The sequence below is a fragment of the Ostrinia furnacalis genome, unplaced genomic scaffold (assembly GCF_004193835.3).
Source record: "Ostrinia furnacalis isolate ACB-3 unplaced genomic scaffold, ASM419383v2 OfSCF0666, whole genome shotgun sequence".
Taxonomy (NCBI): Eukaryota; Metazoa; Arthropoda; class Insecta; order Lepidoptera; family Crambidae; genus Ostrinia; species Ostrinia furnacalis.
The window spans coordinates 1-255224 of record NW_021130905.1 but is presented as its reverse complement, the minus strand read 5'-3'; the positions used below and the strand labels follow the sequence as shown (position 1 = coordinate 255224).

The following is a 255224-nucleotide window of genomic DNA, read 5'->3' as shown; positions in this document are numbered from 1 at the left end:
TATAGTTATTGCCCAGGGCAATTATTATTAGAGTATTGCCACCATGCAGTAGCAGTGTTTAAGTTGCTCATTGCTAGACTTGTTTTGCAATTTACAGGCATAAATATTGAAATGGCTTTTAATGTTTCATTTTCAGTACTCCAAAAGTTCAATATAGCATAGAAAATTTGCAAAAAGCGATCGAAGCTGTACAAGATGTATAAAAATATGGTTTGGCTTGAAAAAATTGATAAAAATTCAAACGAAAATACAAAAAAATGAAAATCCTACGTTAAATCTACTATAGTGAAAATGTTAATTGTAAGGAAATAGATACAACTTTAGGGAAGAATAACCAACAGCTAATTGAACATTCTGAGTAACCACTTGAACTGATATCAAAGAAGATAAAAAAATAAATACATATAAAATTCAAATTTTTGCGTCATCTATGTTTTGAAGTAGATGATGATTCTGTCTCTACCGATTCTGACTCCTCAACATCAGTACAAGAAATATTTGATAATATGTTAATAAGGCCAAACGCAATTTATTTTGAAATTTTGAAGACTGTACTGCTAGAATTTAAGTTTAATGTTTTGTTTTATTTATTTAAAGCCTATTTTGTCATTTTAAAATTGATTATTTTGTTTTAAGATACTGGGCAATTACTGTGCTTTGATGTGGGCAATTAGTGTAAGTAATGGGCAATGACTGTACTTTTTGGAGGATTTTAAATTAATTTCAATATTTTCTAAGTTACGTAAGTTTTAACTAAAAACTGTTAATATTCTGTTTAACAGTTTATTGAATTATAAGAAAAAAGTCATAAATGGTCGATAATTAAAATACTTTCTTTAATTTTTCATCTCAATGAGTTTGAAATCTTTAAGTGGGCAATAGCTATACGGTTTACCCTACAGTCTTTTAATTCTCAAGACCCACCTCATATAACTTTTAGGTGAAGTCCATAGAGGCAGTAGCTGACCTAGTTACTAAAGTTGTTATACATAAAATTATTTATTCAAAGTCTGTTCGTGGCCCGTAGGGCGAAAGCCCCTGAATCATGTCCACCCTTTCCGGTCCGTTGAATGCGATCGCAGTGTGACTACCTAGTACATTTTAATATGATTTATTCAGTTCGAATCCCAGTTTGGTCAACAGTGTTGTGTAGGTAGGCCTATTTCTACATAACCATAGGGGTATCTATTGCTTTTTCAGTGTCTAATGTAATAAGATAAATCAAGAGATTTGTACACTGGTCATTATAAATTCGACGGTTCTAATGCTGTGTCTGTGCTCTACATAGATAGATGATAGCTGATATGATAGGTGATAGCACCAACGAAAGACCAGAATAAGTGTTCTCCAAGTCCAAGTGATTTTCAGCCATTAGCTAAAAATTTTTTTGTGGCAAAAGAACGAGAAGTGACGGTAAACGAGCCATGCCATGCGTGGCCAAAAAACTTTCGACTATTTTGAGCAGTGGTTACAACACGCTTGCGAAAGCGATGGTTGCGCCACGCGAGAAGTAGAGACGGATTTTCAAAGCATTCGAATTGTAATTCGCACACGAATCTACATTTATAGGGGTTCATACTCGTTTGCGAATGAGTTTTGGATTAAAATCATCCAAAAATAATGATAAACAAAGCGTAGGACGCTTATGCAAACGTCAGACATGGCTTGATTGATAGTCCAATTGTGCATGTTACGGGCACAATATGATGATTAGTTAGTATGAAGTTAATTCAGTGTAGTGTGTGTCTTTAGTCTTTCTTTACTAATCTCGTCAAACATATCCCCATTCTACTTTTCATGAGCATCTTTTAATATCTTTTTCGTTGTTTTTTCACTAAGGAGAGCTCTACTTCTCAACGAGAAATAAAAAAAAAATTCTGAAATAGTTATTTTAAGAAATATTACGCCTATTTTGCGAGTCCCCTAAACGTGGCCACGAGCGTCACAAACGTGTTTCTTGGAAAAAAGTGAAAAATACGTCGAAATTAATTAGCGAAGTAGGTATAAATAACAGTGTTATGAAATCATAAAGTGCGTTGAACCACGTTGAACCTAAGCAAATACACGTAGATATTGTATTAGTCATTATCTAGACGACACAAATGTGCTGAATTATAAAAAATATAAATAGGTAAGTGCCTACATGAATTACACAAAACATTGTAGAGACGTTACTGCGTGGGACTCGCAAAAAGAATACTCGTATGGGATTCATTGATTTTTCTGTTACTTATCTACTTCATACGTATCAAACATCTATTTTTACACACTTTGGTAATAATTTTCCTCTCGAGTCGCTCGAGCATAAGTCCGTTTCCCCTTGTTTCGTCGGCAGAATGCAGCCTAACAAGAATGTTCGACAGGTAACTACAGTATCCCCTGTAGTATCCCAGAGTAAACGAGATAGAATAGGGGTGTCAACTCTACACTTCAATGCAGATTAATTGCAATATTATTAAAATAATGCATAAAGAACATCATTCACTTGACTGGTGATTCATTAAGTTTGGGTAAGACCCGAAGGCAATCGGACATGTTGTTTATTTAGGCATGCTAAATGTATTGTCCAAATGCAAAACATAACCGGTATTATAAGGATCGTCTGATTTGCCTGTTTATCGAAGGGAAACCCCCTGGATTGGCAGCCCTGAAGAGATGGTGAGCTACAGGCTACAGGCGGCCCGGGAACTGGTTCAGGCGAGCCGGGACGGGCGGGGCGGGGCCCAGACGGGCGCGTCATTGACCTCACCCCCGCCCCTCGCCCTGGCGCGACACCCGCGCGAACCGTAACTTCATTGTATTGCTGCACTGAATCAGACGCTTTTGCACGGAGCACCAAAAGTTTTAGAGAAAGCCTACACCTGTAACATTTTGTCACGTCTTGCTTTCTCCTAAGGCAAAGGATATGCATAACCAAAGCACAGAGCATTGTGCATAACACATTTCCCGCCGTGAAAAATGTATGCAACCAATCTTGCAGTTTTTCCTGCTCTGCCTTTGACTGAGGATAAAACTTTATTAACGTAAGGTTATTTGTGAATCAAAAGTTTTGCAAATGAAAGTTAAATGGTTTTTTTCAGAAATTCCAGGTATTAAAAGCTGACTTTTGTCAAGGCACCTCTTGCTTCTGCCAGGGCAGGGTAAAAAAACGCATACGCGATTTCCCGCGGGAAAAACTTTGGGACTACCTACACTTGCACCAGTACCTGCCTTTTGCACGGCATTTTGAAAGTAAGACTCTTTTGATTTAAAAACCGAAAATTAACTTTTTATCGGTTTTAAAACAAAAGAGAAACCGAATGAGGTCGAAACAAAAATTGCCTATTGGAAATACAGAACAAATAAAACAAAGTTCCCGAAGGTCGCGCTGGCTGACACAGACAGGCGTCACGTTTTTGGCCAGTCGCTGGGTCAAGTTCATTATTGAAAGATAAGTAGTCGGGGGGATGTTTTTTATAGACGCGCCACGCCGAGCTACTTCAAATGACTTGAAGGATTAAGATCTGGAATTATTAATTGTTGCCTACTGCTCTACATTTTCATGGAGCCGAAATAAAACGGACCCTGAACGTTAATAACGGTCGCAAAAAGGTCGTTTACTGTTCTTTTATTAACATTCAATACATTAAAATAACTAAGTTAGTAATAATAAGGAAACATTTGTACAATTCGATAAATCAAACCAAATATAAACTGGGTAATGATTAAAGTCCGCGCCCATACAATTGGTAATAGACTTATAATTTTCTATTCGGTGATACGAATGACTTTTATCAAAGATTGTAAGGTGAAATTACGTTGAGATCACTTGATACTTAACTTCAATCTTTTTAGGAGATTTTCACAAGAATGCCAAGGTCTATTGGTATGGTACGGACAGTAGAGTTTTGTCTGATGTCGACACCAGTAACTACAAAGAAATAATTATTTAGTTTTGAAGAGGTTTATTTGTTTCGCTCAGCTAACAATACACTAACGCGACGACGCTTGTCAATGACAGGCCGTAGGTGGTTTAACTGTAGGCGTTCGTACTTCGTCGGGCTCGAGAAAAACTCGCTAACGTCAATTCCAATACAATTATTTTTGCTTTATCAAAACAAGTTACGATTTATTTTTATTTAATTTATTAATTAGTTACATTGATTAGTTAGAGCTGCGATAAAAACTACATTAATGCTTGTTACGTTTATGTGCATTGACGCGGTTTCTTTAACTATTTAATAAAATTCTAGCATAAGGTTTTAGTTTGACGAGTCGCAACGCACTTTGTGTACAGTCTGTAAAATGTAGTGATAAACAGACTTTAATGTCTCAGATACTAAAATAATAGTTGAGAAGGGCTATGGGACCATAAAATGGCCACTAACAACAAAGGACAATAAAACGTCATTTTAAAAAACGAAGGGATGGGGTAAAAAACTATCGTCGGACTAACAAAATCTCGTTTTATAATCACTGCCAACACATCTGCCGTTGTTTCCTCAGCTACGTCCACTATCATCTATCTGCCGGCCGGTAGAGGCGCGCGCGCAGGCTGAATATTAATGTTCCAATTACGACACGACGATACAGCTTATCGATAGTAATTTATCGAGAATTATAAATTTATTGATCAAATCATTTCTTAAATACAAATTCAATTACTTTCCCACGGATTTTCATTACACAACCGTTTAATTTCGTGTTACTTAATATTTAAGAACTTTCATGGAATTAACGGTAGCCTATTCATGGCAGAAAGGAGCGTTGACTTAGCCCCAAGAAGCTTGTAAATACATATCCCTTTGAAAACGACCCTTTTGTGTTCGGGGTTAAAACCCTACACTCTTGTTGGCAGTGGTCCTGGCACAATAAGTAATGGATCGCAGCTCTACCTAACCAGTAATCACTTCTCTGAAGCTTGATCAGGGTTCTTTGAAGTTTGAAGGCCGAACGTTGACGTCTTTGCTAGCGATATTGTTGAAAACATAGAGCAATTTATTTCTAACTTTGTTATTAATAGAACGCCTGAAAATGAGGTGATTTACATTAGTTTCTGAAACTTCACCCATTTTATCAAACAGTAGTACCTACCTACCTGATAATTCTGGTAAACAAAGCAATCTTGAAGGTAGTAGCCAATATTTGTCAGTAATTATATGAAAATTCTAAAGAAAATTATGGGAAAGCCATATGGAATGCAATATTTTTTAGCTGCTAACAGATTAGACTTTGAGAGACTAACTAAGCGGCTTTTGTCAAGGATGAATATTAGGACAATGAACACGTGTAAGCTAGAAACGTCATAAAAACCCAAATAATATTATTTATGCCAGAAAAAAACAAAAAGTACCGTTCGTCGAACATGAACTTCGCCCGTGTGTTCTCTACTAAACTTATTTGCACACAAACAATTATCATAGAACAATGAACATCTCGCTCTAAGGAGGTTAGCTGTAGACTACATTACAACGATATGTTTTATTCAAACTGGTTCTGAATCATCGGCGATAGATGAGATAACATCGATCTTAAAATATTTCGTCAGAATAGTTGCAAAAGCAAACTCTAAAATAAACTTATAACGTGTTGAGAAGTTTATATTTAGTACTACAGACGCGTGATGAACCTTCGGGTAATTATTTGGACAGTATTACAGTTCCTTAAAACTTTCAAACTTGTTGGCATAGAGCCAGGAAAGTGGGCGTCCCACACAAATAAATACTTACGTTATTGTGGTCGGCACTCGGGAGACGTTGTTTTATGCGGCCGATCGCATTTCCTGCAACAGACAGATACTTTGTTACTTACTTTACTTATAAAGCGATAAGTCTATTTTAAGGCAAATGTATCGTTTCTACGATGTTTTCATCATTAAATCTGATTTCTTTGTCTACAAGGTCATCTACAATACTCTACATAGGTAGTAGAGACAGGTCTACGAGTATGCGTAGTAACAAAAAGAACAACGGCATTGGAAATTAAAATTATCATGATGATTGTTATATTCTAAGCTTCATGCAGAAGGTTAGGAGACCTCATTTTAACGTAACTCCTTTTTTGTCGTCGTGAAACTTGTACAACAAACTATAAAAACGTTGGTTTGTAAGTAATCGATCATCGATGTAAATCATGGGGCCACATGGGTCGTCGAACCGCAAATTTAAGATCGGTTAAATGGCCTCATAAACAGCGCTGTGGGCGTCGACGCAGGAGAGCGGAACATTACCTTTAAGTTATCAATCTACTTCATCGGAGATACAAGGGAAAATTGATCAGTGTACAGTAATATGACACAAAACAGCACACACTTCATGTTTCTATTTCGCAACGATTGAGCGAAACTAACATCAATAAAATTGGAAACTGGAGATTTTCCTAATTGCCAAAAATGATCGTGCGTGAACGTGACATTCAAAGACTTCATAAACTGAAATATTCCGCTGTCAAGGATTAAAGGTGCTGGACTGAGTTATAAGCATAAAGTATTTCAATTAGTAAAACAATTACAAAACTGTAAAAATCTCGCGTCCTTGGACCAGACAATAGATGCTAACTGCATGAGAATAGCACGAACGCAAAGAAATCTATGTCGCCATCGGCCTTGCTGTCTGCAGTCGCTCTCAGCCGTACGTCTAGTTGGAACGTGGAACGCAACTTAATTGTAAAACTTGTTGCACGTTCAGTTAATTTGTAATTAACTTTACACACTTGCATTTTCGTAGAAAAATAGGTCAAGTTATCTTGCACCAATAACGAACGATTCTTGCCATTTTCGTGGCCTTAATAGCGATTAAAGAGGCCCTGAGGGAATTTTCCTGGTTCAGCAATTAGGATCACTGTTCGAGAGCAATCTCTTTACTCTTGCGTGCTAATTTTACTGACTGTTTTATTGGATAGAGTTTCTTTTCCGTTGTTTTCTGACTTTTCAGATATTCATAATTCATAATTTTGAAAATATTTTCTTACTTTACCGTCCTAACGCCAATAATGTTATAGAATGTATGTATTTGGGTCTTCATTTTCAACTACAATGATGAGTTTTACAAACACATTTGGTAAAAACAATGCCGTTATAGGGCAGCTCTTGTCGGTGACGTCAGAAAGCGGCATAACAATAGGCGTGCTAATTCTTCAATGAGCGGCGTTTGCGCACCGCACGACAACATGGCCGCCGCGGCCGGTGAAAGTGCCGGTACCGATGGCGGCGCGGACGACGCTAATCTTTGCACAACCCGTTGTAACTGGCGGACACTGAGAAAATTATATTTAATTGACCGGTAGTGAATCTGGGGACAAACGTTAGCGGGACCATCTTCTCGATGGCCTTACTGTGTGCCTACCATGAGTTTACGTTAGGTGAGTTCGCTAGCGAATACGTCAAAAAATTCTATGAAGGTCTTATTTCTTGAAAGTAGCCACTAGGGGCGCTGCACAATTATGTCATACATTTAAATGTCATTTTTTTACGCAGTCGCTAGCGAGCACACCTAACGTAAACTCATGGTAGGCACACTGAAATAATTATGAAATAACGATTCATCATCCCGATTAAATCGAATAAGGTAAACCGCCCCAATCAATTAATTTATTTATGGAAATTTCTGCATGTGTGTGTGGCAACTATCCACATTTAATTTAATGTAGAGACGGGACGGGACGGAAAGACATTTAGTTCTTATTTTTATAATCTAGTAGGTACACCTGCTCAGTAAGATTATAATTATTCCGAAATTAGTGCACAATATCTCGGTTGCTATGAGCAACATCTGCTACGAAGTCTATGAAAATATACTTATTCATAATTTAAAAACTAATTTTACGAAGAACTTGAGCACACTTTCTATATTTTAAGTTAACTTCAAGTTGTACGCAGTGAATGTATGACATTCTCCTCGCCCACCTGCGGCGCGAGATCAAGTCTGATTGCATAATTTGCGCAACTTCGATTATATAATTTCCCACAAGAATCTGAATAGAAGTCTTCCATATAACCACAACAGTTTCTCACGGTGCAGCCTTTACATGCATATACTCGGAAATAGAAACTTCCTAATTAATTGCTACTGTTATTACAATCAATCTCAGACGCTACATTCATGACCTAATAACATTAACGAGTTGATATTGTTAATAGTACTCGTAAAATATAAATGTAGAGCAGTAATTTGGAGTTCTAAGAAATCAGACCTCTGGAAATAACTCTACCACCCAATAACGGGAGATAATTTATTTATGCCTTATTTAAGCAATGTATTTGTGTCAGTATTTGGCTTTATATTGCTAAGTTTGCTAACTTATACAAAACAAGGCGTGGTAAATGCAAGGATCTTTTCAGATTTCAATAATACTCTTATAAGAATACTCTTTTCAGATTTCAATAATACTCTTATAAGAAGATACTCTTATAAGAAAAATCAGCTGATATAGCGAAATACCGTTGACCCTGATCGCGAAAGAGCCGCTGTTCCAAACTGCGCCCGCACATCCGGAGTTGCATGCTGCGATGTAGCGCAATCAACGCACTTACACGCTATTGTAACTGCTCTTCCGCGTGTATTATCTCATATAAGTAACGTTATGTCATGCCGAACTAACGATTTCTCTTTAAAATTGCTCGTTTACAGTATACTGTGTCAGACTGCTAACAATAAATAAAAGGTTGAGGTCAAAAAAGAAATAGTACAGTTATTATTATAATGTAGAGTCAATAAATTCAAGGCGTGTTTTTATACACTTCAAATAAATTACAATACTCTTTGATACATTAGCTGACCGGCGCATGTGCGTCAATAATAAATCACAACGTGCATTGTAAAGTCACATTTCTTATACAAATTATTCATGATTCGCTACGAATAGATGGAATAGATATCGACCATCTACTCCGCCTCATCTATTTTCCATTCGTTTTTCCAATTTCAGTGCATTTTGTACACTAGTCATTACATCCAACCTAATGAGAGCTTTTATTTTAATATCATATACTAAATTACTCAACAATCTTAGTCTCATTGATATTCATCAAAACATAATATAAGAGTTGTTTTAATTTGTCCATGATATATCATTTTGGGTTGGCAATTTAGATTTTCAGAGTAAATTGATTTGATAAAGCAATTTTGGTGATATAATGTACAAGTTGCAAAAAATATGGTGCATTATAGAGTCAATCAGTCCCGCACTAATGGAAAGCGCAAACATCGTTTAGTCCCGAGACTAATTGCTTTACCTCGAAGGGTCTGCTGTCTACACTACAGTACCTTATAATGTCATTTTCCTCGGTACAAAGTGAGCCTACAGTATCATCAAAGTATCATAACACAATTTTCTGTAATATAATATCATTTACGATATCAATGAACGTAACATACAACAACTTTACTTTTCGAAGGGAAACGCTCTTTGTCTATTATCAAGCTCGAATTAGTGAGTACTTGCTGCTTACAAAGAAAATTCCGCAACTCTTTCATAATTTATTTATTTATTTTATAGTATTATTGTGAATCAGTCAAGTCATTTTTATCTTTATGTAGCGCCCGATGATTACAGCATCGTTTTCCTATGTAGTATCTTCGTAAATTATTGTTAATAAAACGTTATATTTTATATCTTATCATTCACAATACGTCATACTTATTGTTCACTATCGTGCTCTCAATATAAGTTATGCGTGCAATTTATTTTTAGATTTAAACTTCTTTGTAAAAAAAACTTATGAAGTAAGAATGGATTGGAATTTCGCTTACTGACATTGATCTGAATTTCCGAAACTACGAAAGTTTGGTCTGACATATCGACTAAGGTGAACGTATAAAACTTCGGCCACCTTATGATGTAGTTATAAGTGCTATTTTGCGCCAAAAATTAAAAAAAAAGATTTAAATCTTTAGCTTTTATGAATGTATTTTAAAATTTTTGTGGAAATATAATTTACACGAGCATTTAGAAGGTGCCTATTCTTATTCGTCGATTACAAGGTGACTTTTCGTAAACATAATCAATAAATAAGGTAAGAGTTTAATATTTCGGCATAATGGCCGGTTTGTACAATACAGCTATTCACGAGATACGCCGCTGATGCCCACGAGTTGCGAATTAGCCGACATAAATCAAGCGGCGGACAATCCCCGCCTTGCATTATAAATCGCGGACGCTCATCCAATCTTGGTCAATTACTGTCCGTGAGCAGGAGGTTAGGAAAAACGTTCAGTCATTTATTTTTCACATGCAAGAGGTTCCACTTCGAGTTAGTGTTTGTCGACGAACGTATAAAACATATTTTACACAAATTCTTTCGAATTTAGTAACACTCACTCACACACTAAAGTAAGCAGCAATTTCGCAAATTATCATTTAAGTGATCAATGATCGTCGTATTTTTTTCTAGAAAATCGTATCAATCGATATCTTTCGTGTGTAAATAAAACATTCATTAACTTAATTGGCATTACCTGAGCAAAGCACTCTTACTTGAGAGGATGATTATACCTCCACTTAATGTTTTGCCGGAAAACATTCGTCTTTATTACACTCATTACAGGACTCTTTATTTATTCATAATAATTAGTAATAACGTCAACTCAATTTTGTTGTTTACTGGTAAAATACTGTTATGTTTTATTAAATTGCCATGATAATCACTTGGGTTTAAATCTCTCTCATTTTATTTTTTCCTGGAACTGAAGGTTTGTTTCATAATTTAGAATGTATTTTTTTGGAATGGCAGTGTAGGTACTTTTAGAAGCGGATTAAAGATTGTTTACCGATGTATGAGATGAATCGTACATCTAATCTAGAAAAATATAGCGATAACCCTTCGACCTAGCAACGTATAGGACGATAAGAGAGCGAGCCGCGGGCCGCGGGCATCGAGACAAAGTCGCGGCCGTTGACCCCGGCTATCAGCTGACGACATCGCCCAACTGCGGGGAAATGATCTTTCACGCCATATTTCGGTCGTTCACTGCCTACGTCTACGTCCTTCCTTCGTCACGGTGGAAGGGCCGCGCGAACTCAACAGACCCCGCCAATTGCTTGCTCTACACCTGCTGATTTTCCTACTGCTACTTTGAACATAATCATATTATCGCCGACAAATTTCGTTTTACACGGAGTTCAACATCAGTCAGTAAATTCGATGTTTATCATCTGCATTTTAATAATAATGCGATTGCAGTGAATCACGTTTACGATTCATGCTATTCTGGGTATTTGACCTGTTTATTTTGAATTCTTCGAAAGCTACAAAGAGTGCATCTTCGAAGATGCCTTCGCAGTCCGGGATCGCTTTGAAATGAGCGGAATCAAAAGTTTTATCGTTTTTCGTGTAATCTTGACTTGGTAGCATCAAAAACAGTTCAATGTCTGTTTATCAAGTCCTTCGTCCAATTGGCATTGAAGCTAGGCATCTCCGGCGCACGTCGGCATTCTGAGCATAAACGCCTCAGGTAGCGCGAATAATATCGCGACCTAGTTGTCGCCCCCGCGCGGCACCATCGCACAGCTAATTATAGATTCAATATTGAGAAAGCATGAGCGATAGCATTCGGTTCATTTAATTACGAGAATGTAGAGTCGCTGAATGTATGTTTTCTTTGTAACTTCTTCGACGGAAAATTTCGTTGAAATAACGGACCTTCGCTTTGTAAAATTGTGGCCACAGCTCTACATTTTTGCAAAACACCATATTTAGTTAAATTAAAACTTAACTATTATAATGCCAAACTGCATGCACTACATGTAAAAAACTGAAAATGAACACCCACTACCTTATTTTTTTCGAATTGGAATCGGTGTTTGAGCCACAACTAGTTTCAACTTTGAAAATCACGCAACTAGACGCTTCTCGAATATTATTTGAAGTCATAAATCGTGAAGTCATGCCATCTGGAAGCTTTTTCAGTTCCTGCGCCGTAATGTTGAACATATTGAGCACGAAGTCCCGACCACAAGAAGAGTGGAAAGAACTGTTTGAATATATGACCCAAGCGCTGGCGATGTCGAAATTTGTCAAGTGGCACATGCAGCACGGTTGAAAAAGCGGTCCCAGTGAGCCTTGGAGCACTTGGACACTTGCCACGCCCTTGTACGCTCGTAGACAAGCTGGAGCGTTTTTAATCAACATCCCATAATTAAATATTCAATTATTCCTAATTGGAGGATCAGGAATCAGTAAAACTCTCTTTTGCTACAGCGATTCCGATATGCAAGTCACATGGAACAAAATGAGCCATTGAAAGTTTTTAAACAAAGGCCACATGGCCGGCACTCGGTGATTGAGGAACAATAAAGTTGCGCGTCTCTATTTCCGCATACGTAACCGCTTTTATCAAGATTGTGGCAATGAAACTCGCTAACGCGCGTCGAGATTTCCGTAATTTTCGATGAGTTTCAATTCAAGTGCGCTCGTTGGAAAACTAAAAGTTAAAACTTTACTAACGTTAAAGAATTGTGCGTTTCAAAAAGTAATTCTGCGAGCACGAGCAAGCACTGACCGCGACGTCAGCTAACGGTACCTACTTGCAATTCTTTCCAACTCCGCTTAGCACGACGCTTCTTGTCGACAAATCGAATTAGTTTCCACAGTTATTAGAAAATAGATTGCATTATAAGCACTACACCGCAGTCCGGTTTCTGTCCACGTATGCGATCGCTCTCGTCGTAGGAGTCTCGGCATTTACCTCGCGAGAATCGGAGGGACGACGCCAACTCAGGCACGACGACGTAGCGCGACCAGCCCAACTTCACTATCACCAATCTGACACTCACTGGCTTCAGTAACGTCCAGAACTGAAGGTATAAAAGTACTGTTTTTGTATAAATATTTGAGATATAACAAGTTAATTCCGAGGAACACACGAATTAAAAGACGGATGAAATCGCGCCGACAATCGACAGCGGGTACACCTACGAATGCTCGAGGTAGACTGGTCGAGTTCGTACAGTCTGGCCCGGCAGAGTAGAGGGGGACGAATGAGGTCTCGTTCTTTCGCTCTCGCACTCTCGTAACAGCGATAGAGTAGGGGCGCGAAGACAGCCGAGTGGATCCGAGTGTGACCGAGAACACCCGCTAATCCCGCTATCACGCTACGGTATGAGCTTGGGTATGAGTATCAACTCGAATAGCTGCGAAGTTATTCTCGTGATCACTCACAGTTCACATCGCAGGGTGCACTCTGCACGTGCAGTTAAGGGCTGTCCACCCTCGTCGGCCGGGCGGTGCATGGCTACCTGCTACGCAAGGGACTCTACATAAAAATAACAAACGTAGCAATCGAAACTGATTTGCTTTACCCACATTATCTCACTCAGGTTACTTTTGTGTAATGAAGATCTTTTAAAATGAAAATATTTAGTTACAAAAAAAATTCTACCTACCCTACTCTTCTTATATTATAATAACATAGGCAAAAGTTTGCGAGGAAGTATAAATGTTCCTTCACACAAAAATTTTATTGGACAGATTTTTCCATGCCATCATAGCCAACAAAAGGTTCTTTATCTTTCTCCAACAAGAAAAATTTCAAAAATTATGTATACCCAATATTAATCTCCAGTTTTAACTATTTATGAAATAATTTTCATTTTACAGAATTTTTTATAGTAAATCAACCTTAACAGGTCAAAAACAAATTACAGTGCCCACAAAGGGGGTCTTTACCTTACTTGTGTCCAAGGATATCGTTTAGTAAATGAAACTAATATAACATGCAAAGTTATTACTTTTACATTCATTTATTTNTTCATTCAATTCAAAACACTCAACGAAACTGTTGATGGGGTAATTTAAACAAAATAATTAAAAAAATATACTGTTGGCAATTATTTTTTTCATATTTAGAATTAAATTAAAAAATAATGTCATAATTAGGCATTTTTTTCCTAAAATAATGATGATATTGATGCTTTTTTTTCCGTTCCTCTAAATCTGCCGGTGTGTGTATATAAAATTTTATCATGAAAGTATAATTTAATGTGTATGTATATAGGTACTCGCTTTATTTAAGGAAAAAGCTAACTGTGAGAAGAGATTTAAGTCAATAAGCGAATTAGTACAGTCGTAATATACATTTGTCTGGTGTACCACAGGGCAGCATACTGGGCCATTGCTTTCATTTTTTTACAGAAAATAAATCTCAATCCGAAAAGCTAAATTAAAAATAAGTAGGGCGTCGAATTCGTCGGCACCAACCGGCCATTGTGGAAATCATTAGGGGAGGCCTATTATGTTCTGCAGTGGACGTCCTATGGCTGAAATGATGATGATGATGATGGCGTCGAATTGGCAAATTAAATACCTACTAAGTTACTGAAAACTTGATTTCTTAGCTAGGATTTGATTCGCAATGTGACAAAGAAAGTATAGCAAACACGGCTCTACCACGCTGGACGTTTGCTACCATACCAGCAATCTAATTACAATATTGAAGGATGGAGCAAGCCTCGTAACAAGAAATCTAAAAGCAATTGAATTCATGCGCTCACTAATATCGATCGATGAGCAAAAAAGGCTCCGTTACGAAGGCAAGGCACTCGCACGCAACAAAAACATGAACGCACGAAGGAAATTTCTCCGCGCGCGTTTTTTTCGCGGTTCACGGTTGATTCGCGTTCCGCATAGGGATATTTGCTTGCTACGCTATTTTATTCCCGCACATTAGAGCGGGACACCTTAACGAGTTTACTATAGCATTGTCTCTATCTAGAGAGTTCTTGTAGCGTAAAGGTTGATGGAAAACTGATAAAGTAACATACATACATATGTAAAGAAGTTTTTAATTTATTATTACCTTCTCCTGTATCTTTCTGATCTAATCTTATCCCAAATCGACATAGTGGCATGTATTTTGTAGGGAATCATAAGTCTTATGTAGGTAATTTATGCAACTTAGGTAAAGAGGTCTAAGATCTTAATTGAACTAAGATTCTTCTTGAAATAAATAATATTATTCTATGAAACTCCATTCATTCTTTTATGACTCAGTAACCTGCCCACAGACACTTGATAGGTACTCTACCTACGATACCAATGCATGTACTTACCTACTGCAAAACGTTTCCGCATGGTAAACAGCAGGCTAACTATCTGCCCAAGTCTTTGAGAATGCTAGCTAGCTAACTATGTCAAATTCGCCAAAAATATAACTCTAACGCATATACATACACTTGAAGAATAAGAATGGGAAAGTTTTTTTCTGCTGTCAGATGCAAGCCAACCCTTATTCGTCAAAGATCGCCGGACTTTCTTCGCGAGATCGCGCGGTTCGCACAACTTTCCGAGTGATTGTTCGCGGTCGCTCGCGCACGTGGGAACTCGCCGTTTTTGTTCCGTGTTTCCATGTCATTTTCCGAAGTGCCGTGTTGACATTCGATGCAATTTAACAGATCGTGTTTTTGTTGCCGTTTTCCGCGTATTTTTGCATCATTGTCGATAATTTCTGGTAAAGAGTTGGAACACTTTGTTCAACCCCCTACCACAGAATTTATTTATCTTAACTTACCTATGTTAAAGTTAGTTATTTTTGGTATTCTTTGAACTTTAAATATTCCGGTTTTTTTAATTTGTCTGGGTAAAATTACATAATAAAAAGTAACTAAACTCTCATCTAGGGGAGGTACCTACTTGTAGCTGTTACGTAACTTTTCCGAAGATAATTCTTAAATAAAATTGTAACTGAAACATTTAATCACGTAATAATAATGAATGAACACGAGCAAAATAAATGAGTAATGAATAGGTAAATACCTACATACATAAGGTAAATTGATTTAAAATTTATTAATATTTAATGTATTCGAGTGCTCTACATTTTTACATCACACAACTTCCACGCTCGCACGCAAAAATTAATGACAGTTTTCACCATCGCCTGGCACCTACTTGTTCTGTGCCATTGCTAGAAGTTTTCTGTCGATGCAAAACCTCACGTTATAGTATAGGTACTTAATTATTAGCAATCACACTTGTAAAATGTAATGTTACTCTACACTCACCTGTCATTAATGCGCTACATTAACAGAATGTGTTGATTACGTCATACAATGTAATACTATCCTCACTATCACCTGTGAGGTATTACCACAACAAAATAGCTAGTACAGCATGGTAGAACACGTGACTGGTGAATATAACACCTAAATACATACATGTTACAATACATACGAGTAATATCAACTCATAACAATAATTCTTTATTTCTGTAGAGATAGATAAAGCATGCAATTTGCAAGATGTATGAAATACCTAAGTAGGTATTCTAGTTAATTTTAAATCTTTCGATGGTTAAACATCATCAAGTCTCCGTAAAACAATTTTGTGTTTAAAACAAAAAGCTGTAACAACGAAATGGCCATTGCTGATAATATTATCCTCGTATTGGCACTTTCTGAGCTGAATAAATAAGACCTTAGCATTCTATGATTACCTACTACTAAGTAGGTAGCCTACATACGGTTTGATTGATTATTCCCGCTCCTTATCATTGGGTTTGATAGAGTGAGAGCACTCTACATTTACAGGTTAATAAATACTTACTTACTTTCATTAAGTATATGGACTTTAATATATTTTAGGTATAAAATTGAGTTAGGAGGAACAAAAGCAATATGCGTGAAAGGAAAAGATTCGGAAGAAGGACATAATATGGAATCTGAAAGTTTTTCATAGTTTACTTTCATGATTAAAATTCACGTCTAATGAAACTCCAGAACAGTCGTTACTCTTAAATCACACGGTATTATATTTATCTACTTACTATGTTTAACAAAGGTAGCAAGAGAAACAAAGAAGGCACATAACTGATGCCTATTCTGCTATAACTCCATTTTACAGCGCATCTGTGGCCTTATTAGGAGCGATCTTCGTTGACTGTCGATTTTACCATTGTATTGGCATGAAACTTGAGTAATTATACGACAAGGTCGTACGTATATAGTACGCGTCGTATTTCTTTCAATATTAACATACAATTTTACATACTACACGTATTTTAAATACTACATGCTATTTTACACAAAAATATAAACGTACAAAAGAAAGTGTTGTTCTATTTGCATAAATCTAAATTATATCTTCCATCGGTACAAAACATGGGCCATTATTGTAGAAAATAAATAACGCACACATATATGAATTAAAGTAGCTGTATAAAGCCACACCACGTTACCAAAAAACACCTCAAAAGAAAGAAACGAACTAATCGGAAAGTCAAAGGTTTAACGAATGAATGTCATTGAACTAAGCTAGGTCATTGATATTTCTACATAAAAATAAGTTTGTCTGACGTACTTGAACGAATAAAAACAACTTAAGTACCTACCTACTTTCTTGCAATTGCTAAAGTAGAGCATTTATTAACGTACTAAAGAAATTACCTACATTAAAGTTTCATTTACTTCAGTATGGTTAGTAGATAAGGCTTCTGCGGGTAGTTTTCTTAGAAAGTCTAAGCTATTCACCTCAGGACTCCTATTTTTAACTCATGAAGTCGAGGTACTTTTGCTGAAATGATTCTGATTTAAGTCTCAATTCCGAAACCGGGGGATTTTGTACACCATGCTTGATCATAATTTATTTTGGCACCATGCCACCATCATCATCAGCAACAGCCCTTTACAATCCACTGCTGGACGGGAGCCTTCTACACTTTAGTGGAGGGGTTTGCCATAATCTCCACTCTCATGGACATCATGAGTACATGACCTACTCGTATTATCTATACAGGGTGGAAACGATAAGTGATCTCACTCGATTATTTCTAAACTATACATGATATGAAAAAAATAGTTACTGATCCTGAAGGTGCTTCATGAGTTCTATCAAATGGTATTAATAATAGGTTACAGAATAAACTGGATCTATCCGATAATTCAATGTTTCCAGCTTCCATAGATTTTGTAAAGTCACATTATTTTAAAAACTACACATGATATCGTAAAACTGATTACTGATTCTAAAAGTGCTTCACAAGCTCTATCCAATGGTGTCAATAATAGGTTACAGAATAAACGGGATCTATCCAAAAATTCAATGTTTCCTTCTTCCATACATTTAGTACTACCACAGTCATGACATCTCCTGACAATATTGTAGCAAGTAAAAGCCTAAAACTAATGTTTTTATGAATAATTTTAAAGATGAATACAATTTACGAGTTTATTTTAATAGTTTATTATTCAATAAAAAAAATAAACTTCTAATATTGTGTGTCTGGCATACATTTAGTATGGAAGCTGGAAACATTGAATTTTCAGGTAGATCCAGTTTATTCTGTACCCTATTATTGGTACCGTTTGAAAGAGCTCATGAAGCACTTTCAGGATCAGCAACCAGTTTTTCAATATCTTGNCAGACAGACAGACAGACAGACAGACAGACAGACAGACAGACAGAGTTACTTTCGCATTTATAATATTAGTTGGGATATTTTAAGTTTCCTGAATGAAAGTCCCATGCATCAACCTAATCGTAAGTCAACTGAAATTTATCTAATGTCTTGTCTAGGAGATACCTACCTATGCTTGTCATGACTTCAGAAAACTCAGAAGAAACAAGTGTAATGACCACTTGGAAAAGTCTCTACGTCTCTACTTATACATACATAGCCAGTGACACGAAAATCTAAACGACGGCATACCTAAATTAAATTTCCAAAGCTTTGATCTCATAAATTTGATTTTTCTAAGTAAGTAATCAAAGTCCTTATAAATATCTATTATGAACGAATACCCTTGAAGGTATTAATTGCCGCCCACTGATGTTCTAGAACTCAATACACCCGTACACAAAAAGGTCAATAGGTTATATCGACCTAAATCTGTCTGAGATTTTAAGAAATTACAATTTCTGTTTACGCCCAAGCACCCCAAGGCAAAGGATGGGATCAGTCGCTCAAGATTCATCCAATTTCCAATCAAACGTAGTTCGAGTTTCAACTTACGATAGGTATATTACGCACATTAAGTTTTCTTAACTCTATTTTACGAGTCGAGCTTTTATCCTTAATTCGACATTTAGCACATAACTATTTATTGTCCGTCTATAATATCCCAAGATTCATTAATCTTAATCAAAACAATTAAGTCTGTAATTGGATTTATAAACCCTTATTAACTTGAAGTAGACGTCACGAGTTGGTTTCTCATGATTAATCAAAAAGCTTATTTAAACTACAAACTTCGTAAAATAGTAGAAGTAGTTAATATAATATTTAACATGTAGGTATTATGATTAACTACTATATTACAATAAACATTTACAACAGCGTAGCGTAAGGTATGAAGTTCATTTTTATGAATGAATTTTCACCGCACAATTTAAATGTAGAATTATGTTCCTATACCTAAATTGGGCTCTATTGTTTTCTATTTTTCACTAAATCCGTGGCAGCTCCACCGAAAGTAACTTTTCTCGGCAACATTGATATGCGCGCGCGCCGCTCAAGTTCGTACGCGTACCAGCGCCATTGTACCGTTGTGCCGCGTGATGCAACGCGTTGTGAAAGCCGATACCGCGGAATTGGGTTAGATGCGCGAGGCGGCCGCGTCTGCCCGCTCTTATTTATCGTTGATCTACGACTGTTTACTTCCGTTTAGGCCAGATCTACACTCTGTTTCGTTACTTCTTTATCCTGCTGCGGTGTTCAGGATAGTCTCCTCTTCAATACTTCGACAGCCCTTTTCTTTAAGTCTTATGCCCGTTTTCACCATCAATCCCTAATTTTTAAGTGACCCATATGGTAACACATAACAGGCATTTTGTTTTAATAGGGGTCACTTAAAAATTAGGGATTGATGGTGAAGACGGGCATCGGTCCCTTTCAATTTTCCCTGTCACTACTCTTTCCAGAAGTATCGAGCTGATTTGCGAATTTAACTAATTAATCGGTTGTGTCGGTATATTACTTCTCAATTGTCACGACACCCTTTAACCACCTAATCACTTAACTCTTACAACTTATGTAACACAGTAACTAAACAAGGTAGGTACATTTAAGTCCTTCTATGACCGTATTACTTCGGCTTCAGTGGCGAGGCGAGAGCAGCGTCTCTACATAATTTTCGGACAGAATTTTTCGGGTATTATTTCACATACTCCCTCCGTCTAGACTGGGCAGATTTTCACACGCTTGAGTAAATAGAGTCACATTGAATAAGTATTGAACGTGCGTAATCACACACAAAGTAAGACACTATGAAATCTGCGAAGATTTGTCTTGCCTGAGTTCGAATCACTACTACGAGTACTTAATTATTTTGCAATCATAGGTAGCATCAAAATTGCACCTAGAACATACGGATCAATCCGGAGTTCCATTTTCTAATGTGATGTCATTTTTATCCTTAATTTATGCTTTATTTTAAGTCCAATAACAGGCCTGTTTTCAGCAGATCGTAGGCTCGTAGCAATTCGTAATTTCGTAGCATATCGGAAGAGATCTAAACATTGTCAATCAGGTATAGCTACTGGAAGGTGTTAATTTTAGTCGTTAATCAGTTAAACAATTATTCGCTTTTGATATTAAATTATTAAAGAGAATTTTCAGTTTTTTTCAGGTAGAGTCGCTGTTCCTAAAGTAGGTTACGAATTTTTGCGCTATCTGTGCGAGTTCCAAGAAAAAAGCCTGTATTCTTATTATTCACAAATTAAATAATATCACTTACCTACGTATTTAGTAGTAGATTGCGTAGTCTTTATCTAGAGGTCAATTTTAATTTACTTCGCAGTTTATCTTCTTTATTAAGTAGGTAAAGTTAAGTAGGTAGGTACCTATTTGTATGAAATATCATTTTATGATTGACAACACACTGCATCATTGAAAATAGTATTAAGGTCAAAGATTGAATCTGTTATTATATATTTTTTAGCTTCTCGAAGAAATAAGATTATTTGTAACTATACGGTTGTTTGTCCACCTTTAGAAAAAATGAGACGACAATAATGCTTTTCAGGGCTTTTAATCCTACTGCCAACTGCCATCCTCTGTAATTAATATAAATAGGGAAAAACATAATAGGGCTATTTAAAGGGCATATTGAAAAGGCCCAAGCGTGCGAGATGATCATTGTTATTCTGCCGCCGAGACGCCGCGACATGGCTTTGACCCACCGCATTTGGGTCAAGAGGAATCGATCACCACACTAGTTGTCGGACGCGTTATACAACACCGACCTTATTAACTGGGAATAACTGGAGGTAACCGTAAGTGGCTAGCAAATGTAAACAAATAGAGCTAGTAAAACCACTTCTTAACAGTACAAAAAAATACAGAGAGCATTTATATCCCAACTCGTTTGTCTCCTACCATGGAGAAATCTGTAAGATAATTTCCTCTGGATGCATCTTTTGCAATTAAATCGACTTTATTACAGGAAATTAATCGTGACCGCGTAGTTCGAATGCAAAATTAAACGTAGGACGATACTTGTTAGTTATAAGTTTAGACAACAAACTAATTGCTCGTTTTATTTTGCAATGATTGACTTTTCAGTTTTCCAGTTCCAGTTTTCAAAATTTTCAATGCAAGGGAAGAAGGTACCAATGTTGGAACCTACTGTAATTTTACCTTACTTAAATTATAATAATCATAGTTGGCAGTTAGGTAACTTAGAAACCACACATCATCATCTCCCACTAAAATCTAGATTAAGTTTCCGACAAATTCTCCGTTTACGGAATTTTTAGCACATAAGTAAAGGATAGAGTTCAAGACGGTTACAACATTTGGCGCTCTTCAGATTCTTTCTAAAAGTTATAAATGATCCATAACGAATTTGTGAGTAGATTTACAAGAATGGCAAAATCGTGTCTATTTAGTTTGTAGCTAGAAGGTTGCAACACTTGCAGCAGAGTTAAGTGTGCACATGAGAATTAGCACGTCATCAGCGAGTGAAAGTTGGTCAGAGAAACTGGTCTGCGTGCCGTTATATCTGTGCGGTCTGCGAGTTATGACAGTAGCCCATTTTAGATACATCTTCTGCCCAATTAAGGTTTTATTCGGTGTCAGTGTCATGCTGCACTTTCAAGTTTCAACGAAGTTGAGACCCTTGACCAAATAATTGCACGAGCATCGATCGAAATGAACGAACAGCGAAGCGTACCTACGATAGCGAGCGCCATCTACAGAACTTAAATTGTAGGTACTAATGTTTTCAAAGAACTACGCGTTCTTACCATTAAGTTTTTTATAGCTGAAATATTGAGCTTTTTAGACCTGTTCATCTTTTCTTCAGAATTTTTAGATGCTTAAAACGGATGTTATACTTGCTTTCTCTATCTTGTATTTTAGTTAAACTTTAATAAACTTAGTTGCATGTTTTTGACGGATTACGAGTTTATTTCAGCGAAAAATTATTGAAAGTCAGTCATGATCACGCGTTTATTCAGCTAAGTACATACGAAGTAAGCATTCGATGCTGTCATTTGCGAATCGTAAAACCGGTCTTGGCCGGTTCCGAAGTAATCGTAGGTCGCCAGTGTCGACACACTTTGAGAGGCCATTGAACATGCGAATGTGTGAGAATAGCTTTTAAAAATATTGTTGAATTTATTTCTCAAAAAATTACACAGATTGGATGAAGATTTAGTTTTTGTTCTTGTTGTCATTTTGTCTCCAAGACTAACCCCCTAAGAACTGATTGTATCCAGATTTCCACCCATTTGATGGTTTGAAAATCACTCTCAAACTGCTTCAGTTTCTTGCCTTTACCGCATACCTAGTTACACCACATAATAAAACGATAAGGTCCGGGAATTTTCAGCAATTTTGAGTTAAAAGACCGAATTATGAGGAGGTAATTCGACAATGTTAATTTAATGGCGGCATTCGAACTTTAAAAAAAAAGTGTGTTATGGCACTAAGTCGAGCACGCGGAGCATTCGCCGCTATAGGTAGAGCTCTGTAATTAGGTACCGACGTTATTTTCTTTCTCGTATCGCGGAAATTATGAACGTTTTAGCTTGTTTGTGTTTTCGAATCGTCTGTAATTACCATTACACGTTCAGTCCACTTGATTACTGGTAAAACCATACTTTTAATATAACGGTACACGTTGAAAATATTACCTTGCCTGCTCTACTGCTGTATATTTTTAAGTTCGTATTTCGATATACGCGTCGACACTTATATTTACTAACTACATACTTATTCCATTTAATTACTTTGATTATTGCGATCTTTGATTAACTGAGTCTGAAAGCATTCAAAAACTAAAGAAAAGGCTTCACTCCCTGGCGGTACAGTTTTACAGAATATACTAAATATTTTAAGTAAATATTTACGACAACATTTTATCGGATAATAATATTTTGACAGACCAAATATCAGAACTACACAAATAAACCCGGGGCAAGACCACACATGCGCCAGATCCGTTGATAACATGCGACCAAATTCCGGTGAATTTTATCTTTATTTTTATCATGGTGTTTAAATATTTTCGATCCTTTTTTGCCGATTCAGCCGATTAAAATGAAATGTAATGAATGGGATTGGGTTATAGTTATAGTTACGGTCAAAGTTAGGTGGTGCAACTCAGCTTTAAACAAAAGGTAATAAATTCATAACAAGCGTTTCATTTATTTATTTTTAGAAACAATGTAGGTATTGCACGTTTCTTTAATACAGTTTATTCTATCTGTAAATAAGTAATTGTGCAAATATTGCCACGACACGTTGCCTTGCGCGAGCGATCGAGGCCGTGCAGGCGCAATGTCAGGATCAAGGCTGTAGATCATTACCATAAGAATACACAGAATGAACTCCCTACTACAGCTCAATCAAAAACGGAGGGGCCCTATGAATAGCAACGGATCAGTTTATTCAACTACTACATTCTTGATTTTAAATAAACTGTTTGATGTTTTTAACAAAAGTTTATTGTTGGTAAAACGTGACACATTCTCTTGAGAGAGTTGCCTTACAGGACTGCCTTGCACACGCCTGTAAACCTGTTACATAATATTATCCTTTATGTGTTCATTAATATCTCACACATCTTAAACATAGACGTAGGGTAACGACGATCTTCTGGGATATTTTTCAAAACTTATTTATTTTATTGACCAATTAAATAATACGATTTATCGCTTTCGCATTCGTAATTTATTAAATAATAAACACTACGTAACACAATCGTCTCATTTATTTGCAATACACAAATTTTGTTATAAAACCACACATTCTTTCATAAAAAGGTGGGACGAGAAACAAACAAATTTGAAAAAACATGAAATTATAATTACATGTAATCCACACAATGAAGTTCACAACAACCAAATTGATAAATTATGTATGATAAATGTAGAGTCAGCGCTTATTGATATCCAAGTTTAACTAAAATAAAGTTTAATTAATTAAGACACCATCAAGGTATGTATTACACTACATAATACTTAACAAATAAGTAAGTGTTGACAATTTCGCTGACTCTACATGATTAAAATGAGCTCAGTATTTTACAGATATCTTGTCAGTCAGGACGTTATCTATAGACGCACAATGTGTTTAAAATTTGTATAAAAACTAATATAACTTGCATATATTCAGAAACAGACAGTTTAACACAAGATATTTTGTGGTTCTTCTTTCCTTTAGCAATTTTAAATTATATTTTTTCTGAAGTATTTTATAATTTTCTCTGAAATATATTTCATTAATTTACGTAGCTTTATTTATTATGGGAATATACACAGTGCGAATATAGACAAGTCAAGGTGTTAGAGCCATCACCGTAGTACAAACAATTTCATTTCGAAATAGATGCAACGATCTTCGAACTCATCATAAGTCTTATTTGATAATACCATAGTTGTAAACTTAATTATTATTTGAGCTATTTTGACAATTTAAATGCGATAAAATAAAATATACTTTGTTATTTGGTTGTTGAACAAAATATCCTCTACATACCTACTTACCTAAATAATAACTATTTTGTAAGTTTAAATTATTTTTAATTATTAAGTACAACCGATTTACATCCGAGGTTTTTATGGACGTATTAATGACTAGACTAATTTTAACCAGGCCAGAAGTGTTTATTAAATCCTCATTACAAATTCAAATAGTACCCAAACCAGTTCATTGCTAACTGAATTAAAACCAATTTTAGCAGGACCTGTTGTTAACAAAGTAAATAGATGTAATTTTTATACAAACACGCAAACACACGTTAATATTTAATTTTACTTTTACTTATACCCAAAACGTAACACTTTTCTATTTTGTGGTATTACTTTACTTTCTAGGATATTCTACTCGTAATATTATAACGAGGTTGCATGAAGATTGGTCAAAACTCAAAACACATCATCTTACTATTGTTCTATAACCATTGACTATTTTATCAGCTTCCTTCTTAAATGTGGACACTTTTAAACTGTGCTACTTAATTAATTTGTTTGATATAAATACAGCTAAATTATAGCTCCTGAAAAATTTAGTAATAAAGGGGCAGTTACCCCGTATCTTGGAATATACATGTAAGTCAAGTTATTTTATCTACTCACAATACATTGTTCGTCAAGAAGTTTGCCAGTGTTCCACTCTGAACCTGCTGTTTAAACGGATAGGCAGTAAAAGTAGCCCGGCTACAGGCGGCTAACTCGTTTAACTCGTCCAACACGAGCCAAGCTGTCTTTAGTCTGAAAAGCGCAACTTGTCGTTTTACTTACATATTCGGCACCATTTATCTTAGCCATTTTAAATCATGGGTATTGAACTTCGAGTTTCTTTTTCTTCTTTAATTTTTTCCTTTTAAAATATTAACAAGCTGTTGACAACTAGGGTTTCTTCAAAGTGTTTCTTCTTCAAAAAAAACTTCATTGGCTTCTAAGCACTGCACGTAAGTAAACAGTTTTCCAGAAAAAACTTGAAGACTACTTTTTACCTGAGGGTGTGTTAATTCATCTGTCATTGGCTAAATCAACAAGCTTAGAACTGAATTCTGTAGTGATGTCCTCTTTTGTTGTCCTTCGCAGATTCCGCCGACCGCCTTCTGGCAGCGGCANCAGCGGCGTACACTGCCAGCTTGGAGGGCGAAGGGAGGCTGGAATCCCGGGGCCGCACGAGGGACTCCCGGGATTCCGCCGCGGGAAGGGACGCTGAAGTCGGGACCGAGGGCAGTTTCCTCACTGTGTCGTAGGGTAGCGGCGAGCTACGGGATGCGCTCGACGCTATGGACCCAGATCCATCAGAATCCTAAAAAGAGAATAGGTGGATATGTAAGAGGAAGAATATTCGATTCTAAGTCAAAAAATATAATGCAATCGTAATATCAATTAACGTATTATTAAATTGATTTTAATCTATCTTCGATCATTCAATAGCGACTGTATAAAATATCGTAATAATGAAACAAACAACAAAAAACATAGTAAAAAATAAATGCAATTATTGTTTCAATAAATGCTATTGAATTATTCATAATGCACTAACTTCCTGATGGTTTTACCTCAATAAAAAGTTGGAATTGACTTGTAAGGTTAAAATCCAACAGAGCGATGCAATTAACTTCCAATTCATGCCGACACAAGGTATTTTTTTCTTGTTAAAGAGAACAAAAGCTACCACTAACTACGGTAAGATAGAGACGTTACGCACATTTAGCATAAATAAATAAGCTTTAAAGTTTCGTGCCAATTTTTTTTGCGAAATAAAATTAAAATTATAATTAGGTAAGATAAGAGACGTTACACGCACATTTAGCCTTTTAACTTTCGTGCCAAATTTTTTTACGAAAGAAAATGAAAATTATAATGAAACTGAACTTTTTAATACAACTCAGACATAAAGTTGCCCAGAGGCTCTGGCAAGCCTGAAATTCTACGGGCGACGAGCGTTTACTACCAAGCCTTATTACACGAATCTGTGGGGCACTCCACCCGGGCAGGCAGAGCCATTCAAGACACCAGATTTGCTTCTCTAATCTGGATGAGCCTACCTTTCGTGCGTCTCTGTGTTCCATGCGCTCGTATTGAACGTACCAAAGTGACTGACAGTGGCAGTGGGCGGGGCACATAGCTCGTAAGAACTGATGGCCGATGGAGCAGGAAAGTTCTTCAGTAGCGGCCACGAGCCGGAAGAGGTAGCGTGGGCAGGCCTCCCACTAGGTGGACCTACGATCTGGTGAAGGTCGCGGGAGGTGCCTGGATGCGAGCGGCGCAGGACCGGCCTTTGTGGAAATCCTTGGGGAGGCCTTTGTCCAGCAGTGGTCGTCTTTCGGCTGAAACGAACGAACGAATCTGGATGAGCCTACCTTTCGTGCGTCTCTGTGTTCCATGCGCTCGTATCTGGTGTTCCTAGCAGACGGCTTCCTGGGCGGGCGGGGTAACGCCGAGGGCGGTGGCGGCAGGCTGGACGAGCGTTTACTAGCAAAGCCTTATGACACGAATCTGTGGAACACTCCACCCGAGCAGGCAGAACCATTCAAGACACTAGATTTGATTCTCTAAGCCGTCACAACTGCTCAAAAGGTTCCGTGTATGTAAGTAGAATAATGTACTCGTAGTTTGCTATGCAGTCGCAGCCTGAAGCTGTCGATAATCTGGATGAGCCTACCTTTCGTGCGTCTCTGTGTTCCATGCGCTCGTATCTGGTGTTCCTAGCGGACGGCTTCCTGGGCGGGCGAGGTAACGCCGAGGGCGGCGGCGGCAGGCTGGACGAGCGCGTCTGCTGCGAGGCGCGGCCCTGGCGCTCCAGCAGCAGCGCCTCCTCCCCCCGCCCGCTGCCCCCGCGGGCCCCCACCGTACTGAGTCCGGGGAAGCAGCAGAGACCTCGCTATAAACAGGTAAATTGTTCAGACAATACACCAAAATTCACGCTGTGGCATTCTATGTTTGTAATCTTTGGTTCATAACTTTACAATTACTGACTGGTCCAAATATTGATTCAATTCAGAGGAATAATCTATATATATAAAAATGAAACCCGTTTCGCGTTGTCACGGCATCACGTGTGAACGGCTGAACCGATTTCGATAATTCTTTTTTTTAAATGTTTGTGGAAGTCCAAGGATGGTTCTTACGGAAAAAAATATTAAGAAAATCTCTACGCTAAGGCGGTACGAAGTTCGCCGGGTCAGCTATGAATAATAAATGTAAATAACGTATTGTCTACTATGAAAAAATGTACCGTTTCGTGATTACGTCGAAGTACAGTTTGTGTTTGTTGTAATATTACTACATCGAGTGTAACTTTAAAAGGTAAAAACAGTAACAATTAAAAGAGAAATAATTTCAGTTGAAATTAATGTCTGTATTCTGTAACCCAGACGGGTGTTTCGTAAACAATGTATCCAAAAAGTGTGCTCTACATTTCAATGTTATAAAGCAATAACAATCACATAATGTAGTTATATTATGTTAAACAGGTGTTGAGCAACTACATACTCAGTTACCGAGTTAATGAACTGGCACAATGAACAATACAAACAATATTAGTTCTTACCTGGCACGGAAGTCGACGCCCGAAGAAAGTATAACGACACCACTCTAATACAAGCACTGTAGGTTTTTGAAAAAATTAGAATAATTTAATATTCTAAACACTGATTAAAATTAATTTTTATTCAAATTATGGGTAGTGTGCTGATTTTAGAGTGATAAACATCTTTAGCAGGATCATTGACACACTCCAACAAAAATTGTTACATTGCTAACGCTGTTAAATATTATGTACTTTTAATTCTTGTGAGCACGCAAAACACTCTGTTCGCTTAGGGTTAGGTAAAGCAAGTAAAACTACGACAAACAAAACATTATCTTTATTCTAAACATGCTTCTGAAAATACACACAGAATACATCTTACAAAAATAGTGTTATTTTTACTTAAAATATCCTTATTGTAAGCCAAGCCTCATGTGTATAGAATAATGTCTATCTGCTAGTGTAATACTTGTTTGTTACAACACCATAATTTTAGCTTTAACATTTTAAAGATAAATTAGGTAACAGAGAAATAACACAATTCCAAGGGCTACAACATTTCATGTGGATATGTAGGTACTACTAACAATAGTTCGATTTGCAATCAAAATACTTTTTTAGTACAGTATTTGATGTTGTCGACTAATAGCTTAACCTAAAAAATAAATAGAAAAATAAAGAAAATTGTTACACGCAAGTAAACTGTATAATACAAAAAATCATGACCGCGATAATAAATAAAATTTTTACAAAAGGCCAGACATTGTTTATACTAACTTTGGCATACTTTTGTGACACATGCCTCTGTTATTTTATCAGGTGCTTGATTTTCTGAGAATTATTGAAGGCAAGAATGGAACTCCTTTGGATATCAAAGGAGCTGTGTCTAAATTTGCGAGTTGGTGACGAAAAATAACTTCCAACATCATAGTTACAAAGTAACTGACGCAAACACAATCGCCATTTTTTATTTATAAAATTGGCACATCCATAATACTAAGCGATTTTTAATAAGATTATGTTCAAATTGGGTTCACTCAGCTGCCAACTCTTCATTGGCTAACAGAAAACCTAAATATGAACATAAACTTAATGAACACTATTTTTCGCCCTCAACTAAGTACGGTTATTCCGATTTTTGGCCTATATCGCTAGAGCACCTTAACATACATTAACTAGACTAGGTTCGTAACTAGTGGAGAATAAGTCCAATAGAATATCATAATTAGAGATTCCTAAAATATACTTATGTAACTATTTATTGGCACCATCAGTATTGAGTGTTTTATTTAAGACACTATTAAGGCACTACGAAAAGTAGTTTTTAGCTATTTTTTTAATGTTTTTAGGCAGAAAGCCAATTACAATGCCCGATCATCAGTAGAAATTTTTAAAATAAAATTTTTTATATAAAATTTTCCTCTCATATCAGAATATCTATGTACTCAATTTTGTATAATAATTATGTTATGTAGCTCTATTATTGCAACGTATACAGTTTTGGTTAGAAAGCTTTGTTAGGCGTAAATCACTTCACTCATACTATAATCACACAAAACACAAAAACTAAGCGTTATTGTGATTGTTCGTTTGTACATCGACGAAGGAATGTTAGAGGAAACGGAATATACTCGGAATGTTTTTAACATCCTACAGAATGTAGATTCTAGAAGAGTTACAGAATATCGTGATTGAGCAGATTATAAATTGTTTATGGATAAAGTCATAACCATGCCTCTCGCTTTTACCCTAGGAGTACAAGCGAGAGGTATAGTACAGTAAGGCACAGATATTCGTTTCATTTAATAGTTTTTCGCAATTCAATTCGTAAGATTTGTATATTATGTGATTTTAATCATCATTTGTTTTATTAGGTATTTGTTTCCCAAAAATATTCGTACCATATCTTGAGAATGTAGTTTGTGTGTTATTTTTAATTCGAGCCTTTTTACACTCCTTTCCAAACTGTCAGTGTTCCTATTGCCTGAGTCACCCCATTCTACACTACTACTGAATTACAATTACTACCAACTACTTGGCGGGGGCTGGGGTGCAAGTGAGATGTTCTCAATAGCCACTTGTTCCCAATATTTCAATGAGAATCTCCCAGTTTAGTGTTGCGGAACCATCAAGTTTCACTATCGATAGATAAATTCGGAAAGTATGCAGTACATCGATAGTGCTGTCGATAATATCGCCGTGTGTTATAGTATTTTATTTTTCAAAAACTGTCAGAAATAACCAAAAACTGTCGATACTACCGGGCGTAAAACTACGATAGTATTTCCGTAATAGCAGAGTTTTTCAACCTGTGGGTCGCGACCCCCTGGAGGGTCGCCAAGCCTCTTTACCCCCCGGTCGCGAGAGATCGTAAAAACTACCTCAGTAAAAAAACAGTAAAGTTATAAAGATAGATTTATTCGAAATCTAATAATTATGCAAATGCATAAATGTTGTATGGATTTAAATATTCGGTTCCTACAACATATTTGTAACATTATAAAATTCATGAAAAAAAGCAAGCGGTCGGGGGGTCGCAAAAATTTTTTTCCACCCAGGGGGGTCGCGTCATGAAAAAGGTTAAAAAACTGTGTTATAGTATTGCTCAAAATGACCTATCGTCAAATTATGGCTCGATACGCTTAGTTTGGCCTTCACCGTCGACAGTTTATCGTTAAACACTGCCCCGCTCAGTAGTAGCTGGCGTGCGGGCGGGGACTGGAGTGCGGCGGGGGCGGGGCCTGCGGGAGGGGGGCGGGGTAACTCACGGCGGGCACGGGCCGCTCCAGCCGCGACTCCAGCGCCGCCAGCTGCGAGTCCAGCCGTAGGGACGAGCTGTCGAAGCCGCAGCCTGGGGACAAATAAAAAAAAATGCGGAAGATGCGAATTGCTATAAACCCAGATAATGAGGGCTATCGTTTTTATACTTAACAGTTGGCACCCCTGGCGATTGACAGGATCTTACTCTACAGTGGCGCCATCTTGATGAGTGCAAATGCGATAGTCCTCCTACCACTTTCGCGCTCACCAGTTGGTGCCACTGTCTTCGCGACTAGCAAGTGACAGGACCTTACTCTACAGTGGCGCCATCTTGATGAGTGCAAATGCGATAGTCCTCCTACCACTTTCGCGCTCACCAGTTGGTGCCACTGTCTTCGCGACTAGCAAGTGACAGGACCTTACTCTACAGTGGCGCTAACTGGTGAGCGCTAAAACGATAGCCCTCATTGAGCATGATAATGGTTTTGAAAAATGTATCGTTAATTTTTCTGCTGTTAATGTTGATATTAAAATAGACATGTTGACACCACCAATCAATGACGTACTTTTTAAAACTGTCAAAACGAAACTCTCCCATAGATTTTGTACNTTAATGGGTTAAATTAAGTACTTTTTTTTTATGAAATCAACATTATATCAAATATTTGAAACAATTGAAATGTGATGTCACGAAACTTAGGACCCCTCCCACCCCTTGTCACACCATGTCACACTTTGTCAATCCCCTCCCCCCTCTTTACGTGTGACGTACTTTATGGATGACCCCTTTTTAGAAGAGTTTTGATTTCGAATTATTGGGGAATGGTGTCAAATTGTCCATTGCCCAGGTTGTGGACAATATGTCGAATGATCGTTTAACTTTCCCTTAGACAGAGACTTCGCTACGTTGATTGATTAGGTTTTGTACCAATTCTCATTGTATCCGTCATCACAGAGTACCTAATTTGTATAATTCTTTATATGGAAATTGTGTAACAGTTTCTTCAGATTATTTTAATTGCCCAAAGTAAAGACGAAGGTGGCGGCATCTAGTGAGCTAAGAATGTTAGTCCAATTTTATATGGCACTGTATAAATAAATACATATTATGTAATGAGACTCACTATAGACCCTCATTGCTATTAAAATGATACACTATGGTTTTTAAAAAAAGTTTGATTTGACAGATTGTTTTTGTTTAATGGCGTCTGTACGGAAAACTAAAGGAATATTTTAATTGTGAAGCAAATAGCTTTAAATGTTGTTTCTCTTTTCAGGTAGGTAATTACCTATTTAATTCTATGTAAAATATGTGATTGTTACTAAAGCAGTTTATTAAAAATAAATATTCTCTTTTCAGAGTAACACTTTTGGCTTTTTGTATTATACATATTTCAATTGTTTCTGTGTCCGTTCAAGCAAAAGTGGTCCTTAAGTACATACCGCTAGAGTTGTCGTTGTGCGGCGAGTAGTTGCGGCGCGCCAGGTGGCGGTAGCGGCCCGCCACGCCGCCCGCGCCCACGCCTTCCGCGCTAGAGAATGACGCGCCCGACGACAGGCCCACTGGAACAATGGTGATGGGTACGTCAGTCATAACATTCATCATCATTTTCAGGTCATTTTCGTGTCCACTGCAGGGCCCTCTAATTTACTAGAGCTAAAAACCGAGGATTTTGGTTTGGATTCAATCACAACGAGTGCGTCGATCATCAACATTATCAATATCAACATGACTCTAATTATTAGAAACAAATAGAAATCCTCTATTTTACGTTCTAAAGGGTACGTGGCTTAATATGGAAACTCACGTAGGGTGATTGCTACAGTTATTGGCCCTTTAAGAGCGTTGTGTAAGTTAACTTGTGTAAAATGTTACAAAGACTCGACTTTTGTTTCCTTTTTATATTTTATTATGAGAAAACAATATTGCTGCTATTTAAGCTAGTACCTATTTGGTGTTATACGATAAGAATTACAATAATAATTTTAAAAATATCAGAGATCACATTAAATTTAGCTATTGGCCCCAAAATCACAGTAATTGGCTCCTAGAAGTACAGTTATTAGCCACCGAAAAAAACCCATAAAAATCACTGAAACTTCACGCTTTGTAATCCTAACTCATTTTGTCTTTCCTTAANGATAATAAATAAAATTTTTACAAAAGGCCAGACATTGTTTATTCTAACTTTGGCATACTTTTGTGACACATGCCTCTGTTATTTTATCAGGTGCTTGATTTTCTGAGAATTATTGAAGGCAAGAATGGACCTCCTTTGGATATCAAAGGAGCTGTGTCTAAAGGATAGTGCCAGGGTCTGGACCAAGTGCTGCCCAGAATCAACCCATTGTGCATTTTGTTCCTCAGACTAATACTAATGTGTGAACCGAAGCACACTGCAATCTATCCCTGGAGTTAAGAAAAAAAAGAGTTTTGTTTTGAAATATTTTCATACAAAATATCATCGATGTATACGTACTACACATAAGATTTCGTGATTTTGGCATTAAATAACACTCGCTATGTTGAATTTAACCATACTGCATACGTACACCTTACTTTAGTGCGACATAGACATTCTCTATAAGCGATCTAGCGCTGTTGCAATAGTTTGGTTACTTGACAGAAATCATTATTTCCAAAATGAATCAAGAAGTTTTAGTTCTCTATCCTTGCGAAAAATCAATTTATTGGTGTATTACAATCGATTATTGAAGTTATTGTAAGCTAAAACTTCTTGCTCTATTTTGGAAATAATTAATTTCGGTCAACTAACCAAACTACTGCAACAGCCCTTGATCACTTATAAATAATGTAGAAGTCGTACTTAAGTAAGGTGTACGGATGTAGTATGGTTAAGTTCAACATAACGAGTGTTATTTAATGCCAAAATCGCGAAATCTTATGCGTAGTAGGTATACATCGATGATATTTTGTATGTAAATAATTCCAAACAAAACGCTTTTTTTCTCTTAACTCCAGGGATAGATTTCAGTGCGCTCCGGTTTACAAATTAGTATTGGCCTGAGGAACAAAATGCACTATAGTTTCATTCTGGGCAGCACTTGGTCCAACTTCCATACATGGATTGGCACTGTCCTTTGCGAGTTGGTGACGAAAAATACCTTCCAACATCATAGTTACAAAGTAACTGACGCAAACACAATCGCCATTTTTTATTTATAAAATTGGCACATCCATAATACTAAGCGATTTTTAGTAAGTTTATGTTCAAATTGGGTTCACTCAGCTGCCGACTCTACATCGGCTTACAGAAAACCTAAATATGTACATAAACTTAATGAACACTATTTTTCGCCATCAACTAAGTACGTTCTTTCCGATTTTTGGCCTATATCGCTAGAGCACCTTAACATACATTAACTAGACTAGGTTCGTAACTAGTGGAGAATAAGTCCAATAGAATATCATAATTAGAGATTCCTAAAATATACTTATGTAACTATTTATTGGCACCATCAGTATTAAGTGTTTTATTTAAGACACTATTAAGGCACTATGACAAGTAGTTGAGGAGTTTTTAGCAATTTTTTAAATATTTTTAGTCAATTACAATGCCCGATCACCAGTAAACTTTTAATAAAAACAAGTTTTATATATTTTCTTCTCAGAATATCTATGTACTCAATTTTGTATAATAATTATGTTATGTAGCTCTATTATTGCAACGTATACAGTTTTGGTTAGAAAGCTTTGTTAGGCGTAAATCACTTCACACATACTATAATCACACAAAACACAAAAACTAAGCGTTATTGTGATTGTTCGTTTGTACATCGACGAAGGAATGTTAGAGGAAACGGAATATACTCGGAATGTTTTTAACATCCTACAGAATGTAGATTCTAGAAGAGTTACAGAATATCGTCATTGAGCAGATTATAAATTGTTCATGGATAAAGTCATAATCATGCGTCTCACTTTTACCCTAGGAGTGCAAGCGAGAGGCATAGATAAAAATATAAATTACGTCGAGCTTAGAGTTACAGTAAGGCACAGATATTCGTTTAGTTTAATAGTTTATCGCAATTCATTTCGTAGGATTTGTATATTACTTATTTTTTAATTATCCGTAAAACTTTCTGAATGTAGTTATAAATGGGAAAGCCATGTTGTCGAATGTGATTTTTAATTCATTTGTTTTATTAGGTATTTGTTTCCCAAAAATATTCGTACCATATCTTGAGAATGTAGGTTGTGTGTTATTTATAATTCGAGCCTATCTACACTCTTTGCCAAACTGTCAGTGTTCCTATTGGCTGAGTCCCCCATTCTGCACTACTACTGAATTATAATATTATCAACTACTTGGCGGGGGCTGGGGTGCAAGCGGGACCTTCTCAATAGCCACTTGTTCCCAATATTTCAATGAGAATCTCTCAGTTTAGTGTTGCGGAACCATCAACAGTTCCACTATCGATAGTTGAATTCGAAAAGTTTTCAGTACATCGATAGTGCTATCGATAATATCGCCGTGTGTTATTTTTCAAAAACTGTCAGAAATAACCAAAAACTGTCGATACTACCGGGCGTAAAACTATCAATAGTATTTCCGTTATCGAGAGTTTTGCTCAATATGACCTGACATTATGGCTCGATACGATTAGTTTGGCCTTCACCGTCGATAGTTTATCGTTAAGAGTAGGCGCACACCGTTGATTTTTCGTCGGCCGATAGTTCAGTCGGGTGGCACTGCTCAGTTTACACTTGTTTTTATTTTTTCTTCTTCCATTATTATGTGGCACTGTCATGTCTATGTAATTGCCTGTATTTGTGTGATGTCCATTGTAATAAATGTATCTTTCTTTCTTTCTTTCAGTTGATCAGTATGGGCATGTATGGGAGTGCGCACACTACGCCGATTCGATTTTTCACACAAATTAAAATCGGGCACAACTATCGGCCAACTAAAAATCAAAGGCACAGCGTAGCCATATATACAATATGTAACAAAAACACCGTCCGATCCGAAAGGGTCATAAAGTAGCTTTAACAACATTACCAAAACAAGTATCAAAATTACGTAATTAAAAAAACAATTTTTTAATCGATTTTTAAAGTCAATAAGTTTAGCAATGATTTACCCTACAACGGGGAAATTTTCAAAAAGCGTTAACACTCTGTCGCCGCGCGGCTTTTTTTAAGACGCTGGGGGTCATGACCTTATGACGTCGCTACGCGTGCCGGCGCATCTCTACCCCTCCCGCGTACCCTCTACACTGCCGTTCGGATTGCCATGTAAGCATTTTTATTTTTGGAAATTTTGTATTTATTTTTCATGGGGTATTTTTTTAATAATATTTTATGAAAATTATTACACAAATGGAATCTTAACTCGATACCTATTAACACCTTAATGGATCGGACGGTGTATCCGTTACATATTGTATAAAAAAAAAAACTAAAAATCAACGGTGTGCGCCTACTCTAATCACTGGCCAGCTCAGTAGTAGCTGGCGTGCGGGCGGGGACTGGAGTGCGGCGGCGGCGGGGCCTGCGGGAGGGGGGCGGGGTAACTCACGGCGGGCACGGGCCGCTCCAGCCGCGACTCCAGCGCCGCCAGCTGCGAGTCCAGCCGTAAGGATGAGCTGTCGAAGCCGCAGCCTGAGAACGAATTAAAAAAAATTTAAGATGCGAATTGCTATAAACCCAGATAAGGGGTCATCCATAAAGTACGTCACACGTAAAGAGGGGGGGAGGGGGTTGACAAAGTGTGACATGGTGTGACAAGGGGTGGGAGGGGCCCTAAGTTTCGTGACATCACATTTCAATTGTTTCAAATATTTGATATAATGTTGATTTCATAAAAAAAAGTAAGTACTTAATTTAAATGGAAATAAAACTAATTTCGGAACTGCTGTTAATTTATTAATTTTTCGATGTGAAATTGCAAAACATGTGACGTCACACTAGGGACCCCTGGGTCTCAGAAATGTGACCACCTGTGACAAGGACGGAGGGGGGGTCAAAAAATCATGAAATTCGTGTGACGTACTTTATGGATGGCTGGCCGTGTGTACTTATTTCACTTACTTATTTTTTACTTGTTTAACATCTCATTAAAAAATTACATAATTTTACCCCGAAAATGGGGGTGTCACACGGCGCTAGTAACACTAAAGGGGGTAGAGGGGCGCGGGAGGGGAAGTATTTTGGACACAAGTTGCCGCGTAGAAATGTTATCGAACACTCCTTCTGGTTTGTTCTGTATTCTGAGAATAAAATATAATATCTTGTAAAATCTCCTATTTTACTACCTGACGTTATTCTGCCATCAACAACCCGGTTACCATCGCAACCGCCGTAGCCTATACCCGGCGCAAAGAGTTTTGCTTACCGCTACACGTTCCATAGGCTCACAAGTAACAACACTCATCATCATCAGGTCATTTAGTCTCCAATGCAAGAGGATGACCTTCACTTATTTACTAGTGGCCAATAGAGGCCTGAGGTGGAATATCCCCTTAGCTACAAGTACTTATATCAATACTAAATCAAATAAATATGCTGTGTCGACAATCCTGCTATCCTGTTAACCAATATTAATAACATTGCATGCCGTGGCAACCTATAATTAAGGCAGCACTTAGATTAAGTTAAATACGTTGTAAATATTGATTGTCTTCCAGTGTATGTCTTGTTGGTTGTCCTATTAAATAAATAAATAAATAAACGTAGTTTTCAACTTCGCAGATCTTAAACTATTGTAGCACATGTAAAATACAGTCATGTTCAAAACATACGTAGCGGCGTGCAAATGATTGTTGTAATTTTTAGGATTATTCTACCTTCCGCTATCATACTATTATAACACTAAGCTTACCTAGTTCCTCTCTACTGGAGTTGTTCCTGAGAGACGCACCGCTATCGTAGGCCGAGCTAGTGTGTTTCTGCAGCACCTTGATCATCGCGTCTCGTTCTGCTACCTTCGATTCCAGCTCTTTGACTCTGTAAATAACATAGTCATACAATTTTAGATTAATTCTTCGTTCACCGAAGATCAAGTAAAGGTCGCGAGAAGCACCTAGCTGAAAACGGGCACTGTGGTAACGGTTGTCGTGGAAATACTTGAGGAAGGCATTTGTCCAGTAGTGAAATGTTATTTGATTTTAATTCTTTGTCATCAGACTTGGAGAGCTGAAATAGGCACAAATTGGCGCACTCATCCTATTCCCGAAACGGATTCAGAAAATAAACTACGGTGTGACGCAAAGTGATATTAAAGATCAACAAAACTTTACATACAAACAAAATTAGTAGACAATTTTGTTGTATGTTGACATGTTTTTGTTGATTGTGTAGGGCAAAACAAGCGTTGGAGAAACATCAAGCCCTTATACTTTGAATTTGAAGTGGCCGATCACAGCGCTTTCACACGCTCTTTTAAAGTGTTTAAAGGTTTTTGAAACATCGTCGCCTACCTGCTTTCGAGGTCGGCGACCTTCTTCTGCGCTAGGTGCAGTTCGTCCATGTGGCGGATCTTCTCGCTACGCGCTTCCGCCATCAGACGCTCCGATTCTGCTGAAGTCTTCTCTAAAGCTGCTATCTTCGCGTCCCTGTTGATGTAACAATACGTCAGTTTGTAGCAATATGATACAAGAAAACAAGGTAAGTACACCCGTTACTTTTCAATCAATCTGTCCATAAGGTCCATCGTTGTTGGTGTCTGACTGCCAGTTCTAGATTCGAGGAACACTGGTATTAAACCGCCGACCGATGTACTAATATTGTCGTAAACCCACTCCTAACACAAGCATTAAATTTGACGGACGGTAATGTTAGTATTTTTTTAAATTCTCTTATGAAACCAACCGCCGCCAACCGCCTCTGTGGTCTAGTGATAAGAACACCTGCTTCAAACGCAGAGGTCCCGGGTTCGATTCCACGTGGCGGCAGATTTTTTTGTTCGGTTTGGTCGGTAGTAGGGCTTGTTCTAAGTCCGCCTGGCTAGCTACCACCATCTTACCTAAGTCTGTCGCCATAACAACAATGTTAACAGGAGTTTTGGGCTGACACTGTGTAGGTTTGTTGTCGACACGAAAAGAAGAAGAAGAAGAAGAACAGCATTGTTGTGTTCCGGCAGTTAGAGGTAAGATAGCCAGTTCCTCCGTGGTTGAGGATTCCGGGTGAAGCTCGCTTCCACCTTCGGCCTGATCATCACTTACCATCAGGTGAGATACAGGCCAAGAGCTTCCTCGTTGTGGATAAAAAAAATCCGGCTCGAAGGACCAATTTTTTTTTCGTCTATTTGTGGCACTCACTTGGGGATGGAGGCGGCGGACGCGACTGTGCGACGGGCGCCCGCAGTAAGTGTGCGAACGCGACAGCAACATAATTACGCGCGAGCGATAAGGATGGGTAGCTTAGGGTCATTGGACAAAATTCTACGTGCTCGCGGACCAGACTATAGCGCTGCTCCCACTTGGCGCACTCGCCCTCCAGCGCCAGCAGCCGCTCGTCGCGCTCGCGCAGCCGCCGCAGCCTGGACGACTGCACTCACTTGGGGATGGAGGCGGCGGACACGGCGGCCTGGCGCAGCGCGGCCTCCTCGAGGTAGCGCTGCTCCCACTTGGCGCACTCGCCCTCCAGCGCCAGCAGCCGCTCGTCGCGCTCGCGCAGCCGCCGCAGCCTGGACGACTGCACTCACTTGGGGATGGAGGCGGCGGACACGGCGGCCTGGCGCAGCGCGGCCTCCTCGAGGTAGCGCTGCTCCCACTTGGCGCACTCGCCCTCCAGCGCCAGCAGCCGCTCGTCGCGCTCGCGCAGCAGGCGCCGCAGCTCGGCCTCGTCGCCGCCGCCCGCGCCGCCGCCGGCGCCCGGCCCGCCGCAGTAGCACTCGCGTTTCCTAACAAACAAACATGAAGGTACTGTCGGTCAGTTCCAGTGTAATGTGTGACGATCGGGAGACACAATGAAACAGTTGGATGTGAGCACTGTAGTTTATTGTTGTAGTTTATTCGTATAGAATGAAGATTATCCTAAGCTTATATACTAAGTAGTGGTTTATGCCTAATATGGGGAAAGGATGCGTACACATAAGTAAGTGCGTACACACTACACACAGGTACCCATTTCTGGTGTCGATCACAGATCCAGCTACGCATTTCTGTACCTCTTTAGTCTGGTCTGTGAGCACGTAGAATTTTGTCCAATGACCCCAAGCTACCCATCCTTATCGCTCGCGCGTAATTATATTGCTGTCGCGACTGTGCGACGGGCGCCCGCAGTGAGTGTGCGAGCGCGAATACAATAAACTATTCAACCGCAAAGAGTTCACACGTACAACGCATAAGTATGGGAGTAACTGAGGCATTGTTGCAATCCATGCATTGTGCAGTCACGGATAACGCCACGCTTGGAATAAAAAGCAACAACCATGACTTCAGGTAGCACTGTAGTCAACCGCAACAAGCTGCTGTGTCGCCTGCGGTTGCGTCTGTAGTCCATTTACACTTATTATACCTTGATGAAAATGAAGATTTTGCCATAACATGCGTGTTTTATACAATAGCTAATATTGACTAAAGATCTTACCTCAAAGTCTGCAACTCCTTCTCCAATTGCGCCCGTAGTTTCCTCTCGGTGTGCTCACGACGGTCGGACGCTTGTTGCAACGACGCCAGCGCTCGCTGCAGGCCCATCACGCGCTCCACGTAACCGCTCGCGTGACGACACTAGAATAGTCATTATTCTGTTGAAAAATCTGACATACGAAGGATACTAGAATCAGGGACAAGTAAAGCCATGTATTCATTAGGCAACATTTGTTGATAAACAGTAAACACTGTTTATAAACAGTCCATAAACATAGGTGATGAAACATTGTCTACACTACTACTACACTAATATTATAAAGAGGAAAACTTTGTTTGTTTGTTTGGTTGTAATGAATAGGCTCAAAAACTACTGGACCGTTTTTAAAAATTCTTTCACCATTCGAAAGCTACATTATCCACGAGTAACATAGGCTAAATTTTATTTTGGAAAAAAATAGGGTTCCGTAAAATATGTAGATAATGTAGTACACGCGCGCGAAGCTTGCGGGCGGAAAGCTAGTTTATGATAGGTACATGTTGCCGTGCTCCCCGCTATGATTGGAGAGCAAGTGTGGACGTCCAAGTTTCAGAAACCTGTGTTTATGGTAAACTTGTTTCACACTACATACATAAACAGTTTATTAAAAATTTTGCCTAATGAATACATGGCTTAAGGCGTCGCGCTGTTTCTATTCTAAGACATTTATCTTGGACTAAAACAGTGCCTCCTGCAGCGTGCCATCTCGCTCTTGCCTACCAGCAGTACACTACAGGATTGTGTGTACAACCTTTGCTTTATCACCTGTCATCCGCTTTGTACTGGAGGGAAATCAAACCTTAACTTTGAACTTCTATGTTCTGATGAATTTCGTTGCAGGTCCAATGACGGTTTAACATTCTCCCGGGACAAACTTCTTTAACTGGTTGGGTTTTTATTGGCGACTAGCGGCCGCCCGCGACTTCGTACGCGTGGATCCCGTTTTACCCCCTTCATCTATCTTACGCGGTTTAGATTTTTTCATACAATTGTTTTTTCCCACTAACTCCCGTTTCCGTGGGAATTTTGCAATATCCTGTTGTAACTAAGCTTGAAGTTTACTAAGGTACCTGCATGCCAAATTTCAAGCGTCTAACTTAAGCGGTTTAGATTTTTCATACAAAAGGATTTCCCCGCTAATTCACGTTCCCGTGGGAATTTCGGGAATCCCTTTCTTAGTGCACCTCTACGGTACCTAAGCTACGTCCCTTCCAAATTTCAAGTGCCTACGTTTAGCCGTTTAGGCTGTGCGTTGATACTTGATATGTCAGTCAGTCAGTCAGTTTCTCCTTTTATATATTTGATCAAGCTGTAGATCCTGGCTACACAGGAGTTGCAGCGGTGGGAACTAGTGGTGGGAATAGTTTCGTACCTCGTCCTCGAGGCGTACGACGTTGGCCTGCGCGTTGGTGAGCGCCGTGTCGAGGATGTCGATGTGCGTCCGCTGCTCCTGCAGTGTTGCCCGCTGCGCAGACATTTCGATTTCTTGCCGCTCTTTCGCGCACGCCAGCTCCTTGTCTGTGGTGACACACGTCACTAGTATTAAGTACTCTCTTCGGAATGTTATATACTAAAGCCCGGTCTGTGAGCACGTAGAATTTTGTCCAATGACCCCAAGCTACCCATCCTTATCGCTTGAACGTAATTATATTGCTGTCGCGTCTGCGACGGGCGCCCGCAGTTAGTGTGCGAGCGTGACAGCAACATAATTATGCGCGAGCGATGAGGATGGGTAGCTTGGGGTCATTGGACAAAATTCTACGTGCTCGCAGACCAGACTATAGTAAGACGTGCTATATTTTATAGATTTAACGCTTAATTGAGACAGTACCTGGCGTATAGAAGCGGCACGGGAGGGGTGATTTTGACATATTATGACGTAAATACGTAAACGTTAATATAAATCTGAAGTCTCGCTGAAAATTTACGTAACAAAAAGCACCCTCCCGTGCCGCCCCCATGCCTCAGGCACTGATCGATGACTGACTCAATTAGCGCTCCTGAACACGACACCGCCGCCGCACCGCCAAAGCATAATTTCGCCGGCGGCGGCGGCGCGTACGAGGGCTGCACTAAAAGTATCGGGAATGGAATATTTCCACTGTTCCAGTCATATTANAGTCAGTTTCTCCTTTTATATATTTGATCAAGCTGTAGATCCTGGCTACACAGGAGTTGCAGCGGTGGGAACTAGTGGTGGGAATAGTTTCGTACCTCGTCCTCGAGGCGTACGACGTTGGCCTGCGCGTTGGTGAGCGCGGTGTCGAGGATGTCGATATGCGTCCGCTGCTCCTGCAGTGTTGCCCGCTGCGCAGACATTTCGATTTCTTGCCGCTCTTTCGCGCACGCCAGCTCCTTGTCTGTGGTGGATACGTCACTAGTATTAGTACTCTTTTCGGAATGTTATGTACTTGTAAGAGGTGCTATATTTTATAGATTTAACGCTTAATTGAGACAGTGCCTGGGGTATGGGAGTGATTTTGACATATTATGACGTGACAGAGCATACAAATCAGAAGTCTCGCTGAAATTTTACGTAATAAAAAACACTCCCGTGCCGCCCCCATGCCTCAGGCACTGATCGATGACTGACTCAGTTAAGCGCTACAGCTATAAATTAAGGCTGAATTGCACCACCTAACTTTAAACGTAACTATAAGGCCCAGAACACACGGTGAAACGCAATTGCAACGAAACTTCAACTTCTAGTTACTTTTGAGTTGCATCTAAGTTTCTGCCACAGATTCCGTTGAGAGACCACACATGAGAGACGACCATTTCAAACCGGTTTCAAACTGGTTTTGTATGGAGTTTGACAGATTTTTGACGTTTGGTGCAACCCAGCCTAAATGTTGTAAGATGCCTTAATCTAACGCTCCAATCTTTCGAGCAATGTTTCTAGATGCTTACTTTGTGTGATGAGCTGGGCGATGAGCATTTCCCTATTTTGCAGCTCCTTGCGCAACGCTTCAGCATTGCTGTCGCCTTCGGCGCGCACGCCTTGCGACAAGAGATCCACCTGAAGATAGACGATTTATTTTTAGATGGAATACGCACGCGGTACAAATAGATAAAAATTGTGGTATCAATGTGGTAGTATTAAGTGCTATTTTCCAAGTAAATGCGTCTGCGCCTCTCACCAGCCCCATGCAGCTTGTTGGGTATCCTATGTGGTTGTGTTAAGTGCTATTTTACAAATGCGCGTGCGCCGATCACTAGCTTGATCACTGCTTGAGCGAGCGTTGAGGTCGTGCAGGCGGCGGCAGTCGGATTATCAGACTTTTGATTTGATTTTATTACAACGTGATATTAAGAAGGAATACGGACGCGGCAAATTATATTAATATTGTGGCATCTTGTGTGGTGTGTTAAGTGCTATTTTCCAAGTAAATGCGCCGACGCAGACCCAGCTCCCTGTTACCAGACTGCTTGAGCGCAGTTGATGTCATGTAGGCGATGATTTTCTTTCCAAAAATCATCTATTCTTGGGTGCGAATCAATATATTTTATGAACAGTGATATCTTATGATATGAGGTTCTCCAATTAATGCACCTGTGACTTCACCCAGCTGTCTTTTCTTTTATTTGTTACCTGCTGCTTGAGCGCGCGGTTGAGGTCGTGCAAGCGGCGGCAGTCGGCCTGCAGTCGCACGCGCGCGGCCCTCTCCAGGCGCTCCCGACGTTCGCAGGAGCCAACTAGCTCCTCGTGGGCAGTGCGGACCTTTTCGACTTCTTCCTCCAGCTGCAACAGTATAAAAGGACATGTCAAGGTCAATGCTCTGGTCTCTGGTAGCTTATGTTGTGGTAATAAGATTAAACCTGAAATGTGAATTGAGTGGAAGTTGATAAAAAGTCTAACTACTTGCTTGTGACACATGCTGAGACGGAGACCTTTTGCTGCCGCAATTCTGCTCGCATTATTTCATCTTTAATTGTTATTTTTATTTTGAACTAGCTTTTGCCCGCGGCTTCACCCGCGTGAAATTTAGTTTGACACATATCGGCATAAATTATAGCTTATATGTTATTCTGGGTTATAAACAATAATACTGTAAAGTTTTATCGAAATCCGTTCAGTAGTTTTTGCGTGAAAGAGTAACAAACATCCACACAAACTTTCGCATTTATAATATTATGTAGTAGGAAGTAGGATTAAGTGGCAGTTGTTGGATGAATCAAATTGGCTATAGCTATTTCTGGTTTACTCGTACATAATAGTGTAACATTTCAGGACTCTGTTACTGTCTATTTGGGAATGCAAATTAAAATGGTTGTAATGGGAATGGCACTTACCTTAGTGGTCTTGGCGACCCGCTCGCAAGCGTCGGCCAGCTGTCGCTTGAGCTGGTGGTTCTCAGCCGCGAGAGCGTCAAATACTGCGGCAAAGGCGTCATCGTCGGGCTCCTCAGCTAAGCTGGATTCTGAGCCGGATCTAATGCCACGACCACATACCTTGGTGGTCTTGGCGACCCGCTCGCAAGCGTCGGCCAGCTGTCGCTTGAGCTGGTGGTTCTCTGCCGCAAGAGCGTCCAATAGGGCAGCGAAGGGATCGTCAGGCTCCTCAGCCGCTACTACACAAGCGTATGGACTCTGAGCCTGATCTAATGGCCACGACTACATACCTTGGTAGTCTTGGCGACCCGCTCGCACGCGTCGGCCAGCTGTCGCTTGAGCTGGTGCTTCTCTGCCGCAAGAGCGTCCAATAGGGCAGCGAAGGGATCGTCAGGCTCCTCAGCCGCTACTACACAAGCGTATGGACTCTGAGCCTGATCTAATGGCCACGACTACATACCTTGGTAGTCTTGGCGACCCGCTCGCACGCGTCGGCCAGCTGTCGCTTGAGCTGGTGGTTCTCTGCCGCGAGCGCGTCTAGTACTGCAGCGAAGGCATCGTCGGGCTCCTCAGCCGCTATTGCACCAGCCTATGGACTCTGAGCCGGATCTAATGCCACGACCACATATCTTGGTGGCCAGCTGTCGCTTGAGCTGATGGTTCTCTGCCGCGAGCGCATCAAATACTGCGGCAAAGGCGTCGTCGTCGGGCTCCTCAGCTAAGCTGGATTTTGCGTCGGATCTAATGGCCATGACCATATACCTTGGTGGTCTTGGCGACCCGCTCGCAAGCGTCGGCCAGCTGTCGCTTGAGCTGATGGTTCTCTGCCGCGAGCGCATCAAATACTGCGGCAAAGGCGTCGTCGTCGGGCTCCTCAGCTAAGCTGGATTTTGCGTCGGATCTAATGGCCATGACCATATACCTTGGTGGTCTTGGCGACCCGCTCGCAAGCGTCGGCCAGCTGTCGCTTGAGCTGGTGGTTCTCTGCCGCGAGCGCGTCCAGTACCGCAGCGAAGGCGTCGTCGGGCTCCTCGGCCGAGCCCTCGTCGCTACTAGAGAAGCCTATGGACTCTGAGCCGGATCTAATGGCCATGACCACATACCTTGGTGGCCAGCTGTCGATTAAGCTGGTGGTTCTCTGCAGTGAAGGCGTCAAGTACCGCAGCAAAGGCAAGGTCGTCGGGCTCCTCGGCCGAGCCCTCGGCGCCGCTGGACTCTGAACCTGAAATGACTTAATGGCCATGACCACATACCTTGGTAGTCTTGGCGACCCGCTCGCAAGCGTCGGCCAGCTGTCGCTTGAGCTGGTGGTTCTCTGCCGCGAGGGCGTCTAGTACTGCAGCGAAGGCGTCATCGGGCTCCTCGGCCGAGCCCTCGCCGCCGCTGCACCAGCCGCTTGACTCAGATCCGCCGGGGACCGCGCGAACGCCCACACTGGGAAACATTGTGGGTCAGAATGTTACTTCCCTCTGCATGCGTTTCGAACTTAGCACGACACTGATAGATCAAAAGCATGAAGCAGTTGCTGCTACGTTACAAAAAAAAACGTTTATGTTATCAATACGTTTGTATTTTTATGCGACATTTGGTTGCCAATTCAATTGACTATTTATTGATTTCCAAGCAAATAATATCTAACTGTATAATTAACAACAAAGGGGTGTAGAATGATGTGTCCTTTAAGTTTAAAACTTGATTCAAGTATACATTGACGCTTCTCATTGGTTAAACATACAGAATCTGACAGAAATTGAATAGAGTTTTGAATGGTTCTCTGTATTTAACGACCTCATAAAGGTAGCAGGAAGGCGCTGGATACAGGCCGGTTTCAACCAGCCAGTCTAGAAATCATTGGGGGAAGCCTATATTCAGCAGTGAACGTCCTATGGCTGAAATGACGATGATAAGCAACTCACCTAGTCAGATCGGGCTGCGACCTCGACAAGTTGAGCTTCTCTTTGCTCAGCTTAGCTTTAGAGGCTTTGCCCTTAGGCTTCTGCGGAGGCGCGCGCGGCGACGCGGGCGGCGTGGGCCCGCGCGGGCTCGGCGACTGCGCCACCTCCTTCGCCAGGTGTTTGAGCACCGACGACTGGTTTAGGAAGTCGTCTGGTATCTCCGTTATTTCCTATATGTTACAGAAAAATGTTTTTTTTTTTTTNTCAGGCTATAATTGTTATTTTTATTTTGAACTAGCTTTTGCCCGCGGCTTCACACGCGTGAAATTTAGTTTGTCACATATCGGCATAAATTATAGCCTATATGTTATTCTGGGTTATAAACAATAATACTGTAAAGTTTTATCGAAATCCGTTCAGTAGTTTTTCATCATCGTCGGGCTCCTCAGCTAAGCTGGATTCTGAGCCGGATCTAATGCCACGACCACATACCTTGGTGGTCTTGGCGACCCGCTCGCAAGCGTCGGCCAGCTGTCGCTTGAGCTGGTGGTTCTCTGCCGCAAGAGCGTCCAATAGGGCAGCGAAGGGATCGTCAGGCTCCTCAGCCGCTACTACACAAGCCTATGGACTCTGAGCCTGATCTAATGGCCACGACTACATACCTTGGTAGTCTTGGCGACCCGCTCGCACGCGTCGGCCAGCTGTCGCTTGAGCTGGTGGTTCTCTGCCGCGAGAGCGTCAAATACTGCGGCGAAGACGTCGTCGTCGGACTCCTCATCCAAGCTGGAAACATAGCCGGATCTAATGGCCACGACCACATACCTTGGTGGTCTTGGCGACCTGCTCGCAAGCGTCGGCCAGCTGTCGCTTGAGCTGGTGGTTCTTAGCCGCGAGGGCGTCTAGTACTGCAGCGAAGGCGTCGTCGGGCTCCTCGGCCGAGCCCTCGCCGCCACTACACAAGCCTATGGACTCTGAGTCGGATCTAATGGCCACGACTACATACCTTGGTGGCCAGCTGTCGCTGGAGCTGGTGGTTCTCTGCCGCCAGAGAGTCAAATACTGCGGCAAAGGCGTCGTCGTCGGGCTCCTCAGCTAAGCTGGATTCTGAGCCGGATCTAATGCCACAACGACATACCTTGGTAGTCTTGGCGACCCGCTCGCAAGCGTCGGCCAGCTGTCGCTTGAGCTGGTGGTTCTCTGCCGCAAGAGCGTCCAATAGGGCAGCGAAGGGGTCTTCGGGCTCCTCAGCCGCTACTACACAAGCCTATGGACTATGAGCCGGATCTAATGGCCACGACTACATACCTTGGTGGTCTTGGCGACCCGCTCGCACGCGTCGGCCAGCTGTCGCTTGAGCTGGTGGTTCTCTGCCGCGAGGGCGTCTAGTACTGCAGCGAAGGCATCGTCGGGCTCCTCGGCCGAGCCCTCGCCGCCGCTACACCAGCCTATGGACTCTGAGCCGTATCTAATGACCACGACTACATACCTTGGTGGCCAGCTGTCGCTTGAGCTGGTGGTTCTCTGCAGTGAGGGCGTCAAATTCTGCGGCGAAGGCGTCGTCGGGCTCCTCGGCCGAGCCCTCGGCGCCGCTGGACTCTGAACCTGAAATGACTTAATGGCCATGACCACATACCTTGGTGGTCTTGGCGACCCGCTCGCAAGCGTCGGCCAGCTGTCGCTTGAGCTGGTGGTTCTCAGCCGCGAGGGCGTCTAGTACTGCAGCGAAGGCGTCGTCGGGCTCCTCGGCCGAGCCCTCGCCGCCGCTGCACCAGCCGCTTGACTCAGATCCGCCGGGGACCGCGCGAACGCCCACACTGGGAAATATTGTTGTGGGTCAGAATGTTACTTCCCTCTACATGGGACTATTCCCACCTCTCTTTCCCACCACTGCAACTCCTATGTAGCCAGGATCCCTCTGCTTGCGTTTCGAATTTAGTACTAGGCACTCATAGATCAAAAGCACGAAGCAGTTGCTGCTACGTTACAAAAAAAAAACGTTTATGCGGAATACGAATTTTCCTTTTTATGCCAATACGTTTGTATTTTTTATGCATAAATAGTCAATTGAATTGGCAACATTTGGTTGCCAATTCAATTGACTATTTATTGATTTCGAAGCAAATAATATAAATAAATATCCTTGGACATTTTACACTGCGCCTCTAGTCCCAAACTAAGCAAAGCTTGTACTATGTAATATCTAACTGTATAATTAACAAAGGGGCGTAGAATGATGTGCCCTTGTTTTAAACTTGATTCAAGCATGGATTGAAGCTTCTGATTGGTTAAACATACAGAATCTGACAGAAATTGAATAGAGTTTTGAATGGTGCTCTGTAATAATGACGACATCATAAAGGTAGCAGGAAGGCGCTGGATACAAGCCGGTAGCAACCAGCCAGTCTGGAAATCATTGGGGGAAGCCTATATTCAACTGAAATGATGATGATGATAAGCAACTCACCTGGTCAGATCGGGCTGCGACCTCGACAAGTTAAGCTTCTCTTTACTCAGCTTGGCCTTAGAGGCTTTGCCCTTAGGTTTCTGCGGAGGCGCGCGCGGCGACGCGGGCGGCGTGGGCCCGCGCGGGCTCGGCGACTGCGCCACCTCCTTCGCCAGGTGTTTGAGCACCGACGACTGGTTTAGGAAGTCGTCTGGTATCTCCGTTATTTCCTATATGTTACAGAAAAATGTTTTTTTTTCTTTAATCTTGGGATTATCAAATTAATTGTACTTATCAGTTGGCGCCACTGTCTTAGGTCGCTTTCACATTAGGCGATTTAGACCGCCATCACAGCCACAGGTAGCTGCGATGCAGTCCGTCTGATGTCACCCTTAGTAGCGCAACAAACGCGCGGCCGACGCGCTGCCGAAAATTTCATACTATGTGACAGCTGATGCCTCCCTTCACATTACAAAAACGCCGCTGCCGCGCTGCTGTCGCGCTACTAACGCCCTAATGTAAAAGCGCTCTTAGCGATTAACGAGCGACAAGATTTTTCTCTACAGTGGCTACTACTGGCACCAACACAGTAATCCTTATTGCGCCTAGCATTTATTTATCCAAGTCTTACCGATCTTCTTCGAGGCGAAGAAGATCGGCAAGACTTGGAGCGAGATCAAACACATAGCTCAAGACCGAACGCGATGGAGGACTGTTGTGGACGCCCTCTGCCCCATCTAGGGGACATAGGACCATAAGTCAAGTAAGTCATTTATTTAATTAGAAGAAATGAAATGAAGAATCAGAGAAGATGACAGTACATATATCTTTAAGTTCTGCAATCTGCATGCTCAACAATTTATTGTAAAACCTTAAAGCAAATAAATAATATGAAACCTACTGGTCCCTGTTGGATATGCAATTACTATTTTATTTTGAGGAGTTTTAAAGTTGATGCAATTGCTGAGCATCAGTTCTATGAATATACACACATTAACATGTATTTATTTATTTATCTTCAATAAACTTTACCAAACATACCTGAACTCCATGATCAGGAGGGCTGGTGTATATCCGCTGCCCCCCAATGTCGATGTAATTCGCTGTCGTAGTCACCGATTGCTCCTTGTGCATTTTGGGCAACGGAATACCACTGGGCTTCTTCCCAACCTCACTCTTCTTGAGTGTGTGGTACGGAGAAGACTGAGTAGGGTTGTGTTTCACTTCACTGCTTGTTCGTTCGTGTTCTCTACAATAACTCTAAATATTTAGTAAAAATGTATGCAGTAGATTGATATTGCTAGTAATCTACAGAAAGAAAGGCAATTTTGCTAAAATATAACACATACTTTCAGTGCCTAAATATAACTTATTTACTTAGAGATAATTTGTCAATGATTTTTTTTACAATTAACTTTTATTTACCAGCAAAATTATTTATTAGCAGCATTGTTATTAAAGGTATACTAACCGAATTGGAGTGGGTCGAGGAGGCCAGGAATCATCCTGGTTGTGAATAATAAGTGTGTTGTATGATGAAGATGATACATCTAGAGAGCTCCTGTTACTGTTGCCTCCACCAACAGAGTCTTTGAGTGAATTTCTATTGCTGCTGTTACTTTCCTACAAATATTAACGCTCAATTTAGTCCTCCATATTCAAATGGCAATCAATCTAATCATGTTCTGCAAAATATACAAAAAAAAATCTGAGCCCCGATTACGGTAATTTTTATCGTCAACAATCCAGACACGCTTCTCGATTCTGCGATACGATTGGTCGTTCAACAGCGTACGTCAGCTGTTTTGACCAATCGTATCGCAGAATCAGAAACGCGTCTGGATTGTAGACGTTATAAAAGTTACCGTAATCGGGGCTCTGTTCATGCACATACAACATTAGTATCAGACACAGCAACTTAAAAAACTGAGACAACAACTTCATCTATGAAAGGTGTTAAAAAATTTTTGTCATTTTATTTTACGTTATAAAATTCGCTGAAATTAAATTCATGCATGGCACCTTCAAAGAGTTCCTATTGTTATTATTACTGCTGTTGGATTCACTCTGGTTCTCCTGCCCTTGGGGCTCCACGCGGGCTGTGTGGCGCACCACATACCGCTCTTCTCTAGACAGATTTTCATTGGACGTAGAAACATCAGTCTCACTGCCAGATAAGCTTTGTGGAAATCCACTAGGTACTGTAATAAGAAAAGGAAAATGTTTTAAAACATAAGCCTAACTTTAAGGGAGAAAGCAGGTGAAGGTTTACATAAGCTAATATAACACATATTGCATGGCTTGTATGAGACAGGCATTCAATTCAATTTTAACAATGTTTATTGTAAAATAGCTTTATATCATCCATAAATTATGAACTGCTACACTTGACTAGACATTGTAACCATCAAATTTTTCAACACAATAATGCAATAAGCATGCAAATTCCAAAGTATTGCACAGTGTGCAACAAGGATGTCTAACAAGGGCACTGCATTGCAACATGATTCATAGCAATGGAATGTGGTTTAGCTTGACCACAACTACAAATAAATAGGACACATACCAGATTGTTTCTGTGTTCTTTGAATGTTGTTGGTGAAGGATAGAAACCTCCCAGTAGGTCGCATGGATCCCATTATTGATATTGGTCTGCTGACAGATCTCAACACGAAATCATCTCACATTGATGTCTCAATAATAGATTCTGTTAAAGTTTCTGTTCCTGTGTTAAAGTTTTACACATCTGAAAATTTAAAACAAGCATTGACACATTTAATAGAAATGTACAAGACAAAACCAAGCATTTTATCATAGAGAAAAGTAATACTGCATTTTATTACAGGATTCAAACAAATTTAATGCATGTTATGTCTTGACATCATTGAAGCAATCATGAACGAGGGATTCATGGGTATTTTGATGGATTATTTGTACATAATCCTTACACAATGTAACAGGAGTTAACGGAAACGAATAGGTAATCAAATTATTGATGTATCACTAAGTGTATCACATTTCCTATTCTATAAAAACATTGAAAAATTGCTAATAATTCTTCAGGTTGACTTTTTTGATGGATGATGGATGTATACTTTTTTTAACTTTTTTATTTTTTTTTGTATATTTTGTCTTGGATGTCTACAAAACTGCCAATTGATATCAGTGCGACAAGTGAGCTATAATATGAGCTACCATCCTGACTAACCCAATACTCAATACGACTAACCCAACCACTCGGTCAAATAATTTACACCGTATCTGTCAGTTTTGTGATTGGTCTGTCACTGTCATTAAAAAATCAATCTTTCCCATTTTGTTTTGTGGGAAGATTTAATTTTTGCATAAAGTTCGAGGAATATTAAACAGTATTCAAAGCAGGCATAAAAAACATCATGTTACCAAGGTTTGCTTTTCGCGGAATCATACCCGCACTAAGATTAACGCAAACGTTAGCGGCTACTTCAAAATCTGTTATCAACTCAAATATTAGTAAGTTGGAATTTTATCTACTTTTCGTTTAAATTTCACTAGAAAAGTATTTTTAATAAATTGGTTATCTTTTACAGAATATTCGGCTTTTACATGGAATCTTAACCATCGTCTGTACTCCCTACAAACAAATCCAGAAGACATGACTGTGGACTTTGATTATGTAAAGAAAGCTACTTCAGATAGTAGTATTTTAATTGTAGACGTTAGAGAACCAGATGAAGTAAAAGAGCACGGGAAGATTCCCAGCAGCATCAACATTCCATGTAAGTTACATTTTTTTATAACATAATTAATTTGCTTAAAAACAGTTCAATCTTTGGGATATGGATAAATGCTAGTATAAAAGCTTACTTAAGATTACTTACCATTCTATTATATCATTCTTTATGTCATAATAACATACAAAGCCCAGATAGTAATAGGTAAAACATCTTTATCATCAAAATAATGTTTATAAAATATTGTAGTGGGTGACGTCACATCAGTGCTTTGCACAATGCCAGATAAGGACTTTGAACAAAGATACAAGAGACCAAAACCATCTGAAGACACACAGATCATTTTTTACTGCATGATTGGAAAAAGATCTGGAAAGGCCCAGCATAATGCCATCAATGCAGGATATAAAAAGTAAGTTATAAGTAGTTTTTAAACATTTTGGAGAAATATAAAACCATTGTAAATGTTAACATTATTTTAATAACTTTTTTCTTTTCAGTGTTAAAAACTATCTTGGCAGTTGGACCGATTGGGCAACTAAGTCGCAGTAATACAAATATCAATGGCATAAGATTTAGCTGTAGCTTTGGACATTGAATATCCCTAGTCATTGTCAGATACTATGAAATGTTAACTTTGCTTATTATTAGATATTTTATGTTCAGTTTATACCTTTGCTAATAAAGAATTTTATGTTTCAACCTTGGTGCAACATAATTTCATTAGTAGGTACCTACTTACCTATAGACGTGTATAATAAATATTGCAAACAGCTCTATTGAATACAAAGATAACAATAGTGTAATATAACCAGAAATTTATTACAGAAATATTATGCAGAAACAATGTACTATACATCACAATTTTATTGCACAACAACACAGCCTCATTTTTGTCTGCTGGACCAATCATTCCAACTTCCCAGATATGTTTTAGAGCTGTAAAATAAAAATAAGTAAGTTTAAATTGAAAATAATTTAGTAAAACTTTGATAATAATGAGTATGGAGAGTAATACTTTGCGTATCCAAGTTTCAAAGCTTTATCCAAAGCTTCTGTTGATCTACGGCCAGATCTACAATAAAATATGAGCTCATCGGATGATGATGGCTTGTTGCGTTGGTATTGCTGCTTGAACTGTTCATCGGACATGCTAGTTAATACATCCTGGACAGTATGTACTGGAAAAGTAAAAGGGAATAAGTGAATACTATTTTACAAATGTTACATAATGTAAACCTTGATCAAATTCAAACATTACATGGAATGTTGATACTCGAAGGTATTTTTCCAGTTTCGTTAACTTCATCAGGATTGCGGACATCTATGATCACTTTCTCAGGCTGGTGAATAACCTTCAACATGTCCTCATAGCCTACAACTCTTTTGGGATCAACCATTTTATTTAGGGTTTGATTATTTGTTGAAAATTGTTTCAAAGATACTGGCGGTACAGGTTTTTTGAGCTCTATAAAATTAACAAACAATGTTAAAATAAATTGGAAGGATAGAATAATTCCAGTAAGTAATTATATTGTTAAATGTTTTTAGTGACCATACACAAAATGTATATTATTTATATACAAATAAATAACAATTTATTTATTATATTAAATAGTTGATAACAATGAAGTGGTAGGAAAGACTGATAAATTAATATAAATAAATTATATACTGTAAAAAAAGGTACTTTTGTCCGAGTCTGCTATGAGGCTCAAAGCTCGTTTTAAAGCTGACGTGTCTTGCGCAGAATAAATTGCAGCACGGGACATGACCATCATGTAAACAAAATACTTTCGCATAACTATTCGTCACCCTAATCACCTATGGAACTAAAAAGAGAATATAAATATTGTACCAGAAACTTGTAAGGAAGCAGAGAAATAAGGTAGTAAGTAAACAGATTTATGAAAATATAAATGAACCAAAAACGAATTTTGATTTGTTTTGTTTCAAATGCAAATTCACTTCTGAGATTCACTTGTTGTGTTGTGGCTGTCTGTCAAAAATTTGACAACCAGTCACTTTTTTTTTAAACAATGGCTGTGGGTAGTGTGGGTACAAGCCCCAAGCCCAAGAGCGCTACCACAGTGCACAGGCGCTTCCATACTTAGATCCATACCATGAAGCTAAAGATAAAAATGGAGGGCAAACTTGGAACAAAAACTTGAGTCAAATACCTACTTATATCTGTCTCGCTCTCTGTGGCCCTACCTCTCTTTTTTGTGTGAACTGTAGTACTGCTATCTCCTGATTTAAATCTCCTAGTAAATTCTTCGAAATAGCCAATTCACTAACCACATCATAAGTTAAACAAATAAATAATTAAATATTTGAACTACGATTACCTAGTTTAATTAAAAATCACAAAATTGTTGGCCGTTTAGGTTTAATGTGTTGGCGAATCAGGGAATTACAATCCCAATTCCTGGGGAATCGGTACCATGTGGCAACATCGGCCCAATCCGGCCCATCATGGCGGTTGTTTATTTTGTTTATTAGGCAGTTAATTTCGTTTGGTGTAGTGGTTCAGAACGGACTACTATGCCGAGAGGTCCCGGGTTCGATTCCCGGCCGGGCAGAAATTGAAATGATGAATTTTAATTTCTGTGACGGGTCTGGGTGTGACTATGTATAATATGTATGTATTTAAAAAAAAAAAATATATAAGTAGTATATCCTTTAAGCTAGCACCCATAACACAAGCATTAAGTTGCTTACTTTGGGGCTAGCTGGCGCTGTGTGAAATTGTCCAAAGATTTATTTATTTATTATTTATTTATTTATTTGTGATTGTTTACAGGAAATAATCATTGTTTTATTACAAGAAATGATGCAAAATTTTGTAGTGCGTGGCTGCGGTAGTACGTGGTGTCCTGGAAGCAGTGCCGTATTATCCATAAGGCACTTTAGGCCAGTGCCTAGGGGCCCACTATGGCCAGGGGCCCACTATGACCAGGGGCCCAGCACTCCCGATAAAATTAAAAAAAAAAAAGTTAAAGATTATTTTTATGCAACAAAACTCAAACCACCTCAAAACTTCGCCTTATTTTGGTTTACACATTCAATCGTCATATTTCGATATTGTGGAACCTACTTCATTTTCGTGAGGTTGGCATTACTGCTTTGGTTTACATTATAGATGAAACGGATAGTTGTTTGGCCGGATACCGGATACCGGATATCCGGCGAGCTGCTTGGCCGGATAGCCGGATATCCGGCGGCCGGATAGTTGGCCCATTGTCTTGTTACATGTCGTGACGAGTTTAGCGCCGCACAGGTGCTTCGAACGCGATCAGTGGGTCTAGTAGACTAGATAAGTCACACTTTTCGAAAATCGAATTCGTCCGAATAGCGAATGTCAGATTTTGCCACTCGTCTAAGGGGCAGATCAATTCGGGCGATTTCGGTTGCCATCGTATCCAATATAGCTTGATTAGAATGACGGCTGTCAAACGAATGTGACTAGTGCTGGGTATGTTTCGTACGGTTCACATAGATGTATCGATAAGTTTTCGAAAAAATGATATAAAAAAATGCACCCAATTTTTCTTCATATCTTTATTCATAAAAATGACAATTATGATTTAAATTTAAAGACAGTAAAATTTAAAATTCATGTCAAGGGTGTACAACCTAAGTCGTAGTCATTATCATCAGTGTTCTTCAGTGGTTTTTTCCTCTCGCTAGAGGGCGGTGGGCATCAGGGTTGCCAGATATCAGCTAACTCAATTCGCCTAATTTTTCCTACCGAGTAGCCTAAATCGCCTAATATTTTTTGTTTCTTAAAGTAGCCTAATTCGCCTAATTTTTTGAGCTAAGTATACAAAAATTGCTTATACAAATACATATCAAATCGACACATCAATGACAAACAGCTGTTTATCTCTTTCTAACTCACCCATGGTGACATATGAAAAAAGAGATAGATAATGTTTGGTCAGTACCTACTCATTCTGGCAACATTTTCATATGACGTCACTACCTGACTTGTGCCGAGTACATACAAGATTAAGAAAACAGAGCCCCGATTACGGTAACTTTTAACGTCTACAATCCAGACGCGTTTCTGATTCTGCAATACGATTGGTCAAAACAGCTGACGTACGCTGTTGAACGACCAATCGTATCGCAGAATCGAGAAGCGTGTCTGGATTGTTGACGTTAAAAATTACCGTAATCGGGGCTCAGCATGGCAATCAGCTGACACACACAGGCGCACGCGCGCACACACACACACACACCTGTCAGCTGATTGCCTATATTGCGGCCATGTTGTTTTCTTAAATCGTGTGTGCGCGTAATTTATGTACTGAGCACGTTTATTTTAAAGTTACGCCAAGTCCATGAGATGAGATACCTATCCTACTAATATTATAAACGCGAAAGTGTATATGGATGTTAACATGTTTGTTACTCTTTCACGCATAAACTACTGAACGGATTTTGATGAAACTTTACAATATAATTTTTATAACCCAGAATAACATAATATAGGCTATAATTTATGACGATCTGTGACAAACTAAATTTCACGAGGGTGAAGCTGCGGGCAAAAGCTAGTATCTTATTATATCTATTATACTTGTACGCAATAGCTCTATCACACTCTTACAAAGAATGACCGAATGGAAAGAACGATGGATGTCTCAGATTAAGTGTTAGGTAGATGTGCATATTACGTTTCGTTACTTTTGCTATATGAAAAATTTCTTTTTCCAAGGTAATCCTGAAATAGCCTAAATAGCCCGATCTTTTTTTCTAGGTAGCCTAAATGGCTACCGGTAGCCGTTTGCATTTTTTGGTCGCCATTTGACCCCCGAAGGTAGCCTAAATGGCGATAATTCGCCTAATCTGGCACCACTGGTGGGCATCTCTTCTAGAGCAACGGTGCTATGAATACCCAAAAAATTACCGGTGATTGATTTCCGATGTTTGATTATTTAAGAATGAAATGTTTTTTGGTTTTTAATAGTGAACATTTAGAAAAACGTATAACTTGACTTAAATATGTTAAAAAATTAGTTAGAAAAAAAAATTGTTAAATATGTTAAAAAATAGTTTTAATTTAATATGTCATTTGTCGATATGTCCCAACACTAACATTTTTGTAACTCGAGATAACCTTGTAGAGACGTCGTTAATACTCTAGCTTGATTTTTATAATTTCGAATTACTACTTATTGGTGTAATTTAACGCTGCATTTACACGAAATTAACATTTTTATTGGAAGCACTGTCGTCGAAAATATTGTTTGTAGGTCAGACGTGAATTATTTCTTGTCCGCCAATATTTAGCTCTCATTGATCGCTACTACAAAGTTATGTCGTTACTTTTGATGGCAGCTGTCATTCTAATCAAGCTATATTGGATAGAAGTATTATTGTTCCAAAATACTGGACTGTCCTGTCGATGACATTGACAGTAGGGCGCCACCGTCAATACCGAATCGCTGGTTCAGATTTTTGCCATATTGCAAACCATATAGTTGAACGATAGTAGCGCCCCCCTGTCATTGAGTTTGGTGGGACAGTTCAGCGTGGGTCAACTATAGGGCGGTGGGCATCTCTTCTAGAGCAACGGTGCTATGAATACCCAAAAAATTACCGGTGATTGATTTCCGATGTTTGATTATTATTTAAGAATGAAATGTTTTTTGGTTTTTAATAGTGAACATTTAGAAAAACGTATAACTTGACTTAAATATGTTAAAAAATTAGTTAGAAAAAAAAATTGTTAAATATGTTAAAAAATAGTTTTAATTTAATATGTCATTTGTCGATATGTCCCAACACTAACATTTTTGTAACTCGAGATAACCTTGTAGAGACGTCGTTAATACTCTAGCTTGATTTTTATAATTTCGAATTACTACTTATTGGTGTAATTTAACGCTGCATTTACACGAAATTAACATTTTTATTGGAAGCACTGTCGTCGAAAATATTGTTTGTAGGTCAGACGTGAATTATTTCTTGTCCGCCAATATTTAGCTCTCATTGATCGCTATAGATGACCCACGCTGAACTGTCCCGCCAAACTCAATGACAGGGGGGCGCTACCATCGTTCAACTATATGGTTTCCAACATGGCAAAAATCTGAACCAGCGATCCGGTATTGACGGTGGCGCCCCACTGTCAATGTCATCGACAGGACAGTCCAGTATTTTGGAACTATACTACAAAGTTATGTCGTTACTTTTGATGGCAGCTGTCATTCTAATCAAGCTATATTGGATAGAAGTATTATTACTAATAATTAACATCGAAATTTAAATTTAGCCTAGACGCAGACCATAGATTTTTCATCAGCCGATAGTTGAGTCAGGCAGATAATCAGTATGGGGGCATGTATGGAAGTGCGCACATTACACCGATTTGATTTGGCCGATTCTTCATACAAATTAAAAGCGGGCTCAACTAAAAGTTTGATGGTCTGCGCCTAGGCTTCTGAGCTATCACTGGAGCTCACCCATTTTGCTCATTTCTGAAATTTCCAAGGCAGTGAAGTAATAAAAAAAATACAACATGACATCATGACATTTTAGGGATGTGCCATAAAAGTCGATACGTGTTTTCTGAATGATCGGTGAAATCGATTTATAATATGAGTTATATGATAGTAAAAATATAAAATAATTTGGGTAGAAAAGTAACTAGAGATTAAAAACAAATAATCATAAATAGCTGTATTCCAACTTTATATTTTTATTAAATCTCAATAGTATCAAAAATAAAAAATATTGGAGTCAGTCTTATTGAAATGTTTTATTTTGATGTAATAGCTCTTGATAAACAAGAGAAAAATCTTATGATAGTTTACTTCTAAAAACTGATAGTCTAAAAAATACTAAGATAATAACAGTGATGTTTTTAAAGAATGTATAGCACCTTATTACGTTATTATGAGCCCTTTTGACTCTCATGACAAAACACCCCATTCAAAAATATACAACTTATGTTTTTATGCTGGATAGTTAAGTTAAGACTAATAAAATTCTAATTTATTTTCTATGACCAAAATCTGCTAAAATATGGAATATCCTGTAATTTTTTGTTTGGAATGATTTTGTAGAAAGTATGAACAAAATTAATTATACCAATTAAATTTCCCAAACCCTTTTTCATTTTCGTCAAAACAGCTTCGATCATGAATCTATGTGGGTGGGTAAAGATTTAGAACTTAATCTTAGGCTTGTTTATTTTTAGCCACCTTTTCAAAATACTTCTTTTTCTCATCAGGGTTTGGAATTATCTGAAAAAAAAAATGTTTTTGAATAAACCCTCCCTTTGACCATTAATTTTAGAAATCGTGTAGATTATAAGGAATTCATCATACTATTAACCAAACACTATTTAATTTGACGAAATGCCATGAAGTCATTTAAGTAGCTAGTAGAATACCAAATTAGTTAATGGAGCTAATTTGCTGCTAGTATTATGTACCTACCATGTGATATAGCAAACTTATTACTACGATAATATGAGATTCTCACCGTGTCTTGTCCTGGTTTCCAACCTGCTGGGCACACTTCTCCATGCTTGTCAGTATATTGAAAAGCTTGTACTAATCTGAGTGTCTCATCTACTGAACGCCCAACAGGTAAATCATTCATGGTTATTTGTCTTAAAATGCCTTTTTCATCGATAATAAATAAACCTCTCAATGTGTGCCCTAAATCTTCTAAATATACTCCATAATCCTTAGCAATTGAATGAGTAAGATCACTTAAAAGTGGAATATTTATTTTGCCAAGCCCACCCTCTTTTCGAGGAGTGTTGATCCAAGCCAGATGTGTAAAATGTGAATCAACAGAACAAGCTACTACTTCAGTATTAATTTTTTTGAACTCTTCAATTCTCTCTGAGAATGCGAGAATCTCAGTAGGACATACAAATGTGCTGAAAAAAAGGAAGTTAATGAAATTATATAATCAAAATTATTGTGATAACAGATAATATCAAATATAATTACTTATACTGTGATAAAATATTTTTATCTCTTTGATTAATACTAAGCAATTCAATGGTATTTACTAGAACAAGTATTTTTCTAAATACTTACAAATCCAAAGGATAAAAGAAGAATACTAAATATTTTCCTTTGAAACTGGATAGAGATAATTGTTTTATTTCCCCATCAATAACTGCTGTGGCCTCCCACTCAGGTGCCGGCTTTGAGACTGAGATAAAAGAAAACATCATTTAAGTTGAGAACCAAGAATAAAAATAACTCAGAATTGCATATTCATATTTTATATTATCATAAAAATAAACCTTTTAATATAACTCACTCATAGCTTTAGTAAATTGAAGTTTATGATCTATTTTTCTGGCTCCACCGGGAAAAACATTGCCGCTGCCAAATGAGTAACAAGAATCACTCTCAAATAATGTACATTTGCTATGGGTAATTAAAGATATTATAAGCGTTACAAAAATTAAATAATTCATTGTGTTTTATACGAGAAAATTAATTCTTATAGCTTATAAAATGACACGTTTTTATTTCACTGAATCTCTTCAAACTACACACACATTGACACATCAAAGTAAACCATTGTTGTTGTGGTGGGAAACGTGAACACGTCAGCGATCCCAGCAACGTTCCGTTTCCTACTAGTCTTATTTATTATGAATAACACAAAGTACTAACTTATATAAATAATAAATTAAAAATTATTTTTAAAAGATTCCAATAAAGAATGAATAAATTTATTCATAAACAAAACATCTTTACCTTGTTTTCAAGTAAAACTAATAATTATTCTAATCGATTTAAAATCGAAACGTTTCAATAATGAGATAATTTTGGTACAACACTATTATATTGTGCGCTTCGTTCGCGATCACGACGAATGTCGCGTTATTTTCATTAGTTTTTGTGTTGTAATGTAAAATATATTTAAACGATGCGTTTTACTTCTGTAACAAGTTTATTTTCGTGAAGTTAACTCATTTCGCGTCCGTCGCAATCGTATGCGGTGAGTTACAAAGTTTAGTTTGGAATCCACTTGTCGTTCACTATGGCGGTCTTCATTTACATTACTTTGATGCTTTGGGAAATAATTTCGTCATAACCAAAAAACTTGTAGTGTTTGTATGTTTTTGTGTATTATAAGCGAAATTGTGTCGTAGATGGACGTACCGGATGAGGGTGTCCTGGATGTAGAACTCCTCGGTGACGACGGCTCGGAGGATGAAGGCGAAGCCCCGCCGTCTTCAGGTACGCCAGATAACTCCACTCCCTATCGCCTGAGCCCTTGATCTATTGTTTATTTGAGCACTTTGGTTGTTTAACTTTGGGTGACTGATGATAATCATACCCATGTCAAGAATTTTGATGATGAATATTTTAATTACATTTTGTGGAAAAATCCACCAACTTTGTTTACTATCTTGTTTGACATTACATTATTTCACCTCTTTTACATGTCCAGATCAAAATATGCTGAGGAAATGCTTATTTGAAGATTAATTTGGCATATTGAGTTGTGTGGTCCAATGTTGTTAATGTCCTTGGACTCCAATATTTTTGGTTTTAGCTGTAAATGAGGTCATCACTGTAATCACACCAAGTCATCATGAGGTACTGAAAGAATTAGACATGTAGTTGTCCAAAGTATTGCTTAGGTCATGTATAGGTGTAAAAGCCATGTAGTACTGGTTTTTCTGAAATTTTGCATCTCATTCTATACAAATAATTAACTACATTTAATAATAAATGATATAATCTTATAATGTACCTATGAACCTAATGTGTACCTATGATTTCTACGATAAATGTGGTCACTCTTGTGAAATGATTATGTGCAAAAGGTGATCAATTAACATGATAAATATTGGATCTTCCTGATTTGAATAAAAGTCTGAATGTTTTTTTATGAATTTCTTAGTAAAATTGTTGTTTAGATGCAACTGTTGGCAGAGTGTTGAGACAACTGATAGGTACCTGTATCTATTTATTCTTATACCTATCATAATATAAAAAATATGTTTCACACGACAAACTTTTTACTTTCCCATATTTTGATTGAGCATGCTGCTCTGACTTTGTGTAAATAGTAAGCCTAGGTGAAACAAACTAAACTTCTATATCTCAACTTGTATAACCATTTAACCATACACAACAGTTCCAGTAAATTAAAACAACATAATTTAGGTAGGCAGTCTTATCACTAAGAATCTGTAGTATTTTTCAATATCCTGGCTGGCTGTCTTAACCTTTCTGTCAGATTACTACACAGGACCGGGGTTCACACCACACAAAAATTACAAATATGTACCCACCGCTGCAACTTCTATGTAGACAGGATCTACAGCTTGACTGCCAATAAAAACCCAACCAGTGAAGGTCAAGTTTGTCCCGGGAGAAAGTTAAACTGTCATTGGACCCGCAACAAAATTAATCAGAAGAACATAGGATGAGTTCGAAGTTAAGGTTCAACTTAGCTCCATTGCAAAGCGGACGATAGGTGACAATCAAAGGTTTAGTAACCTAACTTTATGAAAAGATGTGCACCACAGACAATAAACATCAAATCATTAGCTGTAGTGTTTGTCAATTATCGTAGCTATAGTCTGGTCTGTGAGCACGTAGAATTTTGTCCAATGACCCCAAGCTACCCATCCTTATCGCTCGCGCGTAATTATATTGCTGTCGTGACTGCAACGGGCGCCCGCAGTGAGTGTGCGAGCGCGACAGCAACATAATTACGCGCGAGCGATAAGGATGGGTAGCTTGGGGTCATTGGACAAAATTCTACGTGCTCACTGACCGGGCTTTAGCCCATGTTAACCCCTCGACAGATTTCTACGCAGGGCCGGGGTCGACGCCGACCTCGTGCGCTTCGTCGCCGCGCGGCGAGGAGCCGGCGTCGCCGCACGGCGGGGTGCCGCAGCCGTCGTTCTTCCACCACCAGCCCTACGCGAGGCCCTTCTTCACGTCGGCCCGCCGGGGGCCCGGCAGGCCGCGCAAGGAAGGCCCCAAGTTGGTCAAAGAGGGCAAGATTGTTAGGAGGTGACTGGAGCTTTTAGTATTTTTACTGCTGCTATCAAGCTGCGACTGCATAGCAAACTACAGTACACTACGTACACACATACACAGAACCGCTCAAGTAGTTACAACTGTTTCCGTAGTTTGCTATGCAGTCGCAGCTTGAAGCTGCCGACACTAACTGCTTTAAGCTGTCCGTGTATAGCAGGCCTTAGTGCTATGTGTGTTAATGTAAGTAACAATAATAGTGAGCTGTGAGTGTGACTGTAGCAGGCTCATACAAGTACACTGATTGAAAGTACGCAACTGAGTTCTAGAGCCTTTCCCTGTCTTTTTTGTTGATTTATACGAATCAGAATCAGAAAAATAGGCCACCGTTGAAGTTTTATTTATTCTTTACTAATAAATACTTTGAATTGATAGCTCAAATTCATTAGACGATTTTTATGACAAGGACAAGTCTCATGAGTATTATTTTTTAGGTATAGAAACCCTGGCTCTGTGAGAGGGGCGAAGAGACACCGCGGCAGCCGCGACGATGTTCTCGAGGAAGGGATGGAAGAGGACGACTTTACCATGCCAGCTCCGGAAGAACCGCCTTTTATGCCTGAAAAATGGTTGGTACTTCACTTTCTTCTCAAATTCATTATATCACAAAAAAAAAATCTCATTACATTCTCTATTCTAGGCCAGGGAAAGTGTGCGCTCTTTGCAACCTTAGCGAGCGCAGTCAGCTGGGCCAAGGCGAAATGAAGCAGATTCTGTGTAACATCAATGAAGGAGATGGAAGCACCACGCCAGGAGTGTCCAACTCTGGGGGCGCGACCCCCACGAGCGCGGCGACCCCCACGAGCACCCCGTCCACCCCAGTGCCCCCCGGGCTGGCCTCCCCGCCCCCGGAACTTGTAGATCCTACCCAACAACCGGCAGCACTACCTTTAAGTAGACGGCAGAAGGCTTTCGCCAAATGCAAGTGAGTAACAAGAGGCATAATTATGTTCCTTTAATAACGTTTGCATATTTTTTTGTTTTAGCCTAGGCGCAGACCACTGACTTTTAGCTGGCCGATAGTTGGGTCGGGCTGTTTATCAGTATGGGCATGACGTGTGAAAGTGCGCACACTACCACAGAATAATAATAAGTACTACGTACAGAAGTTTTACTTCGCGAAGGTATTTAAAAAAATGTATGCTCAATGTCATTAACAATATGGTGTAATTTAGCCTGTCTCAAGAGTCAAGCACCATTTTGTTGACAAACATCAGTGATCGGCACTGCGCCGAAGCTATAGGGCTGACTTCGGTAAAATGATGTGACGTGAGGTGGTGCCAAACTGCGGAAAATGGCGGAGGAAATACATGATTTAGCATGAATTATCATGAATAATATAAACTACTTATTTACTTCTCAGTGTCTTGAGGCAACTTAAAAAAGTACATTCTGTGTTTTTATTATTATTTAGGCAGTTAAATACTGCACAGTATTTAGTACACCATTTTCTTTATTTTCTTCCATCATACACAAGAATACGCGTGCGTGAGTCAATGTTCGCTCGTATGTGAGGCCTTGTCGAATAGTATCCTGTAGGTGGGCCATCGTGCGTGTTTTGTTTTCGATGTAAACTCGCGGAGATGAACAGGCCTGACACTACACCGATTTGGTATCGGCCGATTCTTCTTTCAAACAAATTAAAATCGGGCCCAACTATCGGCCAACTAAAAATCGGTGGTCTGCGCCTAGGCTTACTGTTCCTGTTTTCCAAACCGTCACTTTTTGTAAAAATTCTACATAAAACACCTTGTTTCAGAACACCTCTATACAACATGGAGCATACTGACGAACTGTCAATAATTGGACACGTAGAATCATTAGAATTAACAGGGGTAGTGTCCTCCGGGGCTTTCTACCTGCACCGATGCTGCCTTGAGTTCAGCCCGCCCTTCCACGACCAAGTGGTCGCCAACGCTGACGAAGATAAAGATCAGTTGGAGGAGGCGCGGGTCAAGGGCATAGTCACTGCTGCCTTGTCGAGGAAATGTGCCTTTTGTACGCGACATGGTGCTAGTATTCCTTGTAAGGTAAGACGGTTAGATGGTCTATGACAAAACTTATTCGAAGGTTAAGACCCTATTTCTACCAAGGCGGAGCAGAGAGGAGATGTGTCGGGAGAAGGAATTTTTCTAGAGAATTTAACGGCGGCGGCGGCGCGGAGAAAAGATGTGGAAATAATTAAATCCGATTAGTTATTCAAAACGCTTCTCCGCTCCGCACTGCCTTGGTGGAAACCGGGCCTTATAGCCTATCTGATTAATGATACATAATGATGTTTTTTTGCAGATGAGTTGCAGTAAGTACTTCCACCTACCGTGTGTTCTCGCGTCTGGGGGTTACATGGACTTCCAGACGAAATCTTCTTTCTGCAAGGACCATTTGTATCAAGTGCCACTTGTTTGTGAGTATTATTTCACACGTAAATTCTATTTTTTTATTGAAAATACGTAAATAACACATTGGTTTCGTGTTAGGTCCCGCTGATATCGACTGCAGGACGTGTAGGACGATCGGCGATATAGCCAACCTCATGACATGCGTGACGTGTGGCGCGCACTATCACGGGACTTGCGTCGGCTTAGCCCAGTTGCCAGGTATGATTCAGTTTAATAACAAAAAAAAGATCGTTTTGACCTCTGTATGCGTAAAAGAAGCAGATATCTGCATAAAAAAATTACTCACCATTAATCCTACTATTCCTACTATTATAAACGCGAAAGTTTGGATGTCATGATGTCTGGATGTTTGTTACTCTTTCACGCAAAAACTTTTGTTGAAATTTTACAGTATTATTGTTCATAACCCAGATTAACATATAGGCTATAATTTATGACGATCTGTGAGAAACTAAACTTCACGCGGGTGAGGCCGCGGGCAACAGCTAGTATAGTACATATTTGTTCTTTGTTTGGCGTTTTATGGCTGTTACATGAATAAGATATAGAAAGGCTTTATTTGTTTATAAATGATGTTAACTAATATGTGATTGTCTTTGGAAAGTTGTGCCCAAAAATATTTTAGTAATATTCAAGGCACTTATACTGAGGAAGATTCCAGTAAGAATAATTAAACGTGACGCATAATACCGCCGGTGCTGTAAATTGGAATTTAAAGCAACTAGGTCAATGACCCCAGGAAATTACTAGACTTTCAGAACTGTGTTGATAACATGAATAGGTACTTGTTAGTGGTTTTATTTGATCGAATTGAAATCCATGGATATGTGGGTTATGGAGATAGAAAAGGGTATTTTTTACTGAGCTTAGTTTATGGACCTATAAAAAAAAGTTTCATTATATTTTATTTTTTTATGACATCATTAAAAAGGTGTGTGGGTGTGATAAATCGGATTGCAAAAAGCTGCTGCTTTGATATTTATTTTCAATACAGTTAATGTTGTCTTACAACCTTCTGTTCGTGTGCAAGAGGGCGATGTGATTTCGTTTTGCGATGAAGAGTCACTATGTTCGCGCGCCGATTTGTAAGGTCCAAGAGATTCTTCCTTTAAGTCGTTTCCCTCTTGGCAAAACGGTCGTGTCCACGTCGATTAAACGTTTAATTTTGCTTTTAAAACCTCGACGACATATTATTATGCAAACATCAGACTTCCCCAAGCCATTGGGGAGTGTAGGCTGACGCCAGTTTTCACCATCAATCCCTAATTTTTAAGTGACCCCTATGAAAACAAAATCCTGTTATGTAATACCATAGGGGTCACTTACAAATTAGGGATTGATGGTGAAAACGAGTATTATGCCCGTTTTCACCATCAATATCTAATTTTTAAGTGACCCTATGAAAACTTTAAGGATTGATGGTGAAAAGGGGCATTAATCTTCCATTTGCCTTTGTTAAATTAGAGAGAATCGTCCTCCTGTACTTGAGTCTTGACTTGACCTAATAAAGACGATTGTTATGTGCCAGGGGTGCGCTCCGGCTGGTCTTGCCGCATGTGCCGCGTGTGCCAGGTGTGCCGCGGCGAGGCGTCTCCAGCGGACGCGCGCGCTGTAGCCTGCGAGCACTGCGACAAGCTCNCTTAATACTAATCGTCTTCCGTACAGTCTTCTGTTTAAAATCCCGTCGTTCTTACTTCCTCACTCATTCATTCCGTCTCACTCACTCCCTTGCGTTCCGTTTCACACTCCCACATATATTGTATAAAACCAGCTTTTGCCAACGATTTCGCCCGCCTGAAATTAAAGTAAAAGGTCATTAAGTACTCATTATCATTAGTAGATTCAAAATTATTTTAGTATATTTTTTTAAATTAAATCTACTAATCACAAAACAACACGCATTTTTATCCTATTCCATTCACAAAGTATTTTGTTTGTCTAAATAAAAAAAAATACAATCACAAAACTATACTTACGAGCAAAAGTATGGAATCACCATCTTGTGTTTTGTTCCCAACGATCTGAAGAACTCAATGACTATCTATGCATCTATGGTATTAAGTTAAAGTTTGTAATGTAACCTTTAAACTGGTACCATTTTTAATTTAATCTTCATAGTCGTTTAGCTACAAAGATTACTCAAAACGAATGGGGTGATTCCATACTTTTGCTCGCGAGTGTAGATAGAAATTCTAAGTAGACAGATGTAATTTTATTAGAATGGGTACTGTAGGTAAGCATGTGCAGCCCTATCGCTGTTGTCATACCGTGACGTACCGCGGGGCTGTTGACATTTTTTTCAAAAATATGGCCGAGTTGGCATACTGTATAGATAGTATTACCGTGGCCGCGGGCAACAGCTAGTATAGTACATATTTGTTCTTTGTTTGGCGTTTTATGGCTATTACATGTTTAGGTATAAAAAGGCTTTATTTATTTATAAATGATGTTAACTAATATGTGATTGTCTTTGGAAAGTTGTGCCCAAAAATATTTTAGTAATATTCAAGGCACTTTTACTGAGGAAGATTCCAGTGAGAATAATTAAATTAAACGTGACGCATAATACCGCCGGTGCTGTAAATTGGAATTTAAAGCAACTAGGTCAATGACCCCAGGAAATTACTAGACTTTCAGAACTGTGTTGATAACACGAATAGGTACTTGTTAGTGGTTTTATTTGACCGAATTGAAATCCATGGATATGTGGGTTATGGAGATTGATAAAGGGTTTTTTACTGAGCAGTTAGTTTATGCACATATAAAAAAAGTTTCATTTTATTTTATTTTTTATGACATCATTAGAAAGGTGTGTGGGTGTGATAAATCGGATTGCAAAAAGCTGCTGCTTTGATATTTATTTTCAATACAGTTAATGTTGTCTTACAACCTTCTGTTGTGCAAGAGGGCGATGCGATTTCGTTTTGCGATGAAAATAGTCACTATGTTCGCGCGCCGATTTGTAAGGTCCAAGAGATTCTTTTTTTAAGTCGTTTCCCTCTTGGCAAAACGGTCGTGTCCCCGTCGATTAAAAAGTTTAATGTTCCTTCAAAATTTCGTTGCCCGACGACATATTATCCTATAATATAATATATAAGGCTTCCCCAAACCATTTGGGAGTGTAGGCTGACGCCAGTTTTCACCAATCAATCAAACCCCTATGAAAACAAAATTCCTGTTATGTAATACCATAGGGGTCACTTAAAAATTAGGGATTGATGGTGAAAACGAGTATTATGCCCGTTTTCACCATCAATATCTAATTTTTAAGTGACCCTATGAAAACTTTAAGGATTGATGGTGAAAACGGGCATTAATCTTCCATTTGCCTTTGTTAAATTAGTTAGAGTAGAGAGAATCGTCTTCCTGTACTTTTCTTGACCTAATGACGATTGTTATGTGCCAGGGGTGCGCTCCGGCTGGTCTTGCCGCATGTGCCGCGTGTGCCAGGTGTGCCGCGGCGAGGCGTCTCCAGCGGACGCGCGCGCCGTGGCCTGCGAGCACTGCGACAAGCTCTACCACGCGCTGTGTCTGCGCCCCGTTATGGCTACTGTGCCTAAATATGGCTGGAAGTGCAAGGTATAATAGGAGCTAGGTCGCGCTGCTGCTGCTTCAATTCACGGGCTCCGCTGCTTTATGTCAAGGCCCCCCACTCCTCTGAAAAATAGCCCTTCATACGTCATTAGCCTTGCGAGAACTGTGACAAGCTACCACGCGCTGTGTCTGCGCCCCGTTATGGCTACTGTGCCTAAATATGGCTGGAAGTGCAAGGTATGTATAGTAGGAGCTAGGTCGTGCTGCTGCCCCCCTGAAAAATAGCCCAAGATAATTATGCCATGGGCTTACGAGCTCTGCGACCAGCTACCACGCGCTGTGTCTGCGCCCCGTCATGGCTACTGTGCCCAAGTACGGCTGGAAGTGCAAGGTATGTATAGTGAGGGCTAGGTCGTGCCCGCTGCATTATGTCAAGGGCCGGCTTCCCTGAAAAATAGCCGTAGATAAGCCATGGGCCTGCGAGCACTGCGACAAGCTCTACCACGCGCTGTGTCTGCGCCCCGTTATGGCTACTGTGCCTAAATATGGCTGGAAGTGCAAGGTATGTATAGTGAGGGCTAGATCGTGCCGCTGCTTCATGTCAAGGCCATCATGAAAATAGCCCTAGATACGTCATTAGCCTTATAGCCTTGCGAGAACTGTGACAAGTTACCACGCGCTGTGTCTGCGCCCCGTTATGGCCACTGTGCCTAAATATGGCTGGAAGTGCAAGGTATGTATAGTAGGAGCTAGGTCGTGCTGCTGCCCCCCTGAAAAATAGCCCAAGATAATTATGCCATGGGCTTACGAGCTCTGCGACCAGCTACCACGCGTTGTGTCTGCGACCCGTTATGGCCACTGTGCCTAAATATGGCTGGAAGTGCAAGGTATGTATTGTGACAGCTAAATCGTGCCGCTTCATGTCAAGGCCATTATGAAAATAGCCCTAGACACGCCAATGGGTCTGTGAGCTCTGCGACAAGCTCTACCACGCGCTGTGTCTGCGCCCCGTTATGGCCACTGTGCCTAAATATGGCTGGAAGTGCAAGGTATGTATAGTAGGAGCTAGGTCGTGCTGCTGCCCCCCTGAAAAATAGCCCAAGATAATTATGCCATGGGCTTACGAGCTCTGCGACCAGCTACCACGCGCTGTGTCTGCGCCCCGTCATGGCTACTGTGCCCAAGTACGGCTGGAAGTGCAAGGTATGTATAGTGAGGGCTAGGTCGTGCCCGCTGCATTATGTCAAGGGCCGGCTTCCCTGAAAAATAGCCGTAGATAAGCCATGGGCCTGCGAGCACTGCGACAAGAGCTACCACGCGCTGTGTCTGCGCCCCGTTATGGCCACTGTGCCTAAATATGGCTGGAAGTGCAAGGTATGTATAGTAGGAGCTAGGTCGTGCTGCTGCCCCCCTGAAAAATAGCCCAAGATAATTATGCCATGGGCTTACGAGCTCTGCGACGAGCTACCACGCGTTGTGTCTGCGCCCCGTTATGGCTACTGTGCCTAAATATGGCTGGAAGTGCAAGGTAAGACAGCCCCCACACTAATTTGTCGTCTTATCAGTGCCTGTGCAGCGTTGACGGCGCCGGGTTAACGTCCGCGTGGTACCAACGCAACGCTTTTTCACTCTGCTGATGCGTTGCACTGCAATTTTTGAATCTTCAAGCCATAATGAATGTGATAATATAGTGGCGAATTTATAAATTTGCCGCCTGTAGGCTGTTCAAGGGGGGAATATAACATATGAATAAAGCTTTCTAGGCCAGTCTAATCAGTTCGATTTTTGATGATAATAATATTTTAATTTCTCTCCCATTTCCGAAATTTGTATTTTGTGTGTATTTTTTATTAATTTTGTAAATCGAAATAAATTACCTACGAACTAAATCTGCCGCCCATTTAAAATTTGCCACCCTAGGCTTCAGCGTACTCAGCCTGCTGGTAAATCCGCCACAGCCATGATCTTCAGTCAGGTCCCCTTTAAAAAAATACCTTTTCTTGACTTAGATACTAGATCCTGTCTTCTCTATCGATTGTCATATTTAGGTCGTCGGATCACACTTAAAAAAGAGTATCGATAGTAAAAAATCAAGTCCATAAGTTCAAATCAAAATCAAAAATATTTTTATTGAGCCATCCATTATTCTTACTAACTAATTAACAAAAACATAACTTATCAGTAAGTTTGCATTAATTGTTTACACATAGGTAGTTTTACATAAATTATATTAACAGTAAAAAGTACTATTGAATAAGCAAATAATGAGGGTGGCAAAATGTATCAGATTCCGTCCCCTACCCGCCACTAAGTAACAACTGTGTTGCGACTGGTAGTGTTCGTTATCGTCCAACCGGGCAACGTTTGGCCGGTACACATCTTCCAACGTTGACTATTGTGTGGAAAAGTAAAACCGCGTAACATTCCGCAGTGCTGCCGCGTGTGTTCCGACTGCGGCGCGCGCTCGCCCGGCGCGGGCCCGTCGTCGCGCTGGCACGCGCACTACACGGTCTGCGACTCGTGCTACCAGCAGCGCAACAAGGGCTCCTGCTGCCCGCTCTGCCGCCGCGCCTACCGCGCCGCCGCCTACCGCGATATGATCCGCTGCATCACTTGCAAGAGGTAACTAACACTAAAGTCCGATCGCCGAGCAGAATTTCGTCCAATGACCCCAAGCTACCCATCCTTATCGCTCGCGTCACACTCACTGCGGCCCGCTCGTCGCATAGTCGCGACATCAATATAACTACGTGCGAGTGATAAGGACTGCTCGACGACCGGACTTTACACGGCTCAGCCCCCTTGGACAAATGGCAAAATGTGGCAGTATCTAGAATATNTTGTGTCTACGCCCCGTCATGGCTACTGTGCCTAAATATGGCTGGAAGTGTAAGGTATGTATAGTGAGGGCTAGATCGTGCCGCTGCTTTATGTCAAGGCCCCCTCTGAAAAATAGCTTTAGATACGCCAATGGGTCTGTGAGCTCTGCGACAAGCTACCACGCGCTGTGTTTGCGCCCCGTTATGGCCACTGTGCCTAAATATGGCTGGAAGTGCAAGGTAAGACAGCCACAACACTAACGTCTTTAAAGTAATAAGTAATAGTCTTTATTGTGTATGAACAAAGGTTACAAGAGTACTTATAAAAAACTTACTTTTGAGCATGTCTTGCCCCAGCCAATACAATTATTTTTCGAGCAAGTAACGCAACCCTCTCTCTCAACCCGCTGTTGCGTTCCGTTCGAAAGATACTAGTGTGGAGAAGGCCTAATCCCACCACTCTTTTTCCCTACTACAACAATTTTATAGCCAGGATCTACAGTCAGGCCTCCAGTAAAACCCAATCAGAGGTTCAGTAGACTAGAGGACTGTCTTGTAATGACGACTTTGATCAGAAGATTATAAAAGTTGAAACTATGAGGACTGCATTTACGGTCACTAGTGTTCGGCACTACAGTCGAATAACTGGACAATACTTGCCAGTGGCGGCTATTAATGAATGTAAATGCGAAGCTCTTATTAGTCAAAATTAATAAAATTAAAATTCATTCCATGTCGAACAGCAAAGTTATTTTTTGTATACATTTTTGTGTTGAAAAGTTTGTATCGCTACTATTGATAGTTATGTTTGAGAATCACTTTCATGTCAAAGCGAAAATACAACTGCTTAAAATCGAGTATCGTTCAACAAAAATAAAACCGCGTAACATTCGGCAGTGCTGCCGCGTGTGTTCCGACTGCGGCGCGCGCTCGCCCGGCGCGGGCCCGTCGTCGCGCTGGCACGCGCACTACACGGTCTGCGACTCGTGCTACCAGCAGCGCAACAAGGGCTCCTGCTGCCCGCTCTGCCGCCGCGCCTACCGCGCCGCCGCCTACCGCGATATGATCCGCTGCATCACTTGCAAGAGGTAACTAAGGCCCAGTTTTTTGATTCATAGTTAAAATAACATATTGTTAAATTTTGTTACTAATGGTTAAATATTAACAGAATGTTAACTAATAGTTAAAAAATGTACTAAAAGTCAAGCTAACCATTGTTCGATTATCATTTTTTTCTGATATTTAACCACTTGTCATTTGACATCTGTCAAATTTGACTATTGGTTATTTTAACTACGAATCAAAAAACCGGGCCTAACACTGAAGTCCGATCGCCGAGCAGAATATCGTCCAATGACCCCAAGCTACCCATCCTTATCGCTCGCGTCACACTCACAGCGGCCCGCTCGTCGCATAGTCGCGACATCAATATAATTAATTACGTGCGAGTGATAAGGACTGCTCTGCGACCGAACTTTACACGGCTCAGCCCCCTTGGACAAATGGCAAAATGTGGCAGTATCTAGAATAGACGTCTTCATCTCACTTAACATCAGGTGCGACTGTGCTCAAATACCTGCCTTGTTCTGCATGAAAATATGTGATTTCGAGAGGCCTTCACTCAGCAGGCAGTATGTATAGTACCTTTTTATTGTATGGGGTTGCTTCGCTCCATGAACGATTTAATTTTTGGAGCGATCAAAAACACCTCTTGGGGTGTTACAGGGTACTGTCCACTTTTTGCCTAACTGTGTAAGTTCTCGCGGTGATGGATCTGTGTGGAAAGGGGAGACATGTGACGTAACAGAGCTGTCACGGCATACATGTTTGATCTGACTGAAGCACATCTCATCAAAAGTCTCGCTAACGTTTTGACATAAAAGAATACCCGTTTACACAACTCTACCGCAGGAAGTAGGAACATACTCAACTACGCGCTATAACATATAACTTGCTATCTTTGCTACGAAAACAATTTAATTCCATTTTTCATTGTAGGTATGTTCACGGAACGTGTGACCCCGAAGCGGAACCGCAGCAACACAAGCTCAAGAAGGATCAAAATCCTCTGTATGAATACAACTGTCCAATATGCAAAACTCATCTGCCTCTGCCGAGTGTCAAATCCGGATGTAAGTTATCCTTATTTCATCTTTATTTAATTTTTGTTTTGAAGCAAGTTTAACATGTGAATGTGTTATTGCAGCCTTTGACGATGACACTGCAGCATCAACATCCCAAGATTCCTCATTTGGGGATGAAAATTCGCAGCAAGAAACGGATCCCCTTGCTATTGAACCTAAAGTATGTAACAGCTACTTTTATCAAGCCTCTTTTTATGGAAATTTTCGACGCGTATAAAATAAATGTTCTCTATTTCAGCCGGACGTGGGTCTAGGAAAAGGCAAGCCTTTTTCGGTGTCCTCAAAGATAGCTAAGAAGAAAATTGGTGGTTACAAGTTGAAGGGTGGGTTCCCTCCCGCGGGCAAGCTCGGGTTCCAGAAGCGACAGCGCTCGGTGCTCGATTTTGGCCGGAAGAGGGGATCCAAGCCTAAGATGAGGGGGGTGTTTGGAGTGCCTGGCCTGGGGCTGCAGAGGCCGCAGGCGCCTGACAATAAGACTTCCGAAGACGATCCAGGTATGTGTAATAGACCATTGTTTTATAGATCGTTTCATCCACGAAGACTTATTAATTGGCGACGTTGGACATGGAAATAAATAAATAAATGAGGGTTTTCGCGTATGAAAAATCTGCTAGATGGCAATACGTAGACGTGAGGTCTAAATGCTGCATGATTGGTTATTTTTGACATGACATTGACAGATATGTCAAAATTCACCAATCACGTATAGATGACCCACGCTGAACTGTCCCGCCAAACTCAATGACAGGGGGGCGCTACCATCGTTCAACTATATGGTTTCCAACATGGCAAAAATCTGAACCAGCGATCCGGTATTGACGGTGGCGCCCCACTGTCAATGTCATCGACAGGACAGTCCAGTATTTTGGAACTATAGCAGTTAGACCTCATATCTACGTCTTGCCATCTAGTGGAATTTTCATACGCGAAAACCCTCATTAAAACGAATCAGAGCAGCCTTACACGAACACAGAATATTGTAAGTACAGTGACTGAAATTTCCGACGAAGAGATTACATTACGAAATTCGCCCAAAAAGTGGTAGGGCGCGTCTTCGTGGATGAAACGATCTATAGTAGTGAACATGAGTCAATATGTTCTAAAATGTTATGCATCCATCTATAACTTTTTCTTATGTTACAGCAATGGAGAACAAACTGGTGCTCTGTTCGAGCAAAGACAAGTTCGTGCTGACGCAAGATGTGTGCGTGATGTGTGGCGCCGTCGGAACCGACTCCGAGGGCTGCCTCATTGCGTGCGCGCAGTGCGGACAGACGTATCATCCTTATTGCGTTAACATTAAGGTATGTATTGGGATGTCAACACTCGGAAACTAATGCAGCTTATGTGCGCAACAACAAAATGTTTTATTTTGCCCCATACTCAGCCCATCTCATTGTAATTGATTTTAAGCCAATAAATATTTTAGCCTCCCCAAACTAGCGACTTGCGATCGTCGTCGTCTCGCCAGCGCCTGCGCGGCGTGAACGTAACACGAAATCGAAAAACACGTTGCGTTGACGCCATGCGGACTCGACGCTAGTGCTGCGTAGATCCCGCATTCAGTAGCCGATCATCATTATTGTCGCGGTGAAGCGAAACCAGTGCTGCGCGGGCGCTGGCAAAACGACGCTCGAAAGACGCTAGTGGCTTGCTGGAGCGTTATCAATGTCAACAACAGAATCAACTTAAAAAATGTTTCGTTCGTCAGGTGTCCCAAGTGATAGTGACGTTGGGCTGGCGCTGCCTGGACTGCACGGTGTGCGAGGGCTGCGGCAGCCGCGGCGACGACAACCTGCTGCTGCTGTGCGACGACTGCGACACCACGTGGCACACCTACTGCGCGCGCCCGCCGCTCGCCGACGTGCCGCGCGGCCCGTGGCGCTGCGAGCGCTGCCGCCGCTGCCTCGTGTGCGGCACCCGCGACACGCTGGCCTGGTGCGACAACTACACGGGTACGTGACGTCACTAGCTAGCGCCGCCGCTCGCCGACGTGCCGCGCGGCCCGTGGCGCTGCGAGCGCTGCCGCCGCTGCCTCGTGTGCGGCACCCGCGACACGCTGGCCTGGTGCGACAACTACACGGGTACGTGACGTCACTAGCTAGCGCCGCCGCTCGCCGACGTGCCGCGCGGCCCGTGGCGCTGCGAGCGCTGCCGCCGCTGCCTCGTGTGCGGCACCCGCGACACGCTGGCCTGGTGCGACAACTACACGGGTACGTGACGTCACTAGCTAGCGCCGCCGCTCGCCGACGTGCCGCGCGGCCCGTGGCGCTGCGAGCGCTGCCGCCGCTGCCTCGTGTGCGGCACCCGCGACACGCTGGCCTGGTGCGACAACTACACGGGTACGTGACGTCACTAGCTAGCGCCGCCGCTCGCCGACGTGCCGCGCGGCCCGTGGCGCTGCGAGCGCTGCCGCCGCTGCCTCGTGTGCGGCACCCGCGACACGCTGGCCTGGTGCGACAACTACACGGGTACGTGACGTCACTAGCTAGCGCCGCCGCTCGCCGACGTGCCGCGCGGCCCGTGGCGCTGCGAGCGCTGCCGCCGCTGCCTCGTGTGCGGCACCCGCGACACGCTGGCCTGGTGCGACAACTACACGGGTACGTGACGTCACTAGCTAGCGCCGCCGCTCGCCGACGTGCCGCGCGGCCCGTGGCGCTGCGAGCGCTGCCGCCGCTGCCTCGTGTGCGGCACCCGCGACACGCTGGCCTGGTGCGACAACTACACGGGTACGTGACGTCACTAGCTAGCGCCGCCGCTCGCCGACGTGCCGCGCGGCCCGTGGCGCTGCGAGCGCTGCCGCCGCTGCCTCGTGTGCGGCACCCGCGACACGCTGGCCTGGTGCGACAACTACACGGGTACGTGACGTCACTAGCTAGCGCCGCCGCTCGCCGACGTGCCGCGCGGCCCGTGGCGCTGCGAGCGCTGCCGCCGCTGCCTCGTGTGCGGCACCCGCGACACGCTGGCCTGGTGCGACAACTACACGGGTACGTGACGTCACTAGCTGCGTCCACATGTGTTCATCATCCGCCACCCCCGCCATACCCCGTTCCTCGCAGAATTTGCGACGGAGCGCCGTGCAGTGTGTAACCGCCTTGACGAAGATTCAAGTCGTCAAGACAATCATTTTATTTATAAAATTAGTATATCCGTTAAGCTAGCACCCATAACACAAGCATATTAATTGCTTACTTTGGGGCTAGATGGCGCTGTGTGAGATTGTCCAAAGATATTTATTTATTTATATTTATTTGAGTGCTGACGTCGCGCCACCACGTGGCACACAAAGATAAATAATCAGCGTACTATTGCGGATCCTAATGTATTCCCCCGCCTTCTCTCGGCATGTTCCGCTTCTTTGCGCAAGTTGACAATATTTGTGACGTAGGCGCACTAGTGCAATATTTAACACTTTCCTGGACAGTGAACTGCTATAGCGTTCATAACGATTAAACTTCTAATGTCTCTGGGTTATTAATAACAAATTATTGAATATTTTTGTACTAATTTCAACTGTTTCCCCCCAGAGTGTGCCCCGTGCGCGTCGCTGGTGATGTGTTGCGTGTGCTCGGAGCCGTACTCGGACGGCGAGCTGATCATCCAGTGCGAGGCCTGCAACCGCTGGCTGCACGCCTCCTGCGACTCCATCCGCAGCGAGGGCGACGCCGAGACGTGCTGCCGAGCCGGGTGAGCTTGACAGTTTAACAGTATTTGAGGTGTTACTCTTGTACAGTTGTTCCTACAGATAAAAAAGAAAAGGCGAATTACGGGTAGCCGAACATAATATCTACGATCCGGCTCGAAGGACCATTAAAGACATACGCTTATCTTTATAGTAAACAGGAACACACTTACGCCCGTATTCATATTTGTTGACAAACGTCAGTGATCGGCACTGCGCCGAAGCTATAGCTGACTTCGGTAAAATGATGTGACGTGAGGTGCCAAACTGCGGAAAATGGCGGAGGAAATACATGATTTAGCATGAATTATCATGAATAATATTAACTACTTATTTACCTCTCAGTATCTTGAGGCAACTTAAAAAAGTACATTATGTGTTTTTATTATTATTTAGGTAGTTAAATACTGCACAGTTAAATACACCATTTTCTTTATTTTCTTCCATCATACACAAGAATACGCGTGCGTGAGTCAATGTTCGCTCGTTTGTGAGGCCTTGTCGAATAGTATCCTGTAGGTGGGCCATCGTGCGTGTTTTGTTTTCGATGTAAACTCGCGGAGATGAACAGGCCTGATACGGGCATGAATCACATTGATTTGTGAAGTCGAAGATTGGATCACTACTTATGAGTAATTTCTCGCAGCTTGTGCATAACTAAGTCAGTACCTGAGGTATGGGAGCGGCACGGGAGGGGTGACATAAACAAGACATCACACGAAATTGAAGTCTCGCTGACATTTGACGATACAAAAAACACCCATACCTCAGGCACTCAGTTAAGCGTTAGACAAATATGTTACTTCGATAGTGTGTGTAGTAGAAGTTTATAAATGAAAAGAGTGGACTGTATGAAATTAGTTATCTATTCTATATTTTACAATGTTATCGAGACCGTTTAGTACAAAGTCGTTGAAGAGTAGTCTACAGCAGTATTATCAGAGTAAATACAAATGAGTAGGTCATCTTCATAGAAACGCACCGAGCTCGGTTTGTATGTAAGTGCGCCAATATACGTATGCGGCGCGCACGCACACACTGACAAAATTCGGCACAACCACGACTGGCTCCCCGCTAATCCACGCTAAATTTTGTCAGTGTGTGCGTGCGCGCCGCATACGTGTTGGCGCGCTCACATACAAACCGCGCCCGTGCGTTTCTATGAAGATTGTATTTACTCTGGTATTATCTCCGCCAGGTACAAGTGCATAGTATGCCGCGGGCGAGAATTACCGCCGCCGCATTTAACCCGCGCCATCGAATCGGCGCCCGCGCCGGCGCCGCCGCCGCCGCGCCCCCCACCTCGCCCTGCCCTGGCCCTCGGCTTGGGCGGCGAGTATTATGTCGACGACGTCTGCTTGTCCCAACACGGCGCACACTATATGAAGCAACTAGAAGCTGACTTGGGAATAACCCATACGAGGAGGAAGAGACGATTCAAGAATGACAACGCTGAAAAAGACGCAGGTTTGTCGGGTGTTTGGGTGGTTGTGGGATTTGATGTGGTATTTGACTGGGTGTTCTTTGCTTCGGTTTCTATAAGGCTAATGTGATATTCAGTGCCACATTTTAACGGGTTAATTAATTCTAAAAGGCTTTTGAGTCTATGATGTGACAGTCATAATTACAAAACGGTTTTTTTAATGGTAGTTTATTAAAATTGTTAAATCTTTCTCCTATTAATTAAATGACTTATTGTTATCAGATAAAGATAGTAAAGTAAACAACTATTTCAAAAGCATAACGCATTACTTACTTAAAACATTTTTTTGTCGCTATAAATGCTTTTGCACGTGTAAATTAACCGCCGCTTGCGTAGTTAGCAATATTGTGTGAGCACAATATTCTAATGCGAGTTTTTTGTGTTTGTCGCTGTCATGTCGGATTAGAAATAATGGCATCTATTGAAACAGTGGTTCAAAACGCCGACGTCGAGATGACTGACGACTCGAAGCCAGACAGCACTGCGGAGGTTAAAGAGGAACCTGGTAAGTGATTTGTATTTGTAGTAACCTTATAATGTAGTCCGGACCTCTCAAACAATCTAAATTCCATTAGATTAGATTGAAATTGTGTGCCTTAAACCATTTCCTATATTGTACTTTTCTATGAGTGTTTACCGTAACAATTCTACCTACAAAGTACCACAGACTGACATAAACCTACACTTATAACCACACTAGATAACTTCTTAGGAGCCATTAGTTAATTTATAAAGAAAAAAACTATTATTTAACTCGACGTCTAATCCGTAGACTCAATTTAAAACCACTGACCTCCAATAAATATTCCAACTTAGGTCTGCCATCAAGCGCCAGCCTGAAAGAGGGTATAATCTGGAACGTTGCGACCGACGGCCCGCCCCCAGAGGGCTTCACGATATGCACCAACGACGCCGGCCTTACTATCCTGCGACGGAAACGCCAGAGAAACCTCAACAAGCTGGGGATCGGGGGTTTTGTGGTGCGAATGAGACAGGCGACGTTGAAAGCCCAGGCCGAAGATGAGAAGGAGGGAGACGGCACGCAAGGAGGTGAGTTGGGGAGTTTTGTTATAGAAAATCAAGCATTATGTTGCAATTGTGACCATTTGTAGGCGTGTCATGTGAGTAAAAAACACTGCAGATCGTTTACGACGTTAACTCAGACGTGTGTAAACGCAGTTTGATTTGGATTCTTCAAAAACTTTTCTCATAAATGTATGTTGTTTTTTGTAGAGTCGCCGGGCAATAAACGCAAACCGCGGAGAAAGCCCCGATCAAAACTGATGGAACAGTTTCCTTCATACATGCAAGAAGCGTTTTTTGGGAAAGAACTTTTGGAACCCAGCAAGCCTACAGTCACGTCTACAGGTATTGTTTCTACATTGTTTTATACTCCATGCTTTTAAAGTTTATGAATTATCGTGTTTTTATATGAATACTAGCTTTCCGCCCGCGGCTTCGCCCGCGTGGAATTTTGTCTGTCACAGAAAAACATTATCGCGCGCGTCCCTGTTTAAAAAACCGGGATAAAAACTATCCTATGTTCTTTCCCGGGACTCAAACTATCTCTATGCCAAATTTCATCAAAATCGGTTGCGAGGTTTAAGCGGGAAAGCGTAACAGACAGACAGACAGACAGAGTTACTTTCGCATTTATAATATTAGTTGGGATTTTATAAACTTAGGTAACCCATCAGAAAGTCCCGGAGGATCGGTGCGCGGTGGCACTCCTGAAGGATACCGTGAACTTCGAGACTTCAAACTGGATCTAGAAAACTCGGATTCCGATGAGGAAGACTTTGTTTCTATGCTGAATGCTGTCAATGACTTGGACCAGTCGGTTGTCATTATGCTAAATGCGGTATGTAGTTCGTCACTGTTTTTATTTTATATTTATGATATCAATTACTTTCAGAAAAATAACTTGTTCTACTTCTTGAATCTGATGCTCAGAACTTCAGATATAACTTCTATTACTGTATCATACAACAGTAGGTAGCGGTCAATTCAATACATTTTATCATCACCATTATTTTTGTTCTGCAGGATGAAATAGAACTCCTCAACTCTCTCAAACCAAAAGAAGAAAAGGACGACTCAACCGCCACCAACTCAGACGGCACAGTCAAGATCAAGACTGAGACTGAAGACGGGAATCTGAAGCATACGGAAGACTCGACAGCGTTAAAGAACGCCATACTGGGCCCTCAGCCAGAAGAAGCGCCCGCGCCGCCTGAGGCGATACCCGCCGTGCATACTACGAAGACTGAGCCTGTTAGCAGCGGTAAGTTAGAGTAAAGATTTGTTTCACTGTATTGAAATGATTTGGCTAGAGAACGCTCAAGAAGGGTTAGCCCTTCAAAGAGGANTTAAAGATAATTGGATTATTTTTGAAAATTCGAATCCTATCTTGCGTCCCCCTAGAACTATCAATAAATACAAAATTAAAATACCTCAATGTCGCACAACAATGTATAGAGATAGCCCATATTGCACTGCAATAAGAATATTCAATAAACTACCAATAGTATTAAGAAAAGAAACAAATAAAAAAATATTCCTCAGAGACCTAAAGAACCTACTAATAAAAAAATGCTACTACAGCCTAAACGAGTACTTCAGTGACTTAAACTTAAATTAAAAATATTTTTGTATCCGTTACACGTTGATTACTAAATCAATCATTTAATTGCTAAGCCTAAATGGGTAACATGATGTACTGGATAATATGATAACCACATCTTGTAAACATTCATGAAATGCAATAAATACATTTTGACTTTGACTTTGACATCCGTTCCCGATTCCAGTTTGTAATTCGTGTCAGTTGGCATTTCTGCTGCCATTTTTACGATTTTATTGAACATAACGTTTGATAGATTAGATTGAGCTTCGAATTGTATAACAAGCACCCTCATTCACAGAAACGGGCGGGTCATCGCAAGCGTCCACCATATCTCCCAAAGATGACCTACTGCTCGGCGTGAACCTGGATGCCATGGTGCGAGATTCGCTTCCCGATATGGACAGCAACGACGTCGACGAGATATTCAAGGGCGTGCTCACTGATGACTCGCAGGTATTTATCCAATTTACGTAGACCGCGCCTGTCAGTAATCTGATTACTTATTGTATTTTTTAGCCCTCTCTCAAATTGGGATAGGGAAACGTATCTCCGTCACTATTTTTTTTTCGGGTGTTTTGAGTATTGCTTTTTGACGCATATAAACTCTTTTTATAAACGTATTTTGTGCCAGTAGTTTCCGTTTGCATTGAATGACGCGCTTCTTTTGTTTTGATTTTAATTATTTTTTTGAAGATTGATTATACGTGCCATAGATTAAACAACGGCCGCTGTGCGTCTTTTATGTCGGCCATTTGCGTTTCCGTGAGCACGTTTTCGGTTCAGTTTAGATCAATATTCAAAATGAAGTATGTGAGTTCAATAGGTTGATGCAAAATCTTTGTTCCAGGAGTCCCAGGAGTCGTCAGTATCGTACGTGAACTCGATGGCGGGCACGCCGTACTCGCAGCAGCGGCAGCAGTTGCAGAGCCCTATGGAGTACGCCTCGCCTTACCATCACACTGAATTCGGGAGCAGGTATGGTTTGGTCATGCCAAATTATTTTTCTGTGTAAGCATGAAGAAATAACAACAACCAAGTTGTATACGTAATTTCTCATTGTTATGCTCATCGTGAATTTACGTGAAAATGAACCTAAACGTTTCACCTATTTATGTTCTTATTTTTAATTTTTATATCCAAGCTTTTTGTCAGTTGCGCCTATTTACTTCTTGAAATTCGTGTATACTAAACCCGCGCGGTTGACAAACCGATTTTTTCGTCGGGAAATGCTTTGCGCATTCCAACGCGGTGAAGACGAGCAGTGAATTTTTTGAGACTTCCCGCCAGAATGGCCTATCCACTAGATCTAGACGGTGTTTTTGAAATTCGTCACGTGGATTTGGCGAGGTAGCTAAGCTAACCAATGTTTAAACGAGTCATGCTTGTCTAAAATGCGAAGTTAATAACAGTTTTCACCATCAATCTCTAATTTTTAAGAACAAAATTCCTGTTTTGTGTTACCATAGAGGTCACTTAAAAATTAGGGATTGATGGTGAAAACGGGCATAACTCGAAGGCTGGGTTGCACCATCATAGTTTAACTATGACAAACATCAAAAATCTTCAAACTCCATACAAAAAGCACCGGTTATCGTCATAGTTACGGTCAAAGTTAGGTGGTGCAACCAGAGTAAATACAAATGAGTAGGTCATCTTCATAGAAACGCACGGAGCGCGGTTTGTATGTGAGCGCGCCAATACGTATGCGGCGCGCACGCACACACTGACAAAATTCAGCGCACCTCACCGCTAATCCACGCTAAATTTTGTCAGTGTGTGCCTGCGCGTCGCATAGTATTGGCGCGCTCACATACAAACCGCGCTCGGTGCGTTTCTATGAAGATGACCTACTCATTTGTATTTCCTACTGTGGTGCAACTCAGCCTAATTTCTCTGTTTCCGTAGCAACAGCGCCCTAAGCCCGCTATTCTCGGAGGGCGCGGGCGCCGCTACGCCCGGGAGCGCCACGCCGGGCACGCCGGGGCCCGCCGCGTGGCCCGAGCAGCCGCCCGCGCCGCCGCCGTCCTACAACCAGCGGAGCGCCGATAAGATGCGCGCTGATGAGAGTGAGTATTAAGTATCTAACGAAGAATGATGCTGCCCTTATTTTGGTCCTTTGTAGCAATAGTGTTCTTAGATTTAATTCTGAATTTTTGATATACCTTCTGGCAGTGAGTTCCCACTGCTGCAACTCCTGTATACGGGACTATTCCCACCTCTCGTTCCCACCACTGCAACTCCTGTGTAGCCAGGATCTACAGCTTGACCGCCACAAAAACCCAACCAATGAAGGTCAAGTTTGTCCCGGGGGAAAGTTAAACTGTCATTGGACCCGCAACGAAATTAATCAGAAGAACATAGGAGGAGTTCGAAATTAAGGTTCGACTTCCTTCCAGTGTAAAGCGAAAAATATTATTCATCGTCTGGGTTTTTATTTATTTTTTGGTAAAAAATTTGACGATTTGGACACATACAATGCAAGTGTAATGATAAAAAAACGGCAGCCCATCATTATAAGCTATAATTTCTTTTTATTTTACATTAACATGCAAAATACCACAAGCATAATCTAATAAAACATTTCCATTTTCACTAGGCTTAGGGTCAGCGGCGACAATATCTGCCGTTCTATACGCCAACACCAACCACCCAGAATGGAAAACAGAGTTCCCCAACTGGGTGGACCGTTGCAAGCAAATCTTGAAGAAGTGGCGCGCGTTGCCTTCAGAGCAAAAAGCGCCTTATCTCCAGCGCGCTAGAGACAACCGCAGCGCGATCCGCATGAAGAAGGCCCAACAGGTGAGGCGTTTGGTTTATATGATGTGGTGTGTGCTAACCCGACTCACCTACCACTGTGTTATACTGTGTGTCATCCACACTTACAGTTTTGGAGTGAATTCCATAACGCTGTTGAAGTGTTGACTCAGTGAGTAGCGAGATGTGCGGAAATCAATCATCTGACTAACTATATTGACGAAAATAGCTCTATCTCTAAAACATTCCAAATGTCTTCATTACTATTTGAGTAAAATAAATTTGAAGTACGCAGACGATGATCGTGACTTACGCATATCGTTTCGCTTGAATAACATTTACTTTTGATATTAACCTAAATATTGAACAAAAGGTTTTCACTCCAAATTATTTTAAAGGAACATTTAAAGTACCAGCTAGTTTTAATTACATAAGCATCGCCTCATGTCCGTAAACCACGCTACACACGAGTTGCGACGACCAGTCGCACGCTGCCCGCACTGTCTCGGTATGTCAGGATGAGTCCTTGTCTCCGTCGCCATTTTTGTTTTATAGATTGCTAATCGCTTGGNAAAGAGGAAGATAAAGTCTTATCTCATTAATTTAATCGAAATTCACGAAATTACCTAAATAAGTAGCTACCTACATCATTACACATTTATCATCCGTTCCCGATTCCAGTTTGTAATTCGTGTCAGTTGGCATTTCTGCTGCCATTTTTACGATTTTATTGAACATAACGTTTGATAGATTAGATTGAGCTTCGAATTGTATAACAAGCACCCTCATTCACAGAAACGGGCGGGTCATCGCAAGCGTCCACCATATCTCCCAAAGATGACCTACTGCTCGGCGTGAATTTGGATGCTATGGTGCGGGATTCGCTTCCTGATATGGACAGCAACGACGTCGACGAGATATTCAAGGGCGTGCTCACTGATGACTCGCAGGTATTTATCCAATTTACGTAGACCGCGTCTGTAGTCCGACTACTTTGGATTTAGCCCTCTTTCCGACAGTCATTTGTTTCGTCAACGGGTATTTTGAGTATTGCCTTTTTAACGAGTATAAACTCATTTTTATAAACGTACTAGCTGACCCGGCGAACTTTGTTCCGCCTTAATGCCAATAAATAAGCAGACTTTTTTTTAATTTCGAACGGGATAAAAAGTATCCTATGTCCTTCTCCTGGCTCTAAACTACCTCCCTGACAATTTTCAGCTAAATCGGTTCAGCCGTTCTTGAGTTATAAGTGGAGTAACTAACACGGCTTTCTTTTATATAATATAGATTTTTGTGAAAGCAGTTTCCATTTTATGACGCTCTTCTGTTGTTTCGATTTTAATAAAATTTTTTTTGATGATGATACGTTCCATAGATTTAAACAACGGCCGTTTCTATTGAATGAAGTACATAATATGTGTGTTTAAAAGGTCGATGCAAAATGTTTGTTCCAGGAGTCCCAGGAGTCGTCAGTATCGTACGTGAACTCGATGGCGGGCACGCCGTACTCGCAGCAGCGGCAACAGTTGCAGAGCCCTATGGAGTACGCCTCGCCTTACCATCACACTGAATTTGGAAGCAGGTATGTTTTGATGTTGTTGTCTTGAATTGAAATATGTAAACACTTCGTTCGTATCGTATAAAAGTGCTTTCTTGTAAATAATCAAAAACGACGTATTATGTCTTATTTACGTTACGTAGCACATATTTACCACCAAGTTATTTACCTTTTGTTCCATGCGTTACGGCTACTTTATGTTTTGTAAATGAATTAATAGATTATACACTAATAGTCAGTGGGGACCACGTGGACTGAGTGTAACCACCACGCCAAATCGTCGTCTTGTTGCAAATACAGTAGAACCTCTGTAAGCGCTCCTGCACACGACGCCGCCGCCTTAGTTGAACTTGAAGGGAGACACCAAAAAATTCGAATTATATGGCGCAGTTAAACTATGCGGGAAATTGATGGAGGCATAGTGTAAACATGCACTTCAGTTAGTTTCGCCGTGCGTCACCCATACTTCGTTGTGCGTACTCGCGCTTCGTCTCTGCCAATTTCCCGCATAGTGTACTGCGCCAATAGAAGTTTCGACTTGCAGAGGTTTGAGGTAGACGCATCACAATATTATAATCAACAGCCCTTTACAGTCCACTGCTGGACCATGAGCCTCCTCCACTATAGTGGAGGGTTTTGCCATAATCCCCACGCTTGGCAGGCGGGTTGGAGATCGCAGTTTAAAAGATTGATGTTTGTCAGAGAGCGCTGCTGCCCGTTCTCTGTTTGAAGTGTAGTCCCTAAGTCGCCTCTTACCTAGACACCCGCGGGAAGAGTAGGGGTTGCTGACAAATGTATTCTACTCTGCCGTCACCACACGGCTCCACACGGCAATATTATAATATTGCAGAGCTAATCCAATGAGGGCTATCGTTTTAGCGCTCACCAGTTAGCGCCACTGTAGAGTAAGGTCCTGTCACTTGCTAGTAGCGAAGACAGTGGCACCAACTGGTGAGCGCGAAAGTGGTAGGAGGACTATCGTATTTGCACTCATCAAGATGGCGCCACTGTAGAGTAAGGTCCTGTCAATCGCCAGGGGTGCCAACTGTTAAGTATAAAAACGATAGCCCTCATTCTAATGTTTCCGTAGCAACAGCGCCCTAAGCCCGCTATTCTCGGAGGGCGCGGGCGCGGCTACGCCCGGGAGCGCCACGCCGGGCACGCCGGGGCCCGCCGCGTGGCCCGAGCAGCCGCCCGCGCCGCCGCCGTCCTACAACCAGCGGAGCGCCGATAAGATGCGCGCTGATGAGAGTGAGTATTTAGTAATTAAATAAGGATGTTGGTCCAATGGCTCAATATTCAGGGGTCGACAAGCAAAAACCTAATGTTTAACTTCGCTCGAAGGGAAAACGGGAATTTCAAATCAGAGATGTTATAGCTATCCGTTACCGTAACCGAAACTATCGGATATCCGAAATAAAAAAAAATCCATAATCATAACCGAAACCGATTCAAAAGTTACGGATAGTTTCGGATATTTGTCACCTACTTGTCTGGCATTCCTTGGCACCATCTAATATCCCCGCCTGTTTTACCTTTATCATAGGTGTCGCTATAATCTATATATATAAAAGAAAGTCGTGTTAGTTACTCCACTTATAACTCAAGAACGGCTGAACCGATTTAGCTGAAAATTGTCAGGGAGGTAGTTTAGAGCCAGGAGAAGGACATAGGATACTTTTTATCCCGTTCGAAATAAAAAAAAGTCTGCTTATTTATTGCCATTAAGGCGGAACAAAGTTCGCCGGGTCAGGTAGTAGGTACATAAAGTGGCTATGCGCAGCATCTTGCTTTTTGAATTTTACATTTTTTAAATTCTAATATTCGTAACCGAAATTATCCGAAACTCGGATAATCCGAAATGTTTTCATATCCGTAACCTCGGTATAATATTATTCTAATATCCGTAACCGTATTCATAACCGAAACTTCATATCCTTAACACCCCTGTTTCAAATAAGTCTACATTGGTAAATGAAGTATATTTTGTTTGATTTACTTTTTGCCAGTGAGGGACACATTAAAATTATCTTGGCTTTTCAACAAATTTAAACAGCGATACTTTTTGTTATTTTTTTAATCACCATGCAATATATTACAAGCATAATCTAATAAAACATTTCAATTTTCACAACTTTACCTAGGCCTAGGGTCGGCGGCGACAATATCTGCCGTTCTATACGCCAACACCAACCATCCAGAATGGAAAACAGAGTTCCCCAACTGGGTAGACCGCTGCAAGCAAATCTTGAAGAAGTGGCGCGCGTTGCCTTCAGAGCAAAAAGCGCCTTATCTCCAACGCGCTCGAGACAACCGCAGCGCGATCCGAATGAAGAAAGCCCAGCAGGTGAGGCGTTTGGTTTATATGATGTGGTGTGTGCTAACCCGACTCACCTACCACTGTGTTATACTGTGTGTCATCCACACTTACAGTTTTGGAGTGAATTCCATAACGCTGTTGAAGTGTTGACTCAGTGAGTAGCGAGATGTGCGGAAGTCAATCATCTGACTAACTATATTGACGAAAATCGCTCTATCTCTAAAACATTCCAAATGTCTTCATTACTATTTGAGTTAAATAAATTTGAAGTACGCAGACGATGATTGTGACTTACGCATATCGTTTCGCTTGAATAACATTTACTTTTGAAATTAACCTAAAATTTTAAAAGGTTTTCACTCCAAATTATTTTAATGGAACATTTAAAGTACCAGCTAGTTTTAATTACATAAGCATCGCCTCATGTCCGTAAACCACGCTACGCACGAGTTGCGACGACCAGTCGCACGCTGCCCGCACTGTCTCGGTATGTCAAGATGAGTCCTTGTCTCCGTCGCCATTTTTGTTTAGATTGCTAATCGCTGGGACAATTTTACTGGTTGTACAGTTCATATGCACCGTGCTACAAGTGACATTCGAGTGGGTTCACTTTAAATTCGATGTTTTAAGTGCCAATAGATTGCACAGGTGCTGTAGATTTTAACCGCTAAACTTAGCACAGCTGTAAATAACTTAGATTCCCAATACATTTTAGTATTCCGCGAAGTTTAAAGTTAGGGGTAGGGATTGCTAGGTTGAAACTGCATCGATAAAATTTGCTTTTTGGCGTCCTGTCTACGGCGGCGGCGGTTAGTGACTAGTCGTGTGAGGTGAACTATTTCGTGCACATTAGAGCCGCTTTGCAATGAACCGCAAGACATAGATTTAAAATTGTCTACACTATTTTGCGAAAAAGTAGAAAAAGTAAAACAATCTGTGCGTTGCGGTCTGTTGCACATGCGGCTCGCTTTGATGTGTGTTGATTCCAGAAATATGTATTTAAATAGATGACGCAAGCTAGTTCATTTAACCTGTCTGAATCACATATCGCTAACTAGATAGCGTGAGATAGCGATGTAGAATGATTGATCTTTATACCCACCACTAAATGAAAAAAGTCTACATTCGACCACAAAACAAGTGACGCGTACAACCAAACACTTGCCTCGTTTACACAAGTATATATTCTGCATTCGGCGCGCAAACTGCGACAGCGATGTGGGATGATTTTCGCAACGCGTTGCGGTTCGGCCCCGGCCATTGTTAAGCGAACGGTTACGATAGACGAGCGGCGGAGCGGCGGCGGCGGCGAGCGAGGCGGAGAGCTGCAGGGCGCCGACGACGCCGCCGGCGGGGGCGGCGGGGGCCGGCGGGGGCGGGGCGGCGGTCGCGGGCGGCCCGGCGGTGCGCGCGCCCAACGTCACGGTGACGGCGGCCGGGCTCCTGGAGGCCGACGCGCACATCCGCGTGCTCACCCCCTCCGAGATCATGCGCACGCTGCCGCGCCTCGCGCACGANTCGCTGGGACAATTTTACTGGTTGTACAGTTCATATGCACCGTGCTACAAGTGACATTCGAGTGGGTTCACTTTAAATTCGATGTTTTAAGTGCCAATAGATTGCACAGGTGCTGTAGATTTTAACCGCTAAACTTAGCACAGCTGTAAATAACTTAGATTCCCAATACATTTTAGTATTCCGCGAAGTTTAAAGTTAGGGGTAGGGATTGCTAGGTTGAAACTGCATCGATAAAATTTGCTTTTTGGCGTCCTGTCTACGGCGGCGGCGGTTAGTGACTAGTCGTGTGAGGTGAACTATTTCGTGCACATTAGAGCCGCTTTGCAATGAACCGCAAGACATAGATTTTAAATTGTCTACACTATTTTGCGAAAAAGTAGAAAAAGTAAGACAATCTGTGCGTTGCGGTCTGTTGCACATGCGGCTCGCTTTGATGTGTGTTGTTTCCAGAAATATGTATTTAAATAGATGACGCAAGCTAGTTCATTTAACCTGTCTGAATCACATATCGCTAACTAGATAGCGTGAGATAGCGATGTAGAATGATTGATCTTTATACCCACCACTAAATGAAAAAAGTCTACATTCGACCACAAAACAAGTGACGCGTACAACCAAACACTTGCCTCGTTTACACAAGTATATATTCTGCATTCGGCGCGCAAACTGCGACAGCGATGTGGGATGATTTTCGCAACGCGTTGCGGTTCGGCCCCGGCCATTGTTAAGCGAACGGTTACGATAGACGAGCGGCGGAGCGGCGGCGGCGGCGAGCGAGGCGGAGAGCTGCAGGGCGCCGACGACGCCGCCGGCGGGGGCGGCGGGGGCCGGCGGGGGCGGGGCGGCGGTCGCGGGCGGCCCGGCGGTGCGCGCGCCCAACGTCACGGTGACGGCGGCCGGGCTCCTGGAGGCCGACGCGCACATCCGCGTGCTCACCCCCTCCGAGATCATGCGCACGCTGCCGCGCCTCGCGCACGATCGCAACACGGTACCGCGCGCTGCGTGCTCGCCTACACACCGCCTATACCCTCCCGAGCGTGTCGCGGCAAACCGCCGTTTCAGTTGTTTCGCTCTTTCCGCAGATCGTTTCATTTTTCTTTTGCCTTTCATTTTGAAAACGATTTTGTCTGTTGTAATTTATATCAGCGACATACTTTTACTTTCGCGCTTCTCGTGTGCTTGTCTCGTGCATTAATTGGGTATTTGACACCATTTCCCAATAATTCTAAAGCACAACTTTTTTAAAAAAACACTTCTTTCTGGTCTTAAAAACTTAGTTAATTTTTAATTACCTGTAAATTACGATTTTTGGTTGCATTATAATTGAAAAAAGTATTTTCATTGAGTTCATAAAATTGTGACGTCACATGCTAGTATTGCCGTACAAAATCTATCTCCCATAGGTTTTGTGTCGTTTTGACAGTTTTAAAAAGTACTTTAATTGATTGGTGGTGTCAAATACCCTATTAATAACATTGAAACGTTAAAAATGATACGTTCGATGATAATGTAAAATCAGCACGTCCCGCACTGTAGTGACCCGAGACGTCGGCACGGCCCCGCACGCGGTGTGTACGCGAGTCTCGCGTCGGGTGACCCGCGCTCCCTCGCGATCGGCTTAGCTCCAAATTTCCCGTCACCCGACGAAACTTTTTGGCTGTTCGATGGCGTTGTAAGCTGTGTGATTATTTTTTATTTTTCGTTCAGCTTCTTTTTTTTAAACAAGACATCTCTCGAAAACAAATGCGCCTCCCGGACTCGTGTCCTCTGTTTCCGTAATGTTGATATTTTTTTTATTTTCGCTTCGCCTTGGTAGTGTTGGCTTTAACGACGCATTCGGTGGCTGGTTTGGTGTGCTAACAATTCTAACATTGATCAGTGTAGTTGGTTCATTTGCGTTGTTACGCTGGTGTACACAGCTTCTTAATGTTAGTTGTAAGTTTACAGGTAATGTTGTTCGTCTTTACTAAGTTGTATCATAATATTTATATTAATGTATTTACTATTTAAGTATAACTACAAGAATAATCATTGCAAGAATAAAATTTTATGCGTTCTTAATCAAAATGTGTAAAAATATTAACAAAGATGTTTTAACAAGATGTCATACTAAAGAATTCATTAATTTATCTATCTGTATTGGTTTGGTTTTTTAATTTCTGAAGATCATAAAAGTTACTTGAAAAAATGGTATGAAGTTAAGTTAGCAATAACAAAAATATCAAGCATGAGTGGAGTCGGAAGTTAAAAGTAGTAATAGTAGAATAGTACTCATTCACTGTATACCAGATATAGTGTAAATATCCAAACACTTCAATATTTACTTACTGTAGTTTTTTCGCATGTGAAAAGTTTAAAAAAGAGGGCAGGTATTTAGTTACAATTTATAATTATTTCTTATGTATTCACAATAGTGAATTAGTCACCTAGGCTCCTGTTATGAGACGAAACTTAGAATGAAACTTAGACATAGATTCAGGACTGTGATTAAATTGGATTTCATTATTTAATTTTGAGCCAACCACAGCCTTCAATTTATTCTGAGGTGCGGTTTCATATTTCAGTGTCGTTTTATAATGTGGGCCCTGTTGTAATTTTGTTGTTTTTAATTCAAATGATATAATTTTGGTATACTTAGAGTTGATTTACTAACAAAATGTACAAATGTAGGCACAGTAACGGTCTAGGTTTTGTGGTAAAATATCAATTGTACAAATTGAAATAAAATAAATATGCATGCAAAGCTACAGCATGCCTAATGCTCTGAAAATATTGAGAACGACACTTTGGCTTAGACGTATATCAAATAGACGAATCACATACTTATTTATAATAGCAGTCTTAAATTGTGTGCCTTTTCAATTACTTTTTTTACTGCTTTTTCAATTTAAAAATGTGTAGTATTCATTCTTACTTAAGTATGATGTTTCTAGACTGTATTTGGCATTGACAATGACAAAAATATACCTAGCAGTTATCAAGTCGCACATTAGATTACTCGGGGTAGTGTACGGCTCAGCCAACGTCTCGTGATACCCCAGCGTAGCGCAGACGATGACGTGTCGGTTGTGACGTAGGAGCAGGAGCGAACGTGCGGGCAGCAGCGCAGCGCGCGCGAGGCCGAGCAGGAGCGCCAGTGGAAGCACCTGCAGCAGCAGCGCCAGCAGCAGACGCAGCAGCAGCAGCAGATCATCCACGACCAGCGGATGCACGGTACGTGTGAGTGAACACTTTTTATATCTACTTTATGGGGTCCGGTAAAGACGGCGAAGCAAACAAACAATTAGTTCGTGTACATGCGTTTGCGCATGATGTAGGCAATTTTTAATGGCACAGTTTGATCACACAGTGTTCTAAATCAATGACAATATCACAGTAATGACGCCAGATGGTAAAATCAGCGGCGTTACTTGTCTTGCTAGCACCCTAATACTAGTAACTGCTCTACTACAAAGGGAATAAGATTTTTACCCGACATTTTATTGCAAAATAGCACAATTTGTTATTACAAACCTATAAAGATATCACAGTGCCTGGCTTGATGAGAAGATACATTTGTATTCATTATCTGTAGGCCAAGGATGCGCGCCGCGATAAGCCGCGATTATCACGCCATTTTATCGATTTTTCCCATACATTTATTAAACGTCGATAAAGTATATCACGGCGCGTATCCTAGCCCTTCTGACGTACTTTAACCTATTCCGTTTTTGCTTCCCGAAAGCAGCTATTCAGAGGCTACGAGCGCCGGACGGCAGCGTGTCGCCAGCAGCAGCAGGGCCCGGGGCCCCGCCTACGCCCGGCGCGGGGTCCCCCGCGGGCCCCGGCGCGCCCCCCGGGCCCACGGCTGAGGCGCCGAGAAGTGCCTTCCCAGCACAACGCTTCCCGTTACACTACACCAACAATGAAGACATCAATAGACAACTTAGAGACTTGCTTCAGCGACATCCGGACAAGATGTGGCCGCCGCGTAAGTGATGATACACTTATTTTTCATAAAAAAACTTTAAACATGTTTTTAAAACTAGCGACGAGATTTAGTAATACACTCTCACAATAATTGTAAATCGCTTCGAGTATTGTATGCTCAACTATTAAAATGTGCTGATTTACTAAATTAGGTAATGAGCTTATTAGCACTCATTTATAAAATACAATAAATGCTAATGTACGTGTTTATTTGTTCAACAGAAGCTAACAACGAAGAAGGTTCAATACAAGGCATTAACGTAGAAGGACAACCATTTAGGCATCCTCTGCCAGTAGGCTTACGCCCAAGAACGCCTTTGCAACCTGGACAAAGGCCGGACCATCAGAGTAAGTTTTGAACCTTATTACAATGCATTTATAGTTTATTTATTAATTTGAACACCAACAAGGTTACATTGAGGCTTCACAAAAGTAACTATAAAAATGACACTTGTTAAATGCAAACTTAATTATAGGTGAAAACATCATGCGTTAGAGACTAAAGCAGTTGAGTGTTAATACTCAAGTATATTTATTTGTTCACAGTACTAATGCAACAACGCTTAGTGGCAGCGGATAACGCCCAAATGCAACAGAATGCCGCGAACGCAGCTGCGCAGCATCAAATGGAACAGAACAAACAGAATGTCATGTCACAACAAGGAGGTAACTAATTTCATGTAGCAACGACTCAAAGTGGCAAATCGACATGCATCAGACAATAATTAAACACATATTTTCTGATACGATGTTAGGAAATTACGATCTCCATTTCTTTTCTTACACATATCACATAATTAAATCTAATATTGATTGTTAACAAAAAGCTATCTCCATTCGTTCTACAAGTTGATACAAGGCATTGTCAGCTTGCTTTAATGGTGGAGTACAGTATTCGGGAACATTTAGTCAAAAGTTCGTGTTCAATGAGATTATCTTGTTTCCGTGACGCGAATTTAATAAATATTCCTTACATTTTTAAGCTGATAATGTTTAATTTAACTTGTAAATTCTTATTTCTTTATAATAGACAATTTCTGTACAGGTCAAGGAGGCGAGACCAAACAAGAATCCAATCAAGACCAAGGGACTGACGAAATGGATATGGGAGACATGGATAAACTGGAACAGGATACTGGGAATATTGGCGAAGTAAGTAATTTCAATTCGATTCTCTTATCTTCCTTCTTTTTGTCTATTCTCTATGACTTATTTTCTTGCAATAATATAATTAACAGTTTTTTATTAGTTTTTTAAGCTTGAGTAGCCAAATGGAAAAAGGATGTTAGGATTATATGCTTATTGTACAGTTACTTTACCACGTATTTGTGTTGTACCCAGGTGGACATCCTAACGGGTCTAGGGGGTGAGGATGACGAGGAACTCTTAGAGTCCCTGACGGCGGAGATCGGCGAGCAGTTCAACATTTTGGAGTACGCTGATCCCGAGCTGGCAGCGCTCAATGATGCAGAACACATCCTGGATGGCCTGGAGTTGGCTGAGGATGGAATGGCGGAGAGGCACGCCAAGATACATCCAGAGTGAGTCATATTTCATACATATTTCGTTTTAAGCAAAGGTCGTCCACTGCTGAACAAGGCTTTCCACAAGGATTTTCATGACTTTTGAACCTGTGCCGCTTGTATCCAGGTGCTATCTTCACTAAATCGAATAATCCATAGAGTGGGAGGCCTGCCTAATTAAGTCTTTGATCAGAAGACGATGTCACCACTCGAGGACTAATCGATTAATTCAAGGTGCACATAACTCATTACTATGTGATATCTATACCTACTAATATTATAAATGCGAAAGTAACTCTGTCTGTCTGTCTGTCTGTTCACGCCTAAACCACTGAAGCGATTTTGATGAAATTTGGCATAGAGATTGTTTGAGTCCCGGGATCGGACATAGGATAGTTTTTATCCCGATCTTTGAAACAGGGACGAGCGCGATAAGGTTTTTCTGTGACAGACAAAAACGCGGGCGAAGCCGCGGGCGGAAAGCTAGTAGTGATATAAATATTATTGTTATAGGGATGATATGGACCAGAAGCCGGACACAAAAATGGATACGGAACTCCAAAAAGCAGTCAAAAACATTGAAGCCACTAAAGAGGTTAAGTCGGAATTGGAAGACGTGAAACAAGAGGGCGAAGTGAAAGTGGAGGGCGGTCCGCAGCAAACTGTCACGCAGATGTTCTCCGACGGCGTACAGAGGATCATTAGCACTAATCAACAGATGGCGCTACAGGTTAGTTATGTACACGTATATGTATAAAGCAAGCCTAGGTTTTACGTTGCCAAAAGTCCCTCGTGTGCGCTGTGACTCAAGTACTTAGACTGATTTTAGAATCGCGCTGACCGCTCGCTGATCGTCGGCGCTGACAAATCAAAATGTATGTAATTGAAGGGAACGTTTCTGAGTGACGCTGATCGCTCGGCGCCGACGCTCCATACATTTCGGCTATCAGCGCTGACGGTCAGCGTGCGTCAGCGTGATTCTAAAACCAGCCTAAGGTAAAAACGTGGCACAAATTTATGACGCGGTAGTGTAAGGGGATTATTAGATTCGCATCAAAGATTAACAATACATGACCGAACGAGCTTTCACGAATAATTACTTGAACTAATTCAATACAAGACGATTTTTTAGATCAGCGTGAATGTCAGTATTTATTAAATATGATTTTTTTCATCCAGTCGGCAATGCAGGCGATCAAGGCGGAGGTGAAGCTCGAAGGCGACGAAAAAAACGAAGCGCTGCGAAACGCCGTGCAATCGCCGCAGCGGCCGCCGCAGCAAATGTTTGCGCAGCAACGGATCAAGATACCTGTGCAGGTATAATACAAAAACCTATAAATATTCGATAACTCCTTGTGATGGGGAAATATCGATATAAATAATCTTATTGTATTATCGATACGATTACCTACTTACTTTCAATGATCATATTCATTTTATTCGTTGTTATTCTTGCTACAAATAGTGCTGTACTATGGTTTTGCGCAAAAATTCCGAGTTACAAGTCATCTAACTGTTTATATCAGCACAATTAACAGTCGTCAGCACATTACATTAGACTAACCATATTTTCTTGCAAAATAGCACTTATTCCAACTACATGAAATGTCGCAGTGTTTAGCTTTTGTACGATGTGATATTATTCCTCGTAGTGGGCGCAATACGGGCAGCAGCAGCAGCTTGGTCAGCAAACGCAGCCAGTGCAGCGGCCGCAGGTGCAGTTCACCGCGCAGCACCCCATGCACTTCCAGGTTTGATGACAACTATTATGTTACACTAAAGCCTGGTCCGTGTGCACGTAGAATTTTGTCCAATGACCCCTAGCTACCCATCCTTATCGCTCGCGCGACATATTGCTGTCGCGACTGTGCGACTGGCACCCGCAGTGAGTGTGCGAGCGCGATAGCAACATAATTACGCGCGAGCGATAAGGATGGGTAGCTAGGGGTCATTGGACAAAATTCTACGTGCTCACGGACCAGACTATAGTCACGTAGCAATTTATTACGTTAGTTTTGGTGATGTTTCCCTCATCAGTCTTCGTTATTAAATATCCTCCTACCTTAACCCTGAAGTTTACTCCTAAAGTTGTTACACTTTGCTGCGTTATTTTACTCCCCATCAAGACTCAATTCCCAGACTGATATTATGTACTTGATAAAGATGATGTAGACTTTCAAGACAATCAAGAATCAAGGTTGTGTCCCCCAAGATATGCGAAGAAAAAATTGAGTTTATTTATAAATTTCTTAGTAGGTAAAGTTACAGTACATAGAAATTATCTTATTTAGGAAAAACACAGCTGCAAGTCACTTATAAATCTATGAACCAGTTACAACTGTTACCTTAACTCTCACATCACCTTTCCTAGGGTGGCGCGAACTCAGCTCACACTCAGAGCATAGTAAACGCGATGACCGCTCAAGTGAACGCGGCGCTAGCGGCCGGTCGCACCATCCAGCCGGGCACCCGCCTCGTCGGCCTCGACGGAGCCGTGGGCGTCGTGAGGCAGGACCGCACCGTCGCGCTCGCTACGCTGCCGCACTCTGCTAACGGTGAGTCATCTCTGACTGACTCAGTTTTGACTATAGTAAACGGAATGACCGCTCAAATGAACGCGGCCGGTCGCACCATCCAGCCGGGCACCCGCCTCGTCGGCCTCGACGGAGCCGTGGGCGTCGTGAGGCAGGACCGCACCGTCGCGCTCGCTACGCTGCCGCACTCTGCTAACGGTGAGTCATCTCTGACTGACTCAGTTTTGACTATAGTAAACGGAATGACCGCTCAAATGAACGCGGCCGGTCGCACCATCCAGCCGGGAACCCGCCTCGTCGGCTTCGACAGAGCCGTGGGCGTCGTGAGGCAGGACCGCATCGTCGCGCTCGCTACGCTGCCGCACTCCGCTAACGGTGAGTCATCTCTGGCTGACTCAGTTTTGACTATAGTGAACGCTATGACCGCTCAAGTGAACGCGGCGCTAGCGGCCGGCCGCACCATCCAGCAGGGCACCCGCCTCGTCGGCCTCGACGGAGCCGTGGGCGTCGTGAGGCAGGACCGCACCGTCGCGCTCGCTACGCTGCCGCACTCTGCTAACGGTGAGACATCTCTGACTGACTCGGTTTTGAGTACGAACTCAACTCACACACAGAGCATAGTGACTCCGTCAATGGTGAGCACTTTACAGGACTGCGAGCTGCTGTAAAAAAATGGAGGAAGCTTATATCTAATGTGTTTTGTGGGATAGTAACCTTTACAAACAGCTGCAGTGATTCATAGCGAAAAAAGCTTGTCTAAGAAAAAACTAGAGAAATACGGGCGAAACATGTTACAACAAATAAGGTAATATACCTAGCGGAATAGAGCAGTAAAGAAGAACTGAGCGAGCAAGATGTCACTAGCAGCAATTATAAACTTAATATACCTGGCAACATAGAGCAACAAAGAACTGAGCGAGCGAGATGTCACTAGCAGCAACACTTGTGTGATAAAAAGAGATGCGTGATGCCGTCACGTCAAACAGAACCTTTTTTGCAACTATTTTACAGTTCAGAGGCACTTAGTGGCGCGCTGAAAATTTGAACTGAGATATTTACAGAATTTTACGTGAGTGAAATCGTGGATGCTTCCAAAACCGTGGTGACTGGTTCAGTGATTGATTTATTGTACAAAACAGTGAAATAATCCTGATCACTGACACACAAAGGACATCCAAAGTCATCCAAAATTGGTTCCGTTTAACAGCTTGTGGTTGTTACTCTATTCCGAAGGAATATTATTAATAATAATAAATAAATATCTTTGGACAATCTCACACAGCGCCATCTAGCCCCAAAGTAAGCAATTAATATGCTTGTGTTATGGGTGCTAGCTTAACGGATATACTACTCATATACTTTTTTTTTAAATACATACATATTATACATAGTACACCCACCCATATTACCTTATGGTTACAACTAAACAATTCGAACGGTACCAAGCTATCAACCTCACCGTTAGTCCGTTACCCCCCAGCGGCAGTGGGCGTGAACGTGGGCGTGGCCGGCCGGGCCCCGCCCCCGCCGCCCTACCCAGGGACCCTCCGGCCGCCCGCGCCGCCCGCCCCGCACGCGCCGCCCGCCCAGCCGCCGCCGCCCTACCCGCAGGTAACGACGGTCGCGCGTCACATCACTACCGCTGCGGTCATGCAACTTATAATGCGGAGTATTTTGTGTACAGTCGCGGAATGAAAAGGTTCGTCACCTTCCGTCGCGCTCGCTACGCTGCCGCACTCTGCTAACGGTGAGTCATCTCTGACTGACTCAGTTTTGAGTACGAACTCATTTCACACACAGAGCATAGTAAACGCGATGACCGCTCAAGTGAACGCAGCGCTAGCGGCCGGTCGCACCATCCAGCCGGGCACCCGCCTCGTCGGCCTCGACGGAGCCGTGGGCGTCGTGAGGCAGGACCGCACCGTCGCGCTCGCTACGCTGCCGCACTCTGCTAACGGTGAGTCATCTCTGACTGACTCAGTTTTGAGTACGAACTCATTTCACACACAGAGCATAGTAAACGCGATGACCGCTCAAGTGAACGCAGCGCTAGCGGCCGGTCGCACCATCCAGCCGGGCACCCGCCTCGTCGGCCTCGACGGAGCCGTGGGCGTCGTGAGGCAGGACCGCACCGTCGCGCTCGCTACGCTGCCGCACTCCGCTAACGGTGAGTCATCTCTGACTGACTCGGTTTTGACTACGAACTCAACTCACACGCAGAGCATAGTAAACGCTATGACCGCTCAAGTGAATGCGGCGTTAGCGGCCGGCCGCACCATCCAGCCGGGCACCCGCCTCGTCGGCCTCGACGGCGCCGTGGGCGTCGTGAGGCAGGACCGCACCGTCGCGCTCGCTACGCTGCCGCACTCCGCTAACGGTGAGTCATCTCCGACTGACTCAGTTTTGACTATAGTGAACGCAATGACGGCTCAAGTGAACGCAGCGCTAGCGGCCGGCCGCACCATCCAGCCGGGCACCCGCCTCGTCGGCCTCGACGGCGCCGTGGGCGTCGTGAGGCAGGACCGCACCGTCGCGCTCGCTACGCTACCGCACTCTGCTAACGGTGAGTCATCTCTGGCTGACTCAGTTTTGACTATAGTGAACGCTATGACCGCTCAAGTGAACGCGGCGTTATTGGCCGGTCGCACCATCCAGCCGGGCACCCGCCTCGTCGGCCTCGACGGCGCCGTGGGCGTCGTGAGGCAGGACCGCACCGTCGCGCTCGCTACGCTGCCGCACTCCGCTAACGGTGAGTCATCTCTGACTGACTCAGTTTTGAGCACGAACTCGGCTCTCACGCAGAGCATAGTGACTCCGCCAATGGTGAGCACTTTACAGGACTGCGAGCTGCTGTAAAAAAAATGGATCTAATATATCTAATGTGTTTTGTGGGATAAAATCAAAATCAAAAATATTTATTCAGTTTAGACCACAAGTGGCACTTATGAACGTCAATAGAAAATAATAAAAAAGAAAAGGTAGCCCTTATGGGGCACTTTACATGTCTCCTTATCTTTTGGGCCCTATCAGCGCTTCGAGACAAACATGGCAAGTGCTGAGAAGAAACGCCGGAACAAACTCAGAGTAATACCTCTCAGATAGTAACCTTTAAAAACAGCTGCAGTGATTCATAGCGTAAAAAAAGAAAGCTTTTCTAAGAAAAAATACCAGAGAAATACGGGCAAAACATGTTACAACCATAAAGTTAATATACCTAGCGGAATAGAGCAATAGAGAAGAACTGAGCGAGCTAGATGTCACTAGCAGCAACCATAAACTTAATCATAGAGCAACAATGAACTGAGCGAGCGAGATGACACTAGCAGCACTTGTGTGATAAAAAGAGATGCGTGATGCCGTCGCCGTCACGTCAAACAGAACCTTTTTTTGCAACTATTTGACAGTTCAGAGGCACTTAGTAGCACGCCGAAAATTTGAACTCTGAGATATTTTCAGATTTTTCGTGAGTGAAATCGTGGATGCTTCAGAAACGTGACTGGTGCCATTGAACCTGCGTTACTGGTTCGGTGGAACCAGTCACAACGTTGATTTATTGTACAAAACAGTGAAATAATCCTGATCACTGACACACAAATGACATCAAAAGTCATCCAAAATCGGTTCCGTTTAACAACTTGTGGTTGTTACTCTTTTTATATTATTTAATATTAACTTTATGGTTACAACTAAACAATTCGAACGGCACCAAGCTATCAACCTCACCGTTAGTCCGTTACCCCCCAGCGGCTGTGGGCGTGAACGTGGGCGTGGCCGGCCGGGCCCCGCCCCCGCCGCCCTACCCAGGGACCCTCCGGCCGCCCGCGCCGCCCGCCCAGCACGCGCCGCCTGCCCAGCCGCCGCCGCCCTACCCGCAGGTAACGACGGTCGCGCGTCACATCACTACCGCTGCGGTCATGCAACTTATAATGCGGAGTATTATGTGTACAGTCGCAGAATGAAAAGGTTCGTCACCTCAGTGTCGGTTTTCGCTTGCACTAGGTAGGTACTGTAAGAGTCAAACCTGCCAACATAACAGTGCAAGAAACAGTGCTGCTAACATTTAAATAAATATGACGTTTGCTAACGAATAAGGTTTTGCTTGTTTATTTTTCTGTCCCATCAGTGCAATGCAATGATGACATTGACCAATTGACAATAGTTTTTTTTTATTTTATAAGAAATAATAATGGCAGGTTGAACCAACAAGAAGGTTTTAGTTTATCAATCATAATAATCTTCTTGACAAGATAAATCGTCAAACAACTTTGATCTGAATAATTTTGAACTTTACTGACGAACAGTTAAAGATTATTTTCTATAACTCGAGATTATTCTGTAACATAGTTTCAAAAGGTAATATGTGCTCGCGATTCGTTGAAGGAATCAATTTGAAAACTGACGAACCTTTTCATTCCGTTGTAAACTAAACAAGACTAGTATTGGAGGGGGATAGTGCTAAGAACTTTGAAGATAATTATCGAGACCAAATATTTATTTCGAGTAAATCACATGTTACAATAAATGACATCTGCATTACATAATAATGGGCATCTTATATTAGGTCAACCACTGCCAAGTACTTTTTATTATAGATAGATACATAAGTTGCATTACTGTTGCGGGAAATAAATCTTTATTGCATTTACATGAATTTTAATATTACTACTTAATTGGTTTACTTTTATAGAATCGCCTGAAAGATACAATATTCGTTCTGATTTCAAGAAAATCAAGTAATCTCAAAAGTATATCATCAAATAACTTACTTACAAAGAATGAAATAAAGCGAAATACTAATAATAACGATCAATCATTGTTGATAGTTTTACATAATTCAGGGTTCGAAAATATCCGATATTTATTATAAATATCAAAATATCGGATATTTATGATATATATCCGATATATATCAACTTTGATATATATCAAATTTGTATGAAAGCTATACTATTATTTTATTGTATTATTTATGAATACCATTGCAAATGTGTCACATAAACATGTTTTTAATGTTTTTAAAACTTAAAATCAGACAAATAAAGCAAAAACATAAAATCTTCTTGTAAAATCGGCAAAATCAACTAAAAAACAAAAATCTTATGTGAAAAAGTACAAATACAGTTACAAATTTTAAAAATTGATATATATCATCAAAACCGGCTGGATATATATCGGATATATATCCGATATATATCAAGATATATATCCCTCGATATATATCCTCGAACCCTGACATAATTATTAATTTGTCTTGGAGAATTTTTCGATACATTGTCGTGCATGCAGTAATATTTTTTATCTACATGTTTTGTATGAATTCGCGTTGATTTTGTCAAAGCGAATTCCAGCTTTAAGTGTATGCCGTAAAAGCTTGGGTTCACATTTTTGTGACTTTTATGTGGTCTTTAAATGTGAACCCATTATGTCGTTCATACTGCTTCAGTTTTATCGCATCGCAGACAATGTGAGTTTATTTACATAACCATATCCATGGCAATATTGTTTTATCGACAAAATTTTGGTGGAGGTCCATTCAAGTGTAAATACACAATCGATTCAAAGATGCTTGTATCATTAATGACAAGCTTAGAAGACTAATATTGCATGGGTATAAGGGATTTGGCTTCAACAGCGTACGAGTTATTATGTAATTCAATAATTGACACTGTAAATAGTGCTTTCGGTAAATGGTATTCCAGATATTTAAGCCTTGATACAAAATTAGCCAAAACCATGGAATACATTTTTCTAAAATGTACTAGACCATAACCCTCACTTGAGTAATGAAATGAATCAACCGATACCTTTCATATAACGCAAATTAAAATCAATCGCGCAATCAAAGTTACAGAAGGTTGTAATGAAACAAACTTATATTAACTTGTAATTGATTTTAGTATATTTACTTGTCAATTAAATACCAATTCTTCTAAATACTGATTTTATAAATAAGGAAACAAATGTGGCTTTAATCAACACTATGTGAGATGCAGGCTATGAGCTTTCTTGTTGTGGATAAAAAAAGTAATATTTTTTATATTCATTTTCCATTCACTTTCATTCTTTCATACATTCTTCCATTTGCGATTACCTATAAATGGCTAAGCATATACATAATTTAAGGTCCCATTGTTTGTATTGTATTGCTGTTGGTTTTCCGAATAAAATAAATAAATAATAAATAAAATAAGTAATCCAAGACTCAAATAAAAATATATACACATACATATCTGGTATACCAATAAAATTATCTTTAACAACATCTAACAAACCAACTCGTACGCACATAAGCCAGGTCGCTGTAGGTTCTATGACGGCGGAGTACAGGCGTGTTGTTTGCATGTCGGTGATTGGTTGTTGGCGCGGCAGGCCTATGACGCGGCCGACTGGGGCGACTGGCTGCACCGCCGCCCCTTGCTGCTCCAGGTCAGACACAGCCCACCCCTCTCCCCCCTATAGTACCACCGTAACTAGTGATGTGCCGATGAGATCATATTATGACATTCGACTTACTTTGGACATGACGGTGTCGCAAATTGACAAGTTACTTGTAAACATAAACCCCCTTATTACAAAAAAGTTTAAAGTAACACTGGTTTAAAATGATATTTCCATACTAAATGTCAATTTATACCAGGGTTCAACCAGAGTCTAACTTTTTGTAATAAGGGGGAAATGATTACGATATGGACGTATACAGTATCCATCTTTTTGGCATTTTAGTAAGAGTTATCAAGACTTATAAAGTTAAATATCTCGAAATCTATTTACGAATTGTTATTAAAAATATCATAAACATTTTTGTATCGTTATCACTTATTACATAAAGTTTATACTATGGTGATAAAAAAACTACCTAGCCTTTATTTCCAGTTTTATTTTTAAAACGGTACCAACTCGATCGATTCGGCTAATCACTAAAATAGAATGCCTGCACCCGAACACCTCTACTGCTTCCTTCACGATATCTACCTACAGCCCAAGGATTAACTTCAAATATCGTCCTTGTCTGAATGTTCTCCTCTCTGTTCAAACGACTGGATTTCAACCTTGACATGCTGTTCTTTGTTTCCTATAGAAACCTGATCCTGTAGAACTATGGTGTAAATATAAATTACTTTCTTTTTATGATACCTTCAAAATGGTTGGGATAAAAAGCAAAAATATAAAGCATTCGTCAACCGTATCTACTAGTATAATGTAGCATCCAAAACTGTGTTATTAAAAACACTCTACTTCAAAAATAAATAAATTAATTATGATAAAAAGTTTCTATATCTCCATCTATCCTATCCTGTCTGCATCACAAAACCTTTACCTACCTTCCATAGCCTAGATGACGTTCGCGATGACAGTGCTACCAACTTGACCTGATCAAATTCTGATTGTCTTTTGGAAACAATCAGAGAAGTTGTAGCGTTGTGTCGACATAGAGGGCCTCGTCACCGCTAACATTTACGTGTCCGTTACAGCTTTTTACTTTGCTCGCTTCGCACGCATGCCTACTGACTAACCATTGATCCTTTTCAGCATCTTTCCTAACACTACACTAACTATAGCTAACGATGTAATAGCACTAAACATAAATAAATTAAACAATCAACCGTTATTTTATTATCTACCTCAATAAACTAAGATTAAAGTTTAGAATTGCCTGTCTCATCTTGGAGTGTCATGGTGGTGGAGATACTCATTGGTTATGGACTCTTGTGATGTCAGACATTTAATAAATGAATGGCTTTAAAAGGGATGAGGACAACGCTGAGAATGTTAAGATTTGTATAGTCGATGGTATCATATTATTGAAGGAGGTGGTGGTACAATTGATGTAAAAAGTTGAACAATACAAATGTAAGTGACACGAAAACAAATTAGTTTGGTGTATGCTTATTTATCACTATTCCATGTGTAGTTTTAATCTCCAAGACAAGCCATTGATAGCAACAAAATGTACACTGTTTAGAGAATAAAGAAATGCCCGTGTAATATACATTTAGCCAGACACAAGCACATTTATTATACAGATTGAAATTCACTAGAATGCCTGGTTGGCAGAATACGAAACATAATGAAAAAGCGAGTTAATATCTATAATATTCGAGTTACGAATCACCAATTTGTGTTCACTTTTGACTTATCAAACATTTAGAACGTATGCTGTTAAGTGTGATGCTAAATGCAGAATATGCTTGCATGTACTGTATGAAAACTTGAAAAATAATTACTGTAAAAATCCATGTTTTCTTTTAGTTTGCCGTATTTCTAAAAATACCCAGTCAGTAATAGCGATATTGTTGACAAACAGGCATGGTGTTTCTATTTATTGAATTCAGTTAGTCTATCAATAACGACCTTCAGAACATTTGACCATTTTTCGCTTTTTCTTACAGTTTGGTATTTAGCCAACCATGCACACATGAATAATTCATCCTGTAAAGTTAGTCTCTTCGATTATTGTAGTCAGTTATTTTGCTATGGACATGAGTTATCTCTGCAGCGGAATGTAGAAATTAATTTGGGCACCTTTACTGTAGCTAATTGTTTCCGCCTAAGTCTTCATAGTTTATGCACACTTCTATTAGATATTTCTATCGCTATCGTCACTTATTATAAATATTGTAATTAGTTTAATTATTACGTAAAATCTCTTATTATTTCGTAAATCTATGTCAGAATTTATTTTGCTAGACAGTAAAAGTTAGTTAAGGTCGATCAGTAAAATTCGAATGAACGTTCTCCAAGATCAATAAATTAAAATCGCTCGACCCTCGATGAGACAGGCACGTGAATAGAAACAAAAAGTAGCAAACAACGTATCGTCGCTTCGATCGGTCGGCCGGCCAACGGTCGAAGGCGGCGGACGACGTCGCTGCGGCCGCGACGTCAAAAGGCTAAATTTAACCGTCAGAACGTAAACCAGGAGCAACCGTTGCTTCTGGAGGAGCTCCTGGAGCAGGAGAAGCGGGAGCAGGAGCGCGAGGGCGGCGAGTGGGGCGCGCCGGCGCCGCCGCCCGCGCCCGCCGCGCCGCCCGCGCCGACGTTGCCGCTGTACGCCGCGCCGCCGCCCGCCGCGCCGCCACCGCCGCCCGACCGGCCGCTCTCCGACGCCGACCACCACGCGCGCCTCCTCTACGAGCAGTGGCTCAAGCGCTTCGCCGCCTACGCCGCCGACCAGCAGACCTACTACGAGGTCGAGGTCCAGAAGCTCCGCAAGATGCGCAAGGTGAGCCGTAGACGCTTTCGTGTTCGTGGGCTTGTAGCGGTTGTAGCGTAGCGCGCCCCCCTCCGCCTCCCGGGAGCTTTTCTGTCGCTAGTCCCGTTTGCCAGTCTCCGAGACCCTGATGGTTTTGCAGTCGCTGAACAGTAAGCAGCGGCAGCTGCGCAAGTCGGGCAACGAGCTGCAGCCCAACGACGCGGCCGAACTGCAGCGCGTGTCCACGGAGCAGCAGGCGCTGCAGAAGCACCTGGACGCCGCGCGAAAGCAGGCGCGGCAGCACACCATGCTGATACAGGTATGACATAGGAAATTGGTATAGAAAAATGGGACGAAACGTCCCCAGAACTGTAGCACTTTGATACCTATCTTATATTATTACTAGCTTTTACCCGCGGCTTCACCCGCGTGAAATTTCGTCTGTCACAGATCGTCATTAATTATAGCCTATATGTTATTCTGGGTTATAAACAATAATACTGCAAACTATCATCAAAATCCGCTCAGTAGTTTTGGCATGAAAGAGTAACAAACATCCAGACATCCAAACTTTCGCATTTATAATATTAGTAGGATAAGGTAGGTATTAAAGTGCTACAGTTCTGGGGACAAAGTTCATACAATATATTGACGTAGTCTAGCAATAACGGTGTATGTACGCGCCAGCATTAAAACCTCATACATTTCAAACTCATGTCACACTATTCTATCACTCATTCTGACAGTCCTTTTCCTATCCTCTCCCTCCCACCTTCAGTCTCGCTCTCGCATCGCAACGCGCCGCTTCGCCTACCTATCTGGGCGTTAATTACTAAATAAGTATCCAAAAATAAACCAATTCAAATAAACCCAAATCGCGCGCTAAACTCATCTCAATAAAATTCAAGTGTTTGTGAAAGTGAAAGAAGAACCAAGCTTGGACCGTCCTGTGGAGTCTGCTCAATCGAAGGTATCCCATCCCATTCCTATCCCAATCTCCTACAGTGTAGTTAATGACATTATGAAACGTAATATTTGAGCCAGCTTGATTGATAAAATCTACTCAATGAACTATACCAATTTTGAAAGTTCCGGTCCGTAAAACAGTTGTACGTTTCAGGAATATGAGACAAAGCAGAGGCAACAAAATCCGCAGCTAGCACAACAAAACGTGATGAATCAGCAACAGATTTCGTCGAACCAGACGGTGTTCGCACAAAACCAAAATATGGGACAAGGACAGCAAATGCAGCAGCAGACGATTAACAGACCGATGCAGCTGGGACTGCAGGGGTCTTTGCAACAGCAGCAGACTTTGATCAGAACTCAACAAACCGTTTTGAACTCCGAGGGCCAACCGATGACGCAGCAGAGGATAGGGTTGGTCACGTCGCCGCTCAATACCCAAGGAAGGATTTTACAAAGCGGGCGGACATTGGTCATAGAGCAGACCGGGGCTCCTCAGCAGCAGCTAGTGAGGCAGTTAGGCGTGCAAGAGAGACCGCAGTCTGTCGGCGGCATAGTTCAATTCGGTCAGCAGCAGATAACCGGAGTTAGAAATGCGATGCAAGCGGGAAATCAAACGCCGCGGCCGCCGGGAGCGCGACCCGCGATGTCTCCGCTACACGTGCAATCGCCGCATTCTCAGTCGCCGCATCATCCTCTTGCGCCGCAGTCGCCATTGCACCATCTGACGTCACCGATGCAGTCGCCGCTGCACTCGGCGCAGTCGCCGCTGCACTCGCAGCAGTCGCCGCTGCACGCGCAACAGTCGCCGCTCCACTCCCAGTCTAACGTGCCGCAGTCGCCAATGCATCCTCAGCAGTCGCCTCTACACCCGCAACAATCGCCTATGCATCCGCAACAGTCGCCGATGCACCAGGTAAGCGTTGGAACATCTTTTTACCGCATGCTTACATAATGTAGAATTGTTCATCTTTAAAAAAATTCATAAAACTCATTTATTTTTGCAAGTAGGTTTTTAAAAAGCACTTTTACACGTCCCAATATTAACCTTACCACTGCTTCGGGACAATAAATGGGCCAGTGCTGAGAAGAAGCAGCGCAAGAAAGTCAGTAACTATTGTCAGCCTCCTTTTCAAGGGTTTACAGTCTTATGATAAATGAATTACCAATCTTTTGCAGTTTCTTCATAATAACATGTCTTTCTGAAATACAGTCTCAATATTCAAATGCATATTGATATCACCCTGAAGATTTGTCAATTTATTGACAAGCAGATCTTAGAGATTTAAGCATCTTATTTCAATCACCAGAGCCCGATGCATCCGCAACAAAGTCCGATGCATCAGCAGGGCCAGATGTCGACGCAGCACTCGCCGATGCACCCGCAACAATCGCCGATGCATTCGCAACAGTCGCCGATGCACTCGCAACAGTCTCCGATGCATATGCAGCAGAGCCCGATGCACACGCAACAGAGCCCGATGCAGTCGTCGATGTCGCCACAACATTTCCTGCAACAATTCCAAGCGCAGAGGACTAGTCCGCAGTTGCCTACTCCCAGTAGGAGTCCACAGGTTTGTTTTTATGCAAAAATACTATGTACATGACAGTTAATTATAAAGATAAAACATCGTAATTAATGACTGATATTTTTTTGCAGATTTATCAACAGTCACAAATCCAAAGTCCTGTAGCGTCGCACTCGCCTCAATTGCAAAACGTAAGTTACCTATACTTATCTATACTTAGCGGCCGCCCGCAACTTCGTATGCGTGGACCATGTTTTACCCCTTTAGGTATGGAGTCTCGTAAAATCCATTCTTAGCGAATGTTTATACAATAAGGAACCTACCTGCCAAATTTCAAGTTTGTAGGTGTTATAGTTTCTGAGATCTCGTGGTTAATGTGGCCACAGCCAAAACTAGTTTTGAAATCTGCAGTTGACGAGTATATATTTTGTGCTTTCTTCATTAATATTTTAATGGGATCTTTTTACATTTTATAGCAGAGTGACTACGCAACGGGAAGATTCCCTCGGCCGGCACCTGGATGCTCGCCCCTGCCGACGCGGTTCGCCAGGCCGCCGCATCATCAGCAAGGTAACATTAGCTAGCATTTTATATCACTTTAGTTCACTAACAACCAGTATTTTGGTGACCCAACGATTCTTTCTTTGGAGAAGATATTTCATGTGTCCAATTTGTTGTAGGAATGAGGGTGGGCGTGCCTTTTGGCAGCCGCCAGCAAACGTCTCCACTCGGCAGTCCGCAGCCATTGCCGTCACCCGGCAACCCGGCTTCCGAGATTGCGGTAAATACTTTTAACTTATTATTCTATTTAATTCGATATCATTCTCATATCACTTTCAAGTAGTTTCATAATTTTATTGAGTTTTAGGTATTATTTTGCTGAGTTTGACGTCATAAATGTTGCGCGTCAATACTAACTGAAATGAGTGTCCTATTTCTCATTTCATGTTCTAACGTAGCTTTTGAAGATTTGATACCGTCACTAAAGTAATGTGTTAATCATCCCCAGTCTGGGCAGTTTGGGAAGTGAAGGCTAAATCCCCCATTTCTGTTAAATTATACAGAGTCGTGTTTATGAAGTGAATCCGGAGACCAAATGACCTGATTGACGGTTTTAAGCACTATTTTATTAGTCTAAAGCCTGGTCCGTGAGCACGTAGAATTTTGTCCAATGACCCCAAGCTACCCATCCTTATCGCTCGCGCGTAATTACGCGCGCTCGCACACTCACTGCGGGCGCCCGTCGCACAGTCGCGACAGCAATATAATTACGCGCGAGCGATAAGGATAAGGATGGGTAGATTGGGGTCATTGGACAAAATTCTACGTGCTCACGGACCAGGCTTTATAGGATTTTTTTTACTTTGATGATGCTGACAGTGTATCTTTTCTCCCTAGCGTCAGCAAATGCTCCAACGCCAGCAATACAGCCCTATGGGCGGGGCGCCATCTTCTCCGTCTCTCTCGCGCTCGCCGCACGTGGCCCGCACGCCCACGCCGCACGCCTCGCCCGCCGCCTCGCCCGCGCCGCACCACGACCACGGCGGCGGCCCGCACCACGCCGCGCCCTTCCCGCCCGGCTACCGGTACACCAAGCCTGGGTTGATGGGCGGCGCGCCCGTCTGGCCGGCTAAGGACCGCCCGCATCATTTGGCTAAGGTATGTAGACTAAAGATAGTGAATGGGCGAGACATCGTCCTTTCAGTAGCTCTCCTGCTCGCCGCATCATGAGCATGGCGGCGGCCCGCACCACGCCGTGCCCTTCCCGCCCGGCTACCGGTACACCAAGCCTGGATTAATGGGCGGCGCGCCCGTCTGGCCGGCTAAGGACCGCCCGCATCATTTGGCTAAGGTATGTAGACTAAAGATAGTGAATGGGCGAGACCTCGTCCTTTCAGTAGCTCTCCTGCTCGCCGCACCACGACCACGGCGGCGGCCCGCACCACGCCGCGCCCTTCCCGCCCGGCTACCGGTATACTAAGCCTGGATTAATGGGCGGCGCGCCCGTCTGGCCGGCTAAGGACCGCCCGCATCACCTTGCCAAGGTATGTCGACAGTAAATTAATGTAAACATCTTCATCAGCCAGGTAATTACTTAATAAGCTTCAAAAATATTTCTTTTTAGGTTCAAAACCATGGATGTTACTATCTGTAAAGGTTTTAACCACTAGGATGACATAGTAGGAAACTATGATACTATAACTGAACGTTTCTTCCTCAGGTGTCGATCCTAAAGCGGCGAACGCCTCCACGGCCGCGGNTTACAGTCTTTATGATAAATGAATTACCAATCTTATGCAGTTTCTTCATAATAACATGTCTTTCTGAAATACTTAATAATTTTAGAAATCAATATTCAAATGCATATTGATATCACCCTAAAGATTTGTCAATTTATTGACAAGCAGATCTTAGAGATTTATGCATTCTTATTTCAATCACCAGACCCCGATGCATCCGCAACAAAGTCCGATGCATCAGCAGGGCCAGATGTCGACGCAGCACTCGCCGATGCACCCGCAACAATCGCCGATGCATTCGCAACAGTCGCCGATGCACTCGCAACAGTCTCCGATGCATATGCAGCAGAGCCCGATGCACACGCAACAGAGCCCGATGCAGTCGTCGATGTCGCCACAACATTTCCTGCAACAATTCCAAGCGCAGAGGACTAGTCCGCAGTTGCCTACTCCCAGTAGGAGTCCACAGGTTTGTTTTTATGCAAAAATACTATGTAGATGACAGTTACTTTTGAAGATAAAGCATCGTAATTAATGATTGATATTTCTTTACAGATTTATCAACAGTCACAAATCCAAAGTCCTGTAGCATCGCATTCGCCTCAATTACAAAACGTAAGTTATCTATACCACTAGCGGCCGCCCGCAAATTCTTACGTGTGGTCTCCGTTTTACCCCCTTTGGGGTGGACTCCCGTAAAATCCTTTCTTAGCAAACGTGTACACTCTACACCCTATAAGGAACCTATCTGCCAAATTTCAATTTTGTAGGTGTTATAGTTTCTGAGATTTAGCCACAGCCAAAACTATTTTTGAAATCTGCAGTTGAGGAGTGTATTTATTTTGTGGTTTCTTCATTAATATTTTAATGGGATCTTTTACATTTTATAGCAGAGTGACTACGCGACGGGCAGGTTCCCTCGGCCGGCACCTGGATGCTCGCCCCTGCCGACGCGGTTCGCCAGGCCGCCGCATCATCAGCAAGGTAAAATTAGATAGCATTTTATATGTAAATATACACTAATGCTGAGTTGCACCATAGCTCGTAGAGACGATGGCCATTGGGGCAGAAAAGTTCTCGAGTGGCGACCACGGGCTGGAAGACGTAGCGTGGGCAGGCCTCCTACTGGGTGGACCGACGATCTGGTAAAGGTCGCAGGAAAAGCCTGGATGCGGGCAGCGCAGGGCCGTGCATTGTGGAAAACCTTGGGGAAGGCCTTTGTCCAGCAGTGGACGTCATTTGGCTGAAACGAACGAACGAGTTGCACCACCTTATTTTAACTGTGACTATAATCGTAAACGGTGTTTTTATATGGAGTTTGACAGACTTTTGACGTTTGTTAAAGTTAAAGTAAGATTATTCAACTCAGCCTCAAGTATGTTTTGGTAATCGAAATCAGTTTTTTTCTGTGGAGAAGATATTTCATGTGTCCAATTTGTTGTAGGAATGAGGGTCGGCGTGCCATTTGGCAGCCGCCAGCAAACCTCTCCACTCGGCAGTCCGCAGCCATTGCCTTCACCCGGCAACCCGGCTTCAGAGATTGCGGTAAGTACTTTTTACTTATTATTCTATTTAATTCGATATCATTCTCATATAACTTTCAAGTAGTTTCCTATTGGCAGAACATAATTTTATTGAGTTTTAGGTATTATTTTGCCGAGTTTGACGTCATAAATGTTGCACGTCAATACTAACTGAAATGAGTGTCCCATTTCTCATTTCATGTTCTAACGTAGCAAGTACCTATAGCCTTGGTATTATTTTGGTAAAGAAAAGCTTTGGAAGATTTGATACCGTCACTAAAGTAATGTGATAATCATCCCCAGTCTGGGTGGGAAGTGAAGGCTCAATCCCCTATTTCTGTTAAATTATACAGGGTCGTGTTTATAAAGTGAATCCGGAGACCAAATGACCTGATTGACGGTTTTAAGCACTATTTATTAGTCTAAAGCCTGGTCCGTGAGCACGTAGAATTTTGTCCAATGACCCCAAGCTACCCATTCTTATCGCTCGCGCGTAATTACGCGCGCTCGCACACTCACTGCGGGCGCCCGTCGCACAGTCGCGACAGCAATATAATTACGCGCGAGCGATAAGGATGGGTAGATTGGGGTCATTGGACAAAATTCTACGTGCTCACGGACCAGGCTTTATAGGATTTTTTTTTACTTTGATGATGCTGACAGTGTACCTTTTCTCCCTAGCGTCAGCAAATGCTCCAACGCCAGCAATACAGCCCAATGGGCGGGGCGCCATCTTCCCCGTCGCTCTCGCGTTCGCCGCACGTGGCCCGCACGCCCACGCCGCACGCCTCGCCCGCCGCCTCGCCCGCGCCGCACCACGACCACGGCGGCGGCCCGCACCACGCCGCGCCCTTCCCGCCCGGCTACCGGTATACCAAGCCTGGGTTGATGGGCGGCGCGCCCGTCTGGCCGGCTAAGGATCGCCCGCATCACCTCGCCAAGGTATGTATATCTAAAGATAGTGTATGGGCGAGACATCGTCCTTTCAGTAGCTCTCCCGCTCGCCGATAAATGGGCGGGGCCTCATTCTCGCCATCTCTCTCTCGCTCGCTACATGCCTCGCCCGCGCCGCACCACGACCACGGCGGCGGCCCGCACCACGCCGCGCCCTTCCCGCCCGGCTACCGGTACACTAAGCCTGGATTGATGGGCGGCGCGCCCGTCTGGCCGGCTAAGGACCGCCCGCATCATCTGGCCAAGGTATGTAGACTAAAGATAATGTATGGGCGAGACCTCGTCCTTTCAGTAGCTCTCCCGCTCGCCGCATCATGAGCATGGCGGCGGCCCGCACCACGCCGCGCCCTTCCCGCCCGGCTACCGGTACACTAAGCCTGGGTTGATGGGCGGCGCGCCCGTCTGGCCCGCTAAGGACCGCCCGCATCACCTTGCCAAGGTATGTCGACAATAAATTAATGTAAACATCTTCATCAGCCAGGTAATTACTTAGCCGCTTGAGTCCCAGACGGTATTAATTAATGTCATAACAATTGATTATCTATTCTGTCTAGATTCGCGGGCATTGAAGGATTAATAAGCTTCAAAAATATTTTTTTTTAGGTTCAAAACCAGTGGATGATACTATCTGTGAAGGTTTTAACCACTAGGATGACATAGTAGGAAATTATGATACTATAACTAAATGTTTCTTCTCAGGTGTCGATCCTAAAGCGGCGAACGCCGCCGCGGCCGCGTNCCTCCACGGCCGCGGCTGTCGGCGGCGCCGCTGGCCCCGGCGGCGGGCGCGGAGGACTACGTGCTGTACTCGCAGGACGGCGAGTTCCGCGACGACGCGCTGGCGCCGCTGGACGACGACGACATCGTGCTGGTGGAGCCCGGCGCCGCCTCGCCGCGGGAGCGCATCGCCACCGAGGAGGACTTCGAGGAGCTCATCGACGGCGGCAAGCCCGACGACGAGCCCGACGACGACGCGCCCGCCACGCGCACCGAGACCGCCACCAAGACCGTCGCCGTCATCAGCCTGTCCACCAAGCAGCCCGCGCTGCAGCAGTACTCGCTGGCGCGCCTGCCCGTGCTCAGCGCCGCCGTGCTGCAGCAGTCCAACAAGATCCTCGACGAGGTCTCGCAGGCCACCGTCGCCTCCGTGTCCATCGCCAACCAGACCATCTCCGTGCCGGTGCTCAAGAGCCTGGCCGTGCCGCTGCACGCCGGCGCGCCCAAGCCCGCGCTCAAGAAGCCGCTCGCCAGCCCCGTCATCAGCGTCATCTCCTCTAACGTGCCCAAGCCCTCGCCCGTCAACCCCGTCATCGTCACCTCCGCCGCCGGCGCGCGCGTGCCCGTGTCCATCCTCACGCAGCACCAGGTCAAGCAGAAGATCGTCAAGACCATCGAGAAGCCCATGGCGCTGTCGCTCTCCAACACCAAACTCTCGAGCTTGTCCGTCACGCACGACGCGACTCTTCCCGCGAAGATATTCCAGGACGAGGCCGCGTCGCCGGACAGCACGGTCCCCCCGGAGAGTAACACTGAGAAGGAGCTGCAGAACCAGATATCTTCGTCGTCGTCGCACCACATGCTTTCGATGTCCTCTCAGGGCACGTCTCACGACCACCGCCCGGCGCCCATCATCAAGGAGCCGAACAAGGACATAGATATCGAGACGGAGATCAGTCAGCAGACGGAGCTTCCCCACACGTTGTGTATTACTGACCGAACGCCTCTGCTTCTGGGGAAGGCGGATATAAAGAGTCCGGACCCGATTCCCGAGAAGATACCCGATAACATTATGGAGGGCGACGATGAAGATAAGCCCGAGGACAACATTCAGAGCAATTTGCTGCTCTCCTACAGCAAAAGCATTACCGAGCAGCAGCAGGCGGCGCAGAATCCACCGTTGCCGGAGACTAAACCTGAGGAAAACGTTGTCAAAACCATCAAAGCGATAGCCAATCAAGTCATAGACTCGAATATGCAAATAGCTTCTGATATTTCGCAGGAGTCGGTTCAAATATCTATACCGTCACCGACGCCCTCGCAAGAGAGATACCTCAATGATATTACGATGCAAGAACATCAGGAGGCCGTGGAAGGAAACTCGAAACACGTCGAGTTTGAAGATATGCTCTGTATGTTTGAAAACATCACGGATACAGACACCAAAACGTATGGAATGAAGCAAACGAATCAAAAACCGCCTAACCCTCCCGTGAATATACCAGCGAAGAGTGACAATAAAGAAACTCAGGAGCAAATGACATTCCCCAAGAGAGAAACTGAAAGACTAAATATACAATCGGCGACAGTGCCTCAGCTGTCCCCGTTGTCGCAACCCGCGGAACTGACGTCTAATATGGCGAACGTTTCGCAACAACTTCGTACAATAATGTCATCGCTGAACACCAACAATTCCAAAGTAGAATCTCAAACAATGTCTATGATACGTAAAAACAGTGATGCGACGACTCCCACCCAAGTGAATTTCGAAAACTTGTTGCCTTCGTCCAAAGTAGAAGTGGCTGCGTCTAGGCCCTCACCAGTTCAAAGAATAGAAAAGCCTATGACGTCTCTGCCATCATCGGAGAGTATGCCCATGAGTGCAGCTCAAGTCATCGGTTCGCGGGTCAATACTCTATCTTCGATGACTCAGCTTAGAAAATCGCCGACTGTTTCACCGATAAATTCCCCCGTGAGCATGCAGAATACGATGATGAAATCCCCTGCGCAGTCTCCACTAATATCAAATCAAGCTTTCAGTCAACCCGAAGATATAATAACCGTGTCAACTGTGTCTTCGCAAATAATACAAATGCCTGCTTTATCAAAAATACACAGTAGCACTCCGCCCTCTATGATTCACTCGAGTAACAATACGACAATCACCACGAGCGTCTGTGGTTATCAAAAGCCGCCTTTGCCGACGAGTATATTGGGCCACACGCTGCTTCAGCCGAGCAGACAAATAAATACCAACAATTTGCCTTTTAGTCAACAAAGTATTAGCTCTAGTCAGCCCCCGGCACTAGTGATGACTTCGAGGCCATTGATGGGTAATAAGGAACCGCCGCCTAATGTTACAGTTAGGACGCATATCGCGAGCCCGGGAATGGGGCAAATGCAAGCCAAAACTAGCACGGGCCCAATCAATTTTATAACGTCATCAAAATTATTACACACGCAGCTAACATCACCGCTGAAACGATCCAAGTCGACAGACGAACCTAAAAGTGAAGTTATCGTCGGCCATATTCAGCCTACGAAAAGGCACAGCGTAGAAGCTGTCGTCGTCAAATCGGAGCCCATGGAGACTGACGATCCGAATACATCTGCCGCAAACACTGACGCGAGTAAAATCCTACAGCAGAACTCTGCAAACCAAAGAAATGACGAGTCGCAAAATGTATTGCTGAAACAACTTTTACAAACTACGACTACCGCCGCAAATGTCGTTCCTCAACGCACCATGACCATACAGAGAACGGCGCCCGCGCTAGGCACGATCCCATCGCTCGAAGCGCAGCTCGCTAGACCGCCTATACCTCCACCTACGCTAGCTTTAACACAAGAAGTGGAAATTCCAAAGAACTCTCCTAGGCATATACATACCACAGTAAATTCACCGTTCACATCTCGACCCATGCAAACATCGATACCCACTTCATCTATATCACCATTGATGCACACCTCGACGCAATCTTTGATGGATGTTAGAAAACTGCCTATGAAGATAATGACGAAGGAGGAGACTACGCCGCTTCCAGAGAGTTCGCCGACGATGAAAACACTGCCCATGTACCCAATGAGCGTCGAAAATCAACAGCTTCAACAAGCTATAAAGAAAGAGATCGCTCCTCCAATGCAGAGTCCTGTGCATAGACCATTTACTCCGTTAGATGTTAAAAAAGAACTGCTAGATGAGAGCTCGCAGCAATCCGCAACCTCTGGCATTTCTACTGCGTCAGATCAGGGCAAGTTAGATCAACCGATGAAAGAAGAATTTCCAGAAACCGTTAACATGGATCCTTCGTCGGAGGTCAACGCACCCGAAACGCCATCTGAAGCTAAGAAGCGCAAACGTCGAGAGTACCAACAAAAGAAACGAAAGCAGATGCAACTGAACATGAAAGCGGCTGCGGAAAACAATTTGAACGCGGCCAACGCTAAAAAGAGGCCTCGAAAAGGCTCCAGATACGAAGAAGATTATGACACTTTTATTGATAACTTGATGACTCAGCTGCGCTTACTTCCTCAGATGCAAATACAAGAGCCCACTTTGACGACCAACTTCGCAGTGTGCCCACTGTTTGGTTCAGGTGACTTGACTAAACTTAAAAATAAAGATTATGACATTCTGAAAGGTGACCTTCTGGGGGAGTTTGGTAACGCCAAAATACCGAATGTTGCCGATTATTACAACACAAAACCCTTTGGAGATGAGGAGCCGCTGCCTGAAAAACAGGCTGCGTCGACACAGAGAGGCTTTTATGACCAAGAATTCCAGCCCATTATGTTTGACGACGATCCAGAAGACAAAAAGCTGGACTTCATATGCAAAGAAAGAGACACAGATACACCTGACAGTATTGTTAGCTGTTCTAGTCCCGAATGCCTCGACATAGAATCTGCAAATCGGTTTCCTGGGCTCAAACTTATCGAAGACGACGAAGAAGACGAGGATAGTGATTCTGCTTCGGGTCGCGTGTCTCCTGTGATACCTCTCATCGCGCCGGTCCCGATCAGAATCAAACCCGTCTCGTTATATCAGCTCAAAGAGGAGGAAGAAGTCCAGAAGCCTCTAAAATGCCTCGAAACGGAATCTCCTGCCAAACCAAAGATGGTAGATTCTCCGGGTAGTACAGAAAGTAATGAAAACGTCACTGTTACGCTCACTTTAACCTCCGGTGCCGCTGAAGATATACTGGGAGTGCTGAAAGAACTCGCCGGGATATTACATATACCTCCGCCTACCGCATACCAGATAATAGAAAGAACTGCCACGCCCCCATCACATAAGCTGGGATTGTACAGATCGAAGGGAAAAGACGGCAAAGAGGGAACACCAATCGACATTCAAAGCATTCTGAATGGTGCTGCTAAGTTCTGCCGACACTGCGATGTCGTAATTTTAGATTCAGTCGTCCGAGCAAAGGCATCCGAATTCCCTCTATTGTCGGCTAACAAAGGAAATGCTGGCGAAATCCTGTGCGACAGCGATTCCGAGCTATATTTCTGCAGCACGCAATGCTACCAAAGATTCGCCTGGCGTCCCACCAACATAATCCTCGATGGTAAATCGAAGACCACCGTCAAAGAGGATAGCAAGTCTGACGTCGAAACCAACCTGTCGAAAGACCGCGACGACTTCGACACCGCGTCCACCGAGAGCATGGAGACCGACGATTTGGATATCAAGCCTGACATCAAAGACGAGAAGATGGATTTATCATTCATGGATTCATTAGACAACGACGAACTGATGAAGGAAGTGGGAGACGACGTCAGCGCGTTAGACGAGGATTTGAAGAGCGTGGAACATGACGAGAAGAGTAACCAGAGCACTGAGCCCGAAAAGTACCGAGGGATACGATACAAGGCGTGGTCGCCCGGTTGTATCGGGCCGCCCGCGAAATACAAGCGCCCCACCGATAGGGAGTTGACCGAGCTAGTGTTCAGGACAGGCGTTGCTATAATGCCGGTGACTAATGAAGATACTAGGAAGTGTGAACTGTGCGGTATACAGGGTGACGGTGTGGCGGACGGAGTGTCGAGGTTACTGAACTGTGACGTAGATAGATGGGTGCACTTGAACTGTGCGCTGTGGTCAGAAGGCGTGTATGAGACCGTTAGCGGGGCTCTGATGAACGTTGAGACCGCTCTTGCTAACGGGTCCACGGCCGCCTGCGCCGTTTGCAGGAGACTGGGCGCGACCGTGAGGTGCTTCAAGGTGCGCTGCGGCAGCGTCTACCATCTGGGGTGTGCGGTCAAGGACAGCTGCGTGTTTTACAAGAACAAGACTGCCTTCTGCTCTTCCCATGCACCCAAGGTAAGAAAAAATATTTTATGGCTTTTTATCTTTCTTTTCTCATGTTTCACTAAAGTACCTTATGATTAAACTCGAAAAACGGGACTATTCCCACCTCTCGTTCCCACCGCTGCAACTCCTGTGTAGCCAGGATATACAGCTTGGACCGCCAATAAAAACTCAACCAGTGAAGGTCTAGTTTTTCCCGGGGAAAAATGTAACTGTCTCCGCAACGAAATTAACCAGAAGTTCGAAGTTAATCTCAAAAGAAAAGATGTTATAAATAATATCTCAAACAAGCCTCCAAGTAAACTAATATTTATTTGAGTTAATTAAATAGCCAAATTGTCGAATCCATTGTTATTTTAAAAGTCCGACCGCCGACCACGTAGAATTTCGTCCAATGACCCCGAGCTACCCATCCTTATCGCTCGCGCGTATTTATATTGCTGTCGCGCTGACTGCAGGCGCCCGTCGCACAGTCGCGACAGCAATATAATTACGGGGTCATTGGACGAAGTTCTACGTGCTCGGCGACCGTACTTTAGACACATTTATGTTCTAGAAGGTCAATAAAATGTACCCTGTACACCCCAACAGAATGAAAAAGACAACGAGCTCACCACATTAAGCGTGCAACGCCGCGTGTATGTCTCCCGCGACGAGCAGCGGCAGGTGGCGTCTGTGATGCTTCACTCCGACACCAACCACCTCATCCGCGTGGGCGGGCTCATCTTCCTCAGCCCCGGCCACCTGCTGCCGCACCAGTTGCACGCCTTCCACACGCCCAACTACATCTACCCTGTGGGGTACAAGATCGTGAGTACACGTGACGCACTATACATTAGTTTATTTTATTTANGGTGACGGCGTGGCGGACGGAGTGTCGAGGTTGCTGAACTGTGACGTAGATAGATGGGTGCACTTGAACTGTGCGTTGTGGTCAGAAGGCGTGTACGAGACCGTTAGCGGTGCTCTGATGAACGTTGAGACTGCTCTTGCTAACGGGTCCACGGCCGCCTGTGCCGTGTGTAGGAGACTGGGCGCGACCGTGAGATGCTTCAAGGTGCGATGCGGCAGCGTCTACCATCTGGGGTGTGCGGTCAAGGACAGCTGTGTGTTTTACAAGAACAAGACTGCCTTCTGCTCTTCCCATGCACCCAAGGTAAGTATTTTTTTTTATTTTATGGTTTTTTATCTTTTTTATGTTTCTTTGTTTTGCTCAAATACCTTGTAATAGACTATTTATTTGACACCATTCCCCAATAATTCGAATTTACAACTTTTTTAAACAGACACTTCAATCACGACTTGGTTGCATTGTAATTGAAAAAAGTATTTTGATTGAGTGGACAAAATAGTGACGTCACAGACTTGTATTGCCATACAAAATCTATGGTGGAGTCTCGTTTTGACAGTTTTAAAAAGTATGTCACTTGATTGGTGGTGTCAAATACTCTATTGGGTTGAATAAAAGCTATGTCCTAAACTAAGATGGAAATAGCCTAATAATTGTCGAATTCATTCTTATTTCTAGACCCATTTATATTTTTAAAAGATCAATAAAATAACGTACCTTATCACCCCAACAGAATGAAAAAGACAACGAGCTCACCACATTAAGCGTGCAACGTCGCGTGTATGTCTCCCGCGACGAGCAGCGGCAGGTGGCGTCTGTGATGCTTCACTCCGACACCAACCACCTCATCCGCGTGGGCGGGCTCATCTTCCTCAGCCCCGGCCACCTGCTGCCGCACCAGCTGCACGCCTTCCACACGCCCAACTACATCTACCCTGTGGGATACAAGATCGTGAGTACACGTGACGCACTATACATTAGTTTATTTTATTTATTTTATTTTATTTTATTCGGAAAACCAACAGCAATACCATACAAATAATGGGACCTTAAATTATGTATCTGCTTAGCCATTTATAGGTAATCGCAAATGGAAGTTAAGATGCAAGTAGACCATATGCCATAGCAGACATTTATATAATTTACAAGTGAAAACTTAACAGTCAACAATACTTTTTAAGCGTCGCTGGTGTGGGAGTCGAAAAAGTTTGAATTGAATAATTTATTTATAGTAGTGGGTTTCGTTCGAAATAATTCTAGATCACTATAATTTTTTGATATATCGTTAAAACATTTACTCGCACGAATAAAGTTTAGACTAGCTATAGTCTGGTCCGGGAGCACGTAGGATTTTGTCCAATGACCCCAAGCTACTCATCCTTATCGCTCGCGCGTAATTATATTGCTGTCGCGACTGTGCGACGGGCGACCGCAGTGAGTGTGCGAGCGCCGCACCAGCTGCACGCCTTCCACACGCCCAACTACATCTACCCACAGGGTACAAGGTCGTGAGTACACGTGACGCACTATTACATTAGTTTAGCCAGGCCCGTTCATCTCCGCGAGTTTACATCGAAACAAAACACGCACGATGGCCCACCTACAGGATACTATTCGACAAAGCCTCACATACGAGCGAACATTGACTCACGCACGCGTATTCTTGAAAATGATGTACTAAATACTGTGCAGTATTTAACTGCCTTAATGATAATAAGTTTTTTTAAGTTGCCTGAAGATACTGAGAGGTAAATAAGTAGTTAATATTATTCATGATAATTCATGCTAAATCATGTATTTCCTCCGCCAGTTTTCGCAGTTTGGCACCTCACGTCACATCATTTAACCGAAGTCAGCCCTATAGCTTCGGCGCAGTGCCGATCACTGACGTTTGTCAACAAAATGGTGCTTGACTCTTGAGACAGGCTAATTTACACCATATTGTTAATGACATTGAGCATACATTTTTTTAAATACCTTCGCGAAGTAAAACTTCTGTACGTAGTACTTATTATTATTCTGTGGTTTTCTCTAACAAAAACCTGAGCGGAGCAAGTAGGTACTAAATTAAAGAGTCGAGAGCTATCTACTGTAATAATTTTGGTACGGTGAAGCTCCGGAAGTCGTCTATGGCTAACAGCGATATTACTTTTTTTCTTTTTCAGCACGCTCGGCATACGCGATACAGACAGCTTACTAAAATAGTTATACTCTATGAGGCTTACCAAGCGCCTATATTTCAACGGAGCGTTCCTGATTGAGTCTGTGCCGCGCCAATCAAGAACGCTCCATTGAAATATAGGCGCTGGGTAGGCTTTCGGTATCGCGTATGCCGATCGTGCAGATGCCGTGACACTACCGCGCCGACAAATCAGAAAGCGGCCTAAAATGACTAGCTAGAGTGAACTTCAAAATGTCCGAACGCTTACTTAGCTTTCATTAGCGCATTACAAAGGTTGACTATGTCCGCAGGTGCGCTTCTACTGGTCGATGTGCCGCGCCAACAGCCGCTGCCGCTACCTGTGCTGGATCTCGGAGGACGAGGGCCGGCCGCGCTTCCACGTGCGCGCGCAGGACGAGCCGCGCACCGAGCGCGCCGCCGCCACGCCGCGCGCCGCCTGGGCCGAGGTCAGTGGGCCACATGTGGCACAGCAGGGCAGGTCGCTTCCACGTGCGCGCGCAGGACGAGCCGCGCACCGAGCGCGCCGCCGCCACGCCGCGCGCCGCCTGGGCCGAGGTCAGTGGGCCACATGTGGCACAGCAGGGCAGGTCGCTTCCACGTGCGCGCGCAGGACGAGCCGCGCACCGAGCGCGCCGCCGCCACGCCGCGCGCCGCCTGGGCCGAGGTCAGTGGGCCACATGTGGCACAGCAGGGCAGGTCGCCTCTACTAGGCGATGCGCCGCGCCTGTAGCGGTGGTATAGACGTCACAAAGCATACAAGTCTGAAGCACATCTGAAGTCTCGCTGACGTCACAAAAACTCGTGCTTCCCTCACTCGCATTCGCCCGTGATTTGTAAATTTTATCTTCTTACTCCAACCCATTCAGATCACGCTAAAATGCGAGCCTCCTATCTAGGGACAAGCTGGAGATTAATTGCAATTTGTGGTGATTTAGGTTCTGGATGCAGTAGCGGCGTTACGAGAAAACCGCGGCGAAGACGGAGTGCTGAAGCTGTGGCCCAACTACGTCACGGGAGAAGACCTGTTCGGCCTCACTGAACCGGCCGTCGTCAGGGTGCTAGAGAGTTTGCCAGGTTAGTTGAATTATAAATTCTAAAACTACATTACCATCTTCATTCAAAATTAGCAATGTTTGACGAATCAAAAAATTTTTGAAATTGTATTTTACATACTTTTAATATTTCTCTTTGAAAATTGTTTCGTTGCATTTGACTTCATCAACTCATTTACTAACATTAGATTAACACGCGTACCTATATTAAATGAATTCGATAGATCAGACAATATTCCAGAGTATCTTTATTTACATACTTTACAGTCTTGTTCCCATGTCATTTAAGACTACAAATCTCCCGTAAAACAAAACACCCGCGCTCGAACCGTTTCGCGTTCGCAGGCATTGAAACGCTGACGGACTACCGATTCAAGTTCGGTCGTTCAGCGCTACTCGAAGGCGGTCTCTGCGTGAATCCATCTGGCTGCGCTCGAAGCGAGCCTCGCTGTAAAGGGGCGTGGCGCCGCGTGACGCGCTCTCTGGTGCCGGCCACGCCCACGCCCGCGCCGCCCTCGCCCTCCGACCACCCCGCCTGCCCCTACTCCAAGCAGTTCGTGCACACCAAGAGCAGCCAGTACAAGAAGATGAAGCTCGAGTGGCGGAACAACGTTTATCTGGCCAGGTATGGCAGTAGGCTGGCTTAGGACACGCGCTGTAGCTTAAATCCGGTCGCCGAGCACATAGAATATCGTCACGCTCGCACACTCACTGCGGCCGCCCGTCGCACAGTCGCGACAGTAATATAATGAGGGCTATAGTTCTTATACTTAACAGTTGGCACCCCTGGCGATTGACAGGACCTTACTTTACAGTGGCGGCATCTTGATGAGTGCGATAGTCCTCCTACCACTTTAGCGCTCACAAGTTGGTGCCACTGTCTTCGCTACTAACAAGTGACAGGACCTTACTCTACTGTGTGGCGCTAACTAGTGAGCGCTAAAACGATAGCCCTCATTACGCGCGAGCGATAGGGATGGATAGCTTGGGGTCATTGGGCGAAACTCTTATTTGCTCGGCGACCGGATTTTAGCAAATAGATGTTGCGCAGGTTTGGTTAATATTTCAGCATTACAGAGCTGATATCTATCTATATTTTAGCTTATTTCGAGTAAAATACATTAAAAATATCTAACTATAGCAACAGTAAAACCATGATTTAGTTCGCATAATAAATGGATCCGTGCTCATGCACGCCTAGATCTAAGCTGTTTCAATAGTTACACGTAGCAATGTAAATACAACTAACTTAATTATTAGAATTCCCCAAAGATGCTTTCATTTTTAAAAACCCCTCTTAACACTCAAGTACTCTAGGAATATTTTATTAAATTTTAAATCGCTGCTCTAAAATTAGAATATAACATTATATTGGAAAATTACGTTTCATCATCTCGTGCATAAATTACTAACAATAATTTTATAAAACACTCCTCAACCTCTCACAAACGGCGTCTATGAATCCCAAATCTCTTCCAGGTCTAAAATCCAAGGGCTCGGACTGTACGCTGCCCGCGACCTCGAGAAGCACACAATGGTCATCGAGTACATCGGCGAAATCATCCGCTCCGAGCTCTCGGAGATCCGGGAGAAGCAATACGAAGCCAAGGTGAGTCATAGGCCATAGCATTAAGAATTACAAATACAAATATTTTATTTATGCAAACACACCGTTTACGCATACACCACCTTCAAATACAATTGGTAACAATGAAATCGGTAAACATTATATTGCTTTGTCTGCGGGTCCCACACTAGGAATAACCTGTGTCGTGGGCACCCAGTGGTGCTATGTAACCAGTACAGCGACAGATATAAGCGTCTACAAGTCAAGCAGTCCAACGTTTAATTTAATACTAATAATGACTAAACTACAATTTAATACAAAAACGGAAAAGTGTATCCAGAGATATTTTGAGTTTGAGTTTGCATGCGTTTGTATGTATTGTAATTACAGCATTTTTCTTGAAATGCCCTTTCGAGCATGTCAAGATAAATGCTGAGCGGGAAGCCTATTGGTGCAGTGGCCCATTAATTTTCTTTTATTCTCTTTGTGTTGTGTTGTTATTGTTTATAAATTGTGGTAGTCCAAAAAAAATTAAGATCTTTTGTTTTTGTTACGTGATCTATGTCACGCTTCTCAAAATGTTGGCAGCTTCCTGAGAAAAAAGGAAACTCTCACATCAATTTAGACCCGAAAATTTTAACCAAAAGTAGTTCCATGAACTAACTTTAAAAACGATTTTTAAATAATACATGAAAAGCCAACTGTTTTTTAGATTTTCATTCAGTTTACTAAAACTTCCTAGTGACGTCAAACGTAGATATTTCCACACAAATACTTCTTTAGAAACAGCGTTTTTCCAGATCACAAACGACAGTACCTATAGTTTTCGGTTGACTAGAGGCACCACCTTTAACCGTCGTAACTATAACCACAACCGGTATTTTTTGTATGGAGTTTGACAGATTTGACGTTTTGGTGCAACTCAGCCTAAGTTTTATTCATTCACACGTTATATCCCCTCAGAACCGAGGGATCTACATGTTCCGGCTGGACGAGCGGCGCGTGATCGACGCCACGCTGAGCGGCGGGCTGGCGCGCTACATCAACCACTCGTGCCAGCCCAACTGCGTGGCCGAGACTGTGGAGGTAGACCGCCATCTCCGCATCGTCATCTTCGCCAAGCGACGCATCGCCAGGGGGGAGGAGGTGAGCACGCCGTTTTTTTTTTGAGGTGACAATAAACCCAGCGGTGAAGATCTCTGACTGGCCGACTCGAGATCCGAAGAATCCGGGGTTCGATCCCCGCCGCCGCTAGACTGTTGTGTGATATGTGACTATCTAGATACGCGGCAGCGTGTCAAGCCAAGTTCAAGCAAAGGCTGGCTAGCCAGCGCCGAGTGTAATACCATTTGGTGCCACTTTTGACCATTCTCTAACTCAATACCTCTAACGTAATTTAGCTTATCACGAGAGGCTAGCGGGACTAATATTCTTAAAAAATCGTATGATTTTCTTGAGAAAACGCTAAAGGTCACGTGACGTCAAGGGGCGTGGCCTTTTTGAAGCTGGCAGTGGCGCGCGAGTTGGTTGACTGCTTTCATACATTGTCGCTTTAAGATTCTCATTCAATAATAGACAAAATCTTTTACGCCCATAATCACAAATATTACTATAAGGTCTCACAGTGCGCGTGGACGCACAGGTTTGATATACGAACCAATCACAGAGCTCTATTCAATGCTGTGCGTTCGATTTGCTGCTTTACTTAAGCAAGCATCGTTTGTGAATATAGTTCCAAAACACTGAACTGTCCTAACCATGACATTGACAGCGTGGCGCCACCGTCAATACCGGATCGCTGGTTTCGATTTTTGCCATGTTGGAAATCATATAGTTTAACGATAGTAGCGCCCCCCTGTCATTGAGTTTGGTGGGACAGTTCATCATGGGTCATCTATACGGGCGGTTGACATGCCGCTATATTGCCTTGCTGCTTTACGTTGACGTTGACATACATCGCTAGTTATTTTTATATTATTTTATCGATCTCAATTGAATATAACAATTTTTCCTCTCGCAGCTGGCATACGACTACAAATTCGACATTGAAGACGACGCACACAAGATTATGTGCATGTGCGGAGCGCCCAACTGCCGCAAGTGGATGAACTAAGCGCCAGACTCGCGGGAGATCCCATCTTCCGGGGTCAAACACAGCACTGAACTATACTCCGAGACCTCATCTCGCTTGCGTTCGGAACACAAAGATTATGATCCGAAACCCTCGCGACGTTTTTCGTACAACTTCCCAAGTTTCGAACGCCAGCGGGATATGGGCCTACAAAGCTAGTGAGCAAGTATTTTCTTATGCCATTCGTTTGTAGAATAGAAAAGGCTATGATACCTAGTTTTACGTACCAAAGTGATTTTCAACATGTAATATAAGTGGACGAATAATTTAGAGCTGACGTGTGATTATCTATCAATAAGACAATATCAAAAGTTTTACTGATAGTACCCAATTAACTATAATTTTTCTATTTCTTTTTTAGTAATCAATAGATTTAAGAAAAATTGAACACATTTGANCGGTAACATTATTATTATTATTATTATTATTATTTCAAAAGAATTTTGATCTCGACCGTAGTCGGCAGTAATGAAACAGGTACGGGCTTATGCCAAGTATCCTGGTTCATTTGATGTCTTAGGAGGTTTGTAGTGTAAGCGTGGATGGGTTTAAGAAGCGCCGTACTATTGAGCACGTGTCTATAACTATTGATTTTTGGAGCTGTCACGCTCGCACACTCACTGCGGCCGCCGGTCGCACAGTCGCGACAGTAATATAATTACGCGCGAGCGATAAGGATTGTAGCTTTGGGTCATTGGACAAATTTCTATCTGCTCGGCGACCGGACTTTAGGCAAATAGATGTTGCGCTGGTTTGTATAATATTTCGGCATTAAAGAGCTGATTTCTATCTTTTTAGCTTATTTGGAATCAATACATATAAACATCTAGCTATTGCAATAGTACAACCATGATGTCATTCCCGTAATAAATGGATCCGTGGTCGTGCACGCCTAGACCTAAGCTGTTTCATCAATACCTAGTTAATACATAGCAATGTAAATATAACTAACCTTATTAGAATTCCCCAAAGACATTTTCAGTTTTAAAAACCCCTCTTAACACTCAAGTACTCTAGGAATATTTTATTAAATTTTAAATCTCTGCTCTAAAATTCGAAGATAACATTATATTGGAAAATTACGTTTCATCATCTCGTGCACAAATTACTAACAATAATTTTATAAAACACTCCTGAACCTCTCTCAAACGGCTTCTATAAATCCCAAATCTCTTCCAGGTCTAAAATCCAAGGGCTCGGACTGTACGCAGCCCGCGACCTCGAGAAGCACACAATGGTCATCGAGTACATCGGCGAAATCATCCGCTCCGAGCTCTCGGAGATCCGGGAGAAGCAATACGAAGCCAAGGTGAGTCATAGGCCATAGCATTAAGAATTACAAATACAAATATTTTATTTCCCTTCAAATACAATTGGTAACAATGAAATCGGTAAACATTATATTGCTTTGTCTGCGGGTCCCACACTAGGAATAACCTGTGTCGTGGGCACCCAGTGGTGCTATGTAACCAGTACAGCGACAGATATAAGCGTCTACAAGTCAAGTTAAGCAGTCCAACGTTTAATTTAATACTAATAATGACTAAACTGAGCCGTGTGGTGACGGCAGAGTAGAATACATTTGTCACCAACCCCTACTCTTCCCGCGGGTGTCGTAAGAGGCGACTTAGGGACTACACATCAAACAGAGAATGGGCAGCAGCGCTCTCTGAAAAACATCAATCTTTTAAACTGCGATCTCCAACCCGCCTGCCTAGCGTGGAGATTATGGCAAAACCCTCCACTATAGTGGAGGAGGCTCATAGTCCAGCAGTGGACTGTAAAGGGCTGTTGATGAATGACTAAACTACAATTTAATACAAATACGGAAAAGTGTATCCAGAGATATTTTGAGTTTGAGTCTGCATGCGTTTGTATGTATTGTAATTACAGCATTTTATTTTTTCTTGACATGCCCTTTCGAGCATGTCAAGATAAATGCTGAGCGGGAGGGGAGCCTATTGGCGCAGTGACATTAATTTTCTTTTATTCTCTTCGTGTTGTGTTGTTATTGCTTATAAATTGTGCTAGTCCAAAAAAAATAAGATCTTTTGTTTTTGTTACGTGATCTATGTCACGCGTCTCAAAATGTTGGCAACTTCCTGAGAAAAAGGGAAACAACTCTCTCACATCGGTTTAGACCAGAAATTGTTTTGTACTTGTAACCAAAAGTAGTTCCATGCACTAACTTTATAAACGATTTTTAAATAATACATGAAAAGCCAATTGTTTTTAGTTGACTTTAAAAACTTCCTATGATTAGTGACGTCAAACGTAGATATTTCCACACAAATACTTCTTTAGAAACAGCGTTTTTCCAGATCACAGACAGTACCTATAGTTTTCGGTTGACTAGAGGCACCACCTTTAACCGTCGTAACTATAACCACAACCGGTATTTTTTGTATGGAGTTTGACAGATTTGACGTTTTGGTGCAACTCGGTCTAAGTTTCGTTTGTTATTCTCCCCAGAACCGAGGCATCTACATGTTCCGGCTGGACGAGCGGCGCGTGATCGACGCCACGCTGAGCGGCGGGCTGGCGCGCTACATCAACCACTCGTGCCAGCCCAACTGCGTGGCCGAGACTGTGGAGGTAGACCGCCATCTCCGCATCGTCATCTTCGCCAAGCGACGCATCGCCAGGGGGGAGGAGGTGAGCTAATACTTCCTTTTGTTATTCGTTCGTTTCAGCTAAAGCCTGGTCCGTGAGCACCAAAATTATTACAGTAGATAGCTCTCGACTCTTTAATTTACTTATCGCTCACGCGTAATGAGGGCTATCGTTTTAGCGCTCACCAGTTAGCGTCACTGTAGAGTACGGTCCTGTCACTTGTTAGTAGCGAAGACAGTGGCGCCAACTTGTGAGCGCTGAAGTGGTAGGAGGACTATCGCATTTGCACTCATCAAGATGGCGCCACTGTAGAGTAAGGTCCTGTCAATCGCCAGGGGTGCCAACTGTTAAGTATAAAAACGATAGCCCTCATTGCTGTCGTGACTGTGCGACGGGCGCCCGCAGTGAGTGTGCGAGCGCGACAGCAACATAATTACGCGCGAGCGATAAGGACGGGTTGCTTGGGGTCATTGGACAAAATTCTCACGGACCAGGCTTTAAATGACGTCCACTGCTGGACAAAGGCCTCCCCCAAGGTTTTCCACAATGAACGGTCCTGCGCTGCCCGTATCCAGGCTCTTCCCGCGACCTATACCAGATCGTCGGTCCACCTAGTAGGAGGCCTGCCCACGCTACGTCTTCCAGCCCGTCGTTTTGTTACTCATTCATGGGTATCTTGAGAGAACGCGAAGACACCCCGCAGGCTTTTTGTCATTGGTAGTTTGGTTGGGCTGTTAATCGATATCAACATAAATGGAAGTACGCATACTACACCGATTTGGTATCGGCCGATTCCTCTTCAGCCGACTAATTTAATAGCTGTCTGTATCTGTAGTTGGGGAGTCTAAAGATAATTTGACATCAAGGGGCGTGACTCGTACATTATGATATCATGTATGAGTAAAGCTTGTAGTGTCATGCGCGAGTTAGTTTACTGCTTTCATACATTGATGCTGTAAATATTCTTATTCAATAGGAGATAAAATCTTCGAGACACGTGCCACCCACATAATGCCTTGCTACTTTTCATAAACGATGACTTTGACAAACATCACTCGTTATGTTATACGGCACGAGTCGCACGATGTTCTTTTGTTATAAATCTCAATTTATGATAACATTTTTTCCTCTCGCAGCTGGCATACGACTACAAATTCGACATTGAAGACGACGCACACAAGATTATGTGCATGTGCGGAGCGCCCAACTGCCGCAAGTGGATGAACTAAGCGCCGGACTCGCGGGAGATCCCATCTACTGGGGTCAAACACAGCACTGAACTATACTCCGAGACCTCATCTCGCTTGCGTTCGGAACACAAATATTATGATCCGACACCCTCGCGACGTTTGTCGTACAACTTCCCAAGTTTCGAACGCCAGCGGGATAAGGGCCTACAAAGCTAGTGAGCAAGTATTTTCTTATGCCATTCGTTTGTAGAATAGAAAAGGCTATGATACCTAGTTTTACGTACCAAAGTGATTTTCAACATGTAATATAAGTGGACGAATAATTTAGAGCTGACGTGTGATTATCTATCAATAAGACAATATCAAAAGTTTTACTGATAGTACCCAATTAACTATAATTTTTCTATTTCTTTTTTAGTAATCAATAGATTTAAGAAAAATTGAACACATTTGTAAATAATATCTGAAATATATAAATCATTGTTGTTACTGAATATTAATGTTTTAGATGNTCATCAAAACTTACTTAAAATAACAATGTGTTCCGGAATTTGGAGGTAGGAAGCCATAGTTCCTTTGTAGTTGAAGTTCCCTTCCACCTTCAGCATAATCATCAGTTTCCACCAGGTGTGATGAAGGGCAAGAGCTTCCTAGTTTAGAATAAAAACATGTTCTGTCCAGTTACTGCTCTAAATCTGTTCTACGTAATGTAAACTTAGATGATTCCCAATATTAATTCACTCTAAGAAAGTCAAAAACATGTAACGGAATCTCCGACTTACCACTTTAGTGGACCGATTACAGGAAATAGTAGCCTATTAAGTAGATCTTTTTTTGTATTATTATGAATGTTCAGGAAACGGCGCAGTTTTTAAAATGGTTTTGGACCTATGGAAGTTCTTATTTTTACTTAAACTTTTAAGTTGAAAATTTGATAGTGTTTTGATAAAAGCATAATTTTAATGTTTCTAGCAAAACTTTTGTACCTTGAATCAAAGATAGAAAGGTGATTATTTTTTTCAAACATCTGCAATTCATAACAAATCTGTAAAAAAAAAGAAATCTGAAAAAAGTCAACCCAAAAAAAAGATAAAAATGTTTAAAGCCTACTAGGTCATAAAATTTTGAAAAATCACAAAATTAACTCTATCTCCTAAACCTAACCTAAACTAAGCACAATCGTATAATATACATGGGGGTGATTTAGGTACACCTTGATGTAAGGAATCTAAATTTTTCTTTTAGACCTCACTGTTTTGGCCACCCTGTACTTATAATAAATCTGTAGAGAGGTCAATTCTGTACATGAAATATATTTTCAAAATAACTATCAGGGGGTGATTAGTGATCGATACTGATGCCAAAAATGCAATCAGTAAATTTTTTGTCTGTCTGTCTGTCTGTATGTTCCTTATAGAAACAAAAACTACTCGACGGATTTTAACGAAACTTGGTACAATTATTCTTCATACTCCTGGGCAGGTTATAGGATACTTAGGAATTCCCACGGGAACGGGCATTAGCGGGAAAATCCTTTTGTATGATAAATCTAAACCGCTTAAGTTAGACGCTTGAAATTTGGCAAGCAAGTACCTTAGTAAACTTAAAGCTTAGTTATAACAGGATATTGCAAAATTCCTACGGGAACGGGAATTAGCGAGAAAAAACATTTGTATGAAAAAATCTAAGCCACGTAAGATAGACGCTTGAAATTTGGCATGCAGGTACCTTAGTAAATTTAAAGCTTAGTTACAACAGGATATTGCAAAATTCTCACGGGAACGGGAGTTAGCGGGAAAAAACATTTGTATGAAAAAATCTAAACCGCGTAAGATAGATGAAGGGGGTAAAACGGGATCCACGCGTACGAAGTCGCGGGCGGCCGCTAGTAAACAATAATACTGTAAATTTCATCAAAATCCGTTTAGTAGTTTTTGCGTTAAAGAGTAACAAACATCTAGACATCCAAACATTGCATTTATAATATTAGTAGGATAACGGAAAAATAATTTATTCTACATTATTATATTATCAAAATGATATAATTAGTTTTGGATCATATTTGAAAGTATCGCGGTCCAAGACTAATGTACAACAAAGTTCAAAAGCACAGCACATGGTATTTTTATTTTGAACTAGCTTTTGCCCACGGCTTCTCACATATAAAAAAATTAGCTTGTCACAGATCGATTAAACAAAGTTTCATCAAAATCCGTTGAGTGTTTGCGTGAAAGTAGCGCAACATACGCATTCACACAAACTTTCGCAATTATAATATTAGTAAGATAGCCCTTATTTTATATTCTCTCTTTGTGTGGTCCATAGTTTAAAATCGGCACATATTCTCTCAAGGATTTTTAATAGGTAAATCTACTATATAAAAATAAGTCTGGTTTTCCTCCCTGACGCTATAACTCCAGAACGCACGAACAGATTTCCACGGTTTTGCATTCGTTGGAAAGGTCTCGGGCTCCGTGAGGTTTATAGCAAAGAAAATTCGGGAAAAGGGGGTAAAACGGGATACGTGTATGNACAATATCAAAAGTTTTACTGATAGTACCCAATTAACTATAATTTTTCTATTTCTTTTTTAGTAATCAATAGATTTAAGAAAAATTGAACACATTTGAAAATAATATCTGAAATATATAAATCATTGTTGTTACTGAATATTAATGTTTTAGATGTGTACGTTTTCATGTATACTACATAGACATAGTTTTAATTTAAAGTTTTGATGTATTGAAACGCCTTCGTTCTCGCTACTGTTTTCCATTGACGATTTTTATTAATATTATTGATGTAATATATTTTTCTCTAAATGATTTTTATCTAAGCTACCGTTTCTCCTGAATTTATGTATCGATACGGTATGTTAATAGTATATCGCTATGAAAATCTCAACAGTGATGAAATGTTAGGTTAAGTTACCAAATAGCTGAGTTTGCATTTAGTACGCGTAGCACTTACTATTAGCGTTTGAAACATAACTTGATGCCACGTTGTGCCTGAGCCGTTTTGTACGTCTGTATAGTATCGTAGGTTAGGTCTACGGAACACCACAGCGCGCCTTCGCTCGTCCACGACGATACACTCCCTAGCTCGTACGACAGCCGCGTGCGATTTCATGCTCCGACCGCACACGGAACTCGCTTCGATAACATGATACCTATAATCTGTCCATATTAAATCATTTATATTTATAAACTCAAGTATAAGTAATAGTATAAGACCGAGAATGAAATCGTACGCGATAAATTAGTTAGTATAATAATTTATTTAATAATGATAAAAGTATATAGTCCCAAATGTGATATTACCTCACATAGCGTCGCGTGTTACATGCGTGTCGTGTAGGAGCCATACGGCGGAGCGGACGGTTCCAGTCGTACCATGAACCGTCGTATCATTGCGTGTAGGACGAATGTTGTTAAAGGAATTTATAGTGAAAAATGTAAGAAAAAGAAGTAGGAAGCCTGTAAGATCTGGACGTAGAGAAATGTATTAGGTGTTATGAAAATGTGTAATTTGATAGCACAAGGAATTTTGTTATATTAATACAGGTTGCCATCTACCAATGTTATGAATTCATGCAATATTATATTTAATTTTAAGTGTTGATGTGCAATATCATATCTGGCAGATTGTAAATAACTCTCATTTTCAGACACATTTTATAGTAATCGATCATTAGTTTTATAATGCAATGTTTCATTTACTTAGTTCGTTGCTTTCCTGTTTGATTTATTTATTGAAGCATTCCCATACCTTTGCACTAAAACTGACTCAATATTATTTTCACAAAGAGTTTTGACATGGTGTTGTTTGTAAAATTATTACTTAGAAATTTTCTATACATTAGTATTTTTATTGCATTATTTTCCTATAATTAAAATTTAATTAGTATAATTTGTGTTTCCTTTATCTTTAATTGAATACCTATTTCCCAACACTCTATTGCTTTACTTGCGTCACACCTAAATATTTGTGGAACTTGTCTAAAAATTCGTATAACCATACGGTAGGATTATAGCGGAACTTGCCTCTAATAACTTTGCACCTATGGTAATGACTAAATTAATAATCATTTTCATTTATTTCCATTAATGAAATACTTCATGATTTTAGATACCACTAGCTTTTGCCCGCGGTCTCCCCCACGTGAATTTTAGATTGTCACAGATCGTCATAAATAATTTATAGCCTATATGTTATTATGGGTTTAAATGGGTTATCTANTTGTGTTTTCTTTATCTTATTTAATTCCTCCCAAGCTTGTTTAAGAATATAATGAAAGATTAGTAGCGGCTCATTTTTAAAGATATGATAATTACTTGTACAAAACTCAGAACAGTACTACTACAAACTAAGAAAGTAAATCATGGCTCCAGACTTTTTTGATTGATTTGAACAATTATTTTATTAATAATATGAATGTCAAAAAGATGGGATCTCGGGGATGTGTATGGCTCGTCACCACAGTAGTAGGTGGTGTGTGCACCCTGAGAACGAAAAACTCGTAACAAAAACATCGAATCGAATACCATAACGAGAATATTCGTGCTCAGGGTACGCTAACTCTACCTGCAAATTACAGCGCATGGTATTTTTTTATTAAACAGTCCATAGTAAATTAAGGTCTGTCTGTGCTCCATGGATAAGGGACATTCACAGTGTTCATATAAGTACTTATTTTTTTATAAATCCTGTATGAAAATAAGGAGCTAAGTAGCAATTAATAGTTTATTGCTATTAATCTTTTAGTAGGTTCATTAAGGCCCGGTTTTCACCAAAGTGGAAAGCGGTTCGGAGAAGCTGGCAGGCTATTTCCACGAAAGCGGAGTGGTGTGCAGACGAGAGATGTGTGAGCTGTGCTGTGCGTAGCTGTCAGACTATTGCTATCTGAATCATCGCACCGCGCCACTTCCTCGATTCATTTCCAGTTGGAAATTCTCCACTGGTGGGGACAACGAGAATAAACAAGTTCCGGAGTGAAGACTGCGTCTCGGCAAGCAGTCCGGGTGGTGTTCTCGGTCGTTACTTGTGGCGCCAATCGCCACTGTCATAGTGATAGCATCCCGCGTCCAGCGCGGGATCAGGATTATAATATGCCTTGTACCGTTACTCGTAGAACGGAACCTAAATATGAGATACCTGTCGTACATGCGTGCGCTTTAGTTAGCTTAGAGAAAGACCATGTTTGGCTTTTGAGTAGGTTGAAATGAGTATGAAAAACATTGTAATATTGAAAATGATACTAATTTATTTCAATCTAAAATTCCTGCTTACATATTGGTGAAAATTTAGGGTAGTCAAAATCAAAGCAGAGCCAGATGACTGAACCTGTGCTTCTATCCTATAGATAGATATCCATCTTCCAAAATAAAATAGGTAAATACTACTTACCTAATTAAAAATTCAGGAACAAAACCTAACTAAGGGAGGAAATCTGTATTGATATAAAAATGAGACAAAATAAAAAGACAATATAACCGTAAACTTATTTATTGAAGTCCACAGTTGCTTAAAGCTAAAGATTTACAGCCTGCGTCCTCGTCTACCTCCCTTCCTGCGGGTGGAGTCTGAGGGCACGGGGGTCACATCTTCAATGCGGCCGATCTTCATGCTGGAACGGGCCAGCGCTCGCAGGGCCGACTGGGCTCCGGGCCCGGGGGTCTTGGTCTTGTTGCCTCCAGTAGCACGCAGCTTAATGTGGAGGGCTGTGATGCCAAGAGTTTTGCATTTTTCAGCAACATCCTGGAAACAGTTAAACATGGTAATTAATGCCAAGCCTCAAGTTAGTTCATGAAAAACATAAGTTATTCTTCATTATCTACATAAAATCACAGAAGTAAGGGTTATATTCAACTATGTAATGGTATTTTTTAGTTTCAGATTTAAACACACAATAAATAGATTATAGGGTTTAGATGAAAAGCATCAAAGTGATGTATGTAATAATTTATGTTATTTGTAGGTTTTAAGTTTGAATTTCAAAGACAATACAGCCTAAAAACACCATCAAAACATAACCTCAAAGTACAACAACTCTTTGTAATTCGCAAGTTTCTAAGTGTAAACAAAGTGATGCAAGTACCTGAGCGGCCAACATAGCGGCGTAGGGTGAAGCTTCATCACGATCAGCTTTGACTTTCATGCCACCGGTGACTCTGGCGATGGTCTCCCGACCAGACAAGTCGGTGACATGCACGAATGTGTCATTGAAAGAAGCAAAAATGTGGGCGACTCCAAACACTGTCTCGCCGACCAAGTGCTGGGGACCAAGGGTCACTTGGACCTCCTCTTTTGCAACTTTGTTTTTCCTGGGAGCCATGGTTCAGCCTGAAAACGACAACACTACTGAGCACTATTGTAACCTACAAAAATCAAGTGAATCCTCAAAGAGTTTGCCTAAAAATCATTCAAGCAGGTTATGTGTACAATAATACACGATTTACACAATATATTTCATCAATTAACACACTTTTGCATTCACTTTTTACAAAAATCCGTAATACCTTTGCTTTTGAAAGCTGTCAAAACTAGAAAGAACTACCGGAAGTCGAATTGTCAATAATATTCCAAACTGTACAATGTTGCCATAATTTCTGAAAACCGGTTTTTGTAGAGCATGAAAATAATGCCACGGTTATTTACTAGACTTATCAATAGGAATAATATACTTCCTTTTGTTACCATTTTCCTTATCAGCAGTAAGCCTAAGATGTTTTTATTGCAGTAAGCTTGTTAAATACCATAAGTGATGATTTCAGCATCCAAAAAGTCAGAGAAAGTCAAAGAAACCGAAAGCATTTATTGAGAATTTCATGAGGAACGTAACACAAAATATATTGAAATAAATGAACCGGTACATTATAAGTCGTAGTTTATTTCTTAAGTACTTTAAAAATTCAACTGAGTTTAAATATCTTATAAATATTTAAAATACCGTATCTTGTTTTGCTAGATGTTATGTCCCATCCATGTCAAAGTTATTTATGGTTATGGTCACTTTCCATGAAGTAGGGTGAATGTAGTTTTATTGTAGACATTGAGCTATGAGCTCAATAACATGAAAGGCGTGGTACTGTGGACGCAGCTTTATTCAGAGTGACAACTTCCGGAAGTAGTATACGTCATTGCCAACAGATTCATATTTCCATCGCATTTACATTGCTGAGAAAAATCGTCGGTTTTAGCGGCGTAACATATTGCAAATAAGTGCGAAATATTGTGATAAACTTCTCCTAGTATTAGTTAATCTAGTTCAATTTTAATAAGTGAGTAATTTTACTGCGAACAGATAGAATTTGTGGATCAAAGTTGCATGTACTCGAATGACGTTCTGTCATTCATGTTACTCAACTCGATATCACATTCTTACTACGTTTTTGGTGTAATCTTGCAAGATCGTAATATATTTACATTGTCTTATAACTCGGGTGTCTGATGTTCGTTGCCAGACAAATCGGAGTAGATAACAAAGACTTTTGCAAGTCATTATTTAGTAACTATTTCTTTGTGAAGATGAGCTGATTATTTATTACACATTCATCAATTTCAGATTCAATATGTTTATCTTGGATTGGTTCACTGGTGTCCTCGGCTTCCTTGGTGAGTATTCATCTATTGTGATGTGCCCAATTGATGAACTTTAATTTGAAGATGAGGATGTCCAAACTAGGAACCAAAATTTGAATCTGACCTTTGGAGGCATGACTAATCCATATTTGGCTGTATAATTTTATACAATTACCCATGTGTATTATCATTACCAGTTTTATGTAGCATTTGTCTGTCATCGTTACAATTTAATTCAACTTGGAAATTGTTGTTCGGATTTATCTCAAAGATAATCTGATTAGAATAATGTCAAAATGCATTTATTGTTATCTTTGTGAAATTCATCAATACAATCTCTATTTGACCAGGTTTGTGGAAGAAATCAGGTAAACTATTGTTCCTGGGCCTAGACAATGCGGGCAAGACCACTCTGCTGCACATGTTGAAGGATGACAGATTAGCGCAGCACGTGCCAACACTGCATCCCAGTGAGTATAAATCTTATTTCAATATTATTTTGTATACCAATATAACGTCTACAAATATGGTGGCTTTTGTATACCAATATTTACATCCAAAAATATGGGGTTTCCCTGTTTGCATGGTGGTGGATTTTCCCTGGCCCCTTGTTAATTTCCCCTGGCCTATTGATGATAGATGGTCTGTCTTTGAGCAGGGAATTTGAGAGTAAAATAAAAGTTTTGGTCTGAATTCTCAAAAAGAATTTACAATGTTTTTCTTACTATTAGGTGATGAAAAAACTATGTTGGATCTTCTATTTTTGACATTTGACCCCCCTAAAGTTATTCTGAGATCTGTTCGGGTTAAACATGTCAGTACCACCTTGACATGATTTTGAAGCATAACTTTTATCACTATGTTTATTTCAGTAGTCATAAATAAAACTGATGATAACCACTTTAGCACTCTGAAAGCAATCACACTGTTTTTATTATTATGGCATGTATTTTTATACTTTCCTCAGCTCTGTATATTTATATTTTATTTTTGTTTAAAAAAATATTGTATACTGTTAAACTAAATATAACCAGTCATAATATTGCCCACTTATATGTGATAACACACATGCATATACATAATTTAACGCTTATATTACTGTAATAGATGGTGATTTTATCTACATCTGACAACACTTTATATCACTGATACAGTGAGTTTTATTTATTGATGAAATTAACATACAACATTTAACTATTTTGTAAAATTGATGTTACCCACGTTGGAATATTATGGGCATTAAAGGCAAAAAACTCACTCTATTTGTGGATTCATCACTGCAGTCAAATTGCTTCACATGTTCTTGTCCTTTTACATGGTTTCTACCAGCTAAGTTTACCTACAATAAGTAACAATAACCTGCATGCAGGCAAAACAGGACAGTTAATTGTGGAAATCCTTAGGGGAGGTGTTTGTCCAGCAGTGAACATCTCCTTACCGAATATGTCCATTTACATTATGTATTGATTATTTTTTCTCAATAATACCAGTTTTGTACACCAACCTTGGGCCAAACATAGTGATACCGACTGCCTAATTTCTAACACCTACATATTGCTACCTGTTCACAAATAAACATTTTTGGTTTGTTTTGACTGTAACAAAGTAAACAATAGTACTTTGCATTGTCCACAGCATCGGAGGAGCTGTCTATAGGCAGTATGCGGTTCACGACGTTCGACCTGGGCGGGCATCAACAGGCGCGCCGCGTGTGGCGCGACTACTTTCCCGCCGTCGACGCCATCGTGTTCCTGGTCGACGCCTGCGACCGTCCACGCCTGCACGAGTCTAAGGTACGTTTTTATATTGTAGCTTAGGTGCACCAGTGCCAAACCAGGAACCAGTAGTAAAGCGTTTCAATTCGAAAACAAAACTATTAGTCTTTGTTGAATGTTGAATTATCGCCACGCTTTTACGTTCTTGTGCTACTGGTTGACATTATTTACCTTTTTTTCCCACAACAGAGAAGCACTTGCTTAGCCTATCTCACCTGATGGAAAGTGATAATCAGGTGTATTAAGGTGGAATTCTCGCTATCCTACCTCCCAACTAGCGAAACAACAATGCTCCTTACATTGATAGCTAGCTAGCTAAATTCGCCTGAATTTACAACTACCACCAATAAAAAATGTTGCCGTCACTCAAAATAGAATCTGGGACCTCTGGGTCTGGCACCTGTTTCTATTTTTATTATGATGACTATCTATCTAGGTGCAATAAGCTCTACCACCAACTTTTTAAAATTTTCTCTCACTGAGAACAGGGTCTGATGATATTAGCATTTTTGTGATAAAACTACCTTTTCTCCGAAGGCCGAGCTGGACTCGCTGCTGACAGACGAGACGCTCAGCAACTGCCCCGTGCTGATCCTCGGCAACAAGATCGACAAGCCCGGCGCCGCCAGCGAGGACGAGCTGCGGCAGTTCTTCAACCTCTACCAGCAGACCACTGGGAAGGTCAGCAAATATTAACTGTCATCGTTAGCCAGCCATATGACGGCCACTGCTAGACAAAAGCCTCCCCCAAGGATAGAGCCACGATAACCGAGCGGTGAAAGGGTCCACTTGGTCGTGGCTCGTAATCCGGGGAACGCGGATTCGGTCCCTGCCGCCGCTCGACTTTTGTGGTGAGCTCACATGCTTGTATCACGACAAGCATATTTTAGAGTACGAGGGGCTAATGGGACTTAGTAATTTGTGCAATAACAATCCAATAAGATGCGACGTATAGGGTCGCGCCTCGTGTATATATTTGTTGAGTCTCGTCTCGTTAGAACTTACCACTTTAGAACCTCGACTTATTTATTATATAATCCTACTAATATTATAAATGCAAAAGTTTGGATGTCTGGATGTTTGTTACTCTTTCACGCAAAATTTACTGAACGGAATTTGATGAAACTTTACAGTATTATTGTTTATAACCCAGATTAACACATAGGCTACAAATTATGACAATCTGTGACAAACTAAATTTCACGCGGGTGAAACCGCGGGCAAAAGCTTGCCATATAAATTGGTACATAAGGCGAATGTAATGCCATACGGCATCTCTGTCAGTTTAAGCTAAACAAAAAATGAATCGATCTCTTTCCGCATTGCAGGGCAAGGTGTCCCGGTCGGAGCTGCCCGGGCGGCCGCTGGAGCTGTTCATGTGCTCGGTGCTGAAGCGCCAGGGCTACGGCGAGGGCTTCCGCTGGCTCGCGCAGTACATCGACTGAGCGCCGCATACAACATAGCTGCTTGTGGCCGGTGCACCCACTCTTACCAGAGTAAACACTAATGAGTAGGTCATCTTCATAGAAACGCACGGGCGCGGTTTGTATGTGAGCGCGCCAACACGTATGCGGCGCGCACGCACACTGCCAAAATTTAGCGGGGAGCCAGTCGTGGTTGCGCCGAATTTTGTCAGTGTGTGCGTGCGCGCCGCATACGTATATTGGCGTGCTCACATACAAACCGCGCTCGTTGCGTTTCTATGAAGATGACCTACTCATTTGTATTTACTCTGCTGTTACTTCCCGCTTCAATCTCGCATGATGCCTTCAGCATGTAACCCTCGTGTGATCACGAAGGCTAGGGTTCCACCAAGGCACAGCGGAGAAATGTTTTGAACAACCAATCGAATGTCATTCAGATTGAATGAAAATTGGTTATTCAAAACATTTCTCCGCTCCGCTCCACCTCGGTGGAAACCGAGCCTAATACTAAACTTAATTACTTTCTAATTAGTTAATTATTATGTTCCAAGCTCAATTTATTTCTATTTCTCTCTGTTTAATTCTGTAACCGGTTCCCTACCAAAACATGAGCAGCTACGTCAATAGATGTGTGTGTTTGCATCTGAGCAGCCTCCCTCGCTTACTAGTAATGTATTACTAGACCCTTGTCCTAATGTTAAGTATCAAGATCTTCCTGAACGTTTTATTTCACTTGAGACCCGGTTTAATACAAAATAATCGTGGGGGGTCTTGTATGTATCATCAATTTCAGACAGTTGTAAGGTCATCCATTTTATTAAATAAATCAACGAAGATTGTGCGGAGACTAAAGTTTGATGTAACTATAATAATAGTAGTTTGTATTAGTCAAAGATTATGGATTGAGATCACCTTTGTATTTTGTTTGTAAATAAAAAGGAACTATCAATTTGAAGCAATACGTTTAGTTTATATCTCCTTAGAAATTACCCCTGCAGACTGATGGTAATGGTCTGTTGTACTTGTAATATATTGTTAATAAAGTACAAAACGTTTTAATAGACATTCTCGAAATACCTGGTTAGAAGCCAAGCATTACTAGTTAGCGAGCCCAAGCGCTACAATCTCTGCTACCGATAGCTCTAGCTACGACTTCAGTGACTTGTTTGGCTGTAAAACGAAACAATTTTAATTTTACGTAAGGCTAAAGAATTTTGGGTTTATGTTCTTTAGGTTTCTGAAACCATATAAATTTGTGTCTATTTAAATAAGGTAATGGTGCAAAGCATTATAATTTTGGTATTAATTGTACGATGTTCCACGGTCCGCAATAGTATTTTATAGACAAAGCTTGAATAAAGCGATAATTGTGTGAGCAGCAAATATCTTTTATTATAGTGATAACTTGCCTCCTGATTGAAAATGCAATATGGCTCGTTTTACAGAGCCGACCGAACTTTTACTGTAGAATTCGTATTATCATACTTCAATATTTTTATTTTCTTATTCTCATTCCAACTTTATTGAGTGATAGCTTTGACTATACTTCGTCGGTTTTATATAGTGCTCATTGTGTTGTATATTTCTAAAACGACGATTGTTTATTTTTGTAAATTATTTCAATCATTTATGTATGTATGTTTTTAGCGGATTGTTTAATCGACATTTAAAGTTGAAACGGCCAGTCTATGTTACAAAATAGTCTGTATTTCCAAGCGAAGTGTTAAGGTATATTCACATTACTACACGTTCAGTTGCCCGTGCTTACTGCTGCAAATGTAACTGCTTAGTATCACGGTTCCTGTCAGGACTAGCTTGCAGTAGTCCTACCAGCCCCCCTAAACAAGTTGCACTTTTTGATCGAATCGAAAATCGAATCCATCAAAACTCCATACAAAACAAAAGGCATTTCAACCATTTTATTGGACTGGTTTGCGATTTTATTGTGCACTTTGTCTAGACCCACAGGACTAAGCAGTAAGGCCGCGGGCAACGCATACGCACGCTTCGTAGCTATATGAATATATCTTTGAGGTAGCATCTTGGATAATGATTCCTATGATTGTAATACTCAAATCAACATTAGTGTGGAAAATACAGTCGTGTAGCTATATCACCTACCTAAGCTATTGTAGGTTCAAACTTCATCACAATGCAATAGTTAGGTGTGTATATAAAATGTTATTTTTCAGTAACATTATATACCTACAAATGGTATAAATTATAACGAAATGGTGTACGAGTTTTGTACATTGTATGAAATTTCACAACACAATGACGACGAGCCGTTTCCATTATGATTTTTGTTGCGTGCGATCAATGTCTGCTGGATCTCCGGCTTACTTACAATTAGACAATGTTATTTTGGTATATTATTTGCAGTTTAAGTAAAAAAAAAACAACAATATTTGTAATAAAATTTATATTAAATAAGTCTAGTTTTATTTCATCAATATCTTTTACTCAATTCCAGGTGTAGGTAATGTTCTTGAAAAGAACTAACGCATGTGCAGTGCACAAATCACAGGATACGATACAAATCTTTTCTTTTTCCTTATTTGCGTTACTTATCGATAGACTATCGATACCTTAGTAGTTGGGCAAATAATATTATAATGCTATTGAATGCTATCGATAGTTTTAAATCTGACAGTATCGATAATATTGTCACTCGGCTAATATTGCCAAAAACAAGCGAGCGTATCGAGTTTTTTAGACATATCTCATCATCCTCTTCATCAAAATCTGTCCAGCTATTCTCGAGTTAAAAAATTGTGGTTTGTCAAAGATGATTATTTTATTAATTTCAAATGTAAATAAAAGAGGCTTACACTTACTATCTATTTATATCGATTTAAGGGCCGAAGAAATATTAGCGTTGAAATAAAAAGCCAGTTTCATGTTTTATTTTAATCATATATTAATATCTTCAGATAAATAAATAGTTTTAGTTACTATTTTAGAATATACATACTATGCTTTTCTACGATAAACACATCTTATATTACACACAACATCCAAAATTTAAAGTACATTTAAGAATCGTAATTTTTAGTGATACATAAAATTTTTATAAAACCAAGTTACAAATACATTCTACCTCTATATTATAAAATTATTGCACTCTAATGGGTGTTCGGTGAGGGCCGCCCTCGAGGAGGTCCTACATTCGTGGAAATATTTAACAGAGTAAATATTAATTCTAAAAGAACCATTATAATATATTATTTTATTTAACAGCTATAATAATGATATCACACGAGCGTGTTTCTCGAGCCTGTTTGCGGGGCCGCGGCGACTGCGCACGACAGCCGGCATTTCGCTAATTTTCTTAAATGAGATCAATAGTTTTGAAAACACGGCTCCATGAGCACACTATAATACATCCAGTTATCTTAATACACCTTTAAATTTACCACAAATGTATAATTAACCCTATATTTGAAAATGTCTTTTAAAGCATCGTTAATTATAAAATTGTATAAGAAAGTTAATTCTCTATTAAAATTTACATGATAAAATCAGGAACGTAAAAACTATAAAGACTGTTTACAAAAATTTCACATAAATTATGCTTATAGAACACAACAATTTCGTTCAAGATCAGTCGGATAATCGTCGAATTCCAAATAGACAACAAATAATTTACAAGATCAACAAATCATCGTCCCAATCTCGTATCGTATGCCACGAAATAGTTGACAAAACAGAAAATGTATTCCACTTGTATTTAAACTGTGTTAAAAGAACAATTTATGACATTTTAGTGGTATAAGGTACGAGAGGCGACGACATATCTTCCGTGCACTGCGGAATTTATTCTCTTCAATAAAGTGTCCCGGCACCCGACGCGATAGTAGACGAGGTTCGATTCAGATTGTATAAAACGCACACTTCATTTAATCCGTTAACATTTTACGTGTTTTTTTTATCAATTAACCCGTTTTCGAGTCGATTCGTGCACCGATTATACAATCCGATACAGGAGTTAAGCCCGCGGCCGCGTTGGCTTTCCTCGCCCCAGTCCCAATCAAATAATTCCAAAACTATTCTGAAGTTTGATTAGGGAGCAAGAAAGTTCAGCACCGATGCCCGCCGAATAGCCCGAAGATGGTTCAACGAAAGCGAGATCATCTCAACGATTTGTAGGCTTCCACATTTCCTAAACCACTTGACCGTGAATTTTAAATGAAGTGTGTGTCAGCATTCTACAAATATATTGAAAAATGCTTACACGCACGTCCCGAAATTCGTTAAATTGCGGTCAGCGTAGAAATCATCAGACGGTCGCGCTTCCCGCTCCAGCCGTGACGTGCTCACGAGCGTGACGTAGACGGAGCGGCGGCGGGCGCGGCGGGGGCGGGGCGGGCGCGCGGGCGGCGCTACAAGCCGGTCTTGAGGCGGATCTTTTTAAGATGCGGCGGCGGCGGGTTTGATAACGGCCGGCGCTTGGCACCTAATGGCAGAGCTTCGGGATGAGCAGCCAAAGCAGTACCACCAGCTACGTCCTCCCAAGCTCCTAGCATGTCGTCGGAGGAGGAAGAGGCCATGGCGCGGCAGCGGTTGCGGACCGAGCGCGAGAAACTGCGCTTGCTCAGCTTGGCTGACACTAGAGACGCGCGCGGGCTCGACGCGTCGTCGGCGGAGCGACGGCTCACCTTCGCTTTTACGACCCCGCCCACTTGAGTCTTACTCGAGTTCGGCTTGCGAATGGCTAAAATATTGCGCCGTTTGGTGGACAGCGTCTTCGGCTTGGGCTCGTTCTCAGACAAGTAACGTGTTCGCGAGGGCGTTTTCACGGGTTCGTTCTTCTTGGCGAACTTCATGTTTACGTTGATGATGTCGTGACCGGATCGCTGAGCCAGCACGGGCGGGCTGCGCTTCCTCTCCGAGTCGGTTTTCGCTCCGACGTAGGTGTTTTCTTTCCGTTCGTCCGTCACCTTGGCTTTGGAGCGGGCGTAGAGCGGCACTCGCGTGGGAGATGACGTCTTAGGCCGTAATCGGGACATGGTCAACTGGAACGAAACGAGATTTTTGTGGGTGGGATCGTAAGGCGACCTTAACGACTTAGGTCCAGTTTCTAAATTGAGATTTCCAGTTTGAGTGTGCTCATATTCTACTCGAGGATGTTTAATAATATGAAAAATTCACCCTTAATTAGATTGGAAGATGAGCACGCTCAAGCCAAAAACCTCCATTCAGTCAGAAACCTGACCATATTGAAGGTAAAATAACAGCAAGACTATTATTTCTACACTTTCTGTATAATATACATTTTGGCTGTTATGTTATCTTCAGTGCTAAAACAATGACAATTATGTTTGTGTTTGGCTAATGGAGTAACATCACGGCCGTATTAGTACCAACTAGATGTATGATGTTATTGCATAGTCGCGACAAAACGATTCACTCACGGTTCCTTACCCCGAATATTACGTACTAAAAGTACTGGTGTTTGTATATTAGTGGAAATCACTGAAAATTAAAGAAATGTGTTAAAATTGAAAGAACAGATATATCTCTGATTTTTAAAGAAGCAAAAGTGTAGAGGAGGCAACAGATAATAACATAAATTGCATGTAATAGGAGAAGTAAGCTAAGCCAAAATCAATTAATTTGTTTAGATTTCAAGATAACTGCATTGTTGCCACAGTTTCTTACAGTACAGTTTGTCGATGTCGAGTGTAAATGAATGATATTTATGGTAATACACATACCCATTGGAACAGACAATGATATATTGAATTAGATAATTGTATAAAGTGTGTCGAGACGTATGTGCGAACGCCAATGTCTTATCTTCAAGACTGATTGAAAATAAAAATGATCAAGATGTGGGGGACGACAGTCAGCGTCAAATAGTTCGGTGATACCCAAAATAGCCAAGAAGTTAACAACACAATCTTAAGTATTTCAATTGTAACAAAGAAGACGTGTTGTGAACTTATTGGTTACTTCAGGTGTTGTACTCGTGATAGATTTATTTAAATCAGTCATAATTTGGCAACAATCTAGTACCATTGAGCGAGGTTTAGTTTAGAAAAGGTTTATTGTTAGTCTAAACCTCGGTTTAAACGAAGGTTGATACTAGCAATAAAATTTGCAGAAGTTGACTTCTACAAGCTGTCACCTCTGTGTAAATATTGCAGAAGTTGGCTTGTCATAGCTATTGGTAAACAGCTTGCGGAAGTCAACTTCTATAAGTTTTATTGCTAGTCTAATTCTCGTTTTCACCATAAATTACAAAAAACACTGTTATTACAGATTGATATTGTGCTGTGTACCTACTATCCTTAAATAAATAAATCCCTATGTTTTAAGTGACCCCTATGGTAACACATAACAGAAATTTTGTTTTCATAGGGGTCATTTAAAAATAGAAATTAATGGTGAAAACGGGCATAAGCCTCGCTTATGATGTAGCGAGCGTCTTGTCACGTTGTATGCGTGTTACCTGCGGTCGCATGGTGCGCGTGTGTGCGCGCAGCCACTCGCGCACGGCGCTGAGGTTGCGGTGCTCGGAGCACGGGATGCGTGAGTTTGGGTGCGCGCCCGTCAGGTCCAGGATCGACGCGCCCAGCGACCGGCCCACCTGGTGTCATAGATCGATGTACTATAGGTTGCAGGGGAATATGAACGCTAAGGCGAACTACAGTTGGTTTATTTTACTTAAATCTCTTAGAATTAAATCATAAGAAGGCTCAAGGTCACCCAAAGAGCGATGGAGAGGGCTATGCTCGGAGTTTCCCTGCGTGATCGAATCAGAAATGAGGAGATCCGCAGGAGAACCAAAATAACCGACATAGCTCGCAGAATTGCTAAAATCAAGTGGCAGTGGGCGGGGCACATAGCTCGTAGAGACGATGGCCGTTGGGGCAGGAAAGTTCTCGAGTGGCGACCACGGGCTGGAAGACGTAGCGTGGGCAGGTGGACTACTCCTAGGAGTGGAGAGGTGGACCTCCTACTAGGTGGACCGACGATCTGGTAAAGGTCGCGGGAAGAGCCTGGATGCGGGCAGCGCAGGACCGTTCATTGTGGAAAACCTTGGGGGAGGCCTTTGTCCAGCAGTGGACGTCATTTGGCTGAAACGAACGAACTTAAATCTCAGGTCCAAGATTGATGCGCCGAGCGAGCGGCCCACATGGAGTCATAGAACACTGTACCATGTGTTTGTAGGGACAATGAACGCTAAAGTAAAGAGTAACTACTACTGTTGGTTCAGGATTGTTGCGCCCAGCCCATGATTAGAGCGGCCCACCTGCAGTCATACTGTGCATTACGTCGCTATTCACATCGCTGTACTGTGTTTGCGAGGGAAAATGAACGCTAAAGTAACTACTGTTGGTTCAGGATCGACGCGCCCAACGAATTGCCCACCTGGTGTCATACAACGCTGTACTATACGTTGCAAGGGAATATGAACGCTAAGGCCCTTTTCACACGTCCCGGTTGCCAGCTAACCGGCGCCGGCTACCCGGCGTCAAATGTATGGGCATGCCGGATTAATTACGCCGGAACATGTGAAAGCTACGTACCATGCCCATACACTTCACCACCGGGTACCCGGCGCCGGATAGCCGGCAACCGGAACGTGTGAAAAGGCACTAAGGCGAGCTACTGTTGGTTCAGGATTGATGGGCCGAGCGAGCGGCTCACCTAGTCATATATCGCTGTATTATTATACTTGTTTACAAATAAAATGAACGCTAAGGCGAACTACAGTGGGCTTAAAATCTCAGGTCCAAGATTGATGCGCTAAGCAAGCGGCCCACCTGGTGTCATACAACGCTGTACCATGTGTTTGTAGGGACAATAATGCTAAAGTAAGGCGTAACTACTTGGGAGCCATCCATAAATTATGTCACACGTTAAGGTCCTCGACGAAGTGTGACATTGTGTGACAAGGGAGTGGGAGAGGTCCTAAATTTCAAAACCTATAAGAACTTTGAGGAGTGAGTTTTTAATTCAATATTTATTTCTAGATGTAAAATTTTAAAATATGTGACGTCACTAGGGAAGGGGACCTCACAAATGTGACACTGTGACAAGGACAGAGAAGGGGTCAAAATCAAGAAATTCGTGTGACGTAATTTATGGAAAGCCCCTTGGCTCTATTTCTAATCAATGCTTTGCAGCCAATTAGTGATGGCTCATTGTTGAAAATGTTCCTGAACGTAGGTTTAGTTTAGTAATCGAAAGCATCTTTCGGTGTGCATTCTTTTCTCTACGGCCTACGCTAAAACTTGCACGAAGTCCGCTGCGGGACTTCCACCGCACATGTGAATGAAAACACGTCCCACGTGTTAGCACCAAGCTGCGCACTCATAATATTTTTTGATATAGACTTTATAGGTATATTAAGCCCGATATGAGTGCAAAAATATTTTTAAAATTCACAAGCTAATACCTGTGTTACAAAGCAAATAAAACACTTGTTGCTAGGGGCAAAAATTATTTCTACAAAAGTGCCAGTTTAATGTTGTTTGTTTTTAAAGCATGTAAACCTTTGAAAAAGAGGCTGACAATAGTGACTGAGTTTCTTGCGCTGCTTCTTCTCAGCACTGGCCCATTTATTGTCCTGAAGCAGTGGTAGGGTTAATACTGGGACGTGTAAAAGTGCTTTTTTTTAAGCCTATTTACAGAAATAAATGAGTTTAAATGAGTAGAGAGAGTTTAAGAGTTTGCAAATATTGTCCAAACAATTCCGAAACGCATCTTAAAAATAACCACATCTATTAAAGCAATGCAAAAAATCTGGAGATTTAGTTGCCAATTGTTCAAACCTCACTTGAAGTATTTTTGGATCTAATTATATTATCAAAATAATTCCCAATTAACTTAGGAAGCGTTTAAAAAGGGTGATTAAAATCTACGCTACTGGATGTATGTACATTATTGATTGTTGAATTATTGGCTCAGACAAACCTCGACGGGCGATATCTCGCGGAAATACTCCAGATTCTTTGCCCGACCGTGTCTTACCTGAAAGCCGTTCGGGATTGCTAAATGTGTTGAAGTTTAGCGAAAGCTTAATTAATTAAAGTTAGATTATGTATGTATTCATGTGCCAGATTTGATGTAAATTCGGATACAAGTATTTCAGTGAAGCAGTTCAGTCAATATTTTGACTTTCTTGTAAGTAATTTTAGAAATAAGTAGTTAATATAATAATATTCTATCCTGATATTATAACATGGTCAACTCCAGATCAGGTGATTTTTTCATCTCACTAATGACTACACAACAAAATCTACAGTTTACGGGTTGCGAACTGAATAACTACCAACAATACTCAAAATCTAAGAGTGTTTCACTTTAGGTGTTTTAACTTTGGCAAGTAAAATCATGTTAAATTGAAAGTCTCACGCTCAATGATCTCATACGCAATATCTCGCGCTTTTTTTCTAGGCACGAGTCTACTGTTTGTACAACACAAGTTAACACAACAGTGGACTATTCATAGTCTTCTATGTCGTCAATCCACCGAATGGGAGACTAGCCTATGTTTTCCACGCGTAGTCGCAAGAGTGGGAGGTCTTCAAGACAGAAGACAGTACTTCAAGAATCTTATTCCAAATCAAATCATATATTTTGCGAAAATGGGTTTACTTACATCAGGGTTGATGAAGGTCAAACTTGACCTTCATTGGTTGGGTTTTTGTGGCGGTCAAGCTGTAGATCCTGGCTACACAGGAGTTGCAGTGGTGGGAACGAGAGGTAGGAATAGTCCCGTTACATCAGGGTTGTTACCAAAGTCAATTAAATATCTGATATGAGACTATTTTTGATATTATGTGTCCAGCTAAAACATCAATTTCAGCAACAAGTTAAGCCACCTAAAGCGAAACCTACTACACAACACATCCGGCACACAAACCTGGAACGGGTTTACCTCTTCGAAGATGTGCGGCGTATACTTGGGCGGCATTGGCGCGGCGGCCGGCGCGCCCGGCCCGTCCCGCACCGTCGGCGGCAGCACGTTGACCAGCCGGCCCGTGTTGTAGTTGCATTCTAGCGTGTAGGAGCGGACGAGCCCGGTGGCCTTTAGGACCGCCACTCGGCCGGAGCCTTCGCGGGACATGCCATCGCGACGGTCCCTGTGGAAACATTCGTTTGTATTATATCAGCCATTAGGTGGCAGCACGTTCACCAGCCGCCCCGTGTTGTAGTTGCACTCGAGAGTGTAGGAGCGGACGAGGCCGGTGGCCTTTAGGACGGCCACTCGGCCGGAGCCTTCGCGGGACATGCCGTCGCGACGGTCCCTGGGTGAGATGAAAGATTATATTGGACTACATCAGCCGGGCTAGAATGCGCGTAATACACTCCTATCGAAGATTTTAGACGTCACACACAATGTATGGGCATAATCGAGGGGGAAGGATGTTGATCAGCCGGCCCGTGTTGTAGTTGCATTCTAGCGTGTAGGAGCGGACGAGACCGGTGGCCTTTAGGACGGCCACTCGGCCGGAGCCTTCGCGGGACATGCCATCGCGGCGATCCCTGCGGAAACATTCGATTGTACTAAGCTAAGATAAGATGCGCGTCGTGCAACACTCTTTTAGACATCAAAATGTTTGGGCATAATCGAGGGGGCAGCACGTTGACGAGCCGGCCCGTGTTGTAGTTGCATTCTAGCGTGTAGGAGCGGACGAGGCCGGTGGCCTTTAGGACGGCCACTCGGCCGGAGCCTTCGCGGGACATGCCGTCGCGACGGTCCCTGGGTGAGATGAAACATCAGATTGTACTAGACCAGCTAGATAAAAAAATAAAATAAAATAAATATCCTTGGACATTTTACACTGCGCTTCTAGTCCCAAACTAAGCAAAGCTTGTACTATGGGTACTAGACAACGGATATAAACATACTTATATACTTTTTTTTTTGTAAATAAATACATATTATACATAGAAAACACCCAGTCCAATACAAACAAACATGTTCATGCACACAAATGTTTGTACTGTGCGGGAATCGAACCCGCAACCTCCGGAATAGTAGTCCGATTCGAACCACTACACCAAACGGCCGACAAAAGAGATATAGATGTCTCTTGTCGATGATTTTAGACGTCACAAAGTATGGGCTTAATCGAGGGGGCAGGATGTTGATCAGATTTTCTTCGCGAAGGTATTTAAAAAAAATATGCTTAATGTCGTTAACAATATGGTGTAATTTAGCTTGTCTCAAGAGTCACTACTACTCTGTTGACAAACGTCAGTGATCGGTACTGCGCCGAAGCTATAGGGCTGACTTCGGTAAAATGGTGTGTGACGTGAGGTGCCAAACTGCGGAAAATGGCGGAGGAAATACATGAATAAGCATGAATTATATTTTGTTTCTATTATTATTCAGGCATTTAAAAAATACTGCACAGTATTAATTACACCACCGTTTTTACATATAGTTTATTTTCCTTATAATGCAAATGGGTGAAGAATACACGTGCGTGCGTCAATACTGGCCCGTGATTGTCCTGTCGATTAGGTACCGCAGGACGGGTAGTCGCGCGTGTTTTGTTTTCGATGAAAACTCGCGGAGATGAACAGTACGGCTAGCACGAAAAACTTTCGAGTTCGTATCGTGCGCAACGGACGCATCGTACAAAACACATCGTATCGGATGTGCGATGCGTACGATGCGGACAGGTGGACGCACTTATATGAGTTTCTATATAAATAACTAGCTTTCCGCCCGCGGCTTTGCCCGCGTGGAATTTTGTCTGTCACAGAAAAACTTTATCGCGCGCGTCCCTGTTTCAAAAACCTGGGTAAAAACTATCCTATGTTCTTTCCCGGGACTCAAACTATCTATATGCCAAATTTCATCAAAATCGGTTGCGAGGTTTAAGCGGGAAAGCGTAACAGACAGACAGACAGACAGACAGACAGAGTTACTTTCGCATTTATAATATTAGTTGGGATACTACGATCCGTTGCGTGCGATACGTCCGATGCGTACGATACGGACATGTGGACGCTTAGCTTAAATCGAAGGTTGAGTATAGAATTTTGTCGAATACGCAAACGATTCGAAGACGAAAGTTGTTCATGCTAGAGGTACAGGCCGGGTCGTGTACTCACTTGAGGTACATGTTGCGCTCGGTGAAGTTGCAGGAGGAGAAGTGGAAGTGCAGGTTGTTGAGCGACATGATGCGCGGCAGCAGCATACACTCCACCGAGCTGTCCACGTCCTCGAAGTGGTTGCCGTACATGAAGATGCCTGGAGAATCACTTGTTATTCAAACTCTTTGCATTTTAAAATGAGGGTTTCATTAATAAGGGCTATTGATTTTATATTTAACACGTGGCAGCACTGGCGATTGACATGCCCCTACTCTACATAGATCGTTTCATCCACGAAGACGCGCCCGACCATTCTTCCGCTAATGTTTGAGTGTTATCGGTACACGCTAAATTATCCATGAGTGCACACGCACACTACAATAATGAATCTCGGATTTCTCGGATCAAACTCCCCGCACCCCGCGCTTCCCTCGACCAAAAATTAGTGGGGCGCGTCTTCGTGGATGAAACGATCTATAATAGGTGGCACCACTGGCTATTGACATGCCCCTACTCAATATCCAGTGCAGACGCCATTCTGGCGAATGCAAATGCAAGAGTCCTCTTAACGTTTCTGTACTCAGTAGCAGAAGACAGTGGCTTCTCCATTAGCAAGTGAAAATGACCTTATTCTACAGTGGCGCCAACTGGTGAACGCTAAAATGATAGCCCTCATTGCGCTTACCAGTTGACGCCACTAGAGAGTGATAGGACTAACTCTATAGTGGCGCCATCCTGGTGAGTGCAAATGCGATTCAGCGCTCACCAATCAGCGTCGCCACTGTCATAGCCACATACGTTTGTATTTTTATTTTTGACGTAGGGGAGGCAGTCTGGCCTAGGGGGACAATTTTTTAAGGCGACCCTCGAGCTTTAACTATTAAGGACAAATTACAAAATATAGGTGGGGCGTTTCATTTCCAGAGATGGGATAGGTTACCTTTCTTGGAGGCGTGCCCGTGCAGGTCGATGTAGAGATACAGGCCGGACTCCGGCTCGCGCGGCGGTTTCTTTGCCGCTTTCTTTGACTTGTCCTCCTTTTGAGGTGGCGACCCTTGCTAAGTCGTGCTAATAAACCACTAAAAAGCATACAAGTTGGCTCCCCTTGTTACGGCCACGTCTATAGGTTACCTTTCTTGGAGATGTGTCCGTGCCAGTCTATAGACAGGTATAGTCTGGTCTGCGAGCACGTAGAATTTTGTCCCATGACCCCAGGCTACCCATCCTTATCGCTCGCGCGTAATGAAGAATGTTCACTAATTTTGTTTTTTAGCTTTCTGTATTCTCTGTTAAAAATAAAAAATACACGTGAAAGAATTATTTCGATACGTCAATTAGTTTCCAAGATATTGAATTTGAAAAGTGCGGGCGGCGGCCGGCCCGCCACTTTATGCGCGNACGCTTGCTTAAAAATGCCGCACGTTGTGACGTCGTGCGCAACTTCAACGCACCATAACTCCGTAATTATTTGTTAGATTGACAAATAAAAATATATGTGTCCAATATTTTTTGATATTAAACATTACGGACTAAACAAATTTTTTTAGGCAACTAGCCTATTCCAGCAACAAGTTAAGCCACCTAAAGCGAAACCTACTACACAACACATCCGGCACACAAACCTGGAACGGGTTTACCTCTTCGAAGATGTGCGGCGTATACTTGGGCGGCATTGGCGCGGCGGCGGGCGCGCCCGGCCCGTCCCGCACCGTCGGCGGCAGCACGTTGACCAGCCGGCCCGTGTTGTAGTTGCATTCTAGCGTGTAGGAGCGGACGAGGCCGGTGGCCTTTAGGACGGCCACTCGGCCGGAGCCTTCGCGGGACATGCCATCGCGACGGTCCCTGTGGAGACATAAGATTGTACTACATCAGCCGGGCTCGAGAGTGTAGGAGTGGACGAGCCCGGCGGCCTTTAGGACGGCCACTCGGCCTGAGCCTTCGCGACGGTCTCTGTGGAAACATTCGATTGTACTAGACTAAGACTAAGATGCGCGTCGTGATACACTCTTTTAGACGTCAAAATGTATGGGCTTAAACGAGGAGGTAGTATGTTGACCAGCCGGCCCGTGTTGTAGTTGCATTCTAGCGTGTAGGAGCGGACGAGGCCGGTGGCCTTTAGGACGGCCACTCGGCCGGAGCCTTCGCGGGACATGCCGTCGCAACGGTCCCTGCGGAAACATTCGTTTGTATTATATCAGCCATTAGGGGGGGAGTACGTTCACGAGCCGCCCCGTGTTGTAGTTGCATTCGAGAGTGTAGGAGCGGACGAGGCCGGTGGCCTTTAGGACCGCCACTCGGCCGGGGCCTTCGCGGGACATGCCATCGCGGCGATCCCTGCGGAAACATTCGTTTGTATTATATCAGCCATTAGGGGGGAGTACGTTGACGAGCCGGCTCGTGTCGTAGTTGCATTCTAGCGTGTAGGAGCGGACGAGGCCGGTGGCCTTTAGGACGGCCACTCGGCCGGAGCCTTCGCGGGACATGCCGTCGCGACGGTCCCTGGGTGAGATGAAAGATTATATTGGACTAGGTACATTAGCCGGGCTAGAATGCGTGTAATACACTCCTATCGAAGATTTTAGACGTCACACACAATGTATGGGCTTAATCGAGGGGTGAGGAGGTTGACCAGCCGCCCCGTGTTGTAGTTGCATTCTAGCGTGTAGGAGCGGACAAGGCCCGTGGCCTTTAGGACCACGACTCGGCCGGATCCTTCGCGGGACATGCCGTCGTGACACGGTCCCTGAGAGGTGAATCCGGGATTAGTTATAAGCTTGATATTCTTTGGGACATCACGTTAATAAAATGAATGACTGGACATGTTGCTATTCGGGAGCTGCTTATGTTGGTCATGTCATGTATGTATTTTATTATGTCACATTTAAACGTTGGCAACACTACCTCGTCTTGAACTAGCATGTTGTTGTCTATAAATAAATACAGAAAATATAAAACTTCTGCGTTTCTTTTCCACCCATAAAAGTCCTCATCGCGTCCAACTATACACTAAATTAAATAAATAAAACTTTATTTCCGAAAGGTACACAACAAATACAAAAAAATATCTGGTGTAATTAAATAATTTGGATAACTTAGTTCCCAAACTAGGTAATCCTGTATTATGGGGACTTGAGTTTGTTATTATGAATTATGATCATGATCCTTCGAGCCGGATATTTAGCTGAAAAATAAGAACACCTAGTGTTGGGAACCCAACAACGCGCGGGAGGAGACGTGCGGGCGGCGTACAATGACTAACGTCACCTCGGGCCGACAGCGTCATCATCGGCTGCGCTCGGGTCACACACTCGCCTTTGGGACACCACCGTCGTCACACGAATACCGCGTAGTCTAAGATAATTGAATTGTAAATTAGGCTGGCGAGAATACAGCACCTATTTTTATACAGTCCGCTATTTCATTTCTACTAATATTCGTTAGGACCCTAACACCTAGACCTAAATAGAATAATAATATGTAGACGCAATGGATATTCCTTGATGAGACTTCATCAAGATCGGGTCGTGTACTCACTTGAGGTACATGTTGCGCTCGGTGAAGTTGCAGGAGGAGAAGTGGAAGTGCAGGTTGTTGAGCGACATGATGCGCGGCAGCAGCATGCACTCCACCGAGCTGTCCACGTCCTCGAAGTGGTTGCCGTACATGAAGATGCCTGGAGAACCACTTGTTATTCAAACTCTTTGCATTTAAAAATCAGGGTTTCATTAATAAGGACTATCGATTTTATACTCCACAGTTGGCACCACTGGCGATTCAAATGACTTTTCTACACTAGGGCTATTATGAAGAAGCGAATGCGATAATCCTACCGCTTCTGCGCTTACCAGTTGGGACCATTGTCTTCGCCACTAGCAAGTGGTGCAACCGGTGAGCGCTAAAACGATAGCCCTCATTGCGCTCACCAATAGACTATTTGACAGCATTCCCCAATAATTCAAAATCACAACTTTTTTATAAAGACGCTTCATTCTGGTCTTAAAAACTTTAATTAATTTTAAATTATCTGTAAATTACGATTTTTGGTTTGTCAAATAGTCTATTGACGCCACTAGCGAGTGATAGGACTAACTTTACAGTGGCGCCATCCTAAAGGGTGCAAATGCTATAAACGCTCATGGCTATAGGTTACCTTTCTTGGAGGCGTGTAGGCGTGCAGGTCGATGTAGAGATACAGGCCGGATTCCGGCTCGCGCACGGCGGCTTCCTTGCCGCTTTCTTGGCGGCGACGCTTGCTATGTCATATGCTTGTTTTGTCGTGCTAATAAACCACTAAAAAGCATACAAACTGGCTCCTTTAGTTACGGCCACGTCTGTAGCTTACCTTTCTTGGAGGCGTGCCCGTGCAGGTCGATGTAGAGATACAGGCCGGACTCGGGCTCGCGCGGCGGCGGGCGCGGCGCGGGTGGTGGTTTCTTTGCCACTTTCTTCGACTTGTCCTCCTTTTGAGGCGGCGATGCTTGCTATATCATACTAAAGCCTGGTCCGTGAGCACGTAGAATCCCGTCCAATGACCCCAAGCTACCCATCCTTATCGCTCGCGCGTAATTATATTGCTGTCGCGACTGTGCGACGCGGGCCCGCAGTGAGTGTGCGAGCGCGACAGCTACATAATTACGCGCGAGCGATAAGGATGGGTAGCTTGGGGTCATTGGACGGGATTCTACGTGCTCGCGGACCAGGCTTTAGTAAAACACTAAAAAGCATGGAAGCTGGCTCCCCTAGTTACGGCCACGTCTATAGGTTACCTTTCTTGGAGGTGTGCCCGTGCAGGTCGATGTAGAGATACAGGCCGGACTCGGGCTCGCGCGGCGGCGGGCGCGGCAGCGGGCGCGGGCGGCGGTTTCTTTGCCGCTTTCTTCGACTTGTCCGCCTTTTGAGGCGGCGATGCTTGCTATATCATACTAAAGCCTGATCCGTGAGCACGTAGAATCCCGTCGCTACAATTATGTTGCTGTCGCGCTCGCACACTCACTACGGGCGCGCGTCGCACAGTCGCGACAGCAATATAATTACGCGCAAGCGACAAGGACGGGCAGCTTGGGGTCATTGGACGGGATTCTACGTGCTCACGGACCAGGCTTTAGTAAAACACTAAAATAAAAAGCATGGAAGCTGGCTCCCCTAGTTACGGCCACGTCTATAGGTTACCTTTCTTGGAGGCGTGTCCGTGCAGGTCGATGTAGAGATACATGCCAGATTCCGGCTCGTGGCTTCTTCTTGGCTGCTGGCTTCGACTTATTCTTCTTTTGAGGTCGCTTACTATGTCATGCTAATAAACCACAAAAAAAAATACATGCCCATGTTTGTAGGTTACCTTTCTTGGAGGCGTGTCCGTGCAGGTCGATGTAGAGATACAGGCCGGACTCCGGCTCGCGCGGCGGTTTCTTTGCCGCTTTCTTTGACTTGTCCTCCTTTTGAGGCGGCGATTCTTGCTATTGGCTCTGTGCACGATTACAGCGCCAACTAGCGTCCATAACTTTGTGGGCTCTGTCACATTGACACTTAGGTCGTTTAATTGTGAAAAAATATCGAAATGAAAAAATTACAAATATTTTCGACTAATAGATTGTTGTGATACCACGATTTGGGTGGAATAAAGATTTTGAAATCATTTTGGTCATTCAAATCAAATGAGGTAAGTCCAAAAAGTGTGTTTGATTTTGATTGTGTCAGGGTTTGTTTACTTCATTTATAGTTGTAGTTTTACAGTAAAACAAAAAGAAAAAGCTACTTTATCGGTTTCATTATATTACAGTAAATATATTTAAATGTTTCTGTATCGCTAGTAATAAATTAAATATCGTTTTCAGATCGAAATGAGTATCGTTTTGAAGACCGGGTTTGTGAGAGTTACAATATCAAATTCCAACCACAAACCGTATTTAAAGGAAAGTTGTTGGTATTGGCTGGACAAGTCCGAGATGTAGAAGAATTAAGAACAAAACAAGGGCAGAGTTCAATAATTCACGCTCTCATCATAAGGCAAACATCTGTGCACAACAACTACTGTCTCATTTTTGTACTACCACGTTGTATAGTTTAGTTATTTCCAAATTGTAAACGGCTATTAAAACAGCCCTATCGAAATACAGTCCACTCTTTTATTTAAGTTCCCAGTAGGACCCTTTTCATGCGATTAATTAATGATATTAAAATGTATTATGTAGAATCGCTTTGCCATTGACAGATACATCTGATGACAGAGCTAACATTATTTCTACTTTTGACCACCATGAGCGCTGCGATAGATTATATCCCCCCCACCTAGTACTTCGCACCCAGCGAATATCATACTAGTAAAACACTAAAAAGCATGGAAGCTGGCTGGAACACTAAAAACCACGTCTATAGGTTACCTTTCTTGGAGGCGTGTCCGGGCCAGTCTATAGACAGGTAGATGCCGAATTCTGGTGCGGGCGGTGGCTTCTTCTTGGACTTGTCTTCCTTTTTGGGATGACGATGCTCGCTTGTCGTGCTAATAATAACACACTAAAAAGCATGCAAGCTAACGCTCATGGCTATAGGTTACCTTTCTTGGAGGCGTGCCCGTGCAGGTCGATGTAGAGATACAGGCCGGACTCGGGCTCGCGCGGTGGCGGGCGCGGGCGGTGGTTTCTTTGCCGCTTTCTTTGACTTGTCCTCCTTTCGAGGCAGGACCCTTGCTAAGTCGTGCTAATAAACCACTAAAAAGCACACAAGCTGACCCCCCCTGGTTACGCCTATGTCTATAGGTTACCTTTATTGGAGGCGTGTCCGTGCCAGTCTATAGACAGGTATAGTCTGGTCTGCGAGCACGTAGAATTTTGTCCCATGACCCCAGGCTACCCATCCTTATCGCTAACGCGTACAGCAACAGCTGTCGCGCTCGCACACTCACTGCGGGCGCCCGTCGCACAGCCGCGACAGCAATATAATTACGCGCGAGCGATAAGGATGGGTAGCTTGGGGTCATTGGACAAAATTCTACGTGCTCACAGACCGGGCTTTAGATGCCGAATTCTGGTGCGGGCGGTGACTTCTTCTTGGACTTGTCTTCCTTTTTGGGACGACGATGCTTGTTTTGCGTGCTAATAATAACACACTAAAAAGCACGCAAGCTAACGCTCATGGCTATAGGTTACCTTTCTTGGAGGCGTGTCCGTGCAGGTAGATGGCGAATTCTGGTGCAGACGGTGATTTTTTCAACGATTATTATCTTTGTTTTTTACTGTGTTCTCATGTAAGTGGCATAATTTGTCTTTACGAGAATAAATGTATTTAAACAATTATTCTTAGACTTGTCTTCCTTTTGGGGCGGCAACGCTTGCTATGACATGCTACTAAACCACAAAAACCCAAGCTTCCCCCCTGGTTACGCCCTTAACTGTAGCTTACCTTTCTTGGAGGCGTGCCCGTGCAGGTCGATGTAGAGATACAGGCCGGACTCGGGCTCGCGCGGCGGCGGGCGCGGCGCGGGTGGTGGTTTCTTTGCCGCTTTCTTTGACTTGTCCTCCTTTTGAGGCGGCGATGCTTGCTATATCATACTAAAGCCTGGTCCGTGAGCACGTAGAATCCCGTCCAATGACCCCAAGCTACCCATCCTTATCGCTCGCGCGTAATTATATTGATGTCGCGACTGTGCGACGCGCGCCCGCAGTGAGTGTGCGAGCGCGACAGCAACATAATTGTAGCGAGCGACAAGGATGGGTAGCTTGGGGTCATTGGACGGGATTCTACGTGCTCACGGACCGGGCTTTAGTAAAACACTAAAAATCATGGAAGCTGGCTCCCCTAGTTACGGCCACGTCTATAGGTTACCTTTCTTGGAGGCGTGTCCGTGCAGGTCGATGTAGAGATACATGCCAGATTCCGGCTCGTGGCTTCTTCTTGGCTGCTGGCTTCGACTTATTCTTCTTTTGAGGTCGCTTACATGTCATGCTAATAATCCACAAAAAAAAAATACATGCCCATGTTTGTAGCTTACCTTTCTTGGAGGCGTGCCCGTGCAGGTCGATGTAGAGATACAGGCCGGACTCGGGCTCGCGCGGCGGCGGGCGCGGGCGGCGGTTTCTTTACCGCTTTCTTTGACTTGTCCTCCTTTTGAGGCGGCGATGCTTGCTATATCATACTAAACCCTGGTCCGTGAGCACGTAGAATCCCGTCCAATGACCCCAAGCTACCCATCCTTATCGCTCGCGCGTAATTATGTTGCTGTGGCGCTCGCACACTTACTGCGGGCGCGCGTCGCACAGTCGCGACAGCAATATAATTACGCGCGAGCGATAAGGATGGGTAGCTTTGGGTCATTGGACGGGATTCTACGTGCTCACAGACCAGGCTTTAGTAAAACACTAAAAAGCATGGAAGCTGGCTCCCCTAGTTACGGCCACGTCTATAGGTTACCTTTCTTGGAGGCGTGTCCGTGCAGGTCGATGTAGAGATACAGGCCGGACTCTGGCTCGCGCGGCGGTTTCTTTGCCGCTTTCTTTGACTTGTCCTCCTTTTGAGGCGGCGATTCTTGCTATATCATACTAGTAAAACACTAAAAAGCATGGAAGCTGGCTGGAACATTAAAAACCACGGCTATAGGTTACCTTTCTTGGAGGCGTGTCCGTGCAGGTCGATGTAGAGATACAGGCCGGACTCGGGCTCGCGCGGCGGCGGGCGCGGCGCGGGCGCGGGCGGCGGTTTCTTTGCCGCTTTCTTGGCGGCCGGCTTGGACTTGTCGTCCTTTTGGGGCGGCGACACTTGCTGTAATAATATCCGTACATTATTAATCGTCGCCATTTGCTCAATGCCTTTACTTAATTTTTGTGTGAATTCTTCTAACTAAAGAAAATGAACAAATAAAAGAAAGTCTTGGGTCTGGTATAGTTTTTTAAACGATAAGCGAAANAAAAAAAATTATTTAAGTATGTATAGATCCGTTTTCTAGTGAGCGGACGCTGTGAATGTACGTCACACGGGGTCACGTGACCGTCGGCGGGACTCAATATTTAAGCGAACTTTGAATGCCTATAAAATCATAACTACTGGGTATTTTTGAATGAAATAAAAACTAATGTATTTGTAAATGTAAAAGCTTAACTGTAACATAGGTTTCAAGTGATTTTGCATACCTAGTAACATTCTCAATTATATTGCTGTCGCGACTGTGCGACGCGCGCCCGCAGTGAGTGTGCTAGCGCGACAGCAACATAATTACGCGCGAGCGACAAGGATGGGCAGCTTGGGGTCATTGGACGGGATTCTACGTGCTCACGGACCAGGCTTTAGTAAAACACTAAAAAGCTTGGAAGCTGGCTCCCCTTGTTACGGCCACGTCTATAGGTTACCTTTCTTAGAGGCGTGTCCATGCAGGTCGATGTAGAGATACAGGCCGGATTCCGGCTCGCGCGGCGGCGGGCGCGGCGCGGGCGCGGGCGGCGGTTTCTTTGCCGCTTTCTTGGCGGCCGGCTTGGACTTGTCGTCCTTTTGGGGCGGCGACACTTGCTGGAGGTTTGAGGAATGCGGATTACTTACATATTATAATAAGCGACTAAATAATATTTTTATTTCACGCAAACAGATACCATTTGGGCAATGTGTTTTGAAGATTTTAGTACAGTAAAAACAAAAAATAAACAAAGTTATGAAAGTATACTAAGTATTGCTCGCGGTAGCGTTCGCGTGAATTTCGGTTTGTTACAGAAATATTTCCTTGTGAGTGTCTTTTAAAAATCGGGATAAACTATCCTATGTTTTTATCTGATCGCTTTACTAAATTAATTTTAAAATCTGTTTATCAGTTTTTGTGTGAAAGTGTAATAAATATCAATTCATCTTTATTAACTTTAACATTTATAATATACCTACCTACATACTTTAATGGTGAATTTGACCAAACAAGAGTAAATATTAATCTCAGAATAAATGGTCAGTTATTCGACATTTTCACATACCTATTTCCTATACTAAAACTGTCAATGTGCCAGTTATACCAGGCAGGAGTTATTCTCGGATAAAAGTTTGGTCGAATAATAACAACAAAACACATTGTGCTTATTGTCGGCCGTTTGGTGTAGTGGTTCGAAACGGACTACTATTCTGGAGGTAGCGGGTTCGATTCCCGCACAGTACAAACATTTGTGTGCATGAACATATTTGTTTGTATTGGACTGGGTGTTTTCTATATATAATAAGTCTATATTTACAAAAAAAAAAGTATTTATAGCCTGACCAGGAACATAAAAACCCTGGCATAGAGGCGCTTCAATTGCATTTGATAGTGCAACACTGAGTACAGTCGTACATGTGTTGAATTAATAGGCTAAATTTATGTATCGGGATTCAGGATTACGGGCTAATTTGATATTTTCATAAATTAACGAAAAATATTATTAAAGGTAACCTGGTTTAAATAAATTAAATGAAACCATCAATCGAGCTAGTAGGATTTATTATAATATTCATCAATAATCAAATTCAGAACTTGAATATTCAACTGCAATGTCTGCTCATGAACGCTTCAAACTCGGTACTTCTTTCCCAATTCCATAAAATTCAAAACTTAGAAAGTGACAAAAAACTTTAAAATAGGTAGTTGAAACAGACTACAGCTAATTTTCATAGTGGACTGTACTATACGATAAACATGTCAGTCAATTTGACAACCTTTGTCGGAAACATTATTCAATGAAAATATTGTCCGAACCCTTAGTATTTCTCTTTGACAAATACATTAACACATCGTGAACCACTTTTCTTTCACGACTATAAAAATATTTTAGCAATTTAATTCACAAAATCAATTGCACACTTTAAATAAAGTTTGTTTACACTTTGACAACAATAGACTGACATGCAAGGTGACATGTCAATGAAGTTTTCAGTTACTGTTGCCATTAAAAGAAATTAGTACCATTAGTTTTCCGCAACATGGCGAGGGTTTTTATGTTCCTGGTCAGGCTATAAGTATGTTTATATCCGTTGTCTAGTACCCATAGTACAAGCTTTGCTTAGTTTGGGACTAGAAGCGCAGTGTAAAATGTCAAAGGATATTTATTTATTTACCACGGGCGGGTCGGGCGGCGGCGGCGCGTGCTTGGCGTCGTGCGCGTGCGGCTCGCCGCTGTCGCCCGCCGACACCGCCACGCTGGCCGTCGACACCGCGTCACACAGCTTCTGCACCAAACAAGTTAGCAACATTTTTGACGGTCTCAGATAGTCTAAAACCGGTATCAGGAACGACCTTCGCCGATCGGTTCATCATCATCATTAGCGCCCGATTCCCATAATCAATCCTTGTCCAAATCCGGATTACAACTGTCAAATTGAATTTAGTTTTAGATTATATTTCCAAAATTTTCGATACATTTACACTTTAATAATGTTTAAATAGTCTTATAAACAATATAAAAATGTAAAAACATCAAAACCCGCAGTTATTTTGGCCAAAAACATATTAAAATTTGACAGTTGACATGACAATCCAAATCCGTATAATTTGGATTAGTATTGAATATAGAAATCCAGCATAAGTCACTCAACTTATTACAAAACGAAGCCCATAACTAGATTCAATTTAAAACATAGGTTTATAGAAGGCTTTTGATTGGTTAAAATTTAACCGTTATTGAATCGAATTTTAAGAGTTGATTTTATACAGATCCAAGATCTGTATGAAACAACATTTAAAGGTAAATTGAAATCTATTGAAGTAAAATAATTATGTTAACAAAATTAAAAGTTCGAATACGGATCAAGTCTGTAGACAGAAGCTAATGAAAAAAAAAATTAAAACTCTTGTATTGCTTCAAGAAATCATGTTACAGCTATAGCTATTATGTTGAAATTAGTTCCTGAATTCTGTAATAAATTTTACGGAATTATTAAAACCAACGTGTTGTTTGACTCTACACGAAAATTGGTTTTAATAATACCGGTAATTACTAAGGTATTGGAGAATCTATTCAAGTGACGAATAAAATTAATAATTATAAATAAAAGCAGCCGGGAATACTCACAACTTCCTCGTTATATTCTGTGATGACATATTTCTTGAAGCAGTTAGTGCAGAAATAAATCGTGTCGTCCTTCTCACCAGGTTCGACTTCGTGCATCTGCAACAATGAATTTTCATATTGGAACTATTTCGCTGTACTTTGTGATTGGAAAATAATCTAACAAATATTGACCGATCTACATCGAAAATTCGACCTAAATACACAATAATAGGGCTTATCTACTTTTTTCATACATTTTATTCACAAGTACCTCCAACAAGGCAATACCATACAAGTATTACTACAACAACAATAGGACATACGGATCGTTCTTGTTCGTCAATCTGCTGCTTTTGATGTTCCCTGTATTCCTCAATGTTGTGACTTTTGAGACTGTCTTGACGCAGCTAATAAAGGAAAACATTTATCAGTTTCATTACATTGTCATCATGAAAAAATTCGAAGCTTTCCAGTGGAGTCACTTCGTGCAACCACCTCCATCTATCGAGTCATCATATTTGACGTATGTAGCGGGCAGCGGCTCGTAAAGACTCCTAGTTCCTGGGAGCAGCTTTAGCCGGCCTTATGTATATTGAAGCGATGTCCGACATTGTGTTCTCTATTGTGTAAGGTCTTGAAACAGGAGAGTGACAGCGAGATTAACGTGAGCTAATTTACCTACTAATAATACAACAGAATGAACGTAGGGTCTGTTCCCCATGTCTGACGCCTGTAGCAGCTCGTTAAAACCCTGAGAGAAAGTGTAAGGTCCTAAGAAGATTTAGGCCTGCTGTCCACATAAACCGCAGATCATGCGCACCCTATCGTCCATAGAGTGGCACGTTGTATCCTACCTGTGTCGTCTTGCGTTCGTCACGTGGTATGCATTCGTCAAATGACGGACAGTGAACAGTATACCTTAACATTTCTCGTCACTCACCAGGGAGGCGCTGTAGCCGGGCACCATGGCGGCGATGCCGGGCATGGTGTCCTCCAGCTCGCTGACGGCGCGCCGGCACTCCTGGCACCAGCCCATGCGTACGTTGGACAGCCGTGATTCTTTGCCGCCTAGCGAGCTGTCCCTGCGATAAGCAGACGAATGAAAATGAAAATGATATTTATTTAGTCCAAAAATATTACAGTACATGATCTGGTTACTGTTACATTCAGAATAAAAACGGATTACAATTTATACAGTAAGTATGTACTAACAGTATCACTGGACTCCACACTAGGATTCCCTATGTCGTGGAGACCAGTCTTCCCATTGAAGTTTCGAGATAAAGTGCGTATGAATACGAATAGCTGCGGCCACAACGGGCGCCTGGGCTCGTGAGCAAAGCTTGTCATCCTGCTCACTCAAGAGCAGAGTGAGCAGGATGTCAAGCGTGCCTCGCGAGTCCATGCGCCTGGTGTGGACACAGCTATTGGGGTTTGACTGCACCCACTTCGCCATCGCCGGCGCTGTCAAAGGACAATAACAGGTCGCGCGACCTATGAAAGTTCACGCGACCTGTCATTGGCCTTAGATCGCGCCGGCGATGGCGATCTGCACGCGTTGGTGTGGTTGAAGCATTAGCAAACTGAAAATGGAATCGAGCCACAAAATGTTTACATTTTCACGAACCGATAACTTTGTAGGATATAGTATAAGATCCCGCTATACAACGACCTTCACCGAGATGCTTATTTGATGAAACATATTTTATATTCAATTTAACATGTCAATAATTATATTGCTTAAGGGTTGCCTAATAAATTTCAGTCCAGGATATGATTAATTAATCATTAAAAAAAGTTTTATTTTTAAATATTTCATCGGTTTGATTATTAAACAAACTCCATACCAATCGAAAGTATGAAGCCCATAGAATATGCAAACGTTAGGTTGCCTATTCTTTTCCAGTCATAACNAGCCGGGCACCATGGCGGCGATGCCGGGCATGGTGTCCTCCAGCTCGCTGACGGCGCGCCGGCACTCCTGGCACCAGCCCATCCGCATGTTGGACAGCCGGCCTTCTTGCTAGCGAGCTGTCTCTATAGTCACACGTCCCCACTCACCAGGGAGGCGCTGTAGCCGGGCACCATGGCGGCGATGCCGGGCATGGTGTCCTCCAGCTCGCTGACGGCGCGCCGGCACTCCTGGCACCAGCCCATCCGCATGTTGGACAGCCGGCCTTCTTGCTAGCGAGCTGTCTCTATAGTCACACGTCCCCACTCACCAGGGAGGCGCTGTAGCCGGGCACCATGGCGGCGATGCCGGGCATGGTGTCCTCCAGCTCGCTGACGGCGCGCCGGCACTCCTGGCACCAGCCCATCCGCATGTTGGACAGCCGGCCTTCTTGCTAGCGAGCTGTCTCTATAGTCACACGTCCCCACTCACCAGGGAGGCGCTGTAGCCGGGCACCATGGCGGCGATGCCGGGCATGGTGTCCTCCAGCTCGCTGACGGCGCGCCGGCACTCCTGGCACCAGCCCATCCGCATGTTGGACAGCCGGCCTTCTTGCTAGCGAGCTGTCTCTATAGTCACACGTCCCCACTCACCAGGGAGGCGCTGTAGCCGGGCACCATGGCGGCGATGCCGGGCATGGTGTCCTCCAGCTCGCTGACGGCGCGCCGGCACTCCTGGCACCAGCCCATCCGCATGTTGGACAGCCGGCCTTCTTGCTAGCGAGCTGTCTCTATAGTCACACGTCCCCACTCACCAGGGAGGCGCTGTAGCCGGGCACCATGGCGGCGATGCCGGGCATGGTGTCCTCCAGCTCGCTGACGGCGCGCCGGCACTCCTGGCACCAGCCCATCCGCATGTTGGACAGCCGGCCTTCTTGCTAGCGAGCTGTCTCTATAGTCACACGTCCCCACTCACCAGGGAGGCGCTGTAGCCGGGCACCATGGCGGCGATGCCGGGCATGGTGTCCTCCAGCTCGCTGACGGCGCGCCGGCACTCCTGGCACCAGCCCATCCGCATGTTGGACAGCCGGCCTTCTTGCTAGCGAGCTGTCTCTATAGTCACACGTCCCCACTCACCAGGGAGGCGCTGTAGCCGGGCACCATGGCGGCGATGCCGGGCATGGTGTCCTCCAGCTCGCTGACGGCGCGCCGGCACTCCTGGCACCAGCCCATGCGTACGTTGGACAGCCGCGATTCTTTGCCGCCTAGCGAGCTGTCCCTGCGATAAGCAGACGTATGAATACGTTAAAAGCTGCGGCCACAACGATCCATGGGCTCGTAAGCAAAGCTTGTCATCCTGCTCACTTAAGAGCAGGGTGAGCAGGATGACAAGCGTGCCTCGCGAGTCTATGCGCCCGGTGTGGACACGGCTATTGGGGTTTGACTTTAGGTGCAATAATTAAGCTTCAACCACACCAACGCGTGCAGATAGCCATCGCCGGCGCGATCCAAGGCCAATGACAGGTCGCGTGAACTGTCATAGGTCGCTGGACCTGTCATTGGCCTTTGATAGCGATGGCGATCTGCAAGCGTTGGTGTGGTTGAAGCATTAGCAAACTGAAAATGGAATCGAGCGACAAAATGTTTACATTTTCACGAACCGATAACTTTGTAGGATAGCAGTTAATTGATTTTTGGTCGGTTTTCCTTATAGCTCGCAAGTAGAAAAATACAAAACAACACAACTTAACCGATTGAGTCCTAGACGGCATTATTTATGTCATAACAATTGATTATCTATTGTGTCTAGATTCGCGGAGCTTGAAGGATTAATTGTTCTATGACGAACGGATGGCAAACAAAACCTAAATAAGAAGAACATACTCTACTTATTTTAATACTCCCGAAGTCATACAACTATAGATTGTTTCATCCACGAAAACGCGCCCCACCAATTTTTGGTTGAGGGAAGCTTGGGGCGCGGGGTGTTTGACCCGAGCAATCCGAGTGTCATTATTGTAGTGTGCGAGTGCACTCATGGATAATTTAGCGTGTACCGATAACACTTAAATATTAGCGGAAGAATGGTGGGGCGCGTCTTCGTGGATGAATCGATCTATACCAGTGGTTCTTAACCTTTAAGTCATGAGGGACCATTTTACCAAATTTCTGTATTGTCAGGGACCACCCCATAATCATAATCGGTCAAAGTAAACCAGTTTGACTGCAAAAATCAGTTAAAAGTGGTTTTGACCAAGATGTGCAAGTGCACTTCGTGGACCACTTGGAATGCCTCCAGGGACCACCAGTGGTCCGCGGACCACCGGTTAAGAACCACTGATCTATACAATAGAAGAGACACTAACCCAGTAACCGACGAGTTAGATTCCATCAGCAAACTGATGGAATTCTTCAAGGTATCCCTTAGCGGCCGGAGCGGGTTGGATCCTTGAAAGTTCAGCTCTTCGCTCGTGCTGAGGTGGACGTTGGAGCCGAGACACGTTCGCAGCATGTTGTCGTTGAGAAGCGAGGCCGTCTCCGCGATGTTAGTGTTGGAGGGCTTGGACGAGGTGTCCGATGTTTGGGACGGCATCTCTTGGAGTTTCATGTCGTAGACCTAGAAGGTGATATAATAGTGTTCAAGAATACTACTGGTCACGTTCCAGAAGTATTGGTAAATAATAAGTATACGTAAAGCAATGTTGTGTTGATTTGAACCTATTTCCGAGATCTACTGGATGAGAAAACATTTCGAGATGAGAAACACACTTGAAACGTGTAACATGGTCGTGAGATATTTAATAATTGTCACTGAAAACCTAAATGTATGAAGGGAAGCATATTGTGCATTATATAAAACACTAGCTTTCCGCCCGCGGCTTCGCCCGCGTGGAATTTTGTGTCACAGAAAAACATTATCGCACGCGTCCCTGTTTCAAAAAACGGGATAAAAACTGTCCTATGTCCTTTCTCAGGACTCAAACTATCTCTATTCCAAATTCTATCAAAATCTGTTCAGTGGTTTAGGCGTGAAAGCAAGACAGACAGTCAGACAGAGTTACTTTCGCATTTATAATATTAGTATAGATAGAATGAATATTTCAAAGCTTTTTAAACATGCTGATAAATAAACAAATAAATGCCAGTCAGCTAATCCACTTTTTAGCTGAAAATTGTATGTCGTTTTTAATAAAAATGCGTGGCAGTAAGTTATCAGTTAGGTATTAAAACGAGCTTTTGATAAAGCCTAGCGACTAATTAGGCACGCTGAGAAGTACATGTAATAAGCTGATATGGTTTCTACTGGATTATGCGCTTAGCTACTGTAACAGGTATGACGCACAAACTAATTGATAAATAAATACGATGTTCTCACATAATTTTGGGCTCAACTCAAAATATAGGAACAAAGTTACGTAGAAATAATATCTATTATTTCTACGTAACTTTGTAACGCCATCTGGCAAAAGGTGATTGTAGATCAGGCTACATTGCGAGGTTGAATTAAAGGTGAATGCACAATGACATGTCTACCCCGCAAGAGGCGCATTACCCGCAAGTAAATCAATCATCCATCAAGAGTATTGGAAGAATAAATTCGACCAAGTCAAGAGTACAGTGGCGTAGCTTGGGGGGGGCAGGGGGGGCCATGGCCCCGGGCGGCATATGAAAGGGGGCGGCGGATAAGAAAAAAAACATTGCATGAACAAGAAAAAAAAGGTCGACTATGTCTACGTTGAGACTAACAAATCTAGCTATACTGGCAATGAGGGCTATCGTTTTTATACTTAACAGTTGGCACCCCTGGCGATTGACAGGACCTTACTCTACAATGGCGCCATCTTGATGAGTGCAAATGCGATAGTCCTCCTACCACTTTAGCGCTCACAAGTTGGTGCCACTGTCTTCGCTACTAGCATGTGACAGGACCTTACTCTACAGTGGCGCTAACTGGTGAGCGCTAAAACGATAGCCCTCATTGAAAATGAGATACAATTTGATATCGACGATTGTGTAAAAGATTTTGCTTTGAAAAAAGGACGAAGAGTACATTTTTAATCTATTTTTTTAAGTAATAGTAACAAAAATTTAAGGAGCTTACTTACCCCTCTAAAACTTGCGCCACAGATAATCTTTCGTGATTTCTCTTGTTTCAAACCGAAATAAAAAGTGGTTTGTAAATAGTTAAAGCCATATCTAAGCTACTTTTAAAACCGTGTATTTATTATATTCTGCAAGTTCGAAATTCAAAATTAGCTAAAATGGTAACTTTTAGCAGTAATTAAATCTGTAACTTGCTGCAAATATCTAATGAATTCAAAGCCGGGCACCATGGCGGCGATGCCGGGCATGGTGTCCTCCAGCTCGCTGACGGCGCGCCGGCACTCCTGGCACCAGCCCATCCGCATGTTGGACAGCCGGCCTTCTTGCTAGCGAGCTGTCTCTATAGTCACACGTCCCCACTCACCAGGGAGGCGCTGTAGCCGGGCACCATGGCGGCGATGCCGGGCATGGTGTCCTCCAGCTCGCTGACGGCGCGCCGGCACTCCTGGCACCAGCCCATNTTGGAGAAATTTATCAAATAACCAAAAAAAAAAATTTAAAAACAGATTTTTTTCAAAAAGTATCATTTTTTATTATTTGTTGGCCTTTTTTGTGTATTTTATGTATTTTTTAGTACCGCCTGTTATTTAGCATTATTACGGTTTTTATTTTATCAGGATATACCGCTTAGTTTAAAAGTTATTACGTTTTCTTTATAATAAGTAATTGGAAGAAAAAATTTTTTATAAAAAAATAAAAAAAATCTCAAAAAATTTTTTACCTCTTTTTTGTCGATAAAAATAGGTCTAGTTTCATCTATTTTCATATGTACACTTTAACGTGACTCACACTGTATAATTTAAGATAGTATTTACTCTCAATTGCCAAAAAAATACTTTAATACTTGTTTTTATTGTTATACACCTAGTGTTACATAATAAAGCTGAGCTATTTAAGAAAATCAAACTTCCTGTGGGTTTCAAGCAATTGCTTCTCTTTAATGTATTTTTTTCCTTCTGAAGCAGTGCGTGGTAGTTTATTTTGACTTTCAACAAATAAGGTGAATATTGTACCTGAAGTCCATTCAATATAATATTTAAACTTTAAAATATTTATAATTAAAATAAAGGGCGGCGGATTTCCGGACGGCCCCGGGCGGCGAAAAGCCACGCTACGCCACTGTAAGAGTACATCTTAATGTTTAGTTGACATCAATATACATATTATTTGAAAATATAATTCCGTTTCTCATTTCAATACATATAAGTGGTCCTTCTAGCCGGATTGAAAAAAAAACGTCGGCGGAATAATTTCTGACGAAAAATTTTTCAGTATTTTTGGTACTCTTCTGGTATACCAATGACGGCTGCTTGATGGTGGTGGAAGACTTAGTGCTGGTCACTTGCCAGACTTCTCGCGATCAAACTCATCACTGAAGTCCGCGCTTGAATGGGATATGCTTGACTCAGTAATTATTGATGATATTCACGTGCCTCACTTACTTGTTCCGCTAAGTGCGCGGCCTCCCCGCTAAGGTTCTTGCTGTCTTGCTTCCTCGCGCTTTCTGAAGATGGCTGCTTGATGGTGGTGGAAGACTTGATACTTGTCACTTTATTCTGGCAAACTTCTTGCGTTTGAACTCATTGCCACAGGCCACGCTAGTTGGGAGATGCTCAACTCAGTAATGACATTTACGTGTCTCACTTACTTGTTCCGCTAAGTGCGCGGCCTCCCCGCTTAGGTTCTTGCTGTCTTGCTTCCTCGCGCTTTCTGAAGATGGTTGCTTGATGGTGGTGGAAGACTTGGTGCTGGTCGTGGACTTGCCCGACTTCTCGCGTTTGAACTCGTTGCCTTTGAACGTGGAGGCGTTTGAGGATTTCTTCTTCTTTGCGTCTAGTAGCTGTTGGGGGATGGAACATTCATTAATTATTAAGGTGATAAATTCGAAACCGGTTAGACTCGTAGACGGCGACCGACCACGGGCCGGACAGCGTATTGTAGGGAGACCTCTCACTAGGTGGACCGACGACCTGGAAGTACCTGGATGCGGGATGCGTAGGACCGCTCATTGTGAAAATCCTTGGGGGAGGCCTTTGTCCAGCAGTGTAGGTTATTTGGTTGAAACGACCGAAATTCGCAGTGTAGGTTCAACGTCATAGCAATGGTTTCCAAATGTAATAATGATATTTACCTCTGCACTTTCGCTGATGTTCTGTATACTCCGTGACGTGAAGCTTTTGCTATCTTCGATGATGTCTTCTTTTTCACAGCCAAAATGGTAGTACCTGTGGAACGGAATGTGTTTTGCTAATAAAAAATAAATGTAGGCATGATGCAAAACTTTATGCTAGTTAGTCACTTCTTTTTGAGTTTTTATGCCGGGTTATACATTTAAACGTTTGTTACTCAGGTTAAATAACACTAAATATTCGGAAAACTTTAAACTTCTGCATTTAACTACTTCGAAAGTTCCAAACTGTCTTTGGCTTCAGAACTAATAGATTTGACCTGCCGTGAATTTGTTTCAACTATTTTAAAACTTCACGACGATGTCCTGTGAACACGCGATTCAGCTTTTAGGGAATTTCACTTAGTAGTTTCTTGGAAGATATAACGCGATGTCACACCTTGACTTTGGTCATAAACATTAGGATACATTGTTATTTATGGTTGAAGGTGCCGCGTTAAAATGGCGTTCTGCAACCATAAACGTCGCTTATTTAACAGTTTGTTGCGGCTTGTAATAATACAGAAACAGACAAAACTACTTGTATACATTGTATTTTGTAGAATTTGTATAGAAAATAAATGTTAAACTCCGTCGATCATTAAATTCAGTAAACAGTACTCGGGAAAAATAGCATCTATTTTCCAAGAAATAAAAAAACTACCTTACTAGGAAAAACATGTTACGATCATTTAAAATAAAAGCCTTTTCTACCTTTGGATGCCTATTTAATTCTTTATAATTATAGATGTTTTTCTTGTCTTAAAAAGATAATAATGTTTTTTTTATTCTTTTTCAGAAAAGGTAACAACATTAGTTGAGCCTAAACATTTTTTTTTATTACTGTCTTTTTGTAGTTAGTAGATAAAAAATAAATAAATAAGAATTACCTTATTAGCGCTCTCGAAGCGTACACAGTGGGGTGATAGACCAGCGATGGGTTCAAATAGACCCTGTTCAAGTTGACTCCCCGCGTGTCCGTCCGATAGTGGCCCCTCGCGACCCCGTCTGGGTTTAGGAAGGGGATCATCTTGAACACGTAGTGCTTCCGTAGCTGGACCGCGATCGGATCGTTCCGGTTTAGTAGGAGATTGAGGAAACCGTTGAAAACGAAACTTGAAGGTGTTTCACCGGGGTGCACTCGCGCCGATATGAAGATTATCTGTTGGATATGAAATGTTTTAAAACAATAGTATTTTTCCTTGAATCATTGCTGACATGTAAAGGAAGTTTTTATTTTTAAGGTTTTATATTTATTATACCTTTTTATTCTGGAACTTAAAAGGTCGTTCTTGGTTTTCTGGGAAAAGATTCTTGAGCCTCTCCTCCTTTTCTGTTGTGATACCGTGATGTGAAGTTATCGTTAACAAATCGACACGTCTTCCTACAAATTTCAAAAATTATATTAAATTATATTAATGATCAATATTAAATGGTGATATAAGGAGTGTTTATAATATAGTAGGGCTTACCTTCAAGTGAATAGATGAGACATTCTCTGTAATAGTAAATGTCATCTAGGGACTGAGGTGGTGGCAGAGGAAGCATCTTCATATCAATAGAATTCAGAGCTATTTGGAGCTCAGCAAAGGAGAATGGATATGTGAATGCGAAAAATGTTGTAGCCTTCATATTCTCTGAAGTACGATATTTGAAACTTAACGTGAAGGTGTTGTCATCAGTCTGTAAAAAATATTTTTTTTTTTAAATAATTTTACACAGTATATGAAGTAAGGCATGCCAATGAGAGGTATAAGCATAAAATAAAGAACTGCCGGTGTATATTACCGAATGTACAGGACGATCCCTGATCCTCTCCCACTGAGGCTTCCCAGGCAATGTCCGAGTGACTGGAGCCATGCCTTGGTTGTACATCTTTGCTTGTTTATTTAGGTTTATAAGATTTAGCCGCACCTGAAATATGGCAAAAGTAATTGTAATGAAATAATGTGAATAGTAATTTAGGAAATGTTATTAAAATATGTTATTTCTTACCAATACATTAGGCTCACTAGCCTGCACTCCAAAATAGAACCATGTTCGATTCCCATTCTCGAACTCCGTGCCAGCGCAGTCCGGACGAGTCCACAAGTTGAACTCATAGTCTGGGGTCTCGGTTGCATTTGTTTTTGGGTTCACACTGGGAGCTGGAAAACATGATTCATGATAAATGGGATATTTATCCCATTTGTTTTTAGTGCAAACATAAACACAAAGTAGAGCTTAGAAATTAATGAATAAATTGTGATTTGACTTTTGATATAGTCCAATTCTAATTGGAAATGCTGCTGATTCATATTGGAATTTATCTAAAACTCATAAAAGTCTAAAAAACATAACTATTTTATGTACAGTTCATAAAGTGTTTGCTATTGTTTCTCCAACAAGCATTTATAAATAGCTAACTAAATATTGCAAGGAACATCAGAACAAAGAATATTTGTGTCAAGTGGAGGTTACTCTAATTGGACATAAAAAAGTTATTTTAAGACCTGCTAAGGACTGAAAATAGTTCTTTGTCGAAATCACTATTAGTCTTCGAGACCATGAAAAAGGCAGAACCAATTGGCAGCGAAATAATTAGAATCCCGACATTGGACTTTGTATTTAATGAATAAAATACTACGGAAATGACTTACCTATGAGCTCCGTGGGCACCCTCTCTACATGCCCGAGATTCCCAGAGTCAAAATTATGAATGAAATAAAATCCACCGCACTCTATCAAATTGTTGTGATCCATAACTAAAAATTATTTTGGACTACATCATACAAAAAAATCACAAAGTCGCGGATGTTTGCGAGCCGTTTTGAGAACTTCTACTTTATTAATTTGTCCAATAAACTGTAAGATTGAACCTGCATGTTTGGTAATTTCAAAATGACACTCAAAAACGGAGACTGCACTGTTTTTCTAAACAAAATTATGTAATTTTGTTGACATCGATTGACGGATAACAGCTGATTTGTTTTATTGGTGTTCTTTTAAATTATTAAAGTGTCCGACCACAGTTTTTAAACAGGTAATTTGTATGAAAAATTATGTTGATTTTTTATAATTAATTTTATTTTATAACACTGTAAATATTTCTTACATTCACTTTTTATTTAGAAATTAGAAAGACACTATGCCATCATGAAATTTTATCCAAGATGGCTGCCAGTGGCAATCGCGACATGAGTGCCAGTATCAAAATGTTCTAAAAAAGGTTTCACTTTTTTAAATCCTATAATATTTTATTTCATAATAATATTATTGCATTCGTCTTTTCTTAATAATTAAGTCCTTTTAATGTCATTTAAAATTTTTTTGCAATTAATTATTGAAAAAGTTTTGATATGTTGCCAGTAAAAAAAATTAATTAACCTTGAATCAATAGTTTCAGCAGTTTCAGGCTCTTCCGCTGTTTATTTTTTTGTATCCGGTTTCCGGGCGGGAAAAGTATGAGAGAGAGAGAGAGTTATTAGAGATTCTGACTTGCTGTAATTAAATTAAAGATTTTATGCTATACAGGGTGGAATTTGGCAATGCCATCAGGAACGAAAATACTTTTATACTGTAGATAGAAAACTTTACTCGAAAAAAATATTCCTTTATTTTTTAAAAGAAAGAGAACTGCATTCAGACTTCCGAAATTTTTTGGAAAATTCACCACCACACCATACAATTTTCTGTAAATATTATTTAAGAATTCATGGTTTTCCTTTCATTTAATTTATCAAGTTTGTTCCATACTTTGTTCTAAGACGATCGATGCAATAAAAATACCGGGTAAGTATAATTTTTACTTGATTTTAGGTAGTTGGTCGATTCCCGAGTGTAGCAAGCAAATTTTTGAAAATCTTTAAAGTTATATTTCTTTTCATGAATAAAATAATGTTTTCTTTGAGTAAAATCCGCCCTCCACGTTGGGAACCAATGCGGTATACCAACATAAATAAATATGTTTAGTTTGAATTTTCTTATATTATGAGTTCTTGCGTAGGTAGCAACTGTGAGTAAATTTAATCCCACCACTTGATACCCAGTGTGGATATGGGCCATCCGATAGAGGCTTTTTATTAATTTTTATTTCGTATAAGCAGGGTTAAGTTTTTCGTTGCCAGTTTCAAATATAATTATAACTACACTAATAAAATAAAACTNTAGTTTCAGTTTTCAGTAGTTTCAGGCCCTTCCGCTTTTAATTTTTTTGTATCCGGTTTCCGGGCGGGAAAAGTATTTTATGCTATACAGGGTGGAATTTGGTAATGCCATGGGGCCGTTCAAGTATTACGTAAGCACCAAGGGGGGGTGGGGGGGTCTCTGTTTTGCTTATTTCGGATGACATGGGGGGTAGGGGGGTCTAGATGATGATTACGTCATCGTTAGTTATTTCATCATTGCAAACGTTGTGATAGGGATAGAGACATACGATTTTTGGTTTTACGAAGGTAATACGATAGAGAATAATACAAAGTAATAAAAACCACCGGTTATAGGGGCATTTTTTGGAGAAATTTATTAAATAACCAAAAAAACACGAATCTAAAAGCAGTTTTTTTTATCAAAAAGTATCATTTTTTATTATTTGTTGGCCTTTTTTGTGTATTTTATGTATTTTTTTTTATCGCCTGTTATTTAGCATTATTACTGTTTTTACTTTATTAGAATATACAGCTTAGTTTAAAAGTAATTACGTTTTCTTTACAATAAGTAATTGGAAGAAAAAAAATTCTATAAAAAAATAAAAAAAATATCAAAATTTTTTTGACCTCTTTTTTGTCGATAAAAATTAGGTCTAGTTTCATCTATTTTTATATGTACACTTTAACGTGACGCACGCACACTGTATAAAAACATTTATAACTAAAAATGTTTACGTAAGCATAGGGGGAGGGGGTAAGTGCTTTGCTTACTTTTGATGACAACGGGGGCGGGGGGGTAAAAAATGGTAAGAAATCTGCTTACGTAATACTTGAACGGCCCCCATCAGGAACGAAAATACTTTTATACTGTAGATAGAAAATTTTACTCGAAAAATATATTCCTATAATTTTGAAAAGAAAGAGAACTGCATTCAGACTTCCGAAAATTTTTCGAAAATTCACCACCACACCATACAATTTTCTGTAAATATTATTTAAGAATTCATGGTTTTCCTTTCATTTAATTTATCAAGTTTGTTCCATACTTTGTTCTAAGACGATCGATGCAATAAAAGTACCGGGTAAGTATAATTTTTACTTGATTTTAGGTAGTTGGTCGATTCCCGAGTATAGCAAGCAAATTTTTGAAAATCTTTAAAGTTATATTTCTTTTCATGAATAAAATAATGTTTTCTTTGAGTAAAATCCGCCCTCCACGTTGGGAACCAATGCGGTATACCAACATAAATAAATATGTTTAGTTTGAATTTTCTTATATGAGTTCTTGCGTAGCAACTGTGAGTAAATTTAATCCCACCACTTGATACCCAGTGTGGATATAGGCCATCCGTTAGAGGCTTTTTATTAATTTTTAGCCCGTATAGGTAACTTAACCCTGTTAAGTTTTTCGTTGCCAGTTTCTAATAATTATAACTACACTAATAAAATAAAACCAGAAAAATATGTCAAATTTGTATTTTCATTTCATCCTTATGACTATAACAATATTAAATAAGCTTAAACTTAAGTTTACAATACAATATATTATTTTAGGCGTGGCACTTAACTACTGATTATAAAAAAATTACGACCCTTACAATTTCAACTTACTTGGCCAATAAATGCCATCATCACATAACTTACAAATTGATAATACGTCTAACCTAGTCGCTATCCTCTACTTAAATGTGGACTATGTTACTACAGTTGCATCTTACTAAATTTGTCTTTTCTGAGCACAATTTTAATGCGACAAGTCAGGTTGATAATCAGGCAACAATAGGTAAAACAGTAGTTTATTACAGGAAGGCAGCAGTTCAAAGTAAGCTGTAGCATCGCTGCACCGTCTGTGTACCTAGTACCTACTTAGGTAGGTACAATGTTGTTAAAAAATAGGTCCTAACTATTGTTGCATGGTTATAAACCCGATTAAAGGAACAGAAGCGAACATACAAATACTCATATGGACGAGTTAAGGTAATATTTTGGCATCTTCTTTTGGCTCCTTCACCAAAATAATGATATGACTGTGTAAATGAAATGAAACATACGATTTTTATAGCTGTTAATGAATAAAAGACCTACAGGCATAGTTAGATTACTAGGAATTTTCATAAGAGTAGATTGAAATCTACCTACTATCTTAATATTATAGTGAAAAACTACGAAGTAGTATTATGGAACATAAATCGGATAATTTATGTATGAATGAATAAAATATTGATTGTAACGTGCCTTATTATTTTAATAGTGTGGGTGCTTTCACAAATAAAACAGATTCACTGATAGCATTTTCCTAGCCCTCTTGGCTATGCCTCGCACGATTTGAAAAGTTAGACGTCAACAAGTTAAAACAAAAATATCACATTTCGGACCTATTCTAGGGTACGTGATTTCATGTACTCTTATGTAATAAATACACTTAAACTTAATTTACGCACAAATGAATGTAATGGACAATCTCTTACATACTTCATTAATATAATGAGGAACGATTTATCCTACTGAGCCGATATTATTACAACATTTCGTTTCTACCACGCTTAATACGACGTCACAATACAATAATGATTTAAAACAATTTGCTACAGACCAAACGACTAGAATGCTCACATGCATTACAACTGTCTGAACGATTATTAAACAAAATGCTTTATACATTAAAGATGCTGGAATAAATAATCACAAATACATAAATACGCCATTACAAACACTACATACACCACTTTCTATTATACCGATCTCGCTCGAAACATTTGGCGTCTTTATTGCTAAGAAGAGGTGATAGAAAAATTGCCGTGTCTGAATCAAAATATTGCACCAGTAGCTAGAGGCCGTCCAGGCTTAACTAATAACATTTCAATCCACCTAAATAAAATTATCCACGACTTTCGAGGTGTTCGAACAGTGAGCGCTAGCGGAAGACGAATGTGATTGTTTGAGCAGATATAAAAATTTACAAGCGCTTTATTGTGAATTTATCCAAAGTTCGTCCACTGATTTGCGAGTTCGAGACTTGAATTCGACAATAAAGATCACATTCCGGCGTCACACACGCGCGTTCATCACTTAAATTTGAACATAGTTTCTAGTGTTTTAGGGGGGGTTAACCCTTGCCCTCGTTAGGTATGGTGATGGAGACAGTGGAGGGCCGGGAGGGTTTGTGCACAGAGGGGCTGGGGCGAGAGATTTCGTCGGTGGTGGTGAGCTTGCATTCCACCACGCGGTAGTTGCAGGAAGGGGGACAGTCGAACTCCGGTCGCGACACCGAATTGGGGATGCTTTCCTCGATGCTCTTCGACTCGTCCTTGAATGGGGGGCAGCTGGAAAAGAACAAACTTTGTTTAATTTCCTTTGTTAGAAGTAGTCCTATGCGAATGTTATTGGAAAGGGCATTCAGCTATTGCCACTTCAGACGCTTAGGTAGTGTGGCAATATTCACCACCCACACGATACTAAAACATATTATCAAAATGCATCGATCAAAGTTATCAAATAAAGTAAAGTAAAAAGTATTGATTACTAAAAGATGTCACATGTACAATTTATTCTGGCGGGCTCTGCACTAAGCAAGAAGCTGAAGAAGTTCATTTTTATTTAAAAAAATAACACATTTATTTGTCCAGGACTCACCTCAAAGGCGGCGGGGTGGGGGACCTCGATAAGGGGAAGCTGGCGACTTCCCTCGATATGGCCAGCGATTTGATGGAGCCGAAGGTCTGCTCAGGGCTAAGCGGGGCTCCCAGCACTGATGCCATGCCTCTGTAAATAGATAAATATTTATTTATTTATCTTTATTAAAGAAACATACAGCCTTGTTTGACACATGCAATGTAGAAAACCTCTCTACTTAGCTACGAGTATGTTTCTTTGGCTCTACATGGGCTATTAAAGGCTGTTGTTAGGTTAAAGGTAGGTACTATAAAATATAATTGGGAAAACATTGTTGCTAAGTTGTCTTGTAAAGAGGTTGCATAGGTATAATTTTATTATTATTGGTGTGGCACATTACCTACGTTACGCAAACTTAGATACGCGTTGAGTCATTTAAGACACACAGTTACCAAATTGCAACAAAGAAAAAGTGTAAAGCATTGAAAGATGGGTTTATTGGTAAGTATCGATCATCAAGCGTTGTGTACCTAATACCTATGCTGCGTTTTCGGACTCTCTCATCTTTGGTTTTCGGAGCTCACTCCGAGAAGTCCGAAAACATAGCAAGAGCAGCAGAAATAATGGGGTAAAGTTCAAAAAGTTTTTTATCATTCGTGTCTTGTTCTGTTCCAAATTTAAATTTTGAATGCAATTTTTTTTCTCACTAATGGCCAGGTATAACACATTTTTAAGATGTTCAGAACACTTACACCACAGAGTCGGAGGGCACCAAGAAGGGAAGTGGCGGCGGGCAGGGCGCGTCGGCGCGCGCGGGCGAGGCAGGCTCCGTGGAGCGCGGGCAGCGCGGCGCTTCGCCCTCCTCCACCATGCCCAGCCAGCCGCGCAGGAAGCGCCAGAGCCCTGAGGGGCTGTCTGCAATATGCATATACGTCATTAGTAAAATAATCATTGTCTGTAAATGTACATAACACTCATTAGAACTGCCTGTTGAGGTACATGACGTCCACTATTGAACAAAGGCCTCCCCCAAGGATTGCCTCATCATTTCAGCCAAATGACGTCCACTGCTGGACAAAGGCCTCCCTAAAGATCTCCATAACGACCGGTCCTGCGCTGTCCGTATCCAGTTACTTTGCGCGACTTTCATTAGATCGTCAGTCCACCTAATGGAAAGCCTGCCCACTATTAGTACTGCCTGCTAAAAGTCGACAATCCTCATTGTTCATGAAACCTCATAGTACCTACTGTCTACTTCTAAAAAGTCCTCAATCCTTATGCTTTGGATGATATATTGTTAATTACCATGCATTCATGTTGAGGAAAGAGTTTAGGAAAATGACACAAAAACTATAAGGGTTCCTTGTCAGGACTACGGAACCCTAAAAAGGAGATGGCCCAATATCATGAACATTTTCTTTCGTGATAGGGCCAACTGACTGTGAGTGCAAATCTTCTTGAGAGCGAGTTCCTGTTGTCCTTATTTTTTCGAAGAAATATTTAAACAGAAACAATTATTTACTGCCAAATAGTACTTACGAGAATACTTTCTGGTATTTTGAGGACTTAGAGGGTAGAAGTCGCCGTGGATGGGACAGTGGAACGCCAGCCTGCGCTGTCGACGTTGCGCGGCCCGCATCAAGATGCATAGCACGATGCCTGCAAATAACCATAAGTTGATTAAATATGAAGAACTTCAAGATTTATGACGAATATTCGTTTCTATCTATAACTGCAATAATTTAATATATTAATTTAATTTATGACATTGTATGTTTAATAACTGAACTGACTGATAAAATATTTGTAAGTCTACTTGCAGGCTGAATACATGGGAATAATTTAATAGCTGTAAGAACTGATTTGTAAAACGAGCATGTGATTATGTATTCTAGCAAATAAATTAATGAATTTGAATTTATAATTAATATAATGTTCAGTGATCTACACAGTGTGTTCCATCATCACTTAAATCCCAGACAGAATGTTTGCAAATGAATTAAAGAAAGATGGTTTTCTAAATAAAATAAACTAATAGAAGATGTGAAGAGAAATACTGTTTTCGATCAGTTTATTGCAGCTAATAGATTTTTACTGGCGGATAAGAAATCTGCGTGCATGGATGAAAGCAAATCGCTGCAACGCGTAATTTGCTTAGATAAAAATCTAGATTGATAGTCGATGAATAACTTGATTTCATTTAAATTTCTCCTATGAATTTTAGTAGAGATCACACAAATGATTAATAATTCAGTTGGCGAAATTGCGGTCCCCTATAAATAAATTACCATAATCGCCTGTTCATCTGATCATTTATTATGGCGGAACCGATTTGCATAATTTCCCTATTATCTTCCGGTCAATCGCTGGTACAATGTGTCTGCTTTGTTACAAATGTTAGGTAAGCAAGCATGGGAAATGGGAAATCTACCGTTGGTGAGCAGTTATGTAAACAGCATTTAGATGTAACAATCTCGTAAATTGATTGTCAGTATTTTGAGACAAGGGAACTGGATAATTTGCTTCTGTAGGAATAAAAACTTTTTTCTCTACCCATTTCTTTTTCTCTTACGGCGTGAAAAAAGCTGGCAAGAAAAACTCCATCACATTTTTTCCTTTTACCTATTGTTCTTTAATTCCAAATTCATTTTGTTTTACTAACCAGCAATGGCAATGGTCATAAAACTCATGAGGGTTTGCAAGAGTTCGCAGTGAAGGCGATACGACACTACCTTATTTTTTCTTTTTCGTGTTCTATTCCAAATTCAATTTTTTTTTACTAACCAGCAATGGTCATGAGCCCGGCACCTGACGATGCATACTGGGCCGAGCACGCGCGAGTTGCCAGTGAAGGCGATGCGATATTATAAATCATTGGTTTTTCTTTTTCTTCTTCTATTCTAAATTCAAATCTTGAATATTTTTTACTAACCAGCAATGGTCATGAGGGCTCCAGCGACGATGCACACTGGGCCGAGCACGCGCGAATTGCCAGTGAAGGCGATGCGCGCCGCGTAGTGGTCAGGCTCCTCGTTCTCGCCGCAACCGCGATACGATGCCGCTGGAAAGAAAAAAAAAATCTTAAAATGCTACGAATCAAACCACTACAGGCACTGCAATCCAGTTTTGTGGGATCTTGCATTACTGGATATCGCAAAACTGCACTTGTGTGGTCACATGCCAGTATCCCGTTTTTTTGCAAGAAAATGTATGCAGGAAGTCACGTCTATACAGAACACGTCTAAACTACTTGTAATTAAACTGGATCCTGCCTTTTTTTTGGTCCGTTCAATAACAAAACCGAATCCGAAATTCGGATTTTTTACGGGACACTGTAAACGGGATGTCTTAAAACACTAAAGCTAAACGAGATCCTGCAAAAAGGATGTCGCCGTGGGTAAGAGTCGTAAAGACTACAAAGAGGTATAATTACATCATCACATAGACCACATATTTTGTAGTAGGTAAGTAAGTAGGTATAGGCACTGTGTGGGGGCCTAAAGTCTGGCGCTTAGCAATTGGCGTCCCTCCAAATCGTAGCTCAGTGTTGTATGCTCTACAGTTAAGACTGTCGCCTGCAGATGACGTCGATGCAGCTGACTAAATGGGGTACAAACATAAAAAAGAGAGATGCCAACTAATGCGCCGAGTTCGAAACTCAGTGTCGCATTAGAAATTCACACACAAAGTAATCAAAATATGTGCGAATAATCTTTAGTACTACGCAAGCAATGTAAACTGTTGACATTATGACTTTGCTGCAGTCATCATTGCTGTAACGAGGAAAGTGTTCTGTTTTGGGCATATTGCTGGCCCGCCCCCTTGTCACATCTCCCTTTAGTGTCTGTGACCTGTGGGTACAAAGCAATAGGCTGCACTAACTGGGGTACAATTATGCGGGTCGTTCGTAATACTATCCCAAACAATTTATATCCATTGTCCTGATGGATATCGCGGGCAAGTGTGACAATACACATGCCTTTCTTATACGACGTATCGTATCACTTTCAGTGTACATTCCGACATTACATAAGATGGTGTTGATTACATATAGCATCATTGTGATAATTTTAGTTACCTACTTTGAAAATAATTAGGAACTANCATCCAGACATCCAGACAAAAAGGTTACAGTGAGCCAACCATAAAAGATAGACATATGCTGTAGCGGACTTTTTTGTAGAACTTTTAAAGTAGACAAACCAAGATTGTGTAAATTAAATGTTCTAACTCCTTATGGTGGTTGAGCGTCATGTTCCACAACTTCAGCTTTATAATATTAGTATAGAAGTATAGATATAGATGTTTGAATACTTATAAAATATAAAAATAAAAATATAAAANAGCGGAAGACGAATGTGATTGTTTGAGCAGATATCAAAATTTACAAGCGCTTTATTGTGAATTTATCCAAAGTTCGTCCACTGATTTGCGAGTTCGATACTTGAATTCGACAATAAAGATCACATTCCGGCGTCACACACGCGCGTTCACACTTAAATTTGAACATAGTGTCTAGTGTTTCAGGGGGGGTTAACCCTTGCCCTCGTCGGGTATGGTGATGGAGACAGTGGAGGGCCGGGAGGGTTTGTGCACAGGGGGGCTGGGGCGAGAGATTTCGTCGGTGGTGGTGAGCTTGCATTCCACCACGCGGTAGTTGCAGGAAGGGGGACAGTCGAACTCCGGCCGCGACACCGAATTGGGGATGCTTTCCTCGATGCTCTTCGACTCGTCCTTGAATGGGGGGCAGCTGGAAAAGAACAAACTGTTTAATTTCCTTTGTAAGAAGCAGTCCTATGCGAATGTTATTGGAAAGAGCCTTCAGCTATTGCCACTTCAGACGCTTAGGTATTGTGGCAATATTCACCACCCACACAAAAAAGTATTTATTACTTAAAGATGTCACATGTACAATTTATTCTGGCGGTCTCTGCACTAAGCAAGAAGCTGAAGAAGTCCATTTTTATTTAAGAAGTTACACATTTATTTGTCCAGGACTTACCTCAAAGGCGGCGGGGTGGGAGACCTCGATAAGGGGAAGCTGGCGACTTCCCTCGATATGGCCAGCGATTTGATGGAGCCGAAGGTCTGCTCGGGGCTAAGCGGGGCTCCCAGCACTGACGCCATGCCTCTGTAAATAGAAGATATAATATAGAAAACGTATCTATTTAGCTACGAGTATGTTTCTTTGGCTCTATATGGGCTATTCAAGGCTGTTGTTAGGTTAAAGGTAGGTACTATAAACATAAAATTGAGAAGACATTGTTGCTAAGTTATCTTGTAAAGAGGTTGCATTATTTTTGTGGCACGTTACGCAAACTTAGATAGGTACGCGTTGAGTTTTTACCAAGTTACGACAAAGAAAAATTTAAAGAAGATACAAAGCATTACAGACTGATAGGTGTCGATCATCATCAAGCGGTGTTTAATGTTGCGTTTTCGGAGATCACTCCGAGACGTTCGAAAACGTATGAGTAAAGAATAATGGTGAAAAGTTGAAAAAGTTTTAGCCTACGCTATGCTTCTTGCCAGTATCGAGTTAAAGAAAAGTTTTTCTTATTCATTGCTTTTCCATTCTAAATTTAAATTTTGAAATTGAATTTCTTGTTAATGGCCAGGGTCTTCACATAGGTAGATGTTCAGAAAACTTACACCACAGAGTCGGAGGGCACCAAGAAGGGAAGTGGCGGCGGGCAGGGCGCGTCGGCGCGCGCGGGCGAAGCAGGCTCCGTGGAGCGCGGGCAACGCGGCGCTTCGCCCTCCTCCACCATGCCCAGCCAGCCGCGCAGGAAGCGCCAGAGCCCTGAGGGGCTGTCTGCAAATGCATAGAGCTCATTAGTAAAGTCATCAATCCTCATTGACTGTAAATGTACATAAACCTCATTAGAACTACCTAAAGAGGTACATGACGTCCACTATTGAACAAAGACCTCCCCCAAGGATTGCCTCATCATTTCAGCCAAATGACGTCCACTGCTGGACAAAGGCCTCCCCCAAGGATTTCCACAATGACCGGTCCTGCGCTCTGGCCGTATCCAGTTACTTTGCGCGACCTTCCTTAGATCGTCAGTCCACCTAGTGGAAAGCCTGCCCACTATTAGGTAGTACTGTCTGCTAAAAGTCGACAATCCTCATTGTCTGTTCATGAAACCTCATAGTACTCTCTACTTCTAAAAAGTCCTCAATCCTTATGCCTTGGATGATAAATTGTTGGTTAATATGCGTTCATATTGTTAATGGAAAGACTGGCCAACTGACTGTGAGCGCAAATCCTCTTCAGGAGAGCGAGTTCCTGTTGTCCTTTTTTTTTCGAAGAAATATTTAAACAGAAACAATTTTTTACTGCCAAATAGACTTACGAGAATATTTTCTGCTATTTTGAGGACTTAGAGGGTAGAAGTCGCCGTGGATGGGACAGTGGAACGCCAGCCTGCGCTGCCGACGTTGCGCGGCCCGCATCAAGATGCACAGCACGATGCCTGCAAATAACCATAAGTTAATTAAAATATTACGAAGAACTTCAAGATTTATGACGAACTAGCTTTTGCCCGCGGCTTCACCCGCGTGCAATTTAGTTTGTCACAGGTTGTCATAAATTATAGTCTATATTATTCTGGGTTATAACATTAATATTGTAAAGTTTTGTCAAAATCCGTTCAGTAGTTTTTGCGTGAAAGAGTACAAACATCCAGACATCCAAACTTTCGCATTTATAATATTAGTAGGATTACCTAGTAGGATATTCGTTTCTATCACTAATAGAATGTTCAGTGATCTACACAGCGTGTTCCATCATCAAGCAAGTGAAGGCTTGTGAAGGCTTAAATCCCAGACAGAATGTTTGGAAATGAATTAAAGAAAGTTGGTCTTCTAAAATAAAATAAACTAATAGAAGATGTGAAGAGAAATACTGTTTTCGATCAGTTTATTGCAGCTAATAGATTTTTACCTGCGAGAAATCTGCGTGCATGGATGAAAGCAAGTCGCTGCAACGCGTAATTTGCTTAGATAAAAATCTAGATTTATCAATCATCGACTATCGTCGATGAATAACTTGATTTCATTTAAATTTCTCCTATGAATTTTAGTAGAGATCACACAAACGATTAATAATTCAGTTGGCGAAATTGCGGTCCCCTATAAATAAATTACCATAATCGCCTGTTCATCTGATCATTTATTATGGCGGAACCGATTTGCATAATTTCCCTATTATCTTCCGGTCAATCGCTGGTACAATGTGTCTGCTTTGTTACAAATGTTAGGTAAGCAAGCATGGGAAATGGGAAATCTACCGTTGGTGAGCAGTTATGTAAACAGCATAGATGTAACAATCTCGTAAATTGATTGTCAATATTTTGAGACAAGAGAAAACTGGATAATTCGCAGGAATTATAGGAATTAAACACTTTCTCTACCCATTTCTTTTTCTCTTACGGCGCGATAAAAGGTGGCAACAAAAACTCCTTTATAAAACTCTATCACAATGTTTTTCTTTCATGCATGATGTTCTTTAATTCCAAATTCAATTTTTTTTACTAACCAGCAATGGTCATGATGAGACTCATGAGGGTTCGCGAGAGTTCGCAGTGAAGGCGATACGACACTACCTTATTTTTTCTTTTTCGTGTTCTATTCCAAATTCAATTTTTTTTTACTAACCAGCAATGGTCATGCCCGGCACCTGACGATGCACACTGGGCCGAGCACGCGCGAGTTGCCAGTGAAGGCGATGCGATATTATCATTATTTTTTGTTTTTCTTCTTCTATTTTAAATTCAAATCTTGAATATTTTTTACTAACCAGCAATAGTCATGAGGGCACCAGCGACGATGCACACTGGGCCGAGCACGCGCGAGTTGCCAGTGAAGGCGATGCGCGCCGCATAGTGGTCAGGCTCCTCGTTCTCGCCGCAACCGCGATACGATGCCGCTGAAAAGAAAAAATAATCTTAAAATGCAATGATTCAAACCAATAGATAAGGACTCTTTCCACGGCAATCTAGTTTTGCGGGATCTTGCATTACTGGATATCGCAATACTGCACTTGTGTGGTCACATGCCAGTATCCCGTTTTTTTGCAAGAAAATGTATGCAGGAAGTCACGTCTATATAATACAGAACACGTCTAAACAATACTTGTAATTAAACTGGATCCTGCCTTTTTTGGTCCGTTCAATAACAAAACCGAATCCGAAATTCGGATATTTTATGGGACACTGTAAACGGGATGTCTTAAAACACTAAAGCTAAACCAGATCCTGCAAAAAGGATATCGCCGTGGGTAAGAGAACTAAGATGGCAAAGAGATATAATTACATCATCACATAGACCACATATTTTGTAGTAGGTAAGTATAGGCACTGTGTGGGGGCCTAAAGTCTGGCGCTTAGCAATTGGCGTCCCTCCAAATCGTAGCTCAGTGTTGCATGCTCTACAGTTAAGACTGTCGCCTGCAGATGACGTCGATGCAGCCGACTAAATGGGGTACAAACATAAAGAAGAGAGATGCCAACTAATGCGCCGAGTTCGAAACTCAGTGTCGCATTAGAAATTCACACACACAAAGTAATCAAAATATGTGCGAATAACCTACTACGTAAGCAATGTAAACTGTTGACATTATGACGTTGCTGCAGTCATCATTGCTGTCACGAGGAAAGTGTTCTGTTTTTGGGCATATTGCTGCGACACTGGCCCGCCCCCTTGTCACATCTCCCTTAAGTTTCTGTGACCTGTGGGTACAAAGCAATAGGCTGCACTAACTGGGGTACAATTATGCGGGTCGCCTCGTTATACTATCCCAAACAATTCATATCCATTGTCCTGATGGATATCGCGTACAAGTGTGACAATACACATGCCTTTCTTATACGACGTATCGTATCACTTTCAGTGTACATTCCGACATTACATAAGATGGTGTTGATTACATATAGCATCATTGTGATAATTTTAGTTACCTACTTTGTTAATAATTAGGAATACTTAAACCAAAGAACTATAAAGCTCCTCATCATAGTTTCTTTAATGCCTAAAACGGACTTTACGTACGGAATACCCAAAAACCTCATGTAGAATTATTACAAACGTAATTTTTATATTTTCAATGAAGACTTAAATTGCATTACCTATAATAGTAGGTACTCCTTTAACATATTTAACTAGGTACTGAAGTTTTAGATTCGGTAGTAAAACAGTATTAAAATTTTAAGCGTCCAACTTTCGATTAAAGTTGTTATGCCGGAATAGCGACGCCTACTCTGAAATGTAGGACAAACCGATATTCTGTGAAAGAAACGACCGAACCATACATTAAATTGACTTTATAGGCGATGTAGAGCATTTCATAGAGATAATATAATCGATACATATTTATTACCAATTATGGATTTCTGAAATTTTAAATTAATTTCAAAAGTGAACAAACAATGGCTATCGAACAAATACTAATTGAAAATCAAGCTTTTATGCTCGCATTAATATGAATGTTTAACTTTCCAAGAATAGCACTGCAATGGGAAACATTTTCCCAATTAAAAGGGATTTATACTTAATCCACCGCAGTGCACTAGCGAAGGCTACCAATTAGTACGGGATATCACGTTGCGGTGTGCAGTAAATGTACGCTTGCGGCTTAATCTACGAGTAGCTTGGCTCTAGAAACGAGAAACAAACAATATTACACGTCCCTACAGTTGTATTTTTTTCCAATATCATCTACAATTTATTGGATAAGTAATGAACAGGCTATAGTTAGTAATGTTAACACTGTCAGACATAAACATTTACGAGCGGAAAATTCCGTGTATTTAATGGTGGATTTCAGTCAGGTAAATATCTTCTATCTTCTATTATATAAAAGAAAGTCGTGTTAGTTACTCCACTTATAACTCAAGAACGGCTGAACTGATTTAGCTGAAAATTGTCAGCGAGGTAGTTTAGAGCCAGGAGAAGGACATAGGATACTTTTTATCCCGTTATTTATTGCCATTAAGGCGGAACAAAGTTCGCCGGGTCAGCTAGTTATAAATGATTCCTGTTTTTGTGAAGGAATTACGGATTGTAACACTGCAGCCAATTTATTCGGTTACATCATTTACATGTAAAAGCAAAGTAATAATAATAATTTATTGCATTTTTACCATAACAAACGTGTTATTTTTATTCAAAAACTTTCAATCACACTGTTAAAAGTAACTTTAAGTAATCGAAAAAACATCCAATAACACTGTTTCAGATAACGCATTTTCGTTTACTCATTTGTTTTCGATGTACTTTCACTGAAAATAAACCATTCATACCTCCATCACCTTTGAAGCTAATGGTCGGTTAGGTGTGTACTGTCTTTCAGCGGTAACCTAACTAAAAATATCTGACATTGTTGCAAGGGTACCGACTTCAAGGAATATCTCTTTTCTGTTGTATGGAAATGATAATTAGGTACGAACATATTTTACGACGAACGAATGTACGAACATATTTACCTATCCATCTCAATGTATTTATACGAGCGACTGACTTCGCCGGGTGCACATATACATAAAAACCGTCCTCTTAAAGCACTCTATTTACTGATGAAAACAGCTAAAACCCGTTGCGTAGTTTAAAAGACCTATGCGAACAGACAGCGGCACTATGTAAAGACTATATTATGCTTCTATATTCTAGCTAGTGACTAACAGATAAAGAAGGTTCTAGCATCAAGCAAAAACATTTTCAAATATCAGCAAAACGATCTTCCTTTCTTCGCGTCATAAAATAGTCGCAAAAGCCTGGATGCCGATTGGAAACGCGTTAACATACCGAGAATAGCTTCTAGATTACATTTTCGGGAAATGTTATTGGTACGTAGGATTCCTTGGACGTATAGTCCACGTCAAAAGATTTTAGCAATATTGTTTTACAGAAATTTATGAAGACTGAAATGTCTTAATATAGTAATTAAAGATAGTTCGTTCGTTTCAGCCAAATGACGTCTACTGCTGGAAAAAACCCTACCGCAAGGATTTTCCATAACGACCGGTCTTGCGCTGCCCGCATCCAGGTTCCACCAGCGACCTTTACCAGATCGTCGGTCCACCTAGTGGGGGGCCTGCCCACGCTACGTCTTCCGGCCCGTGGTCGCCACTTGAGAACTTTTCTGCCCCATGTGTATTATGTGCCCCGCCCTATCAAAGATAGATTCGGCGACAATATAAAGCTAATTTGACCGGGATAGCATTTGGACTGTGGTTTACGCACACATGCACATTGCATAGTATTGATTTTAGAATAAATGTTCTGGGCCGGCATTTCGTAAGCAATGCTACGCTTCCAGATTAAATCTGGGTCTTGAACAGCGTTTAGTTCTAAGTAGAAAGTACATGATCTACTCCTAACTCGTTCCGTTGCATAACCATACGTCGGATCGGGGACAAGATGCAGAAAATCTGTTAATCAAATGAGCCTCTCTATATGAAAACCGTAGCAAATTGAAGAGCAGTACGGGCTTATTCTGTCGTGATCAATATTATGTAATAAAGGTTAGGTTTGTTTAGATGAAACCTAACAAAATTATCACAGATGTGTCTTTGAAGATTTAAGGAAATTATATTTGGTTAAATAGGATGTTTGTCAGATAATTGTGATAAGCTCATTACCTACGGGGATCGAACCCGCACGTAGCTTCAGGTATTGTAATCAAATATCCAACCACAGCGCCAAAATCGTGGTCAAAAGTAGAGCTCAGCTTCAAAAGGGTGCAAGTGTGGTGTTATATTTCAACCAATTTACACAAATCTTTAACTTCTAAATCTTCTCCTTGAATCACTCTATTGATAAATTAGAGATCAAAAGAGCCAAGTGTATGGTCACACATATAGGTAGTGACTTACGCCAGTATTCACCAGTGCTTGCTTAAATGAATCAGTAAAACGAACGCACAGCGTTGAATAGAGCTCCGTGATTGCTCCGTGTGTCACCATGTGCCTCCACGAGCACTGTGAGACCTCATAGTAATGTTTATACGGGCGTTAGTTTACTGTGTAAAGTTTTGAGAATCTTACCCCTCAGCACGCAGCCGACCAGCATAAACAAGAAGCCAAAGGTCGGGAGGACTATCTGGCAGTTGGCGGCCACCACCACCCCCGCCATACACGGACCAATCACAGAGCTCTATTCAACGCTGTGTGTTCGATTTGCTGCTTCACTTAGACAAGCACCATTAGTGAATACGGGCGTTAGCGCTCCTGCACACGACGCCGCTACCGTGCCGCCGCCGCGCCGTCGAAGCGCCTTTGCACTGTTCATACACACCGAGTAAAACGTATACACAGTGCAAAGGCGCGGCGACGCAACGGCGCGGCGGCAGCGCGGTAGCGGCGTCGTGTGCAGGAGCGCTTAGTAGGTATAGTTACTGTGTAAAGTTTTGAGAATCTTACCCGTCAGCACGCAGCCGACCAGCATAAACAAGAAGCCAAAGATCGGGAGGACTATCTGGCAGTTGGCGGCCACCACCACCCCCGCCACTGCCAGCCCCCCCTCCACCTTCTCGACGCGGAGCCGCGAGATCGCGGGGGGGGCAGCGCGGCTTGCCGGCCGGCGCGTGTGCCACCCTATGCGTCCACGCGCAACATTACTATGAAGTCTCGAAGTGCGCGTGGAGCCGTGGACGCACAGGGTGACACACGGACCAATCACAGAGCTCTATTCAACGCTGTGCGTTCGATTTGCTGCTTCACGTAAGCAAGCATCATTAGCGAATACCTACGGGCGTTAGTATAGTTACTATAAAGTTTTGAGAATCTTACCTGTCAGCACGCAGCCGACCAGCATAAACAAGAAGCCAAAGATCGGGAGGACTATCTGGCAGTTGGCGGCCACCACCACCCCCGCCACCGCCAGCCCCCCCTCCACCTTCTCGACGCGAAGCCGCGAGATCGCGGGGGGGCAGCGAGGCTTGCCGGCCGGCGCGTGTGCCACCCTGTGCGTCCGCGCAACATTACTATGAAGTCTCACAGTGCGCGTGGAGCCGTGGACGCACAGGGTGACACACGGACCAATCACGGAGCTCTATTCAACGCTGTGCGTTCGATTTGCTGCTTCACTTAGGCAAGCATCATTAGTATAGTTACTATGTAAAGTTTTGAGAATCTTACCTGTCAGCACGCAGCCGACCAGCATAAACAAGAAGCCAAAGATCGGGAGGACTATCTGGCAGTTGGCGGCCACCACCACCCCCGCCACCGCCAGCCCCCCCTCCACCTTCTCGACGCGAAGCCGCGATATCGCGGGGGGGCAACGCGGCTTGCCGGCCGGCGCTCGCACCAGCGGCTCCCCCGGGGGTGACGTTGTCCTGGAGACAAAAGAAGATAAGGATAAGTCTAAAATAAATAAACATCAATAGAGCGTTCGTTCGTTCGTTTGTTTCAGCCGAAAGTCCACTGCTGGACAAAGAACTCCCCCAAGGATTAGGATTTCCACAAAGACCGGTCCTGCGTCGCTCGCATCCAGGCACCTCCCGCGACCTTCACCAGATCGTCGGTCCACCTAGTGGGAGGCCTGCCCACGCTACGTCTTCCGGCTCGTGGTCGCCACTCAAGAACTTTCCTGCCCCAGCGGCCATCGGCTCTTTGTATCAGCAATAGAGCGTATGGGGAGCGTATGGCCGATGGGGCAGCAAGGTTCTCTAATGGAGGCCGCGTACCGGAAAACGCAGCGTGTGACGTCCACCCACAAGGTGGACCGACGACCTGATAAAGGTAGTAGGAAGGCGCTGGATGCAGGCCGCTACCAACCGTGCGATGTGGAAGTCATTGGGAGAGGCCTATGTTCAGCAGTGGACGTCCTATGGCTGAAATGATGATTATGATGATGAGAGTGTATGGAAAAGCTACGTGGTCCTGTAGACCTAGGATGCGCGCCGCAATAAGCGTTCATCACGCCGTTTTATCGATTTTACGCGATAAGCCCATACATTTGTCGTCTAAAATCATCGATAAGATTTTATCACGGCACGCATCCTAGTCCGGCTGGAGACAAAAGTTACGATAAGTCTATATAAGTAAAGGGTACGGAAGCCAAAATAGGGGACAATAGCCCAACGGTTTCAGTTCCGGAGTGGCCGACTCGAGTTCTGAATTCGAGATAGAGTCCGAGTTCCAAATTGATAGAGAAGTCGGTTGATGATAAGGAGCAGTTAAAATACACCTACGGTCTACTCTTTAATCCATACCACACATAACTGACTAACAAAAGAGTATTTCTTTAAATAAGTACAAAACGGCATAATTTAGGCGGTATCTGCAGTTTTAAAGTGAGCTATGACTGCACCAATCGATAGTGATTAGTTTACTGATGGTTTATTTTATCAAAACGAACTACTACTAAAATGCCGAAAGACTTTTCATTTATACGATTCTGTGCCGTGCCTCAACGACAGTAAATTATGGCCGAGTAATTTATGACCCGTCTGAATTTTTGGCGATTTTTTGCTGCTATAGTAAATGCGGTTCGTTTTCATGATCAAAAACATTATTTGCCGAGGACCATTCGATACCAAATTGATCAGACAGACAGTCTCGCCACAAAAATGTAATATTGATGAAAAGAAACAGGTTTGGTAATGCAATGACCTGAGCGTTGTGGTGTCTAAAAACAAAGTGATCCGTACAGGCTTTTTGCCAAGCGTTGTCACTGTCAGCCCGTTCATTGCCAATCGCAGTGTTCAAGCGATGCTAGATTGTCATCAGAAGCTCGTTACGTAGTCATTCTGGAGCCAATATCAGTAATGACTAAAAACTATAGGCTTTAAGACAGCCAGCCGCTAACAACGACTAGGTACTTATTGATCTAACGAAAGCGTGCTATGGCAAAAGCAGTAATAAGCGTGACGACAACACAAAACAAGCTGTTAGAGCGTGTGATGTATCTCTACACTGAGTATGTAATGCAATGCAGTGCATAAAATTCCAATGCCTCAAGCAAAGAAAGGGCGCCGTGGCGCTACTGGGAGAAGCATACTCGTAATTTAAAATGCGAGACTACATTAATAAATCCACTTAATAATGTTAGAGCCACTCACATTTTAAAGTAGAAAATGCAGTTGTGCTAAGTCTAGACAGATACTTGTTCGAAGCCCGTTTCTTTCTACGTTTTACGAGACTGTGTCGCAGAGAGTGTATTCGCTTCGCTAATTACAGACGGAGTTGGCTCGCTGCGAGAGCCACAATTATCTTCGGTAGCCTTGAGGGTTCACGCTGGTCTATGGTACAAGCTATTTCGGGAGGTTCTGATCTTCAGAAAGAGACAGGAATATCAAAAAGATTTGTTTCCATTTCAGAATTGATATAATGGAAGGGACTTAGGATTTTGTCTATTGAACCTAAATGAGCTTTTACTACGAGTATTATCACTTCTTTAATTTTATCACTAGCTGCGAATGGGGTCAACGACATTTTTTCGTTTCAGTAAGATAATCTATGAACGCGGTTAAGTTTCTTATTATGTTGATTGCATAGAACAATGACGACATCTGATGAATCATTAATGCAATATTAATATAATGATGCTAGTAACATACCTAAGGTCAGATTTCACCTATAACGGGTATCTGGATATACAAGCAGGAAGGGTATATCTTAAACAGAAGGAAAGTTTGCTCATTAGGATCATGCGGAAGTTTTATCATTAGGATCATGTTTCTTGAAGTTGAAAGCGATATTCATCTGGCCCTACCAGGTAGTAATATTTCTAGCAGTAATTTCACTCGAGCATTTAAGATTTACCTAAGTAAGTAGATATGAAATATCTTAGACAAGCAGGGATTAAAAAAGGTTGCTTCTTTATTATATTCTCAACTAGCTACCAACGAAGCGAACCCAACTTCGCATGGGTGGTATGTATTATACTCGGACATAAAAACCTTCCTCTTGAATCACTCTACCTAGTTATTGTTAAAAACTGTATTAAAATCCGTTGCGTAGTTTAAAAGATTTAAGAGAAGACAGCGAGAGCAACTGTTTTATACTATGTAGGTATGGTAGAGTTCTCTACTCTATATTTTTACCTGGTACACAATACCGTTAACGAAAGTCTGTTTTAGATAGGTTTCCAATGCCTGAAAGTGCTGCGAAACATGAAACCGTACAAGAAAACGTGAACCGCAACCTTGTGCCACGTGCCTCGATTACAATCGTAGCGGAAGTTGTCATCTAATGGCTAAATGATTGTGATTGTGATTCCACATGCTCACGGAAACTGCTTCTTACGCTCTTATCACAAACATTACTATGAGGTCTCACAGTGCGCGTGGACGCACAGGGTGACACACGAACCAATCACAGAGCTCTATTAATAGAGCGTTTAAACGCTGTGCGTTCGATTTGCTGCTTCACTTAAGCAAGCATCGTTTGTGAATACGGGCGTTAAGTGCGAGCTCCTCTCAGCAAACGGTCGTCGGTCACTCACAGAAAATGATCGCGTTATCTTTTTAATTTGGTATATTCAAATTTCTTTATCACTCAGACTACGATTGGTCTATTAAGCTTATGACTACTTAGTGTTATTATCTTACTTAGGTATTTAATATTTTATTTCATGCTGAAAATCCTACACCGGCAACAGATTTTGACAATTCAAATAAGGATTCCTAGTAAAACTAATGTTTAATCGTATTGGAATTACTTTGTTTAGACACAGGGGGATTTTCTATGTTTGCTGTATTTACAGATGCGTTCTCTCCTGGTAGTTGTAGTCTCTCCGTATTGTCTCTTATGTTTTAAAATCATCCAAAAACCATTCAAATTCATCGAGGTGGTAGATATAAAAATCAATAGTCCCTAAGGTATTCTTAATACAATACAACACACCTACTAATATAGACTAGAAAATTTCACACACTACGATCGACGATCCTACGTAGGTTAAGTCTCCCCTTACACCTTACAATCACGTTGGCGCGTGCTCCTACTAAGTAATTTTACTACGTGATGATTAGGAGCCAGCCGATAAACATTCTTAGGAGTTTATAGCTTACTATGTACAGTCAGTATCAAAAATTTCGTGGCACCTAGAAGCCAAAAAGTTCGCAACACGTCTTTATTACAATAGGCTAGATGACAAAATTTCAATTATTTGTCCGTCAGACAGATAATTAGAAAATATTAGACTCATATTTTTTATTTTCTTTCATAATTTAATAATAACAATGCTATATCGAGTTGAAATGGCGCGTTACGTCACGCTTGAGTAGATTTTTTACTCAAAACTGACGTCATGCGACATTTCAACTCAATATAATACTGTAATTATTCGATTATGGAAACAATAAAAAAATATGTGTCCAATTTTTTTTATTATATGTCTGACGGACTAAATAGAATTTCGATAATCCCTATTGGAATAAGGTTGTGTTGCCGACTTTTTGGCCACTTTGGGTGTCACGAATTATTTGACGCTGACTGTACCTACGTTAAAACGGTCAAGCCAAATTTATCTGACGATCTGCGACACGTGCCTCCAACGTGGTTGATCAAAGTATTTTTGGAGACACGCGTATCTATGCAGATCTAATAATGTAGTTTTAGTTATAAATACTCCCAGTAGGTACTATTTTACTAAAGACCAGTAGGAATTATAAATGTTCAGTAAGAAAACTTCTCCACTCGATTTTCTCATAGTGAAACGGAACGGAAACGGGTGAATCAATACCAAATTATTGCAACACTTTTCCAGGCTCTATCTAGACTTTTGTAAGACTATTTGTTTATGTGCTGAAACCAAATGTGTCCGCACTCGCTTTGTAATTTGGCTTCTTCTGAACATTCGTTATTCTATAAAAACCTTTCTTTTTGGAGGTATTTTTAAAAAATACCTAAAATTGTGTGACAATACTATTTTCACAAAATTTAAAAAATACCCATTCTTAGATACGAAACCTGAATTGTTATTAAAATATTTGCATTGCATTGCGTTTGTGTGTCTTTTGTTTTGGTACCTAACAATTATTTGACAAAAATAAACGATGTTTTATGCAATTTATTTAATACTATGAGTCAATTTTCATGTTTACCTTGCCGATTGTTTTGACCTTCAGTTGGTAAAAATATAACATTGTTACATAATTGTTTTCTAACACTTTAAAAACTTTCCTTCTGCAGTCACTTTTTTGGTACCTACTAGGTATTTGTTAAAGCTGATTTAATGCGCTTTTTGTTAAGTAATGCTTTATGATCGATATCAAAATAATAATAATTTCAACAAACCGTTTTAAATCTGGCCGAGTTTTATTTCATATTTTATGCCACATCGGTTAAATTCGTTAACGGTTTATTACTGAATAGGACAGGAAAATTTCTACTTCCATTGTCTTCATTAATTATGAAATATGGAAGTTTGAAGTTTTCAAGTTGTCAGTTCTGTTTTGAAGCAATTTGATTGAAACTGGTGAAAATTTGATCATGTAAGGGTTAACGGAGTTTCATAACTTTAATAACTTTTGAATTTAATTTACGTTTTAACGTGTAAGTACAAAAGTTATTTAATACAAAATACAAGGCGGTTTAAGGCTGAAATATGTATGATTGACATTCATCAAATACTTATAAATTAGTTTGAAAATTAATATCGATTTGATATACACGTGTATGACGAACTAATTAATAGAATACCAATTTTGAGTCAAACTCCGTGATAGAAAGTGTTATAATACTTACAATGTAAAAAACGCATTGTCAAATAGAAAATCTGATTACTTAATACTAAGTCTAAAGTCTAAAAAATACAGTAGAATTGAGAACCTCCTCCTTTTTTTAAGTCGGTTAAAAACTATAAAAACATGTCACTTGTAAGCAAAACAATTTTAGTCGCTATTTAGCACGAGTTAAAAAACTCATGCCGATTGCAAGCAAATGAAAGAAACAGATTTGTAGCGATAAGGGCTGTAGTAACTAGATGTTATTCTTGCCCAGAAACATTAGTAGGTTGTACTTATAATACAGTTGAGGCGAAGGCATTAAAACGATGTCAACTCCACAGCGGACTGACGTAGGAAGGAACGGAAGTGGCATAACGTTACGAAAGCTTCCTGGCCGACTATTGTCTCCTAAATTGGGACAATGCGCCTTATTACGGGTAGCCTCGACTTAAAATTGTGTCCAATGCAATATGCATAGTAGCTGATACAGAACTCTAGAATGTGTGGTTGACATTGAGTAGAAAAAAGCAAACAGCTACAACAATTTAGTATCCGAAGAGTCAAAAAGACCTATTTTTAAAACGCTTTTATTAGGTCGGCGTGTATGTAACTACATATAACTATGTAATGGAATCTTAGAATCGGAATTACACGCACTTCTAATTCTTGTATCATCATGAAACTTGGCAATTATATGTAGATTAGATGACAATTCAATATTATGGCACCATCGAGCTGGTCTGATGATGGGACTGGAAGGTAAAACATTTCAAATGGCTTGATCATAAGCAGGTGAAATAATTTTCTGAACAGGTGAGTACAAATATTTAATGTTTGTTCTGTAAGGAACGATAGCGACTTGATCCTTCTCATATCGATATCCGATCCGATAGCTCCAAAGCACTTTTATTTATCTGAGATTTTTATGATTAAAATAGCGGGCTATTGACCTGTCTGATAGACTCGCAAAAACGTGGATAGGTGTAGTTTCAATTTAGAGTTCGCACAAGCATATCCACCGGTATAAAAAGGTAATTGGAAACCGGATCGAGCAGGTTTATGCAATCTAGAAAAAAGATTTTGAACATGCTAGCTAATATTATTTATTTCTAGTATATTTTATGTAGATATAATAGATTCTAAGGCAGTGAAGTTCAATAGATGATTATTTAAAAGGCAGGTAAATACGGTAGTCTGCTTTTTAACATTTATGATAGACTAAATGATCACGCTCATGATTTTAATAAATTATTCCCTTCGGTTTATGTGCAATAATTGTACGCTCGATTAAATACAATTTACAGCATAAACACTAGCATTGAAATTAATACGATTCTAGTTATGAAGTCGTAATAGTGCCAGATGTTGGCTAACAGTTCTGGCGCCATCACAAGTTCACGAAGTTTGTTCTACACAAAGGTATAATAGTGCAACTTATGACATGGGATAAGCTTCTAACTTGGATATGTTTGTTAAATATGAAACTGCATAGTAGTTAGTAAAAACGATTACCCACTCATCCCATCCGAAGCCAAGAAAAGTATCAAATAGGACTGGACCGCAAAGATGAAGAGTCGGTTAGAAAATCTTAAATATCTTCAAACTGACCCCTTTTCTTTGCGGTCCAGTGTATTAATACAGCTCCTTTTGATTGACATTCAATCATCAGACAGTCATATTTAGATGAAATGCGTAGTTGCTCCTACTCATTATCCTAGTTAGACCTAAACGCGACGCTATGCGACACTACGCTACGTGATGCGACTAATATACACGTGGTAGCGTAATAAGATTATACTGGTAATGATAATCGGCTAAGGATGCTTATATGTAGAACCTACTATCCCACTTTCCCACTAATATTATAAATGCGAAAGTTTGGATGTCTGCAGGTTTGTTACTCTTTCACGCAAAAACTACTAAACTGATTTTGTTGAAACTTTACAGTATTATTGTTTGTAGCCCAGATTAACATTAGGCTATAATTTATGCCGATCTGTGACACTAAATTTCACGCGGGTGAAGCCGCGGGCAAAAGCTGGTACAACATAACGGTAGTTAGCAACGTCTTAGTTTCCATATGCCTAAGTACTTATAAAGAATGTTTCCTTCTCTTCAATCCAATAATAAGGTAGTTATTAAAGTCAATTAATTAAGGTATATTGAAGCACTCACTCACGTTAATGAGACAACGTGATATTAAAATAATAACTTATAAAACGAAGGCGACAAATTAAAGTTTCCATTATGAGCTGTGTACAAATTCAATAGTTAATTTCGGTATTAAAAACATTAAGCGTAATAGCATTTGAATTCTTTGAGATGAGAAAATTTTTTAGTTTGTTGGCTCTTTTTAGGGTACTTATACACGTCCCATAATTTATTTATTTATTTAAGGATAGTACACAGCACAATATAAATCTGTAATAACAATGTTTTTTAGTAGATTTTGTAGGTCAATTATGACTATCCAACATTAAACATTTCTACATACCTTCTCGAGTTACAACCATTATGGATTTAAATATCCTACTGAAGGGATATAGGGAAGGGAATAATGCTTGCCTTTCCAATATTTCTGGACAACATATCGACTGGTACTGAGAAGAATTGGTGAAAGCAGCTCAGTCACCTTTTTCAGCCTTATTTATTATAGGAAATACCATTACAAGTGCAAGTTAAAAATATATTGTCAAACGAAGTGTCTACAAAGTTTGCAGTCACAAATTGTTAAGCCAACGTGATCCAGCCATGTGAATAAATGTTGTTGCGAGTGAATCTGCTCCGGCGCAGATCACGAAATGGTAAGTATCTCGATTAAAGAAAGCAAATTAAGTTTATGCATTAACTTCGAAATGGGAACAGCCAATCAAATAATATGTTCTTCGAACAACAATACCACCTAGATATCTGGTCAGCGCAAAAAATACGTCTCGGGAAATAACAGCGCACTTAAGAAGTGAATTCTTATTTAATTAACGCCAACTCACAGTTAGCGGGCTGTACATGGGAATTTTAAAGACATAAAATATAAAATGAAATGATGCCAGACCAAAAAACAGATTAAATTACAATAAAGGAAAGTCACTTCTCAAGTACGCTCTTATTTCCCGAGACGTATTATTGTTGATTCAAGAATATGTTGTTCAAAGAAGCATCTACAAAATTTGCAGTCACATACATGATCAATCTATCTGTTGGAGACAGATCTGGTAACCACGGTGTTAGGCTATAGCTAACACTATCCATGTGAATATATGTTTGCGGAATGCATCTGGTCCCGCGCAGGTCGAAGAATAGCCGCGTAACGGTCACGGCTCGCCGCCCGCTTCCGATCCGCTGACCTCGCGGTCGCGCATTGTAAATCATTGCCAATGATCAGCGAAATTTCAATGGAATCATATTCTACTCGATTTGAGTGTCAGTTGACACTTCCCTTCTATGATCTGAGGTTGACACCGTGACTTGTAGNTATAGATACAGGAAAATTTCTACTTCCATTGTCTTCATTAATTATGAAATATGGGAGTTTGAAGTTTTCAAGTTGTCAGTTCTGTTTTGAAGCAATTTGATTGAAACTGGTGAAAATTTGATCATGTAAGGGTTAACGGAGTTTCATAACTTTAATAACTTTTGAATTTAATTTACGTTTTAACGTGTAAGTACAAAAGTTATATAATACAAAATACAAGGCGGTTTAAGGTTGAAATATGTATGATTGACATTCATCAAATACTTATAAATTAGTTTGAAAATTAATATCAATTTGATATACACGTGTATGACTAATTAATAGAATACCAATTCCAAGCCAAACTTTGTGTTACAATACTTACAATGTAAAATCTGTAATAAATACATTGTCAAATAGAAAGTCTGACCAAGTATAAAGTCTAAAAACATACAGTCGAATTGCGAACCTCCTACTTTTTTAAGTCGGTTAAAAACTATAAAAACATTTGACTTGGAAGCGAGGCAAAATAATTTTTGTCGCTGTTTAGCACGAGTTAAAAAACTCATGCCGATTGCAAGCAAATGAAAGAAACAGATTTGTAGCGATAAGGGCTGTAGTAACTAGATGTTAGGCTTGCCCAGAAACATTAGTAGGTTGTACTTATAATACAGTTGAGGCGAAGGCATTAAAAACGATGTCAACTCCACACCGGACTGACGTAGGAAGGAACGGAAGTGGCATAACGTTACGAAAGCTTCCTGGCCGACTATTGTCTCCTAAATTGGGACAATGCGCCTTATTACGGGTAGCCTCGACTTAAAATTGTGTCCAATGCAATATGCATAATAGCTGATACAGAACTCTAGAATGTGTGGTTGGCATTGAGTAGACTAAAGCAAACAGCTACAACAATTTAGTATCCGAAGAGTCAAAAAGACCTATTTTTAAAACGCTTTTATTAGGTCGGCGTGTATGTAACTACATATAACTATGTAATGGAATCTTAGAATCGGAATTACACGCACTTCTAATTCTTGTATCATCATGAAACTTGGCAATTATATGTAGATTAGATGACAATACAATATTATGGTACCATCGAGCTAGTCTGATGATGGGACTGGAAGGTGGCCATAGGAACTCCTTAACTAAACGTCTTTAGTGTAGTAATTAAAGCGTGTTTTTAGTTTTTTAAACTATTAATTATTTTTGTAGCTATTTGCTAGATTTTTTTAATGTAGAGTCAGCTAATTCTAATTACTATTACTGTAAAATAATGGCTTGATCAGAATCTGTCTATTTTGTTGAACATGTGAGTACAAATATGTATTTAATGTTTGCTCTGTGAGGAACTGATAGCGACTTGATCCTTCTCATATCGAAATTCGATTCGATAACTCCAAAGCACTTTTATTTATCTGAGATTTTTATGATTAAAATAGCGGGCTATTGACCTGTCTGATAGACTCGCAAAAACGTGGATAGGTGTAGTTTCAATTTAGAGTTCGCACAAGCATATCCACCGGTATAAAAAGGTGATTGGAAACCGGATCGAGCAGGTTTATGCAATCTAGAAAAAAGATTTTGAACATGCTAGCTAATATTATTTATTTCTAGTATATTTTGTGTAGATAGAATAGATACTAAGGTAGTAAAGTTCAATAGATAATTATTTAAAAGGCAGGTAAATTCGGTAGAGTCGGCTTTTTAACATTTATGATAGACTAAATGATCACGCTCATGATTTTAATAAATGGTTCCCTTCGGTTTATGTGCAATAATTGTATGCTCGATTAAATACAATTTACAGCATAAACACTAGCATTGAAATTAATACGATTCTAGTTATGAAGTCGTAATAGTGCCAGATGTTGCTAACAGTTCTGGCGCCATCACAAGTTCACGAAGTTTGTTCTACACAAAGGTATAATAGTGCAACTTATGACATGGGATAAGCTTCTAACTTGGATATGTTTGTTAAATATGAAACTGCATAGTAGTTAGTAAAAACGATTACCCACTCATCCCATCCGAAGCCAAGAAAAGTATCAAATAGGACTGGACCGCAAAGATGAAGAGTCGGTTAGAAAATCTTAAATATTTTCAAACTGACCCCTTTTCTTTGCGGTCCAGTGTATTAATACACTGCACTCTACAGCTCCTTTGGATTGACATTCAATCATCAGACAAACATCTACCTAAACGCGACGTAATGCGACACTACGCTACGTGATGCGACTAATGTACACGTGGTAGCGTAATAAGAATATACTGGTAATGATAATCGGCTAAGGATGCGATAAATGCGAAAGTTTGGATGTCTGGAGGTTTGTTACTCTTTCACGCAAAAACTACTAAACTGATTTTGTTGAAACTTTACAGTATTATTGTTTGTAGCCCAGATTAACATTAGGCTATAATTTATGCCGATCTGTGACACTAAATTTAACGCGGGTGAAGCCGCGGGCAAAAGCTGGTACAACATAACGGTAGTTAGCAACGTCTTAGTTTCCATATGCCTAAGTACTTATAAAGAATGTTTCCTTCTCTTCTATCCAATAATAAGGTAGTTGTTAAAGTTAATTAATTAAGGTATATTGAAGTACTCACTCACGTTAATGAGACAACGTGACATTAAAATAATAACTTACAAAATTAAGGCGACAAATAAAAGTTTCCATTATGAGCTGTGTATAAATTAAAGAAAATAAATTTTATTCGGTATTAAAGAAAATGAAGCGTAATGAATTCGTTTGAATTCCTTGAGATGAGAAATGCCAATCAAATTGAATTTATTTTTTAGTTTGTTGGCTCTTTTTAGGGCACTTATATACGACCCATAATGCTTGCCTTACCACCACTTCTGGACAACATATAGGCTGGTGCTGAGAAGAATTAATTGGCGGTAGAAACTCAGTCACCTTTTTCAGCCTCTCTTTTATTATAGGAAATAGGCTGGACATACTATTTACAAGTGCGAGCTAAGAATATATTGACAAATGAAGTGTCTACAAAGTTTGCAGTCACAAATTGTATAGCCAACGTGATCTAGCCATGTGAATATGTGCGAGTGAATCTGCTCCTGCGCAGATCGCGAAATGGTAGTTAAGTATCTCGATTAAAGATTGAAATGGGATAACAGCCATCACGAGCCGGAAGACGTATTGTGGGCAGGCCTCCCACTGGGTGGACCGACGATCTGGTGAAGGTCGCGGGAGGTGCCTGGATGCGGGCGGCGCAGGACCGGTCTTTGTGGAAAACCTTGGGGGAGGCCTTTGTTCAGCAGTAGACGTCTTTCGGCTGACACGAACGAACGAACGAACAGCCTATCAAATAATATGTTGTCAAATTAAGCATCTGCAACGTTTGCTGTCACAGACGTGATCCATTCATGTGAACATGTTTGCGGAATGCATCTACTCCTGCGCAGGTCGAAGAATAGCCGCGTAACGGTCACGGCTCGCCGCCCGCTTCCGATCCGCTGACCTCGCGGTCGCGCATTGTAAATCATTGCCAATGATCAGCGAAATTTCAATGGAATCATATTCTACTCGATTTGAGTGTCAGTTGACACCGTGACTTGGCGTCCATTATCTGTTGACTTTCACTAATTGTTATTGAGATAGATCCTTTCATGGTAAACAAAAAGCTACAGCTATTTACGACAGTAAATATTAGAGGATTTCCTTGTGTTTTCGCAGCTTATGAACGTTGACTGAATTAGAAATATTATTACAAGCTAATCTTCCTTGGAAAAATCTCTTTATTTGAATAGATTAAGAACCAGTACCAATAAGTACGCAACAAAAAAATTCAAATGTTTTTTATTTGCTCTGAATATTAAAGTGAATTATTTTTTTCAGTTTAAGTAGAGTCTTACGTGTCTACAATACGGGCCTATGTTTAGTAATGATGTGCATACAATCATTTTTCCACACCGATATAAAAGCTAAGTAACTTATTGACTGAGGTAGAGTCCAGAGAAGCCACGAAACACACCATTTTGGATTTCGATAATCTCTTTACAATATGTCTTACCTAAAGTAGTAAAGTCACCACACGTGGTTCCTTTAACTGCGTGTCTTGCCCTACACCGAAAATAAATCAAAGTTTATTTGTCGAAGCCCAATGTGGACTAACTTATTTAGACGCGCCGCACGCGCCGCCACGTGTTAATGATTTCTTTATTCATACACATACTTGCTTAGAATAATTCATAACGTCTTCAATAATGGAGTGATGTGACTAGACATATAACTCAGAATTAAATACATAGATCAAAATGAGTGATATTGTATACAAAATAGTTGAATGGTCTCGGACGGAATAGAGAACCGTGCCAATTGGAAAACGCGAACACGGAAGACTGAAAAAAGAAAATGGAACCAGGAAAATCTTGTGACCAACTCTAACGATTCTTAATTTTACCTTTAGTTTGTAAAATACAGTGGCAAGTTTGCTATATTAAAGTAAATTTTTAAAAGATTAGGCTGAGTTGTACCATCTTACTATAAACGTAACTATAACAATAACCGGTGTTAATTGTATGGAGTTTGACAGACTTTGACGTTTGTTACAGTTAAAGTAAGATGGTGCAATCCAGCCTTAAAGGTGTTTTGTCTGTTACGTGGCTATTTAAAATACACAAACACATTCAACTATTCTGTTAAAGCGTTCGTGAGATTAAGATCCGAGACAGTGCCTGCCACGTTACTACTGCTAAGGTCTAGTTACACCATCTTACTTTAACTTTGACAAACGTCAAAAACCTGTCAAACTCCATACAAAAAGCACCGGTTATTTTTATTGTTACGGTTAAAATAAGGTGGTGCAACTCAGCCTAAGTATGTAGATTGTAGATGCTTCTCTAACCGAGCACTTGTCTCACGCAACGGGCTATTTCTGGTGACTTATTCTGGTACTCGCGGGGGGCAATTTAGTATCATTAGTACCCGGCTCAAAAATAGTCGTCGGCCCCCACAATTGACTGACTGACGGACGGGGACAACAAGAGTATCCTGTGTGTATAGGGTTGTCAACTGGAGTGAGTAGTCTGTGAGAATAGGTGCTTTTGTTCCAAGTAAGGTATTTCTAACGTCATAGGACGTCCACTGCTGAACATAGGCCTCCCCTAACTAACTAAGTTAGGTATTTGTTGTATAAAAATAATGAAATTAGGCAATGAAATACAAATAAATATCACAAATTATTAGCTTTTTATTTTTAAAGAGTCCTAACATATTGACAAGAAATGTTAAATCTTTAAAGAATTGATGTGTCTTGACAAATAAATTTGGACAGAGCTTTCGTGAGCTTTTTTTTTACCAACTCTAAAAGACGTCTGAAACAGACTTACTTTTGGGTGGGTTTGGTGCGTTAACCCTGCCGTTTTTAGGTATGCTAGTTGGCCAGGTACCTAAAGCCCGATCGTCTGCATTTTTGAGCCTAAAACTTTGGCAAAAAGTTTAAGAATCCGGATGACGTTACCCGTTTGGCTCGGACAAAGATTCTTTTGGCCCGTTTTCCGATGTTATGGCTAGTTGTCTCATGTTGTGACAAGAACCCTTAGTACGTGTTTAAAACCGGCTAAAACGATTCTGGCAAAATGTTGATTTTCATTTAAATTGTACAAGAACTTTTTGGCAGCAATCTTTTCGCATTTACGCACTCGCCTTATATTCGTAACTAGGTTCCTATCTTAGACTAAATATGCCACAGTTAAAAATTCAAAGCAGGTGTTCACATCTATCTTATTATCATATACTTTATCATATAGCTAGGTACTCTTCTATGTACCTTTGTCATTGATGAAGCAAAATTAATAAATAATTAGTTGTCAATGACGTTGCTTATCCTTTTTCGGATGCATTTATTTATTGCGCATCTATAATGATTACCTTTTTTGGTTTAATAATTAAAACAAGAAACTTCATGTGTGAGAAGTACCTGCTCGTAGAAGAAAATCGGTTCTTTTTTATCGATAATTAACCCTCAGCACAGTTAGACCGTCTCTACTAATAAGAAACCATAAATGGTCATTCAATATTCTATTTAGATCCCCAGCTAAATATATAACTGCAACATAGGTGGCCCTAGTGTCAACAGATGTCGACGCCCAGTTTCCTGATTATCGCTTAACTTAGCAATTGTATTGCAGTGTCAATTGATTTATAGCCACCGACTTTGGAACTGCGAGTATAGTGTATATTGGAGTATAGTGTGTATACTGAAGTATAGTGTTACCTAACATCGACCCGATGGAAGGGAAAAGTTCTGCAAGGAGTTGAAAACATGTTTTGTAACTCTATATTTGGGACGCTGACAGATCTAGAGCGTACAAGTAAAATACTCGTAGTTTGCACGTAATAAATGATTGCACATGTAGATGTAGTCACAGTATACTACGCATTTATTTTTGATCCTTATTACATTAATTGAAAACAAACCGGCTCCAGGAAATAGCAATTGTAGAGTCATGGACAGGTATAATAAATAGTCACCAGTTATGACTCTACTAATCGTGTGCTCGTGAACTTCTCTGTTTAACCATGTAATATTGCTTTGTTGTGTGTGTATCTGTTTGTTACGATTAGTATTAAAACATTTTCATTTATATCCGTAATCAGAAACAAAAACACGAGTTGCGGCACAGTTTTTGTTTGACTTTGAATGTACAAGATTAAAGACACAGTGAAGAAGTTCCAATCCTACAACCCAACAATATACATAGATTTTTAAAGCTTATGTACATTTTTTCATTTATCTTGAAGTGATTGTAATAAGTTTAATAATATTATTTTATTAATGCTAGAATCTAGGAATTAATTATACAAGTAAGTATTGTATGTTTGTTGGTTACTTTTCCTAGTTATGGTCCAGATACTCAAAGGTTGCGGTACAGGAAATCAAAGGTTCATTAACGACCACTAAAATTCATTTGGATAATTGCAACCTTACATAACGTACTAGGCATGTCTAATCCTAAACGAAGTGTCACGTAATCAAGAATCGTAGAGCGGAAGGTACACAATCACCATTTCCAAAGGTACGTCCATCTGTGGATTTCTCTTTCCGGGGTTCACGAGGCAAGAATATTAACTAGACATTGACAGTCATAGGAACCTGTTCATGTATTAAACGACTCGATTTTGAGCCTTAAGTTGATCGGATATTCATATCCGATGAATTCCTGTCTGATACAATGAATTTATTCAATTACTCACGAATGAAACGTAAGTGACACATCTAGTTGCACTATTGAAAATGTTGAGTTTTATGTATAGCACACGAGTATAAGATTATCTTTGCGTTAAATTACACCTTAAAACTACATAAGACGAAAGGACATACAGTAATATGACGGCGTCCATGCAAATTATAACGCTAAGGTTAATTACAGGCATCTGAGCTCACATAAGTAGTCGTATGCGTGTGTAATTTCTTATTTCTGTAACTGTATACTTACACTCTCTTATCAGTACAAGTAAGTATAGCTTTCACATAAGAAAATAAAACTACTTACTTCCCATTTAACGGAAAGTTATTAAGTTCAAACAACATTAAAAGATAAAGGGTAAAGCTCTATCGTCATTACTTCTTTACACATTTTTATGTGAGGTCGAAAGCTCGTTAGTGCAAGCTCTCATTAGTATTAATGAGCTTTTTTATGTCGCTCTCTAATATGATTAAAACATGATATTATGTTTCATACTGTTTTGATTTCCATTCATAATAAGATAATGTTTTTAGGAGCTGTTAATGTATGGTTTGTAACAGAAGTTTTTATAAGATAAGGAAACTAGTCATGAAAAGTTTTTCAAAATAATAAAGTAGCAGATACATTTTTAACGTAAAACAAAGCGCATAAACAAGTAAATGTAAGTGAAGAAATATTACTGTATAGTAAAATACCTGCGTCCAGAACAAAACAAGAGTAATCGTACCCATTTACCATAATCTTTACATCCCCCGACTCTGGGTGGGAAAATTCGTACCTACAAGTAAATGATTAGGCATAGAAACATAAGAGTTTTAGTAAATATCAACTCATTTTTATGCAATGGTATTCAAGAAGAATCACGTAAACAGTGTATTTTTATTTTATTTTTTTGTCCTCCATGGAGGGTGAATGTAAATTTGGAACAAACAAACAAGTGGACTCGTGTTTTAGTGGAGTATGCTTGCCGCATACAATATTAGGCAGTGCGTTATGTTCACTTCGTTTCATATCAATAAAATCCAGAACTATCAATGATCTAAATGGGACTCAATAGTTGAGAAAAGTTTCACGTTATACGATTTATGAAGTCTACCGATTTTTAGTTGGCCGATAGTTGGGTCGGGCTGTTAATCAGTATGGAGATGAATGAAATTGCGCACATTACACCGATTAGAATTAGAATCGGGCCCAACTATCGGCCAACTAATAGTCGGTGGTCTGCGCCTAGGTTAATTTTGATTTTTTTACGTGTATATTAGCTGGAAAATTAGAGTTTTATGATACTTCTATGCTTTTTCATCCCACAATCTGTTAACAGCTGATCCAGGCTGAAGCTCGCATCACCGTGACCCAATTTCCTTTTACACGCAGACTCCATTTTTCTTCAAAATCGCTTCATATTTCCCGCCGAGTAAATGTAGAGTCATTTATGAGCAATAAATCATGAAAATAATAATTCAGGAACGTATATTAATGTGGTTTTGATAGAAAAACACTTACGTAAACTGCGAACTTTTAGGTTTAGCAATAGGTAAGTATAATAAATTGAATGTCAGTTTAGAAATACTCGTATCAATGTAGAAAATAAAATATTTTTTTATATTTTGTCAATAACAGAAGGAAGGCTGGGTTCAATATTTTCAGCGTGGTTTTTGTTCATTTTCTTCCGAATTTTTATATTCATTAAGTACCTCAGAATTACAGCGAAGATATTACCATTATTTTCTCCAAATTACCTCGTCTCGCTGATGAAACAGTCAAATGAACACATAATCTCATTAAGCCATCGGTACCGAGGCAGGAACGGGTAGGTCGACGACCTGCAGATCCCGTTGGAAGCCACAAAGGCTGTTGTGGCCTGTTTCAACCCATTACTGGGGTTTACTAAACTATTTGCAATTAAAATGTAGATTCTAATTTAGGATATAACACTGCTTTCCATTTTATGGCCAATTAAAACAAACTGGAACGTGTTTTGTAGACACAAATACCAGCCATTCCTTCTTTAACTTTGAACTTAAAGGTACCAAGCAAAAAGAGAGACAATGTCTACTATTTGACAGGTAAAAAAACCATGATTTTTCGAAACTCATTGTTTCTTTTATCAAATAGGTGTAAACATTACAAAATATCCTAAGGTAATGTTTAGTGGTCATCTCAACAAGGCACTGACCTGCGAAGTTACAAAAACCATCCATCACTTTTTCTGAAGGTAGCAATTTGGCGTCGTTCGAGCGCGAAACTTGCAATCGACTTTGTTTTATGATATAGCCACATTAATTTATCCGTTATCTGAACGTGGATAAGTGGTCAGATCACCAGAACTTTGAGATGAAGTTTTTACAGATTTAACCAATGCCAGTTTTGGTTAGAACGACTTTTTGTTCTTTCTTGAGAACGCATTTATTTTGAAGATTTAATCAATGTCAATCTTAGCTATTTATCTTGCTTTTTAGCAATATGAAAGGGTTCAGAAAACATTCAATTCGCGCCGTTTGGTTTCCGATAGCGACTCTACTCTATTTTGCTCGTTGGAGAATAACAATTACATTAAAGTCTAATTTACTTGTTGCGTGTATCAAACCACTGAAACTGAGCTGAAGACTTCATAAAACTTAATGATCCCATTATTTTACAAGACTATTCCTACGTGTGATACAGCAAAGGCTTTTACTCTGGTTCTACCACTTTCTCGTCTCATAGAGAATATCTGAAAAATACCAAAATTATATTATGAGTTTGCTTAACCCAAACTTTTTTCGAATCACGCCGCTACAATTTGTATTGGCTGGATTTTGTCTTATATGGACATAACACAGACAAAATACAGCCTACCTACAGGTACTCGTACATACTTATTACTATGAAGCAAAATATTGTAAATCAGTCTGTCGGAACGGAAGCGAGGTGGAAACGGGACGGGTCGTCGTCCCCGGTCCCGTTGGCGATGGCGGCGATGCGCGTGCGCTTCGATATTCATTTATTTCGCTGTTCTAGCTTAAACACCTGACTAATTGATTTTTAGTACCTAATAGTAGTGCAATCATTGTTTTAAAGGTTTTCAAGCTATTAACCTATTGATCATTTAGGTATCTACGCAAATGCAGTGAAAAACTTCCATTCCATTGATGATATCTGCAATTCCAAAAAACTCATCACTTCAGACATGGAACGACCAATCGAACCTTGATTAAAATAGCGTCCTCCCCTATGGACACATTAATAGCCTCGCTTCGAGAATAAACGTTAAACGACAGATTCACGTGTTAACTTTGTATTGACGCTATAATAAAGTCATTATTCCCTTATAAGAGGACAATAGGACCGAAATGTTCCTAACTTGATGAGAGCGAAACGTGAGCGCTCTATAAAGGCTCTACGAAACTCCCTTTAAACCCTCGTAACGTTATATGAATAACCTTGAGTGTTATTAGGCATGGCTATTGTATTTTGTAAACACAATAGGCCGGTTACCTGCCGACTCGAAGCTTTGCATGAGTTTAACGTAATTATAAAAAGCATAAAATTGCTTTGACATTGTAACTTGGTTTCAGGCCACGAAAGTGGTCGGGCACCGGGAAATCTTTCACTAAGAAATGGAAATGTGGTTCGAACTTACTTTCGCCGTGCTGTTTAGGAACAATACGCATTGTGTTTTTCATAAATAACCGTGTAGGCGTGTTTGTATTTGTGTTAATGAGCTACAATTAAAGTAATCGCTGTGCTGTGACACATTGCGAAAAAACTGAGCAAAAAAGTACTGTTCAAAAGTAGTAACAAATGACCCTCTAAATATTGTGCTAAGACTGTTTTATTGTCTGTCTAAAGATGTCTGTTTCATGTTAGAATTTATTTAAAAATACACGTATAAAAAGACACGGTACGATTTATTATGAACAAAAGTATTATTACGCTTGCAAAAGAATCTAAATCCGAATTGTAGCTGCCACAATATAATGTGAGTTTAGATTTAAACTACCAAAGTCTGTATTATGTCTGTTTCTTAGCGCTGAACGTTCGTTTTAATTACTTCGCTAGCTTTTATTATTGTCTATCTTTCTGTTGGATTTGTTCTCGGCAGGTTGGCTAGCGAGAATTGCGAGTAAGTTTAATTTTATTATCGCTCAAATAAAGCGGAGTTGATGGTGAACCAATTAAGAGTCTCGTGAGATGGTAAATGTTTTAAAGAGATTTCGAGTGGTCTCTGCGGATGATATTAATCTTCAAAGTGGGACGCGGTCGCGAACAAATTATGAAGAGAGTTTTATGCTGTCGCTTAAATTACGAAGAGGTTTGAGGAAATATTCAAGCTAGGTATTCTATCGTTGCTTCTAGTTTAGCATAATTCTTATTTGCTCTAATAATACGTAACAAAAAAATGTGTAGACATTGTACGTACAGTTAATGTACACGTCACAAAATAAATCATACCATGTGTTAAATTCGTGAAGTTTTCAGGCGTGAATTGTTTGCGTAAATAAATGCACGTTTTATATTCACGTGTCTTTTTAAATAAGCGATGGAATTTTTTAAGGTCTGAAAGTTCAGAAGTGGAACAATAATATTCATAAGCTGTAAAGAACAATGGAAAATATTGACTCATTTTCACGCAATCGTATGCGTGTTATAATATTAAATAGATGACCACGCTTTAGAACACGAGCCAAAGCGTGCATAACTTCTGATAGTGTTGATTGTTTATTTATGACGCCTGTTGCCAAGTCATCCATGCACGAGATGAAACAGCCCTACGTAATTTGTAGAATCAAATCACTTTTTATCTGCCAACAAAATCGGCCCATTAATTGTGAAAAATCATCAGCTACAGCTACAGTGAGGAGGAGAAGTGTCAATTTGTAACTTCGTGACAATTTTACTAATGTTTTGTTTACTTATTATTTATCCCAACTCAACTATATTATGTCTAGTTAGTGGTTAAATAGCATTAACTAGATAAACTACATATTTGAGTGTGTCTGTATAATATAAAGCATGAAAAATATTGCCGACCTGTGCCAGATCTATGCTAAAATATGACAAGTGGAGAAAGAAAGGCAAAGTAACGTAATAAGCATTTATACGCGACTCGACCCAGTTGAGTAAATGGTAAATAAGACGGGGGCTAATATTTGCTAAGCTTTCCGGACAAAATGGCTGCCAGGGGAACGCACTAAGTAAGAAAAATCGCTCGCAACTGGGACACGGGAAAAAAGAACTAAAACCAAGGTGTGTTTTAGCGCTGGTAGGGCAAAAAAAGAATGAGACATGTATAGGCTCCTTAAAAGCATTTGACGATTTGTAAGTACTAATTTAATTAGTCTATACAAATAAAGATAATAATTTTGATTTTGAATTTCACAGCATAGAGAAATCAAATTAAAATAGGTACTTATAGAGGTACAAAATAATAAATAAGTTATAATAAGTAAGCTGGTAGTCCTTTACTACGTAAAGTACTACAGATTTTGTACGAAGTGTAGCTTCTGTGACTACTATTTTTAAGTTTCATAAGTTTAATTATCATTCGGAAATCTTTGCCTCTCACTGAAACTTGGGTATTTTTACGACAAAAAAATCGGTCGAAAAACTTGATACTACCCTGAAATTCTTTACTTCTTCCCAGAAGAATATTACAACATTACGACCACAAAATTTCAACCTCTATTTAACTTTTTCGGTTTAGGTGTAACTTAACATAAAAGATAGGTACATACTTTCGAAAATCTGTAGATTTTTAAAGAAATACCTAAGACGTAGGTAAAACTATTGTTCAACATTTGATCACGCGATGTGATCGGTCATGTACAATGTAGGTAGGTACTAAGTCCAGATCCATTTATGTATTTTAGACAATTATTGACGTATGCCTGCCATGACGCGTCATGTATGCTAACGTACAAAATACATTATGTACGACGAATGTGTGAAATAAATTATTCATCACCAATCATTTGCAAATCACGCCCATTCTGGATGGCTCCTTATTCTAATTTATTAATTTGCCAAAGCGGTATTGATTGCATGGACAGTATAATATTGTCTATCAATTTTATGTGTACCATTATATTATCTGCGATTATCATAATTCATGTCAGTCGTTTGATTGTAAAATACATTTAATAACTAATAGTAAGAACTATGTGCCTACCATGAGTTTACGTTAGGTGTGCTCGCTAGCGACTGCGTAAAAAAATGACATTTAAATGTATGACATATTGTGCAGCGCCCCTAGCGGCTACTTTCAAGAAATAAAATCTTCATAGAATTTTTTGACGTATTCGCTAGCGAGCTCACCTAACGTAAACTCATGGTAGGCACACTAATCCTTATTCGCTACGTAATGTAATTGTATAACAACCTCGCAACGAAATATTGTTTCAGCAAATAACAACCACAACCGGTAATTGAGGGTAAAGTTACAAATTATGAAAAGGATTTAAACCGCTTTAATAAATCAAACGCCCACTGAAAGCGGTATAATAACAACTCTACTGAGATTACGACCTGATAATATGATACTGATCTAGATTATTAAATCCCATTTTGTTCGTTTGCCAGAATAAAGTTGTCTAAATTGGGATGTCTGGGGTTCTCGAACTATGACGTGCTTGATACATTTAGAAGGAAGGCTGAAATTAAAATAGACAAGTGCCTAAAACATATGGAAATAGACTCGGGAAGACTTTGACCTATATCGATAGATCTGTTTCTTTTGAAATTCAATTTATTGGTTTCCTTGAGGAAATATTCTCTGTGGAATCATTAAGGTCACTGAAGTCATCTTGAAAGGGTCAGAATGACGACATTTTAACTATAATTTTTTAAGACGTGAATATAAGGTTGGATAAAAGAACAAACTTGATGTATTGATGATGTCTGGTGATTATCAATTTTATATGGTATGCAATAAAAAGTAACCAATGTGTAAGTTTCTTCCTATAATTCAATAGAAGCGATTCTACAGCGCAAAAAATCTCAGTTAACAGTTAAGGATGATGTTGAATGAGCTTCGTGCTACTTTTTTCTGATTATATAGTAAGTCGTCTACATAACTTTAATAGCCTTTGTTTTTATGCTTCTATCTTCGTAACGATAAATCTTGGCATTTAGTGCGTAAACCCGCAAAATGGTCACGATAACCAAACACACGAGGAGATGTCTACATTTAAGCGCTATAATAAAACGTCTGCGAATGTTTACTACTAGCACAGAATAATAATAAGTACTACGTACAGAAGTTTTACTTCGCGAAGGCCTGCTACTAGGCACAAGTAGAGCATTGTGTCAACAGTTTGAATGAAGGGTCCGCGCATCTGACATCATTTGACACAGCAAATAGCGGTTCATCCCGCCTAATGGCCGCTTCCGCTTCATTACAATGAATGTAGACGATTACTGCCATCATGTACCAACTTAGGTACTTAAGACCAGATAGACCCAGCAATACCTACGCTTTAAGTACTTGGGTACTGTAATTTAGATTGACGATATCACCATACTCGTGACGCCTTCAAACTTAGATAAATTCACATTAGCTTTGTGTCTAGCACGAAGGTAATGTTGATGAATATTTGAAGTTCCCATAGGGCCACACAATAGGGGGCATTAACCTACATTTTCAATTTATTGTTGACCATCTGTAAATAATAAGGTCGGCCCAGCAACGCAATAACGAGCTCTTTCATAATCTACATACTTCTCCAAATGTTTAATGCCACACGTTTTTCTTTTAGCGTTTATATTTATAGAAAAGTCTATATTGATCGCTCTAGAATTTACTTTTCGAAATCATGGTTAGGTACATCATAAATGTTTATTTATGTATTTAAATTCAGTCAAATTCACAGTTCGAATGAAAAAAGCAATATTTTCTTGTTATATTGTAGATATTACAGAATCGTTGATAAAGAAAGAAGTAGGTAGTAAGATTCGAACGTAAGTAAATACGGCTTATTTATTTTTTATTGTTAGATTTCCTTCATCCTAAACAAACGGCTCTATCTTATCTTTGGGAATGCTGGCACGAGGAAGAACAAAATCGAAAGTAAGGCACTGAACCATTCTTTAATATCTTTTGTTCAGCCAAAACATTAATATCTTTAATCCGTACACGCGTTCGAGCTGAGCTCAAAGCCGTATATTAGCGTTAATAAAGATCCAATTTGGGTTATATCTCGTTAATGAGTGGACGGCATTACAGCTCATTACGGACTTTGCAGCCGTAGCAGTGCAGGTTCGAGGCCGGCGTATCGGTGAAGTGGGTGACAAGTTCAAGGCGAATTAGCGGGGCTATAATCCGCGCAAAGAGAAACTGGCAGTTTTGTAAGTATGATAAAGATTGACTCAAAAGTAGGTTGAACTCTCTCAGTATCTTCAACATTAGTAAATTTTTCTATAAAATATAGGTTTCCTCAAATCGCTACAGTCGTTATCATACTTAATGTAAAATAGCATTTATTAGTTTATTACCAATACATATAATAAGATGTCATAGAGATTCAGCGTCGTTTGTTGATAGATTTCAGTGTTCCTGTTATTCGGCTTGATTTGTTACAAAAAATTATAGATTTTAATGGCGTAGGTATCTACACCAAATCCTACAATACGACTTTTACAATTTCAACATATTTGGCTTTTTCAGTCTCTTTTAGTATTTCTTTAAGTGAAAGAAAAGTAGAGACGCTTTCTCGAGATTCTGTAGGCCACATTCGCATTTCTCGCCATCGATACACTTGTATTCGAAGGTATTTCTCATTTAAGTGTCTTGAATCGACGATTGACTTATTTTATTTGCGTTTTACGCAGAAATAATTTCTTAACCATGTCTGTTGAAGCAATATAATTTGAGAGCCTTTATTCATCCCTAAAAATTTTAAACATTATATTTTTTTGGAGGTCAGTTTTTTTATAAGTCTATATTTTCCCCTTTTCAAGGCACATAAACACGTCCTACCTACCGTAGGGCAAGCTTTATTGAGACAACATATCGACTGGTGCTGAGAAAAAGTGACGGAAGAAACTAGACCTCCTCAATGATTTCCACATTACCCGGCTGGTAGCGGCCTGCATCCAGCGCCTTACAAGTAAACGCTCTAGTGTATATTCACCTTTTTTTTAGTAGTTAGTGACTATGGTTCCTATTAATCTGACCCAATCTAATGTTAGCGGTGAGGCGTTAATCCAGTTATCCCGGCTGGGAGGAGGAGGACTGCAATCAGTGGCCCTCCCAAGGTCGCTCTATATCTCGTTACAGGGATAAATCACAGCCAGTAGATTAACGAGCAGGTTAGTGTTAATAGTGAATACAGAATGGAAATTATGTTTCAGTACGTAAAGGATCATTCAAAAATGGGACAATACCTAACGAAAAGATTTTGACTTAACTCAACAACAACACAACGATCATAATAGGCAGTAGATTTGTACCTAGAGCAGGTTAGTACCTAGTAACAGTGAATACAGAATGAAAATTATGTTTCAGTGCAATGTTACTGGACGTAAAGGATCATTGAAAAATAGGAAAATACTTACCTGCTGGAGATTTTGACTTAAATATCTCGTTAAAACGATAAAATGGTAGACAAGACAGTTTATAAAGTTAATAGAACGAAAATTATGTTGTAAAGGATCATTGAAAATGAGAAGATCCTACTAGAGATTATGACAAATTATTTTGTATGTTTATTGTAGGTAGTGCAAGAATATGTGCACTTGCAGGCGGCTGAAACACCGGCAAACACAATTAGCTTCGCGCAGCGTCACTGATTCTCAGTACGCTTGCTTTGCGTGCGTATGCGCACACTTGATAAGAGATCGTAATGTGTGCTGAGTAACATAATATACCTCACTCGTATTGATATAAGAAACAAAACTGTATACCATTTTAAATAAAACACAGTTTTTCATCTTGTTAAATCAACATTTACAGTACAAACCATTCATTTATTTAGTTTTTAAGAAGAATAAGGCAATAAGTATTTCAATAGATTTTGTAATACATATTAGTAGATTTATGTTTTTCTATCGACTTCTCAGCTATTACAACGTTATAAACATAAATTACAACTAATAACGTCGATACTCATAATTAGATTTTGGCTTTATTCCAGTTTAAAATTATAAACATTAGAGATAATAAAATATTGCTAACTGTCATAATCTCTCTTCATTATGAAATGGTTTGTGTTTTGCAGCCGCGTGGTTAATTTCATACGCTAATTAATCATTAAACAGCGTTTCAAATAATAACGTTTTTGATATCTGAAATACAGTAAAAAATAATTCATTAAAATAGTAAAATGGTATGGTAAACAAAATAATGAGGTATCGTTATCAGCTAAAATAGTTTTTAATGGCAATGAAGCGCGTGTAGGTACATACTTGAATTGCAGTACATACAAAGAAATACGAGTAAGATAGTATCAACAACAACGCAGACATAAATCAAGCTGCTCTAGTGCGCTAAAAACAGCATTATTATTTGCATTTGCAACAGGGCAGATGCGACCTCAACCTGTTTTATAAACGTCAACACAGCTGCTCTAACCGCACCTGACGATGTGTGAATCTGTTAACCCAAAAAACCGTACTACTTTTCACTATAAATGTAGAGAAAGCAAAGGCAAGGTTACATAATTTTTTGCCCTAAAACTTTGAAAAGGTTTGTATGAATAGCGACCATCTCATTACCAAATAGTACCAACCAACTAAAGAATTACCGTTTTTACGTCAGCACAAAAGAAACAAAAGAAGATCGCAATAATACAGACAGCGGTAGGCCACTGGCCCAGATTGTGATACTGATGTTAAAACTTTATGCTTTCATTGGTCATAACCATCATACTTAGCAAAAGATCTAGATCGTGGTTGTCTGAATCGAGGTTTTGTTCTTTATCTAGTTCTTTGCCTATTTCGTTTCGAGTTCACGTGGTAATATCAAGCTTATTCGTGCCCAGAAGACATAATGCGGTGTTTTGTGAGCTCATGGCGTGTTAAAGGAGCAAGTCGAAGATAGTCTCGAAATTAGCCGATTTGCGTGGAAGCCATGACCCGCCGAAGGTCGCGCATTCGCGACGGAACACCAACTTTGGAGAAATCAATTAAATGTACTGTAATGTAATCCATAATTGTGATAAGTCTTCTATAAATAGAGTTAATCACAGCTGTTACTTCCACTGAATTGCATAAAGACAGTCTAGATTGAATTAGGTAATTCGGGATTGTTTATTTAAACTTTAGTAGGTATTCTTAAACCAGAATGCTCGATAGTGCAGCGTTTCCGAGAATAGCGCTAGTTTATTCAGTGTCGGGAAGAAGAAATGGTCAGACGTTATTTCCTGCTGAGCTGTTTATGATACAGGTCTAGACCCAGTTGAGCCTCTGGGTCATAAGCTGGAATTAGCTGACCTAGATTCAGCCTGTTTGTATAATAAACCAACCTGCTCGGGAATCTTTGATGAAGAACCACTTTATTTATTTTCATATTATTTGATAAGTTTTCTAGAAAAGGCAGATGCGGCATTTTTGATATCTCTNATATCTACAAGTGACGTACGGCCGTGATATGAAATTGGATTCGGCAAATATTGTCTTTGTAATATTACAAAGAGGTAAAAGTGTTTGTTGGCAAATATTTTGCAGCGGGCGTTCACTATACTTCAAAAGCCTTTTTTCAGGAATACACAGTTTTTAACAGAAAGTTTTTCCTTACGGAGTTTCCCGGAATCACGTGAGTGAGGTTTTTTACCTCCCTTCCCCAACTGAGATTAACTTTGATGTTTTTCTGACCCCTTCGCCTTACGTCATTAAAGGACCCAAGAGTAGCAGCGGCGAATGCTATGGTAGGGATGTGTACATTTACTGACCTAAATTCTTAATGTTATGAAACCAAGCTAAGTATCATTTGTTTTGCTTCTGATTTATAGATATAGACAAAGAAAAAAATATCCTATTTTTTCCAGCCCCCCTAGACAAAACGCACTTTTTGATCGAATCGAAAATCGAATCCGTCAAATTCCATACAAAAAAGGGGCTTTTCGACCACTTTTCGACTGGTTTGCGATTATAATGGCACTTTGTCTAGACCCACTGTACCACAGATATGTGAATGTGACACATAAATAATTGTGTCTGTAGGTAACCTTAACGCATAATCTAAAGAAACAATTGAATGAACCACCAAATCGTTCCATTTTTAAACCGGCGCAAAAAGAATGAATTTAAAAGTCAAAGTCATTACCAGCCAGTGCAGTCGGTCTGGGTATGCATGTATGCAGATTGCGTTGAACTTGTAGGCGCATTGCGAGGTGCACGAGTACTAAACTACTAAGGGCATGTCGGGCCTCACGCGATCCTCGTAGATAATGTTATGCATACAAGTAGTTACTTTTCTTCGGAATTTAATTTTACCGGTAAACGTACACTTGACCAAATATTAATGAGCTATTTATTTGGAGAACCGCTGTTAAATAAAGTTGACATAATTCGGTTATCAGTACAAAGTTTGCCAACTAGAAGGTTTTATCAGACTTGAAAATATACGTTTCAGCGCAGAACTACTGAAGTAACCTTGGTTAAATCTAGATCAGGGTTTCTCAAACAGGGGTACGCGTACCCCTAGGGGTACGCCATTCGAGGGCAAGGGGTACGCGACAACATTTACGTAATGGCGGCTCTATAACTGGAAGGCGCGCATGACCGACATGCATAGCGGCGCGCGCGCGACTGACTGAATTCGTAGCTCGCTCGCTCTCGCGCGACTCGCGCGCCACGCCGCCCTCCCCCGCCGTTTACGAGTACTTACACTGTACTCCGTTTTTGATTCATTTGTTTTACTTTAATGTGTGAGCATATGCGCTTTTTTCGTTGACAGTAAAATAAAAACAAAGTACTTTCAATACATTCACGCGGTTAGCTAGTTTTCAAAATGAATGAGTGGTTAAAAACTGGGTCATTACGCAGAAAATGTCCAAGTAATACATCCAGTTCGCAACCTGCACAAAGTACATTTACTCCAACTGCGTCTACTTCTGCTGAAAGTTCAGTTTTAAACGAAAATCCTGCGACATCGAGAGAACAAGAAAACACAACATCATCGACAAAAAAAAGGAAATATGACGAAGATTATCTGAAAATTGGATTTACGTGCAAAGAAGAATCTCAGTACNTCACTTACAAACATGTTTTTTTGTTTGGATGTAATATAAACATCGAATTACACTCTCTTCGCAATCACCTGAACAATTTTATCACAACTCTTAAGGATCTGAGTAAAGAACATGGCAAGCAAATCCACCAGGGCCTTTGTACGATAGAGGGACGCTATCAGGGCCACTGGAATGCACACATGATGGCTGACTGCTGTTGAACCATTCAGAAGAGCTGTCTGCCTTCAGCATCAGCAAGGAAGTCAAATAAAAGAAAGTTTTTTCAACTTAACAACTTCATAAAATAGGATCATCTCTAAAAAAAGAGTGATTTTTTGCAAAAAGACCCAAGTGTCATATTTTTTTAACCAGAGCTGATACAGATATTTCAATCACAGATTTGAAATCGTCATTAAAAATTGGACCAATATCATGTAACATAACCCAATCATCAGAAATGTTGTTGTGCAGTGTAATGTTATGCATACAAATAGTTACTTTTCTTCGGAATTTTATTGTACCGGTAAACGTACACTTGACCAAATAATAATGGCTATTTGGAGAGCCGCTGTTCAATAACGTTGACATAATTCGGTTAACAGTACCTACAAAGGTTGCCAAGTAGGAGTTTTTATCAGACTTGAAAATATACGTTTCAGCGCAAAACTACTGAAGTGACCTTGGTTAAATCTAGATCGATCATGGTAAACGCCCTGCTTTAGAAGTAAATTCTACGGAATCTTTAGTTTATGGAGTGGAACCATTGAACATGATTATAATTAATTGGTATCGTTTTTACCTTACCTTGATTTAAAACTGTGTTTATGTACAGTTTTTACAAGAATTTTAAAGTACCTGAATAATTAATTAACTATACCTACATACCATACCATATCCTACAAAAAAGATAAATCTGTCAATCATCATGATGAAGTGAACACGAAAAAGATTTAATGTGATGAGGGTTTGTATGACACGTACGTACAACATTTAAGATTAATGATGAAATATTTGCCATAATTGTTTAAAAGTTTCAGCAAGAATCGCAGTTTAATTAGTTACGAATGTCTAAATGCAAAATTAAACTTGTTTCACAAAAAATGGTAGAGTCGCGTGATACCCGCCGGTTCCTGGGAGTTCATATCCATTGTGACGTTGCTTCACTCCTTATGTAAGGCTAAGCTCATGATCTTGATAACGTGGACGCAATACAGACGATTCATCACCCGAGAGGCAGGCTGTCTGTACACTTTCACGATTTACAACTTTAATGGCGGACGTTGACTTCCCCCGATACTAAATCACTGCTTAATATACGGCCAAGATTTCATAAAACAGATTACCTATCTTTTCAGAGTTCAATTTAATTCATCTTTACAAACACGGGTAAGTGAAGCCCCGGCCTTTGTACCTCGGCGCAACCTTTTTGTTATCTTAAAATATAGAGCTGGCCGCAAAAAAAAGAAACAAACGAGTCTTTCGAAAAAAGTGGGTTCGATGAACTTTCCCGTTACAAAAAGTTCTAATTTAATTCTTTCTGGCCAGCAATATTGTGCCAATTAGAGGAATAATTTTGTTTGTGAAATAAAAAATATAATTTTGCTTTTGGGCGTGAATTATTTTGTTCACCTGAATAGAAATGTAATTGTGTCTATTCAAATATGTTTTGTAAGGAAAGGTTTTGCTTACTTTGAAGAGACTCGGGAGTCGGGACGCTAGTCGCAGGTGCCGGCGCAAATTGAATTTCAATAGAGTCGTAAAGGCTCGCCGCGCCCGGAACGCGGCCCAGGTGCTAGAGAGGACATTATTTATTTAGTGTACCTGTCCCGAATGCGTCGAGTGCGGGATGTCGTTTGTTTTTATCGTTACACAATCAATTTACGACCCAATTCCGTCAGAACTTTCATCATTGGGAGACTGTTGGGCAAACCTGAAGATATTTATGATTTTTATTTGTAATACTCGTAGTCTAATACGTAGATATGTACAATATAATATTTTATTCTACAAGACAACAAAAGAAACGGAAAAGCTTTACTCTATTAGTTTCACGAAAATAGGAACAAAACCGTTGTAACTATTTTCAGAAAGGTAGAGCTGACTTGAAAGAAAGAAAGAAAGAAAGAAAGAAAAAACATTTACTTGGAGTCATCAACATGTCTGTCTTTAGTTTTAGTCAGTCATTTTCTAAGTTAAGGTTAGCGTCACGAATCTCGTGGTTGACCTAGTAATCTATTTAATTCGCACGTATTCGCTTACGGTTTACGGCCCGCGCTCACAGTTTGCGTGTAAACAAAAACACATCGCGATACCTACTTACGCCTACGAGACGCGTAGTCATAAGCCAGTCCACGTTTTTAGACTTCACGGAACGTAAGGTTATGTGTAAGGTTCTGTAATATGTGATAGAGAAATGTAGACCCTATGGAGATACTTTTATGTCATCAAATCGTATGTGTTTTTATCGGAAGATATTGTAAAGATCAAAGTGATGCGTTAGCTTCTATTTCCTTATAGATAGCCTCAAGACTTGGGTGTTTTATCAATACCTACTAAGGGAATTAAATTATGCAATTACAACTAGGCAGAGTCGGTGACTCATTAAATATGCGAATCATAAAATGTAAAATAGCCTTACTATGCTAAAAACGTGTGAGTGTTTGTAAATATGGCCTCGTGACTCATATCAGTATGATCATCAATACTGAGATTCCGTTAGACGCTAAATTACCGAACACTTAGTGCGTTCTCATTTCCTTTGAGGTCAAAAGAAAATTGAGATTTTAGCCAATTAGCGCGTATCAGTTACATGAGATGTACTTTCAGTGTCGCACCCACATTTAATGACTATAAAAGCCTCTTTATTAAGCGTTTTTAACTCACTTTTGTTTGATAAAAATAGAAACGTATTATTTTATATCGTGAGCTATATTACGTGAGTCACAATTAGTGGAATCACTTCGTAGGTAACAAAGAAACACGCATTGTGTCTTTTGTTTTCAACACAATATTCTAAGTTTCAAGATAAAAGCGACGCATTCGATATTTATCAGATATGAGTTTCATAACACAAGCTGCCATATTAGCTTTATCATATGATGATAGAGAGGTCGTTGACCATGTGAGTGAAACAAAGCCGGTATTAAGGGCCTAAATACACATCGTAACAGCTGACACCACACATCCATGATAGGCGGTCGTAGAGATTGTGTGGCAAGCATCTGTGCAGTGGGTTTATGTGACATACTCCAAAGTTAATATCAAGCGTAGAACTTCAAATGTGATGAGTCACGGTACTTGTTGCGACCTGCTTTTAAAGATAGTTATAATCTGTGGTGTAGAGTTAAACCTTTTTTCGCAAACAACTTTTTTCTACACTCATTATTGTTAGTAGAGACATCGAAGACAAAATCAAAAGCTTTGGAGTTAAATTGCTTCAGAGATGTTCAAACGCCAACCGATGTTATTGATATTGGAATATTGGCAATCATATTCTAAAAGAACTGTGTGTACCTACTACATCTTACGGTCTCTTAAGCCGGGGGCTTGCCTTGAGTTATAAGGATTCTTGTTTTCATTGCCTTCATAAGTTGTTTTCCCCCGACCCATGTTTTCGATTGCGAGCGATCGCTCGAACGTTTACTTTGTGATGGATTAACGAAACATTCCTCTAATCGTTGCTATGCCAAAAACGATCGTTTTGAAAACATATTTCCAAGTATAAAGTTAATTAAAGATGTTTTAGACGATTGATATTTCGAGCGCGAGGATATTTGAAATAGTTATTAAAGTTAACGATAATTTTGTAAAGATTAATCGTAAATTCGGCGGTATATTGGAGTGGAAACTAAAACTAATAAGATGAAATTGTTCAATATAGTAGCGCACTGAATAGCCATTATGAAAGTAGAAAGCTGAATGATACGAATACGCGTTGACCTGTGAACACTCGATTTCAGTATAATAATAGTGCTCAATACAAAAAAGAGACAAAATTTGGTACAAATAACTGAAAATTAATGACCTGATTTTCCTCATTTAATTTTGTGTGTGTAAAACCTAACACAAAAGAAGTTCCATGCAAAAATACCTATCTAATCTTGGTTTTCCTTATAGGAAAGTTTTGTCTTTTGCCTTCTAATTTTTGACGGTTTTTGAAACTTGACTCTACGTTTCATCATCATCTCATCTCCAAAATGCATAGCTAGCATAGATAATAGGGGTTCAAGAGCCAGGCAACAATGGGAAGGGCACTCGCCCATGCTTAATCGCCAAGGAGGGCGCACAATGGCCCTTCCTCTACGCCGACCACGGACAATGCATTTGCTCGACGCCATGCTGTTTACAGGGCACAAACACCCTATCACGAAAGCCATACGGGTCAAAATGAAACACCAGTTATCCATGCTTCAACCTAAAATAAACTTTAAAAATACACCAACAAACTGCTAGGGATGGAGGATTAGTTAAAATAACGCTTTCATATACGCGAAATTGTGAGCTTTCACGGATCTGATTTATTGTTTGTGATTTATCGCTATATTGCCACTTTAAATCTGATATCATGGAGATAATTGCTGAGATTCACACGATCGCAAAATATAGAGTCGTTTTTTTGCATTTACAAAAGTGTTGACTGCTGTTTTACTTTCTGCATATTTTACTGTGTCTTCAATCAATACTGATATCTAAAATTAGAATAAAGTTTTACTACCGCTTATATCAACTCTTCAGTTGTAGGTAATTGGTGCGTCAACGTACTAAGCGAACAGAAATTTAAAATTCAATTTTATTAATGTGCTATAAATAGTGCATGAGACTTTAATATCAATTTTCAGGTGTCTATAATAAGGCTAATGGTAGCATTAGTGCGTGAATTTAGGCAGGTTTCCATGGAGACGCAAATTGGGATCTGTTCCAGACCAATTATGGAATCTTCGATTTGGTCGAATAAACCCAAATCTCTAGTGGTTCATGTAGGTTTACTTAGGCTATCTCGTAGACAGATCCTAATAAAAGTACACGGAATACACGAAGAAGAATAAATAATTGTAGAGGCTTCGGTATTACAAACATTGGAGATAAACGAATCTGGTTGTGTAGTAGGTAGATGTTGTCTTTAACGACTTCCTTAACTGCTTTATTGGCTTTTTCTATAGGTAATTTACTAATAAGGACTACCTAAAATTTCAAGTATTTATTTAAGAGTTTTAGCATCAACACTTTCTCACGTTTCTGGGCGACTTTGTAAATGTTAAGATATTTATACACACGCGATAATAATAATGAAGGTGTATAGTAACAACAAAATGTCTTGAAAATGCCAAATTATGTAAGTACGAGTTAAGATATTTATTATGTACTTACATTATTCTACTTACATAATATACAAGTTCGGCTTGTCAATAACTACTTATTAGGTAACCAAATGAGAATACAATCATTATCTCATTTATATGTTTATTTTCCGTTTCCGGAAATTACATATGTATGTATAAATTTTTGGATAAGTGCTTACATAGTAGAAGTTTCACTATTTGTGCTTTCAGACAAACTAAAACACGCTGTAGATGGATGAAATTAGTGGAATATCTACTGTTTTGTACGTAACTTAGGAACGGGATCCAATAAATCTATAGTGTAGTGCCTAGTCCATCAATAGATTTATTGTCCAGTAGCGGATCAGTATCAGTCAGTGTTAGATTTAACTTGATCTCCTTTATTATTGGTTTCTTAGGTTAGTTAGACTTTAATAAATGTAGAGGCTTTTTTTTATCAAATAATTTAGCCATTGGCTCCTTGTTGACTAACCATATAAAATTTTGCTATCCCACCTAGGTACATGATAAAATTTTTCAATACCATTTCAATTTCTAACACTGCATAAGCAATTAAAAAGTACAGCGTTTTGTCTAGAACTCTAGAGGATTCACTTAATTTATTAGACAGGACATAAATAACAATAATTAAGTATAAAAAGCGGGCTACATGCATTAAGCTACACATCTAATCAAGAGAAGTGAACATTAATGACAAATGCTATGGCATAGCCTGCTTTGAACCGAATGGTAGAGTCCTTTGAGACATTAATAGATGTAGAGCCATTAAGTATAAAACGTAACGTGTATCGAACGAAAGCTATTCATTAATGCGATAAAACAATGAATAAATAAATGATTAAACAGTAGGGACACCACTTTCAAATGAATGCGTAAAAGATGATGTGTAAACATAACATAGGATGATATACAAAACATTAGGTGAGTGAAGATTATTATGCAAAAGTTATATAATAGAGCTCAGTTAAAAGTTCACGAGCGAGCTTACGTGTGACCACGCACTAATGCATACAAAGTAGAGTAGACTGATGCCCGCGCGTGAGCCTTTAATTGGAATTTAAATCGACTACTTTCATCGGCAAAGGAACTTTCGGCGTAAACAGTCTACAAAAACAAAATAAAATCGTAGCTCATGAAGTGTAGGGCTTTCTATTCTAGCTAAGTGCAGATCGGCAACTGATCTCACCAAACCGGTTGGCCCTTCATGCCGGCAGTCCGTTCGGCCGAGAGCAGCGCACGCAAGTGCATTTCCCTTTCTCAGCTACGCGCACCAAACGCATACCATTTGTTACTGCAGCAAATTTCACCGGTCATCTCCCAGTCAAGCACAGCACATGTTCCAAATACAAATGAGGTGTCACAAAAACCGACGCGGAGCACTACCGACCGCGCGGGCACGTCTCGACCGCACCGCACGCTACGAGCGACTAACCGACCGGCTGTACCCATCTCGCCACGGAAAAATAAACGGGATGGCTCGCACTATGAATACGGCCTAAATAATCGGTCACCGAACGAAATTAAGCCTTACTTTCAGCGCTGAAAGTTGATATTGTAAAGCGAACCGCGTTATGTTTATGACGCTTCAGATAGCAGAGTGTGTAGCGATTGTAGCCCGCTAGATGCAGTGGAAAAGAAAGTAGACGCATTTCCCCAGTTGGATGCTGCAGGCTCCGACCGCTCATATGAAATGCGGTCAGTGTCGCTGGCGTTTTATGATATTAATGTGTTGCATGTGTAAGTCGCACCATCGATCCGAAGAAGCGAATCGACCCAAGTAATTGCTTTTAGGTCCTCACGCGTACTTACATAGTTTGCTCTATTGTGTCCACACCATCCGAATTTCTATTCATCCCAAAACAAACCTTGCTGATGAACGGTCGGGTTCTTTGTGTATACAGACTTACCTGAGAACAAAATAAATAAATAATAAATAAATATCCTTGAACATTTTACACTGCGCTTCTAGTCCCAAACTAAGCAAAGCTTGTACTATGGGTACTAGACAACGGATATAAACATACTTAAATACTTTTTTTTTTTTTGTAAATACATACATATTATACATAGAAAACACCCAGTCCAATACAAACAAATATATTCATGCACACAAATGTTTGTACTGTGCGGGAATCGAACCCGCAACCTCCGGAATAGTAGTCCGTTTCGAACCACTACACCAAACGGCCGACAATATGAATATTATTAGTTGAGATGTTTGTTAGTAAAAGGGAAAGTGGTTAGACGAGGTCGCTTCTGGTCGCTGCCGTAAACTAGAGACAGTTCTGATAATATTAGTGTTTGTGGGTCGTTAAGCAAAGGAGATAAAGGTAGAACAAAGGACGTATAAAGATGGCACTTAGAGCTTAAAGATTTCCGTGAAAGTGGTTTATTATGAAACCATTTCACGGAAATCTTTAAGCTAGCAAGGATTTTTACTATTGAAGTAATAGTAATTTATTTTTTATTTTTCCTGTCATTAATTGACTACTCTGAGATGGGGGTTGTTTTACAAAACCACATCCTGTATTATTCCTACTGCTAAAAAAACATGTTTTCATTAGAAACTAAAGTTTTCAAGACACATAACAAGTACATAAGTCCTAATTTTGGGAGAATTAAAAAATAGGGGAAGTCTCAATTAAGTAAGTTCCATTATCATGTGTTGAGACATGAAATTAAAACCGGTTAAATGATACACAGGCATATTCCAGAAAACACCGAAAAAGGGAACCCATTTAAATATCGATGTCTGCGGCACGAGTTTCCGAGGCTAAAGCGGTAAAATACCAGGACTCTACACTCAGCCTTTTGCAACTAAAAATATTGCTCCGGGATTTGAAACTTGGATAATATAAATCGCGGAAGCTCGCGCAGTTTTTATGTCTCGACTTAATGCTATATTTACAGTCTTTAGGGAAACCGACTTGTCCTAAAGGAGACTGTAACAAGATTTATGCAGAAAGGAACATTTCACTACCTCCTTTCTACCGCTGTAAGGGCTCGTTCCCACGGCCATCCAGTTTTGCGGGAACCCGCAAAAATGTACAGTCGTGTGAATTACAAATTCGTACGATCGGGTTTTTGTAGGACGCCGGAAAAAAACGGGATTTTTACGTGGAAACCAGCCCTAATAGTCTTGTGTACAAGAAATCTGCAGAAGCTACTCAAGATCTGGATCATAAGGTTCTTTTTGTCATTATTTTTACTGACTGAATGATGACTTAAGCAGCGCGACAAACGCGCGACAGTCGCGCTGCCGATAATTTCATACTATATGACAGCGGATGCCTTATATTACAAAAGTGCCGCTGTCACGCTTTTGACACCCTAATGTGAAAGCGGCCTTATGTAGAGTCTTTTTGGCAGCAGGTATCTAAGTTCTAAAGTTGCTAAGGCAGTATTTTATCAGTCGGAAACCTTATGTAGCGTTTTTTGGCAGTAGGTACCTAAGTTTTAAAAAGCAAACTCGTTTATAACACCAATATATTTGGAGGGCCGACGGCTTAATTACGGCCGCAGCGGCCATTCGATGCAGGGATCCGTGAATCATTGTGGGTAGTGATCTATGGACGAGGTTACCGTATATTGGACATCATACAGGGTGGAATGATGCTGTTGATAGGTCACACCTATCAGTACATAGGCCCTTTCCACTTATACATACACGTCCCAAATATAGCTTGCCCTACCAACCACCTCTTCGAGACAACATACCTATGGGTTGGTGCTAAGAAGAAGTGGCGGAAGAAACTCAGTCACCTTTGTCAGATAGCAGATCATATTTTTTTTTTTTTTTTTTTTATCCACAACGAAGAAGCCCTTGGCCTGTATCTCACCCTGATGGTAAGTGACGATCAGGCCGAAGGTGGAAGCGAGCTTCACCCGGAACTGGCTATCTTACCTCTAACTGCCGGAACACAATAATGCTGTTAACATTGTTGTTATGGCGACAGACTTAGGTAAGATGGTGGTAGCTAGCCAGGCGGACTTAGAACAAGCCCTACCACCAACCAAATATACGAGTAGAAATAATACCTCTTAATAGTGTGATAGCAAAACTAAATGCAGAAGCGAGGTATAGAGGGCTAACAATAGTCAAACAAAAAATATGATAGAGTTCATTTATAAATTTTAAAGCTAGTGCGAGGAAGAAAGGAAAGATACAACTAAGTTCGTTTTGAACTGTAAAGTGGCGTAAGTAAGTAAGTAAGTAGGTACGGCTGGGGATGGTTTTAGCACATAATATTTTGATTAATGTCACAATCAGCCTGATGGACTTCAGATGCTTAAAACCGTATAAAATAATAATAACCAATTTAATTTAGGTTGGAGCTACATTAAATAACAACCAAAGGTATTGGTAGAGTAAGTATGAATTTTGTAGGACTAAACGGAATACTTGTTTATAAAAATTAATTATAGCAGCAAAAATCATCGTTCATTTGTTTAGAGACAGTTTAATCTATTCCGTGCAGACAGGGAAGGGCGTAATTCATTACCGTTGTTTTCTTTCCCGTGATTAATTACTCACTTACTAATGGGGTTTTTGTTTGCAGAATCTTTTATCAAACTATCTAAAATTGTTACTCATAAATATTGCTGATAAAATGATAAGAAAACTGCAATGTTTATTACAGTTACATGATGTTTGTTGATGCGTGGTCGGTATCTCTTATGTGTTACGAAATCTAAATTATATTAATATGCATGTTATTCGATTTGCGTGATGAAGAATTATACAATATACAAAACAGTGAAGTTTTTATTATTCATTCGTTCTTAAATNTCTTAAAGAGTGTTTTCAATGCTAAATGAGCGGAATACGTAATTAATTGATCCATTACATAAATAATTAGTAGTAGAAAGTTGTAACTAGTAAGTTTACAGACTAAATACATCAAAGGCATAACGAACAGGAAGCGATATTTATCATTCAAATCACAACTGATGTGTTACTAGTATGCCATTCATTTTGTGCGCATTTGTTTTACTCAAGAATTGAGATGGTTTTTTATGTAAAAAAAAATGTTTCTTCATTAGAATGTTAGGCAAAAGTATCTGTGCTAACATCAATTGGTTTCCTTTGATATTTTTTAGGATTTACGTCTCGGATGTAACGCATCCCGTGGGTAGTCGATGACGTAAGCACGCGGCAACAAACAGCTGGTGTTTTATTTCAGTTTTAGCGTTCACACTATTGTGAAACGGTTACTGGAGTTAGATCATACAAAAACTGTGTATTATGTAGCCTGCCAGAGAAAATGCCACTGTAGTTACAGAGTCCTTCATCATCATCATCATTTCAGCCATAGGACGTGCACTGCTGAACATAGGCCTCTCCCAATGACTTCCACATCGCCCGGTTGGTAGCCGCCTGCATCCAGCACATTCTGCTACTTTTATGAGGTCGTCGGTCCACCTTGACACAGAGTCCTTACTTTAATGATTAAACCACATTCTTGTCAACTTTCCTATTCTTTTCCTTCCTTCCTTTCCTAGATTGCCCTAAATCTGATCCGTCCCAAAAAGAATAGCGGCTTTTGCATTACTATTTTGATGTCTACAAAACACCAGTTAAAAAAGTAAAAAAAAACATCAACACCCATTGTTATTGTTCTTTTTTTCAGTACAGAGTTTCTCTGAAACGCTGTTTTCCATATATCATTCAGATTTAACAGTTTTTCCTAAAAAATACACTGCAGGATATGTTTAATTCTAAATTCTCGGGAACAAAATTGTTTTACAGTATTCAATGTAAGTAGGAAGTAACATTGAGACTTGAGTTGTTCCGAAAATATCGGGATGAAATCACATGGAAAATATAAAGCGATATTGAGTCATCAAAACCTGATTTTCCAATTCAATGAATTCGCTGAAACAGTATTAAAGTAGCCTTGGTACGTAAACAAACGTGAATACGTAAGCCCTGAGAAGTGGGATTTAATCTAATCGAATTACAAAGTATCGACCGTAGATTTCATCATGTTATTAAAATCCTACTATCCTACTTCCTATCTACACTAATATTATAAAGAGGAAAACTTTGTTTGTTTGTTTGGTTGTAATGAATAGGCTCAAAAACTACTGGACCGTTTTTTAAAATTCTTTCACCATTCGAAAGCTACATTATCCACGAGTAACATAGGCTAAATTTTATTTTGGAAAAACATAGGGTACAGGGGTCCACGCGCGCGAAGCCGCGGGCGGAAAGCTAGTATATTATAAATGCGAAAGTTTGGATGTCTGGATGTCAGGATGTTTGTTACTCTTTCACACAAAAACTACTGAACGGATTTTGATGAACTTTACAGTATTATTGTTTATAACCCAGAATAAAATATAGGCTATAATTTATGACGATCTGTGACAGACGAAATTTCACGCGGGTGAAGGCGCGGGCAAAAGATAGTTTATCATATTTTTTATTAGTTAGGGCTATGACGTGTTTCGGCTATTTATACCTTTTAGACTAAAACACTCATAAAATATTCAACAAGCGTCTGAAAGAGGAATATATTTTGATGTTTGTTTCACAAATCAGCATAAATCTATTCAATTATTTAAAATACTGAAGTGGGTTCTTTATAGCATGAATTAATTAGTTAAATCTACATTTAACATCTGAAATGAAAGTAAATTATCTAATCAACCAGGTTAAACTAAAATTTAATACATTTCTCATGTAAATAAGCCATCCAGCGCCTTCCTGCTACCTCCATGAGGTAGCAATTAATAAAATGGTTAATAATAATACTGAATGCAAGTGAATATGGTCTTAATTGATGTAAAAGTTAACCGGAGGAATCTTTAAAACTAACTCACGTACAATGGCGATGATAGACGTTTAATTACTCTTTCTCAGTAATTATGGTACTAAGTTGGCAGAAATTCTCACGGATGCACGTTATTCTTGACGAACCTAATCTTTATACCTATCTATGTAAACCTAATGACTATGTCATTATATTTTGAACATTTTGGTTGCATTCATCATTATTTCAGTTACAGGACGTCCACAGCTGAACATATATCAATTATTAGCTTTTCCTGCGGTTTCACCCGCGGGAAATTTAGTGTCACTGATCGGCATAAATTATAGCCTTTATGTTAATCTGGGTTACAAACAATAATACTGTAAAGTTTCAACAAAATCCGTTCAGTAGTTTTTGCGTGAAAGAGTAACAAACATCCAGACATCCAAACTTTCGCATTTATAATATTACTAGCTGACCCGGCGAACTTTGTTCCGCCTTAATGGCAATAAATAAGCAGACTTTTTTTTTTAATTTCGAACGGGATAAAAAGTATCCTATGTCCTTCTCCTGGCTCTAAACTACCTCCCTGACAATTTTCAGCTAAATCGGTTCAGCCGTTCTTGAGTTATAAGTGGTGTAACTAACACGACTTTCTTTTATATATATAGATAATAGGATTTCCATATTGCCAGCGCCTTCCTACTACTTACTTCATGAGGTCGTTGGTTCACCTTCTTCATAATTATAAACTAGCGGCCGCCCGCGACTTCGTACGCGTGAATCCCGTTTTTCCCGTTCCCGTGGGAATTTCGGGAATTCCTTTCTTAGTGCACCTCTACGGTACCTAAGCTACGTCCCTTCCAAATTTCAAGTGCCTACGTTTAGCCGTTTAGGCTGTGCGTTGATCTGTCAGTCAGTCAATCAGTTTCTACTTTTATATATTTAGATTCAGTCAATTGTTATTCAACAATCTAAGTAATACATTTTTTAAATCAATAAATTTTTATTTACTATTTTATTCACTCTACATTTCCGGCAATGGATATTCATTTCCACTTATTAAAATTAAAACAATGAAATTATTGTGAAACGTTCATGTGTATCAAAATTCTCGGAGCTTATTTTACGAGTATGTTCCAGAACTTTGAAATGAATTCCGTTTGCGAATTTGTAGTTTTGTACATTATGGCACTTTTGTTTCGTGAGCGTGACAGGGCGGCATAGCGCCGCTGCAGTTGCTAAAATGGAAACTATTGAAGTCTTGTATGACGTAGGTTGAGGGTGTAATAGGAATAGTCTAGCCAATACTGAAGATTATGTATCTATCTTACTAAGCTTTAATGACGCACAATATTTATTATGGTGCCTTTGACTTTTCTAGTTTTCAATTTTCTGGTTAAAGAATCCGAAGTCAGCAACCAGTGTTAACTATTAGATTATAATATCCTACTATATGCGCATCAGCGCAGTTAGCTGGTGTCTACATAATCATTATGTTAGTCACCGTATGTGAACAAATATTGAAGCGAATAATCCTAAATACATATTATTAATTATTTCCTCAAGTTGTTTTGTTTTTTTTTTAGCGTGGATTCGATCAAACAAGAGTAAATATTAATCTCAGAATAAATTGTCAGTTATTCGACATTTTGACATATTATTATGTCCCATACTGAAACTGTCAATGTGCCAGTTATACCAGGAGTTATTCTCGGATAAAAGTTTAAATGAATCGGGTCTTAACACCTTAATTACCTATACCTACCTACCTTATTTACCTATGATACGTGCCTCTATCGTTGGTAGTCAATCGTCAATGTTACTCCTAACAACGGTTATTGCCCTTTAAGTGGTTTGAGTTATTTTCGTTCTCTCTGTTAATATTCATAATCAATAAATAGTTTTTGGACTAAAATACACCGTGAAAAGTAATAAAATATTAATGAAGCGTGATATTTAAATGTCGAAAACATTTAATTACCTACGATCGCCCACAATTAATTCTTAGTACGTTTATTCTTAGATTAATAAAGTTATGTATTTCTAATTATCTTCTTATTTTGCGGGCGGCTGGTTAGAATAAAAAGCCTCAAAAAAAGCAACCCAGTTTAAATTAACGAATGCAAACCCCGGCAAAATAATGACTCCTGTCCAAAATGAGCGCTGTCTTAAAATGGGATGAAACTTCCTACGGGAGGGTATAAAAATGTACGGATGTTTTTATATACTTAGGGTGGTAATTTTCCGGGCTCTCGACTACCTAGGACGCAACGTAACAGATAGGGTGACCACAGCTATGTAAATTAGTATTTTAAAACCAAATGAAGCAAATAAATTAGAACTATGTCCTCTATGCCCTTTATGGGTTACGAAGCTTAGAGCTTAAAAGGCAGATTTTAATGGGTAGTTTTGGAATTACAATATTTTGAGATTTTACTAACCTTTAATCGAATTTTAAGACCAATTTACAAGTGAATCTAATAATTTCAGGAATATTTTATATTGAAATCCTGCAAATCTGTTATCTGTTTGCTCCCTATTCTACAGTGTGTTCGCCGCGCGTCCCAGTCATTTCCGCGCCCGGCGGATCCAGGCAATTCGCTCCCGCCAACGTATCAAGTTACATCGGAAATCGCGCGGATCCGCCGATTCTGTTCAATCTCTTTTCTATTTCCTTTATTTATGCTCATATTTGTGTTATTATTTATCACCTCTTCCACCCGGTTTCGTACCACAGATGTATTGAACTGAACGCATTTTTTTCTCTTTCCCGTTTCGGTCCTGAGACCCCTTTCGGCCGCCATGGTAACTAGACCTGAGTCTATTCACACAATCTTGCAAGTTATTTATAAAGTAAGCCTAATAATTAGGAAAGCTAATTATATCTAATTAGTAACCACCAAAAAATGTCAATACTCTCGTGCCGCTCCCATAACTCAGACACCGTCTGAGTTTAGTTCTAGACCTATAATTGAAGAAAACTCCTGATCTGATCCCATACTTCATCGTTAGTACACGAATAGCATTCGTTATATTTTTAACATAATATTCAGTTATTTTTACGAGCCGGAAGACGTAGCGTGGGCAGGCCTCCCACTAGGTGGATCGACGATCTGGTGAAAGTCGCGGGAGGTGCCTGGATGCGAGCGGCGCAGGACCGGTCTTCGTGGAAATCCTTGGGGGAGGCCTTTGTCCAGCAGTGGACGTCTTTCGGCTGAAACGAACGAGCGAACGATTCAGNGTTAAATTTTTTTCATGATTAATCGTACCAATTCAAGCAGATTCATTCCGTTTTCCACATTAATCACAGCGTATTTAGGATTTTAGGGCACCGCTATTCATCGAGAAAATTTTCAGCGACTCATAACCGTTCATTTTTATTTTAATCTTACCGATTCAAAAGTTTATTCGGAGCTCTGAGTCAGTGGGTTCAGGGCGGAATGTCGTCAAAGTGACTCGATGAGTCACTTTTTGCTTTAGTTTCGAATGCTAGAGACAGCAGCAGTCTAGTACTGCAATGAATGCATGCCTGTCTTGTCATTAGAGTTGTTTATTTCGTAATAACAAGACGTTGGAGCTAGTGATGTGTCGAGGAGAGAATGGTTCGTTAGTTCAAAGAAAGTTCAGATACCCTGAAATAGTCTTGATAGTATAGTAAGTATAAAATATCATAGACGTATTCGAGGAAAAGCTCCTCTAAGCTGTTACTCGAATATGTCGGCCTTAGTTTATCGCTGTAGCTACACATACCTACTTGTAGTTAAAAAGTAACTCAGATTTATTAATAAAGACAAAAACAGGAGTTTTCTTATCCTACTTATCTAATTTATGGTCTACAAGATATCATTATTAAATAGGCAGGTATTCTCTATAGTTATTTATTTAAATACTACATTAGGCGATAAATGTTTATTTATTTTTATCTACTTATTTCTATTTCATACGAAAAATCTTTAAAATTGGCTCTACGGTGTAATTGGCGTGAAAATGTAACGGCTTATTGACTTACCGATCAGTATGAGGCTCTTTAGCATAGTCTGCATAACAAGGCACACACGACGTGCAATTATCGAAGCTCATTTCGAATTTGGGTGCGGTGTACATTTTCATTAGTGCGTGCAATCAGAAGTCGCCAACCGTCGCTGAAACGCTTTGAAAATACTCCGCGGAGCTTCGGGGTCAACGACCTTAGCTTTCAGTCTGGGAACGAGACGAGCACTCAGACGCATGCCGCTGGGAACCACCAGCCCATGCGATGTTATCTACTGCGCATGACTCGATAAAACAAGGACGAGTGATGATTTTGAACGCAAATTAATATGAAGGTTCGCTTCAGAAACAAAATTTCACGAGGACGAATTGGTTGCAGTTTCAGAAAATTTAGTTAGTTTGAATTTATAATAGAGTTCATACTTTTGTTGAACTATTCAATTTACAAAGCTTCGTTTAACGTTGCCAATCTACAAAGAATAAGCTAACGAGTCGGCTCAGCTATAAAATTGAGGTTTGAACTTTAGTCGAATTTTCAGCATAACTAATATTTTCAAAGATCCAGTTACCCTTTAGATAAATCTAGGTATCTTAATGCTCTTGGTGACGTCTCAGCAATACGATCTCGCATCGAAGTTGAATGTAACATTATCCATATGACACATGTACTCGTATGACGTAGTGTGAAACACCTATACATTTATTATAGCTTTACAATCAACAATTAAACAGTTTTATTTAATTAATTCGTAAGTATTTTCCTTGATTGTCCCTCCACTTAGGTAAAAGCCTCCTCCATCAACCAACCAACAAAATGATAACAATGAAACCATAAGCAAGAGTAGTAGGTAAGTCGAGCAGAGAACAAGGATTAAAAAATTATGCACATTCAATGTTAGATCCCTATCAACAAACAAAAGAATAACTAAACAATGCAATAGATAAAGTGACATGGGATATCATGGGGCTCGCAGAAGTTAAGGAAAGATGGAAACACCTATAACCCGAAGTTAATTTTTAACAGATGTGCACTATACAGTCACATGTTATTAGTAGCGCTTGCTGATTGAAATTAATGTCTTTAATGAGTGATTCATTACGAGATAAAATGCAAAGTTTATGTCTTTATGCCTGTTTAATTACACAAGCCACGTTTTATTGGATTTTTAAACAGTGAGATGCATGAAGGTACCTACTACGTATTAGCTATCTCAGAAGTCTATAGCGGCTCGTACAGTTTGTTCTTAGCTATTAAATAAAATAGATCATAGTTTATGCAAATAAGCACACTGCCCATTTTGATGTACAAACAAGTGCACAATATTAATTGTGTTTCCTTCTATCGGATGTTCAGTTTTCTTGTGATTTCACAATAAAATGTGAGGATCTTGAAGTGTGGAAATTGTTCATATCTGCCGTTTTCTAATAGCATCTAGGTATCAAAACTACATAAAATGCTACATACTTACATGTTTAGCATTCTAAGGCTCAGTTGCACCAGCTTACTTTAACGGTAACTTTGTTAATTACCGGTGTTCTTGTATGGAGTTTGTCAGACTTTTGACGTTTGTTAAAGTTAAAGTAAGAAGGTTCAACCCAACTTATTATTAACATTATTGCTTATTCTATTGCTTTATTAACCTAGAGTTGGATGTTCTATTTGAGCTGTGTGTGCGGATAAATAGATTACGCGACGAAACAAATCAAGAATTGTTGGCGATTCACCGGCCATTTGTACGGGCTCGTGACGTGAGTGAGGGAATTGAATTCCGTTTGTTTGGACTTGGCCACTTCAACGTTAATAAGGCCCAGTTTCTTGATCCAATTTTCAAATTTTGTTACCAATGGTTAAATTAACAAAATGTAAACTAGGCTGTAGGCTGGATTGCACCATCTTACTTTTACTATAACAAACGTTAAGTCTGTCAAATTCCATACAAAAAGCACTGGTTATTGTTATAGTTAAATAAAAATAAGTAATTAATTTTTAGTCTGCACTCTGTATTAATTTTAACTGTGGAAACTTTGCTGATTTCTGTCCTATTTTTTTGTGTGATTATTTGTCTGTATATCAAAATTGTTTGTTTCCCTAATATAAATAAATAAAAATAAATAAAAAATAAAAATAATAAATAGTAAAATAAAATAAAATAGTTACGGTCGAAGTTAGGTGGTGTAACTCAGCCTAATTGTTAAAAATTGTAAAAGTCAATGTAACCATTTAACCACTTGTCATTAAATTTTACAATTGGTTATTTTAGCTACGGAATACTTACGGATCAAGAAACTGGGTCAAAGAGTTTCCTGAAAGTTTGCTGGGATTAAGACTGCGTAATCATGATTAGGGAGGTATTAACTTTGAAGGATGAATTACTACGATTTCTTTATTGTCCTCAGGGATACAATACATACATATTATAGTTATACTTACCTAGTTTGTACAAAGTGCCTAAATTAGATTAGTGTAATTTTATGAACACTAATCTGTACCCTCACTTTGCTAATGAGAGCGTTGACATTTGAAACCCTAGTTTGCCAATCAAGAGGATTGTAACTAATTAGATGACTTATTGACGTCATATATCTGTGTTGTTAGTGGCAAATCAGTTTAGTAGTAGATTGCTTTTACGTTTAAAACCACCTGTGTGTAAACGTACTTATTTGCGAAAAAGAAATACATTTTATGAGTTTATTGTATTCTTGGTACTTGGCCTGAAATTACTAGAAAGTTATGAATTTCAGCCTACCTATAAGAAGTGGTGAATATTGAGGAAATTTTAACGTTTATGTGCGAGAGTAGAATCTCAAATAAAGTAGTTCGTGTAACTGTGTTTGACTAATCATGAAAATTCACATGCAATCAGTAATGAGGGAATTCAGGACTCGACCTGTGGTCACTAGGGCGTCTCAGTTACAAAGGAAATTTATCACCTATCGACCGTAATACAAAAAATTACCTGCCCTGTGTCGTCACCGGGTGTTGGCCCCGCGGTCACTGGGTGCTCCGATATTCATGTTCCAAATAAAGAACGGACAAGAAACTAAAATTAGCTGAAATTGATATTCAGAAAACGATTTCGTGGGAAATCTAAAAGCGAAAGGTCACTGACTCACTCATTTATCACGAAACCTCAGAAACTGCGAGTCTCAAATTTTGCATGGGGGTTCCTTTTAGATCGTGGGTGATCGTTAGTGAGCCTAAGAACGGATTTTATGAAAATCCACCTCTAAGGGGGTAAAACGGGATCCACGTGTACGAAGTCGCGGGCGGCCGCTAGTGTGATAATATTCCTAATTTTTCATTAGCTTCTTTTTCTTAAAATTAATATAGTAAGTAGTTACTAACATAGTACTTAGAATTATTACAGAGTATAAAAATATCTGTTTTATTGAACGATGAATATATTATTGTTTACAATGGATTAGTTCCGTTTACCGTGATGTGTGAGATCTAAGAGTATGTTTATGTCTTCCTTCACAGTATGTAATAGCAAGATACGAGTATTTTTATTTTTAGAAGCGGTTATTAGAAATAATAGAATACTTTAAAAAACTCTACGAAAGTTTCCGGAAGTTTGACCATTTTAATAATTTTAATGGATCGGAATTTTAATGGAAGCATGGCTATAAATACGAGTATCAATGTTTTAGCAGTCAAATGATTTAGGACCTAAGTATTAGAAGTTTATGTACCTAGGTGTCTGAAACTTTAATGAACTGACATTCATTACTTATTTCACTTTGCCATCATATAGGTAGGCTTAGTGAATTTACTAGGGCCTTGGTGTTGTATCGTGGCACATCATGTCACCATGAAGAGTTCAGCAAACCTAGCTACTATTAGTATGTAAGGTTTCTAGGTAGTAGTTGGCGATTATCGACGCCGGTCTAGAATTTTATAGCCCTGATAAAATATTAAGAGTATTTAAAGTGGTCTGGTGGCATCTACAGTGGCAATGGAATTATATTATGACCTTTTATTTTTAGTGCACACATACATTTGAACGAAGCCTCTAGAATATTCAAGTTTTACTTAATTACTTCTAGTGATAATCAGTGATAAGAGCGATTCTAAGAAATGTAAGATATTCGTGACGTGAATTTCAGAAATAACAGTTAAAAGTGTGGAAATATCAAGGTTGTCTGGCGCATACGCATGTGTCGTCGTCAATTGACGTCCGTGACGTCAGAGGCCCACGTACTCTCGATACTGTAGTTTATTATGTAGTGTGTACATAACCATTTTACATACACATGCTAATTTATAACACTCTATCTAAATCGGCCAAGACGAAAATCTTCTTTGTTGGGCTCGATGACGTCTTAAAACTTGCTAAAACGAAATATTTATTTTCAAAGAATCTGTGGAAAAGAATCAGAATTAACCCTTTACAACACTTTAAGCTTCAAAATACACGTTTACAGTGCAATTATTGACAGGAGTAGGTTAGTATTGTTTAGATATTTGGTTTCCTTGCCATTAATTGCACTTTCGAATTACAGTTTCATTATTTAATGTCTTTATAATTACAATAAAATCCTATTAAGGTTTAATGAAATCTATATTATCCGTTCATATAACCTCCAAAGATTTTTTTCTCTACATTAGCACAAAACCAGATTTGTTTTGTGACATTAGTTTCCACACTGAAACCCTGTCAAAACTAGACACAAACCAACAACTGTTTTATATGAGGAATATATTCCTTTTCATCGTAGCGCCATCACCACCGGCTAGTTTGGGCCGAGTGCGTTTCAAATACGATTCCGCGAATGTATAGATGGACGCGTAAATAAACGAGACGTGGTAACGATATGCAAACGTGATGATTACGTTCCGTGATTACGTGTCTAAATAATGGCAAGAGGTTCCTGAGTCAGCCACAATGCTAGAGCTTTCACGATTTGGTCAGGCGCCAACTGGTAGGCGCAAGCACATATTGTAGAAACTGTAGTTGCAGGAACTGGCAATTTTATGTAATCGTTTAAAGATTTAAGTACCTAATGTTTGCTAGATGAAGAAGAAACATAATATAACATACAGTTTACATTAACTTACTTTTTAGAAAAATGTGAAAGCTTAAATGAAAGTTACATTTGCACTGCTTGTAGGTACATTATATTAGTTGCCAAGCTTAGCAATCTAAAATATCAGCTGGCTGGATGATTTTTAAAAAGCGGGATCGATTTTATTATAATCATTAAAGAAAAACGTTGTTCCTTAATATTAGGCTGATACAATTAGGAATTTTTCCGGCGAATTTTTAATATGCAATTGCTTTTTTTAATGGTAGCCTATCATCATGTGACTCGCAAACCCGTTTACTCATATCTCATATTAAAAAATCTCGAAATTAAACTTGCCACGTTCCCAGAAACTGATAAACGAAATGTAACATGTAGAGGAGTTTCGCGAAATCCCTGAGAGTCCAATTTCGCGCATATTACAGGAAAAGTGCCTGTTCCATTCCGTCTGCGAGCAAATTGGGCCCGGGGGCGACGCCCGACAGGCTGTGAGCGTCGAACATAACATGTTATTCAACGTTTTAGTGTATGTTTTCATCAAATTATGTTTTAAATATCCAAAATTCAAACAATTGTACCGTAAACCGTTTTCAAAATACGTAAATGTACAGTCAGCGTCAAATAGTTCGTGACACTAAACGTAGTCATAAAGCAACACGTCTTTGTTACAATTGGAATAAGGTTGTGTTGTCAACTTTTTGACCACTTAGTCCAGTCAATGAATGCTTTAACGACGGTGTAGAGAGAAATCCCTGGAACACAATTTCTGACCTCGGGACTTTATTTAGACTAGTTAGGAGGTGAACATAGCAAAAGTCCCCGCCCCTAGCCCTTAAGCCGGCGGGGAGAGGGGGGTTTAAAGGTACCACTTTTCGGTTTTTCGCTTAATCCTCCTTGGAAAAACCGAAAAGTGGTACCTTTAATCCCCCCTCTCCCCGCCGGCTCAAGGGCTAAGGGCGGGGACTTTTGCTATGTTCACCTCCTAACTAGTCTAAATAAAGTCCCGAAGTCAAAAATTGTGTTCCACGGATTTCCATCTATAATGCTTTATTGACTGGACTAACTTTAGGTGTCACGAATTATTTGACGCTGACTGTATCTATGTAGTAACTTTCTAGTATAAAAGCTTCGACGGAAAATTTTATACCTTAATCAATCTTATTTGTAAGGTGAATGATTTCTATAAATACATAAGCTCAACGTCAACACATTTTACAGAGTAAACATGGTATACGATAAGATACAATCTGTTTATTACATAATTCTAGAAATTGCTATTCTTACAATACATGTTTACCTAAAAATAAAACTGTAGTTACTATTTATTGCTATTACGTTTCGGATGTACTCCTTATTTTTAGTCTTTTATTTTTCATCAGAAAAAAGAGCTTTTTATCTTACTTACGAGTACTGGCTCATTTCATATTGCTTTTAATTTGCTTCAAATATACATATTTTATTCCTGGGTCGTTAAAACCTAGTTAAAGCTATAACTCCAGGTAATATAAATACATTAATCCATCGGTACCGCGCCTACTCCACTAATGGGGGCCATTCAACGTTGCGCTCTGATTTTCCTCAACAGCCTTGTTCCTTGCTGTGCAGATTGCAGTGAAGTAAGAACTATAAAGTGACGCATTCAAACTGTTTATAGGCGGGTAGCTATAACATAATATCTATTTTTCTTCATTCAGTAAGAAAAAAAAACATTACCAAAGCTACCTACCAAAAGCTTATTAAGTATTTAGGTACACATTCCTAATTTCACAAACACTTTTGCACGCATACTGTATGTCTGCCCTTCATCACCCTTATTTTTTTAAATATAGCCTTTATCTTTTTCCAAGGGTCAATCTATTTCAGCGTGAAAAACTGAAAATCTTACAGCGCTATCTTTAAAGATGGTGGGTGCCTATTCAGAGAAAACTTACTTATGTTGTGTTTAGAAAATCTTTTTTCCAGACACTTTCAACTCGATAACCTTTCACCTTTCAGGCATTACTGGGAAAAAGGCGAACGCTTGTTACAGAAAACTGCAAACAACTCAGAAAACTTTCCAGAGGGTTAAGGAGTCGTATCCCTTTGTCCTTGGATATTGTCTCCTTGTTTATACCGCGTGTCCCAGTTGTGAGCTGGCTTATCAGAGGCCAACATTTGCGGTTTGGCGCCCAACTCGTTGGCCCCAACTATTATTGCCTGGCCCAAAGCCAACGTGCCTTAATTTTATTCAACATATATGGGAGTTTATTTGGCAAAGGTCACGGTAGAGCTGTTGTCGCAGTGTTTTGTTTACTTTTCCCTTTTAAAATAGACAATAGATGTATTTATGTAAATATAAATCACTATAAATAAAGACGATTGTTTATTTAAATAAGTCTTATTCATTTTATCTGTTAATCCTGGGAATATCCATATAAAAGATGTTTTAATTACATGGTAATACTTGTGATTTCACATCTGGAGCTTTCAACTGTGTTCTGAAGGCATGAGAAAATTGGCACACATCTAGAAGTACTATGTAGTTGATGTATAAAATTAAAAAAAACTGGCTATGAGGTAGAGTTTTTTCTTGTCAGCCAATGTGTTAAATTAATGGATTCACCTTGGGTTTTTGTCTTATTAGGTACGAAGAACTAATTAGCTAATGGATAATGTGAAATAAAATCCGAAGATCGACATCCATTATCTAGTCTTCAAGCAGTAGGTACGAGTATGACGTAGGTTATATTCAGGTGAAAAACATCTGAATAATGGACGACTACTGAGTAAGGTTCGTTGAAAAGAAATACCTAAGTCGCACTCACGATTACGGTACTTGGCACCAATAATACATAAAGACATTTATAAAATTAGTTCACAAGACTAAGGTAGGTACTGATAAAAAGTTAAACACATCTTGAACACTAATTTAAAATGTAATTTCTATACTAAATGTGACTTTAAAAAAAATGCACGTAACTTATTAAGATATTTTCGACAGAAAGACTAAAGATTATATTAGAAAGGCTTTATTTTCTATATTAGTAAATATTATTATTAGTGAAATAAAAATTTATTTGTCTGTTGGGCCGCGTGCGTAACGTAAGTTGGTAAGATATTATCGACAAAAGACAGAAAAGTTATGAATGAAAAGGCAAGTAAACATAAATCTTAGTAAAATAAACTTGTCTGTCTGTCGAGCCGGCTTCAACTAAGCCGCAATGTGGCGATAGACGATAAAAACCAATGCGCAGTAGTGCGCCGTGAATTCGAAACGTGGTAACGTTTAATCCATGTTTATTTTATTTATTTATTTAATGAAAGAAACATACAGCTTTTATATTACATATAGGTACACGAAAAAGTTTAGTTTATTCATAAGCCAAAAAAGTTTCTAATGTTAATTTGTCAACAGCGAAGACATATTATAAAAAGTTTCGTAGTAATTTAACTAGGTAAGGTTTCGTTCATCAGAAACAAGATAATCCCACTTAAACGTGGTCAACCTTCTTAACATGTGAAGTAAAAACACGCAGAGAACAATTGAATATATCAATGTGACTGTATCGAACATTATGTGTGTTGCAAGCACGAACAAGAAATCTATTCTTTGAATAATTAGTTCTACAAATAGGAACAGAGAAAACTGCATTGGAGCGGGCACTGAGCCTGGGGCACCTGAATGACACTCGGCTGAGAAGGAAGGATGAATCTATGTAGTTATTTAAAATTTTAAACAAAAATACTTGATCCCTATGTTCACGTCTTAATTCTAATGACTGAAGCTGCGCTGAATGATCCCTAAACAAGTATTTAAGTCTTTTTAAGAATTTGTTTTGTATCCTTTCCATCTGATCAATATAAGTGGCATAAATTGGGTTCCATACTGTTGATGCATATTCGAGATGACTTCTTACTAAGGAGTTATACAACATTATATGGGCATTTCTACTGTACGCTGTATTTTTTCTCAATTCGGTGCTAAAATTTATATTTAGTTTTTTAAGTAGTTTCAATTAGAGATGAAACGGATAGTTGTTTGGCCGGATACCGGATACCGGATATCCGGCCAGCTGCTAGGCCGGATAGCCGGATATCCGGCGGCCGGATAGTTGGCCCATTGTCTCGTTGCATGTCGTGACGAGTATAGTGCCGCACAGGTGCTTATTATTATTATTATTATTATTAAAAATCGGCCCACCTACGTTTTACAGGAAAATTCGTTTCTACTGACACAGTCATGGTGCTTCAACAATATTGGTGTTATTTGAAAGCCCAATAAATATCCTTAAAGAAAAACACATTTAATTTCTTAATAAACGATTAACATAAACGCGATATACAATAAATGTGACTTGAAAAAAGACCTCACTTTGGGCTCACCTCTGGGATCAATTACACCAATTTTTTTTTATGGTTAAAAAACCAAATAATGATCTCACTTGTCCTCTTTAACAGATTAATCCCAACTTAACAGTTTTATAGCCATAAAAGTCGGCTCAAGCCTAACTACCTATTTTTTGAAGAAGTGACTCTGGATACAGACACATTTTTGGGGTAAAACCCTTTCCTTTAATGCAGTGTTTTTCAACCTTTTTCATGACACGACCCCCCTAGTATAAAAAAATTTTTGGCGACCCCCCGACCGTTCGCTTTTATTTCATGAATTTTATAATGTTGCAAAGATTTTTGTAGGAACCGAATACTTCAATCCATACAACATTTGCATGATTAGATTTCGGATTTATCTGCCTTTATAAGAATTTTTTTTACTGAAGTAGTTTTTACGACCTCTCGCGACCCCCCATAGAGGCTCTGCGACCACAGGTTGAAAAACACTGCTTTGATGAAATGAAGTTTAGACCTAGGCTTTTAAATGGTGCCACTATTGGTGGGAAGTGGGGATGCATACGTTTGAAAGTGCTTGTTGCGGGAGGGTCGATCTTTGTGATGACCAGTGTAGTTGTATCATGTCATCAGTCCATCAGTGAAAAAAAAACGCCTATTTTATTTGGCAATATTTCGACATTAACAGATATTTATTTACTACTAGCTTTCCGCCCGCGGCTTCGCCCGCGTGGAATTTTGTTTGTCACAGAAAAACTTTATCGCGCGCGTCCCAGTTTCAAAAACCGGGATAAAAACTATCCTATGTCCTTTCCCGGGACTCAAAATATCTCTATACCAAATTTCATCAAAATCGGTTTAGTGGTTTAGGCATGAAAGCAAGCCAGACAGACAGACAGAGTTACTTTCGCATTTATAATATTAGTATAGACTAGCGGCCGCCCGCGACTTCGTACGCGTGGATCCCGTTTTACCCCCTTCATCTATCTTACGCGGTTTAGATTTTTTCATACAAATGTTTTTTCCCGCTAACTCCCGTTCCCGTTGGAATTTCGCAATATCCTGTTGTGACTAAGCTTTAAGTTTACTAAGGTACCTGCATGCCAAAAGACAATGCCGGAAATTGGCGTCTTTTTTTTTTCGCGCGGTCATCGATCATACCTTGTTTTTTGATTACAAAATAGTGTAATAAACCAAACTTACTATGACATGTATACCTCTAAACTCAGTCTGAACTGAGTTAAGAGCATTAGAAGTTTGATGATTTTCATACTAGATTTGCTGTTTGCGCGCAAGTTTTGTAAGAAATTGCAACAAAATAATGACATTGTATGTGTAAACAAACAATACCATCCATTAAAAGTTCCAGACATCAGTATGCAGCAGAATCAGCGCAATAAAAAAATAGCGCAATATTTTGTTGCAATTTCTTACAAAACTTGCGCGCAAAAAGCAAATCTAGTATGAAAATCATTAAACTTCTAATGCTCGTAACTCAGTTCAGACTGAGTTTAAAGGTATACATGTCATAGTAAGTTTGGTTTATTACACTATTTTGTAATCAAAAATCAAAGTTTGGTCGATGGCCGCGCGAAAAAAAAAAGACGCCACCTTCCATACAAAATCTGGCATTGCCATTTCAAGCGNTTTACGCATAAGATCCTGCCGCTCCCGCGCCGCCGCCGCCGCCGCCGCTCCGCTGCCCGCTAAGTTCGAGGCTGAGGCCTTAGAGTATACTCTGCTCATAAGGTAACCCCACAAAAAGAAGTCTGCTGGAATGAGATTAGCGCTTCTTAGAGGCATTGAAAGGATGATTAATTTTTGAGAGCGCTATACTGGTAGACTGAAAAGCTTTTTGATTTCAAAGCTGCAAGATTTGCAAGGTTATGACCGGAGCACTTGGTTTCATCAAGATGGGGCTACGTGTCACACTTCAACTGAGAGCATTTAGATGGTAAGAGACATGTTCCCACAAAAAAAAAATTCAGGCAGGGGTGACATCTCCTGGTCACCAGGAAGCCCTGATCTTACTCCAGAAAATTATTTTTTGTGGTGTTACATTAAGAATGGAGTATACTTTTATAATCCAACAACCATGCAGCAACTGAAGCTGAGCATTCGGCAAAAAATTGAAAATAGGTTTCGAGGTAATTTTGACGTACGCATTCCAAGATTTTGATGTATGTTGATCGAATGTTGTAAGCGTCAAGGAAATCTCCTGGGCGATGTAATTTAATAAAGGTAAATTTAAAAATAAATTGCATTAAATTTTCTTTAAATTGCAATAGTTAAAGTTCTATAAAAATGTAGGTACAGTTTTCGTTTCCTTGAATTTTCAAAAGTTAATTTTCTTCTGGGCCACCCTGTATTACCAAGCCTTGGTCTTTCTGTTGTTGTTGTTGTTACCTTTAAGTAGTTCTTAGCTAATTATACTGGATATAGCACTTCGCATGGCTCTGTGCACACCGGTGACAAATTGTTCAGGTGAGAAGCTTTTCTTGCTTAAAACGGGTTAAAAACTATCTACGATCTACTTTAAGTCAAGAAAAGCTTATAGGCCAGTAGAATTAAACACAAAAATGAATTAAATCGGAAATAATTCCTACTAAAGATTTTAGTACTTTAATGGCTTCATTAGTTGCCCATAAGGAAATAATTCCTACTAAAGATTTTAGTGCTTTAATGGCTTCATTAGTTGCCCATAAAGACTCTCCTAGGCTTTCGAGTTCGACGGAGTTGTGCTTAAGTGGTGGGGGCCCCCGAAAGGGGCGCTTTTTCGGTTTTCCGGTTATACCGCGTAAAGGACTTACCCTATCGAAAAGTGGTCTTCCTGACGGTTGAAGGGCATTTAATCATGCATTAAGTAAGACCAAATTCATATGTTTTGAACAAACCGTTCTCGTGAAAATGTTCGGCAAAGTAGAAAATATGTGTATAATTAATGACCCTCTCCACGTCCAATGGCTCGTTACCCGCAGGCTTCCAAGTCTTGAAAAGGAGCGCCTCAACCAGTGTAACCCTATCAAGGCTTACGAGCTGGATGCGCCTATCCTTGTTCGGCCCAGCCGTTCCTTAACTGCGGTTGCTGCACCTCTTCCTGGCACTCACTTGAACGACTCTGTGTTACCTACTGTGGCTGCCCCTCTTCCTTGTATCCTCCTGGAGGACTACGTTGCCTAGCCGTATGCCTGGTCTTAGGTTCGACGCCAAAAATCAACAACAACAAGTTCATATTAAAACGCTGAAGAGTTTTTTGTTTGTTTGTTTGAACGCGCTAATCTCAAGAATTACTAGTTTGATTGAAATAATTATTTTTGTCTTGAATAGCTCATAAATTGAGGAAGGCTATAGGATATATACAATTACTCTACGAATAATAGAGTTAAGGAACGGCTGGGACGAACAAGGATAAGCGAATCCAACTCGTGAGCCTTGACAGGGATACGCTGGTTAAGGCGACCCTATACAAGGCTTGGGAGCCTACGGGTA

The 255224-nt window shown here is 40.7% G+C and overlaps 10 protein-coding genes across 16 annotated transcripts in view; 3 read left to right on the top strand and 7 right to left on the bottom strand.

Annotated features, from left to right (window-relative positions):
* LOC114366706 (uncharacterized) overlaps positions 1–12915 on the bottom strand; it is a 50336-nt gene extending 37421 nt beyond the window's left edge. Inside the window, exons 1-2 of one of the 2 annotated variants that reach the window (XM_028323650.1) lie at positions 12663–12915; positions 5709–5761 (exon numbers count right to left, since the gene is read on the bottom strand). The gene's annotated coding sequence lies outside the window, so the exon portion shown is untranslated. Of the gene's footprint in view, positions 1–5708; positions 5762–12501; positions 12524–12662 lie in introns of those variants that run through there. The other variant, XM_028323652.1, reaches the window with a different exon arrangement.
* An 11243-nt stretch (positions 12916–24158) lies between these two features.
* On the bottom strand, positions 24159–52618 carry LOC114366709 (angiomotin-like protein 2). The gene is made up of 18 exons (XM_028323660.1): positions 52380–52618; positions 51998–52177; positions 51454–51632; positions 50903–51054; positions 50473–50680; positions 49453–49661; positions 48622–48802; positions 44354–44503; positions 43672–43780; positions 42976–43121; positions 40723–40862; positions 39836–40033; positions 38610–38744; positions 38012–38136; positions 32610–32729; positions 31175–31257; positions 27540–27758; positions 24159–26180 (listed from the first exon to the last, which is right to left on the bottom strand). Exons 2-18 carry the CDS (start codon positions 52068–52070, stop codon positions 25914–25916), a joined length of 2694 nt encoding a protein of 897 aa, XP_028179461.1. The 5' UTR covers positions 52071–52177; positions 52380–52618; the 3' UTR covers positions 24159–25913.
* Positions 52619–52719: 101 nt separating this feature from the next.
* On the top strand, positions 52720–53846 carry LOC114366708 (rhodanese domain-containing protein CG4456-like). The gene is made up of 4 exons (XM_028323659.1): positions 52720–52923; positions 53001–53189; positions 53394–53556; positions 53645–53846. Exons 1-4 carry the CDS (start codon positions 52827–52829, stop codon positions 53694–53696), a joined length of 501 nt encoding a protein of 166 aa, XP_028179460.1. The 5' UTR covers positions 52720–52826; the 3' UTR covers positions 53697–53846.
* A 101-nt stretch (positions 53847–53947) lies between these two features.
* LOC114366707 (rhodanese domain-containing protein CG4456) lies at positions 53948–55168 on the bottom strand. Of its 3 annotated transcripts, none has more exons than XM_028323656.1 (4): positions 54820–55168; positions 54406–54612; positions 54163–54325; positions 53948–54083 (listed from the first exon to the last, which is right to left on the bottom strand). In XM_028323656.1, the coding sequence occupies exons 1-4, from the start codon at positions 54944–54946 to the stop codon at positions 54032–54034; spliced, it is 549 nt and encodes a 182-aa protein (XP_028179457.1). In that variant the 5' UTR covers positions 54947–55168; the 3' UTR covers positions 53948–54031. The 3 variants fall into 3 exon arrangements, with proteins under 3 accessions (XP_028179457.1, XP_028179458.1, XP_028179459.1); XM_028323657.1 differs by having other exon boundaries at positions 54835–55167; XM_028323658.1 differs by having other exon boundaries at positions 55003–55164.
* Positions 55169–60053: 4885 nt separating this feature from the next.
* Positions 60054–61704, bottom strand: Prx4 (Peroxiredoxin 4). The gene is made up of 4 exons (XM_028323672.1): positions 61440–61704; positions 61211–61328; positions 60642–61047; positions 60054–60400 (listed from the first exon to the last, which is right to left on the bottom strand). The coding sequence occupies exons 1-4, from the start codon at positions 61597–61599 to the stop codon at positions 60335–60337; spliced, it is 750 nt and encodes a 249-aa protein (XP_028179473.1). The 5' UTR covers positions 61600–61704; the 3' UTR covers positions 60054–60334.
* A 279-nt stretch (positions 61705–61983) lies between these two features.
* On the top strand, positions 61984–129638 carry LOC114366718 (histone-lysine N-methyltransferase 2C). Its single transcript, XM_028323673.1, has 62 exons — positions 61984–62129; positions 62284–62371; positions 63934–64165; positions 64624–64758; positions 64830–65114; positions 65949–66219; positions 66479–66593; positions 66667–66786; positions 69995–70167; positions 72554–72744; positions 74940–75073; positions 75148–75245; positions 75324–75579; positions 76229–76389; positions 76797–77040; positions 78613–78772; positions 79966–80234; positions 80657–80755; positions 81067–81300; positions 81484–81618; positions 81936–82111; positions 82297–82534; positions 83175–83329; positions 83724–83851; positions 84782–84942; positions 85473–85682; positions 86426–86580; positions 87088–87215; positions 88282–88442; positions 89336–89538; positions 90796–91065; positions 91775–92017; positions 94107–94248; positions 94754–94999; positions 95221–95346; positions 95545–95664; positions 96044–96150; positions 96340–96539; positions 97035–97251; positions 97701–97838; positions 98174–98272; positions 98893–99616; positions 100521–100666; positions 107964–108278; positions 108409–108567; positions 109369–110130; positions 110525–110788; positions 110875–110934; positions 111220–111313; positions 111424–111524; positions 112142–112402; positions 112452–112595; positions 112645–112788; positions 112965–112988; positions 116200–121503; positions 122083–122301; positions 124814–124969; positions 125459–125597; positions 125921–126200; positions 127055–127184; positions 128106–128288; positions 129163–129638. The coding sequence occupies exons 2-62, from the start codon at positions 62284–62286 to the stop codon at positions 129253–129255; spliced, it is 16725 nt and encodes a 5574-aa protein (XP_028179474.1). The 5' UTR covers positions 61984–62129; the 3' UTR covers positions 129256–129638.
* Positions 129639–138565: 8927 nt separating this feature from the next.
* On the bottom strand, positions 138566–139684 carry RpS14 (ribosomal protein S14). 2 transcript variants are annotated; one of them, XM_028323666.1, is made up of 3 exons: positions 139595–139684; positions 139174–139418; positions 138566–138833 (listed from the first exon to the last, which is right to left on the bottom strand). In XM_028323666.1, exons 2-3 carry the CDS (start codon positions 139408–139410, stop codon positions 138615–138617), a joined length of 456 nt encoding a protein of 151 aa, XP_028179467.1. In that variant the 5' UTR covers positions 139411–139418; positions 139595–139684; the 3' UTR covers positions 138566–138614. The 2 variants fall into 2 exon arrangements, with proteins under 2 accessions (XP_028179467.1, XP_028179468.1); XM_028323667.1 differs by having other exon boundaries at positions 139561–139608.
* A 510-nt stretch (positions 139685–140194) lies between these two features.
* Positions 140195–144009, top strand: Sar1 (Secretion-associated Ras-related 1). 2 transcript variants are annotated; one of them, XM_028323668.1, is made up of 6 exons: positions 140195–140356; positions 140641–140690; positions 141008–141127; positions 142293–142450; positions 142970–143113; positions 143761–144008. In XM_028323668.1, the coding sequence occupies exons 2-6, from the start codon at positions 140648–140650 to the stop codon at positions 143875–143877; spliced, it is 582 nt and encodes a 193-aa protein (XP_028179469.1). In that variant the 5' UTR covers positions 140195–140356; positions 140641–140647; the 3' UTR covers positions 143878–144008. The 2 variants fall into 2 exon arrangements, with proteins under 2 accessions (XP_028179469.1, XP_028179470.1); XM_028323669.1 differs by having other exon boundaries at positions 140201–140297; positions 143761–144009.
* Positions 144010–146913: 2904 nt separating this feature from the next.
* Positions 146914–179135, bottom strand: LOC114366710 (cytosolic carboxypeptidase-like protein 5). The gene is made up of 19 exons (XM_028323661.1): positions 178704–179135; positions 178060–178211; positions 177853–177978; positions 177537–177747; positions 177327–177448; positions 176955–177226; positions 176029–176122; positions 175546–175737; positions 172160–172410; positions 170931–171072; positions 168227–168310; positions 167925–168020; positions 166972–167082; positions 165255–165411; positions 159454–159592; positions 157542–157761; positions 152782–152838; positions 150311–150448; positions 146914–148871 (listed from the first exon to the last, which is right to left on the bottom strand). Exons 1-19 carry the CDS (start codon positions 178804–178806, stop codon positions 148239–148241), a joined length of 3300 nt encoding a protein of 1099 aa, XP_028179462.1. The 5' UTR covers positions 178807–179135; the 3' UTR covers positions 146914–148238.
* Positions 179136–181893: 2758 nt separating this feature from the next.
* LOC114366712 (uncharacterized) lies at positions 181894–233064 on the bottom strand. 2 transcript variants are annotated; one of them, XM_028323664.1, is made up of 8 exons: positions 232823–233064; positions 196943–197139; positions 191608–191736; positions 190163–190282; positions 189456–189618; positions 188806–188934; positions 188162–188553; positions 181894–183121 (listed from the first exon to the last, which is right to left on the bottom strand). In XM_028323664.1, the coding sequence occupies exons 1-7, from the start codon at positions 232882–232884 to the stop codon at positions 188337–188339; spliced, it is 1017 nt and encodes a 338-aa protein (XP_028179465.1). In that variant the 5' UTR covers positions 232885–233064; the 3' UTR covers positions 181894–183121; positions 188162–188336. The 2 variants fall into 2 exon arrangements, with proteins under 2 accessions (XP_028179465.1, XP_028179466.1); XM_028323665.1 differs by having other exon boundaries at positions 232919–233064.
* Positions 233065–255224: the final 22160 nt, after the last annotated feature.

What these genes read in the sequence shown, in the direction of transcription:
- LOC114366708 (XM_028323659.1), top strand. Translation starts at nt 52,827, where the DNA reads ATGTTACCAAGGTTTGCTTTTCGCGGAATCATACCCGCACTAAGATTA. An exon ending in TGTTATCAACTCAAATATTA is followed by an intron (nt 52,924 to 53,000) that starts GTAAGTTGGAAT and finishes TATCTTTTACAG; the next exon opens with AATATTCGGCTTTTACATGG. An exon ending in ATCAATGCAGGATATAAAAA is followed by an intron (nt 53,557 to 53,644) that starts GTAAGTTATAAG and finishes TTTTCTTTTCAG; the next exon opens with TGTTAAAAACTATCTTGGCA.
- LOC114366707 (XM_028323656.1), bottom strand. Translation starts at nt 54,946, where the DNA reads ATGCGAAAGTATTTTGTTTACATGATGGTCATGTCCCGTGCTGCAATT. An exon ending in CAAAAGTACCTTTTTTTACA is followed by an intron (nt 54,613 to 54,819) that starts GTATATAATTTA and finishes TTAATTTTATAG; the next exon opens with AGCTCAAAAAACCTGTACCG. An exon ending in TTGAAACTTGGATACGCAAA is followed by an intron (nt 54,084 to 54,162) that starts GTATTACTCTCC and finishes TTTATTTTACAG; the next exon opens with CTCTAAAACATATCTGGGAA.
- Prx4 (XM_028323672.1), bottom strand. Translation starts at nt 61,599, where the DNA reads ATGAATTATTTAATTTTTGTAACGCTTATAATATCTTTAATTACCCAT. An exon ending in TCAATTTACTAAAGCTATGA is followed by an intron (nt 61,329 to 61,439) that starts GTGAGTTATATT and finishes CTTTTATCTCAG; the next exon opens with TCTCAAAGCCGGCACCTGAG. An exon ending in GGAAACCAGGACAAGACACG is followed by an intron (nt 60,401 to 60,641) that starts GTGAGAATCTCA and finishes TTTTTTTTTCAG; the next exon opens with ATAATTCCAAACCCTGATGA.
- RpS14 (XM_028323666.1), bottom strand. Translation starts at nt 139,410, where the DNA reads ATGGCTCCCAGGAAAAACAAAGTTGCAAAAGAGGAGGTCCAAGTGACC. An exon ending in CCGCTATGTTGGCCGCTCAG is followed by an intron (nt 138,834 to 139,173) that starts GTACTTGCATCA and finishes AACTGTTTCCAG; the next exon opens with GATGTTGCTGAAAAATGCAA.
- Sar1 (XM_028323669.1), top strand. Translation starts at nt 140,648, where the DNA reads ATGTTTATCTTGGATTGGTTCACTGGTGTCCTCGGCTTCCTTG. An exon ending in TGGTGTCCTCGGCTTCCTTG is followed by an intron (nt 140,691 to 141,007) that starts GTGAGTATTCAT and finishes CTATTTGACCAG; the next exon opens with GTTTGTGGAAGAAATCAGGT. An exon ending in ACCAGCAGACCACTGGGAAG is followed by an intron (nt 143,114 to 143,760) that starts GTCAGCAAATAT and finishes TCCGCATTGCAG; the next exon opens with GGCAAGGTGTCCCGGTCGGA.
- LOC114366710 (XM_028323661.1), bottom strand. Translation starts at nt 178,806, where the DNA reads ATGGATCACAACAATTTGATAGAGTGCGGTGGATTTTATTTCATTCAT. An exon ending in CTAGTGAGCCTAATGTATTG is followed by an intron (nt 177,979 to 178,059) that starts GTAAGAAATAAC and finishes GCCATATTTCAG; the next exon opens with GTGCGGCTAAATCTTATAAA. An exon ending in CCGCGCACTTAGCGGAACAA is followed by an intron (nt 172,411 to 175,545) that starts GTAAGTGAGACA and finishes ATCACCTTCTAG; the next exon opens with GTCTACGACATGAAACTCCA.
- LOC114366712 (XM_028323664.1), bottom strand. Translation starts at nt 232,884, where the DNA reads ATGCACTTGCGTGCGCTGCTCTCGGCCGAACGGACTGCCGGCATGAAG. An exon ending in TGCCCTCATGACTATTGCTG is followed by an intron (nt 190,283 to 191,607) that starts GTTAGTAAAAAA and finishes GGTTATTTGCAG; the next exon opens with GCATCGTGCTGTGCATCTTG. An exon ending in GTGCCCTCCGACTCTGTGGT is followed by an intron (nt 188,935 to 189,455) that starts GTAAGTTTTCTG and finishes TTCTATTTACAG; the next exon opens with AGGCATGGCGTCAGTGCTGG.